Raw genomic sequence first — 279,100 nt, forward strand, 5'->3', positions numbered from 1 at the left:
GTTCAGGCCAGGGCAGGGTCCAGGCACAGCAACCACTGCCATCACTGGGACAGTGGGGAGCCAGGAGGCCTGGGAGCCGCGGTTGTTGCCTAATCAATGCTGAAGGGAGTCATAGTTACACTCCAGACCTCCTTTTGGGTCTTAGTTTATGGAACTCCTACTGCTTCTCCACCTAGGCAGTGAGGGTGGGGGGCGGTTCTTCATCTTTCTGGTCTTCCCGGAACCCCTAGACTTGGGAGAAGATAGGGAGTTGGGGCCTTGGGGATCCCCACCCCCATCTCACCCCAGTGAGGGAACATCCACAGTACACTGAGCTTCATGGCAGCCCAGATGGGGAAACTGAGACTCAGACATGCTTCCTTACCTCCAGCCCTGAGGAGGGAGATGCTGAAAAGGTCTTTCTGCAATGTCTCTCTGGGCCTCTGCAGTAGAGGCTGAGGATGGGCCCCAGGGGGGCTGAAGCTCAGGGAAGTGGCTTTGTCCACCCAGAGGCACAGAGGGGGGAAGGACAAAGCCAGTGTCCTCCTGAGACAAGGAGGTCCAGACAGCTGACTATATGCAATGCAGGATGACAGCAAAAGCCACTAAACAGTCCTGCTCCCGAATGCTGATGAGTGCCAGGCACACATGGGCCCAGACTGTAGAAAAGTGAGATGATTCTGAGCACCTTGTATCAGACAGCCAGGAAATCCCTCCCTCCCTCCCTTCCTCCTTCCTTTGAACATCAACACAAACTCATAGATTGTTAACACGTCTGATGTGCTTCAACCCCATGGGTCCTTGTTCTCATTCTTACTTACCTATCCCATATTTAGCTTGTAGGCAACCCTCCGTGTTTGCTCCTTTGACAGGACCTCGATGATGTTTAGAAGCTTCCTTGCTTCCCGGTCTCATAATATACATCTGGCTCTTCTGGCCCATCTCCTGCCCAGATACGAAGCCGGAGCTGTACTTTCCCCAGGAGCCCTGGCTCCTTTTGTGGGAAGTGAGACCAGAGTTGGCAGGAAGGGGCTCATTGCTGCAGGTCTGGTCACCGTTTCTAGGCCTTTTCAGTGGACTGAGCCAAAGCAGGCCTTATCTTTTTAGAAGATAATGCATTCTGTGTTCCTACTGATTTTCCCATTCAATTATTTAGGATTGGGATGCCTGGGTGGCTCAGGGGTTGAGTGTCTGCCTTCGGCTCAGGGCATGAGCCTGGGGTCCAGGAATGGAGTTCCACATTCAGCTCTCTGAGAGGAGCCTGCTTCTCCCTTCGTCTATGACTCTGTCTCTCTCTGTGTGTCTCTCATGAATAAATAAATAAAATCTTAAAAAAAATGATTTAGGGTTGCAGAATTTTATTTAACTTCCTTGCTTTTATATGTGTACATCTTTCCTCTAACATTGAAAATCTTGGTTGCTAACATTAACAAAATTACTTATTTGCTTTATCAAAAAATGTAACAAATAGTTTCAGGATAGCAACACCAATATTATTACTAACACTACGAATATCAAAAGCAATTTAAGATTTCTTTGTGATTCTGTTTGTCCTTGGAATGTACTGTGTACCACGTGCTGTGTTCAGATGACTGAAGTGATCTGAAGTAATTCCTGTTTGTGGCATTAAACCACCAACTCAAAACCAGAGTTAGTTTCATTTGTCTCATTGTGATTTCAAGATTTTGTTTTGTTGTTGTTGTTTTTGTGTGTGTCTCTCTTTCATTTAATTTTGTTTTATAACCATACAAAACATTGACATGATCCCAAAGTTGCATTTACAAAACAAAGTAAACTCAGAGAAACCAGCTTTTAGACTGTCACTTTCATCCTGTTTCTTACTTTTAATTTTTGAGAATTCTCTTCCTATTTAAAATATAAGCAATAAATGATAACATATTCTGTGCACTGTTTCCTACTTTGCACTTTATAACATACTGAAGCATTACTCTGGTTGCTTCTTACAGTTGCGAACTCCACTGGGTGGACGTATGGGTCGTTCACCCCATCATCCCCTCTAGGTTGTTTACAGCTTTTGTTATTGCCAAGCATTTCACCCACATCTCTTTGGGAAAGAGCCTTAGAAGTAGAGTTGCTGGTTCAAAGGGTAAATGGGGGCACCTGGCTGGCTCAGTTGGTTAAGCGCCTGCTTAACTCCAGGGTCCTGGGACCTAGTCCCACGCGGGGATTCCTTGCTTAGTAGGGAATCTGCTTCTCCCTCTCCCTCTGCCCTGCTTGTACTCTCTCATTCTCCTTCTCTCTCAAAAATCTTAAAAAAAAAAAAAAAAGAGTAAATGAACATGTAGATTTGTTACATACTTTCACATTCCCCTCCATCACCATGCCATTATACTATTTTACATTCCTAGCAGCAACGAATGATTTCTCTGCAGTCTCACCAAGAACGTAGGGTCATACTTCTACCTCCATGTATCTTTTTTTTTTTTCAAATAAAATGGAAATTTAATTTCTTTCTTGTAAGAGTTCAGAGGTAGATCGTCCAGGGCAGGCATGGTGACTGTTCCACCAAGTCCTCTGAGATTCAGGATCCTTCCATCTTGACCTCCATGCCCAATGTCTCTTGGCTCAAGGTGGCTGCTTCAGCTCCAGCCATCATATTTGCATTCCAGGTAGCAAGAAGGAAGAAGGGATAGAGAAGGTGCAAAGAAGTGCCCTCTGTGTAATATTAATTTGCATTTCTCGTTAGAGCACATTTTCAAGGCAATTACATTTATTTACTGTGATTTCTTGCCCTTTTGTGTCTACATAAGGGTAGTTGATTTCCTTTTTTTTTTTTTTTGAAACTATGTATTGGATATGTTAACTTTGTAATATAAGTTGCAACTATTTTTCCCACTTCATCATCTATCATTTTACATTGATAATGATGTATGTTGACAGACAAGACTTTTTGTTCTGTTTTACGTATTCACAGACACATACATCCCTTCCCTTTTACTTCTGGGCTCTGAATTACCATTAGGGAAGCTCTCCTCATTCCCAAGCAGTAAAGAAGGGCACACACATTGTCTTCTAGTGTTTGTGAGGTGTGTGTTTACAAGTACATCTCTGATCCATTAGGAGTTATCCCACTATACCTGGTGAAGTATGGACCCAACTTTATACATTTTTGTATTACTCTCCAGTTGACTCAACATCCTTTTTTGTCTCATAGATTTGAAACCGCGTAGAGGGAGCTACTTTGGCCAGGGTGGCAGGCAGCATTTGAGCTGAGTGACCTGAAGGAACAGCCAGTCAGGAGGAAGAGCTGAGGAAAGGAACTTCAGGCAGCGGGATCAGCATGTGCAAAGGTCCTGAGGTGGGAATGTTGCCCTGTGCGAGGACAAACAGCGACGCTTGTGGTGAATGAGGGAGAGTGGAGGGAAGAAAGGTTGGGGAGGAGAGTTGTCTGACTTTACTCTGAAGCCTCCAAGATGCAGAGAAGCGTCCAGCTCTGGTACACATAAGGTCCCCTCTGGCTCGGGTATGGCGCGTGGCATTTGTCAGATGTAGAGACATAGGCTTAGAGCTGCCGGGGAGAATGGAGCGCAGACAGGGGATGAGGATCGTGACCTCATTTCCCTGAAGAGGAGCTTAGGCCAGCGGCCTCCTCCCCTCTCCTAGTGCGTGGACCGCGTGGGCCGGCAGCCTCGTCTACACCTGTTCCCTGGAGTTGTCGGAGGGGACACCTCAATCCGTGCACTATCACCCTCAGTCAGCTCCCCGAATCTGGCCGCCAGTTTTTGCTCAATCCCATAAACGTCCTCCGCCCCGCCCAGGCCCCTCCCAGGCCAGCCTCCCCACCCCGCAGGTGCACCTCCACCTAACCCCGCCCACCAGAGGTCAAGCCCCGTCCCCCGCCCCGTCCTGAGGCTCCGCCTACCTGGTGGGAGTAGCCCTGCACCACCAGGTGCAACCTGGCCACCCGCCCCTGGAATCTAGACTCCAACTGCGGGCCTCAGCACCCGTGTGCCGCGTCTAGCCACCGCACCCTCCCAAGCCCCCCAGGCGCCCTGAGTTCAAGTCCACTCCTCGCTGCCCTCAGCTGTGTGGCCCCCGGCACCCCGCCAGTCTTTGTGCCTCACCTTTCTCTGCAGCTGAACGTTCTTGTTTGTGACCTCAGGTGTGTCACTTCGCCTCTCTGAACCTCAGCTTACCCCTCTATACAATGGGTGTGGATCCAACACCCCCTCTTCAAAACCCTGCCCTCCTTTCCAAGCTGTGGGAGCTTTGGCAAGCCCCTTGACTGCTTTTTGCCTCAGTTTGCTCACTTATAGTGGGCCGTTGGAAAGGCGAACTTTCGGCATGCAGGTTGGACGCCCAGCGTACAGCAGGGACTCAATGTTTGAGGTTATTGGCTCAGTTGGTCCAGGAGAGGAGATGCAGAATCAGGGGGTGGTTGAGGGAGCTGGCTGAGGGAGAAGCCAGTAGGCTGAGGTTACAGGGCAGCACGGAACCTCAGTTTCTTTGTCTGCAAAATGGGTCTGCAAGATTGTAGTGAGGTCAAAAGGGGATTCACCCAGGGGGGCTTGGTGACAGAATAGGTGCTTTACAAATGAGGGTTTTCCCTCTGGTGGTGTCAACAACAGCCATCCCCAGCTGATCCACCCTTACTCTAGAAACATTTCTTACTGGCCACCGCCTCAAGCAGACCTAAGGTATTCCAGGGGTCAGGAGGCTGGCATGTGCTTGGCACTTTTAAGGACAAGATTTTTGAGCCTGGCTGGAGTGGGAATGAGCTGAGAGGGTCAGGCACTGGGCAGCTACAGCTGGGGAGGTGTGTGGGCAGGAGAAGAGCAGGATCCTTCTCCAATGGGCCAGCCTGAGCTGGGTGGGAGGGGAAAGTGTGGCCAACCAGCAGTTTAATGAGGTGTGTGGCAGAGGAAGGGGCTGAGAAGCCAACCCTGGGCACTGAGTCCTGGCCTGGAGTGGGCCTGGCTCTCCTCACATCTGCCCCTGCAGACACCCCACCGCCAACTCACATTCCAAGGCCCGCACAAACTGGGGCTTTGGGTGGAATTAAGAGGATGGAGAGGGTCTGGAGTCAGATGGGTGTTCAAACCCAGAATACTGCCCCTGCTTCTCCTTTCCCAGGGGGCTGTGGCCATCACAGTCCTTGGGCTCAGTTTCTGCATCTGTGACAAGTGGATGATAGTGTGAGCTTGGGAGGTTGAAATGCCCCTGAGCTGGGGGGTGAGGAGGTCTGGCTAGGCTTGTGTGCAAGGCCTGGGGAGGGGGTCTTCTTGAAACGGCTGCAGAAAGAATGAGCAAATCCAGTGCATGTGCCATTCAATTGGGTCACCATTGCCTTAGTTGGGACCCCCAGAAGGTGACCCTGGGAAGCCCTGGTGCAGGTTGGGGGCATAAGACAGAGAGGGAGGGAGCCCTGCGCGTGATGCTAGGCAACAGGGGATCAGTCCCACCGAGGACCCCATCAGGAGACAGCACAGAGTACATGTGACAGAGTGGTCCCACCCCAGGGATGATGTGGCAGTTCTGCCAGCCCCACAGGTGGGCAAGGTGGGCTAAGGCCAGAGCAGTGGCGTTAGGAACTGGGCAGGTCCTAGGGGGACGGAAGAAACCCCGCCAGCAGTTACTCTTCACACCTCATCTCAGTGAATCCTCGCCCGATCCTTGAGCCTGGCGTCAATGCCCTCTTACGTAGCCAGAGTAACTGAGGCCCAGGGAGGGTGTGCACCTGCCCCTGTCACACAGCAGCACAGGGCAGACCCAAGATCCCCCCAGGGTCTGTGTGGGACAGGCTGGCGCTCAGCAAAGCCTGGAGCACTAGCCCACCTCTGTGTCCTACCCCCAGACATTAGGTACCTGCCCAAGACCCATGGTCATTAGGGAAGAGGCCCCGGGATTCCCAGGCCATAGATTCCATGGAGCTGACTTTCCAGAAAGAGAGACCACCCCTCCATGGTCATCAGCCTGACCCATAAAAAGTCTCTCCCTCAGTACAACATATCCCTTCGGCCCTGAACACATCCCGAGTCCACCTGCTTTTACCTGGTGCTGCCCCAGTCTCCTCCCAGAAGCCCCCAGCCCTGCCTCCAGCCCTCTCGTGCCTCCCTAATTCTGCCTAAGGGGGCTTCTCCAAATCTCCTGTGATCCTCCAGCCCAATGGGAATAAAACTCAAAGTCCCCACCAAGACCCTGCCCCACTTGGCCCCCTCCCAATGCCTCCATCTACAAGTGAGCTCAGGCTACTCTTTGCCTCCCTCTGTTCACACTGCCAGGTACATCATTCCCACCGTTGGGCCTTTGCATATACAATGTCCTCTACAGGAACACCTTATCCTGTATCTTCCCCTGTCACTGAATTCCTCCATCCCTTAGCTCAAGCCACCTTCTAGAAGCCTTTCCGAACTCCCCCAGCCCAGGTCTGGCTCCTTGATATAAGCTCTCATAGAACAAATTCTTTTCCTTTCAAATAGCTCTGTTCATACTTAGACATTCATTTCTCTGACTATACCTTCTGCACTGGGTCATTGCACCATGAGGACAGGCCCAGGTCTCTTCTTGTTCCCAGTAGTATCCCAGGCTCAGCCCAGGGTTGCCACACAGTAGGACTCAATGAATGCTGAATAAACCTCTCCCATCACCTCACCCTCCCCACCCAGTCCAGGACTTCCCTTCTCCATTCTTTCCTACAGCAAACAGGTATTAAGTGTGTGCCCCATGAGATCCACAGGACTGCAGGCTGGGAAAGGACCCAGCATCTGGGTCCTGAAGTTCCCTGAATGTCCCTCTTTCAGTGCCACATGTCCCCAGAGTATCCCTGGTCTCAGGCCATCCTCCTTACCTACTCTAGGCCCCTGAGCCTGAAACCAGGGAGGGCCCCTGATGCCTCTCACTCCCAAACACACATTCACACAGGTCCCTGGTCCTGACAATTCTCCCTTCTCAACTTTTCAGCTCATCCCGTTTGCTGTCCCCACGGCCCCCAGGTTCCCACCCAGACCTCACCTGGACTCCTCCCTAGACCCCGAGTCTGGCTCACCCCAGAGGTTCATGCCTGGCCCACCTCCCCTACTCATACCCCTTCATGGCTCCCCAGCACCATTAGGTGCTAGAAGGAGGACCCTGTTGCAGCCATGCCCGCCAGGAGGCCCTGACGTAGTGTGCAGAACCCACTGGAAGCCAGGAGTCCTGGGAGGAAGCCAGAGAAGAGGCTGTGCCTGAGACCCTTCCCTACTGCTCCGGGGCCCCTACCTACTGCCTCCCCCTGGCCCAGCCCCCTGGCTGGGCTGCCAGGTACATGCAGCCCTGTCCCCTAGTCCTGGCCAGCCCACTGGGGCAGAAGCCAAGGGCATCTCTCACTCCCATTTCACAGGAGAGGGAACCACTGTCCTATAAACCCACAAAGGTAATGACAATTGATGTATCAAGTAGCCTCAAAGCAAGGAATGTCCTGTCTGTTTCAAGAGAAGCCACCGAGTGGCCTCAAAGGTTGAGCAGTTTTGCAAGACGGGAAGGAGAATGGGTATTCCAAGTGGAGGGACTGCATAGACAAAGGTGTGGTTGTCAGAAGGGGTGGGGTGGATTTTGAGGTCTGCACCTGACCTGGTGTCACTGCACTGTAGGGAGCAGCGGGAGAGAAGCCTGAGCTGGATCACAGGGGTTTTGATGCCTATAAGAACCATAACCGTATCCAGTGTTTATTGAGCACCTACTGCATGCAGGCTGTCTGGCGCTAAGTCCCGTTTATACATGATGACTCCTCACGCTGCCATTGGATGACTGTGCTCGCTCCCATTTTTCACACAAGAAACCCAAGGCTGAAAACACACAGTCCCCACAGCTTGTGAGGGCAGGATGGAGACAGGACTAGGGCCCTCACAGGACTAAAGAGTTTCCTCTTTGTTTAGGGGTGATTAGCTCAGAGAGTCCAGGAGGGAAGCATGTCTGGCTGTTCCCTGGCTGGTAGGTAGACATACAAGAGTGAGACACCTTAGCTACTTCCATACAAGTCCCCCCCAGGGGCTTAGGCTGGCTTGTTTGTTTTTATTTTTTATTCATTTATTTTGGTTTTTGGTTCTGTTTTGTTTTGTTTTTTAAAAAGCTCTGTCCTTGGGGCACCCGGGTGGCTCAGCCGGTTAAGCATCTGCCTTCTGCTCAGGTCATAATCCCAGAGTCCTGGGATCAAGTCCCGCATCGGGCTCCCTGCTCAGTGGGGAGTCTGCTTCTCCCTCTCCCTCTGCCACTCCCCCTGCTTATATGCCCTCTCTCTCAAATAAATAAATAAAATCTTAAAAAGAAAAAAAAGCTCTGTGCATAAAGTGTTAATGCTGACCAGAAAATGCAACCAAGGGGGCCCCAGGGCTTGGGCTTTATGTTTGGAGACAATGACAGATGTCACCTCAAGCTCAGGGAGAGGATGACCCTTTCCCTCTGGCCAGTGCCCCCTGCCAAGCCATCCTGCTCAGCCACTCAAGACCCAAAGGTCCCTCCCTAGGACCAGAGCCCCCTGTCTGTCACCTCCCAGGATATCTTCTTTCCCTTACCTTTGGGAGTAACTCTTTGGAAAAGTTTCTGTCCGCCTCCCACACTCTGTGTGATTAAATGCACACGATTCATTTGCCCTCCAGCTGTTTGTAAAATAGACATTTCAGGGAAATGCACACAAGCAGAGAGAGGTGAGGAACTGTGTGCTCCACCTCCACCCCCTGGAGCCCCACACTTTGGTTGTCTTTTTCTGGATGGATTTTGCTCTTCCTTGCCTGGCCCTGGTCCCACTCTTTGCTGTAGATTGTACCTTGCCTTTTTCCTGGACATGACAGCAATAATTGGACTGTGACTATTGTTTCATAAACATGTATTTATTCAGCAAATTTTTACTGAGGACCTACTCTATGCCCCCAGCAAGGCTACTGAATGAGTGAATAAATACACGAATGAATCAATGCCAGGGAGTGGTGGGAGTCATGAGGACAATAAGCAGACACATGGAAAGTGCTAGAAGATGTATGCGGGGTTGGGTATGGTAATAAGTGGAGGCTTCTGGAGTAGGTGGCATTGGAGCAGAGTTTGGGGGACTTTCTGGAAGACAGAGATGCCAGGTTGGGGCCTCTGATTTGGTTTTGGTTTTGGTTTTTTTTTAGGCAAAATTCACATAAAATAAAAATGACTACTTTTAAGTAGAATTCTGTGGCATATAGTGTATTCACAGTGTCATGCAACCACCACCTCTATCCAGTTCCAGAACTTTTTCTCTCTCCTAGAAGAAACTCTGTACCTATTAACCAGTCACTCCCTATTCCTTCCTTGGGGGTCTCTGATTTCATTTCATTATTTTTTAAGGTTTTATTTATCAAAAAAAAATATTTTATTTATCCATTCATGAGAGACACAAGCAGAGAGGCAGAGACAGAAGCAGGCTCCCTGCAATGCAGGACTCAATGCTGGGACCTCAGGATCACTCCCCAAGCCAAAGGCAGACACTCAACCACTGAGCCACCCAGGTGTCCTGGGAGTCTCTTATTTTAATCCACATCACATTTTCCAAAGGAAACATCTCTAGTATTTATTAGTAAATGTCAGATGTTCAAGGAAATGGACACACTCACCCACTGCTGCCAGGAACAGATTGAGATATGGGTACATGGTATGGAAAGCAGTGTGGCCCTAAGCATCTGTTAAAAGCCTTAGGACACCTGGGTGACTCAGAGGTTTGGTGCCTGGCTTTGGCCCAGGGCCTGATCCTGGAGTCCCGGGATCGAATCCCACATCAGGCTCCCTGAATGGAGCCTGCTTCTCCCTCTGCCTGTGTCTCTGCCTCTCTCTCTCTCTCTCTCTCTGTGCCTCTCATGAATAAATAAATAAAATCTTTTTTAAAAGCCTTGAAAATATGATTCTACTTTTAAAAAGTTTTATTTATTTGTTTGTTTGTTTATTTGAAAGAGAATATGCATGCCAGTAAGGGGGGGCGGGGAGGTTGGGGGGGCCGGTAGGGAGAGGGAGAGAGACTCTCGAACAGACTCAGTTGAGAGCAGAGCCCAACCTGGGTCTTGATCTCACGACCCTGAGATCATGGACCAGAGTTGCAAGAATCGATCAGTTAACCAACTGAGCCACTCAGGCGCCCCTAATTCTACTTTTAAGGCTGTCCCCAAAAGCCATCCCTGCAGGAAGCAACCTAGAACCCCAACCATGGGGGATCCATTTAATAAATCACGGAAGAGCCCCAGATGGACCACAGTGAAGTCTGTCAACACAAGAGGGTAGATTGGTGTCGATCAGTGTGAAACATGGCACTGACAAATCATGTGTACACTAGGAGTCCACTGTGGCCGAAAAAAGGAAAAAACTGAGAGTGAAATAAGCCATCATGTTCATAACAATGATTTCTGGGTGTTGCTTTTATTGTAAAAATTTAAGTCAACAGTTTGTTACAGAGTGTGTGTCAGCCCAGGTCGAGGGCAGGGACCGCGTCTCAGTTGAGTTTCTTTTGCCAGTGGTTTTTAAACTTACCAGTGAGTACCAGGCACATCATCAAGTGCATAACAAAGATTCATTCAGAAGAGTAAAGGCTATGACAAGGGAACTATTTAGATTATTTACATTATGTTTGTATTTTCTGAAACTGCTTTTACCCTGAGCATATATTACTTTGGCCATCGGAAAATAGGTAAAGATGCTTCTGTTAGGAGATGTATGGGTGACTGTCCCATGCCCTCCCTGCACCCCCACCCCCAGCATGGCTCTCTACCTTCCCAGTCACCCCTCCTTTCCTGCAGCCTGGCTTCTCCTGGCTTCTCGGCAAGAGTGGGGCCTGGGGTGGGTCTGGGTGTAAAGTGTAAAGATGAGATGGAGGGGCACCTGGGTGGCTCAGTGGTTGAGCATCTGCCTTTGGCTCAGGGAGTGATCCTAGGGTCCTGGGATCAAGTCCTGCATCGGGCTCCCTCTGCCTGTGTCTCTGCCTCTCTCTCTGTGTCATGAATAAATGAATAAAATCTTAAAAAAAAAAAAAAAAAAGAAGATGAGATGGAGAGATTTCCAGATGGAGGAACCAAGACTCAGAGAAGTAAAGTAGCCTATCCAATGTCACAGTGTGTAAATGTCAGGGTTAAGCTGTCTGCTCTCAGCTCCTTACTGTTTCTTAAGGTGGATGCAGGTCAAGCCCGGATTCTTTCCTTCCCTGTGGCCTTTTTATTTGGCTGCTATGCCAGTGGCTTTATTACTGAGGAGGGAGATTGCACCCCACATGGAAGCCTGTTTGATTCCTCAACAAGCTTTCGGCAGATCACTGGTCTTCTCCTCCGTCCCCACCTTCCACTGGGTTTACTGAGACCCCACGAAGCCTCAGCCCCAGACTCTCAAAGAGCCCCCAGTCTGGGAACACCAAGTCAGACAATTCACTCTCAGCTCCACTGGATCTAGGCATGAGCCAGGTGCTCTGTCTGAAAAGTCTGGAGGGCTGCACAGAGGAGGCGACACAGAGTGGGGGCTTGAAGAATGAGTGTACTGGACTGAGAAAAGCTGTGCAGACGCATGGGTGGGGAAGCTGGAGGTGAATCATGGATGATGCCTGCACCTGTGGGAGGGTGGGCAGGAGGGGGTATGAGCCGCAGGGTGAATGGGTGGGAGAGTGGGTGGTGAATGGGTGAATGGATGGCTGGGTGGGCGAGTGGACAAATAGATTTGAGGGTGGAGAGGAGAGGAGAGGCCTTGGGCTCTGCACTCCGTGAGCACTCCACCACCACCTCCCTCCCAGAGACCTCAATGTAGAATGTCACAGTGGTGGCCGGCCACAGCGCCGCCTGCACTGCAGCCACTTCTCCCACCCGGCCCCTGCAGGTGGCTCTTGGTGGTCCAGCCCCTTCAGCTACGTGACTCCTGGACACCTGCTCTTGGCCCAGCCTGATGTTGCTCAACACCACGGAGACCGAGGCTGGGCCCTACAACTGCCAGTTGGCAGAGGGCGCTGGCGGGTGTGACCTGCAGGTCCCTGTGGCCAGCATCACCCTGTCTTGGATGCAGGCACCACCACAGCTTCCCAGCTGGGCTCAGAGGCGCCCCCAGGTGAGGGGCCAGGCCCCTGGGGAATCCCCGGGGGCGCCCATTCTCCCAGGTCTGTATGTGTGTTTGCCTTCCTGCCCCTCACCTGCCTCACCTGGAGCCTCACATGGGGTCACGTGCTCCCAGGCACCCCCGGCCCACGTAGAAGGCCCCCGATTGCAGCCTCCCCTGTGTGTGCAGTTGGTGCCTGGTGTGTAAGCTTTTCTTTTTCCCTCAGTGGTCTCCCTTCCCCAGCCTGGGGGCAGCAGCCTCCTCTGGGGCCTCTCAGGGAAGCAGGTGTTTCCGTCAAAGTGGGAAGCCGGGGGTGTCAGCGATAAGTCCCGGGCCGGCATCAGGGCCAACGTGTAGGAGAGAAAGGAAGGCTGGACAAGGCGGAAAGAGGGTTACCGAGATGGACTTCCTCCCTGAGGCCCTGGGGGGGAAATAAACTCAGAGCCTGTGGACATCCCCACAGAAATAATGATCCTGCTAATAACAATGTCATTTGTTTGTCAAGCACAGCCCAGGATACCTTCTGCATCGTGATAATGGAGGAGGAAAGTATTAAAATCAATCCAACTGTCAAAAGCCTCCCATGGCTCTCTAGTGCTCCAGAGTATAAAGCCCATACTCTTTTTTTTTTTTTAAGATTTTATTTATTATTTATTCATGATAGACAGAGAGAGAGGCAGAGACACAGGCAGAGGGAGAAGCAGGCTCCATTCAGGAAGCCTGACATGGGACTCAATCCTGGGTCTCCAGGATCGCACCCTGGGCCAAAGGCAGGCGCTAAACTGCTGAGCCACCCAGGGAGCCCCATAAAGCCCATACTCTTTGCTGGGACCCACAGGGCCCCTTGCAACCCAGCCTATGGCTCCGCCAACCCCTCCCCTCCTCCCAAGTCAACCTGTTCCAGCCGCACCCATCTCTCTGATGCTGGTGCTCCAAGGAGCTGAGCACATTCCCACCCCAGGGCCTTTGCACATGCTGTTCCCCTGAATCACTACCAAATCAGAGTAACCTTCACTGACCTCCCGTCTTTGCTTTATTACTTTGCCTGGTTTTCTTTCCTTTACAAATTGCTATCAGAAATCATCCTACTTAGTCCTCTGTCTGTCATGTTCACCAGATAGCTGAAGCACTCTGAGGTTAGGGCCCTCCACAGTGCTGACACCTAGTAGGTGTTCAATAAATATGAGTTCACAGATGAACCACCATCTTTTTTTTTAAGATTTGTTTATTTATTCATGAGAGACACACAGAGAGAGGCAGACACAGGCAGAGGGAGAAGCAGGCTCCCTGCAAGGAGCCGATGCAGAACTCGATCCCAGGACCCCGGCCGGGATCACGACCTGAGCCGAAGGCAGCCACCCAACCTCTGAGTCACTCAGGCACCCCAGATGAACCCCCATCTTACAGAGAAATAAACCCCCAGAGAAGGCCCCATTGCTTCCATGGAGACAGGTTGTTGGACCCTAGAAGGCTGAGCCCAGCTCCTACCAAATCTGCCTGCAGGCAAGTGAATGCCCCCGTCCCCCTGCAGTGGGTAAATAAGCCTCCAAAAGCTGCAGAGAACAGGGTCTGGTCTTTCAGACCTGAGTTTGAGGCTAAGCTTTTCCACTTAGCCAGCTTTTAATTTGGGTAATTGGCTTAAGCTTCCTGAGCCTCAGTTTCCTTTTCTATAAAAATGGAGTTAGGGGCACCTGGGTGACTCAGTTGATGAAGAGTCTGACTCTTGATCTTGGCTCAGGTCATGATCTCAGGGTCTTGAGATTGAGCCCTACATCGGGCTCTCCACTGGGCATGAAGCCTGATTGAGATGCTCTCTCTCCCTCTCTCTCTGCCCCCCTGCTCTCTCTCTCTCTCTCTCTAGAGAAAAAAAAAAAAAAGGAGTGGGGCACCTAGGTAACTCAGTGGTTGAGCCCCTGCCTTTGGCTCAACTCAAGATCCCGGGGTCCTGGAATTCAGTCCCACATCAGGTTCCCTGCGGGTAGCCTGCTTCTCCCTGTGCCTATGTCTCTGCCTCTCTCTGTGTGTCTCTCATGAAAAAATAGTCTTAAAAAAAATAAATAAAAGGAGTTAAAGGTAGGGCCAAGGAGATTCCTCTTCCTTCCCTTTGTGCCTCTCGCACTGGGCAACAAGAGGGTCCCTGAGAGGCCTTGCCCTGAGCCGGGACTCCAAGGAGCCCCCAGTCTGCAGTGGGGACACAGCAGTCCTATGGGGTCAGGGTGGAGGCAGTGGAGGGAGTCTGGGAAGGCCTCCTGGAGGAGGACGTGTCAGAGCTGGCATTTCAGGCCACAGGTGGGGCTGAGTACAAAGGCTCAGTGATGAGGCTAAGGGCAAAGGTTCAGAGATGGCTTCGGGTATTAGGACAGTGGCAATGAGGAGCCCGATTCTCCCTCTGAAGCCTCCAGCAAAGCCACGGAAGCCTCCAGAGCAGGAAAGTGAGCAATGCATCCAGTTAAGGGGATCCTGCAGTGGAGGCTGGAGCTGTTTGCAGGCCACCCAGAGGGGCACCTGCTGATTCTCGCCTGTGCCTGGGGACCGGGATTGGCCTTCCCTGGCAGGCCGAGGGAGGAGGCTGCAGCATCTGAGTCACCCGGTTCCTGCAAGAACATTCGGCACCCAGCGGCCCCATGTGGGCTGTCACCAAGCGGGAACACGGCCCCCGGAGCCCCTCCACGTTGCTTCCCCACGGCTTCCCGCTCTCTGTTCCCACAGCTGTTCCTCTAAGGCCACAGAAGGAGAGTAGGAGGAGAGGGCAGGCAGAGAGGAGGCCATGTAGGGTTTGGGAGCCTGGGGGGCGGGGGCAGGGAGCTTCCCTGGCTGCGGGTCCAGTGTGTCCTGGGCCTGTCTGGCCTCAGGACTGTCTCAGATGAGAAAAGGGATGCTTGACGGAGGGAAGGGTCTGCCCCCGTTCTGCACACGTACAGATGCTTGATTCTTTCTCAAGAGCCGAAACCCTGCCCTGGAACTTACAATGTTAATCTGATTGTGTCCCTTCCTCTCTGTCTCCAAACTCTCCCATGGCTCCCCAGTCCCCTTGGGACAAAACTCACACACCACACCATTGCTTATGAGCTCTCAGCTGGCTCCTGTGACCTTTTTAGCTCTTGGTGACCCCTACTCTCTTCCCACTCACTCCTCTCTGGTTCCCTTTGATCCCCACTATTCGTCCAATACATTCAGCCCATCCCCACCTCAGAGCCTTTGCATCTGCTGTGCCCTCTGCCAGAGTACTCTTTGTGAATTATTACCACCCCAACCCCCACCTTTTATCCCTCAGGAAAGGTGAAAGAGAGGAACTCCCATGTTCAGGAGCACGCATCAAGTTGGTGGGAGTCAGGACTTGCATCCAGGCCCGTCCGACTCTCCACCCAAGCCCTCTCCCACCAGTGGTGCCACATTTATTTATTTATTTATTCATTTATTTATTTATTTATTTATTTATTTACTTACTTAAAGCATTTAATTTATTTATTCATGAGAAACACAGAAAGAGAGGCAGAGGCTCAGGCAGAGGGAGAAGCAAGCTCCCTGCAGAGCAGGGAGCCCTATGTGGGACTCGATCCCAGGACCCTGGGATCATGACCTGAGCCAAAGGCAGAAGCTCAACCACTGAGCCACCAGGTGCCTCTGGTGTCACCTTTAAAACAGGCCTCCAGACCAGTGCACCTTTGAACTGGATGATTCTCAGTCCCTCCAGGTCTTGTAGCCTCCAGCTAGATGCCAAAGACCCTGAGGCAGGGGGGTCCAAAGTCCCCCTGCTCAGGGAGCTCCTGGGCCAACCTGACCCCTGAGTCCCCCACTGTCCCTCCTGATGTGGCCGCAATTTCTCCGCCCCACTTTCTGCCCTTCACACAGAAGGATGGCGGAGCCTTCAAGGACAACGCAGCCAAAAATAATCGGGCCCCGACCTACCTCCCAAAAGTGGGGCAGCCCCGCCCAGCCACCTGGCACCGCAGAGGTAATTAGTGCATGTGGCAAATGAGGGTAATTAGGTCTGTGGGAACCAAACCACAGATCCAGGTTTGGAGTTTGGAGGGGGCTCAAGTGCTGCTTGCCCCCACCCTCCACCCCTCCCTGCTCCCGGGAGCTCAAACCCAATGTCAGATGCCCTCCTCCCAGCCCCTTCACATCTTCCGGGGGCTGCTTGTTTCACGAATTAACCTTGGCCTTGTGCAGAAGTTGAGTTGGATCTGAATTTAAGGTGGGGTCTCTCTAGAGTGATGAAACATCACCAATATTGAGTCATCAAGTTCTCCTATGCCATGACCCCCATGCATCCACTGCATGCTGGGAGAGCTAGACACAGACACCCCTAGTCCCTAGGATCAGAGTTGGGTCAGAAGGAGGGAGGGTGTTGGGGAGAGTTTAGAGGGAGACATGGGATGGCTTCTCAGAGAAGGGAGCATTAGAGGTGGGATGAATAGGAGCTTCTTAGGAGGCCAAGGTCTGGTGGCTGGCCCAACTGGCCATGGCTGAGGGAACATGGAGAAAGAGGATGAATGTGGCTAGAGGAGCATATAAGGTCCCATAGCTAAAGATTTAGAAGTTATCATGCCAAGTTGGATATCATTTCTGTCCTTAAAAACTCATACCTAGTTGATCTCTCAACCCCTGACAGAAAATATTCAGAATTTGGCTCAGGATCAAAAGCATATGTCCAGACAGCCAAGAATAAATATAATGTTTATAACAACCAGAATTTATTAAGGTGTCAGGGTCATGCCCTTTTCACACAAGGACTTGTTGGATCCTTAAAGTAAACTTCAGCACCATTTTTATGTCCCTTTTATACATGGGGTAACTAAGGCACAGAGAGGGAAAATGGCTTCTTTAAGGTCACACTGTTCTTAAGAGGCAGGGCTGGGAGTCACTCGTTGGTCACATGACTCTGGAGGCCACCAAGGACCAAGACTGGGGCTTGAGGATCCTCTCCTTCTTGAAGCATTTCAAGAGTTCCTGCTGCAGGTCAGGCTTGATCTAGGTGCTGGGGACAGAACCATGGAAGAGGTGGACAGTAACCAAATGGCCACTGTCATCCACATCATGAAGTTGGGCACGTAGCTTTGGGAAAGAGTGACAGACTTCCCCTGATCTGGTGGGATAGGAACTCTCCAGGGATGAGAGACAATTTAGCTTCAATCCAGAGGTGGGTCAGATTTAACTAGGCAGAGAGCAGAATCTAACCCATAAGAGCCACTCTACAAATACAGCATCCCTAGAGCTGAAGAAACTTTTCGAGGCTCTGCTTGGCCTTTTCTGTGACAGGAAGTTTGTTCCCTTATATCCCTCTCTCATGCCCAAGGGAAAGCTATTGCTTCTTTTTTTTTTTTTTTTTTTTTTTTTTAAAGCTATTGCTTCTTATCAGCCACCCTGGGGTGGTGGCCTCTGCCCATTCTATAAGGACATCCCCAGGCAGACTAGGCCTCAGGCTGGGGTAGAGGTGGCAGCTTGGGGCAGCCCCCTACTGTCTCTACCCACAGGAGAGTGAGGAGCTGCTCGTGTTCCCCAGATTCTCCTGCTTCCTCTCTCTACCCCTTTGCCCTGCAAGCGTCAGACCATTCTCCAGGTGAAAAAAGTGAGGTCCACACTGACAAAGCCATTCCCTCAATTTGTACTTGAGTGACACTACATCAGGTCAGGGCTGCTCAAGGCGAGCCCCATCCCAACTTCTCCTGGAGCCCTGAGGGGGGCCCAGGGAAGTGATTCAACTCCCCACTCTCCGTCATGTTGTTGCCTTCTGCCCACACAAGGAATAAAGTCAGCCTAGGCCCCTCTCCTGGCCACCCCCACAGAATAGCCACATGGCCCTGGCTCTGTAGCCGGCCAACACAGCACACCCTGAGTGGCCTCCAGAAGCCTCGGCCCTGTCGGCACCTTTCCCAGTTACTTAATTTTTTTTTTAATTATTTTTTTGGTAATAAGGAAAAGTCACTCTTTGCACAGAACAGACGGTATTTTCTTTGTTCCCCACAATGTTCAAAGCGTTTTGTGGCTTCAGGCCTGAAAGTGAAGCCAAATCCTTTGCTTGTGCAGATGCCTTGTGAAGTTAGAAGCAGCTGGGGAAACTGAGCCTGAGCCTCAGTTTCCCCAGCAGGGGTGAGCGGTTCCTCTCATACTGGGTGAGACTGGGGCTCCAGGATGGGCTAGTCCTCCAAAGACTGCTCAGACCTGGCCACGATGGAAGTAATACACAGATAATACACATCAGGGAAGGGACGCCTGGGTGGCTCAGTGGTTGAGTGTCTGCTTTTGGCTCAGGGCGTGATCCCGGGGTCCTGGGATTGGGCTCCCCATAGGGAGCCTGCTTCTCCTTCTGTCTGTCTCTGCCTTTCTTTCTGTGTCTCTCATGAATAAATAAAATCTTAAAAAAAAATACGGATGAAGGGTCCCAGAGAAAGTGATGGGGTCCTGGTGCAGTACACAGCGAGATCCCTTCCAAGCCCCAGATAGAGTAGCTTCTAGGGCAAGAGGGGCCAGTGGAGCAGAGCCTGGAAGGACAAGGCCAAATATACACCAGCAGAAATGGCATTCCAGGTGTAGGGGAGAGTTTGGGCAAAGGCCTGAAGCAAGGTAAACTCCATCTTGGTCTGGAAATAAGTCTTCAGAAACGACGCGACCTGGAATTCACCTAAAGGTAATTAGAAGATAGCTACCAGCCCAGATGATTCTGGTCAGGGGAAAACAGAAATAAAAACAGGGAAATGAGACGGGGCGGAGAAGGCAAAAAGCAAAATCTCTGAGATTGTTGGAAAGCTCAAGCATGAGGTTTAGGGCTTTAGGGAACTGTAGGCCTCGGTTTGAGGGAGCTGCAGTGCCTCTGTCCACGAACCCGATGGCACTGTGTGACTTTGGAGGAGTCCAGAGAAAGGGCAGCCACTGGACTGCCAAGTAAGTGGGTCCCACAGGCAGACCCTGGCCTGGGGAGGCTGATCCTGGCTCATCTCCAGTTGGACCCTCTCCTGGCAAGTGCCTGAAGGGTTCCCCCTGACCAGTGATGGCAAACCCAGGCCTGAGGACCTCCAGGAGATTTGCACAATTGGTGGGAGCTGGGCCCCAATATTCGCTCTACCCTGGCTTCTGAGACCCTATAACATAGCAATACTGATAATTCGACCATGTTGGCATTGTTACCTTCCTCTCCTGGGAGACAAGGTGGATAGAAGCCTCTCCCCAACAGGGGATTGGAGCTGGGGGGGGAGTCAGGCAGGAACGATTCCTAACGGGGCACCCCTGATCAAGTCTCATTAAGTGCCTACTGTTTGCCTCTCTCAGCCTCTTCTAGCTTTCGCCCAGCCTGTGTCTGTTTCATTTCCAGGCTACACCCACTGAGCACCTACTGTGTGCAAGCACCCAGCTCCGTGCGATAGAGGAGCCCCGGCCTCTAGATCCCTGTCAGGTGGAGAGGGACTCCCATCAAAGGCAGAAGGTCATGACTTCAGGCAGTGCCCCGAGGGCCAGGGCCGCCCCGACAGGACGATCAAGCCCCATCCTCCATCTGTCTGCCTCCTGTGTCTCTCCCTCATATCTCTGCCTCTGGGTCTGGGTCTCTGTCCCCATCCGCCCCGGCCCTCTTCCCCGCTCTTCACCCCGCCCCCCGCCCCCCGCCCCCAGGGAGTCCCGTCCCGCCCCGCTCCCGGCTTCCGCCCCTCCCTTCCCCCCCCCCCGCCGCGGAGGGCCGGCAGGGGGCGCTGCGGGGCGGCCTCGGCGGCCCGGGGAGGCGGGGCGGGCGGCGGCCGCGTCGGGACCGGCCGCGATGGGACCGGAGGCGGCGCGGGCGGCGGCGGAGGCGCAGACAAAGGCGCGGGCGGCGCGGAGGGCGGCGCGGAGGGCGCGGGCCCCGGAGCCAGCGAGCGAGCGGGGCGCCCGGCTGCGGGGAGTCGGCGCCGCGGGGCAGCACCCGACTCGCGCCCGGACACTCGCGGGGCGCCGAGCCCGCAGGGTGAGCCCGGCTGTCCGAGCCTGCGCGGGGGACGCGGGGGCCCCCAGGTGCCAGGGCCGGGGCGAGGGCGCGGGGGTCCCCGAAGTTCCGGGCCGGGAGGCTGGGGGCGGCCGGGGAGCCCCGAAGTTCCAGGGCTTGAGAGGGCGCAGGGGCCCCGAAGTTCCGGAGCCGGGGTCGGAGAGGGCACGGGGCGAGGGGTTCCCAAAGTTCCGGACCCGGCGTTGGAGGAGGCTGCGCTGTCCCCGACGTTCCCGGCCTGGGGTTGGGAGGCGGCACGAGAGGATCCCGAAATCACCGACCCGGGGCTGGAGAGCTGGCAGGGAGTCCCCGGAATTTAGAAGTCGGAGGTGGTGCGAGGGATCCCCGAAGTTCTGGACCCGGAGTCGGGGGGCATCGCGCGAATCTCGGAAGTTCCCGGGTCGAGGGTGGCACTTCCCGAAGTCGGGGAGCGCATTGGGCGCCCCGATTCTGACGCGGATGGGAATTCTTTCCTTACTGAATACCAGGCCCCCCAGCCCGGGGCGCATGGGGTGGGGCTTCGCCCCCACACGCAACTGGGGATCCTGGCACCGGGCGGGGTCCGGGCCTCCTCCGGGAGCCCCGCGGCCGGCGGCGACCGAGGCACATGACTAGTTGGTGAGTAACTTTCCCCAAAGCTGCAAGTCGCGGCAGGACCGTCAGGGCCGGCAGGGCCTGGGTTTCTGGGACCCCTGCACCCTGGAACCCTGCTTCGACCCAGGACTTGCTCCCAACCCGGGCCAGCGCTGCCGCCCCTCCCCCACACAGGGGCTCCGGTTTCAGACCCTGTGACCCGGGCAGCAGCTGCCCAGGACAGGGTGGGGGGGCAACCCTCCTCTGACCAGGGAGGCCGCTCCGCGGGGGGCCTCCCTTCCCCCACTGGCCACCTCCCTTCCCCAGGTCCCTCCTGGTCCCCTGCAGATCCCCCAGATGCAGGTTTTGGAGGCACAGAGGTGAGGTTAAGGAATTCTCCAGGGCAGCCATTCCTGGTATCTGTGAGGTCGTGGCTGGAGGCAGCAAGAGGGGCTGGGGATCTCCCAATCCTTGATGCCACCCAGCCCTGCATGGTATTGGGATAGAGTGGTCATGGGCAATCGGTTAGTGGGTACCAGGGTAAATTTGTTTGGCTACATCTTCTTAACTAGGCTGGCAGCTCCCTGGGGATTTGGACTCTGCCTCCAAGTGTGCCTCTGCCCTAGAGTGGAAGCTGAGGGGTCCCTCTGTGGGATCTAGGAGGAACTGGTCTCCCAGGAGGCATCTGGTGATGGCCCACATTTTGATGGAGATCCTGGTTTGGGGAGTGATGAGTGAATGTGGCAGAAAATACCAAGTAGGAGTTCACCTTGGCCTTCTCTATCTAGCACCAGTATTGAGGGGGTGTCACTCTGGGTTCAGTAACCAGCATGCTGACAAGTTTATGCTGGGAGATCCAGGGCCACCTGGCTCCTCTCGGAGAGTCATCTCCTGCTCAGGGTGTGTGGGGGCTTCCTCCCAAAGGAGAGGGACAGGGTGTTTTTGCTGAATGATCTGCTGATTCCTTTACCTTTCTAATTGAGGTTCTATGAATGGTGTGGCTGGTGGTGGGTCCTGAGGTTGGACCCGCTTGGTTTCCTTAAGCCTGTCCTGGGGAGACACTCACAATCCCTCTCTCCCCCCAGAGGCTGAACCCGCAGCTCCTGCCATCCCTCTGGCTGCCTCTTGGAGCCCACCCAACCCAACCTGACCAATGTCCACAGCCAGGTGAGCCCCTGCCTCCCCAGCTTGGCCCTGAGCCCCCTGGGGGATGCCTAGCCCCACTGAGAACCGTCTCCTCATGCAGGGAGCAGCCCATCTTCAGCACACGGGCACATGTGTTCCAGATTGACCCGGCCACCAAGCGGAACTGGATCCCCGCGGGCAAGCACGCACTCACGGTCTCCTACTTCTATGATGCCACCCGCAATGTCTACCGAATCATCAGCATTGGGGGTGCCAAGGTCCTGGCAGGGCCTGGGTGGGGGTGGCAGGCTCCTGAGGTCTCAGAGGCAGGTTTGGGTCTAGTCATTACCCTGCTGTGTGCCTGGGGGCTGGGGGTTGGGAGGAGCCCTTAAATCAGTCTCTGTCTTGAGATGGCTCACACCTAGAACCTCCCAAGAGCTAATACAAAGTGACACCCTGGGGGTCTCATGTTCATTATTGTCAGTCTCATCAAGCTTGAATTGTGTTCCCCCCTCTTCCCTCTTCCCAGGCCATCATCAACAGCACCGTCACCCCCAACATGACCTTTACCAAAACCTCCCAGAAGTTTGGGCAGTGGGCAGACAGTCGTGCCAACACCGTCTATGGCCTTGGCTTTGCTTCTGAGCAGCATCTGACCCAGGTGGGCTTGCAGGATTACATGGCGGGAAGGACAGGGCTGGCCCTGGGGTTCCTCTTAGGGCCCTGGGGGCCTCTGGGCAGGTGCTGTAGAATAGGCATGAGAATTAGACAACCCTTCCTGGTTCCCTGGCTCATGTCTCAGCTCTGCTGGCCATCTGCTCCAATTTTGGACACACCCCGCCCTTCTCTGGGTGCCTGGGATGAGCTGGGAGTTCCCTCACACACCCTAGCACTACCTTCATCATTGCCTCCCTCCACCCTCTGCTGTCTTCAGACTTCAATATTGTCTCATCCCATTGTTCCCCTGGATGAGTAGTGCTTTCTGATTCCTAATGAGATCGTGAGGATTCTCTTTGCTTCTAGAAGCTTTCATTTTCCTTTCAAATTTAGGTCTTGAATTAATTTCTGTGGGTGGTATAAAGCAGGAGTATTTTTTCTCACTGAGTATTTAGTTGCTCTTCAACCGTTTTTTGAGATGATTTCCCTCCAACGACTTGCACTGGTCTCTTCCCCCCAATCGAATGACCGTCTGTGTGTAAACATTTTCTTTAAAAAATTATTTTCAAACTAAAGAAGTTTATTTTAAAATGAAAACCAGTGTATCCTACCCTAACTGGAAAATCGGTATAGGTAGAGTAGGAATGAGAAGAGGGTGATTTACTTTTTCACTGAGTACAGGTGCCTCTCAGAGGCTCTGAGCCCAAGACCTGCTTTCTCTGTGTTATAAAAAGATATTCACAAGTGTCCGGGGCATTAAAGACAGCACCCACCTGAGGCTCTCCTTGCTGAAATAAGCCTGACTGAGAGGAAGGGGATCCCTTTCTTTCTTTCTTTTTTTTTTTTTCAAGATTTTATTTATTTATTCATGAGAGACACACAGAGAAAGAGGCAGAGACATAGGCAGAGGGAGAAGCAGGCTCCACAAAGGAAGCCCGATTCAGGACTCGACCCCTGTACTCTGGGATCACACCCTGAGCCGAAGGCAAATGCCCAACCGCTGAGCCACTCAGGCGTTCCAGGGGATCCCTTTCTCAAGGCGGCTCCATGGAATTCACCTCCACCTAAATCCTACCTCCACCATGATACTCAGTCTGCTCACTGGAACAACTTATTCCAAGCCTCCTGACCACTCTTCCAGTTCATGAGACCAGAGGATATGCATGACTCCTAAAGTCCCTTTCAAAGTGACAAGGGTGGTGCTGGGTGGGGGTGACCAAGTGAGGCCCTGGGAGAGGGGGCTGGGTTGGCTTTGACTGTTTGTTCTGCTCCCCTCCCCACCCCCAGTTTGCTGAGAAGTTCCAGGAAGTAAAGGAAGCAGCGAGGCTGGCGAGGGAGAAATCTCAGGATGGGGGGGAGCTCACCAGTCCAGCCCTGGCGCTCGCTGCCCACCAGGTCAGTATTTCCTGTCCCATGCCTGCCAGTCACTCAGCTGATACTGAGGGTCCAGGTACTGTGCTGGTGCCCAGGACCAAATGCTCACAGATCCCATAAAACTCCACCTACAGCAGGAGCCTTGGAAGAAAAGGCTCAGGAGCACATCCTGGGGGTCCGGCCTAGCCTTGGATCACCGAAGGCCTGGAAACCAGCTTAGATGGCGGAGTAAAAACCCGGAGGTTGAAATAGCTAATGGGGGTGGTGGTGGGGGGTGGCCAAGTGAGAAACTGTCCCGGGAGCTTTCCCCCACTAATTTATTCAGCATAATTTACTGACCACCTACTGTGTGCCAGGCCCAGGGCTGGGAAAGAGGGTGACAGAGATGAAAAAGCAGGCTGCTCCGGACCCTCAGAGCCCGCGGGCCAGGCAGTGAGGGGGATACATAATGAATTCGGCCTGGTGGAGGGCTTCCTGTCTGAATCTTAAAAGCAGGTGGAAATTTGGCCCCAGGGAAGGACATAGCTATGAAGGAATAGCACAGAGGTTTCACATTGCTCCCCCCACCTTTGCAGATTTTGAGTATCTCAGTGGTTTATTTAGACCAGCCTGAATCAGGTGTGCCTGGGGCCTTGGTGAGAGCCCAGGGAGGCTAAGTGGGGGCACAGTGCCTGGAACTCTGGCCCAGGGGCCATGGGGAGCCACAGAGGGTAGATGAGGAGAGGGGCGCGCTTGCATCCCAGGGCTGGAAAGGACCCTGGCCTTCAGTCACAATACCGGTGACATCAGCGCTGACCCCAACCATGACCTTACCGGTCCTTGGCCGAAGCCACACCCCAGTGTGACCCCTCTTCTGCCCACGCCCTTAGGTGCCCCCAAGTCCCCTCGTCAGCGCCAATGGCCCCGGCGACGAGAAACTATTCCGTAGCCAGAGCGCCGACGTCCCCGGCCCCGCCGAGCGCGAGCGGCTCAAGAAGATGCTGTCCGAGGGGTGAGGCGGGTAGGGCGAGCAGAGGGGGTGGCAGGACGCCAGGCACCCGGAGTTGCTCCTCAGAAGCCCTTGGGGCGCGACGGGCCGCAGGATCGGACTGTACCCAAGGCCCGGGAAGGGGAGGAGACTGGCTCGCTTCCGCCCCTCCTGGAGCCGACCTCGCCCCTGCAACGCGCTCCTCCTTCGAGCACGCCTTCTCGGGCCGCCCCTGCCCGACCTCATCCCTCCCGGGGACTAACCCTGTCTCGGTCACGCCTCCCCGAGCGAATTCTAAACCCACGATGTCTCCAACCCGCGCCCGGTTCGGAGCACGCCCGGAGGGGCTGACGCCGCTGCCCCTTCCGTGCGTCTCCCTGGGCGGGCACTCGGCCCCTACTTTGACCCCGCCCCGGCCAAGGCCCCGCCCAGGTGGCCCCGCCCCTGCCAAGGCCCCGCCCACGGCCCCGCCCCGCCGCTGCCCCTACCCTTTGGGGCCGGGTCTCGCGCCGCCAACCCTTGCACCCCTGCAGCTCCGTGGGCGAGGTGCAGTGGGAGGCGGAATTCTTCGCGCTGCAGGACAGCAACAACAAGTTGGCGGGCGCCCTGCGAGAAGCCAACGCCGCCGCCGCCCAGTGGAGGCAGCAGCTGGAGGCCCAGCGTGCCGAGGCCGAGAGGCTGCGGCAGCGGGTGAGAGGATCCCTTCCTCCCAGAGACTCCGAGTGGCCCCAGCAGCTGGGGAGTCCGGGCCTCCGCAGGTCCTATCCGTCCTTGGGTTCACTGCCTGGCTGTGTGATCTCTGCAGGTCATTTCTCTGAGCCTCAGTTTCTTGTTCTGTATTATGGGTCTGAGATAATGCCAACCATTGTGAAACCCTAAAGTCCTACCTGCTGCATGTTGGTGGCCCCAATCAGAGGGGATGAGTGCCTAGTCATGGGTGTGACCGAGCAAGGGCAGATTCCCCAGGAGAGTTCAGGCTGGGTGTCAGGGGCTGACTTTCCTATCCACACAGGTGGCTGAGCTGGAGGCCCAGGCAGCGGTGGCAGAGCCACCCTCGGTCAGTGAGAAGGAAGGGCCAGGCCAGTCACTGGAGCAGCTGGAGGCTCTAGTGCAAACCAAGGACCAGGTGAGCACTGAGTGTGTGTCCCTGGGCTTCATCTTCCCTGACCTCCCACAAGGGAGCCAGGACCCCCAGAATAGACCCTGGGAACTCTTCTCTAGGAGATCCAGACACTGAAGAGCCAAACTGGTGGAACCCGTGAGGCCCTGGATGCCACGGAGCGTGAGGAGGCACAGCAGAAAGTGCAGGTGTGTGTCGTGGGGTGGGGTGACAACACAGGGGCAGGCGGCTCCTGGTGTGGGACAGACCTGGGATCTTTCTTTCCTATTGGGTCCTGGGCAGCTGTGTGCCTATCCAAGCCTGTTTCTTAACCTGTAAGGGGTGAGGAAGAGATTTGCCTAAGGTTGTGAAGGATTGGGAAGACCGGGTACATGGAAAGCCTGAGTTGCAGCCAGTGTTTTGTAAAGGACAGCTGTTATTAGGACAATGTTTCCTATTCTTTGATTCAAAAGCAATTAACAAATATTTTATTTATTTGAGATAGAGCTTGGGCGGGGAGGGGTAGAAGGAAAAAGAGAAGCAGGTTCCCCACTGAGCAGGGAGCCTGACACGGGGCTGGATCCCAGGACCCTGAGATCATGACTGAAGTCAAAGGCAGACGCTTAACTGACTGAGCCACCCAGGAGCCCCTCAACAATTTTTGAGTCCCTGCTGAATTCCCATCCTTAACCCCATCAAGTCCTCAGGTCAGGAGCCTGCATTTGAACCCAGGTCTGAGTGGCCTGGCTTTCACTGAAGACTTTATCGGAAAAATGTTGATGGGGTATGTCCCGTGAGTCCAGCAGGTGAAGATGTTAAAGGATCTGGGGACCCAAGAGAAGTTGGGGAGATGCTCCCTCTGGTCTCCTGCACAGCGTGCACAGCCTATGCAAAGGCCCTGAAGTGGAAAGAAACTCAACATTGTGGTTCAAAGAACCACAAGGAAGCTGGCAAGGCTGAGTTGGAAAGGACAAGGAGAGGAGGGAGTGATGTGGGTTTTGTTCCCAGCCTAATGGGTCACAGAAGGGTTTTGAGCAGAAGGGGGATGTGTGTTCTATGACCTTTAAATTGGCCAAGGGCTCAGGGAGTGTCTCTTATCCCTTCAAGGAGGATGAGACTAAAAGGCTTGGCAGGGCCCAGAGTGGAGTTTGATGGGATGGTACTCAGATGCTGAATGCCCCAAGCAGGGCTGGTGACCCTAGACTTGTTGGGGCTCCAAAACCTGCCTGCTCTCTCCCTGCAGGACCTGGAGACTCGCAATGCTGAGCTAGAGCATCAGCTGCGGGCAACGGAGCGCAGCCTGGAGGAGGCCCGGGCCGAGCGGGAACGGGCACGGGCTGAGGTGGGCCGAGCTGCACAGCTGCTGGACGTCAGGCTGTTTGAGCTGAGCGAGCTGCGAGAGGGCCTCGCCCGCCTGGCAGAGGGCACACCCTGAGCCTGGCTGCAGGGTCTGCGTGGGAGCCGGGGCCTGTGGCAGCTGGTTTTATACGCAGGATTCCCGCCTGGGGCACGAGCCGGGCTGCGGGCAGCACAATGGGCCATTCACCCTGGCAGGGACTGGGGGCCCAACCCAGCCTGGGGAGGGCCTGGCCGTAGTGCCCCAGCTGGCCCTGGCCGCTCACAGCTCAAGGGGCGTTCTGGGGCTTTTCATTGTGTAGATTTCTAGAATCCCCAGGGTGCGTGCTGGTGCCCAGATTACATTTCTAAGAGTGGCTGTGCCTGTGTGTGTGTTATGTGGGCACCCAGGCATCTGACCGCCGTCACTGCACCCCTCTTCCTGCTTCCTCTTCCATGTACCTCAGCTGCTCTGTCTTTGTAGGGCTTAGTAAACCACTTGCAGGTGAGAAGAATGAGTTTCAGAGCCTGAGAAGCACACCCAGGCCACACAGCCAGGAGCTCAGCTCTGTACAGCATAGCTCTGTCCACCCCCTGGGGCTCAACTCATGTGGTCTGGACCACTTTGCCTTTAGGTGGCCCTTGGTTAAGCATCCCCTCCCTCTACTCTGGCTACAAATCCCAAATTCCACCAGGCGTCATTTCACTGAACCTGATGGCCACGTTTGGAGGGTGATGCCCTTGCTGTGCCCATTTTTCAGACAAGGAAAGAGAGGCCCAGATGGGGCTTCTCAAACTCAAGGTCACTTGGCCAAAATGGCCAGCACTATAGTTCAAAGCTTTGGGCCTGGCCTGATGGAATGAAGAATGAGTGGTGGGTGGGGGTGACATGTCCTGGGGGGCTTGGGAAGCACCAGTAGCTGAACCCTCCTCCCTTGCCCCTACTGCCACAGAGTCAGACCAAGGAAGCTGAGAGACCCATTTATTAAGTGACTCCTGGCAAGCAACATGCCTTTGCTCTGGGGCCCTGTAGCATCCCCCTGCCCTCCCAACCGAGGTGACCAGCGTCACTGTGTATGGAGTTGGGCCCAAACTTGTAGTCAGTGTTCTTTCCTTCTCTGCAGCCTGATGCTTGGCAGAGGCTCTGAGAAGGGGCCAGCTGGGGGCTGCAGGGTGGAAGAGCTGTGCAGTGCACAACATGGGTGTCTTGGGTCCCACTGACAGCGACTGTGCAGGTCCAGGGGAGTGGAGGGGCCCTCCGACTGTCCGTTCTGGGGAGGAATCCCAGGCTAGGCACATGACCATGTGGCGCTCAGGGCTGGCCGTGGATGGGCGCTGGGGCTGAGTGAGCTTCAGGTGGGGCCCTGGGTGGGCGCCCCCCGGGTGGACGCCCCCCATGGCCAGCCCTGCTGGCTTTCTGCCGCTGTAGCGCCTGCTCCACCTTCTCCTTGAAGCGCCGGTTCTTCTGCTTGATCTTGGCCAGCTCAGCCTTGCGTTTGGCTTCTAGATCAGGGTCCTGGTGGGAGGACCCGCAGGTGGCCAAGCTGGGCAATCTGCCCCCTGGAAGCCCTCCCTTTACCCCCCACACCCCGACCAGCCCACTCAGCCCTCACCTTCCCCTCCAGGATCAGCTGCTTCCGCTTGTTGATCTCCTTCTTTTCGTCAAAGTTGGCCGCCTCCAGTTTCTGGGGAGAGAAGGAGAGGCTGTCATAGGGGCCCTCATCACAAATGGAGCACCCTGGGCCCCAAGGCCTCCCATACTCACAATTTCACACTCCCTCCGCACCACATTGACCTGCGTGAGGATCTGCAGCACCTTGGCCTCCTCCACTGAGAGCTCCTCCAGCTGCTTCTCTGAGAGAGGGCAGACAAGAGGAGGGATCCTGGCTTAGGAGTGAGCTCCCCATGCAGTGGGGTATACAAGCTTGGGGTCATATCATATAAAGGTCAGATGGGCAAGATCTGGAATTGTAGACCTAAAGAAGATAGGCTGTCCTTTTTTATTGCTATTAGCAATACTATGAATTTGACTGGAAGTTTGTTGTTGTTTTTATAAACTCCTTTAGAGGCACCTGGCTGACTCAGAAGAGTATGTGACTCTTGATCTCGGGACTCTTGACTCTTGAGCCCTACGTTGGGTGTAGAGATTATTTTAACACTCTCCTTTAGGGATGCCTGGCTGGCTTAGTCAGAACAGTGTGTGACTTTTGATCTTGGGGTCATGAGTTTGAGCCCCATGTTGCGTATAGAAATTACTCAAACACTGTCCTTTGAAGTCCAGAGGCTTCTGAATTTTAGGACAGTCTGTGCAATGATTACAGATTTTCCAGTAGTTCTTGGTCTGGGCACTTGCTAAACCACCCAAGGGGGGTTTTAAACACACCCAGACCCTGTCCCTGAGGCCTCTGACTTAACCACAGGGACCATCCATACATCCCTGTCTAAGAAACCAAAATCCCTTCCCATTGGATGTGGCTTTCAGTGGCTGAGGGCACTGTGGGAAGCTTGTTTTGCTAATTGGGCTAAAAGCCTTCATTTGGGATTGCACAGAAAGGAAAGTGGAGTTTAAGCCTGCTCGTGAGTAGCCCAGCAGGTGTCAGAGAGGGGTGAGTGGGCATCTTACCCAGAGGCATCCGGCTCCCCCCAGCCCCCTCTCCCACCCTACCACTCACTGATCTGCTCCTCGATGGCATGTACAAGGTGGATGTCATACTGCGTCACCAGTGTGATGGCCTGTCCCTGCCGCCCTGCAAGGACACACCATAGTTACCTGCTGTGAGCTAGGGGCCAAATAGGCTGTGACCACTAGGCGGCTCAGGGCTCCTCCTGGTGGGAACAGTAAGGGCTCAGTGAACGGGGCTAGGGCAGGTCCATCCCAGAGGAGACACAGGACACCAGCAGCGGTGGCTCCGCTGCCAGGCCGGCATTACACGGTGCTGGTGATGTGGCTGATCTCCCTTTGGGGTCTGGCTATCAGCATTTTGTCAGTGATAAGGCTCAATGGGCCTCAGCCCAGATCTGCCACACTACTTTCTCCATTCCCTGTTTCCATGAGGGTGACTGGTGCATGACAGCCGCTGAGGCCCGTGACCTCTGGAGCAGCACCAAACAGGCATCGTTCTCATTACTTGTCCTTTGATGAGGAGATGGGCCCAGAGAGCTGATGGAACCTGCCCGAGGCCACAGGACAGGAGAGAAGGGCCAGGCCTGGTCTGGCTCCAGAATCCATGTTTCTCCCCACTGCTGGCATGAGAGGATCTCATAAACCAGAGCATTCACCGCCTCTGCTTTCAAAAGGATGATTCCCCAAACTTCTGGACACTCCTTCTCACCAGCAGGCTATACCCCCATATCTTCTCTCACCGACTCCTGACTTTGGTTCCTCATGGTGAGGGGAAGGCAGGAGGGACATGGGTCCAACGGCCATCCCGCCCTGTCCACTTACCTGCACGGGCTGTCCGGCCAACTCGGTGTATGTAGATCTTCGGCAGCCCGGGCGTGTTGTGGTTGATAACCACCTGCACTGTGGGAATGTCCAGGCCCCTAGAGGCAGAGGCCAGTCAGTGCTACTGTCCATGTGGGGAAACTGAGGCGGGGACTCATCCAAGGTCACTCAGCCACCCCAATTCTTGCCCTGGTCCCACTGTGGGGGTGCCACTGGGCAGCACAGAAGACGGAACACCCTGGGGCTGCTCACCGGGAGGCCACGTCTGTTGCAATCAGGATCCTGTAGATGCTGGACTTGAATTTGGCCAGGGCAGCAAAGCGTTCTTTCTGTTGCCAAGTTGGGGAGAGAATTGGGAAGATAGGGGTCAGGGAGCATCTCAGCAAACATTTGAGCACTTACTGTGTGAGGCCTGGGAACAGGGTAGAGTCTAGGATAGGCCCACCCTCACGGGGTTCACCCATGGAAAGGATGGACCAAGGCAAATGGGTGGCAGGAAGTGTTCAAGGCAGAGGAAAGAGCGTGGTCCTGAGGCTGGAATCAGTTGCCAGGGCAAGGCTAGGGATGGCAGGTGGGTTTCTGGGGCAGTTTCATCCCATACCTGTTTCATCATGGAATGCAGAGCCACAGTGGGGAAGTTGAATTTACGCAGCATCATGCACAGGATCTGGCAGGTCCTGGTGGGAAGGACACACTGTCAACCTCTCGTCAACCTCTCCAGGGCCAGGGTCTTGGGAAGGCACTCCCATCCCAGCACACCCCAAGATCGAAAGTAGGTGGCTCTGCACCACCGGTAAAGGAGAAGCAGGGGTGTGCAGTATCCTGCCTGCTGACCCCTTCCGTGGCTAGGCCAATGATAGTCAGACCTACATCCAGATTTTCTTCTGGAAGCCAATAAATTTTCGGAGGGCAAGAACCAGTTAGGGGGTCTCCTCCAGGGGATGTAGGCTGCATATCTACTCTGACTCATGCTACTGCTTCCTAATAATCTCCTCTAAGACCTTCAAAAGATTTTGAAGGCCCCTGGGACTATAGAGAGGACAGACCTGGGTCTTGGAGCTGATGTGCCGGGGCCTAGCAACACACTGAGACACAGTGAAAAGGCCTTCCCAGCTATTGCTGGGGAATTCTGGGTACAGCCAGAGGCCCCTGGACCTTCTGGGTAAGAGTGGGCCTGAGGAACCCCAAATCCTGGCTCTGCCTTCAGGAGGGGTATCCTCAGCAAACTGCTTGACCTCCCAGAGCTTCCTTGAATGAATCCTCTAGAACCTTTGGTCTGAGCAGAGGCCCTGGAGTGCAAAGACTGGCTGTGTGTCTCGTACCTTGGGCCTTCATAAAGGGTTATGGGGACAGGGGATTGGGGGATCTGAGGGAAGAGAGAGGCAGGCCCATGCTCACTTGCACGTGTTGGTAAAGATGATGATGGACCAGTCCTCGTGCTCATCCTGGAAGTTCTGAATCAGGTGGACCAGATAGGCGTCCTTGACCTTCTCAGGCACCAACAGGTAGCGCTGGTCCAGCTGCTCCACTGTACGCACCCTGGGGATGCGCAGGGCTCAGTTTCCCCCCGCTGAATGGAGCCAATGCCCCACACTGGCCACGGGCCTTAACTTCTTTTGGGTGTGTCTCCCCTCCCCTCACCCACACCACCCACCTGCCCCTGCCTTGCCCATCTGCACCGGGCTGTGGACTCACGGGGCCTGAGCCTCCCAAAAGAAGGGCTGGTTGGTGGCCAGTCCCTGAAGCTCTTTGAGTGTGTCAGTCAGTGTGGCACTGAAGAGCAGTGTCTGCCTACGAGTGGGCACGGCTGCCAGGATGGCCTCCAGGTCCACGGTGAAATCCGTGCAGCCCTGCTCCAGCAGCCGGTCAGCCTCATCCATCACCTGCAGCACCAGGGGTAGGGGGTAGGAGGTCTGGGGTGAGAGCCCTGTCCAGGGCCTGAGCACATGCCCAGCCCAGCCTAGCTCAGCCAGTCTCCCTCACACACCTCCTGCCCAGCCTTGGACACATGCCCTGGAGCCTTCTCCCTCTAGGTCTCTGACATCTGCTCCTCAGAGAGGCCCTGCCCCCAACCTCCATTGATCTCTCAGCTGTCCTATCACTTCTCCTAATGCTCTCCTGGATGGCCTGTGGGACACGTGTCCTGAACGGATCAATCAATTGGTGCCCCAGGCCGACTCACCAGGAAACGGATCTTCTTTATGCTAAAAGTGTTGGAGCTCCGGAGGTGGTCAGCCAGGCGCCCTGGTGTGGCAATGACCACGTGTGGTTTCCGGGAGAGCTCCAGGGCCTGGGCCACCATATCTGTAGGTGGAGTGTGAGAGGTGGGTCTGGGTGGGTGGCCTGAGGCCACGGGGGAGCCCTACCCAGAGCCTCCCCGGGCCCCCTGTACCCATGCCGCCGACAATGATGCAGTCTTTCAGGCCCAAAGGCTTCCCCAGGACCCGGAACTGCTCTGCAATCTGGTAGGCCAGCTCCCTGTGGGTGTGAAGGGGCCAGGCTGGGTTAGATAGGGGTTCTGTGCCTGCCTCTCAATCCCATGCCCATCCCTCAGACCTCCCGACTGGCCCTCTCCTGCTTATACACACACCACAACTTCCAGTTCCCTCTGGATAAGGGCTCGGTCGGATACTGAGCACCGGAGCCCTGTTTTGGCCCCTGTCCCCTTACAAGGCTGGGATCCAGACATCCCACAGCCCCTCGCCCACCAGACCCACCCAAACTGGCCTCTCCTCCTCAGTTGTGACCTCAACACCATAGTCACCAAAGTCCAAGATCTAAGCCCACAGTCACCAAAGCTCAAGATCTAAGCCCCCTCCCTTGGGGCTGGTCAGTGTCCAAGCTCTGTCTTCCCTACCCTTCAGCCCCAGCTCTGCCCAGGCCTCTCCCTGGCCCATGTGTCCACTTCTTGTCCTCTTGTTTTGCCCTCTCCTGCTCACGTGCCCCCAGAATTGATCTAACTCTCTTCCTGGCATTCTAGGCTTTTCTCAAGTTGGCTCTAACCTGCCTGGCCCCAAGTACCCTTTCTGTGCCTTGCCTCTCTCTCACACCTCTGCTCAAATGCACTAGCAGTTCCCTCTGCCTAGAATAAATATCTTTCCCCAAATTTGTCCCTTTGAGAGATCCTTGTCATTCTTTAAGGAACCCCTTGAATGAAATATTCCCCAACTCCCTCCTCCCCAGGCCACACCCTCACAGCATACAGTGCCTACCTTTCCTCCTGCTGCTATAGGACTTACCATGTCAACTGCCATATTTGTCTGCCCAAGAACAGGAGATGTGTCTCTATCTTGGGCTACAAAACTCTTGATAGCTCCTGCCTAGCTGGAACTTGCCATGAGACAGACCCTGTGCTCAGCACTTCTCACACACTATCCTGGTTAATTTTCTACCTCCCTTAAGAGGCCGGAATGATTTTTGTCCCCATTTTAAAAAGAGGGAAAGTGAGCTTAGAGAGGTAAAGGTGCTTGCCTAAGAAAACACAGATGGTTAACTCACCCGGAAAGCCTGTGGGGAGCTCACCTGGTGGGTGTCAGGACAAGGCAGAAGATGCCATAGGGATCCTCAGACAGCTTCTGCAAGATGGGCAGGACAAATGCTGCTGTCTTGCCACTGCCTGTCTTGGCACAGCCCAAGCAGTCCCGACCTGGGCAGAGGGCAAAGGAGCATCAACACACTTCAAGTATACACAAGTGTTCTACTGAGCACAGTTTACAATAGCTAATGTTTAATGAGCAGTTACTATGTATCCAATACTGGCCTATGTCATTTACATCTGGGCACACTGACAAATTCTAGGAGTGTATGATCATTACTGTCTACACCCAACAAAAAGGGAAACTGAGTCTCAGAGATGTGCCCAGGACACACAGCCAGTGAGCAGCAGGCTGGAATGGAACCCACATCCATCTGACCCAAGATGTTACTACTCACTATCTCATTTTGAAGCCCTTACAGCACATCCCAGTGTGGGGAAACCTGAATGCCCCCCCCCAATCTGCATCCTAGGATCCCTACTGATTTCTTCATCTTCATTTATTCAACCCTCAACCTGTTATTTCCTAGGTTTCCTAAGGGCATCTCTGCCTTTTTTTTTTTTTTTTTTTTTAAGAGAGAGAGAGAGAGAGTGTGGGGAAGGGTTGGAGCAAAGAGAGAGGGAGAGAGAGAATTCCAAACAGGCTCTACACCCAGCGCGCAGCCCAATGCGGGGCTTGAGCTCAACCCTGAGATCATGATCTGAGCGGAAATCAAGAGTCACAAGCTCTGCGGACTAAGCCACCCAGGCGCCCCCAAGAGCATCTTTTTTTTTTTTTTTTAAGATTTATTTATTTATTTATGATAGACAGAGAGAGAGAGAGAGAGAGAGAGAGAGGCAGAGACATAGGAGGTGGGAGAAGCAGGCTCCATGCACCGGGAGCCCGACGTGGAACTCGATCCCGGGACTCCAGGACCGCGCCCTGGGCCAAAGGCAGGCGCTAAACCGCTGAGCCACCCAGGGATCCCAAGAGCATCTTTTTAATGGCAAACCATTAGAGTAGAGCCAACTCTAATGGGTTGGGCCATTAGAGTAGAGAGTAGAGTCCTCTACTCTCGGGACCAGAGTCCTGCATTTACCAGTAATCCTGACAACTTCAGTTTCCATTTGTAAAATTCAGATAGTAGTGCTGTGCTCTGAGACCACGAGTTTCTCGGATTACATTACTTATGTGCGGACACACAGGGAGTCAGCTGTGAATCCCAAACGCCAACACTGCCCAGTCTACCTTTGGGACCCAGGCTCGTCCATAACGCCCAAGCGTACCCCTCGCCTCGCAGAAGTGGGTTAGGCAAAGGCTAAGGCGCGAAGGCAAGGGAGCCGACAGAGTGGGGAGGCTTCCTGGGGAAGAGGCCGGGCCACACTTACCCTCCAGGATGGCGGGGATGCAGCCGAGCTGTACAGGCGTGGGCTGCTTCAAACCCAGCTGCCGACATTGTTCCACAAGCCACGATGACAGCCCAAGCTCCGCGAAGCCGGCCATCCTCCCCGCCAGCTCCGGGCGTGCACCGTGTGAGCCCTGCTTTCCGGCGCACGCCGATGACATCACGGAAACCTCGGTTACTGGATCGCCTGCTGCGCGGTCCCACCCCGGTCTAGCTCACACTGCCATTCCCGGGTTCCACCGTATGCTGACCATGTTTCCCCGATTTCCATTGGCTCGCGCGATCAAATTAAACTACAATTCCCGAGATGCCCAGCGAGTCGCACTTGCGACTCCCGTCCAATTTGGCTCATCTTTAGGCAGGAACGAGTAAACTACAATTCCCAGCGTGCCTTGCGGCGACGGACTCCCAACTTCCGGCCGACGTGTCCCTCCGGAAGAGGAGCGACTGGGACCGTAGTGATATGGCGCCTCCGGCTCCCGGGCCGGCCTCCGGCGGCTCCGGGGAAGTGGACGAGCTGTTCGACGTGAAGAACGCCTTCTACATTGGCAGCTACCAGCAGTGCATTAACGAGGCGCAGCGAGTGAAGGTGCGGCCGCTCGGGGGCGAGGGGACAGTGGTGGTTCCGAAAGGCGTTTCTTCCTGGTGGCCACTGGTCGTGCTTTGATTTTTAAAATCTTCCTTCTCCTCGAGGTGTTTTTTCCCCAACGTATCTCTTCAGAGCGTTGTAAGGAGTTACCCTTGTCTTATGACCAAACTCAGAGCCGTGACAGTTTTTGTTATTTCTCACTCTAAGAGCTCGTTCTGCGCCGTGGAAGGCATTTGAGAACGGAGGCGTTTTACGCCACTATAGTGATAATAATAGTGATTTTCACTTGTGGAGGGCCCACGTGTGCCACCATACATACCCACAATACCCCTGAAGTAGGGATTTCATTTCATTTCATTCACTCCTCGTTGAGTTTCTCTTTGGGCCAGGCAGTGTATTCGTGCTGGGCTCAAAGCAGTGATAAAACAGACAAAACTCCGAACTCTTTTAGAAACTTCAAGCTCCCAAGGGAGACAGTCAAGCGGTTAATAAGAAGTCGGGGGTGGTGTGATGGATAGTGGCGGGAATGAGTTTGGCCATCTGAGAGTTAGAAATAACCCTGCTAGGCAGGGCCCAGCCAGTGGATGACAAGAGAGGGTGGCAGGTCCTTTAGCAGAAACTTTTAGGGAGGGACGTGGACGTACATTATAGACAATTTGGGAGTGAGCGAATCGTTAAGAGCAGTGAACCTGACAGGGTCTTGCCTGCCCTGGTTGTTAACCTTCAAAAAAAAAACCTGTCAGTTATTTTACCAGCAAAATGGGTTTGCTGGGGATTAACGGATAATTGCAATCTGAGACATGTAACCTATGGCAAAACTGTAGGCAAGTCCAGAGAGCAGAGGAGAGGACTGCTGTCTTTCACAGGTGAAAGGGGGAGTTGAGAGGGCTCGTTATGAACAAAAAAATCCGTTGTAGTAAACTGAGCTCCGAGTGTTGCGGCTTCTCATTACCTGAGCTGTGACAGTGTCTCCTTGGCTCCGCAATTGCCAGACAAGGAGAACATCTCTCATCTTCCTGTGGGGGTGGTAAAGTATAGGCTTCTTCCTCTGGGGAATGCGTGGTACCTCTCTTTTGTTGGGGTCTGCCACTAACCTGGAGTGTCAGGGCTTGAAAGCTCCCCCTTCTGGTCTCCTGACTCTCTTTTCTTTTTCTTTTTCTTTTTTTTTTAAGAGATTTTATTTATTTATTTATGATAGAGAGAGAGAAAGAGGCAGAGACACAGGCAGAGGGAGAAGTAGGCGCCATGCAAGGAGCCCAACACGGGACTCGATCCAGGATCTCCAGGATCACGCCCTGGGATGAAGGTGGCGCTAAACCGCTGAGCCACCCAGGCTGCCCCTGACTCTCTTTTCAACAGGCTGGTGTCCTAAAGAGATTAGACAAGTAGAGAAATGTGTGAATATATCATAACTTGACTGCTTAAGGGGACAAGGTGAGATAAAAAGTGCTGAGTTGGAGGGGCACCTGGATGGTCAGTCAGAAGAGCATAGGACTCTTGATCATGGTGGTGTGAGTTCGAGTCCCACGTTGGGTGTAGAGATGAGTAAAAATAAATATATCAACTTAAAAAAAAAGACAACACACATACCACTCTTATTTTATTTTGTATATATTTTTTATTGGAGTTCGATTTGCCAACATATAGTCTAACAGCCAGTGCTCATCCCGTCAAGCACCCCCATCAGTACTAGTCACCCAGTGACCCCATCCCCCCACCCACCTCCCCTTCCACTACCCCTTGTTCGTTTCCCAGAGTTAGGAGTCTCTCATGTTCTGTCACCCTCTCTGATATTTCCCACTCTCTCTCTTTTTTTTTTTTTTATCACTATTAATAAAAAAGAAAAGATGCTGAGTTGGAGAATAGGCAGGGGGCAGGGAGGAGGCTGCTTCCTCTGGGAATGGTCAGGTAAGCCCCAGCCGCTCTATCACTTGAACCCAAGGCTGAATCTTAAGAAGCATCAAACCCCATAAATTGCTGCAAAGGTCCTAAGGCAGAGATGAGCTCCAGGGAGTCAGAGCATAAAAGACCAGTGTAGCAGAAGTGGGGTGAGTGGCCAGGTGTGTGTGTGTGTGTGTGTGTGTGTGTGTATGTGTGTAGGATGGAGAATGAAGTGGGCAGGGCCACAGGCAGGGCCTCACAGGAGCCACAGTAAGAGTTTGGATTTTATTCCTAAGATGTAGGGGGCCACTGGAGCACCAAGCAAAGGAAGAGCTAACTATTTCACCCGGGCAGCCAGAGGCTTGGGAGGACTTTGTACTCTGAAGTAGAGAAGGCTTACTTGTTCATGCTTCTGGCCTTTGACACTGTACCTGGTTTCCCTGAGCATCATGGGTATAAAGCCTAAAATGGACTTCAGGAGACTGTCACACTTGGAATAGTACTTGTGCAATTGTATTCGTTTTCTGATTCTCTTATGACAAACAACCACAAATGACAACTTGCAGCCACACAAATTTATTTTCTCTCAGTTTCTGTAGGTCAGAAGTCCTACATGGCTTGCACCAGGCTAAAATCAAGGTGTTGGGAAGGCTGTATCTCTTCTGGAAATTCTAAGGAAAAATATGCTTCCAGACTCAAATGGTTGATAGCTCTGAGCCAGGGGCCAGCCTTGCCTCCTAGAGGCTTCTCTCCAATCCTCAGTCTTGAATATGGTCTCTCCATGTCAGAACCAGCCACAGGGTGTCAGATTGAATATTCCTCTCTTGGGCTCACTTGGCTTTCTCCTGCTGGTACTTTATTTCTGACTATTCTCAGCTATAAAAACTCTTGCTATTAAGGGCTTCTGTGATTAGGGTGGGTCCTCTCCCATAACCGGGCACACCGTCCCCATTTTAGGATCCATAACCTTCATCACATCCTCGAGGCCCCTTTTGTGACAGAATGGAAGCTGTTCACAGATTCTAGGGCCTTGGATGGACATCGCAGGTTGAGTGCCTTATTCAGGTTGCCACCACAGTTGTGTGTCTCCTTCCTGGGTAACAGACGGTGAGAAGATCAAGACAGTCCTGTGGTCAGACTCTGGCTCTGTGATGTTCTTTCTGCAGCCAGGGCTGAGTCATTGTACTTCTGTGCGCCTGTCTTCCCTCTGGTCCAATGGGAACAGTGGTACCTGTTTCACCAAGGTCACTGTGAGATTCGGCGTCACACTCACACTCTGCCATCTGGCTTCTCTTGTCTGTCTTTTCTGCTTACATCATAGCGATATGTCTTTTGAGTCTTCTCTTGTCATAATGTGCAGACTTCCCGTCACTGCTGAAAGGGAGAACCATCATGACCTGCTGTACTTAGAGAGGGACGAGAAACATTCATGGAAGCCAGACTGGTGGTCCCTGTGGGTGGAGGCACACTGCAGCCTGGCCTCTGAGCTAGGGAACTGCTCCCTCTTTGGTGATGTGGAAACATACACTGGCACGAAATCTGACATTCTTCCTGATGCATCCAGAAGGGCATACTGTCCCCACTGAGCCACTTGATGTGCCTTAATTCTGGTCTTTGTGCTGCCTAAACCCTCTTGGGCAGCCTATACTGGGTTGAACGGTGTTTCCTAAAAGATATGTTTACCCAGAACCTGTGAATGTGACTTATTTGGGAAAAGGATCATCGCAGATATAATTCCATAAAGGATCTCTGGATGTGATCAGCTGGGATTTAGGATAGGCCCTAAATCCAATGACTGGTGCTCTTTTAAGAGAAAGGCAAAGAGAGGTTTGAAGCAGATGGAGGAGGAGAAGGAGGCAGAGATTGGGGTGATGGGGCCACAAGCCAAGGAGTTCTTGGAGAACCTGGAAGAGGCCAGGAAGGATCCTTCTAAAAATTTTTTTTTAATTTTTTATTTATTTATGATAGTCACACAGAGAGAGAGAGAGAGAGGCAGAGACATAGGCAGAGGGAGAAGCAGGCTCCATGCACCGGGAGCCCGACGTGGGATTCGATCCCGGCTCTCCAGGATCGCGCCCTGGGCCAAAGGCAGGCGCTAAACCACTGCGCCACCCAGGGATCCCCAGGAAGGATCCTTCTATAGAGCCTTTGATAGTATGGTCCTACTGACACTTTGATTTTGAACTCCTAATCTCCAGGACTGTGAGAGAATAATTTTTTTTTTAAGGTTTTATTTATTAGAGAGAATGCGAGCATGCGAGCAGGGGCAGGAACAGAGGGAGAAGGAGTCTGTTTCTCTTTGAGCAGGGAGCCTGAGCAGGACTTGATCCTGCGATGCTGGGATCATGACCTGAACCAAAGGCAGACACATAACTGAGCAACCCAGGTGCCCCAATTTTCTGTTCTTTCTAACCACCCAGTTTATGGCAATTCATTACAGTGGCCCCAGCAATCTCTGACAGGCATGATCTGAGGTGGCCCCAAGTGGAACACCTGGTACATCATTGCTTTTTATCAGATGTAGTGCTCTGTCACCATGTCATCATGATGTTTGTTTGTCAGACATTTCTTAAGTATCCACAAGATGGTAGGTACCACCCAAATGCTGGGGATAAAGCAGTGAAGAAAGCCTCAAGAAGCTGAAGGCCCAGCGTGGCCATCCTCACAGGGGCCCCCACCCCATCACTAGACCCACTTCTCCCCCCACAAAGGTACTCACTGTCCTCAGGACTGGCTGCACCTCTGAGCTGCCTAGGGGCAGTCAGAGGCCACTCTGGGATCGGCCATCATTGATGGGTATGAACCTCCTGGCTTTGTTCTCAGGTAATTCTGGTGAGCTATCCCCAAGCAGCAAATGGCTGAGAAGCATTTGTTCAGAAAGACGCCATTCCTGTTTACTTAGATCTGGAGATCTGCCTAGCACTCAGCACACAGCTTCTGCCCGAGGCCTTATGAGCCTTCTTCCGTTCTTGGCTCTGAGGCCCTCCCAGGGCCTCATGGCCTGGCCAGGGCTCAGGGGGCTTTCCCCACAGTCCCAGAGTGACCAGTGTGTGATGTCCCCTCTCCAGGGCTCCCCAGCTCTGTGGTGGCAGGCTTGAGCGGCACGGCCCAGGCTGGACACAGATGTCACTGAGCCAGGGCAGCCCAGCTGAGCTCTCTCAGAAAGGCCCTCTGAGTGGGCAACCTTCGTCTCTTCTTCCATGTTTAAAAAAGTGTTTTGGAACAAAAACAGGACAGGAACACATTGCATAGAAGTACAAAAAGTAAAGTCCCCTGCGCATGTCTCCTGGGTCCCATCTGTTCTGCAGAATTACCCATCCACCTTTGGATAGGAATGCTCCCAGGCCTGTTTTCTCTACTTTTACAAACCCAAGCACTGGGGTATTTTCCCTCAACAACTCGGACCACCTGTACCATTGAGAAGCTTCTGTTTTGACCCGCTGCACCCTGGGAGCCCCTGTCAGTATGAGTGGCCGCATGTCCAGTGGTGAGAGGCGTGGGCTCTACCCTGCTCCCTTCCCTGGGTAGTAGTAGTAGGGGACAAGGTCAGAGCTGGAACCCAGTCCTGGGGAAGCTGCTTGCTCCTGGTCTCTGCCAAGGACCTGCCTGTGGCTCCAAGTGTCCTTACGTGCTTCTGTCTCCACAGCCCTCAAGCCCGGAGAGAGACGTGGAAAGGGATGTCTTCCTGTACAGAGCGTACCTTGCACAGGTGAGTGTGGGCCTGTGACCTCCAGTGTTCCTGGGACAGGAGAGTAAGGAACAGAGTGCTGGGTGGCGACAGGGGCTGGGACAGCAGACAAAGGAGGTCAGAGTCCAGCAACTTCCCATGGCTGGTGTGGCCTCCACAAGTAGGTGGCCATGTCCCCAAGGTTGTGGACTCACCAGGCCCAAGGACCAGTATGGGGATTTCTCCCTTTTCTTCTGTCATCAGTAGATTGTGTTTGTTTAATACAGCTTCGGGTTTGCAGAATAGGATAGAGATAGATAGGAAAGAGAATCCCACCCCCAGTAGATAAGAAAGAGATAGGAAAGAGAATCCCACCCCCCACCCCTAGTCTGCAGGCAGGTTTTCTTCCTACTCACATCTGGGATTGGTGGGATGCTTTCATTGGTGGATGTACCAGTGTTGGCACTGCTGTTAAGTCAAGGCCATAGTTTATTCCAGGCTCTAGGAACATTACCCTGGGAGTGCAAGCAGTCCAGATGGTGCTTGCATGGACGGGACTGAGTCGTGCCCTGCCCTGGTTTTCCCCGCCAGGGCCCACTGGCAGCCAGCCTCCCACCTGCCTTCTCCCCTCAGCCTCAGCCTTAGACTGTGGTCTGTCCTGGGCACTTGGCTCCACAGCTGCCCTCATCTCACCTCACCTCAGGCCTTGAGTGGCTTCCTGGTTCTGTTCACATCTTTCCCTCTGTGGAGTGTTCTGGAGCCTGATGGGACCCCACCCTCCCATTGACCAAGCCTCTCCTGCCCCCTTACCTTGAGGGTGAACAGTATGTGGGTGGCCTCTACAGAGGAGCTGCCCTGATGTATGTGGAATCTCCTTGCAATGTATACTTTTTTTTTTTAAGAACACCTATATATGGCAGTAAAAACATCAGAATCACTCCAGTTCCCTCCCAGCAGTTACCACCACCACCAGTTCTGAATGTCAGCAGGGAGGGGGTGAATGTCCTGATTTATAGAAGTGCATTCCCTGCCTGCCTGCCCCCTGCCCCTGAGCATTCCCCCCAGAGCTGGCAGGCCCCTCACCCTGTCACCTCAGCCCTGGGAACTGGACACTGAGCAGCTGGGGTCTCCATTGTGGCCTGACAGGTGACAAGTGACACTGTGCTGCCTCGCAGCAGGTTCTGTAGTAGAACTGGCAGCTGGCAGGCTGAGGGGTCCCTGGGGGTGGTGGGCCTGGTTCCAGGTGCTAGGGCTCTGCCAGGGTGATGCTAGAGCCCTAAAAAGCTCTCATGTATTCTGGGGTCTGAGGTATAAGCCCCACGGGGGAGAGCAGGTCAGTGACAGTGTGCTTGTCTTGACTGCAGAGGAAGTATGGTGTAGTCCTGGATGAGATCAAGCCCTCCTCAGCCCCCGAGCTCCAGGCCGTGCGCATGTTCGCTGAGTACCTGGCCAACGACAGCCAGAGGTGAGGATGGGAGGGTACGGGTGGGCATCTCTCCCCACCTTCTCACCTCCCTGAGCCTCAGTGAAAGCACATTCCATGGGATGCCTGAGTGGTTCAGTGGTTGAGCGTCTGCCTTCCGCTTAGGGCGTGATCCCGAAGTTTGAGGATCGAGTCCTACATCGAGCTTCTTGCATGGAGCCTGCTTCTCCTCTGTCTGCCTATGTCTCTGTCTCTCTCTGTCTCTCATGAATAAGTAAATAAAATCTTAAAAAAAAAAAGAAAGAAAGAAAGCACGTTCCTATCCTGCTTGGACATTTATGTAAGCCATTCATTCTGTTGCTGGCCAGGATACTTGCCCAGGTGCTTATGAGCTCTGCCTCTGCCTCTGCAGGTGGAAGCTGTGTGACCCTGCCTTGTCCGTGCATAGGGGACCAGCATGACCTGGCAGGCTCCATGGCTCCAGTGCACCTCAGTTCCCCCCACCCCAGGAATGGCTGGTTGTGAGGCCCCCTAGGATTAGGAACGTAAAATGTTCCCCACAGGGTACCTGGGATAGGGCAACAGCCTAGCCCATGACATGGAGACACTCTGCTCTGTAGATCTTCCCTTGCCCCCCTGCCCAGCCCTGAGATCCCACCACCACCCTGGAGCATCCCTCATAGTGGCAAGGAGCCTCACAGAAAGGCCTTCCCCAAGCTCTGCCTAGTGGAACTTCTTAGACCAGGACTTGATTGTGACTTGTTGATACTGTGCTACTCTTGTGGGCCACTGAGGTTGACTTTGGGTCCCAGGTGTGGGTGAGACCACCTGCTGTGATCCCTGCCACTGCTCTTATAGAGCGCAGTGTTTTGTGCCCTGTCTGCTGACTGGGCTCCTTCACCTTTGAAGCTTGAGGCTCAGGGAGATTTACTTGTCAGCGATGACAGCTGAATGGGGACCCAGATTCTGACCCCCAGAACCCATGAATGCAATACCATTGGAAATGAGGTCTTTGCAGATGCAATTAGTTAAGGATCTTGAGATTGTCCTAGATATAGGATGGACCCTGGTATCCTCATAAGAGACCAAAGAAGAGAAGACAGAGAGGGTACAGAGGGGTGGGCTGTGTGAAGATGGAGGCAGAATTGGGATGAGACAGAAGCCAAGGGGTGCCGAGGACTGTGGGCAGCCAGCTGAAGCCAGGGGAGAGGCTTGGGATGGATTCACCCTCAGGAGCCTCAGAAGGTACTCACCCTGCCCATACTTGGATATCGAGCTTCTGTCTCCTAGAACTTCTTTTCTGTGAGTCTGTTCCTATTGCTTGCATCTTTCTGGTTTGTGATGCCTTGTGATGGCAGCCCCAGGGCACCAAGACAGGCAGCCTCCTGAGGCTATCATTTCTTCCTCTCCACGCTTCATGAGCCTTATTCTTTCAGAAGAAGACGGGCCCTGGGACCATCTAGGAGCAGGGGCTTAGGAAGGCAGAGTGGTTCGGGGTGCATCTGTCCTGCCAGCACAAACTGCTGCCCCCTAGCCAGCCCAGCAGGCTGGCTATGGAGAAAGTCCCAGGACCTGCAGGTAAACGATGATATGTTACAGTAACGGCATACGACACCAAGGTCACATTAGCAGCAGCATGTAGCATGTCTACTCTCAGTGTGGGGTGGCCCCAAGTGCTCCATGACAACTCTGTGTCACACCGTGTATATGGTCTAGGTGTGCAGAGTGGGAAATAGTATCAGATTTGAAGTCCTTTGTCCATCAGGCTCTTTGGTGGGCCTGAGGACAGTGACAGTTGTGTCCCCGTCCTCCAGGACCTTAAGACACAGATCCTTGGGCAACTTGGGGCCTGGCCTTTGCTTCCCTTCTCCTATCAGCTATTCAGCAGATCCCAGAGTGGCCTCTGACTGCCCCTAGGCAGCTCAGAGGTGCAGCCAGTCCTGAGGACAGTGAGTACCTTTGTGGGGGGAGAAGTGGGTCTAGTGATGGGGTGGGGGCCCCTGTCAGGATGGCCACGTTGGGCCTTCAGCTTCTTGAGGCTTTCTTCACTGCTTTATCAGCCTTTTGAAACAAGGGGTCTTGACTCTGTTTAGTTAAGCAGAGCTTGGTTCAGGTGTCCTGTGGCCCGTGGAGAAACTGATTGATCCTTGGTGGAGCCCTGACTTCAGCCTGGCCCCCAGCCCAGCATGTCACCCACCTGCCAGGAGCAGCCGGCCTCCTTGGCAAGGCAGCGACGTCACTGGTGTGAGATTCATCTGTGTAGCTTCCTGTCTCCAGAGAGGCACCCCTGGCGAGTCAGCTTGTACCTCTGTGTCCAGGGTGGTGTGGACACTATGGCCCCCTAGCTCTGAGGGCCAGGAGGTCTTTAAGCTTAGGCAATCATTTGTGCCACTTTATAGACATGGCCCCTCCTGCACCACATCTCCTCATGAGGCCTGAGACCACCCAGCCTCAGTTTCTCTGTGTAAGGGTGAGAAGTGCCACATGGGAAGGTGGTGGGACTTAACAGAGAGCCTGTTCTGACTGCAGCTGCTGTGTTCCCCTGGGGGCCCTCTCACCCTTTCCGGACCTGTCTGCTCCCACAAGGGTGAGGCTGGCTTCCCACTCCTGGCTGCAGGCCCCCAACAGCCTCGTCTTGCAGGGACTCGATCGTTGTCGAGCTGGACCGGGAGATGAGCAGGAGCGTGGACGTGACGAACACCACCTTCCTGCTGATGGCTGCCTCCATCTACTTCCACGACCAGAACCCAGATGCAGCCCTGCGTACTCTGCACCAGGGGGACAGCCTGGAGTGGTGGGTGTCCTCCCTGTTTCAGGGGGAAGGCCTGGAGGCCTGAGGTGCCCCTCTGGTCTCCAGGCTGCCCATGGCCCCATTGGCCATTGTCATGGGAACAGTGTGGGGCTGCCCAGAGAGACTGGTGGGGCCCAGGCTTTCCCATTCAGGCTGCAGCTCCCATTCTTGGGCCAGGAGACACTCCTTTCTGTTCGGCTGGGCTGCTGTTCCCAAGGACACGGCTCCCAGGGCTGGAAATCCTCTTTTCCCAGTGGCAGAGTTGAAAGCACCTTTGTTTCTGCCTGTGGTTTCTACACCCCCACCCCCACCACGGAGCTCTGTGTCCCTGGGCTCTGGTCTTTCCAAGGTCCTCCCCATGTTCCCCCAGGCCCTCCCTTGAGGCTAGCCCTCATTCATGGGACTCCAGGGCTGGGGTGCTGGAGCCCCTTGTGGCGCACCGTATGCTCTACGCACCACCTCAGGAAGTGACCCTGGGCCGGCGCTGCATTGAGGGCACTGTGTCCAGGGCTCCAACCCAGAGGGTGTGACAGCCCTGCCCTGTGAACTCTCTGGTGCATGCTGTGCCTTGGTGGGTGGGTCACCACAGATTCATTATTGTATCTGTTTACATTCCCCCTTCAGTCCAGAAAGGGATTTGTGGCAGCCTAGATATAGGTCTGGCAAACAGTTTACAAGGCAATAGACTGTTTTTTTGTTTTGTTTTGTTTTTAAGATTTATTTATTTATTTATGATGGACATAGAGAGAGAGGGAGGCAGAGACACAGGCAGAGGGAGAAGCAGGCTCCATGCAGGAAGCCCGATGTGGGACTTGATCCCAGGACTCCAGGATCGCGCCCCGGGCCAAAGGCAGGCGCCAAACCACTGAGCCACCCAGGAATCCCCCGGCAGTAGACTGTTTTTCAGATTCCTACACAGGTTGATCTGGATGGGAAAATGTGGAAACTAGTGACTATATATATATCATTGGTGGTCACAGCTGTCAGGCAGAGAGGGAAGCCATGGGTGTGGGACCCACCTGTCCCATGGAGCACCCCTGTGACTGGAAGAGCCACCTTCTCTGGTGGCTGACCCTTTGCTTGGCTGCTCAGCTTGCTCCCTGGGCTCTTGGTACTGGGTGGTGGCTGGTGTCCCCCTCATACCAGGAGTGGGGTGCAGGTATGGTGCCTAGCCTTGGGGTAGTCAGTGGGATGACTTGAGAACCCATGAAAGCTCCAGCCCCAAGTGCTTAGTGGTGAAATGGGGGAGCCAGGGTCCCGGGAAGCAGTGGGAGGTTTGGCCCAGTGTACAGTGCCTGGGTCTGAGTCCAGTGCTGTTCAGCATCGCCCTCTACAAGGCAAGGCCGGCAGCCCCAGCTCTCCTAGGAATGTTCCTGGAGGTGGCACCCACACAGAGTGAGCCCTGATAGGCAGCAGGGTGATGAGGATGCCTGCTGACTGCCTGCTCTGTCCCGCAGCATGGCCATGACTGTGCAGATCCTACTGAAGCTGGACCGCCTGGATCTTGCTAGGTAAGTCTCTCCCATGCATGCCCACCTGTGGCTCCTGAGCTGGGACCCATGCGTCAGGGCTGTCTTTGCCCACTAGGGGGCACTCACCCTGGGGACCTTCCCTGAGCCCCTTCCAAAGCCTAGAGCATTAGTGGTACTATTGCTTCTCCGGTCACTTCATTCTAGCCCACTGGGATGACTCACTGTGGTTTACCTGCCCTTCCCTGCAGGGTGTTGCCTGGGATGAGGAATGGTGCTGTCCATGCCTTAGTTTCCTTCTGTGACTTGGGGGGTAGGGCCTGCAGAGTTAGGGTGGGCTTCCCAAGTGTGTGGTGGCAGCGGCTGGGCTGGGTCCATGAGCTGGCACCCGTGGCTACTTTGTGAGTAGGAATGGGGTGGGGGTGGGGGCTCCCTTCAACCCTTCTGTGTCCCCAGGAAGGAGCTGAAGAAAATGCAGGACCAGGACGAGGATGCGACCCTTACTCAGCTGGCCACTGCGTGGGTCAATCTGGCTGTGGTGAGCTCCTGGGCTGTGCTGAGGGAAGGAGGGAGCCCCTGCCTCCAGAGCTGGCCGGTCCTATGGGGAGAGTGCCAGTATGGGCTTCTGTGGACACATTGGACCTGCTTCTTCTTTGGGGCCAGGGCACATCCCCCAGGGGAGCCCCCAGCCTGGTGCGCCCTGGCACATTTCCTACTTTACTCAGAACCAACCCAATTCCTCCCTCCTCAGAGCTGAGCAGCTTGGCCAGAACCAGAGTGAATGAGCTGGGGGAGGGCTCTGGAACCATACTTGATGGACTGAGTGGGCCAGCCTGGCAGTGCAGCCTCCTCCCAGGGCTGACCCTGGACTTGGCTCCCACTCAGTTTGTTCCCTGGGCTTTTGGCACTGTGCAGTGGTCAGTGTCCTCCTAACACCTTCCCCTGCACCCAGCCCCTATCTCCCCCCTGCCTGGGCAGCGCCCCCCATCTTGGCAGTGGCCCCTTTTCTGGCTTTTGGCACTGGACTTTCTCTAAGCCTTTTTTTTTTTTTTTTTTTTGGTATGGGCTGCTTAAGATGTGTTCCCCGTCTTCGTGTGCCTACACTGCCCTTGGGGGGCTGAGGCCTCACACAAGCTTGTTTCTAGTGTCTAGTTTAGCCGATGAACCCTGCCCACACTTCACCAGCTCTGCATTTTCCCACAAGCTTTCACGTCTTGGTCTCGGGGTCCCCTGTAAGAGTGATGTTACTACATCTTTAGCAGGCAGACAGAACCTTTCATTCAGAACCCAGGTGGTCGAGGTCAGGACTGCTGGTGACAGGGGTGTCCAGGGACTGCCTGCCACGCGCTGGCCATGCCAGGATCACCTCAGCAAAGTGATCTGCTCTGTGAGGGAGCGGGCAGTGGCAGGGCTGGGAAGCAGGGTGACAAACTGGTGATGTTGGAACTGTCCCCGCAGGGTGGCGAGAAGCTGCAGGATGCCTACTACATCTTTCAGGAAATGGCTGACAAGTGCTCATCCACCCTGCTGCTGCTCAACGGGCAGGCGGCCTGCCACATGGCCCAGGGCCGATGGGAGGCTGCCGAAGGGGTGCTCCAGGAGGCTCTGGACAAGGTATGGCAGGCCCAGCCTGCACCGCGGCTCCCAGTGGGGGCAGCAGGTGATGCAGGGCTTGGGCTTGCTTCAGAAGGAGACCCCACAGGCCTGATGTGTGATCACATGGGAATTTATATTAATACCAAACCAGCTAAGAATCAGGATTGCAAATAGAAATGTTGAGTGTAGTTTCTCTTAGAAGTAGGAGGATCCCATCAGCCTGGGCTTCTGTTGGCCTGAGCTGAGCAAAAGTTCTTGCCATCATGTTGGCTGGGGCCTCTTGATGTGATTCCTCACCTGAGTCCGCACTTGGAAGAGATGCCCGCTGTTCATCACCAAGGGGAGAGTGGGCTGCAAACGTGAGGTGTTGCCTGGGCCTGTCCTGGCCTAAAAGAGGGACCTTGAGTGAGGCCCTGTGGGGAAGCCCCAGCTGTTGTCTTCCCCGGACCAACATGTGAGGTCTTGTGTGTTATTTTTATAATCAGAGGACATGTCAAAGTTTCTTTCCATCTTTGGAAAACATTTCTTGATACAATGAGAAACAGACACCAGTAGGAAGCTTTCTCCCTGTATCTCTGTGAGGGGTCGAGTTACCATCAGAAGTTTGTTTGCAGATCAGGGGCGGGCCAGGGCCATTAGTCAGGTGCTCCTCAGGCTGCTTACTTGGAGCTGCCTTGCCCTGCCAGGCAGCCACCATGCCTCCTTGACAGGGTCTGACTCAACTGGACTGCTGTATGCCTGCAGGGCTGGTCAGGAAAGCCTGGCCTGGTGGGGTGTCTCTGCCCTAGAAGGAGAGGGCAGTCGGGTCCCCAGTTAAATAACACCCATCTGTCCTCATTCTCTGAGACACCACCTGGGCTGGCTTGCTGCCCTGTGGCCCTGTCCCTGCCACGCCATGTCCCCCCCACCCCCCCCGGCAGCCTGAGGCATGCCGTGGCCTCATTCATCCTGGTGCCTGCGTGCCACCCCATGCTTTTCACTGTCCTTCCCATTCCTTTTTGTGTTCACCTCGTTTTGCTTCTGTGAGTACATGCCACTGTGCCCTATGACAACAGCTGAGGAGACTAAGGTGGAGAGAAGTTGAGTTTCCCCAGAGAAGGGCAGCCCTGGCATGGAGCTGGGTCTGGGCAGGAGGCTGGGGTCCATACAGCTCCTTGAACCTGCAACACCACGAGTCTGGGTTGCTGTTCTCTGCTCCAGGTGCCCAGTTAGGGCTCCCTGCAGTGTCCCTGCTTCAGAGCCCTGTGTGGGTGGGTAGAGTGAGGTCATCCGCTTGGATGTTCTGGTAATTTCCCAGCAGTTTCTTGTCAAGGCCCCTGGAGAGCAGGAGGGGCAGGCGGGGTCTGCCCTGTGGTCTCAGACCTCATTTTTGCAGCAAGAGGGACAGCTTGCCAGCGATGGTATTCAGGCCATCTTGGGTTGGGCTCTGTTACTTTGAGGTTGGTATAATAAATACACCCCTCCCAAATCACAGCAAGCAAGGGGGCTCTTTTGCATCCTGGTCCGCAGATGAGACACTGGGCTTAGAGGGGAAGCAGCTGTTGGGGAAAAGAAAGGTAGTCAGAAGGTGGGTTGGGGTTGGGGCTGGGCTGGGGCCCCCTCGTCACTTAGGTAGAACGGAGGGTCCTGAGGTCACCACCTCGCAGAATGGCCAGTAGGCACGTTTTGGGTCTTGCAGCCCCCACCTGCTCCACCTCTGAGGGTATGACCTTGTATGGGTCATGTCTTCACCTTGGGTCAGTGGGAGGCATTTTCCCACCTGAGATGGGGATGGGCAGGCCAAGTCGGGGGCCTAGGGGAGCTGACCCTGCTCGCCTGGTGTTCCCTGTGTTTCCAGGACAGTGGCCACCCAGAGACACTGATCAACCTCATCGTCCTGTCACAGCACCTGGGCAAGCCACCCGAGGTAGGGTCCCCTGGTGCAGGGGAAGTGTTCTGGCCCTCAGGGTGCCAGCGTGTGGTGGGCAGGGGTCTGTGATACGGCTCCAGCCCCAGATGAAGCTCAGCATCTTGAGCGGAAACGCATTCCTTTTGGGGGCAGGGGTGGTGGTGGTGGTGAGTGCAGTTGCATTGGCGCGAGGGGCCCTGGGAAGTTGGTGTTGCAGGTGATCCTCTAGGGCCCCACCCTGGCCCAGGCTGTAGGCCAGCTGCTCCATGGGCCCTATGAACTATGAGCTGTGTCTCAGAGGGCCAGCTGAGCTGGGATCCCCATCTGTGCCATCTCTTGGTGGAGAGAAAAGGGGCCCAGGGGAGCAATCTCTGTGAGCCCATGTTGTCTAAGGGTGGGGAGGGAGGGAGAACTCTGGGGCACCGCTCTCTGTAGGTGACTGACTGGCGCAGTTGGCCAAGGACCGACCCCAGGACTTCCTGACAGTCGGTCACCCATCCCTTATAGAAGCCCCCCCCCCCCCTCCGGCAGCTTCAGGGCTGGGGCAGAACAGCATAGACAGGACAGCTGTCCCACTCACCCCAGAAATAGCACTGGACCCCTAGTCTCAGGGAGACAGGTGCCCCACCCCCTGAGTCTGAGCTGGGCCTGGGGAGGTGAGGGGAGCTGGGAGCAAGGGCTCTTCCTGGGGTCCAGGTTCTAATACTGAGATCTCTGGGGTTTCTCTGTATAGTGTGCCCAGAACAAATTCACCTCCCCTCCCAACTCTCTTCCCCCTGACCTGCCCTCTGCTCCTCCTAGTCCTAGTCTTCTCCTAAGGTCCCTCCCAGCCTACTCCCCTGAATCCGGTGATGCATCCTCCAACCGTGCACTAGCATGGGCTCTGTGCCAGGTGCCCCCTCTTCCCTCCCCAGCCCTGGGGGTCCTCTGTCATCAGCCTGATTTCACAGTGGGGTGATGGACGTGATGGGAGACCAGGGCCCTTGCTTGGGAGACCAGGGTCATCTGGGCAGCCCTCACTTCACCCCTCCTCTCGCTTTGCATGTGCAAGCCACCTGGGTGCCCCCTATTCAACTAACCTGGCCTCTGGCCTCATTTCCCTTGCAGGTGACAAACCGCTACCTGTCCCAGCTGAAGGACGCACACAGGTCCCACCCCTTTATCAAGGAGTACCAGGCCAAGGTGAGCCTGAGCTGGCGATCTGTCCCACATCCCCAGACCCCCCATAGGCGGGGCCAGGGAAGGCCTGTGACTGAGGTCTTGACTCACGTTCTCTGTTTCTCTTTCTGCTCCCACTGTCCCCAATCCACATTGCAGGAGAACGACTTTGACCGGCTGGTGCTGCAGTATGCTCCCAGCGCCTGAGGCCGGCTGCAGGCTGGTTCCCAAGCCCGGGAACAGCGAGGCTGGGCATGCTGCCCCCACTGCCAGGCACCCATCCTCTTGTGCTCTTGGTTGCTCTGGCTAGAGGTGAAGAAGGCTCGAGGCTCAGCCTGACCAGGGCCCCTTCTGTCAATAAATATCTCCACCTGATCCATGTCTGCCACTCTGGGAGGGACATGTGTGAACCACGACTCAGAAGGGAGGGTCCCAGGCACTGTCCCCCAGGGCTTTTCCTGGGAGGGAAGCCTTGGAGACCAGGGCCTGTGAACAGGAGCTGCACAGACTCCCCACCCCGGAAACAGCTGCCCCATGATGCTGAGCTACGGCGGCACTGCTATGTCTCCCAAGTCCACTTGATATCCAGAGAAACTGAGATAGTGACAGCCATCATGAGGAGCATCAGGACTCAAAACCAGTATCCTGGGGTGGCAAGGGAGGTAGGAAGTACTCAGGCCTCTCAGTTGAGTCACATGTGTGCAAGGAACACATGCACCCCCACCCCACCCCATCCGACCATCCCCTGCTCCTGGTTGTTGTGGCCGAGGCACTCAGCTCTCTACCTGGAGAGAGGAACCCATGGTGAGTGCCCTTCCATAAGAGAAAGCCAGGGCAGTAGCTGGCATCTGTTGTCTGGAGAGAGGGTGGTACCCAAGCAGTGGGGACTTGTTGGCTGGGCCTCTCAGATGAGGTCACCACTGATCTGTCTCCACCCAAATAACTAGAAGGATCTGCCAGGCCAGGTTCTGGGGGGGCGAGCAGTCATTCAAGGCAGCATGGACAGCCCATGCAAAGCGCCTGAGGCTCCGTGAGCAGGACAAGGCTTTGTGGCCTTTGGCCCTAGGTCGTCAGTGTCTGGGCCTCTTCCAGGAAGGAGGTAAGACCTGGGTTGCCAGAGTGTGGCCTCATCTGCCTGAACCTAGGGCTCGGTTGCCAGGACAGGATATAGAGCACAGGATTCCCAGCTGCAGGACCCACCTGTGTCCCCTCCCTGCCTGGTGAGGAGCTCAGCAAGGGGGAGAGGTGACGGAGGCATCTGTCAGGGGTGGGGATCAGGGATCTGGGGATGAGCTCCCCGGGTTCCTCAGGTGGAATGAGGAAGGGGCACCTTTTGACCTTTGCAGCCCCTTGCCAGGTCACTGGCAGCTGGCAGCACCAGGAACCACATTCCACTTCTGCGCTGCACCCACCCATTGGTGGCCTCCCAGCTGGCCCCATCAAGATGAAACTCAACACAGCTGGGGCCGGACTGGTGGGTGGGGGTGCCTCTCCCGTTACTGATGGCTGCCATGGCGACCAGATAGTGACAGATAGTGCTGGGTGGGAGGGTGGGGGTGGGGGAGTTGGAAAGTCCAGGGCTGCACCACATGCCTGGCCAGATCTCTGGGGGCATGGCTAGCCAGTTGAGGACCCTCAAGTCCCCCTCTGCCTGCTAGGCAAGCTGCATCAATCCTGTCTCTGGCCTCTGGTTGAGCCTTAATACTTGACCAGGCCAGGCAGCCAGGCCTCATACCCTGCAACATGCTGGGCCTGTCACTTATTGGCCTGGGTGGCCAGATGGACCCCTGCCCACAGAGTGCAGGTTCAAGAATAATGAGTAGGAGGTACGGTGAGCAGATGACAACAACAGCGAAGAAGACTAATGGGAAAGTCAGGGGTGCACTGAGCAGGTGATATTTGTAGATAAAGTCTGAAGGAAGTGAGCGAGGGTCCCCATTAGCACCTGGGAGAACAGCATTCTAGGCCAAAGGCCCTGAGGCAGGACTGTGCCAGGGTGCTAGAGGAACAGTGAGGTGGCCAGTGTGGCATATGGGGAGCAAGGTGGAGAGGAGAGCATGAGTAGGTCGTGAATCAGTGAGGAGTTGGCCTTTACTCTGCATGGTGGGAGCCATGGGGGGCTGTGAGCGAGGAAGGACAGCAAGCAGGCTCCCTCTGGCCTCTGGGATGAGGAGGAAGCCTGGGTACTAAGCAAGAGGTACTAGGGGGACCCAGGGGCCACAGGAGGCTGTATAGGTGCAGGGAAGTGGCTGAATTTGTGAACATTCCGAGCTAGGGCCAACTGAATGTGTTGCTCAACTGGATGAAGGAAGGGAAGGATGTGTGACTCCTCAGTCTGCCTGCGGGGTTTTCCCCCAAGCACCTGAAGGTCAGGAGAGGCCTCCTACAAGTCCCATACTGATTTTCATTCTGCATCTTAAAGGTTTTGGGATGATGCCCTAGGTGGGAGGAAGGAAGAACACAGGAATGTGGGAGTTCCTGGGAGAGGGGCTATCAGTGTCAGGGAAGGCACTATCCCCAACAGGTGACCACAGGCCTTGATCATGGCTGTTGGGGGCTTCAGACACAGGGCCTGGTCACTGGACTGTAGAGTATCACCCAGGGTGGTTGGTCCCAATGGAGCCAGCATCTTGATCCAGCCTCTGAGTCCCAGCAGGTGGGTCCCTGCTCAGTCCCTCTGCCTCAGCTCCCCACTCCCCCACCCCCGCAAGCCTGTGTTAACCTGGTGCAGAGGAGGCCTGCCAGGTGCTCAGGGTCACGGATAGCAGGTGGCCCTGAGGACAGGGAATGGTGAGGTCCGAGGGTGGAGGGCCGGGGAAAGAGTTACCGGTGTAGGGGAATGCCTGTTGGTGCTCACCAAGCCCCACGCCGCGGGGGGCTGGGGAAGCCCAGGTGGGCACGGCACTCCCGGCGCGGCGCGGACGGGTGCAGACGACTGACAGATGCCATTCCCCGCTGCCTCGCGCCTCGATTTCCTCCACTGGAAAATGGGCAGGAGCGCGGGCCCGTCTCCTGGACGCGTCGCCGGGTCTCGTCCTCCCGCGGTCGCCGCCGCTGCCTCCGGGAGACCCAGCCCCCGCGCGCCCTCAGGGTCTCGGTCGCCGCGACCGGCCCCGAGTCCCCGCCGCCCGCGCCCCCGCCGGGGCGGAGCTTGCGCCGGTCCCGCCCCCCCGGCCCCAGCTCCCGCCGGCGCGCCCCCGGCCCAGCTGCGGCGCGTGACGCGGGGCGCGCGGCTCCGGAGGCCACCGCGGGCGGGCGCAAGCGGCGGCGGGGACGGCGAGCGGACGGCATGGCGGCGGCGGGGACGGCGGCGGGGCCGGCGGGGCCCGAGCCCATGCCGAGCTACGCGCAGCTGGTGCAGCGGGGCTGGGGCAGCGCGCTGGCGGCGGCGCGGGGCTGCGCGGACTGCGGCTGGGGGCTGGCGCGCCGCGGCCTGGCCGAGCACGCGCACCTGGCGCCGCCCGAGCTGCTGCTGCTGGCGCTCGGCGCGCTCGGCTGGACGGCGCTGCGCTCCGCGGCCACCGCGCGCCTCTTTCGGGTCAGTGCCGCGGGGGTCCGGGACGTGGGGCCGCGGGCTGGGGCGGGGGCTGGGGCTGGGGCGGGGGCCGGGCCGTCGGGAGGGCCCGGGACCCGGAGCCCGGCCCTCGCCTACCCCGTTCTGCCTCCCAGGGCCGGGTCGCTGGGACGTGGGGCCGCGGGCTGGAGGAGCTCGTCCCTCCCGGGCGGGGGGCGGGGGGATGCGGGGGTGTGGCCGAGCTAGAGGAAGCCCGGGACGTGGGGTCCTCCCCGCGGATGGGGCGTGCGAGAGGTGGGGGAACCGGGCCGACTTGGCGGGTCAGGGCGGGACGAGGCGGCCCCGGCCGGTGGGAGGGCCCGGTCCGCCGCGCGCCCTCTCGGGCAGGCCGAGCCGGGCCCGGGGGGCGGAGGGCGCGGCGGGGTAGGCTCGGGCCACAGAAGCCGCCTGCGCCTCGCGCCTCAGGGCGCTGCGGGGCGCGCTCGGAACCGGAGCGGGGCCCGAGGTCCGTGCGGCTGCGGAGCCGACTTGTCCGCCGCTCCCGGGAAGAGGCGGGAGCTGCCCGGCCCCTGCCTGGCGCATGTCTGCAGTCAGCGCCACCCTCCGACGCGGGGAGGCAACGGCCTGGGCTCCCCGGCCACGCCGGTGGTCGCAGGCTTGGGAGGTGGCACGGCCTGGGCCTTCAGAACGGCTGCCTCCGAGTTGCCCAGTTTCTAGCGAGTCTGGGAGACCACCGCCCCGACTGGAGAGTGACCCTGGGAGTGACATTGGCGCCTGGCCTCCCTCCCATCCTTAGGGAGGGGTCGCTGCTATGGGAGCTGCTGGGAAGGCATTTGGGCCCCTAGCTTGGCCGCGACTCCCCCAGGGACTGACGGGGGTCACTCCGCCCAATCTGGCTGGAGGTGGCAGGGGCTGCAGGGACAGAGAGCCCAGCGTCAACAAAGGGGCCTTTCTCTGCTGGCCGGGAAGAGGCTGGCCCTTGTTAAGTCAAGGGTAGGGTGTTGTTTGGCGGCCGCTGTCCCCACCACCATCTCGTATCACCCACATGGCGAGGAGACGCCGGCCACCGCCCTGCTCCCAGGAGTGGGGAGGCAGGCACGAGGGCCCCTCCACAAGTCCGCCTTGGTCCCCATCAGGCTTTGTTGGTCCCCCCGACTCTCCCAGTTTCTGGCTGGGGAATGGGGGGCGGGGTCCAGGAGGCTGAGAGTCCGAGCCTGGGAGGGGGATGTGGTCGCTCTGGGACAACCAGAGTGGAGCCGGCTGCCTCCTGGAGGAGGAGGCCTGGCGATGGGGGAGCCTGGCGGTGGTGGAGGTGGGGGGAACGGCAAGATCCTGTGCACCCTCCCTGTTGAAATCCACAGAGCTCTGGCCGGTCGGGGCGGGGTGAGAGCAGTTCGAGGCTCGCCCTTCCCAAGAAACGGGTGGAGGGGCTGCTTTTTCCTCCAAAGCTCATCTTCTTGGCAGCCGCCTGGTTGCCAGGGGTGACTGGAACTGGCTCTGGCTGTCTCCATGGCAACTCCTGGTGCTCCGGCCCCCTCAAGCCTCTCCTCCGCGGAAGGGGGCGGGCTTGACCCAGCAGCTCTTAGCCCCACCCCCAGGGAGAGGGAACCTGGGCTCCTGGAATCCAGGGGAGCTGTGCCCCTCAGATCCCTCCCTGACAGTTGCATGACCTCTCTTCCTTCCAGTGTCCCTGATGTGTCCCTAGGTGGCTGGGTTCATGTCTCCTATCATTGTACATCCTTTCCCTGCCCTGCCCCACTCTGTCCTCCATTGTCCCCCCACGTTCTCATGCTCTCTCTCACCTACTCACTCCCTGCTTCCCCACCCTCTCTGTCTAGCCAACCCCCAGTCTCCCTCTGAGGTACCCCTTCCCCAAGGTGCCATGATTCCCCATGGGGATCACTTGGGGTTCCAGCCTCTCCACATTCACCCCGATGCCCCCATACTCACCTCTGTGCTCTCTTCACAGGCTCACCCCTACGGGCCCCTCACATCTTCTCTTTAATCCTGCCTCCTCCATGGTATAGCCCCAGCTCCCTCTGGGACCCCCAAGCCCCCCAACTCCACTGAGCTGGCCCCATTGGTCTCCCTTGCTTGTACTCACGTGCCCCCTCCTCGGCGTCCCGGCTTCCCTTACGTTTCCCTCACGTCCTCCCCCCCATTCCCCTCCCCACACAGCACTGGACAGCTGGGCACTAAGTTTAGCCCTTGGCTGGCACATGTGGGCTCTGGTTACCCTCCAAGCGGCAGTGGGTACCAGGGCCCCCCCGCCCAACACAGCCCAGCCTGGAGAGCCCCTGAGCCTGGCTTTGCCCACCCTGGAGGAGTGGGCCCTGGCCCTTGGCCCCAGTATTGATGGCCACCCACCTTCTCACCCACAGCCCCTGGCCAAGCGGTGTCGCCTCCAGCCTAGAGATGCCGCCAAGATGCCTGAGAGCGCCTGGAAGTTTCTTTTCTATCTGGGCGCCTGGAGCTACAGTGCCTACCTGCTATTTGGCACCGACTACCCGTTCTTTCACGACCCACCCTCCGTCTTCTACGGTAGGGGCCCTACCAGACAGAGCTGGGTGGGGGAGAGTTCTGCTCTCCATGGGGGAGCTGGGCACTCATCACACATCTCATGCTGGATGTCCAGCTCCAACGTAGCTCCAGGACAAGGGTGCTCAAAGGGCTCTGAGGACAGGGAAGGGTCCTGTTTAGGACTTGTTGCTATCAGGGCTCAGGGAGGTATTATCCTGATGAGGTGATTTCCAAATTATGGTAAGAGCCCAAATGTCCTTGTGTGGACCCAGGTGGGCACTCCAGGTGTCTGGAACAGCATATGCAAAGGCCCTGGGGCCTGTATGTGCTTGGTGCGTGAGAATAAGAGGAAGGCAGGAGGAATCTGAGTTTGAGTTTCATTCTAAATGGGATGGGTTTGTGGATACTAAAAAGCTGCTTCTGGCTGCCATGTGCAGGTAGGAGAGATTTGGATAAGGAAGAAAGTGGCCCAGTGGGGAAGTGAGGGGCTACTGTGTCTTGGACCAGCTTGGCAAAGAGATAAAGATGGTGAGAAATGGCCGCATCCACTGATTGTGCTGGATATGGGGGCCGTCAAGGCCTGAGCCTGGTGGGATAGGCAGGAAGGTGACTGCAGTGTCCTTTATCACCTGCAGGCAGGCTGTTATAGAAAACCTGATCTGTGATGGGAGTGTCAGGATTTCTCTATTCCTGTGCTGAGCACCCAGGCTGTGTACCAGGGACACACATGGAAGTGTTTTCTGCCATGTGACGTAAACAGTTTCAGAAGGCTCCTGGTGGCACCAAGCCCCACGTCCCCATCTGAGGACTGGGCACAGAGCTTCTGTGTTTTGGTGTCCCAGTGACGAGCACTGCGTTTGCCGGGCACCTGTCTGTCTCTGTGGGACCATGTCGCCCACATGGCCCCTCTCCCCACGTGCATTGCCCTTGTTGTAAATCCTAGAGGGCAGGGTTTAGCTATCATTCAGTTTCCCTTTGCGGGAATGAACCACGATGGATCTCTGTTCAGTTTCAGGTATGGAGTTGCTTCTGGTTTTTTCTTATTATAAGTTATGCTGTGATAACTTGCTTGCAGGTGAGCTGCTGCTTTGCATGTGCACTTACTGGGTACCTACTGTGTACCAGGCACTGCCCTGACACGGCTGAGTGCTTCAGAGAAAGCTCCCCCCACCTCGATCCCTTGTGGTGACAATGAAGTCTGGAATCTGTTAACAGCTATGAGAAAACTCTAGGGGGCGGGGAATGTTCTACGGAAATGGATGTTCACACCAGAAGTGACTTTTGCGTGTGGACCTGGAGGTGCCTGGAACAGATAGGAAATCCAAAGGCCACTGTGGGACAGGCACACTCAGTGCAGATCAGAGGCAGCGAGGAGCCCCTCCAGGATAGTGGGTATCTACTGGGGCACTGTGAGCAGAGGAGGAATGTTGCTGGGCCCAACTGAGTAGGGGGCTGAGGGCAGGAGCCAGGGCATGAGGGGGGCTCTTCCCAGGACGGAGCCCAGAACAGGAGAGAAGTGGCTGGTTTGAGAAATGTTTTGAAAGGAGAACTGATAGGATTCATTGCCAAGTCAGAAGCAGGGGTGAGCAGGGACCGTAGGGATGACACTGGGGGCTGGGATCCGGGGCTGGGGAGGAGGAGGTTTCGGGGAGAGCTGGAGCTGGGTTTGGGACACCTGGGCACTGATTCCAGAGGCCAGGGAGGGGGATGCAGTGGGGGTGACATGGAGCGTCCAGAGCAGCAGGTAGGTTGTGCATGTGGAGGGCAGGCCAGCGGTCCCTGGGTGGAGTCCAGCCTCCGCATGCAGGGAGGTACAGATGGAGTCCGAATGGTGAGCCCTATGTGGGCCACACTGCCCCTGTCCCACCCCAGATCTGGGGCCTGAGGCTGGAGGGGGACACTTGCCCAATGGTAAAAGACTTGTCAGTGCAATTGGTGGAAAATTCGGTGTCCTGTTTCCACAGCAGGTTCTGTGCATTGAGGTGCCTCTATGTCTCTTCCTTCTAAAGGGGGGGTAGAAGCACTCAGCAGGAGTTGGAGGGGTGGCTCTACTGGCTACAGCATTCCCACCTAGCTGAGGACAGAACTCAGAGGAAGGGCCCTGCCAGAAGTGTGCGTTTTGCTGTCAAACTTCGGGGAGCCCATGGACCTGATAAAGTGGTGGGTGGAGATCTAATCCACTGGGGGGGATGCATTTTTTTTATTATTAATCAGGTAAAATATACTTAACATAAAGTTAACCATAATTTACCAGTCGCAGGTTCTGCATGAGTCCACTTGTGTCAGGTCCTTGGAATAGCCAGATTCATGGAGACAGGAGCCAGGGCTTGGGGTGGGGGTGGAGGGCCATGGGGAGCTGGTGTTTAATGGGCACAGAGTTTCAGCCATACAGCGTGAGAAGAGCTCTGGAGATGGCTGCACAACCATGTGAACATGATAATGCTCCTGAACGTATGGCTGAGATGACAGGGTGTGCGTGGTATGTGTTTTACTATAGTTTTTAAATATTCACTGTTCTAAAGTGAGTTCAGTGGCATGTAGCACATTCACAGTGACGTGCAACCATCACCTGTGCCTAGTTCCAGAACATCTCCATCCCCCCAGAAGGAGACCCCATCCCCACGAGCAGTGATGCCTTCTCCCCTAACCCCTGGCAGCCACAAATCTGCTTTCTGTCTCTACGGCTTTACCTGTCCTGGATGTTTCATATACTTGGGATCATGCAGCGTGTCACCTTTTGTGTCTGGCTTCTTTCGTTCAGCATCTTGTTTTTGAGCTTAATCCATGCGGAAGCGTGAACCAGCACAGCGCTCCTTTTCACGGCTGGGTAATATTCTGTTGTGTGGCTGGATCACATTTTCACCCACACACGAGTTGATGGGCACTCGGGCTGCTTTTGGTGATGGCCAGCAGTGCTGCTGGGGATGTGCGGGTACAAGGAGCCCTGGTTTTAGCTCCCTTGAGCACATTACTAGGAGTGGACTTGCTGGGTCATGGGCTCACGTGTTCTTGGCCATTGAGGCCACCGAGGGGAGAGTGGACAGTCGGGAACAGCTCTGGAAGGCCAGGAAGAGCTGGGACAAAACTGAGCGGGAGACAGTGGTGCCAGGACCCGGGTCAGGGTAGCGAGGGCAGGGGAAGTGAGCAGAGGCATGGATGGAGAGGAGCCCCCACATGGGGGTCCATGTGGATCCCTGTTGCATGAGGTGTCAAGGCGCAGATGAAGAATTGTCACTGAGGTGAGGCACTGGGGCTTTTGAGGGGATAGCCAGGCTCCAGGGGACATGGGGGTCTGGCTCCAGCTCTCTGAGGCTGGAGGTGGGAGGCCCTAGATGGAGCTCAGGGAGGCCATTCTTGGGGGCAAGCAGAGAAGGAGTGGCCAGAGAAGTCCAGGTTGATGCAGGCAGAGCCCTCTTGGTGATAGTCCTAAGAGAGGAAGCAGAGGCGACTGGGAGAGTTGGGGGTCTGTGTCGCCTGGAGGGGTTGAAGCCTGAATGTGGGTGGGCACAGGTGCCAAGAGGAACGTGGTGGCTGCAAGAGCAGGCGAAGGGGAGCCACACCCCACTTGGTGGGACAACCCATACCCAACGGCATTGGCAGGTTTGATTTCTGCCTCAGCTGCCCCACCCGGCACAGTGAGGCCAGTGGCAACCTCCATCCAGTGGAGGGACTAGCCGGGATGGGAGAGCCAGGACGAGGGCATCGAAGCTGCTTCCAGAGAGCCTGAGGAGTAAGACAAGAAGGGGAGCCAATCCAGAGTTGGAACGCCTGCAGGGGACAGATTACAGGGATAGGAGTACTTTTTTCTATAAATCTAGAACCATTCCAAAAAAGAACACCTATTCATAAAAAATAATGGGTAGAGAATGAGAACAGACAACCGGTGGCCAGTACACCTGCAGAAGTGGGTGGCACACCGTGGCTTGTGGAGGATGCATCCCAGCTTGAGGGGTCCTGGAGGCCCTGGCGGTCCCTGACAACACAGTCCTGCTCTCTCCAGACTGGACGCCGGGCATGGCGGTACCACGGGACATCGCAGCCGCCTACCTGCTGCAGGGAAGCTTTTATGGCCACTCCATCTACGCCACATTGTACATGGACGCCTGGCGCAAGGACTCGGTGGTCATGCTCATCCACCATGTCGTCACCCTGGTCCTCATCGTCTCCTCCTATGCCTTCCGGTGAGTCTCGGAGAGGGCAGGAGGGTGTAGGGCACAGCATGAGCAAAGAAGGGACGCTGACATGGGGCAGAGAGAGGGGGCCATGGTGGGTATCCAGGGAGGTAGGTTCTGGGGAGAGATCCCAGAGGGATGGGGTATATCAGGTGCAGAGAACCCCCACCACACTCATACCCCATCCATCCCCCTCTAAGCCCTCCAACCTTGTCACACAGCCTTGGTCGAGTCACGTAGCAGGTGTTTACTGCCCGGGTGCTGCGGGAGTGCAGCTAGGAACACCCACTGTGACATTCTAGAGCCCCCTACAGCCACCACACAAGGCCCCTGACGGCCTCAGATGCAGCCTGTCCACCCTCAGTGTGCCATATGTGTAAGATCCAGTCTGATTTCAGAGGCATTGGAGGGTGAATATGTCTTGCCAATCCTTTTGTTGCATCAACTACATGTTAAGATGACAATAAAGGACTTACTGAGTTGATTAGAATTAGAATATAACATTAAAATTAGCTGGACGTCTTTTTTACCTCTTTTTTTTAAAGTGACTGATAGAGAATCTAAAATATCATATGCAGTTCACAGTCTGCTTCTGCTGGACGGGCTGCCCTGGCTGCACCTCCAGTATAATAGCTGAGGGGCCACTGGTGCCTATTTCAGCTTTAGCTAAACTGAAGTAAAGTTGCATATTTGTTCTTCAGCCACACTGGCCACATTTTAGCTGCTCAGTGGTCACATGTGGCTGCTGGCTGTCATACTGGACAATGCAGGTTTAGAACATTCCTATCATTCTAGAAAGTTCTATAAGATAGCACTGTTCTAGTGTAGAATCAGATGACAAACCCAAACAAACAGACAAGAAAGATACTAATGGTTTGTTTGAAGGTGATAACTACGGAAAAAAATCAAGTGGGAGGATAAGGACTGTAGGGGTGGTGAGGTGTGGGTGGTTGGGTGATAAGAGCGAAGACTGAAAGGTGAGGGAAGGCTCCATGAACACTGGGGAGGTGCATGTTAGGCAATGGAAACAGCATGTGCAAAGGGCCTGTGGCACGTGAGCTGTCAGGAGTGCAGAGAGTGGTGTCCAGCCATGTCCAGGTTGAATTCAGGTCCAGTGGCCCAAGCAGCTGTTGGGTGTGAAATGCTGGGGAGGGATGGGGGGATGGCCTTCAGGCTGTAGAGCCTCATGGGGACTCGGCCTTTCCTAGGAGGGTCTGCAGATTGCAGCAGTGTTTGGGTTAAATGAACTGAGCTAGGAGGGTCAGTGTGGCAATGATGTGCTGTTCAAGGGGACGGATAAACTTGTGGGGGATCTGGATACAAAATGGATACAATCTGGATACCAGGCCACTGAGGGTCAGGGGTCACAGAGACCAGGAGGGGCAGACAAGGAACTTCCAGGGAGGCTCCTGGGTCACCCGGGGAGAGTGAGGCAGGGAAGGGGAGGGTGCAGGTGGGGCTGCCCAGGGGGCCGTACAGCTCCCCCACTCGGCCTGGTGAGGAAATGGGCAGGTCACGTGGGCCCACAGGAAGCTTGGGGTACAGCCTTGGTGCAGGGTAAGGGTCCCCGGTGTAACTCGCCCTCTGTGCTCTCCTGTCCCACTCCTCCCCTGCCCCCACCAGGTATCACAACGTGGGCATCCTCGTGCTCTTCCTGCACGACATTAGCGACGTGCAGCTGGAGTTTACCAAGCTCAATGTCTACTTCAAGTCCCGTGGAGGATCCCACCACCGCCTCCACGCCCTGGCGGCGGACCTTGGCTGCCTCAGCTTCAGCGTCAGCTGGTGAGGGGGCAGGGAGGGAGCTGGGGCTGGGGCGGGGCACACTGAGGGGTGGGGCTTGAGGGGGCAGTGCCTGGGAGGACGGAAGAGCCCCAGGGGGGCAGAGGCAGGGTCCGGCAGGAAAGGACAGGCGGGAGACAGATGGACTGGGGTGAGCAAGGCTGGGGCAGGGGGACAGGGATGGGTGGGGATGTGCAGGACCAGATGGATGAGTCCAGATGAGACTGTCGGGGGGCAGGGGGAGAGGGGGCAGCCCTCCCCCTTCCCCTCCCCCTGGCAGCTTCCTCAGCTCCCACTGTCCTACCTCCCCGCAGGTTCTGGTTCCGCCTCTACTGGTTTCCGCTCAAGGTTCTGTACGCCACGTGCCACTGCAGCCTGCGCTCAGTGCCCGACATCCCCTTCTACTTCTTCTTCAATGCACTCCTCCTGTTGCTCACCCTCATGAACCTCTACTGGTTTCTGGTGAGTTGGCAGCCCACAGCTCCTTGCTCCCGCCCCCATCCTCAGCTGGCAGTCCTGTCCTAGTTCCTGTCCTGAGCAGCGGTCCGGGGGCAGGGCCCCCTTCCCAGGCAGGCCCAGAGAGGGGCATGTTCACACCAGGAACAGCACGTGCAAAGGGCTGGTGGCAGGAGCACACAGCCATCTGGAGGGCGGCAGGGTCAGGGAAGTGGCACTTGCTCACCTGTGCCTCCCCGCCTCCCACAGTACATCGTGGCTTTTGCCGCCAAGGTGCTGACCGGCCAGGTGCGTGAACTGAAGGACGTGCGGGAATACGATGCAGCAGAGGCCCAGAGCCCCAAGCCCGGCAAAGCTGAGTGAGTGTGGAGGGGCCACCGCCCCGGTTCATTCCTTTAGCCACGCCTGGCCTGCCGCACGCACTCTGGGGGCCCTGGAGACGAGGCAGCGGATGACCCGCCCCGGACGCTGCCCCCTGGAGCCTCCATCCCAAAGAGACTGCAATAAAGCCGTGGAAGATTAGCCACAGAGTTAGATGCTGTCAGGCCAGACAGGACGTGGGTAGAGTGGCCTGGGGGTGGGGGCAGCCTGGTGGGGGCGGAGAATCGGTCTCCGTGGTAGGAGCAGTGAGGGCCAAGCGAGTAGCTGGTTCGGTGCACCAGCAGCTGGGAGCCAGGCCAGAGGGGAATCTGTAAGCAGGTGGCAGTGGGGGTGGGGAGGAGGGGGAGCGGGCAGCCCACTGGTCAGTTGAGCAGGAGGAGGGGCTGGGGGCTCAGACCCAGTCTGGCCCAGGTGGGAGTCCAGGGAAGGAGGGGAGAGGGCCCAACTGAGCACCGCAGAGGTAGGACACCCGGAACTCGCCAGCTCTAGGTTGTAAGCCAGATGATGTCCAATGCCCCCAGCCTGGAGGGGCCCCAGGAATGAATGGAGGCAGGTTTGGGTGACCAGTGGAGTCTAGGGTATCCAGTGCTCCAGAGACAACACGAGGAGTGTTTGAGCAGCAGCAAGGTGGGAGCCCGCTGATGGCTCACGAGGCACCGAGTCAGTAGAACCTATGATTTGGCTTCTGGGGGGCTCATCGGTGACCGGCCTGGGAAAGGTGGTCTCAGGGAAGCTTTGTGCTCAGAGCTCGATGAGGTGGGTCAGAATGGGCCATGAGGAGGAGGAGAGAAGCAGAGATTTTAAAAATCTTCTTGGAATACAGAAGAAGAGCAGGGAACTGGGGGTTGCCAGAGTGGAGAGCTGAGGGCTCTGTGGCCAGTTCGCATAAATAAAGGCACTTTATACCCTCCAAGCCTGGAACTACAGGTGAGGGGTGCTAAGACCAAAATCCAGCACCCAGGCCAGAGGGGGACCAGAGAGGTGAGCAGGGATCACTGATATGAGAGGGCTGGGCAGCAGGTGGGGTCTCCCCAGCTGGATCATATGTGGGCATGTTGGCCCAGGTGACTGATCACCACGAGGCCGTCACTGTCATCGGGGCATGAGGGCACAGGGGCCGTAGCCAGGAGGAATGTGGTCAGATCCCAACTCTGCTGTAGAACCAACCAGACTTGTTTTAGGTGAAACAAAAATAAAAGAAAAGACAATCCAAGACTTCTGGCTCAAGCTGCCATTTACCGAGATGGAAATTGGGGCTGAGTTGGGGTAGGGCTGTGCACACTGGCGGTGGCGGGGGGCGGTGGGGGTGGATCAGGCATCTGGTTTGGGGGCTATGAGATTGGCCGATGTCCAGGGAACGTGAGCTGGGAGTTCATGACATCAGTGAGGTCTCACCAAGGAAGTCTGACCAACCCTCAGAGGCTTCCAGCACAAGCAACGGCTAAAGCAGTGGGTGGGAGAGGGCAGTGCCTGCTTGGCCAAAACTAAAAATCTGAAAGATCTTCCTGCTGTACACCAGTGCATGCCCCACTCTGCACGCCTCCCTAGTCTGTCTGCCCTGAGAAGGCCTAGCCAGGATGTTGGTGGGGGGCTGGCACCTGGCCAGCATTTCTGGTAGGATGAAGGCGTGAACTCCAAATGTAAATGACAGGGCCTACACCAGGGAGCACACTGCCATGATCCACCTGTGCGGGCGTCACTGGTGGAACTCAGTTCCCCGCGGATGGCCAGAGTTAGTGCAGTTGGGTATAAAATGGGATAAAAAAGGAGAATGTGGATCAAGCTACACAAGAGTGGTCAGGATGCTTCCAAACCATCAGGTCATGGAAAACGAAGCAGCTGAGGAACTGTCCCCGATCAGAGGATACGAAGAAGACATGGTGACTGAATGCTGTGTGGGCTCATGGGCCAGAAAAAGGACATCCAGTGGAAAAACTGGTGAAGTCATATAAGGTCTCCGTTTCATTCAGAGCACTGTCCCAGAACCTTGGTTTCCTAGTTGTGACAAATGCACTAGGATTTGCGGAGATGTAAGATGATAACATTCGGGGAGGCCAACCGAGGGCTACACTGCAGCTCCCTGTACTGCCTTTGCAACATCTCTGCAAATCGACGATTACCCTCAAATAAAAGTCTTAATAAAAAAAAAAAAGCGAAAAGCATGAAAGACTGTCAGAAATGACACTGGATGTTATGCTGCATTGGGAGTTCTGAGTTCTGTTGTAACAAAGTATCATGAGTTGGGGGCCTTTAAAACAACAGAAATTTGTCTCTCCCAGTTCTGGAGACCAGGAATCTCACGTTGTCAGCAGGGCTGTGCTCCCTCCGAAGTCCCTAGCAAATGACACTTCCTTGTCTCTTCTAGCTTCTGGGGCTCCACACGTCCCTTAGCCTGTGGCTGTGTCACTCTGGCATCTGTTCTGTGTCTTCACATGGCCTTCTCCTCTCTGGCTCTACTCTCTTACAAGGACATTTGTCTTTGGATTTAGGGCCCACCCTAAATCCAGTCTGATCTCAGCCCAGATTCCTTCACTTTGTCACATCTGCAGAGACTTTTTTTTCCTAAAAAAGTCACATTCACAGTTGCAAGAGATTAGGAGGTGGACACACCTCTTTGGGGACCACCCTTCGTCCCGAGGTGGATGTTAAGGTCCAGACAGTTAGATGCTGCTGAAGAGAGAATCAGGAAGTTGAAAGCTGCGAAGAAGTGACCCAGATTACAGTGAATGCAGCTGGAAGCGATGATAGCTAGACTTCTAAGAATGACCTGGCTTCACTGAGTTCTGATAGGAGGCAGAGACAACATGAAGATGCAGTGCTCAGAATTTTCCAGATGTAAAGATGTAAATCATAAAGAGGATGAATAAAAAGGCATCCATACCCCAAACACGTAGCAAGAAATGTAAAACAGCCACAAGAATGATGGCCTACGCGACAATGACACTAACAGCAGCGAGGGACACTGGATAACTGTGGAGGGAGCTGTCCTGTGCTGAAAAGAAGGAACCAGCAACTGGGAATTTCATAGACAATTTTGAAAACATTTACCTGACGGCGCCTGGCTGGCTTAATCGGTAGAGCACCTCAACTCTCGATCTTGGGGTCCTGTGTTTGAGCCCCACATTGGGTGTAGAGTTTGTTTTAAAGAAATAAAATCTTTAAAACTAAACAAATGACTACTCAAGTGACAAGACACCCACAGAAACAAAAACTAGGAAAGTTTACCACCCACAGATCTCGACGGGTATATTTCAAAACACAGGAAAGCTATCCCAAGAGGTAGACCAGCAGGTGAAATGACACATATCTGGGTAAAAAAACTTAAATGCCTAGTTTGAGATTTTTAAAAAAATGACAAGTGAAGTAGTAAATACTGAAGTGGGATTGGCACTCGGCAGGAGGGTGGGGATTACATTTAGGCTACATTAGAGACCTCTATGACTGCTAGTGGGGTGTAGAGGGAAACCCGGAACAAAGAACAAAATAAGGGGCAGCCCCGGTGGCGCAGCGGTTTGGCGCCGCCTGCAGCCCAGGGCCTAATCCTGGAGACCTGGGATCGAGTCCCGCGTCGGGCTTCCTGCACGGAGCTTGCTTCTCCCTCTGCCTGTGTCTTTGCCTCTCTCTGTGTGTGTGTCTCTAAGAATAAATAAATAAATAAGTCTTAAAAAAAAAAAAACAAAGAACAAAATAATGCAAAAAAGGAAGGTTAGTAAAGGTAGGATAAGTAATGCAAAACGAGAGGGTAGGTTCTCAAATATTACACATCCAAATAAGCATTCATGGAATAATCAGTTGCAGAATTGGTTTATTTAATTTATTTTTTATTTTTTATTTTTAAAAGATTTTATTTATTTATTCATGATAGTCACGCAGAGAGAGACAGAGAGGCAGAGACACAGGCAGAGGGAGAAGCAGGCTCCATGCACCGGGAGCCCGATGTGGGATTCGATCCCGGGTCTCCAGGATCACGCCCCGGGCCAAAGGCAGGCGCCAAACCGCTGTGCCACCCAGGGATCCCTGGTTTATTTAATTTATTGTTTAAAGATTTTACTTATCTATTTAGAGAGAGTGCAGGGGGGAGGGGCAGAGGGAGAGAGGGAATCTCATGCAGACTCCCTGCTGTGTGGACCACCAACTCCCCCCCCCCCCCGACACACACACACACACACACACACACACACACACACACACACACGAGGCTGGACCCCAGAACCCTGAGATCATAACCTGAACCAAAACCAAGAGTCGGTCGCTTAACCAACTGAGCCACCCAGCTGCCCCACAAGATTGTGTTTGTTTTTAAATCCACCTCTCTACTGGTTAAAAGACTTCAAGTCTAGGGTATGTGAAAGTTGCAAATAAAAGGACAAGACAAGAAATTCAGATGTAATCCTTGATCTGGAACGTTCCACATGATACAAGCCCTAAATCTCAGCTTGACGGAGCATCAAGCAGCTCAGAAGCAGCGTGAACAGATACTCTTTTTAAGCACAGGACGTTTCTCAAAATTGACCGAGCCTGGCCATGGGGGAAATCTCCGGGACTCAGAACCAGGATCCCGCAGGCCGTGTAGACGAAACTTCAGCGAGGTTTGAGGACAGTAAGGAAATGATGACTGAGACCCCTGGGACGTGATTCAGGAGCTGGGAGACAGAGTGTGTGACAAGTAAGCAGCACCCCTCTCTCCCTCCCAGAACAGACCACCCTCAGGGACTGCCCCCTGGAGGGACCCCCAGGACCTGACCCAGCCCCTCAGCCTGACCCAGCCCCTCAGGCTGGAGCCCCCCCCCTTGTCGCCTCAGGGGCTGCTGGTCCCAGCAGCCATCGAGGGCCCACACCTCACTCAGTCTGCTGACCTGCCCTGAGTTACCTGCCGCTTCCCCCCGGGGATCCTCTTCCCGCAGCCCCCTCATTTAACTCACCCAACTTCCAGCTTTCTCTCCCAGCTCCTGGGGCTCCCCAGCCTGCCGTTCTCCGTCTCCGGGTCTGCCTGATGTTTCTAGCATCTCTGAAAAATGCCTGGAATCGGCCCCCCTTCTCACCCCAAACTATCTCCCTGGAACATTTGCCCATTGCAGTTGATGGAAACTCAGGGTGAAAACCGTGCCAAACTCTAGGGAACCCCCTCGCTCCCTCTCCTTACGCCTGAGGAAACGTCCAGAATCCCCCTGAGACGCCGCCTGTCCTCATCTCCGTCCAGCTCCCACCCTCGTTCTGCTTCTCTTTACCCGTAGCAGTGCAATGGAACTGAGAAGCCACCTCCCCCCCACCCCAGATACTAACACGGGTTTTGAGCCCCACTGGGAGGGGCGCTTGGAGGCTTGTACAGAAAAATAAACCAGCATCATCGGGAAAGTTCTGATAAAAGGCTTGTGGTGAGGTATGAATCCTTGAATGTATTAAACCTACTAATGAAAGCATAGGAACCGAAACCTTGGAAGAGAGCCGAGTCCATAAATAGGCTCCAGTCCTAAAGATCACTGGGAGGGACGAGCTGTCAGAGTACTTGGTAATCATCTGGAGAAAAAGAGCAAACGTGTGTATCTCGAATCAGCCTGAGGGCAAACTCCCGATGGAGCAGATGTTGAGGCAGAAGCAGAAGCTGTGAAATGAAACCAGAGGCCAAAAGGGAAATGGTGGCATCTAGCAGCTGAACTCTAAGGGTCAGAAGCCAGGAGCCCCACCTAGGCTCCGTCTAGAGAACCAACGGGCGAAAACGGATGACAAAGGACCCACAGGAGGCCCCCATGGGGCTTATCTGTAACCTCACAGATCAAGGGCCCCTGCCGGTGGGAGAGAAAGAGCCACGGAAGAGGGGGCAGAGGATGCGATGCGCGCTCCCAGGAAGGGACACGCGTGGCTCCAGCCCAAGGGAAGAATGAATTGAAGTGACTGAGGTCATCTCCTGGGAAGTAGGTTCTTCTATGAAAGGGTCTCTGAGCCAGAGTGCTCCGCAAAGTGAGGGGACCCGGGGTGGGGGGATGGTAGCACCCCAAGTGCTAGGATCCGTGTGAGATACCAGCAAGATTTGTGTGAAATTCGACACAGAAGCAAGAAACCCAGGTTGATTTCCAGGAGTGGCTCAGGGAAATGGGAGTTCTCCGTGCTTTCTGAGGTCTAGACCGTGAGAATATAGTACCAGTCCAGGAAATACGTTTGTGCGGAAGCTAGACCATAGAACCCACTCCTGCAAAGGCACCGAAAGACCGATGTGCAAAGGCATGAGGGGCTCCCCGAAGCGGGAACGGGAATAGCCAGGGCCTTGGCCAGTAAGCCGCAGTAAGTAAGTAAGCAGGTGCTGACAAAGGCACCAAGGAGCAGGGGTGGAGCCTTTTGTCGGAGCTGGTGAGGTGGCCCCGGGCACACCCCCCAGTCAGAACCAGCGCCGCCACTGTTGCAGGCAGTGAAAATGGAATTTATGGAGAGTGGTAGTGCACACAGGAGCAAGGTCAGTGTTGCCTTTTTGGAACATTTGGGTGCAGAAGACGTGTGTGTGTGTATTATATATTGATTTTACTGGGGAGAGTGGGAGAGGGAGAAAACAGGGAGAAGAGAGAGGGAGAAGCAGACTCCCCACCCCTCCCCCCTGAGCAGGGGGCCCGACACCAGACGCTGGATCCCAGGACCCCAACATATGATCTGAGCCCAAGGCAGACGCCTAACCCACTGGACCACTCAGGCACCCCCAGAAGACATCTTTATGCAAACCATACGTTATCTAGAAATTAGGGGCCTTTCTCTGGACTTAACCTGGACACTATATTAGAGTTTTAAAACTGCTTAAGTTGTTTTAGGAACATGGAAAGAAAGTAGGGGCTGTGGCGGATGCAGAGGGCAGTGGCGGGAGAATCACAGGGCGACCAGAGCCAGGGGAGGAGCTCTCCCTGGCTGGAGGGTCAGGGAGCGCGGCCCCTTGTGCGCAGCGCCTGGAAGGGAGGAGTATGGAGTGCAGGGTTTATCCAGACCCAAGTGGCGGGGGGGCGGTTAGATCAGGCTTTTGCCCTCCACCGGCCGTGGGTAGCGCAGGAGGGAGGAGAGAGGAGGGTGTAATTGGGAGGGGCAGGGACGCCGAGCCCGCCAGGCGGGAGGCAAAGGTCTGATGGCCGTGCGGGTAGGAAGGAAGGAGCCAGGTCGGTCTCCGTCTGGCAGGAAAGAGGGATGTGGAGGGCGATGCAGGCGAGGCAGGGTGGCACGCGGGGCATGGGGCCCGGGGCTAACCTGGGCCCGGTTCTGGCCCCCAGGAAGCCGCTGCGGAACGGCCTGGTGAAGGACAAGCGCTTCTGAGCTCCCTGATCGCCCGCCCACCCCTCAGCACCCTCCCCGCCCGGCCCCGCCCCCTCGGAACCGACCCCGCCCCTCCCCGGGACTGCGGCTCTGTCCAGCTCCGCCCCGCCTGGGCTCGGCCACTCCCGGTCACCTCCCCCTGGACCCGCACCCCGAGACCCCGCCCCCGGGGTCTACCCCCGTCCGGCTTCTGGACCGCGGCCACGTCCCCTGGGGACCCTGACCCCGCCCAGCCCCAGCCCTCCGTCCTGGCCCCTCGGGGACCTCGGCCCCGCCCCCAGCCTGCAAGTCGAGGGTGCCCCGCGGCCCCTGAGCACTCGTCCGGCCGCCGCCAGCGAGGAAGATGCCCGCGCTGCGCCGCCCTCCTGGCCGCCGCGTCCTCTTCCTCCTCCTGGCCCTGCTGCTGCCCTCACCGCCCCCAGCCCGCGCCCCCGCGCCCCCGGGCCCCGCCGCCGCCCTGCTGCAGGCTCTCGGGCTGCCCGACGTGCACCGGGGCGCCCCCAAGCCCCGGCCCGTACCCCCCGTCATGTGGCGCCTCTTCCGCCACCGGGACCCCCAGGAGGCCAGGGTGGGCCCGCGGCGGACGCCCCAGGGGACCACCCTGAGACCGTGCCACGTGGAGGAGCTGGGGGTCGCCGGAAACATCGTGCGCCACATCCCGGACCGCGGTGAGTGGGGTCTGCGCTGGGGGCGTGTGTCGAGGAGGCGGAGACCCCGCTGTGCGCCCCTCCACGAGTGGGGGAGGCCAGAGCAGCTCCGAACGTCCCACCCGCCCAGTCCGGCCCACGAGCAACCGGAGCCTCCGCACTCCATCCGCTCCTCCCCGTGGGCACCTGCAGGGACCGGTCGGAGTGGCCCGAAGGCCAGGCTCCTTGCACCGGGCAAGGCCCCTAGCTTGCAGCCGAAGCCCTGCCCCCCTCTCCCCTCCGTCCCCCGCTGTTTCACGCCATTTGATGCCTTTCCTGCAGATACCACCTCTCCGGCATCACTTCCCCACGGGCCCCAGGCATCCGTTCATCTCTCACCCTGCCCGGGGCCCGCCGCAGGCCGCCGTGCCTGGCGCTGGGCCTCCTCTTCCTTGCAAGCGACGCCCTGCCCCCCACCCATCACTCCCCGCCCCCCGCGCGCCGCTTCACACCATTTGACGCCTTCTAGCGGCGCCCGCAGCCCCAGGCGCTCCACCTCTCCCTGGTCCGGTCCGCGATCGAGACCCTTGGCGGTTGGGGCAGGGCACGGGGCGCAGCGCGAGCCCAGCCCTCTCCCTGCCTCCCCAGGTGCGCCCACCCGGCCCCCGGAGCCCGCATGGGCCGCGGGACAGTGCCCTGAATGGACCGTCGTCTTCGATCTGTCGGCCGTGGAAGCCGCCGAGCGCCCGAGCCGGGCCCGCCTGGAGCTGCGCTTTGCGGCGGCGGAGACGGCGGCCGGCTGGGAGCTGAGCTTGGCGCGGGCGGCGGAGGGCGAGGCCGGCGGCGCCAGGCCGGTGCTGCTCCGCCAGGCGGTGCCCACCCTGGGAACGCCGGTGCGCGCCGAGCTGCTGGGCGCCGCCTGGGCCCGCAACGCGTCGGCGCCGCGCAGCCTCCGCCTGGCGCTGGCGCTGCGTCCCCGGGCCCCCGCCGCCTGCGCGCGCCTGGCCGAGGCCTCGCTGCTGCTGGTGACCCTTGACCCGCGCCTGTGCCACCCACTGGCCCGGCCGCGGCGCGAAGCCGAGCCCGCCCTGGGCGGCAGCCCCGGGGGCGCGTGTCGCACGAGGCGGCTCTACGTGAGCTTCCGCGAGGTGGGCTGGCACCGCTGGGTCATTGCGCCGCGCGGCTTCCTGGCCAACTACTGCCAGGGCCAGTGCTCGCTGCCCGCCACGCTGTCGGGACCCGGCGGGACGCCCCCGCTCAACCACGCCGTGCTGCGCGCACTCATGCACGCGGCTGCCCCCGGCGCCGCCGGCCTGCCCTGCTGCGTGCCCGCGCGCCTGTCGCCCATCTCAGTGCTCTTCTTTGACAACAGCGACAACGTGGTACTGCGGCACTACGAGGACATGGTGGTGGACGAGTGTGGCTGCCGCTGACGGAGCCAGGCGGGGCCCAAACAATAAACACTGCGTGGTCCGCTCCCCTGTCTCCAGTCTGGTGACCTGAGGGTGGGAGAGGAGGCAGTGGCATCCACTACGACCTGCTGCCAGGGTGATGGGACGACCCACAGTGACACCACCTACCCTGTGCTCCCAGGGCTGGGTTCCTAGATCCTCATCTCCAGGAAGCGGCATGTCTAACCTGCCCACGAGGGTGGGAGCTGCCCACAGCACCCCTAGGTACTACCCACCAGGGGCTGCCCGTCCCTGTGCTGGCACAGCTGGCCGTTCTAGCCTGGCCATCCAGGTGCCCCCAAAGCTCCCAACCAGCCAGACCCCAGATCAAGTGCTCTGCCATCTGCAGTTTATCTGCCGCAGTGTGAACACAACAGCTGTTTATTAAGATTTTATTGGTGACAATAGAGCTTAAAACAAATCGACCCAAAATCAAAAGTTACATTAAGCTGGTACAGATGCTCCATTTGGAAAACAGAATAACTGCTGCTATGAAGGTGGAGAACAAAGCGAACAGCACAAAGCAGAGGCAAAGCGTTCCAAGGAACAGAACAGGGCAGGCGGGTGGGCACAAGGTGTGGCCCACGGGGTGTGTCGCACAAGGGGTCATAGCGGAAACCTATCCAAACTCTATGCCTCTATGTGGCCTATCAAAAGAAGGGGGAAACCGAAAGCCCTACAGCAATGGTAATAAATAAGAGGCCTTGCCAGAAGGAAGGTGGCCTGTGTGTCCCCATCTCCCAAGTACAAGCTGGAATCTGGAGGCTTTGATAAGGGCGTCAGCCTCACAGGGACAGGGACACTGGGGAAGGGGATCAGGGTCACCAGGGCCCAGGTAGGCAAGGGATGGTCCCCAAAGAGGTGGTTGCCAGGGAGACTACCTCACCGTGGTGTGCAAGGAGCTGGGGGTGGCTCTCCCAGCTACAGCTCCTTCTTGAGTCGTGGCCCAGACCCAACCAGACAAAAGCCCCCTGTGCTAGCTGATGTGACAAGCCCCTCCCAGCCCCTTCGGCACAGAACCAACTTATTTTTGAAACTTACTCCTTTTCCCAAAAAAAAAAAAAAAAAAAAAAAAGCAGAAATCACCCCACCCCACCACAGCTGTACCCACAGGTAGAGGGGTTCCCAGCTTGGAGGGTGGGGTAGAGAACAAGGCAGGTGGGGCGCTCAGCATGTCTAAGCAGCCACAGGTACTGTGGGTGCCTCCCTGGGGATGGGTCCTCTCGGCTGCTGTCTTCCACCAAATCCTCAGGAAGGACCCCTGGGGAAGAAGCCACTGGCCGGGGAACAGCCACCTCCCCACCCTCTGGCCTCACAGCCAGTCCTGCCCAAGGCCCGTCCCGGGGTGGGTGGGCACTAGTCCACCGCACGTAGGAAGCACTTTGCTTCTCAGAGTCCAGCGGAGACTGTGGGGCTGCCTGGCCCGGGACGACACGGTGCTCTCTCACCACCCTGACGTGCAGGGAGAAGCCGCTGGAAGCTAAAACTGAAAACAAAAATCCTCCTCGTGATCCCGTCACAGGTGTTGATCTTAATCTTGAGATGTGTTGGTTTGTTTAAACTTCGTTTCTGGAAGCTTCTCGCATCTCCCAGGTCCGCCGCTAAGATTTGAGAGACAAACTCAGGAAAGTAGATTTTTCAGTACTCCTTTGAAAGAATCTTTTAAAAAACAAACAAAAACCCAAAACACCGTGTTTTCTTTAAATGAAACGCTCTTAGAACACAGGCAGCGTGACCAGGGCAGTTTCAGAGCTGGTGTGGACAGAACCCACACCTCCGCGGGGCTTTCCCGGCACGGCTGCCCCGCAAGGAGCCTGCTCGGCACAGAAATGCGAAGTTTTTCCTGCTAAAACGTAGTCCCCTTTCAATAAAAGAGAAACAGAAAGAAAAGAACAGAGGAAAGGGCTACTCTGAGATGAGGGTCTTCCTCCCTCCGCCCTGGTCGCAGACCCAGGTGTGGACGCGGCGAGCGCTGGGCCTCCTTGGCGAGCGGGGCTGGCAGGGCTCGCTGGCGGGCGGTCCTCCGAGGCCGCCCGCCTCCCGCTCTCCCTTCTCCTTCTCCTCGCCGCCGCGGGCCAGCAGTGGGCGCTCGCTCTGTCTCGGGCTCCTCCCTCGGGTGCTCCTCTCCCTCTCCTGTTGCTCACAGTGGTGCTTCAGTTTTAGCAGTGGAAAACAGGTATCCATTTATTTTTATTTTTTATTACCCAGAATAAGATGCTGATGGACTAAGCCACATAGCTTAGCTCTTCCGCTGCCACCTGCAGGGAGGGAGGGAGGGAGGACAAGGGGCCATCAGAGAAGGCAGAGGCCCACACAGCACCCACCACCAAGGGTACAGGGCTTTCCCCCCCACCCCACGGTGCGCCTGGGAAATGGGACCTCAGAGGCTGGCTGGGTGCCCAGACTAGTGCTCCCCAGCTGAAAAGGAAGCCGAGAGTTAAGGGGCTCCTTCTGCCAGTGGCACCAGCACCCCACTTAGCCAGCACACACCATGTGTGGGGAAGGGGACCCAGGCCCATGCTCATCCAACTCTGGCCACACTATGTTCAGGGGAACCAGAGGTGAGGGCCTGAACACCGCCCAGAAGTCCTCTTGCAGAGGTGCCCAGTGTATCTGGGGCCGGGACTCCCACATCCACCCTTCCTCACGGAGCTCTAGGACTCTTTCAGGGAAGGAGCACCATGCATGAAGCTCACATCCCCCTGCCACCATGAGCAGATGAACAGGGCGCTGAAATGACTGGCCACAGGAAGAGCTGGCTTCAGGGGACCTGAGACCCCTACTACACATTTCCCAAATTTCCCATCAAGTCCAGGTCCTGGTGAAGACCTCCTGCAGGGGTCAGCTTGCCTTCTAGTACTGGGACAGCCCTGTCACTCCGCCGTGCTGGTATGCCCGCTCCCCTTGGTACGTGGAGTCTTGCGACAGTGCCACATCAATCTGTGACTTAAACTCATCGCCAAGGTAACTGTCCTGAAAAACAAAGTTGGGAGCTAAGATGTGCATGTATTGTTCCAGCCTCAAGAACCTGCTCCAGAGAAGATTCTGGAAAACCTGGTGAAGCCTAAGTGGCAGGAGATCCACACTGGTTACCTCACCAAAGAACATACGTAACCCAGGCCAACTGCCTAAGACAGTGTAGAGAACGACAGGTTTTAGAGCTTACACCCACATGGTGTACCTACGGAGGGTGCTGTGCGGAGCCATGCTCAGGTCCTTGTGTGGAGGGCCCCCCCAGGCCATCCTGACTTCCCTGCTGCTGGCTCACCTGGGACAACTCGGGCTGGGAGAGGCCAGGCTGGCTCATCTGGGAGGGCTGGCTCATGGAGATGTAGCCCTGTGTCAGGGCGCCCTGGGAGAAGGGCTGCGATGCCACATCCTGGCTGGCCTGGCTGTTGGGGAGATTCGTCTGGCTGGGTCCAGGGAGCCCAAAGCGGTTCTTCTGGCGCCCCCCACGACCAGTCTTGCCTTTTGGGGTACCCCGGCCTGAAAGACAGAAGTCCAGGGTTCCTTGAAGGAGGTCAGCATCCAACCAACAAACCCAACTGTCCAAAGCCCAGATGTGCACAAACTCCAACACCAACGTGCTTTTTGCCTACATGCTGCCACCTGGCACTCACCTGCGGCTGGCCCATTTGCTTGTCCAAAATATCCTGGTGGTGGCATGGGGGGCATGACCAGGTTGAAGGGGATGGGAATGTTCATGGCAGCCACGTGGCTGGGGCCTGCACTAATCATGCCGATCTGGTCGTGGGTCTGGAAGTACATGTTTGAGGGCCGGCCTGCAAGACACAAGGTGGACAGCAGGTGTCACCCACCACATGCCAATGAGCCAATTGCCCACCCCACAAATGGCAGCTTGAACAGTTGGAATGTCAATCTCATCTTGTCACTGCTCTGAGTGCCATGGTGTTTCTTGGTGTACCCCTACAGCAAAGCCACCTGATAGAGAATCTCACAATTCAATCCCCACTCTTGACAGCCTCTCTGGGGCTGGCTCCTGGGAACAAGCCTTTTTTCCAAGGGGACTTAGGAGAATCACGGCCTACCAGCATCCAAAAGACTAAAGCTAAGTTGCATTTCCAACTGAAAAAATAAAAGGGAAAATTTTATATTCGTGTAACCCGCACCCCACTCTCCACCACCACCCAAAAGCAAGAAAAAACCCGAGTGAACAGACCAGTGAATGGCACTGAAGATGAAGGCCCCAAGGTAGCCCCAGAGCTAGGCATATCTCCATCTGCACGCAGCTGCTCCAGGGGCTGGGAAGCCAAAGGGAGCCAAGGCATGACAGCAAAGCCTTATGATCTGCTCCCCGCCACCCCCCACCACCCCCAAGGCTGAAAGTGCCTTATCTGGGCCCATGGTAAGCTCAAGGATGAAGGATGGGCCCAGAGCACCCTACCTAGCAACTCACTGGATGTAGCAATGACATCCGTCACTTGAGCTCAGCAACCAGAATACTAGGCAAGGAAAGGGGGTTTTCCTACTTCACACAAGAGAGGAAATGTTGGGGTGTACCTGGCCCCAGGATGGCCAGTGAGCCCAGGTGGAGATGAAGCTCAGTGTAAAATGCAGGCTGTGGCACCAAGCACCTGGGTGAGCCAGTCACCCTCTGTAGAGGCTAGGGCAGGGAAAGGCCTTAGGAGACAGGGACCTGGGAGATGAATGGGAACCGTCTAGACACTGGCTCAGGCAAGAGGAGGTGTTCCATACAGCAGGGGTTAAGGCTCAGCCTCAGGACAGAGACCCCACCCAGAAGTGTGGTCTCAGAGAGTACACAGAAACAAGAAGGACCATGCAACCAGAACTGAGGCTATGGGTGGCCTGGAGGAGCTGCAGGAGTGCCCACCCCCCCACTGAGTGGAGGCACAAAGGGCAAGGTAGGCAGGGAGCACTATGGCATGGGGCACAGGGGCAAACAGGCAGGGCTGCAGTATGTGCCTGCAAACCTCCATAAGCAGAGCTCTGGTATTAAAAAAAAAAAAAAAAAAAAGGTTTATGGGACACCTGGGTGGCTCAGCAGTTGAGAGGCTGCCTTTGGCCCAGTGTGTGATCCTCGAGACCTGGAACCGAGTCCCACATCGGGCCCCCTGCGTGGAGCCTGCTTCTCTGCCTATATCTCTGCCTCTCGTGAATAAATAAACTCTTAAAAAGAAAAAAATTTGTATTCAGAAACTGACAACCAATTCTCTGATTTCAGACAAGGGAAGGCAACAAAGAGCTTTGTGAGGCAGTTTCTGCGGACTGAGGCTTGGGAGGTCACCCCAGGAGTGATAGGGCCAAAAGCTGCAGGCGTGGGAATGATCAACATGCACAGGGCCAGTGTGGTCCCACCCCACCCACCCCTCCTCCTGCAGCAGACTCACCCTGGCTGCTCCGATCATAGACTGACCCTGGGATAATAGCCTCCCGGGCATCATACATGGCTGTCGTCATGAAGCGGGCTCCCTGCAGAGGGTTTAGATAGGTGAGGAATTTATCACCTTGACACAAGATGAACTCTCTTAAGATCTGAGGGCCCGGCCACCTCCCAGGCCATGCCTAGGCCAACCCTGAGGGGCTTGCTGACCAGTGGGCTCTGGGCCTCACCCACCCTACTCCACAGACCTGGCCTTTTTTTTTTTTTTTTTTTTACAGACCTGACCTTTGATGCTGAACATAGATACGTTCAGGCTTCACCTCAAGCAACATCATGGCTTCTAAGTCCCCTAGAGCACCCTGGGTTCACTATGTCCAACTCCTAAACACCACTCATGACTTTGTGTCCTAAAAGGCCAGGTCTGAGAGCGCCTTATAACACTTGAGAGACCTGGGGTGGGGGAGCTCTGTGACAACAGGCCAGCTCCATCACTCTCGTGCACATGGACATGCATGTCTAGCCTCAGCTCACACCGGTCGCTGGTTACACCTGCTACTGCTCACAGCCACGTGCTAGGAACACCAGTCTGAGGGAGAAGAGGGTTCCTGACCCTGTCTTCCTCCATGCCCCTCTGCCAGCCTACACTGGTACTCACCGGGTTGATGGTATTGACCAGCTTCCTGGGCTTGCTAAACTGCATAAGGCTCTCCCGCAGGTTGTTCAGGGGCCCCTCCACCAGCACCTTTTGCTCCTTGTAATAGTTCAGCAGGTGGTTCCAGAGGGGCTGCTTGGACAGGGCCTTTGGGTTGCCCACAATAATAACCCCATACCTGCAAGGTATGGGCATGAAAATATGGTGTTTAGGGCTCTACATGATGAGTGGAACACCACGTAGAACAATGAGGAAAGACTGAACAGACTCAAAATCCACATCCAAGGTGACAGAAGTTAAGCCCAGGCTGCTCTCCCGGCATCCTCTCCCTCCCTGCCTAGACACCTGGCCTGCTGGGGGCAGACAGGTACACTGCTGGTCACAGGGATGGAGCTGGCACTGAAGCCCACTGTGCGAACTGCCAACAGCACACCGGGTATATCTGAAAACAATTTCTGAGGAGCCCAGGTATCAAATGCTTCCATGAGCAGATGAGCTCAGAGGAGTCTCCTTGTTTTCAGCCATGAATCGGCCTCCTGGGAGATCATCACCAGTCCCAGCAGGCTCTGTGCCTCGGGAACCCCAAAAGCCCAGGGCACAGAACTCAATGACCAAGCTGGGGACTGGCTTCTCTGGTGGATGCTCACCCTACCCAGCTGTCTCAGGATCCCCATATGCCCCAGTATTGGCCACCAAACAAGAGAGCACCCTAGAAAGGGGTAGGAGGTAACAGATAACCACCAAAATGCCCTGAGAGGGGAAAAAACCAACGTGTGAAGTGAGCCTAACTTCCAGCTGATACAGGGCAGCTGAGGACTGGTTTTACTCAAGGTGACAAGGGGCCTCCTTATTTTCTGGGTCTCCTTTGCTATCATCATTATTTCAAGACAGGTTACATTCTAGGGTCAAAGAAGCATACAAGACCAAAAGATTAGATTCATGGATTCAATTCTCTGCAGGAACACAACCTGAACTATTGCATTTTGATCTTAGGTCAAAAGGGCCTAGATGACCCTTGCCGCAAAACTGAGGCCACAGAAACCCACCAGGACAGGAAACAAAGGTGTCTCATAGGAATGCATTCTTTCTAAATTGCTGCTTGGGAACATTCTACCCTCTGGTGCTGTCAAAGTCCAGTCCTGCCCTGTATGCAGCCCAAGGTTCAGCTGTGATGCAAGAACAACCAGACAAAGAGGAGAACCAGGCAGGGAAGCGGCTCCTGGGTGGACCCTCCCAGCTCCAGATTCTGAGGGAAAATCCCTCCAAGAACTCCTGTGTCAGGAGGGAGGCACCTGCCACCAGCAAAGCCTAATGGGACTCAGGCCTCCATACCTTGCTCTGGTCAGGGCCACATTAAGCCGCCTGGGGTCGTTTAAAAATCCAATGCCTTGGTGCTCGTTGGCTCGCACGCAGGAAAGAATGATGAAGTCCTTCTCTCGCCCCTGGAATGCGTCCACGCTGGCAATCTCTACCTCCTACAAGGGACACATGGTCACAGTCAGCCAGCTGGCTGCCTTCGAGGACCCTCTAACTGTGTGAACTGTGTTGAGATGCACTGTCCAATCCTACCAAAGAGCCTGGCACCTGAAGCCTGCAGAGCCCTGGCACCAGCCACCTGCTTGCTGTGCCTGTGAGGAAGCAAGGAGGGAACCCCTTTGACTGAGCCTGCTCCCACCGGGCCTTCATGGTCCCCCGACCCACTTTCCTGGCCTTCCTGGGTTCTGGTTGCTTTTTAACCTTGGCAATCTGTTTCCCAATGATAAACACATACATGCTTGGCACAAAAAACCTTAGACTGTACTCAAGTTAACAAAACAGAGACCAACTGCCATCGTCACTCAGTCATTACTTTACATTTTGGTCCATTTCTGCAGAGAGAAATAATTACGTTGTCCTGCATCCTGAAAGGATATACATCCTGGACATTTTATCCAGGTGTTGATACAGGAGTGAACAGCGTTTTCACAACTATGTAACATCCACTGTAAGGCCGGCACATAATCATGCCATATGTTTCAACTTGGAATTACTTTAAGTTTTGCTCTGAAAACTATCCTGAGAAAAACCTGAAGGAACATGCACCCCCCCGCCCCCCAAACTGTGCCGGTTCACAGGCCACAGGCCTGGAGGTCAGGTCAAGGTCCGCTTCTGTGGTGGGACCCAGCAGGCCCGATTGGGTGCGCGCACCTGGTAGAGCTTGGTGTGCAGAGAGCCGCTGAACTGCATGTACTGCACCAGGTAGGAGCGCTGGCCCTCGTAAGGTGTGATGATGCCAATCTGGTCAGGCTTGGCACCCGCCTTTAGCAGCTTCGTGGTGATCTTCTCCACATTTGCAGCTTCCGTCCTAAGAAAACCCGCCGTTCAGTTCCTAGGCGGCACCCGTGGGCTCCTGAGACTGAGGCTAGAGACCATGGGAGGTGTGGGGCCGGCTCCACCTCCAGGGCAGCCCTGTGAAGGCCCGCTGCACGGACAGCTGGGCTCCCCATCATTTACCAAGGGAGTCACGAGGGACAGAAAAGCTTCACACGTGGGCTTAGCAACTTTTGCTCAATAGAAAAACACACTGAAGATGGAAGGTGGAAATATGCTGTTGGTTTAGGTGTCCACAAAAAATGGGGATAAGGAAGTAAAGGAAAAGCTTCAGAAGAAAGAACACCTTAGTGGTGGTTAGTGGCTATCTGCCAAGCTGCCACTGAAGCCTGGAGATGTCAAGGGCGAGTCTCTGCTTACCTGTTCAGGTAGGAGGTGCCTGAGCTAGCAATCTCCTCTTGGCCCTGGGTCACGTAGAAGAACATCGGCTTATCAGGTTGGGGCCACTGGAAGTCAAATCCCTTCTTCACTCGATCAGCTGTCATGGGAGGGAAAAGAGGTAACACTTCACATTAGAGGAAAAAGCCACAGCATATTTTGACTGAGTACAGACGGAGCAATGCAGAGACCACACCATTACAAATAGAGGCACATGTGAGAGCAGCTGACAGCAGGCTCTGGGCAAGAGACCCTGGTCGATGGGGCCGTGAGGTGGCCATCCGGACAGGTCTATGGCCCCCAAACACCCTGGATGAAGTGAAACTCAGTTGCCTGGTGCACAATGCTGGCTCACTCACTGAACATCTCACTGGTTGATGCTTTCTCTGGCCTGTTTATGGAACCTTTCTCTGGCCTGCCTACCCTCGGGTCATGACGTCCCTACAATTGGCTTTTATGGATGACACTGTTGAGTCAATTTGATCCTGTCATAGACCAAAGACTATGGACAGATGGGTCTGCCTCTTAGGCACTGTCCCCAGAGTATCCTGGCAACTGCAGTTTTATAGTAACTCGTGACACCTGGTAGTGTAAGAGAACACCTCCATTGGGCTCTTCATGTTCACCTTGGCTACTGTGGGCCCTGTGCATTTCCTTATAACTTAAAAATCAGTTTGTCCATTCACACACCCCACTCACCCCTTTGGGAATTATGGAGTTGCACCTACTCAACAGAGCAGCCTGAGAAAAATGGCATTTTTGCCATCAAAACACAAAAATCGGGGCACCTGGGTGGCTCAGCTAAACATCTGCCTTTGGTTCAGGTCATGATCCCAGAGTCCTGGGATGGAGCCCCGTCAGGATCCCTACTCAGGGGTGAGCTGGTTTCTCCCTCTCCTCACTCATGTTCTCTCTTCCTATCTCTGTCCCTCTCTCAAATAAATAAAATTTTAGAAAACCCACAAAAATCAATGATCCATTTTATGTCAAGCTGAGAAAGAGGCCTTGTCCATTTCTATCCTTCTAGCAAAGGCAGAAGCCAAGGCTAGCTCTGTGGCGCATTAGCTCAGGGGTTTCTGGCAAATGTTTAGCCACTGGAGTAGTGGTGGCAGGGGCTGATCTATTAATGCCCGCCAATTTTTGTAGTGCAAATGCTCCTCCTACAGCTAAGGCCCAGCCACCCCAAGAGTGGGTCTGGGTGGGCACCAGCATTGCCTTGAACAGAGGTCACCTCAGGACACAAGGGGGCTCCTGTATGCTTGGTCAGGTTGTGTTTTGGAGTTCAGATACTAATTATACAGGTGTGTTTACTTAAAGAAGACTCGCTAAGCTGAACACTTAGGATTTGGGCACTTCTTTATACTCTGATGAAGAATTAAAAAAATATGTACTTGGGGTACCAGGGTGGTACCATTAGTTACGCATCCAACTCTTGGTTTTTGACTCAGGTCATGATCTCAGGGTCCTGAGATCGAGCCTGGAGTTGGGCTCTGCATTCGGCAGGGAAGTGCTTCAGATTCTTTCTTCTCTCTCCCTGTCTTACAGAGCAGGACCGGCAAAGGTGAGAATCAGTGCTAAGTGGTGGCTTTCCCAACTAGCATCCAATAGCAAACAAGTTCCCTGTGGCCTGGCTCTTCCTAGCCCTACCACCCAATGGACCAGCAATGTTCTAAGCATCACAGTGATGGTAACAGTCCCATCAACTCCCAGGACTGCACCACATGGCAGCTTCGTGGCCGGGCCGGGCACGCACTCTCAGCCTCCATCTCACCTAGACAGCAGGCCAGACAAGGCTGACATGGCAGGCTGCTGGCATGAACCAAACATTAAGAACGCCAGTCTCAGGACTCTTTCATACTCTGAAAAGTTGAGGAATCCCAATAGCTACCATTTCCATAATTTTACTCTACTGAAGTTTACTGTATTTAAAAACCTAGAAACACAAAATATGTATGAATTCCTCTAAAAATAAACATCAGCAAAATCCTTTTTTATGAAAAACAACATTTCCCACTAAAGTATATTATCTATTGAGTTTCTGCAACTCCGTTCCCGAACGGTGGACTCTGCTCCTGCAGCCAGTCTCTGTCAGCCCTGCCAGTAGCATGACCGGGACTCACAGATGCATGTGGCTGGAAAAGGGAAGAGTGTTTCATGACCTTCCCCACAATTATGAGATCCTGCCTGATTCCAGACCAACACTGGATAGAAGGTCACCCTGCAGGCTCGCGATGATGGTGGCCCTCCTCGGCCCTGCCCTGGAGACAGCCTCAGACTTTGTACCATCCTTGCTGGCCATCAGCATGGGAAGTACTTGCTCACCAAGTCAAGCAGAGCTTCCAGAGACTCCACACTCCACAGACATTTGTCCACCACAGATCTCATCAGAAAAGCCACTCAGCATTAGAAAGACTTGATCAGCTGAGTTTTCCAAAATTCTGATTTTCATCTGAATTCTCAAGGTTTTACCACTGGTGATAAATACTGTCAACTATTTTCCTTGAAGCCACAGGCTGGCTCTCTTTGATCATTTCTGGGAAAGCACCTGTTGAACACCCCAGGCTGAAGGACAGCCCACAAACGTATCCCTGTGTCCTTTTCCAAGCACCTACCACAACTGCCAAGTGTCTTAGTCACGCACAGGGTCCCAAGGATGTGCACCCAAGGGGTTAGTAAAGTGAGTACTCTTTGTTGATTGGGGCCTTGCCTGCTGCAAGCATGTGGCAATGAGAACACACGGGCACTCTAAAAGCACTGTCCCCACTCATGCCGCAGCAACAGCCAGCCTTCCAGGGACGCTTCTGCACCTTCAGCATAACCATACACATGGCAAAAGGGCACACGATGCCTCAGTGTTACTACAAGAGTAGTTCTGACCTCAGTTCTGTGAACCCCCAGGGCCTGGGCTCTGAGAACAACAGGGTCAGGAGTGGGAGGAACTGTCAATTCTGCCACCTCCTGCTCTGCATGCTGTGTGATATGCCCCTGCTGAGAATTCTCACGTACTGACTCTGCATTTTATAAGGATAAGCTCCCCTAGCCCACCCCACAGAGTGGACATTGCGTCCTGTACACCACTGGAGCTGAGGTGACCCCTACACATAAGTGATCGCCACGTGAGGCCGCCTGGGCAGCGACAGCAGGTTTCATTCCCAGGCTGCGTTCCCTCTAGGCCCCCCACTCTGGGTTAAGCACTACCTGCAGTGACGCCATTCTGAAGAGAGCCCTCGTAGAATATGTTGGATGGGAAGGCACTGAGCGCAGGGTGCATCCGATACTGGACCTGGAGGCGGATGGGACGGATGCCCAGCACCACCAGGCGCTCAAAGAGCGACTGAGATAGTCCAGCCTTGGCTGCTTTCTTGCACATCACCACAGGGCCCAGCTGGCAGTGGTCACCCACGAGGATGAGCTGTGGGGAGAGGCCCACACAGGTGAGGAACCTGAGTATGAAACGGCACAGACACCCGCTCATGGGGGCACTAACCCGGGTGCTATACGACCACCTGGCCATGTGGATTCAAGTAGTAAGCATTGACCAGGCACAGGACCACCCACCACATACAAGTATCCTGATTTTCCTAACAAAGTTCACCTTATGGGCAGCCAGGGGGGCTCAGCGGTTTAAGCGCCTGCCTTTGGCCCAGGGCGTGATCCCGGAGTCCCAGGATCGAGTCTCACATCAGACTCCCTGCATGGAGCCTGCTCCTCTCTCTGCCTGTGTCTCTCTCTATCATGAATAAATAAAATCTTAAAAAAAAAAGTTCACCTTATGCCACTTCTCTTTTACAAAAGACCTGTATTAATATGCTTATGGCTTTCATCGTAAAAGCAAAAATCCCCTTCAGATTTCTTTCAGCTGTCAAGAACAGGTACTAATGTTGGCTTTTGCAAAAGCCAAGTGGCATGATGTGAACTTTCGGAAAGCACAGATATTCCTCACTTTATTTCATTTTGGCTTATGAGAGGTTTCAAAGCAATGTTTTACTTGTGGATAGCGGGGAAACCCACATATGAAACACACAGATGTGCACTCAGGACCCAAAAGAGGTGCTGGGTAGGGCACTCATCCTTCCAAGAACCCCTCAACTGTGCATCCCTCTGCTCTGTCAGGATATCATGGTACATAAAGCATTATCAAAAACAAACCCCAGCACTGAGAATCACACAGAACTGGAACAAGAGAACACACACATTTTCAAACAGGACTACAGTGAATGGCCCACCTGCTTGGCACCAAGGACCACAGGGACCATGCATTCTGGCTCAGTGGCCTGGGTGCTCTCGTCAATTAAAATGGAGCGGAACTGCATCTTGGCAAGCCTTGGGTCCCCTGCACCCACACATGTGCAGCAGATGACATCTGCATTCTGGAGACAAGAGTAGGTGAGGCATCAGGGCACCTGCATGGTAAATGTTACCAGGCCCCAAAGGGCAGACAGGACAGGACACAGATTCACACTCTCCCCGACACTTATGGAAACAGGCTGCTATCCCACCTGGACAACATCTACGTCCAGGCTCTAAGTGATCGTACTTTATCACAAAAATCTCTCAGCACAGACATGGTTCTGTGCCTAAAACAGCCTCTGAGAGGCAGTGTTGAGCTGAGGAAACCTTGGTTGGTTTGTTATAAAAGAGCAGGAGAGTGTTCCAGACCCACCTCCAGACCAAGATGTGCAACCACTGAGAAGACAAATATGGGAGGGATCGAAGTTCTTTCCCAAAAGCAAAATAAACTGATCTACAGCTCCACATACTGGGACAGTCCCACAGCCAAACAGAACAAAACAGTGCTGAGGCTAAGAGCTCACCATGAGCAGCTCCCTCTCAGCGGTACGCTTCAGAGCCCGGTACCGCTTCTCATCAGCAGATGACAGCTCCCCCGTCTCATCCTTCAGCTGCTGCAGCTTCTGTAGCTCTGGCATGCTGGAAGCATGGTGACATGTCAGCAGGCACGGGAGGCATGTGTCATCAGGGACCGCGCACGGGAGATGTGCTGTGCTTAAGGTGGGCTATCCAACACCCACCTGTCCATGTTCCTGATCTGGTTGTGCAGGGCCAAGAATGACACTGGGGAGTCGATGGCCTCACGGCTCTTGGCACAAAGCCGTACAACTTTCAGCCCAGTCTGGTGGATCTTCTCAGTCAGCTGATCCACAGCTATGTTACTCGGAGCACAGACGAGCACAGGCCTTCAACACAATGTGAATGAACGTCTCAGAGCTCACCCAGAGGAAATTCAGGAAATGCTAACTGCCAGGACTGTTGTTCTGAATCACAGGCAACAGAGCCCCACTCGTGATCTAAGACTAAAGCCAGGAATGAACAAAGCTGAAGGAGCTAAAACCCAACTGGTCTGGCGCTTCCTATTCCCACCTAGTTTTCACATTTCTCATGTGCAGCAATACTACTAACAGGATCCTGCATCCTCACCCTCCTGTCTGCACCCTAAAGACTTTCAAAGCTCTAAGGTGCACACAAGTACAAAAGTCAAGATGCGCTAACACACTGACCCACTGTGGCCTCTACCAGAGCAGCACGCTTGCTTATTAAAAGCAACCACAAAGATCAGAACTCACACAGATAATGTAAAACACAGAGTGCCAGGTAAGAGGGGCCCCCAGGCATCCCAGCAGACAGGTCTCCCCCACCCCCACCTTGGGTGGTGTTGAGCCCTACCCATTGCCCTGCCGAGCAAGGTGATAGACGATGGTGGCAGAGGTCACTGTCTTCCCTGTGCCTGGTGGTCCCTGGATCAGGCTCAGCGGTCTTTGCAGCACAGTCTTCACAGCATAAACCTTCAGATAACAGATAAGTGCTAGGCTGCACCCAACCCTGGGGAATGAGGGGGGCTGCCCATCCAAGCAGGCTCTGCCAGCCAGGCCCCTTCTAGTCCCCAGAATGGGTGAGAACCTGAGAATGGTTGAGGTCGGGGAGCCCCTGTGCCGTAAAGCGTTTTGGCAGCTGGCACTTAATGATCACATCCTCCACCTCATGCCCGAGCAGTTTGTGGTAGATGTAGCCCGACACAGAGGTCTCATCCACGGCGAACGTTTTCAACGCACTCTGCATCCTGGAAGGAAAACTCAGGGTCAGGGACCCGCACGACCATGGAGTGTTTGGTGTGAGGCCTGGCAACTGCAGATGAGAATCATCCAGATGGTGGAGGCGGCAGCTGTGCCACCAGCAGAGCACTGCAAAACAGATGCAGTAGTACCTGCAGGGGCAAGGTGGACATACCTATCAAAGGAGGTTGACTTCCATACGAAATCCACCTGGAAGTTATGAGTCACCTCCACAGGTGCACCCACACTGCTCCGAAGCTCAATGGCGATCTCATCGCCATAATCTGTGCCACTGAGTTAAGTTTCATCATTGTCAAAAGCTGGGTTTACCTTTCTGAGGAGCCTTCATTCAGCTACTGAGAAAAAAGACCCTCCCCTGTGCCCAGCACAGAAAACCCAGCCCACCTGGCCCATGTTCTCACTGACAGTCACCACCATGGTGTCTGCGCCCCCCTACTGCCAGCTCCTGCAATCCTGTGAGCACTGGGGCAGCACCCAGCATGGAGCAGGCCAGGATTCTGGTGGAGCCTCCAGAGCCCCAGGGCACAGAGCTGGGCAGGCCCTGGCCTCAGGCCAGGCAGCTCTTTGATCAGTTTGATACACATGGTGCACCCTCAGAGTACAACTGAAGAAAAGACTCAGTGGCAAACCCCATCACTCAGAGGGACTCCCACCGCCCCCAGCCACCCGCGGAGCCCTTTCCTCCCCGAGGCGACCCCCACACAGGCCACCTGTGCTCAGGATGAACTCGTCCTTCTTTACACAAAGGATACTATCAGGGACCTTGATGACGTGGCCGATCCCTTTCCAGAGGGGTGCCAGATCCCCTTTGTACCTCAGGCATATCTCATCCCCCTGCATGAGCCGCATGTCTTACAGAGAAAACACAGCAAGAAAGTTAGCGTTTTCAACATGTGCCAAGGCTGCCACCATGAAGAGTTCAAATTAAGGGACACTTTACAAGGGTGAAACTAGGAATTTTATGCTACTTATGGTCACAAATATTTTAAAACTTAAAATCACCTCTTAACCAAATTATGACTAAATCCTCATTACCAGAGTCAGTCTTGGGCAAAGTGAAGTAGGCGATTCTCTTCTTGTTAAGGCCCAGGTCCCACCTGACCGTGATGTTATCTTGAGTCTGAGCACATGAAAAATAAGAGCCCTGTTAGCCTGAGACACAGACACGGGCCTGGACTCCTCGTGTCTGGGTTTCCACAGGTGTGTGCCCTATGGCGACCTTACGAGCCATGATGTCAGGGTGCAGCACACAGCACCCAACAGCCTGCAACACCAACAAGGGCACATCCGGGAGAGAAGCCATTAGGACCCCCAGAACCCGCTCAAGATGACCAGGAGACCCCCACACGACGTCTGCTCTCAGAGGTGGCTTTTCTGTGAACCGTGGAGGGAGAAGGAAGCTGGTGGCCGATCCTCAGAGCTCCCGCTTCCTACATGTGTTCTTCAGGAGACTGGTACAAGGAGTGCCCTCAGCGTGCCATGGGCTCCTCAGCTCCGACTCTCATAGCCGTGGGCAAAGGCTGTGACCCCAACTGAGAGGGGGGATTTTTGTTGGATTTTAAATCAGAAAACACTCGGTGTTTAGCTCTGAGCAACCGGGCGTCTGCCCAAGGGTCACTCCCTTGCCTGCCCTCAATCCACCATTCCGTCTCTCAGAGCACTGCGCCTCTGCCCATGTCAGCGTCCGCAGTTTGCAGAGAAAACCGCCCTCCCCAGACCTTAGGAGAGACGCTGGGTTAAAATGACCGAAACCCTCCTGCACACACCACATCACCTGGGACTCTTTCAGTTTCTTATCGTAGTCGGCCTCCAGCTTGACCAGAGGGCCGAATATGTTCTGGTACTGGTAGGCATCCTCGTACCGCAGGAGGACATGCTGCGGCTCCTCGTCCACGCCTGGCTTCTCCAGGTCCTCCAAAGTGGCAGAAGGATTTTCCTAGAAGACAAGCACCACAACTGTTCTTCCCCATTTTCACCTACATACAAAAGGAAGTACACACGGGCTCACTAGTCATTAGAAGAACAGGCCATAGCCACCACCTATCAGAACAAGCCAATGTCAGCCTGTCATTCAGAGAGCACTGGTGGCTGGTGGTGTCCACCCCACGAAGAGAGCCCTCATGTGATAAAGTGTATGTGGCACAGGGAGGTGGACACGGGTCTGGGTCTTTGCTCCCCCTTCAGCTGTCACCCCTATTCTTCCCTTGCCCAGGGCTACACCAACAGGGTGAATACTAGCAAAGACACCCCAGGTACACAGCCTGACACACCTGTATCAGCAAGTGACTATATTCTCCAACAAATGCCTAGTCCCTGAACTGGGAGAGAGAATACCTCTTTTGGGCTGCCAGAAAGACCACTAGTCCTCTGGCTGTGTAAACAGAAGAGGAGGCCCAACTTTTCCCCCCACCCCAATTTCCTCCTGACCCTGATTAGGGGCGATACACTCGTCCCTGGCAGGGACAGAACAATATCTAGGCTGTGTGGCTATAAACAGAAAAGGTGAAATAGTTCTGGCCATCTGAAAACTGAAGTAGAAAGGTACCTTGCTAGATGACAGTTGAGAACTATTCTGACTTGCACTCAAAGTAAAAATAAATTCACATTTAAGATTTTGGATTATTGGGGGCAGCCCTAGTGGCTCAGCGGTTTAGCACCACCTTTGGCCCAGGGGCAGATCCTGGAGACCCGGGATCGAGTCCCACGTCGGGCTCTGTCTCTGCATGGAGCCTGCTTCTCCCCCTGCCTGTGTCTCTGCCTCTCTCTCTCTCTCTCTCTGTCTCTCATGAATAAAATCTTAAAAAAAAAAAAAAAAAAAAAAGATTTTGGATTATATGGGCTCCTAATTAAAGTTTCTAGCCCAATTACAAAAACTTTATCACAAAAGCTGAACCAAAAAAACAAAACAAACAAACGAAACAAAACAAAACAAAAACAAAAAAACAAAAACAAAAACCCACCAAACCAAAAGCTGAACCAGAACCAGAGAAGGGCTTTCCTGGAGAACTAGGTCTGTCACATGGGGTTGGCACTGAACCACCCAAGCTGGAAGCCCCTCCTCTTCACTCATCCAGCTGCTGTGGGCCCTGCCTCTCTGACCTTTGTGACCTAGATCCCTTCTTCCCTGAACATTCACCCCTGGCTTCAGACACGTCACAGGGCCAACGAGATCTTAAAGAATCCTCACAGTCCTGTCTCCCCAGGACTACCTCCTCTTGCCATGTCCACCCACAGCCGCCCATAGCCGTCCACAGCCAGTTCTGGTCTTCCTCCTTCCCACCACCCACCCTCACCCTCTGCAACAAGAGAAAAATTCCAGCAACCGGAGCTATCCGTTCCCAGAGGCCTGGCAGGAGGTGCCTGTGGGATTCCACCACGGGGCCATTCCAGGTAGAGATGGCAGTCTCTCCCTGGAGTTCCTTCCAGAATCTCTCCCGTTGTGAAGCTAGTCACTCCCAGCAGCTCTCCTTGGACAAGAACAGTGCTGAGGCAGATTTGCATTCTCAGCAGGCCCTCACCTTCCAGAGCTCCTCCAGCTTGTTGATCTGCTGGGCGGTGATCTGCCGAGCCCGCAGCTGCTCCTGCTCAGAAGGGATCTTGACCAGCCAAGAGAGGAAGCAGCGGTCCTGGATGAGGGGCTGCCACTGGGAGCTATCCCAGTTGATGTCCTTCAGGCTGCTCTGACTGGCGCAGGGCTGCCTACAGAAACCAAGGGCAGGGGAAGCCAGGGTGAGGGTGATTGCCACCCCCAAGGCTTACCTTTTATCCCAAAGTGACGTTCCTTGCATTTTATTATGTGATCATATTACCTTTAAATTGCTAGTAATCACTGCCTCTCCCCATGCACTTGAGCTCTGAACTCTTAAAACTCCTTACACTGTTTTTACAGAATTCTTTTTATGATTTAACCAGAACACACCCCAAAAGTTATTCAACATTCCCAGTTCTCTTAACTAGCCCCAGCCCCCAAATATCCTCACACCTCTCTAATGGGCAGAACAGGGCCTACTGGGGCCAAGTGCCTCCACCCCCTCTGAATGGGGGGCTCCGCCCTCACCTGCACAGCAGCACCACTACTGAGTCAGCCTTGGCAGGGATGAAGCCAAGGAGGAAGACATTGCGGCAGCCACAGTTGTAACATTCCAGGACTGTCTCCCCCAGGGGCCCATCCTTGTGCAGAGTCACCTCTTTGCATTTTGCCCTCACGAGGTGATTTACAATGTGGCTGAAACCAGGAAATGATAAATAGTTAACACCCAAAGTTTGGCTTTTCACCACTTCCAATTTTCGAGCCCCCCGTTAAAAGTTCCGGTACCGTTCACAGTCCATTAGCAGGGGCGGTCACACCTCATCCATCTGGCATCCCAGGGGGCCAGCCCGCCCCTGAACTGGCTCCCCACTGAGCGCAAAAATCAATCCGACTTGAACAGCCTTTAAGGAAAACTTTCCTAACACGTTTCACATAGTTCCTGCTTCTTTTTTTTTTTTAGTTCCTGCTTTCTGAAATCCTACGTATGGGGCCTGAATGAACCTATCAGTGGGGCCAAGGCTGCTGTCCCGGAGAGGCAGGAGGCCTGCCCCTTCCTCTGCTCCTCTCTGCTTGCTGAGGCTTCTGGGCTGCTGCTGCTCTCAAAGAAGTTGCTTCTCCAAGCCCCTGTGCCTGCTTCCAGGAGCAACAGCCCCTCCTAATTTGCTGCAGGCCAGGAAACTTGATAACCAAACGTATTAGAAACCTGAGGACAGTAAAAAATATAGAGCAGCGGGGCTCAGGGCTACTCTCAGGAAGCACAGGGCCCGCTCTGAACTGTCTGAAACCCCACTGTCTCAGCTCTTTCCTTGCTGCTGGGCGGCCAGGACTCTACTGTCCTTCCCATTTCCGGGACACAGCTCACCTACACCTGGGGCTTGCGAACTCCACCCTAAGACAATCCAGCCGGGCATGTAGCCCACAGGTGGTGCTTGGCTCTGTCTTAGGCTCTCCCAGCTACCTACAGCCTTGCTGCGGGTTGGTCAGACACCAAGCACACCTGCCAGGCTTCCAGACTGCCCTGCTGCTGCCCTCCCTCACCTCGGGGAAACCCCTTCTGTGACAAGCTTTAGCTCAGATGCCACATTTTAACTCTCTCTAGCTTCATGAAGCCAGCTGTCACCACTGTGCACCCAGAGAACATCCACTCTTCTGAAGCTATCACAACCAGGCATTTTTACCAGACTGATTTCCTCTTGTCTTTTCTGCACCTGCCCCACAGGTTACACTGGAAGCTCCCTGAAGGTTAAGTGCCCCATAATTTTTACAATCTGGTCTCATGCAAAAATGCAGTGTGGTTCACAGTCTGTTTTCTCTTAGAGGCCTTTTGCTCACTTCTCTGATCTTGGCTCTACTGACCGGAAGCTGGGGTTGCCAGCTAAGAAGTTTTAATTGCTTTTCCTGCAGGAGAGGAACTAATGCAAACACAGTAATGCTGAAATTACCCAGAACATTCTGAAAATGGGATATGAATCCGGTTACCCTGAAGATGCTTTTCCTTTCAAATCTTTAGAATTAAGTATTAGCCCACTTTCTTGCCTCACTCAGAACCCTACAATTCGCACTGCTAACTCTAAGATGACAAGAGATCTGACCACTGTGTCCTTAGGCAGCACGCATGAAATGGTGAAGCCTGGAAGACACAGGAAGGGTGGGGACTCTGTGCAAATATACCTGCCTATGGGGTTTTGTCACTGTATGTCTCTACAACATGACTCCCAGAAGATGCTCCTTTCTTGCTGACAACCTGGAGCCCTGTCTCACAAGACTGTTCCACTTCTCCAGAACAGTGGTGTGAGTTGTCACACATCACAGCAGCTCTGGAGAAGCCACCAGGACTGGACCCTCTCTTGGAATCCAAGCACCAGCACAAAACTGGTCTCACCCCAAACACAAAACAAGAGACCCAGTCACAGCTGCTGCTGATCAACAGCAGGAAGGGAAGCCCAGAGACGACGGTCAAGTGAACTTAATTTAATCCGATGATTCAGGATCTGGCCCGTATTAGCCTCAGGACTGCTCCGATGAGCTAAGGCCAGAGGGAGCCTTCTCAGGAAGTGGCTCCCATGGATGCCCATTACTGTCTTGGGAACATCCTCCCCAGGCACCCAGTAATGAAGATGAACGGGCGTGCCAGGAGCTCATCTTGCAGAAAAATATAAATAAAAACGGGGAAGGAGAATTAAGCCAACCCTACTTGCATAATAAAAAGAACCACAGAGAATAAATCAAGGGTAAATACATTAAGGCATTCACACACCACCATCTGTTTCAAGTTAAACCAGTCACAGAGGAGGGGAAAAACCAGGTTTGTTAGCGTGATTTTATATTGTGCTTTTGCTTCAACATTTCCATAATTTACACACAAATCTGAGCACAGCATTGATTAAAGACACATGCACGGTCTGATTATCTACCTGCCAGAAGTATTTCCACGCCCGTTACAGAACCACTTCTTGCTGGTGTTACAGTAAACCACGCAAGCAGGATCGTGTATTCCGCAGTAACTAAAAAAGTCAAAACATCAACAGTTAAATCTGGAAGGTCTCTCTCTGGTTTTAATTTGGCAAGATGTAAAATTCTTTCCTCTTACAACATTTTTAAATTTTTCATTAAACACATACTCAAACCCAACAATCCCACTAGCAAAATCCAATCAGTTAGCGGCAGAGACTTCCCAACCCCGACAAAGCAGGGAAGGGGTACAGGGGGCCGTGGAGGCTTCCGAGAGAAGCCCTAGGCAATAGCAAAGCCCCTGCCAGGTGAGGGGTGAGAGCTGTGGAAAATGCCAGGGGAACCCAATAACAAGGTCTGATACCCCAAAACAACCCCTAGCCACCCCGCTTTGGCCTTAAGTTTCAGGAACCATGACTTATAAGCAGGGAAATCAGCATCCCTGGCTCTGGACACACAAGTCGAGCGGTGCATTCACAAGGCACTCCACTCTCCAGCAGAGGGCGCCATGCTCCCGGGAACGCTTTGCTCATACCCAGCAGCAAAGGGTCTCTGGCTGACTTGAGCTCAAGCTTACAAGGAGCACCTCAAGAGAGCCCCCAGCCTCATTCTTCTGAAAATCAACATATCAAAAACAAAAAATGGCTAACAACGGAGTTCTTTATGTGTATAAAACCAAGACTGAGTCTCAAGAATGTGCTCCAGTCAAGAACCTTCCCCCTCCAACACCCCACACCATGGGGATAGCTTGGAGGGTGAGGGGTGTCAAACTTTAACCACCTGCAGCTTTACCAGAACCACTTCACCAGGATTTGTGCAGATAACAGGAATACTAACACATACGTAAAATCATTTGTAAAGGAGTGAAAAAAGAGCCAAAATAAAGTTAAAAACAAAAAGCCAAAATAAAGTTTAAAAAAAAAAAAAAAGAAAAGTCTGCCCACTGAGCAGGGGAAAGAGCAGCACTCTGTCCTGTGGCAGGCACAGACTTCAGAAGGTCAGCATGCCTGGGAGACAGGCAAGACAGTGCTGGAGCCCAGGCCCAAAATGGCACTGACTTGCCAGGTGCCCTGAACAAGACCAATCACCTCTTTTGGTCTCAATTTCCCTGTCTACGTGTAACAAAAAACACGAATAAGTCCATTCTTAAGGGTCCATCCAAATATAAGGGATAGGTCCTGCTACAAATGAGAATTCCAAACTTGGTCAACAAGTAGTTCTATCCACCGACTATTCAATTCTAATTTTTCAGAAGTTTTGAACAGATCAGAGAGGCAGATATGTTAAAGTATCCTATGATCATCTCTTCCTAAGAGAAATCTTAGCTGCTTTTTACCCTCTAAACCCAAGGTAAACCCTTTTTACCCTTACACCAAATATAAGTAGTTCATTTCAAATGAGTGAGTAGGACAGGTACTGGGAACCACGAGGACCTGACAGAAGGCAGAGAAGGGAAGCCTCTCCCCTACCCTCTGGGGGAATGAGGGTATGAGGGTGCTGATCCCATCCTCCTGCCCAGTAACAAGGACTATGTATATATAGGCCTGAAGAACCTCCTTATTTTTGTAATACCAAATGTCACAGTCTACAGTCTTAGATGGACTTCTAAAGCCAGCAAATCCACCTGGAATGCAAAAGCTCTGGGAGGTGAGTCTGTGCCTCTGCCATCCGCCCTTACCTGCAGGCATGTACAGGGAGATCCTTTGTGTAATAGGTATCTTCTTCATCTTCTTCAAAGTTCAACTCAGCCAACAACTGGCTGGTCTTGGCCACGCTGTCATCCACGGCCCCATTCTGCAGAATGCCCTCTGGTCCACCGACCTACAGCAGAATAGCAGCATCACCATGCAAGGCTGCAGCTCTCGGGCCTTAGCCCAGGCACATGGCTTCTCCCCAAATGTGCTCCCCACAAGCACCTTTCCATGAAGCACTGGCCTGCTCACTACTTTGAAACAGTTCAGCTTCTTCTGATTGGAGTTTTCCCACTCTCTACCTCCCTATTTAACCTACCTGGTCAAAAACAGGGTGCTGGTGGCCTAGGTCATCCACCATGCCTCTTGCATATCCAGGTCCAACCCCATCTGGTCACGGAGACATGACCCAACCAGGATGCTGAAGAAAACACTTCGTTCCCATGACTGAGGGCCACAAGGAGCAAGATGACTTTTTACAAAGCAGTTGCAATCCCCTCTGGGGACAGTTGCACATGTCAGGCCAGACAGCCTGGAATCCCATCACAGAGAAGGGTCCTGTCAAAGCCTAAGCCAGAAGTAAAGGTTGTGTACACTGGAGATGTGGGACAGCAGTTCTCTCATTAGTATTTCCTCCACTGCCAGTTTCCCTCTCTGGAGGGCAGCCCTTCTTCATTATGAATCAGAAGTTCAATGTTTAAGACAATCTTCCGAAATGAGGCTATAAACTTACTCCACATATTACCTTTTGTATGTTACAACAGCAAAAGCATAAAACAGGCGATTTTAACAGTAAGCCATGAATTTCACAGGCACTTCTCCTGAGCTCAAACGTCCATTCAGAGGCACATAGATTCAGTTTGCCAGAGAGTAACAGGCATTCCTAAAGCCACCTCCAGGAACCTCAGGTTGGCGGTCAACAGTCCTTGTCATCTCTCCCCACAGAAGGAGATGACACATCTCCCACACAAGGCTGGGTCAGGCAGCAGGAGAGTGGAGTGGTGATGAGGACAGGGAGGAATGACAGGACAACCCCAGGGCAGGCACCAGGTCTCTCTGTGAGACAAGATCTGACACTGGTCTCCTTCCCTCAAAAAGCCCCTGCCACCTGAGCTATGCCATGTGGGGCCGCTCAAGCCAGCAGCGCCTGTAGGGCCTTTTTCCCTGTCCACTGCTCCAGCCAAGGCACCTGTAAGATTCTAAAGACAGCAGCTCAGGGGCACCTGGGTGGCTCAGTCGGTTGAACGTTGGATTCTTGGTTTCAGCTCAGGTCATGATCTCAAGGTGGTGGGATTGTGCACCCCCCACCCCCCACATCGGGTTCTATGCTGCTCAGTTTGGTTAGGATTCTTTCCCTCCTCCTCTCCCTCCGCAGAGTGTTCTCTCTCAACAAAATAATATCTTTAAAAAAGAGATAAAGATAGCAGTTCTCTTGGGAATGCAGAAGTCCAGAATCAGGAGTGCTATGCCCCTCAGGGGGTGTTCCAAAAATTGCAGTGGTGCATTTGGGTTGTAAGTAGGAGGTCTAAACCTGTGTCTATAATGGTCTCAGCCCAGACCAGAACCCTATTTCACAGCCTCTTCCACTACTTTAATGTACTTTTTTCAGGTAGGCAACAACCAATTGAAATGCAAGAAAACCATGCTTTGTTCGAAAAAAGAAAAAGTTTTTTCAAAGAAAAATCAAAATTAACTTTTGGATTTTAATGCAGGTAAGTTAGTGCTATAACATAATCATTAGCATTTGTGAATCCCTGATATCTTTTTAAAATTATGGTAAAATACACACAATATAAACTGTACCATTGCAACCATTTTTAAGTGTACAGCTCAATGGCATTAAATACATTCGTATTATTCTGCAACCATCACCATCATCTATCTCCAGAACTTTTTCATCTTCCCAAACCGGAACTGTCCCTATTAAACACCAACTCCCCATTCCCCTCCCCCAGCCCCTGAAGCCCCCCATTCTAGTTTCTGTCTGTGAATCTGACTACCCTAGAGACCTCATATAAATAATCTCATAGCATGTGTCTTTTTGTGACCAGCTTATGTCACATAGCATAATGTCTTCAGATTCACTCATGTTGTAGTAGGTGTCAGAATGTCCTCTTTTAAAGCTGGTGCACCTGGGTGGCTCAGTCAGTTAAGCATCTGACTCTTGATTTCAGCTCAAATTATGATCTCAGGGTTGTGAGATCTACAGGTGTAGAGCCTGCTTGAGATTCTCTCTTTCCATCTGCTCCCTCACCCCCATCATCACCCACTCACATGTGTGCTCAAAGAAAAAAAAAAGTTGGGATCCCTGGGTGGCGCAGCGGTTTGGCGCCTGCCTTTGGGCCAGGGCGCGATCCTGGAGACCCGGGATCGAATCCCACATCAGGCTCCTGGTGCATGGAGCCTGCTTCTCCCTCTGCCTGTGTCTCTGCCTCTCTCTCTCTCTCTCTGTGACTATCATAAATAAATAAAAAATTTAAAAAAAGAAAAAAAAAAGAAAAAAAAAGTTCCTTTTTTAAGGCTGAATAACATTCCACTCTATGGATATACATTTTGCTTATCCATTAATTCTTCAGTGGGGACTTGGGTTTCTTCTACTTTTTAGCTGCTGTGAACATAGTATATATACAAATTATCAAATCCCTGCTTTCAATTCTTTTGGGGATATGCCCAGAAATGGGCTTGTTAGATCTTATGGTAATTCTGTGTGTCCTATTTTTGAGGAACTGCCATAGTATTTTCCACAGAGGCTACGCATTCTCCATTCCCACCTACAGCGCACAAGGGTTCCAACTTCTCCACAGACTCATTGATCTCATTATCATTCTTTTGTGTGTTTTTTTTTTAAATAGCCATCCTAATGAATGTGAGGTGATCTCATTGTGGTTTTCATCTGCATTTCTCTGATAGCTAATGAAGCTGAGCATCTGTTCACGTGCTTGTTGGTCACTTGTGTATCTTCTTTGGAGAAATGTCTACTGAAGTCCTTTGCCCATTTTTAATTGATTGTTAAGATTTTTTTGTTGTGTTGTCCTCTGAAATTCTGGTAGTTGGCTATCATTTCAAAAAGTCACCCCTGGGATCCCTGGGTGGCGCAGCGGTTTGGTGCCTGCCTTTGGCCCAGGGCGCGATCCTGGAGACGCGGGATCGAATCCCACGTCAGGCTCCCGGTGCATGGAGCCTGCTTCTCCCTCTGCCTGTGTCTCTGCCTCTCTCTCTCTCTCTCTCTCTGTGACTATCATAAATAAATAAAATCTTAAAAAAAAAAAAAAAAAAGTCACCCCTCTGGCTTCCCCTGACACATGCAGTGGCGATACTAAGTGTGAGGCTACTCACAGGGCCAGCGCTGCTCACTCACAAGGTCTCCTGGTATGATTGCCCCTAGGCACACACAGTGTATGTGACAAGTTATGGCACCTGGATTTAACCTTATGGCAGTGAAGGAAGTATACATATCACACTTCAGAAGGCAACAATTAGAAACCGACATCTGTGATCCCACTTCAACTCAATACACTGCTTTCCCAAATACTTGAGGTAACAAAGTTGTTTTTGTTTTTTTTTTTAAAGATTTATTTATTTATTCATGAGACACAGAGAGAGAGAGAGAGAGAGAGAGAGAGAGGCAGAGACACAGGCAGAGGGAGAAGCAGGCTCCATGCAGGGAGCCCGATGCAGGACTCGATCCCAGAACTCCAGGATCATGCCCTGGGTCAAAGGCAGGCGTTAAACCACTGAGCCACCCAGGGATCCCCGAGGTAACAAAGTTTTTAAGAATATTAAGAAACTCAAACTTCTTTTTACTTGATCTAAAAGTGTTCTTTCTATAGATCTGATAACCTGAACTTAGATAAATGGATACTGACACCTTTTATGACTTAACTTTGATCATCTTTCATCTTTCCAGAGAAACGTGGTACTTTTCTAATCTAATCTCAGCAGAAAAACACCTTAAAACCCAAGATCACCTAAGAAGGTGGTCTAGGAAGGAATCAGCATGTGGGCCCACCTCTCAAGTTCAGAACAGTACTTACATTTTTAAATGGCTGGATTAAGTGCCTAATAATATCCTCAATTTTTCTGCTTCTCCTGTAAAGTCTAGAATATTTACTCCTGTAAAGTCTAGAATATTTACTATCTAGTCCCTGAAGAAAATGTTTACAGAACAACTCCTAAATTTTTTTATCAGGTTGCATAAGCTTTTACATATAAATAAATGTCCTTGGTGATATCTGAATCTTTACTTTCCTGAAATATCAAACTTTGTACATAGAGTAATATAGAAAAGTGCATACTACCCAGGTGCTGCTCTCTTTCAACCCACTCTTGCCTTATCTGGGCCTCAGATCCCACAGTTCACCTCCCCTAACCAGGGAGAGAGGCGTGAACCAGCAAAGGATACATCTACCAGACATGTGGGGACCCTCCCTGTACCACACTTACCCCTTCAGGTAAGGGGCAGGAAATTTAGGTCTAATCTCAGAATTCCTGGGGGACAGTATGATACTGATACAAGGTCAGGTAGACTTTCCACACCTCCACTAAAGCCGGGGAAGCTGGAGAGAAGAGTTCAGATTTCCAAAGCCCCAGTAGTCCTCCAGCTTCCTGGTTGGGGAACATGTGCACGTGCACACACATGAGCGCATACACATATTCCCAGTTCCCATGCAGCCCCATTCCTGCCTAGCTATGATCTGGCCACAACACAAACTGGCTTCTATAGCTAGGTTGTTAGTTTCTCCCTCTACTCTCTGGAAAGCTTTAAGATAAACGTTAACTTCAAAAATATATTTGACCCCAGAAGCTATAATTAAATTAGTTAAAACAAAGCACTAGAGAGCACAGAGAGGTCTTACAACCCGTGCCAGGTGACCTGACAGGAGGACTGTAGGGTCCTGGTCTTTGGCCAGTACAGGATTGAGGTCCTCTGAGGTTATCAACCTCTCACTTCCAGCCAGGATCCCTGAGGCCTGCCAGGCTGAGGTGCAAGACACCCCTGTAATCACAGGCACACCAAGCCCACCCCCAGGAACCACGTCACTGGGGAAACAGTTCATTCCCTCACCTCTGCTCTGAGTTTGAAGTACACCTTCTCTGCTATTTGAAGTTTATCTATGAGCTGCTGAGCTGATCAAGGCTGCAGGCAGAAATTTCTGCCCAGGGACAGTTCCATACAACTAAGTACAGAACTCAAGATTGTGCACATCTTGAGGATAGCAGGAAGAGCAATCACTTCAGACCTACATTGACTCCTCAATGTCTGAAAAGTGTTATTTTTTTTAAAGATTTTATTTATTTATTCATGAGACACACAGAGAGAGAGAGAGAGAGAGAGGCAGAGACCCAGGCAGAGGGAGAAGCAGACTCCATGCAGGGAACCCAACATGGGACTCGATCCCAGGACTCCAGGATCACGCCCTGAGCCCAAGGCAGATGCCCAACCTGTCAAGCCACCCAGGCATCCCTTAAGTATTTTTTTTTTTTTTAATCTCAAAGTTTAAGTAAAAAGAGTGGGAAGTCCCCTTTCCCTCAGTGTGGCCCCAGGCAGAGGGGAGTGGCAGAATCTCTAAGCCTTACCTAAGGAAAAGGCTAATAACAGAAGTTCTGGCCTTCCCCCAGCTTTTGAGAAAGTTCCAAAACTACAGAGAATGAACAACACACACCCGTCACCTGAATCCACCAGCCACTCACATTTTGCCATGCTTGCTCTCCCCCTCTACACACACACACTTTTATTTTCCTGATCCATTTCAGAGTCACAGGCCCCAGGAAAAGCACTTTCTCCATATAATCATAATACAGCTTCCAACTGGAGAAAAATACTGATGAAATTGATAGAATATTGCTATCCAATGAGCATGGTCACAATTCCCCAACATCCTAATAATGTCCTTTGTAATTTTTTACATTCAAGACCTAGTTAACACATTACTTGTAATGTCTCTTTAGCCTTCTTTAACCCCTTAGTTTTAACCACATGTAAATGATGAGATTCAACCATTTCTGACCTATGAGGATGACGTCACACGGTCCAACTCAAGAGCCTGGTCCCCAGCTTCTGGACAGAAAGGATCCTCACCAGCCTCTTCTTTACAATGGACCCTTTTCCTGGTCAGCATGCTGAGTCTAGCCCTATGGTTCATTTCAATGCTGAGTATTCCTGACATGTCTGAGGCATCCCTAGCTAGCCTTGGGCTGCCCCTGTCTGCCCGGCCCTGGGATCGCCACTCTCAAATAAGCTCACTCCATACCTGCAGAGAGAAGGCAGTGTGTGACAAGGGGGTTCAGTCCAGAAGCGAGGACATCTCACAGGACAATAACCCCATCTAGACCCCAGCTCAGGGGCATGAAAAGGAGAGAGAGGGACTGCCCTGGAAAGCAGGAACAAAAGACAAGACAATCATATTAACGCTGGGCCTCACAGGGGCCCAGATCAAGCCAAGACATTTTCTGACAAGTGAAGAATCTGACTGTGGAGAAAGGGAAGCCCCGAGTACTAGATGATCCCAAAAACTATTGTCGGTGCTGTTCATCTGACAACAGCAGTACTATGACAAAAAAACCACCTTTTTGTTTCCAGAAATGCGCACTAAATAGGAAAGGTCAAAATGAGTGTGTATTGCTAGCTCATATGGCTCAATCTCAGAAGGAAGGGTAAAATGACATGCTGGATTCACTTTATAACTATTTGGCAATGAACAAAAAGGGGGAGAGGAAAATCTTCACAACTGCTGAATTGAGGAGATGGATGGTCAAGGTTTGTTTTACATAGAGAATTCATAACCAACATTTTTACATAATACAGATGGACAAGGTGGCCTCCTAAAAACTGGGTTATTAACTCTATAGAGCCATGCACTCAAAAAGACTAATGGAAAACAAGCACAGCTCCAACCAAATACCTTCCAGTCCAGGATAAAGAGAGCAACCTCCCCAGATTCACGGTCATCCCTGGCCGCTGAGCTCTGCAAGGAGCTAATAAGCAGAATGGAGGGTGCCATGCTCAGTTGTGACAAAGAGCTACCTGCAGAGCTCAGCAAGCAGCCTATGTCTAGAAGCCATCCTGGCAAAAGTCTGGAGGAATCCTAAGAAGCCTGGTTTGGCTCTGTAGTCCAGCTCACAAGCTGCTACCAGACCAAGGCATATTAAAAGCCAACAATGACCCTTTCTCAGCATCCCAGTGTTTTATCAGAGGAAGCAGCAGGATTCGGCTATCAAGGAAAGCTCCTCTGGCAAAAAGAGTTCAAAGACCCCCTGAGCATAAGACCCAGACACCTAGAAAAGGGAACACTGAAGATTCAGCCAGATTTGCTGCCCTTCTGCACCTTCCAGGCCACACTGTTCTGGGTCCCACTGAGCAGAGCTGGGTGTCAGGACCTTTTCTGTGGTCAGGACTATCCCATACCACTGAAAGACCACCCTGCCAGGGTGGCAACCCACAACTACCCACAATCTGCCCCCTCCAGCCTCTATGCATGCTGCTCTGATGGGCCTTTCTCTCCTGCAGGGCTTCTCACCCTTCCTCTCAGAGTAGTGCCTCCAAAGAGTCAGCTGACCAGCACCATTCTCACCCATACCTCCCACCAGTGTGGAGCCCTTCCTCACTCTTGGAGGATCATGGGCTCCGATGAAAATCACATACAGGAGCTAATGCCTGCTCTAGCCATAATTCCTTATGAGGACTCAGGGGCAACAGGTTATCCAGTGCAGTGAACACATCCCAGGAGGAGTGGCCACTCTGGCTGCCTGGTACTGTGATAGCTCACACACTCCCTGGTGCACACAGGCACATATCCAAGCACAATGCACTCTCCCTGAGCTCCCCTTCCAGCCTTGTCCACACTCTGCCAGGTCCACCCACCATCTTAGGGCCCTTCCTCTCAAGTGAGGTCATGGTACCCTTCAGCAGCTCTATGAGGCTCCAGGATCAAGCCCAAACCCCTTGGCATGGGATACCAGTCTGCACCCACTCTCCATCTAAACCAAGCCAAAAGTAGTGTCCCATGCCCACTCCTCTGCCTAGCAGGCATGCCTTCCTGAACAACTTAAGGACCACTATTCACAAAGGCTTTCCCTCTGCAGGGCAAACCACTCCCTCTTTTGGGCTGTCATAACCCCTAAGGTCAACTGCAGTCTGGGCATTTCTAACAAAACAACTACAGATAGCAATGGATTCACTTTGACACCCAGGCTTCACAGAGCACAGCAAGGCAAGGAAGCAGCAACTGCTGAGAGGGCAAGAGCCAAGGAGGACCAAGCTGAAGAGGTTGGCCTGACAACAGATATATGAGGGTTCCCAGGCTCATCGTGAAAGCAGTGTGGCCAGGCCACGGTTCCTGACTTTGAACTCAAGTGGAGGGCTTGGGTACACAGGGTGGTGAATCTCCCCAACATGTGACTGGGAGTGGCCGAACACAGGGTCACTCCATTTCCCTACATTAGAGCTATTGAAGAGAGACTACAAAGTTTAACAGGAGCAAAAATGAAGGAAAAGAAAAGAAAAAGAGGAGTGAAGGAAAATCAAAGACAATGAACAATGTGTGATTGAACTCTGCCAATTTACTAGAAAAACACTGAACTGCACACTTAGAAATAAGAGACTGTATAGTACGTGATCATACCTCAATAAAGCTATCAGAGAGATGTCTCCTTTTTTTGGTTGTGGGAGCTGGAGAACTTTTTTAGTTAATATTGACAGTGTACTAGCGTTAACTCTGCCCCCAATTCTACTGCATCTGGGTTAAGAAATTGGGATAAAGAAAGAGTCATTTCACTTATGTGACTGATACAGAAGCCCTTCCTCTCCCCAAATTGCCCATTGAGTCCGAACCCTTTGGAAACAAACCAGGGAAATCCAATAAGGGGAAAGTGCCAGACAAACACTTGCCAGAGCTCCTGCAAGGTTACCCGTGTCTTATCTCCAATTTTCTCAAGGTGTGCTTATATCACAGCTGAACTGAGTGTTCATGAAACCAGATGGAAAAAGTCCCAGATTTTAAACTCACCACTTTCAGGAACCCCTGAACTATACTGAACTCATTCCTCCTCTTCATAAGCTACAAGCCAGTAAGCAGATGATCTGTTTACCTGGCTGCTCAAGAATATGTCAGGACAGCCTTCCATGATGAATTCTGAAGGCAGCCAGGACTATGGTTTTAAAGACTAAGTTAGCAACTCTTTAGCCAAGTATCTTACTAGCCAAGTATCTTACCAGTTGAATAGGAAAAACAAGCCCAAGTGTATGTACTCAGCACTACAACTGATGGGGGAACCAAACTGGCACAGTTGGTAGAGAGACTCTTCATCTCAGGGTCATGAGTTCAAGCCCCATGTTGGGCAGAACCTACTTTAAAAAAAGAATGCCTGCGTGGGTCAGTGGTTGAGCATCTGCCTTCAGCTCAGGGTGTGATCCTGAGGTCCCGGAATCAAGTCCCACATCAGGTTCCCTGCATGGAGCCTGTTTCTCCCTCTGCCTCTGTCCCTGCCTCTCTCATGAATAAATAAATAAAATCTTTAAAAAAGAAAAAAAAGACAACTGATGAAGAGCCCCTGTTTACCTGCTGATGGTCACTGGGGTTGTCCCAGTCTGAGGCTCTCATAAACAAAGCAGGTATAAGTACTCAGAGCAGCCCCAGGTGTAGACAACTGTCTTTGTTTCTCTGCTGGGCCACAGAGGTGTAAACCATTCTACCAGCAAGGTATGACTGCTCCAAGTGGTTTTCCAGCCTTTTAAGGAATCTAAGCCACTCTTATGAGTGGGTAGTGATATCTCCACATGGTCTTGAGTTTCATTGAGGTATAACTGACATACAATCAACAGTGCATGTTTAAAGGATACAATTTTATAAATTGACATACATCCATGTATGTAAACACCCACAATCAAGATAATGAACATATCCATCACCGAGTCTTCTTATGCCCTTTGTCATCCTTCCCTTTTTTTCTCCCTCCCCCAACCACTAATCTGCCTTTTATTACTATTAGTTAGCACTTTCTAGAGCCTTATATGAACAGAATAAGAGTCACAGAGTATATACTCTTTGTCAGAATGCTTCTTTTACTCAGTGTAATTATTCTGAGATGCATCCACATCATTGTGTGTATTAACATTTCATTCTTTTTTTTTTTTTTTTAGCTGGGTAGTGTACCCAACTCTTAGATTTCTTTTCTTTTTAAGATTTATTTTTAAAAAATAATAAAGATTTATTTATTTATTTATTCACGATAGAGAGAGAGGCAGAGACACAGCAGAGGGAGAAGCAGGCTCCACACTGGGAGCCCGACGCGGGACTCGATCCCGGGACTCCAGGATCACGCCCTGGGCCAAAGGCAGGCGCTAAACCGCTGAGCCACCCAGGGATCCCCAGATTTCTACCATAATACCCATATTTGAAGAAAACTTGAGAGTACTGACCATCAAAAGGAAATATTCCAACGACTGTAACACCAGCTATTATGCAAAGCACTTCTGAAATTACCTTTCCCTGCCCTTTGAGGGGTGGGGGAATGGCCCAGCAAAGAGTCAGATAATCAAAAGAAAATGGTCCCTTGTGTCTTAAGGACACCTGACAGGGCTATGTCAGCCCTTGTCATCCTAGGATCTCAAAGGCTTTGAGAAATACCAGTTTTATTTCATAAACAAGAAAACAAGTGTTATTTGAGCTCAGCAGGAGTCACCCTTGCCTGCCATTCTCCTACTCTGGCACTGACACACATTCTGCCTCTAAACAAGCTTTCAGGTAAAACCAACTGAGCATCGGGCAGCCCAGGTGGCTCAGCAATTTAGCGACGCCTTCGGCCCAGGTTGTGATCCTGGAGACCCGGGATCGGGTCCCACGTCGGGCTCCCTGCATGGAGCCTGCTTCTCCCTCTGCCCGTGTCTCTGCCCCCCTCCCCCCGTGTCTCACATGAATAAATAAATAAAATCTTAAAAAAAAAAAAATCCTGAGCAAAACTGGTATCAAATGTGGCTGCACGTTGGGAAACAATCTGGCAGCTCCTGGATGGGTTACCCACAGAGCTACCACACAACCCAGCAATTTCACCTACAGCCACACAGAAACTTGTACACAAGCGTTCACAGCAGCATTATTTATAATAGCTAAACGTGGAAACAACCCAAACATCCACCAACAGATGAATGAATAAATAAAATGTGGTCTGTTTATATTGTGAAATATTCAGTCACAGAAAGAAATGGGAGTAGACATGTGTTACAACATGGATGAACCTTGAAAACATGCCAGACACAGAAGACCATATATTGTCATTTCTATCAAATGTCCACAGTAGGTAAACCCAAGACATTAAGATTAGAGGTTGCCTGGGGTTGGAGAACGGAGGACCAACAGGCTAAGATCTGTGGGGTTTCTTTTTAGGGTGATGAAAAATGTCCAAAAATTGATTATGGAGATGGCTGCACAACTGGGGATATACTAAAAGGTACTGAACTGTATACTCTAAACTGGCAAACCATACGGTGTTATGAATTCTATCTCAGGAAAGCTGTGAAACAGAAGTGGCTGCACAGCATTTGATAAGTCACAGCCACTTATCCAATAAGATAAAATCAAAAGGCATTCAGAATGGGTTTTTTGAGTCTTTCTGGAAGCCCCATCGTACAGTTAGCTATACAGCCAACTCCTGAGGACAAATAAGGAAAATCCCAAATGTTGCAGGCAGCCAATGCCACCAACTGGCACAGGAAATAATCAACTTTTTTCCACTTTCCAATTCTATTCAGACTTTCCTGCCTCCAAACTTAGGGCCTTCTCTTGCAATAAAAAGGATATTCCCCAAACACAAAAGTTAAGCTACAGGTGAGTGGGTCAGAGTTAATTAAAGGCAAGGAAGGGTAAACCCTTTTGATGTCATGAGAACTCAAATGAGCTAAACTGCAACATTTACCTAATTTGGAGAGTTTAAGGCTCTTGTTTTACATAGATCAGTGTCCAGGTACAGAAAAATAGATCATTTCAACTTAAAGAGAAGGACACACCCTGCAATTAATCACACAGAACTGCAAGGACAACACTAGAAGTCAGAGCTGCTGCTTTATATTAGTTACAGTTTAAAAAGAATTTGCAATAAAACAATTACCTTTCCCAATCCTGAGCTGCCATGAATCCTGGCACATTGCTCAATGGAGAGATTTTTCTCCTTAGCCTTCTGGCCATGCTGGACACAAGTTATAGACAGTGCTAACCGGTCCACCCAAACATGAGGCCAGGTCTCACATATGTTTAAAAGTAACAAAACTCCTATACTCCCTTTTTACAGTTGTGGAAACAAGTCTACAGAACATGAAACTACAGGTGTTATGAGCTGCCAGCCGCTCAGGCAAACTCTCCTCTCTACCTTCCTCCACCATATGTAAACCAAACTGAAAAAACATACATACTTGCACACCTGTTCTCCCTGATGCTCCACCCAACAGGCATCTATTTTTAAGGAATCTGAGGTTAGAATGAGTCAAATGTTTTCTGCTTCTATTAGGGGCTAAAAGAAAATCCAAGTGGGTGGTCTACCCACGGGAGTGACTCAATCAACTAGAATGCAAGCCCTCCTCCCCCAAGGACAGTCTGAGCTCACACTGGATGAGATGGTGTGGCTCTCCCAGCCCTGACGGTGGGTCCTCATACCAAGGGACACCTGTGACAAGGTATCCCAGCCCAAGACCCCAGCCAGTGCCCTCTGCCACACCAGAGCAGGGACCTAGGTTCAGGAAGTGTGAGTGTGATACTTCCCATAACCCAAACTTAAAATATCCAAGTAGCTTTCCCCTAAACATTCACTAAAAACATTCATTAAAAACAACATTTTCCAACGTGGCAGTACCATTTATGTAAAACCCACTAGCACTACCCCATTGGAGGAACAAACTCAAATCTAACTTTTCCAAGGCAGGGTTGTGGAGTTACATAACAGGTCGGTTTCAGCAACAGGCAATACAAGGAGGAAAAACAAAACGCAACCTGTCTCTTGAATAATCTTAATAGCCAACGAGTATGGGGGTCTCGATTGGTGGCAAAAAATCGGTTTCTGCTGCAGGAGCTTCGACCCTCTCCTCTCCAGCGTCCCAGGGCCTGGGGAAATTTGAACCCGCGGCTCAGTAAGCATGATTGGGGGGGAGGGGTGCTGGGACCACAGGTGGGGGGGGGGCAGGGAGGACGGATCGGCCAGTGGGGGAACCCAGGCAGATCACCCCGGCGCTGGCTTGAGCAGGGCACGAACGCAGCAGGAGGGAAACTCGGGGACAGGTCATCCCCAACCTGGCCAGGGACCGACCGACGGCAAGTCACCTCGGACACGCCCGGAAGGGACTTCGGGCAGGTGACCTAAGATGCGGCCTGAGGTAGATCCTGAGCAGATCACCCGGACCCAACCACAGCCGGACTCCAAACAGAACTACCCAGGCCCAGCTGGAGACGGGAACCCGGGGCAGGTTACTCCGGGCCCGGCCGGAATGGGAGACTCGGGGAAGGTCAGCCCGGGCCGGGCCTGAGTCGGGGACCCGAGACAGGTTACTCCGGACCCGGCCAGAGGGCAGGACCCCGAGCAGGCTCCCGGGCGCCGCGGCCCAGCCCGGGCTTCCGGCGCCGCCATGTGCCGCTCACCTGCGCGTCCAGCTGTCCGGCCGCAGCGCCCGCGCCAGCGCCGACCGGGCCGCCCGCGCCACCTCCTCCGGGGCCGCCGGGGCCACCCGGGGGCGTCTGCGTCTGACTGGGGAGGGTGAAGTCGGTGAACTCGAACTCCGAGCCCTGTGTGTCGGCGCCGAGCAGCTCGGCTTCCTCGGTGTCCAGGAAGGTGAGCGTCTGAGAACTGGGCCCGTACGCCTCCACGCTCATGGTGCCGCCGAGTAGGGCCCTCAGGCCGGCTCCGCGCCGCACTCGAGCCCGCCGCCGCGCTGAGGCCTAGGCCGCAGGCCTCGGGCCACCACCGCCGCCGCGCCCACGCTCCTGAACCAGACTGAAACGCCCTCCGCGGCGCGAGCTGGGCCAAGAGCCACGCGTGCCGAGCCTCCGCTGCTGTCGCCGAACCCCTCAGCGCCGCTGCTCCCCTCGGAGCCGCCCGCCGCTCGCAGCCCCCGGCAGGAACCGCCGCCGCTGCCGCTGCCGTGCGCGTGCGCGAGCCCGACGCCGGCGCAGGTGCGCGTGCGCGAGCCCGACGCCGGCGCAGGCGCGCGCGCTCCTCGCGGACGCCTCCAACCGCGCCCGGACGCCCGCAACTGAGCGCGCCGGCGGAACACTCAGAGCGCACGCGCAGGGGGCGGGTCTTCCAACCGCCGTCGCGGCGGCCGCACGAGGACGTGGTCCCGCCCCAACCGCTGTTCAGCGGCGCGGGGCGGCGAGACCCAGGTAGTTGCACCGGTGCGGGTGGCTGCAGTGCCTCACGTGAATTGAACACTACCAGGTTGCTTTACAAAGGTGGTCTCGGAACACCCAGTTGAGGATGCTTGGCAGGGACAGTGTACCTCCATCTCTGGGAGAAGCTCCCTGGGCCTCAATTTCCCCGTCTGTAAAATGGGGGTCCTGGCATAGCACAGATAGATGCTCAGTATTCGTTGTTTGAAAAAAAGAATGGGACAGTCCTTAGCATGGAGGTTGGCCACAGGGCAATGGTGGTTGCTGCTGCTTCGGACGATAATCATAATAACAATAATGTCAATTAATATAGTAATTATTACAATAGCTATAATAATATATTGTAATTATAGGTTACATTAATTATAATTGCATAATTAATAATTTTTAATCTTATTATTCAGAGGCTATACCAAAGTGATTGGGAAAAAAAAAAAAGTGATTGGGAGTGCTTGCTTTGGGGTGAAATCCTGACCTGGACACCTGCTAGCTGTGTGATTTTGTACAAGTGACTTCACTTCTCTGAGTCTAGAGTTTCCTCCCCTGGGAAAGGGAAATCCTATCCATTAAGATGGGATGAAGAAGCGCTTCTGGATGGCTCTCTGTGTGGAGCCTGTCACTTGATCTCTGGGTGGTGAGTTCGAGCTCCACGTTCCATGTAGAGATTGCTTAAAAATAAAATCTTTTTTAAAATGTTGGGGAAAAAAAAGGTGAGATGAAGAATACATGCACTACTATTCACTTCCTGAAGTATTTATAAAAAAGCATTTCGACATGCACAGAAGTTGGCTTGTTCACATTACACAATCTTTCCCAAGGGGAGAATAATGCCCCGACACAGTAGGTGCTCAGTAAAAGTTTGTCCAAGTTCAGCTACTGGTTTATTAACTTCAAGCCTCAGCTTCCTTTTTTATATAGTGACTGGGAAAACCTCTCCACATCCACTTCCCTTTTTGTTGCAAGATTCTGGCGCCTTCTAAATAATTGAAGTCAGTTCACAGGGCTCCTGGTTTGCACAGCTACACTAAAAGTTCCTGATTCTGTATGGTTTCTCATTTTCCAATATTCCTGTCATTACATGATAAGAGATTCCTTTTTCTTTCTTTACATCTTTTCTGGCCTCCTACTATGCAGTAAAATGTGGGAATAGAGAAATTGAATAATTAGGTTCCCAGAAAAACAGAGTTTAAGAGGAAATTCCAACAAGCCAATGGATGGTTTCAATAAAACACAAAGTCCTCTTTGGAATAGTCAATTGAATTGATAGAAGCATTTAAGACCAATCTGGTAACACCTATCACAGATTTAAATGCCTTTTCCTCCCCTCCTTTGACTTAGCATTTCCACTTCTAAAGATTTCCTCTTTATTTTTTACGTACAGTCACATTTGCAAAATGACATTTTGGATGATATACTAAAACATTATTGAAAATGAAGGTGGTAGCGGAGGAATTGTGGGGGAGGGAGGAAGATAGACCCATATAGAAAACTAGTAGCAGCATGGCAAAAATAAGTCCTTATCTGGAATTACTTAAATGTAAATGGATTAGGGCCACCTGGGTGGCTCAGTGGTTGATTCTGGGGTTCTGGGATCGAGTTCCACTTCAGGATCCTTGCAGGGAGCCTGCTTGTCCCTCTGCCTATGTCTCTGCCTCTCCCTGTCTCTCATGAATACATAAAAATCTCTTTAAAAAAAAAAAAAAAAAAAGGGATCCCTGGGTGGCGCAGCGGTTTGGCGCCTGCCTTTGGCCCAGGGCGCGATCCTGGAGACTCGGGATCGAATCCCACATCGGGCTTCCGGTGCATGGAGCCTGCTTCTCCCTCTGCCTATGTCTCTGCCTCTCTCTCTTTCTCTCTCTGTGACTATCATAAATAAATAAAAATTTTAAAAAATTTAAAAAAAAAAAATAAAAATAAAAATAAAAATAAAAAAAAAAAGAGGGACACCTGGGTGGCTCAATGGTTGAGCATTTGCCTTCGGGCTCGGGTCATGATCCCGGGGACCTGGGATTGAGTTCGGCAGCGGGCTCCCTGTGGGGAGCCTGCTTCTCCCTCTGCCTGTGTCTCTGCCTGTCTCTGTGTGTCTCTCATGAATAAATACGATCTTAAAAAAAAAGGGGGGGGTATCCCTGGGTGGCTCAGGGGTTTGGCGCCTGCCTGCCTTTGGCCTGGGGTGCGATCCTGGAGTCCCAGGATCCAGTCCCGCGTCGAGCTCCCGGCATGGAACCTGCTTCTCCCTCCTCCTGTGTCTCTGCCTCTTTCTCTCTCTCTGTGTGTCTATCATAAATAAATAAATCTTAAAAAAAAAAAAAGGCAGAGATTGTCAGATGGATTTAAACTAGGGGCACCTGGATGAAGAGTCTGACTTGTTTTGTTGTTGTTATTTTTGTTTGTTTGTTTAAAGATTTTTTTGTTGTTGTTTAAAGATTTTATTCATGAGAATAATGAGCCTTTGACTTTGGCTCAAGTCATGACCTCAGAGTCCTGGGAAAAAGCCCCAAGTCAGGCTCCCTGCTCAGCAGGAAGCCTGCTTCTCCCTCTCCCTTTGCCCCTCCCCTGGCTCATGTTCATTCTCTCTCTCTCTCTCTCTCTCTCTCTCAAATAAGTAAAATCTTTTTAAAAATGTAAATAAATAGGGACCCCTGGGCGGCTCAGCGGTTGAGTGTCTGCCTTTGGCTCAGGGCATGATCCCAGGATCTAGGATCAAGTCCCATATCAGGCTCCCTGCATGGAGCCTGCTTCTCCCCCTGCATATGTTTCTGTTTCTCTCTCTGTATGTCTCTCATAAAAATAAATAAATAAATAAATAAATAAATAAATAAATAAATAAATAAATAAATAAAATCTTTAAAAAAATATAAATAAATAAAATGTTTATTTTTTAATTAACATTTTATTTTATTAAGATTTTATTTAGATTTCATCTATTAAGAAGATATAATAATTATAAAGATATATGCACCTAACAACAAAGTCCCAAAATACATAAAGCAAATTGGGATAAAATTGAAAGGAGAAATAAACAATTTAATAGTAATTGTGGTTTACAATAGAGAAAAGAAGTCAAAGACTTACCAGAGATTGAAATGTTTGAGTGGATTGTCATTTAAGACCTCCCTAAAAAAAAAAAAAAAAAAAAAAAGACCTCCCTCAGAGGGTCCAGATGACACACCTTTCAGCGTGACTGTGAGAAGTGAATTTGTGGGGGCAGGGGTAGAGGGGAGCCTCAGCATCCTTGAAGAGCTCTCTGATCACTCCCCTTTGTAGACCAGAGCTTACCGTGGCAACTGTTGCCATTGAATTGGGAAACCTAAATGTAGAGAGAGTAATTGGACTTTGGAGTGGTAGGAGCCCAGTAGTGGCATTCAACAACCAAAGGCAAGGTAGATGTGGTTACCAAAATGGATAGCAGAGGCAAAGGAGCCATCAGAATAGTCTGAGCAATAGACTATTCTGTATTTTGGACTAGTTGATCATGGTACTCCCAGAAGTAAAATCGATGGGAAGCTTACTAAATTCTTACTTGTTTTGTATAAGCAGAAGAGTTCTAGATCGAGTGAAAAAAAAAATCTTGAACCATCAAAACAGAGAGCCACAGACCCTCCATCTACTTCTGAACTTGAGCCAGTTCACAAACCCAAGTCCCTTGAATAAAAAGGGAAGGCTGAGGAAGGACTCCAGTACACTAGTGAAAACTACACTATTAATCTTTCAGTCTCTCCCATGGGACCCACGGCCCTTTACTAGCGTGACTGTGTGTTGGGGAAACTGCAATAATCAGGCCTTTCAGGGATTACTGGACACTGGCTCTGAATGACACTAATTCCAGGAGACCCAAAATGTCACTGCTGTACACCAGTCAGAGTAGGGCCTTCTGGAGGTGAGATATGGATCCACTGAGTTCCCAAACCCATCCTGTGCTTATTTCCCCGGTTCTAGAATGCACAATTGGAATAGATAAACTTAGCAGAATCTTCACATAAGTTCCCTGAGTAATGTTTTTTTTTTTTTTTTTTTAAGATTTATTCATTCATGAGAGACAGAGAGAGGCAGAGACACAGGCAGAGGGAGAAGCAGGCTCCATGCAGGGAGCCCAACGCGGGACTCAATCCCGGGACTCCAGGATCATTCCTTGGGCCAAAGGCAGGCACCAAACCGCTGAGCCACCCAGGGATCCCTCTGAGTAATGGTTTTTATGGGGGAAATAGCAAAGGGAAAGCCACTAGAATTGTCTCTACTAAGAAAATGGTAAAACTGAAGCAATCCTGCACTCGTGGGATTCCGGAGATTGGTGCCACCACCAATGACCTGAAAGATGCAGGAGTGGTAATTCTTACTACATTCCCATTCACCTCTCCTCTGTGGCTTGTGCAGAAGACAGATGGAGCTTGCAGAATGACAGTGGATTATTGCAAGCTTAACCAGGTTGTAACTCCAACTGCAGCTGTTCTATCAATGTGGTTTCATTGCTTAAGCAAATTAACACACCCCCTGGTACCTGGTGTGTAGCTATTGGGCTGGCAAATGTCTTTTCCTCCAATCCTATCCATAAGGCCCACCAGAAGTAGTTTGCTTTCAGCTGGCAAAGCCAGCAGTACACCTTCACTGTCCCATCTCGGGTATATCAACTCTCCAGCCTTATGTCATAATTTAGGTATTGGGAATCTTGATTGTCTTTCCCTTCCACGGGGTACCACACTAGGCCATTACATTGATAGCATTGTGTTGATTGAGCCTAGTGAGTAAGGAGAAAATCCTCTAGATTTATTGGTAAGATAGTCACATATCAGAAGATGGGAAGTAAATCTGACAAAATTTCAGAGACCCTCTACCTCAGTGAAATTTCTAGTGATCCAATGGCGTGAGAGATATAAGGTGAAGGATAAGTTGTCACATCTGGCTCCTACCACAACCAAAAAAGAGGCACAACACCTAGTGGGCCTCTTTGATCTTGGAGGCAAACAGATTCTTCATTTGGGTGTGCTCCTGTGGCCTGTTTACTGGGTGACTCAGAAAACTTAGTTTTAAGGGGAGGCCCGGAGCACATGAAGGCTTTGCAACAGGCCCAGGCTGCCTTGCAACTTGTTCTGCCACTTGAGCCATGAGATCCAGCAATTACAATGGTACTCTAAGTGGCAGTGGCTGATAGGGAAGCCATAAGTGAACCACAGTGCAGGCCCTTAGGATTTGGGAGCAAACCCCTGCCATCCTCTGCAGATAACTACCTTCCTTTTGTGAAACAACTTTAGGCCTGCTACTGGGCCTTAGTAAGAACTGAATACTTCACCATGGGCCACAAAGTTACCACGTGACCTGAGCTACCTATCATGAACTTGATATTGTCTGACACATCAACCTGTGAAGGTGGGTATGCACAGCAACACTCAATGGTAGTGGTAAATATATAAGATCTGGTCCAAGCAGATCCCAAAAGCACAAATAAGTAAGCTGCAAGAAGTAGCCCAAATGTCCATGGTCCCCACCTGTGCTATGTTGCCTTCTGTCTCCTATATCTGTGTCTATAGCTTCATGTGAAGTTTATTATGAACATCATCAGCTAACAGAGGAAGCTATCTTTTTTTTTTTTTTCTTAAAGATTTTATAGGGATCCCTGGGTGGCTCAGTGGTTTAGTGCCTGCCTTCAGCCCAGGACATGATCCTGGAGTCCCCAGGGTTGAGTCCCACATCAGGCTCCCTACATGGAGCCTGCTTCTCCATCTGCCTGTGTCTCTGCCTCTCTCTCTGTGTCTCTCATGAATAAATAAATAAAATCGTTAAAAAAATAAAAAAGATTATTTATTTATTGGTGTGAGATTATTTATTCTCAACTCAGAGGTTGAGAGTCTGCCTTCGGCTCAGGGCAGGATTCTGGAGTTCTGGCATCGAGTCTCACATTGGGCTCCCTGCATGGAGCCTGCTTCTCCCTCTGCCTATGTCTCTGCCTCTCTCTTTCTGTGTCTCTCATGAATAAATTTTTTAAAATAAAGATTTATTTTATTTATTTAAATAAATCTTAAAATGAATATTTATTTATTCATGAGAGGGAGAGACAGAGGCAGAGCATGGGCAGTGGGGAGGGGCAGAGAGAGAGGGAGAAGCAGACTACCCCCGCTAAGCAGGGAACCCTACTTGGGGCTCAATCCCAGGAGCCTGGGTTCATGATCCAGCCAAAGGCAGATGCTTAACCCACTGAGCCACCCAGACACCCCTAGAGGAAGATATCTTAGACCTGGATTATACAATATACAGGCCCCACCTAAAGGGGACAGCTGCAACACTACCATCCCTCTGGGACATCCCTGAAGGACAATGGTGAAGGGAAGTCCTCCCAGTGGGCAAAACTTCAAGCACTTAGTTGTTCATTTTGCTTGGAAGGAGAAATGGCCAAACATGCAATTTTATACTGATTTATGGGCTGTTGCAAATGGTTTGTTTGGATGGTCAGAGAATTGGAAGGAAGACGATCGGAAAATTCATGACAAAGAAATCTGGGAAAGAAGTATGTGACTAGACCTCACTGAATGGGAGGAAGTGTGAAGATATTTATGTGTCGTGTGAATGCTTACCAAAGAGTGACCTCAGCAGAGGAGGATTTTAATAGTCAAGTGGATAGGATAACCTGTACCATGGATTCCAGGCGGGCTCTTTCCCCAGCCACCCCTGCTATTGCCCACTGGGCTCATGAACCATGTGGCCGTGTGGCAGGAATGGAGGTTATGCATGGGCTCAGCATCATGAACTTTCTGACTCACCAAGGCCGATCTGGCTATGGCCACTTCTGAGTGCCCAACCTGCCAGGAGCAGAGACCAACCCTGAGCCCCCGGGATGGCAACATTCCCTGAGGTGATCAGCCAGATACCTAGTGGCAGGTTGAGTACAATTGTTCCATTATGGGAAAGAGCATTTTGTCCTACCAGACAGACACTTATTCTGCACATGGAATTGTCTTCCCCGCACGCAATGTTTCTGCCAAAACTACTGTCTGTGGACTTACTGAAGGCCTTATCCACCATCATGGTGTTCCTCATGGTGTTCCTTCTGACCAAGGAACTCACTTTTCAGGAAATAAAGCACAGCGATGGACCCATGCCAATGGAATTCACTGGTTTTCCCATGTGCCCCACCACCCTGAAGCAGCTGGTTTGGTAGCGCAGTGGGATAGACATTTGAAGACTTGGGCTCAGTGCCAACGAGGTAGCATTACATTGTAGGCTGGGGCACGGTTCTCCAGGAGTCTGCATATGCTCTGAATCAGTATCCAATCTATGGTGCTATTTTCCCCCCAACCAGGACTCAAGGATCCAGGAATCGAGAGGTGGTGATGGGAGTGGCACCACTCACTATCACCCCTAGTGACCCACTAGCAAAGTTTCTGCTTCCTGTCCCTATGACTTTATGCTTTTCTGGCCTACAGGTCTTCATTTTAAAGGGAGGAACACGGGGATCCCTGGGTGGCTCAGTGGTTTAGCACCTGCCTTTGGCTCAGGGCATGATCCTGAAGTCCCGGGATCGAGTCCCACGTTGGGCTCCCTGCATGGAGCCTGCTTCTGCTTTTGCCTGTGTCTCTGCCTCTCTTCTCTCTCATGAATAAATAAAAAAAAAAAAAAAAAGGAGAAATGCTTAGACCAGGAGAAACAATGATCCCACTGAACTACAAGTTAAGATGACTACTTGGTTACTCTAGGTTCTTCATGCCTTGGAATTAACAGGTAAAGAAGGGAATTACTGGGGCACCTGGGTGGCTCAGTTGGTTAAGCTTCTGCCTTTGACTCAGGTTGTGATCTCAGGGTCCTGGGAAAGAGCTCCACATCAGGTTCTCTGCTCAATGGCAAGTCTGCTTCTCTCTCTCCTTCTCCCTCTCATTCTCTCAAATAAATATAAGAAAGAAAGAAAGAAAGAAAGAAAGAAAGAAAGAAAGAAAGAAAGAAAGTTCCTGTGCTGGCTAGAGTGATTGATCCTGACCATCAAGGGGAAATGGCCAGTGACTCTGCAGTGTAAGTAAGGAAGGAAGAGCATGTCTGGAATATAGGAGATCCCCGAAGTTATCTCTTGGTATTACCATGCCCTTAGTGTTACCATTAAGGTCAATGAAAATTACAACGCAATTTGGCCAGGATCACTCATGGCCCTTCAGGCATGAAGATTTGGCTCGCATGATCACTCAGGTGCTTGCCGAGGGCAAAGGGAATATGGAATGGGTGGTGCCCATTGGCTATGCCCACATGGTCAGTTACAGAAATGAGGACTGTAATTGTCATAAGTATTTGTTTCCTTCTTCTGTTATGAATGTGTGTGTATAATGTAGATAGCAAATATCTATGTTTTCTTCCTTCTCTTATCCCCTTCTCATGTGACATGACGTATTGACTTTATATCAGAGCATCTAAGAGTTGTTGTCTCTCATGAATGAATAAATGAAATATTAAAAAAAAAAGAGGTGGACTTATGACAGTTAATTTTCTGTGTCAACCTCATTAGGCCACGGTACCTAGATGTTTGGTCAAACATTGTTTTAGGTGTCTCCATGAAGGTATTTTTTTAGGTGAGATGAACAGATAAATCAGCAGACTTTGTGTAAAGCAGATTCCTCTTCATAGTATGGGTCGTCCTTATCCAATCAGTTGAAGGCCTTAATAGAAAAAGACTGGCCTCAAGAAAAAAGGAATTTTGCCAGGAAACTGCCTTTAGACTCAAAGTGCTAACTTTCCTAGGTGTCTAGCCTACTCAGCAGGTGTTGAATCGGCCAAGCTTCCATAATCAAGTGAGCCAGCTGTCTGAAATGAAGTCTCAATCTCCCTCTCCCTCTCCCTCATTCCATCTCCCTCTACCTCTTTTCCTCTCTCTCACTTTCTGTTTTGTTGGGTCTGTTTTTCTGGAGAATCTTGATTCATCCACCATTCAATGGGGAAATACATTCTTTACAACAAATGATGCTAGGACAACTGGATATCCACCGACAAAACAGAGAGCAAGATGGAGATTGTGGACTTCAGAACCCTTTCTCACATCATATACAAAAATTAACTCAAAATGGATCCAAGATCTAAATGAAGAGCTAAAACCATTAAACTCTTAGAAGAAAACACAGGGGCTAATCTGTGTGATCTTGAAATAGACTAAGATTTCTTAGACATTGACATTTAGTAAAAGCATCAGCAGCCAAAGAAAACTAGACCAATGAAGGGCTGGGCAGCCTGGGTAGCTCAGTGGTTAGTGCCGCCTTCAGCCCAGGGCTTGATCCTGGAGACCCGGGATCGAGTCCCATGTCGGGCTCCCTGCATGGAGCCTCCTTCTCCCTCTGCCTCTCTCTCTCTCTGTGTGTGTCTCTCATAAATAAATAAAATCTCAAACAAAAAAGAAAATTGCAAACTTTTTTGTACCAAAGGACACCATGAAGAAAGGGAAAAGATAATTCACAGAATGTGTTGAATCTCTCGCTAATCCCCAAAGCAATGGTATTAGGAGGGAATAGGAGGGAATTAAGGGGTAGATGAAGTCATGAGGGTGGGGCCCTGACGACAGAATTTGTGTCCTTATAAGAAGAGATGCCAGAGAGCGTCATCTTGATAAAGTCTACCTTATCTGTTTTTCCTTTTGTTGGTTGTGCTTTTGGCGTCATTTCTAAGAGATTATTGCCAAATCCAAGGTCTCAGAGATTTATATGGTGTATATATACCACTATATATATACGGTGGAGACCCAACTTCATTCTTTGCATGTGGGCATCCAGATGTCCCATCATCACCATCAGTTGAAGAAACTATCCTTTTCCCATTGAATTTCCTTGGCACTACCTTGTCCGTGTTTTTTAGTGTAAGTATGTGCCGTGCAATATTTGGAATATATATTTTTAGGTTAAAAAATCATTATATTTTTTCCTGTTTTTTTCATATTTATAGGGTTTTAAAATTTTTTCTTATTGGAGTTCAATTAGCCAACATATAGCATAACACCCAGTGCTCATCCCATCAAGTGCCCCCCTCAGTGCCCATCACCCAGTCACCCCAACCCCCTGCCCACTTCCCCTTCCACTAACCCTTGTTCATTTCCCAGAGTTAGGTGTCTCTCAAAATCATTATATGTTTATCTGAAATTCAAATTTACCCCGGGGAATCCCGCGTTTGTATTTGCTGAATCTGGCAACTCTATACTGGCATCTAGTGGGTAGAGGCCAGGGATGCTGCTACAAGTCCTACAACACACAGGGCAAACTCCTCCCCCAGCCCCCAGGGAAATCCGGCCCAAAATGTTGAAAGTGCTGAGGTTGAGAAACAAACCCCTGCTGCGAAACGAACAAGAGGAGGATAGAGGTTAGTGTCACCTGACAACCAGCACCACAGCAACTCTGAGAGTAGGTGGCATTGGCCCATTTTCTAGGAGTGGAAACTGAGGCGCAGAGCAGGAAACACACTGTCTTTGAATCCAACACTGGGGGATAGGAGGTTGGGATTCATCTGGATACTCTTAAAAAAGTTTGTCCAGGAGAAATTGTCCCGGAAGGAAGCCTAGGAGCTTTTCAGAGGGGCCTGGGATGTCCTGTATGATGCAGGCATCTCAGATTGGAGGGGCTCGATCTCCAAGGACCCCACCCCACCCCCCACCAGTTTCTCAGCTTGGGAAGGTCCTGGATGGTCCCAGGCATCTGCATTTTTTAAAGTTTTTTTTTTTTTTTCTAACTTATTCTTTGGGAGAGAGAGAAACTGCACGTTTGAGCAAGAGCAGGAGGAGGATGGGGGCAGGGAGGGGCAGAGGCAGAGGAAGAAGCAGATTCCTTGCTGAGCAGGGGCTCGATCCCAGGACCCTGGGATCATGACCTGAGCTGAAGGCAGATGCTCAACCAACTGAGCCACCCAGGTGCCCCAGGCATCTGCATTTCAACACTAACCGGGAGGGCTTTTTTAAGATATGACATGGAAAGGATGAGAAATAAATAATGCTTGGTCTAGGCCATATTCTCATCCCTAGAGGTTCTGTGACCACTTTTGTTTACTTGGTTACTAGTCATTTTTAAAAACCCAACAAGCAATAATTAACGTTGGCCTCCTATAATAAGTTGGATGGTGTTCCTCCAAAAAAAAAAAAAAAAAAAAGAAAAAAAAACGGCTGAGTCCTGACCCCCAGAACCTATGGATGTGACCTCATTTGGAAAACGGAAACTTAAAAAAAAAAAAGAAAGAAAGAAAGAAAAAGAAAACAGAACCTTGCAGAAGTACCTAAGTGAAGGACCTCCAGATAAGATCATCTTGGATTTAGGGTAGGCCCTAAATCCAATGACAGGTGTCCTTATAAGAGACAGGAGAGGGACACTTGAGTGGCTCAGTGGTTGCACATCTGCCTTTGTCTCAGGACATGATTCCGGGATCTGGGATCAAGTCCTACATCGGGCTGTCTGCAGAGAGCCTGCTTCTCCCTCTGCCTGTGTCTCTGCCTCTCTGTGTCTCTCATGAATAAATAAATAAAATCTTAAAAAAGAGAGAGAGACAGGAGAGGAGACACATGCAGGGAGAAGGCCATGTGGACACAGAGGCAGAGATTGGAGTGATGTGGTTGCATGTCTAAGAAGGTCTGGAGCCCCCACAGGCTGGGAGAGGCCAGTAAGTATCCCCCGTAGAGCCATTAGTGGGAGCATGGTCCCTCTGACACCTTGTTCCTGAGTATCTGGCCTCAAGAAAGAGGAGAACAGATTCCTGGGGTTAAAGCCACACAGTCTTTGGTGACTTGTTACAACAGCTCCATGGAACTAACACCCCCCACCGAGCACCCTTCGCCTTGAATCCTCCATTCAACCCTTGTGCTCTATTTTTTTATACCTCTATTTGTCACTAAAAATGCACATAGGACACCTGGGTGGCTCAGTCGGTTAAGTGTCTGACTCTTGATCTCAGCTTTTTTTTTTAAGATTGTATTTATTTATTCATGAGAGACACAGAGGGAGATGTAGAGACAGAGGCAGAGGGAGAAGCAGGCTCCACGCAGAGAGCCCGACTCGGAACTTGATTCCAGGACACCCTAGGCTGAAGGCAGGTGCCAAACCGCTGAGCCACCCAGGCATCCCTCAGCTCAGGTCTTGATCTCAGGATTATGAGTTCAAGCCCCACGTTGGGCTCCATTCGTATAAAAAAAGTGCGTGTATTTTTTAGTTGGATTGTGTTTAACTTTATAAAGGTCATCATGCTATCTGTGATCTTAGAGGGACTTACTCTTTTTCAGGTGGTGATTCTATTTCTGAGTTGAGGCCGCTTTGACATCCATCCCTCAGGGCATGCTTCTTGATGGCTTTTTGACCTCGTTCAGCATGGAGGTAGATTCCAGGTTTGCCCAGCTGTGGACACCTCCAACACATCCCTCAATTGCTCTTGGGCAAATTGCAGGGCACGTGAACATTCCACTGGCGGAGGAAGGACCAGCTGGTTTCAACACGGCCACCATAACACACCAGGACCATCACCCAGGAGGTGAGATTCCTCCCGGGAGCCCCATCCCGACCACCCTGGGCATCATCTCAGTTGGTCACTTCTCCTAAACAACCGGATGCAAAGTGGTAGATGACAGAGGTACTCGGGTTATTCTGATGCACCACTTTAAAAAATTAAATTTTTTTAAAAATTGAATTTAAAAAACTCACATAACATAAAATTTACCACTTCAGCAGCTCTAAGGTGGGCAATTCAGGGGTATTTAGTGCGTTCACAGTGTTGTGCAACCATCAACTCTATCTAGCTCCAGAATATTTCTATCACCTGAAAATGAAACCTGGTAACTTAAAAAAAAAAATTTTTTTTTTTTAGATTTTATTTATTTATTCATGAGACACACACACACACACACACACACACACACACAGAGGCAGAGACACAGGCAGAGGGAGATGCAGGCTCCATGCAGGGAGCCTGATGTTGGACTCGATCCCTGGACCCTAGGATCATGCCCTGAGCTGAAGGCAAAGGCTCAACCACTGAGCTGCCTGGGCGTCCCGAAACCTGGTACCTTTAATGAGACTTCTGACCAAAACAAAGCTGCTGTCTAATGGGCATTTAATTTTTGTATGTTTTTCCTATTGGGGAGAAAACTGGAAGTTTTGTGTGTATGAGATGGAGGGTCCCCCACTGTAAAAGGAATATATTCTTTTTTTTTTAAGATTTATTTATTTATTTATTTATTTATTTATTTATTTATTTATTTATTTGAGACACAGAGAGGCAGAGACACAGGCAGAGGGAGAAGCAGGCTCCAAGCAGGGAGCCTGACGTGGGACTCGATCCTGGGTCTCCAGGATCAGGCCCTGGGCTGAAGGTGTTACTTAAACCACTGAGCCACCCGGGCTGCCCAGGAATATATTCTTGATTGTTAGGAAAGAAAAAACAAATTGGACAGAACAGAAAAGTAGGATATAAGACCACTGTAACCTCACAACCCAGAACACAGTGTCAAGCGTGATCCCCTACTCCCATGCTCACAGGAAAAAAGCTGACACTAGCAAGTGCCGGCGAGGGTGGGAGGAACCAGAACTCACGTCCAGGCTGCTGGAAATGCAGAATGGTGCAGCCGCTTGGAAAGGCAGCTTGGCAGCTTCTGCAGGAGTTCATCATGGACCCACCACAGAGCCAGCCTTGCCCCTCCTTGGGGTTTCCTTGAGAGAAAGGAAAAGTAGGTCCATCGAGGGCCTGGTGCAACTGCTCACAGCAGCTTTATTTGTAATCATTCTGTACTGGAATAACCGAACCATCCGTCATCGGGGTGATGGGTGAACCCACGATGAAATACTTCTCAAAGATGACAAGGCGTGGACTAAGGAGACGTGCCACAACACGGATGTACCTCCATGGCATTAGCCGAGTGAAAGAAGCCAGACCCCAAAGGCGACACACTGCGAGATTCCATTTCTTTGCCATTGTAGCAAGTGTGAAGTACTGTAAACTGACAGGAAACAGATCAGAGGTTGCCCAGGAGAGGCGAGAGGGACGGATGAGATAGGGCAGGAGGGAACATTTGGGAGTGATGGCTGTGTTCACTATCTTAATCAAGGCGACAGTTTCATAGGTGTAGACATATGCCAGATGTATCAAACTGTATACTTTAGGGCCGCCTGGGTGGCTCGGTGAACTAAGCATCTGCCTTTAGCTCGGGTCATGATCTCAGGGTCCTGAAATCGAGCCCCGCATCAGGTTCCCTGCTCAGCAGCGACTTTGCTTCTCCCTCTTTCTCTGTGATCCCTTTCGATCTCACTCTCTCTCAAATAAATAAATAAAATATTTTTTAAAAATTCATCATTGAGGGATCCCTGGGTGGCGCAGCGGTTTGGCGCCTGCCTTTGGCCCAGGGCGCGATCCTGGAGACCCGGGATCGAATCCCACATCGGGCTCCCGGTGCATGGAGCCTGCTTCTCCCTCTGCCTATGTCTCTGCCTCTCTCTCTTTCTCTCTCTGTGACTATCATAAATAAATAAAATTTAAAAAAAATGTTAAAAAAAATTCATCATTGAAATTTAAAAGAAAAATCATTTTGGACCATGCCGAAGCCCCATGGAGCTTCTGCCACAGGTGTGTGTCTCTCTTGGCCCAGGCAGGGTCCTGGGTAGGTCTTGGCCAATCCCAGGCCCATCCCACTTGGTGACTTTAGCAGAGCTGAGCTCGGGTTGCACTCCTGAATCCACCCGCCCAGGTCCTGACTTCACAGCTCTGCCCCACATCCTGGTCCGGCCCCTCCTCCGGTTCCCTGCCAGCCTCTGCGGCCAGGAAACTGGAATTCTTCTCTCGTACCAAGAGAGGTCCCTCAAGGGTAAGCAGCGGCAGTGGCTGCTGCAGGGAAGTTCCACGACTTTGGAAAAAAAGCATATTTCGGATCATGCAGCTGCTTCTCCCAGCCCAGCCAGCAGCATTTCTGAAAGCCCCTCTCTTGGGGTCCTGACTTCCGCACATGTGGCCCTCACCCTGCTCCTGCTGGGAGGGAGGCAGCTCCAGCAAACCTGGACCCCACTTAGGGACCCCCCCAAGAACAGTGGGCTCTTGTGGGTTTCTGTGGGCACCCCTCTACGGCCCCACTCTTGCTTCAAAGGAGCCCTTTGTGGAACATGGATGTGTGGCCAAGGCCCCAGCGACGCCGGTGGGGAACAGAAAAATAGGCATGTGTGTCTATTTTATAGCTCTTCTCTGCTCTCTGAACGGCCTCTTTGAAGGTAACGATGGGTCACAGCAGGCCTTGGGTGGGAGGACAGTGTGCGGCCACCTTGATTCTAATTTGACCATACGTTGCTTTTTTGGGGTATGCGCTGGGGTGTCTGGAGAGGTGGGTTTGGGCTTGGCCTCAAAGCTCTGGTTCCCACAGAGACTCAAGGCTCCCATTGTGGCCGGCCAGGCTCCAAGGAGGAAGGCAGCCCCTGGGGACCCCCTTCTATTCCCGCACCAGGCTGCACGCCGGGATATATTTTGGATGGAATTCCACTGTGGCTATTTTTGAAGGTGCTGGGGTGGGAAACTAAATCACCCCTTCTCGCAGGCCCCGACCCCATGTCACTGTCCCCAGTTCACAGCGAGCTGTGTGGCCTCTTCCAGCAGGGGGACGGACGGCCAGCAAAGTCATCCTGAATCAATAACTGGCGTAGCGTGTCAGGAGGTGACCAAAGAATCAGAAGGGGAACGGACCTCATCACACCCACGAGGACGATCGTCGTCCAAAGTGGAAAATAACAAGTGTTGTCAAGGATGTGGAGAGACTGGAAGCCTCGTGCACCGCCGGTGGGAATGCAAAACGGGGCAGCGGCCGTGGAAAGAAGTTTGGCGGGTCCTCAAAAAGTTAAACATAGAATTATTTTATGAGCCAGAAACTCTGCTTCTGGGTGTGTACCCAGAATAATTGAATGTCGGGTCTCAAAGAGATTCTTGTACATGTATGTTCACAGCAGCATCGCCCAAAGGTAGAAACACCCCAAGTGTCCAGGAACAGAGGCGTGGATAAACACTGGTCCATGCACGCGGAGGAATGTTTCTCAGCCATAAAGAGCACTGAAGCTCTGATACATGTCATATCATGGATGAACCTCGAAAACATCGTGCCGAGGGAAAAAAAGCCAGATACAAAAGGGCACATCGTGTGTGATTCCATGTGTATGGAATGTCCAGAACAGACAAACCCATGGACACAGAGAGCAGGTTAGTGGGTGTCAGGGGCTGGGGGAGGGGGAGCTGGATGACAGCTAATGGGGATGGGGCATTTGTGTGGGACCAATAACAATTATTCGAGGGGTATCTGGGTGGCTGCTCAGTCAGTTGAGTGGCCAACTCTTGATTTTGGCTCAGGTCATGATCTCAGGGTCATGAGATCGAGTCCTGAGCCAGGCTCCACACTGTAAGAGTCTGCTTGAGATTTTCTCTCTCTCTCTCCCTGTGCCCCTCCCCCTGCTTGGGTGCACTCTCTCTCTCTCTCTCTCTAAAATAAATAAATAAATCTTTTAAAAAATTATTTAAGGGGCAGCTGGGTGGCTCAGTCGGTTAAGCGTCTGCCTTTGGCTCAGGTCATGATCTCAGGGTCCTGGGATCGAGCCCCACATTGGGCTCCCTGCTCCGCAGGAAGTCTGCTTCTCTCTCCCTCCGCTCCTGTCCTCCACTTGCTCTCTCTCACTCTCAAATAAAATAATACATAAAAATCTTTAAAAAAGGGATCCCTGGGTGGCGCAGTGGTTTGGCGCCTGCCTTTGGCCCAGGGCGCAATCCTGGAGACCCAGGATCGAATCCCACATCGGGCTCCTGGTGCATAGAGCCTGCTTCTCCCTCTGCCTGTGTCTCTGCCTCTCTCTCTCTCTCTCTCTCTCTCTCTCTCTGTGACTATCATAAATAAATAAAAATTTAAAAAAAGATTAAAAAAAATCTTTAAAAAAATAAAAGAACACAAAAAAATAAGTGTTGGCAAGGATGTGGAGATGCTGGAACCGTTGTGCACTGCTGGTGGGAATGTGAAATGGTACAATCACTGTGGAAAACAATATGGCAGTTCCTTAAGAAAATTGAAAATAGAATAAATAATCCAGCAATTCCACTTCTGGGTAGATCTCCAAAGGAATTGAAAGCAGGGTCTCAAACAGATACTTGCACACCCATATTCACAGCAACATTATTGACAACAGCCAAAAGGCAGAAGCAACTCAAGTGTCCATTGACAGATCAATGGATAACCAAGATGTGGTGCATCCATACAGGGGAATATTATTCAGCCTTAAAAAGGAAGGCAATTCTGACCCAGGCTATAACATGATGAACCTCGAACATTACACTGAGTGAAATAAGCTGGTCACAAAAGAACAAATATGGGACACCTGGCTGGCTCAGCCTGTTGAGCATCTGCCTTTGGCTCAGGGCATGATCCTGGGTCTAGAGATCGAGTCCCGCACCGGGGTCCCTGTGAAGAGCCTGCTTCTCCCTCTGCCTGTGTCTCTGCCTCTCTCTGTGTGTCTCTCATGAATAAATAAATAAAATATTAAAAAAAAACCACAAATACTGTGTGGTTCCACTTACATGAGGTTGCTAGAACAATTGGATATATGGAGGCAGAAAGTAGAACAGTTGGGTGCCAAGGGCTGAAGTAGAAGGATAGGGAGTCAGTGTTTAGTGGGGTTTCATTTTGTTTTTTTTTTTTTTTTTTTTTTTTTTTTTTTAATTTTTATTTATTTATGATAGTCACAGAGAGAGAGAGAGAGAGGCAGAGACACAGGCAGAGGGAGAAGCAGGCTCCATGCACCAGGAGCCCGATGTGGGATTTGATCCCAGGTCTCCAGGATCACGCCCTGGGCCAAAGGCAGGCGCCAAACCGCTGCGCCACCCAGGGATCCCTGGGGTTTCATTTTGGAAGATGAAAAAGTTCTGGAGGTGGGCGCCAGGGTGGCTCAGTGGTTGAGCATCTGCCTTTGGCTCAGGTCATGATCCCAGGGTCCTGGGATCAAGTACTGCATCAGGCTCCTCAAAGGGAGCCTGCTTTTCCCTCTGCCTATGTCTCCGGCTCTCTCTCCGTGTGTCTCATGAACAAATAAAAATTAAAAATCTAAAAAAAAAACCCAATCCCCAAAAACCTTTGTTTTCTGGGTGTGCATGTGTCTGTCTTGATAAATCTGGCACCCCTACACTCAGGACCGTGCTAACCCTCCAGCATGGGTCTTGGGAGTTGTGTGGCACATGAGGACAAGGCAGTGGTTGTGGTCCAGCCTCATGCAGGGGGGCCTGAAGGACAGTGGAGGGACATCCTTCCCCATAAGTAGAGCTGTGAGGGCACCCCTGGCCACCCACTTTGAGGGAGGGGGAGGTGACTCGGGATAAGAGTGTGCATGGATTCCTGGGCTGGGGCCACAAGGAAAAGGACAGAGGCAGGTCCTCCAGGACCTCAATGTCTTCCAGGAAGCATCTGCCACAAGGAACTTGGAACCACCACACAAGCCACAAGACTTGGCCAGGTGATGTTGGCTGCCTTGGTCATTTGTCAGGTGACAGGCTCATGAACAGAGGGGTCTTGGGTCAGAAAAAGAGTGGCACATAGGCCAGCAGCAGGCACCCTCACTTACGAGGTTGATCCAGCTACCACTGCTTCTGGAATAGCCCAGCTTATGAGCAACAGAGAGCAATGCTGACATGAGGCAGGGCCAGATGAGGACTCCTTCAACCTGGACCTTCTCACAGCTCCCATCCCTAAGGCTCTCCCCACCCCCCTTCCTCCTCTCCTTCTCGGGTGGCACCTGAGTGGTCTCATGGCCCTGTCAGCCTCCATCTGCCCCCTCAAACCTCTACCACCTCTAGTCCCTTCTAGGCGCCCCTGGACGTAAGGTCCCTCCCCAGACATCATCCATGCTCACAAAGACGTGTGTCTACCTCTTTGCAGGCATGGGGGTCAAGAGGGTACACTGCCTCTGCCCCAGCATGTGCTGTTTTTCCCACTTACAACGTATCCTCCAGGTAACACTTTATCGATTCTCACAGCACTATTTGTCCTCTTTTCTTTGAGGTGACATTTATATAACATAAAATTCACCCTTTTAAAGCGGACAATTCAGTTGGCATTTAGTACATTTGCAGTGATGTGTAACCATCACCTCTCTCCACTTTCTTTCTTTTTTTTTTTTTAAAGATTTTATTTATTTATTCATGAGAGACAGAAAGAGAGGCAGAGACACAGGCAGAGGGAGAAGCAGGCTCTATGCAGGGAGCCCGATGGGGGACTCGATCCTGGGACTCCAGGATCAGGCCCTGGGCCGAAGGCAGACTCTCAACCACTGAGCCACCCAGGCATCCCTCTCCACTTTCAAATAATGTGTTTAAAGATTTTACCCCGATGTGGGGCTAGACACCAGGACCTTGAGATCATGACCTGAGCAGAAGGCAGACGCTTAACCGACTGAGCCACCCAGGCGTCCTTGTTTTGTTTTCTTGACAGCGGCCACCGGATGCAGATGTGGAAATATCTCATTGTGGTTTTGGTTTGCATTTCCCTAATAATTAGTCCTGTTCAGCAGCAAACACCTCTGGGACATACTGATCCTTTAAAAAAAAATTCATTGTTGATCTGAATTCAAATTCAGTTGGGCTTCCTATATTTCTGTTTATTTTTTCGTTGCAGTGAAGTACACAGGATGTAAAATTTGCCATTTTAACTATTTTTAGGTGCACAAATCCATTGGCATTTAGTACGTTTACAATGTTGTATAAACACCACCACTATCTAGTTCCAGAACTTTTTCATCATCCCGCCACTCCCCCCCCCAAACAGAATAGGCATCTGTATCTTATCTGGCAATCCTAGCCCCGGGGCAAAAAGTATAAATGCATATTCTTGTTTAGCTCATGGGAACGTGAACTATTTCTCATCCTTCTTTCTTTTCCTTTTTTTTTTTTTCTCCTTCATCCTTTTTTCTAATTGGAGTAGAAAAGAATGCGTTCACTAACCCAGTGGCCATGTGCCACGTGCAAGTGCCATGTACCAGTGATGAACTCCGGCGAAGCTCCTCCCCACAGCACAGCAGCTGGGTGAGGGCAGCGACTCGCTCGGGCCTGTGGGGGTCCACGCTCATTCCCCGGGGCCCACCTAGTGCCGAGAGAGGCCGAACTGGAAAAGTAAATGGAGATGTACAGGGAGCCACCCCTCCATTCTTCAGGCCTGTGGCGGTGGCCTCTCTGCAGGTGCAATACTGGGTACCTTTTAATGCTCTGGCTGGGGTGGGGGCAGCTTCAGAGGCCTCCTATGGCCTTCTCCACTCATCCCCCAGGCCAGGACCTCAGTGGTCAGAGGAAGGCCCACCAACTCTCATCAGTTCTAATCACACACTGGGAAACCAAGGAGCTGGTCCACTGTGAGCTGAACTTTGTCCAGGACACTGTCCATTACCAAGACGCCCCCTCTGCCAAGACCTCAGGCTCTAGATGGCCATGGTACCTTGTGGTCTCCAGGGATCAGTGTCAACTCAGTCTCTATGTCCGATAGTCCTTGAAATGTCTGGGTGCCCCCTTCTGCAGTGAACAGTGCCTCAAGGAAAGGACTGCAGGTCACTATGGGGAGGAACTGGGGCTGTCATAGCACCTGATACCCCTTCCATCTGGCTCAGGCCTGAGAACCATCCAAAGGGATTGTCCTCAGCGTCCTACTCCTCTCTTCTTCCTTTCTCAGGTTCTGGATGTTAATGAAGAGGCGCCTTCAATGACTGCCCATCCATCTCATCCAGAGAGACATTTGTTAACTCCATAACCATCTCTATGACTCAGTGGGGGCTTGAGCACCTTGCCTGGCATCCCAAGCATGTTCTCCCAAAGAGAGAACCAACAGGATATGGTATATCAAGAGGCTTATTGCATGGAGCTGGCTTATGCAACTGTGGGGGCTGACCAGTCTGAAATTCGTAGGGCAGCGGGGCAGACTGGAGACACAGGGCGGCACTGATGCCACAGTCCACAGGCTGCCCAAGACTCTCCATAACCGGGACGCCTGGGTGGCTCAGCGGTTGAGTGTCTGCCTTTGGCCCAGGGCATGATCCCAGGATCCGGGATCGATTCCCATATCAGGCTCCTTGCAGGGAGCCTGCTTCTCCCTCAGCCTATGTCTGCCTCTCTCACTGTGTTTCTCATGAATAAATAAATAAAAATCTTAGGAAAAAAAAAAAAACAACAACTCTCCATAACTAAACCCAAGCCAGGCTCCTCTGAACCCTCTTCTTGACTAGGCCCAAACCTTGACCTATAAAGATTTGAACAAAGCACAAACATGGTGTCTAAAGGCTCAAGGCCACATCCCTAGGATGACCCTAGCTCCCTTAAAGTACCTGCTTGAGAACACTCAAGGCTGCTCAAGGAACTGGCCATCTGATCCAGTGACACCTGAAGGTGGGCCCTGTCTCCCAGCCTCTGGGGTATGGGAGCCAAACTTCCAGAAGCACAGTTGGCAAACCCAGTTGGGTTTAACAAGGGCCAAGCACCTGCCCCTCCACTTCCAGTGTTTTGTACTGGTTCACTTCCTTGACTACAAAGCCCCCCTCACCTACCTTCCTGTCCCCCAACATCAAATGGGTGTTGAGTTTGCCTAGTGTAATAATTATGTTCCTGGGCAGCCCCGGTGGCTTAGTGGTTTAGCGCCGCCTTCAGCCCGGGGTGTGATCCTGGAGACCCGGGATCGAGTCCCACGTCGGGCTCCGTGCATGGAGCCTGCTTCTCCCTCTGCCTGTGTCTCTGTCTCTCTCTCTCTCTCTCATTCGCTGTGTCTCTAATAAATAAATAAATAAAATCTTTAAAAATAATAATAATTATGTTCCTAAGATCTGTCTCGACTTCAGCTAGGGTCTGGCTTTCTCTTGGACAAGGTGGAACTTGCTCCTCCCAAAGGAAACTTCAGTTTTGCTCTTGAGACCTTTGGGCTAACTGCCACCCTGATTACGTGGGGTCAAACAGCCTGGATGTTAATCCCATCTACAAAATACCTCCGTGGCAACACCCAGGCTGGTGTTTAATAGTTGGACGGGGCGTTCTGGCTTAGCCATGTTGACATGTAGTACTGTCCACAGCACTGTCTCAGGATGATCAAGGGCTCTGGCCGGACAGGTCCCTCTTGTTCCCACTTCATCCCCGGCACCCGATGGGGCACTGGTGCACAGGGGGAGTAATTGCAGGTATTTGTTGAGTGAATCATGGGAAACACATCAGTCCCTGGCTTCAGCCCAGGCCTCTAAGGAATTTCTTCTCCAGTCTTGGGGGGGCAGGGGCGAGGGGGACTTTGTTGTAGCTTGAGCATCTCTGCAGAGCCCCGACCTCCGAGGAGGGCAGAGGAGGGCGGGCGGGGTCCAGGCCGCTCTGCAGAAGGAACGGCAGCGTGACGAGGCCTTTCCACTCTGCGGTCAGACTCCTGGCCCCGAGAGCCGTAAAACAGCCCTGCTTGGACTGGAAACATTTTCCTTTAATATGTTCCTGGAGGCGTTGGCAGGGCCTGTAAGGAAAATTTCAGGGGAAGAAGGAGAGAGGTCTTCGGCAGCCACTGAGGCCCGGGAGGTGGTGGCCAGACCCGTGGCTTTGGGGGGACCCAAGCATCTTGAGGGGCGGTTGAGGGACCTGGGCAGGACCAGGCAGCTGTCAGTGTGTTATCTGGGTCTAGGAGAATCCTGTGGACTACTGGACCTCCCTGAACCTTGTGGTGGCGGGGATGGCGGGTGGCCTCACCAGTCGGAGACAGTTCTCCATAGGAATTTGTGTAAAGCTGACTGGAGATGGTCTCTGCAAGCATGAGCGTGTTGAACCCACAGGGTGCTGAGGCCTGGGGAGGGAGCCCCCAAGGGCTGGCACAGGGCAACGGGGTACGGGTCTGATGTGCCTTCTCCTATGGCTCCCCATTGCCCTGGGATGGAGTCCAGACGCTGTCCTCCCAGGTGCTGGCACCCCATCCTGCGCTAAAATCTCGACTCCCCTCACCCCATGTGGGCCCGGCCCCACTATACCCAGTTCTAAGAACGCTGTCTCGTTCTCTGTCACCTCCAGGCCTTTGCTCACTCTGGTGCCCATCACCCCAAGCACCCTCTGTGGCCTCTGACTTGGCTTATTCTCATCCCTCCTCCATTTGGAGCTTAGAGGTCCCTCCTCCTGGCCCCCTATGGCTGCCTGTGTGTCCCTTCCCCTCATCAAACCCAAAAGATCCTGGCATGTACTAAGAGCAATTCTTGGTTATAAATCCTGGGGTGTTTTGAGGGGAGGTCAGGGGGCCTTGGAGGAATAGATGTTTCTCAAACTTTGTCATTGTGACTGGCATGCCCCTAGGTCCCCAAGAAGACACAACTCCACTAAGTGTCAGGCAAGATAGAATTCACTGGGAATAAAACACAGTTTGTATTTGCATATGAACACACGAAGATGATCATTTCATTTTTTCAAAGATTTTATTTATTTATTCATGAGAATACACAGAGAGGAGAGAGAGAGAGAGAGAGAGGCAGAGAGAGAAGCAGGCTCCATGCAGGGAGCCCGACGTGGGACTCCATCCCGGGTCTCTAGGATCATGCCCTGGGCTGAAGGTGGCGCTAAACCGCTGAGCCACCCGGGCAGCCCCAGGATGACCATTTCAAAGACTGGAGAGGGCAGCCCTGGTGGTGCAGCGGTTTGGCGCTGCCTGCGGCCTGGGGTGTAATCCTGGAGACCTGGGATCGAGTCCCACATCGGGCTCCCTGCATGGAGCCTGCTTCTCCCTCTGCCTGTGTCTCTGCCTCTCTCTCTCTCTCTCTCTCTCTCTCTCTGTGTGTGTGTGTGTGTCTATGAATAAGTAAATAAAATTATTAAAAAAAAAAGACTAGAGAGTATTTGGAAGAAAGTTGGGTAGAGGTATCTATGCTCAGGGGTTGAGGTAGGTCTCCCGAGGTGCTAACATTTAAGCTGAGATTTGGAGGATGATAGGAAAGCATCATGTAAATATGAAGGCTGAGCATCCCAAACAGAAGAGATGACTCGCAGGGCCCTGGGGCAGGAAAGAGCTTGGGTGCTGGAGGAACACGAACGAGGCTGGTGTGGCTGGAGCGGAGCGAGTGAAGGAGAAGGACGCACGCTGGAGGGATGGGCTGAAGCCGGATCACATGGGGCTTTGCAGGCCACAGAGAGAAGGTGGGTTTTGTTATGAGAGAAATGGGGAGCCATGAAGGGTGTGTGAGCAAGGGAGGGGAACACCATCTGATTTATGATTCTGAGACATGCCCTGTGGCTGCTGCGGGGAGGAGGCTGGGGCAGCGTCCAGGCAGGAGTCGGGAGGACAGGGACCAGGGCTGGATGGCAGGAGAGAAGTGGTTGGATTTGTATATTTTGGAAGCTGAGGAGACAAGAGCTACTGATGTACTGGACACAGGGGGGCAGGGAGGAGACTCAGACGCCACCCAGGTCTCAGACCCAGCACTGAGTGAATGGTGGGGTCGTTGCCTGAGACAGGAAGACTTGGAGAGGTGACGTCAGGAACCAACAGCCCCACCTTGGCCGTGTGCTTGTGGTGTCTGGTCGGACCCATGTGCCTGGGCTGGGCTGGCCAGGCTCCAGATAGAACCATGGGCTTTACAGGCAAAGAGTGGCCTTTGCTGTCTGGGCCTGGACGGGATCCACCAGGGAGAGGCGGGCAGGGGGCAGGCCAAGCCCCCGACGCCCAATTTTTGTGCAAGCAGGCAGGGCCCACCCCAGGTCCTTTTGTTCCAGCTGGAAACCGGGACCAAATCAAAAAGTCCAGATGTGGAGTTGGATGCAGTCCCGTGACCGTGCGGTTTGGGGAGGCCCAGCAGCCAGGCGTCCAGTAGGTCAGGCCTCCGTGTGGCCTCGCTGGCCACCACCCGGTTGGGTGTGGGGGCAGGACGGCTTCAGCTTTGAGTCTCTGGCTGCAACAAAGGTTAAAAAAATAATCACCAGCACCAAGACCCAGCCCCTCCCAGCTTCAACCCCAGTGCTGGGTGGAAAAACAGGTCCTGGGACCCCCGCCAGCCCACAGGCCTGAGACTTCCCCAAGGGCCAGGCCCATTCAGGAGCAGGGGCAGGGGTCAAGAGGGCATTAAGCTGGATCCCAATCCCTCTCTACCCTGGTGACTCAGTTTCTCATCTGGAAAATGGGGCATTGCTGTGGAATCACGTCATGCTCAAGTTCTCCTGGAGCACCTCCTGTATACCAAGCCCCCTGCCAGGTGCTGGGAACTTGAATGTCAGACAAGCCAAGGCTGGCTCTGCCCTCACAGCCTCCCAGGCAGGGGGGATGAGACGGAAGATTCGCTGGACAGGGGTGGTCACCTCCCTGGGCCTTCGTTTTTCCAACTCTATGATAGGGAGAAAAATAGCTACCTCTGAGAGTCATCTTTATTCCCGTGACAGCTTCTCCATGCCGGACTGTTTACCATTCAGCTTGGAGCATCCGGTGGTCCCAATCCAGGGCAAAGGGGCAAGTTGGCTGTTTAAAATCAGGTTTTCCAGGGGCGCCTGGGTGGCTCAGTGAGTTAACCATCTGCCTTCAGCTCAGGTCACGGTCCCAGGGTCCTGGGATCGAGCCCTGCATCAAGCTCTGCATCAGGTTCTGCCTCAGGCTTCCTGCTCAGCGAGGAGTCTGCTTCTCACTCTGCCCCTCCCCCATTCCTGCTTGTGCTCTCTCAAATAAATAAATCAAATCTTTTTTAAAAAAATTAGTTTTCCTGATCCCAGTTGCTAGGAGGAAGCAGTTCACTGCATGGATGAAGAAGATGCAGACCGGTGACAGGGGCTGGGACAGGAGGAGTGGAGAGGTGTCGTTTAATGGGGACAGAGCTTCACCTTTCAAGATGAAAAGAGTTCTGCAGATGGCTGCACAACAATGTGAACCTGATGCCATTTAAAAATGATTCAGATGGCAATTTTTATGCTACGTATTTTTTACAATAAAAGCTAATTTTTTTTAAAAGAGGGAAAAAAGGTAGAGTTTGGAATCAGGTCTGCCTCCTGTTTACTATGTGGCCCTGAGTGAATGTCTGACCCTCTCTGGGTTTCTGTTTGCTCCCTGCCTCCCTCCCTCCCAGCCCTGGGTCTAGGTCACCGCCCAGATCTTCCAGATTCCCTTCAATTTTGCATTTCTCCATTTCAGCCCTTTGGGGCTTGATGCAGGGCTGGGAGCAAAGGGAGCGGAACATCACTTGAGCTGCCTTCGAACTGGCGATGGGGTGAGGAGGCCCCTCCTGTGGGCTCCTCCACTACCCGCCAGCCATTTGGAAATAACAGGCTGGCGGTAGCAGCCGTTCTGGGCAAAGCCCGTTTCCTGTGATGTTCAAGGTTGCCTGGTACCCGGGAGAGGTCAAGAGGCCACCAGAGTAGGGAAGGGTTTTGGAGCTGGGCCTGGAGCTGCCCCCAGTGGCACCCTTCCAGGGAAGCCTGGGTCAGAGCCGGGACCGCCACCTTTCCTAAGGGCAGAGGGCAACAAGAGGGGTCTCTCATAGTGTTTGGAGATGGAGGTAGGGGATGGGAGCTTGGCCCACTACCAGAATCACCCCCATTAAAGCAGGTTGAGCCTAACAGCCTGTGATCCAGAAAGCCCACTGAGGCAGGAGTGAGGAGAGGGGATCCAGTCTCTATTGTTTGCCTATTCAGAGTGGCATCCAGGAGGGACTGACCATCACCACCACCACCAACCCCCCAACACACACACACACACACACACACACACACACACACACACACCTAGAGAGGCTGGTCAGGCTGGACCATGGTGATTGGTTCTGGGAGGGGCATGGGACCCATGCTGGACCAGTGAGAGTCAGCCCGGAGATCTCCCCTGGGCCAATCAGGGGGGAAAGGTGTTCTGTTTCCTCTAGACCTTGGCCTGGAGAAACGTAAACCTGGCCCCACCTGGCCGCCCCAAAGGGCAGGAAGAGAGCTGAGCAGAGAGGTGCAAATCAGATACCACCTCCCAGCCACTAGGATGGCCATCATCACAAACCTAAAAAAGGATCGTTGGCAAAGATGTGGAGAAGCCGGGACCCTCAGGCATTGCTGAGGTGGGAGCGTCGAGTGGTGTGGCCACTGTGGAAAATGATGCGGCAGTTCCTCAGAAAGTCAAACATCGAGTTAAATGATTCTGGAATCTCACTCGCCAGTTATGCACTCGAGAGAACTAAAACAGGTATTCAAACACTTGGCACAGAGATGCTCACAGCATTCATTATGCACAATCGCAAAAAGGTAGAAACAACCCAGATGTCCATCGACTGGAGAACAGATAAACGAAACGCGGCACATGCGTAAAATAAAATGCTCTTTAGGCATAAAAAGGAACGAAGCTCTGATACAAGCTGCAACGTGGATGAACCTTGAGGACACACTCCGTGAGAGAAGCCAGATGCAAAAGGACACATGTTGTATGGCTCTGTTTATATGAAATGTCTAGAACAGGCAAATCCGTAGAGACAGAAAACAGATTAGTGGCTGCCAGGGGCTGGGGGAGGGGACAGAGAGTGCCTGCTAATAGGGACCAGGTTTCCTTTTGGGAGGAGATGAACATGTTTTGAGATAGAAGAGATTATTGCAAGGCATCATGAACACAATAAAAAACACTAAATTGAACAGTTTAAAATTGTTGAAATGATAAATTTTATGTCCTGCGTATTTTACCACAAATTTGTTGGTTCTTCTTTTTCTTTTTTTATTTATTTATTTTTAAAGAATTTATTTATTTATTCACAGAGACCCAGAGAGAGAGAGAGAGAGAGAGGCAGAGACACAGGCAGACTCCATGCAGGGAGCCCGACATGGGACTCGATCCCAGGTCTCCAGGATCAGGCCCTGGGCCGCAGGCGGCACTAAACCTCTGTGCCACTGGGGCTGCCCTTCTTTTTTTAAAGGAAGAAGACAGCTGACAGAGACACAGATCCTGGAGGCTTCATTTGGGGCTCTGGGTCCAGCCATGCCTAAAGGCAGCCCTTCAGAGATGGGCTTCCGCTCCCTCTAATTTGGCATTTCAGAAAGTCAGCTATGTTTGTTCTCGCCCATGTTCCCATCATGATGGGAAGATCCTCACCAAAGGTGCTGGGGGTCTGAGGAAGGTCCAAACCTCACTCCCTGGCCCACTGCTGTCCCATCTGTAAGATGAGAGGGGGGCAAGCTCTCTCCACGCCAGCAACAGCAGCTCCCAGTTTGCACTCACTAGGATGACGTTTCACTGCCCATCACAGGCCTGTGAACAAGATGTCCTGAGCTCAGCAAAGGGAAGAAATTGCCAGGGTATGTTCCTGCCTTCCATGCTGTGCCACCTCTGGAAGCAAACTGTTGGGGCCTCAGGAGGAAGGTGGCTGGGGCCCTGAGAGGCAGCCTGGCAGGTGCTGATGAGCTCATGCTTAGCATCTGATAAGGTGGGGTTCAAGCCTTGGCTCTTGCCCTCCGTGATCCTGGGCCAGCAGTCTCCCCTTCTGGGCCTCAGCTTCTCCTCTCCAAAACAGACTGGTTTTTCTGGGGGTCAGGTGCAGGGTCTGCTGGGTGAACAGTTGCTGTCTCAGGAGAGCTCATTAATACGCGGATGTGTCTGGTGGAATCTGAGCTGGACTAGGAGTACTGGTGTGGCCAGCGACGGGTGCTGGGGAGCAAGGGGGGCGGACAGCTACCCGGTTTACTGCCCCGGCCAGAGAGGGATGTGGCCAGGCTCTAGCCGCCCCTCTGTGCCGTGTTGCTATTGGCTTCCAGAAGGATATGGATGTAGAAGTAACTCGTTGATTCTTTTTCCACTTGCTGCTGAGCACTCAGCGTCCCGGCGCGCCTGGCCGGAGGCTGGCACTGTTTCCAGGCACCTGGACAGCCTCACTTGGCCCTGGCACAGGGACTCAGTGAGTGCTTGGCGGTTGGCGGGCTCCGGGCGTCAGCAAATGGCGTGGTCCTTTGCTCCGTGGCTGCTCCAGAGTTGGGGGAAGAGAGCACCTCATAGCTCCCATGGCCTCCAGGAGCCTCCCTGGCCGGCCGGTCAAGGGTATGGCCAAGAGAGTGGTTCTGTTGGGGTCAACTCGGAGACTCCCTCCTGTGGCACCTCAGATGTGGGATGCCCCCGTGCCATGCCTCAGCCTCCCTGGAGTCCTGTGGCTTCCACCGTTACAGCTCTGAGCTTCCACTGACGGGCAGCCACATCACCCTGGGTCTGTGGCTCTGTGACACCATGATCCTGCGGCTCTAGGATGCCACAGTCCTGTGGTTTTAGCATACTGTGGGCCCATGTCCCCACTGACCCATGACACTATGACTTTGTCATTCCTTAGTTCTGTGTCTCCTTGTTCTGTGGGCTCATGACTCTTGGATTATTTGGAAGTTCATGCCTCTAGAAAAGAGTAAGTCATTCAAACCAGTGGGAAACAGAGTCAGGAAGTCTCATGGGGTGGGTGTTCCAGTGGCACCCTCCCCCCAGCACCATGTGGACCAACAGCAACAGTGACATCACCCGTTTTCCAGAGGGTTCCATGTACTTGTCATCATCCCATAGCTCCCTCTCAGACTATCCTGACCATTGCTGTGGTTTGGCCATTCCTGGAGGGTTTTATCTCCCTTTGTGGTGCAGGAATATGGACACACAGGTCAGAAAGCCTGGTCTGGCCTGAGGGAGTAAACTTTAAGTTAGGCTAAGTAGGGGTTGGCCGGGTAAAAAGCAGGAGGAAGAGTGCTCCAGGAAGAGGACACAGCCTGTGCAAAGGTCCTGAGATGGGAGAAGCTGAAAGGTAAAAGGTACAGGGAGGCAGCCAGAGAGGCTGCAGTGAGGCCTAATTGTTCACTTCCATTTGTCTCAGGTAGGGACTTCAATTTCATTCTTTCATGGACTCCTTATAGTGATCACTGAACGGGGTTGCCACATAGCCAGAGAAGCTCCCAGGGGGTTCAGCCTAGCTAGCCAGCCACCCATCCACCTATTCACCCACCTATCCACTCACTCATTCATTCATCTGTCCAACCACATGGCTGTCCATCCATCCACCCACCCATCCATTCCATCTATCTACCTATCCACCATTTACGCATCTATCCAACCATCCATTCATGATCCATCTATCTATCCACTCATCCGCAACCCATCCAACAATACAAACATCTATCATCCACCTACCCATCCAATCACCCATCCATCTACTCATCCAACCACCCATCCACTCATCTTTCCCATTTGTCCACCCAACCATCCATCCATCCATTCATCCACCCACCGACTCACCCGAGGAGCCCAAACATGGCTCATGGCTCTGTTCCTGCACAGGGCACCCATCACTGCACCCCTCTCTGTGATCCAGCCCTCCTCCCCCTCCACTGCTCCCTCACCCCTCTGCTCCAGCCACACCTGCCTCCTCGGTGAATCTCCAATGCATCAGACCCCTCCCGCCTCTGGGCTTTTGCCTTTGCTGTGCCCTCTGCCTGAGGCGCTCAACAGCCAAAGTCCATTCACCTGCCCTGGTCTTGGCACCAACTTCCCCCCACAGTAGTCTCCCTGACCCCCTGGGCTGCGTCTCCTCTGGCCCAGCCAGCTCCTACTTCTGGACAGCAAGCATTCCGTGCCACTGCATGCACTTGTCCACCTTTGAGGCCACCCACCTTGGGGCTGAGAAGCCAAGACCACCTCTTCCCTGTTGGCTATGAGGCAAGGGGTCTGTATGGTGGGGAAATTGTTTCATCTCATCCCACTGATCAACAATCATTTCTTTGGCACCCAATTGTGCCAGTCTTCCTACATTGGGGCTGGGGCTCCTCCTTGCCCAGTACCCTCCCTCCCCCACTGGCCCATGCCCTGGTCTGGGCATCTGCCTGCCAGGCAGCCAGTGGGTAAACACACCCCGCCCTCTGCCTCCCGCCCCATCCATCACTGGCTTGAACAAGGGCCTCCTGTTAATGAGCTGGGGTGGGGGCCAGAGAGGGGTAGGAGGAAGGAGGATGAGGAATTGGGGTCAGGGCTCTGGTTCCCATGCTGTTGCTCACCCACCCATCCTCCCAACAGCTGCAGAAGACTGGATGGGGGACACTCTCCCTATGGCCTTCATGGGGGAGGGGAGTGTGTGACTGCCCTCTCTGAGCATCCAGTGCCCAAACTGAGGCCACAGAAGGAACCTATCTCTCTGAGCCTCGGTTTGCCCGTCTGTAGAGTGGGGACGTTAGTGACTGCCTCAGCGCACTTCTTATCAACTAATGTATTCAGTTCTCATGATGATCCCAAGATGCAGGGACTCTTCTTGCCCCCACTTCACTGGGGTTTTTATTGCTCCTGTGCACAAAACTTTAGTCATTTCTAATATTCACTTCATTAAACAGAGAAAGAGAAAAAGAACAAAACTCGTGTAGTTAGCCGCACAGGCTGTCTCTCTCCCTGTAATACAGACACAGGCTTGTTTTACTATTACCTACAAAACCCTCATTAAACGTGAGAGGAGAGAAGAGCACGGTGATCATTTGCCCTGCCACAGTTGTCTCTGGAAAATTGTAACTTCATTCTCCAAAATCAGTGCCCACTGAACGGCACATTGGTCAATTCCAGTTGGTTCCTCGTGAGGTTCTTTCCCCCCTGCAGTGACTCTTCAGGATACTCACTAACCTTGAGAATTCAAAATCCACATTATAATACACTTTTGAAAGTGGCTCTGCCTTCCCTCCAAAAAAGAAAAGAAAAAAGAAGACACTGAGGCACAGACAAGTTAAGCAACCTGCCTCAGGCCCCACAGCAGAGCTGGGTGGGATATGCAACCCAGCGCTCCCAAGCCAGAGAACAAGACCTTTGTCGCTGTGCCCTGCTGCCCCCATGATGGTGAGCTCCTGCCTCCTGGGGCCAGGGAAGGGGGAGCAGAGAGGGGAAACCCATAGAAGTGGTATGGCAAGATTTTGAACCCTTGGCACTTGCTCAATAAAATTGTAGCCACTATATTTACTGTTGTCTCCTTTCTTTATCAGCATCTTTCTGAGAACCTGGGGCAGAATCGGGACAGAGTTGGGGCAGATGGAAAGTGGGAGTGTAGGCAGGGCTTCTTAAAGTTTCCAGTGCAAGTCAGAGGGAGGTGTGCCCAACTCCAGTGCTGGGTGGCACCCTGGCACCCACTCCCCCACCCCCAACTACTTGATCCTTCTGGAGAGATGGGTCCAGTGGGGCCGTCTGAGGCAGGCTGGGTCAGGCTGTCAGCTATGGATGCAGCCGTGGCCAAGTGGCCTCCCTCACTGCCCTGATGAATTCCCCAGACCCTGGGCCTGTGGCTGGGCCCGCCCAGGGCAGGGCAGCTGCCTTCCCGACATACTTTCCCTCTGGATTCACGAGGAGAGGCGGCTGGGTAAGCTGGGGGCGCCCACATGTCTCCTGGCCCAGCAAACCCCTGCCAGGAAGGGCCCGGGGGCCCCATCACACAAGCACCAGCCCCTCTGCCCCAGCCTGGCCAGGGTCCCGGAACCACCGGGTCTGGTGTGATGGGAAGGGGAGCTGGCTGGGGCGCCAGCCAGAGGCTCAGGCCAGGAGGTCCTGGGCAGCAGGATCTTCACAGCTAATGAGGGGCCTCGGCCAGCATTTCTTGTCTGGATTCCGGGGCCAAGGGCAATGGTGGGGGGAAGTCTAAAGGCCTTCAAGCTCCCGCCTTCCCCAGTTCTAATTCCTGCTGTATGACCTCGAGCTGTCTCGTCTCCTCTCTAAGGAAAATGTGAATAAGGGCAATGTGAGTTGTAAGTGACACAGTGTATAAGTTCCCTATTGCATAGCAAGGCTAATACTGGAGCCAGACATCCGGCACAGGTTAGCTCATTCAGTTGTCTCAACAATGATCACCTCCATTTTACAAGTGAGGAAACTGAGGCACAGAGAGGTCAAGCAACTTGCCCTAAATCACACAGCAAAGCTGTGCCCAGCCAACATTTGAACCTAGACCATGTGGCCTCCAAGTCTGTCCTAAAGTACAGTGGGGGCAGGTATTACTCCTATTAACAGTAATGATGTTATGTTAATGACAAGGAATTAGAAGTGATATGCTAATCCTAGGAGGTACCCTCACAGCTCAGCAGCCTCTTCTCACTCTGCACTGAGGGATCCCCAGGCTGTGAGAGAACAAAACATAGACAATCCCAGTTCTCGGAGTCAGGCCATTCCAACCTTCTCTGCCAGGAGTATTCTGCTAGGGGTCCCAGAGAGCCACCAGCCCCTGAGCCTGGCCCAGGAAGAGCACAGAGGGCTTCATGGAAGAAGAGGCAATAGAGCCTGGACTTGAAGGATGGAAGAAGGTATTTGGGGTGATGGGGAACAGTAGCTGCAAAGACCCGGAAAGACACCTAGAGTAAGTTATTCTGTAACGTGAGAATGGTGTAGTGTGCACGAGAGGAGTCACTGCCTGGAAAGAGGATTTCAGGGTTGGTGAGATCCAGGAGGCAGGAGCATGAAACTAGAATGCTCGTCTGGGCCTCTGTTGTCTGCTCTGCAAACTGAGACATCCTCAGGGTCTCTGCCTTTGTCATTCCCCCTGTTTGGATGCCCTTCCTTGCATCTCCCCCATGGCCTGGCCATGAACAAGGGCACGTGCATCCAAGTTCCAGCCTCGTGCCCAGCCTGTGGCAGGGGCCTGACTTCCATGCGCCCTTGTCTCAGCAGCATGAGGTCCACACAAGCCCACAGGCCCTGCTGGAGTTGTGGTTTTCCCAAGAATTCCAGAGCCAGCCGGGAACGGCCCCCAGGTATGGTGGATGCCAAGGAAAACAGGAGGTGAGCTCATGGCCCGGCCACAGGCAACAGGCAAGGTGGGCACTCTCAAGGCACAGGCTTCACTAGAAATGCCCAGGTTGGGGCTGACTTCTCCCACGCAACCTCCCCGTCAGGCTCCCAGCCTTCTCACTCACCCTCTGTGGCTCCCTATTGCCCTAGAAGGCAGCCAGACTCCGCACTGCTGGTACCGCATCTCCTGAGCCCCAACATCTCTCCATCCTGAGATCATTCCTTCTAACAAACCAGGCTCATTTCTGTCTCAGGGCCTTTGCATATTCTGTACCTCTACCTGGAATACCTACCACCATCTTTTTGCCTGGCCATGTCCTCCTCAGCTTCCTGGTCACAGTTTATGTTCTCTCCTCCTCTGAGAAGCCTACCCAGATTCCCCACCCTAACCCCAGGCTACGCCAGGCACCTCACTGGAGCTCCCACCGGTGCCTGTGTATCCCCATCACAGCTCTGGCCCCTTTGCATGATTATGCAGCCTCCTCCCCACCCACCTGGGCTCCTGTGGAGGGAGGAGTCCAGTCTGGCTTCTTCATCCTATGTCAGGAGTCCAGCCTAGGACATGATATACAGTAGGTGCTCAATGCGTATTTGTGGAATAAATAAATGTGTCTGAAATTTCCCCACCTCCAAGCCATAATTCTGCTGGAATTGTTCTCACCTTTCCCCTGCTGATCTGAGTCCTTTCTTTCCTTCAGGCTTTCTTTCCACCTCCTCCAGGAAACCCTCAGTGACTTCTCTGCAGCCTCCCAAGAGAACGGATCTGGCTATGATCCTACTCTGACTTCACTCATGCCCCTTGCAGTGGCCTTAGGCTAGCCACTTCCCTTTACTGGGCCTTAGTTTCCTGATCTGTACAATAGAGTCTTTAAGCACTTGGAGGGTGGGGTGGAGAGGGTTAACTCCAGAAAGTTGAGGTGTTTTGTAGCTCAGGAGCAAGGCTGGGCTGGGAGGGACGATTTTCCTGATTAGCAGTAAATTTTTATTTTTATTACAAGCTGTTCCCACAGCAGCTGGAGCAGAGCTCGGAAGGTATGGCGAAGTCTCCACTAACAGAAGCCCTGGCCACCCCCCACAGATCTCCTCCAGCTCTTTAATTTGTGCACTCCCCTGCTGAGGATGGGCTCCCACACAGCCCACTACACAGATTGGGAAACTGACTGGGCTCCTAGCCAGGCTGCCCTCACCCCCCACTCACTAGCCAGTGAACCAGGGAGAGAGAAGACCATAAATCTGCTCCCAGAGCCACTTGCAACTCTCTAGACCTGGGCAGGGAAACTGAGAGTCTCTGCTCTCACTTGAGCCCCATTTTCCTGTAATAATGATAACCATTAACAATGGTACTTATTACCGCCATTGTGCAGGGGAGGAAACTGAGGCACAGAAGGACATCATTCGCCCCATTTTGAAGCAGCTGAGTAAGGAGTGGAGGGCCAGTCAGCCTGACTTAAGCAGAGCGGGGGGTGGAGGCCCTAACCTTTAGCCTCTCTTGATTTTGTTTCCCAAATGTGAGTTGAGGGGAGCCGCCATGGGGATCGCCTCGCACTCAGCTATGTCCCATCCTTGGCATACAGCAGTCATGCAATAAATACGGCTGTAAGAGGGCTGGGGGGTGATCACACCTGATAACCCGCCCCACCGACCTCTACACTCAGTTTCCCCCGTGACTCAGTTTCCCCCTCATGTCCAGGTTTGGCAACACCGGGCGGGGCCTTGAACGCAGAGGCCAGCGCCATCTGTTTACCTTGCGGCTGGGCGCTGGGCAGGGCCGCGGGTGGGCCGTCCCGGAGCCGGCTGCGCCCTCCCGGATAAATAGGCCCCGCGGGCCTCGTGGGCAGCAGAGAGCGAGCTGCAGTTCAGCTCCCCGCCGCCGCCATGGTTCCTGCCGCCGCCTGCGTTCTCCTGCTCACCCTGGCCGCCCTCGGCGTGTCGGGTCAGGGCCAGATACCACTAGGTAAGCCGACCCTTCCCCCACGCGTGGCCTCGATCCCCTACCACACCGGAGGACCCATGGGGCCTAGGGTCGCGGCTCCTAGGGGCCCGGGGACTGTTCGCCGGGACGTGCAGGACGGAGAAAGCAGGCAGCAGGGCAGAGGAACGGAGGGCGTCCCGGGTCCCCGCCGAGGCTCCGAGAGCACTGGGGTTGGGGGTCCCCAAACCCCGACGCCCCATCAGCGCCCCCTGTCGGCGCAGGTGCAGATCTAGGACCGCAGATGCTTCGGGAACTTCAGGAGACCAACGCGGCGCTGCAGGATGTGCGGGAGCTGTTGCGGCAGCAGGTGCGGGCCAGGGTGGGGAGACAGGGAATGCGGGGGCGCGGAGAGAGGCCTGGAAGAGGAGGCGGAAGGAGGATGGGAGGAGGTCCCGGTGGAGAGGAAGAGGGTTCTGGGTACCAGATCCGGGGAGGAAGCTATAGAAAAGAGGGAAGGGGGAGTTCCAGGAGTAGAAGGTTCGGCGAGAGAAGGCAGGGGTCTGTAAGGGAGAAAAGGAAGTCCCAGGGAAGGAGGGGAGGAGCTGGGAGGATAGGGAGGGGACGGGGGTGTTGGAAGGAGTCTGAGGGAGGGGAGGGGGGACCCAAGGGAGGAAGAGACGGATAGGTCCACGCCGACTACACCCCGTGCCCCTTGCACCGCAGGTCAAGGAGATCACGTTTCTGAAAAACACAGTGATGGAGTGTGACGCGTGCGGTGAGTGCAGCTGGGGCGGCAGAGACGCGGCAGGCGGGAGCTCGAGAAGAGATGGGGAGACAGAGACAGAGACCGCGGAGGAAAGACTAGGAGGAAAAGAGACAGGAAGAGACGGAGGCTGACAGAGATGGAGAGATTGGATGAGGGATGGAGAGAGACGAAGGAGGGGACACAGAGACTATGGGAAGGGAGATGGCGGACACGCGAGAAGAAGCAGAGGCCGTGCGAGAGATGCAGGGAGATGCGGAGACGCTGAGGGAGAAGCCGGAAACGGACGGGCACGGAGATACAGGGGAAACCTGACGGCCAGGGAGCGTGGTGCGGGGCGGGGGCGGGGCCGGGGGCGGGGGCGGGGGCTGAAAGCCCGGGATCTCGCCACGCCCGCAGGGGCGGCCCCAGGAAGGGACGTGGTCCGGGTAGACCCTGCCCCCGGGGCGGGGCCCTGACCCGCCCTCCTGCACTCCCCGCAGGGATGCAGCCCGCGCGCACCCCGGGGCTGAGCGTGCGGCCCCTATCCCAGTGCGCGCCCGGCTTCTGCTACCCGGGCGTGGTCTGCACTCAGACCGCAAGCGGCGCGCGCTGTGGCCCCTGCCCCGCGGGCTTCACCGGCAATGGCTCGCACTGCGTCGACGTCAACGAGGTGCGCTCGCCCCCCTCCGCCCCGACGATCCCCCTAACGCCTGCCCCACGACTACCCACCTTCCCAACAATCTCCTCCCCCGATGAGGGCACTCACCCGGAGGACCCCTTCATCTCGGGGGGCGTACGTCCAGACGACCTTACCGGCGGGGGGCACCCACCCCGGCCACTTCCCTCACCGCCAGTGACGCCGGTCCCGCCAACCCCTTCCGTAGCCAGGGACGCCCGCCCCGACCACTCTCCTACCGCCTGGACTGGCCCTCCCCAAAGACCCTCCTCACCTCCGGGGCTCACAAGCCCCAGCGACCCTTCTACCACCACGAGGCCCCCGCCCGTAAGACCCTTCCACCGCCGGGCACGCACGCCCCGACGACCACTTCCTCCCTCTGCTGGGGACGTCCGCCCTCGCAATTCCTTACCCCGCCCTTGAACAACCAGCCCACGCCACTCCCAGCTCGCCCCTCTCTCCGCCAGGTCGCTCCCCTTCCCCTGGCCGGATCAAGGCAAAGTCGTGTCTCACCCCTGGGATGGTGGCCTCTGCCCCACAAGGCAGCCCCCCCCAAGTGCTGGCTAATGGCCTGAATTTTCTAAGCTCAAGCCCCCAAAATCCTGAGGCGCCGCTCTCGAGGGGGCCCACCTCCCGGATCCTCTGACTCTCCGTGGCCCTTCCTCCCCCAGTGCAACGCCCATCCCTGCTTCCCCCGCGTCCGCTGCATCAACACCAAACCCGGCTTCCGCTGCGAGGCTTGCCCGCCGGGGTACAGCGGCCCCGCCCACGAGGGCGTGGGGCTGGCCTTCGCCAAGACCAACAAGCAGGTGAGGGCCATGGAGGGGTGGGCGCCAGGAGGGAATGGGGGGGGGCTCATTTTGTTCAATAAACTGGTCCTCCAGCCTTGCGGCCAATTTCCTGCCTCGCTTCAGCGGGAAGGGGTGGGGACCGCGGCCTGGGGGATGGACAGAGTAAGGGTCCTCATTAGGATGGCTGAGGTTGGAGGAGGAATGTAGGGGAGAGGTAGGATACAGAGGGGACGTGAACCCGGTGGGAGGTCTGAGGGTTTGTGCGTGTGTGTGTGTGACCTCTGCGCCCCCTGCCATCCAGGTTTGCACGGACATTAACGAGTGTGAGACCGGGCAGCATAACTGCGTCCCCAACTCCGTGTGCGTCAACACCCGGGTAAGGCCCGGGAGGAGTGGGGAAGGATGGAGACACTGGGGGTGGGTGCGAAGCGGCAGGCAGCCCAAGCTCACTGCCCACGGCCCCGGCCCAGGGCTCCTTCCAGTGCGGCCCTTGCCAGCCCGGCTTCGTGGGCGACCAGGCGTCTGGCTGCCAGCGGCGCTCGCAGCGCTTCTGCCCCGACGGCACGCCCAGCCCGTGCCACGAGAAGGCCGACTGCATCCTGGAACGCGACGGCTCGCGATCGTGCGTGGTGAGTGCGGGCGAGCAGGGAGGGGCGTGGCCTGGGTATGAGGGGGTGAGGTGGGCTGGGATGGGTGGCGATCACGCCGGGGCGCCAACTCGCTATCCCACCCGCAGTGCGCCGTTGGCTGGGCAGGCAACGGGCTCCTCTGCGGCCGAGACACGGATTTGGACGGCTTCCCCGACGAGAAGCTCCGCTGCTCAGAACGCCAGTGCCGTAAGGTGGGCGGGGTCTGAAGGGCGTGCACTGGGCGGTGATGGGCGGGGCTCGCTGGCCACGCCCCTCACGCCCGCTGTGCCCGCCCCTAGGACAACTGTGTGACGGTGCCCAACTCAGGGCAAGAGGACGTGGATCGCGACGGCATCGGAGACGCCTGCGACCCGGATGCTGATGGGGACGGGGTCCTCAACGAGCAGGTGGGGCCTACGTCGGATCCTAGGCAAGGCTGGGTGGGGATGTGGCTTGGGTGAGGGAAGTGGCCTCAGAGGATGTGGACTCGGGGGTCCGGGAAGGATGAGGGCGGCTCCGCGGAGGAGGCGGGGCCTCGGAGATGGGCTGGTCTAGGGAGTGACATTTGCCCCTCCGGGCCTGGTTCCCCCCCCCGCCCGCCCCCGCCGCCCCCTTAACCGGCCCTGTCCCCCAGGACAACTGTAAGCTGGTGCGGAACCCAGACCAACGCAATGCGGACGGCGACAAGTGGGGTGATGCTTGCGACAACTGCCGGTCCCAGAAGAACGACGACCAAAAGGACACAGATCAGGACGGCAAAGGCGACGCCTGCGACGACGACATCGACGGCGACCGTGAGCGCTGAAGCAGGGGGGAGAAGAGGGAACCGGCACCGAGGGGTGGGGCTTGCCTGAGGGCGGAGCTCGCCTAATTTTGGAAGCTGCAGTGGGTGAGCTCGCCTGGGCTCTGGGGACGACCATAGACTGTTCTGGCGGGCAGAAAAACGCAAGCTGGGACAGGACGCAGAAGGTAAAAGGCAGGAACATTGGAGGGGGGGAAACGTGGGCCCTGTGTCAGATGCTGCAGGGAGTAGTAAGTAGGAAAACAGACGTGAATCTGGAGTTTAAGGCCAGGAAGGTGCCCATTTTATACCTGGGGCAGACATGTAGGGTGGTGCATTCACAGTGCCAGCGGAGGGTCCCCTTGAGCTTTGCCTGTGAGATGACAGCCAGTCCCCTCACCCATCGTCCATTCATTACGTCTCTGAGGCTTGGGCCCGTAAAGGAGCACTTGATTTAACTTTGTAGCTACTGGGAGCCAGGAGAGGCGTGGGACTCTGTCCCAGGCTAGTCCCAGGTTTGCAGCTGCCTTGCTGAAGTCAGCCTTGCCCCTCCCCCATCTTGGGATCCTTGCTGTCCCCCTGCTTCTTGCAGGGATACGAAATACGGTGGACAACTGCCCAAGGGTACCCAACTCAGACCAGAAGGACAGTGATGGTGACGGTGTAGGAGATGCCTGTGACAACTGTCCCCAGAAAAGCAACGCAGACCAGGTGAGAGCGGGCTACACACCAGCTGGGTTAGATCCCCGAGGTGAACTCTAAACTAGTCTAGACTCTAGTCTAGTTAAGAAGACTGAAATCCAGTCTAAGCATGGTGGGGGTGTCCCATGGGGGTCAGGATGACGTTGGCTCTGGAACTGGGTGTGGGTGGGAGGCTTGTGAATTTCCCTGCCCTGATTTCGGACTCCTGCATCCACCCTCCCCAGAGGGATGTAGACCACGACTTTGTGGGAGACGCTTGTGACAGCGACCAAGACCAGTAAGGAGGCCATGTGGGGTGGGAGTGGGGACCGAGGGTGGGAGGCTCCGACCCAGCACTCTGGGAAATCTCACTCTGTGTCCCACTCACCAATTCTAGGGATGGGGATGGGCACCAGGACTCACGGGACAACTGCCCTACAGTACCGAATAGTGCCCAGCAGGACTCAGACCACGATGGCCAGGGTGACGCCTGCGATGACGACGATGACAATGACGGAGTCCCCGACAGTCGGGACAACTGTCGTCTTGTGCCCAACCCAAACCAGGAAGATGTAGACCGTAAGGCAGGGGATGGGGCCTGTGGTGGGATTGAGGCTGGTGTGGCAACCTTGGCAGTTATGGGCGGGGCTGGGACGTGGTGTGGGCGGGACCGACAGCAGGTGTGGGCATGACTAGGCCTTGAGCGATGTTGGCGCTGACCCCACCACCTATGTCTCTCAGGGGACGGTGTGGGCGATGCGTGCCAGGGCGACTTCGACGCGGACAAGGTGGTGGACAAGATTGATGTGTGTCCGGAGAATGCCGAGGTCACCCTCACCGACTTCCGGGCCTTCCAGACTGTCGTACTGGACCCCGAGGGCGACGCGCAGATAGATCCCAACTGGGTGGTGCTCAACCAGGTTGGGGCCGGGCCCAAGGCAGAAGGTGGTGGGAACGGGTCTGAAGCTGGGGGCGGGGGAACCGAGGGCCCACGCGGCCCTCCTGAAGCCCTTTTTCCTTTCAGGGTATGGAGATCGTGCAGACCATGAACAGCGACCCTGGCCTGGCTGTGGGTGAGACAACGAGAGGGGCTAGGCGGTGCAGCCAACCAGATAGGGGGCGTGGCCAGGGGCGGGTCTGAACGCAGGAACCGCAGAGCCAGCTTGGGTCTGGGGTCAGCGGCTGGACTGTTCTGGACTCTGAAGGAGTGTGGCTAGAGGCTGTCAGCCGACTCAGGGGCGTGGTCATGCTGCCTTCGGCGGTGGGGATGGGGTGGGTCTGTGGGTGGGGATCTGGGGCTAGGAGGCAAGCTGGACTCCGAAGCCACGGGGGCGGGGTTGGACGCACCAGGGCCCCCGGTGGGGGTAGGGATAGCGTCCTGGAACCTCACTGGTACCCTCCTTCCCCCAGGTTACACGGCCTTCAATGGCGTGGACTTCGAAGGCACGTTCCACGTGAACACAGTCACAGATGATGACTATGCTGGCTTCATCTTTGGCTACCAGGACAGCTCCAGCTTCTACGTGGTTATGTGGAAACAGATGGAGCAGACATACTGGCAGGCGAATCCCTTCAGGGCCGTAGCTGAACCCGGCATTCAGCTCAAGGTGTCTGTGGCCCTACCTGACCTCTCGGTCTTTGTGCTCTCTAGAAAGCCCCAAATCCTTCCACGGACTCCCAAAACCTTTACAGCCCTGTCCCCAGCATCAAGCTACAGACCTCAAAGTCCTCCCAGCCACCCCCCTTTGGATTCCCACTGGCCCTCAAACACTCCTCCCAGGCCCCCAATCTTCCTTTGGGCCCCAAAACCTTCTTATGGAACACTAAACTTTCCTTCAGGTTCCAAATTGTACTGCAGGATCTGTGGGCCCTAGTATGTCACTGAAACGCTGCAGCAAATTCCCCAATCCTCTTATCCCATGGACACCCAAAACTTTCTAGAGATCTCTAAATCCTCTTGCGGACCCCCTCCAAATCCTCTCAGACCCCAAACCTGTCCGTGGACTCCCAAATACTCTAATGAGATCCCGGACCATCCCTGCCCCCAATATCCCACCTGCAAATCTCCACGTGACCCCTAAGAAGGCTTCCTTGCAGGTTTCCCATCCAGGCACCCTAACCACCCACCCGCCACTGCCAAGACGTACGGCTCCCCACCTGTCCCACAATGCAGGGTTCTGGGGCTCCAGTAGCCTGTGCAGTCTCTGACCCTGTTCCTCTGTCCCTGGGCTTGGTAGGCTGTGAAGTCCTCCACAGGCCCCGGGGAGCAGCTGCGGAATGCACTCTGGCACACAGGGGACACAGCATCACAGGTGCGGCTGCTGTGGAAGGACCCCCGCAACGTGGGTTGGAAGGACAAGACATCCTACCGCTGGTTCCTGCAGCATCGGCCCCAAGTGGGCTACATCAGGTCGGGATCTCATCCCTTGCCAATGGACCAGGAGTCCCTTGCTCTGTCCTGGCTCCTAGAGATTCAGGGGGCCTCAGTCCCCTTATCTGTAAAATGGAAATGATATGGGCAATTAGAATGAACTATGTTTGGCTCTGGGACATGACACTTCTCCTGGGACCCAGGACACAGCAGGTCCTCACATAGAAGGTAGGGTCCCACTAGCTCCCTGTTTCTCAGTCCCCACTCTGCACTGCCAGAAAGTCCAGGCACTCTGGTTAGCACCTGCTGTGTCCATCCTCTCACACAGGTCAGAAGCCCTACCTGCCCTGAGTGTGGTCCAGGCGGTGGGGGGGACATGGCCCCTACTCCCAGATAGGAGGGGGGACCCATCTTCCAGGGCAGACGCCAAAGTCTCAGAGGGGAGAGCTTAGCCCAGGGCCCTGCCTCACTGTCCTATCCTCTTCATAGAGTGCGGTTCTACGAGGGTCCTGAGCTGGTGGCCGACAGCAACGTGGTCCTGGACACAACCATGCGGGGTGGCCGCCTGGGGGTCTTTTGCTTCTCCCAAGAGAACATCATCTGGGCCAATCTGCGCTACCGGTGCAATGGTGAGGGGAGTGAGCGTCCTGCCAAGGAGGGTGGGGAGTTCATCCCGCCCAGACTCACCCCAACTCACCTGCTTGCCCTTTCTCCCCAGACACCATACCAGAGGACTACGAGACTCAGAGGCTTCTGCAGGCCTAGGGATGGGGGTGGGGACCCATTGCTGGAAGATGGCACCATCGTGGCTACCCTCACTGCGACAAACAGGGAGCTTGGCACCCGGCTCCAAGAGGTAGCTGCCCTAGAGGGGCTCAGAAAGGACAAAATAAAGTGTGTGTGGTGGAGTGGCTGGCTGTGGTCTCTACTGCAGAGAGATTGGGGGTGGGGCCTCTGAGGGAGGGCTGAGCAGGGACCCCAAACTCAGCTTGCTGCTGACGCCCCTCCTGACTGGCTAGGGCCCAGCAGCCTGACTAGGAGTGTCCAACCCCGATGTGGGAGGCCTTAGGCTTGCTGCTGCATCCTATCTACATGAGGTCTCAGGCCTGGATCCCCACCATTGAGTGCCTGCCCCAGGATCCTGGAGGGGGTGGGTCCTTCCCCTTCCAGACAGGCCCAACTAGCTGGCCAGGGGTGGGGGGTGAAGGGCTCATGCCAGTGTGCCCATATTCGTGTCTGTGTGTGTGTGTGTGTGTGGGGGGCACCTATGTGTGGTTCCCACCAGGTATACCTTACTAGGTCCATGTTTCATCCCCAGTGTGGGGTGAGGAGCAGGAAAAAAGGGGAGGAGGCAGAGACGAAAACATTGGATTTTTATTATGTTTCATTACAAAGGATGCAAAGGTACAAAGACAAAAGCGTCCACGCCAGAGAGGATGGGCAGGGGCCGGCCGAGTGCGCCCTGAGCCGCCCGCCCCCACCCGCCATGGGCACCCAACCCACGGCCCACGGGACATCCACAGCAGAGTGTACATGCTGGGGAGGGGGGCAGAGCCAGCCTGGGGACAGAGGAACACAGGCGGAGCAGGGCTCGGACCAGCAGGTTTGCATATATCAGTGGTGCCGCCCAGGGGGGCAGTTTTCTATGGCGGGGCACAGCGGGGTCAGTGGACCTTGGCTGCCAAAGCCCCCCTTCTCAGGGCCTGGTGGCAAAGGCCACGGCTGTGTCCACCTATCCCAAGTGGGCAAGAGGTCAGAAGTGATGGGCTGGATGGGTTGGGCATCAACTGCCCCCAAACTCCAGAACCCTGCGAGATGGGGGTAACACCACTCCCGGGATGTACCACGTGTCCCTGGCATCTTGGGACAGGGTACTGAGGGCTGGCCAAGAGGACAGAAGGCAGAGGGAACTGTCTGGAGCCAGCATCACTCTGACGTTCAGCCCTTACTCCTGACCCTGCCAGGGAAGCTTAAGGACTCAAGACCCATGGGTCTGAGCCAGTGATAGGAGGGAAACTGAGGCCCGGGTCACAAGGATCTTTTTCCAGTTGCCACCCCCCATACCTCTGAGAGTACCCTAGCGCCCAGGCCTGCGTGGGGGCAGGTCACCTCACCTCCCTCCTGGGGAGTGGCCACTTTGGAGAGAATATGTCTGTGGCCAGTTGCCTGTGGCACACGGAGGGTTATAGAGGTGCCTGAACCCCACCCAACCAGGAACCCTGGAGGCCAAAGGCCAAGAGAAACTATGGACTGAGACAGTGCAGGCTGGGCAGAGCCTGATGGGGGAATGTTCCAGGAACCCCCAGTCACACACCGTGAGACTCCCAGGAGGTGGGGGCCCAGGTTCCAAGGAGAAAGGAGCATCGACAAATCTGGATGCCCCCATACCTAGGCAGGCCTCCAGCAGTGGGGGAAGCATGCATTCCCCACACCCCCGGAGCTCTGCAAGCCAAGTGGGAAGGGCTCAGGTGGCCACAGCTCCCTTACTTGGAGCACCCACAAGCAGTGACAGGACAAGTCCAGGAGCACTGGGTACCCTCGACCTTGCAGCCCCCACACCCTACCCCCACACTGTAAGTACTGTGGCCTCTTAACCACGGTTCTATGAGAACCCAGGGAGGGTGATGGGTGCTGCTGCTGCTTTGTCAGGACCAGGGTAGGGGGTGAGGGCCCCCTAATACTACCAGGCCTTACCACACCCAGCCTGTATCCAGGAGTGGGGATGCTTCTTTGGGAATGCAGAAAAACCAGAATCCAGTTGGGGGTGGGAGTTTGGAAGGATATTTGAACCAGCTCAGGGTTGGCGGAGATGTGGAGGTCTGGGGAGGGGGGCTCAGCTCCCCTGAGGGCCCATCGAAGGACAGCCCCTCATAGGGGCTTATCAGGTCCAGGATGCCAGATGCGGGGGAAGGCAGCCCCTGCTGCCTGAGCCCCGCCCAGCTCCCCCACAGACCTGGCACCTGCTCCCGTCCTGCCTGACCAGGCTGCAGCTAGCACCTGGCATACAACCTGCAAACCGTACACCCACCCCTAGACATAGGAATGGACATAGAGCCTTCTCACCCTCTGTGTGGGGGTCTCATGGTGTCTGACATCCAGCCTTGCCTGCTCCACTATGACACATGGGCCTTACAACAGGGCCCACCTGGCTAGGCAGCCTCCAGGGAGCGCAGCCACCCAAAGAAATCAGGCCACACACAGTCAGAACCCTTCTTCCCAACCTCCAAACCCCAGAAATAGACAAGATCAGAACGCAGCTGCAAAGGCAGGACCCCTGCCCTTAATGCATACCCCTGGGGCAGGCGGGTGGCTCAGAAGCCAGCAGGGAGGTCTATGTGGAGGTGCTGCTGTGGCAAGGGCCACAAACACACACGGCTGTCCTTCCCTTAGGCCTGGCTGGTCCCAGGGAGTCCTATGGACCGCAATGGCTGGGCAGATGGGACCCACCATAATTTTGCTCTGGCTTGGCCCCCACAGGGGAGCGCAAACAGTTTTTGGATGCCGTTAGCTGTGGGCCTCTAACGTTTGCTGAAAGGTCAATCTGCCTCCTGAGCTTTCCACTGAGTGTTCAGAACCCCTTGCCCCAAAGGGCAGGCCACCCCCAGCCCTTCCTGCCCAGTAGAGTGACGGGAGGAAGCAGGGTATGTGAGAACAGGGAGGCCGCTGCAGGACGCCCTGAAGAGCGCTGCCTACCTTCCTCCTGGAAGGACTCAGTGGGGATGGAGGTTGGCATGGGTACCTGTGACAGGGAACACAAGTCTGACAAGACCCCTTCTCCTCCCCAACGTCAGCCCTGGACACTGTGTAGGGTGACTTTGATGGGTACGTGTTGAGGGGACAGGGGCATAAGCCCTCTTCTCTGGAGAACACAGAGAGGGGCTGATCCCAGGCTCTACTTTGGGCCACAAGTGTCCCTGGGGGTAATAAACTCACTGTCTTGGGGGCTGGGGAACAGAGGGTAAACTGAGGCAGGCGGGAACATACTTGCTTGTTCCCGGGGCAGAAGTTCACACAGCTAAGAAGACTGAGATTGGGAGGACTGGGGGGCAGTGGCGGGGGGACAGACTGGCTTGGCCTCTGACTTCATGTGGGCTGAGCATTCCAGGCCTGTCCCGAACGAGCGAGCAAGCAAGCGAGCACACAGGCGGCGGGTCTATATACAATATTCAGGGGCCCCGGCCCACCCCTCATGGCGCAGCTCGCCTAAAATCACAGTATTTTCACATCACAAAGGGCTGGTTCCCTTAGGCTGTCCTGTTTCAGGAAATCTTGGCAATTCAAGAATATTTAGTAGAGAAGCAATATTTAAGAAATAAGCACAATCCCCCGTTGTAGACCTCAGGAGGCCTGACCAGGCCCAGGCAGGAGTGTGAACCCTTTGGGGACACAGGGACATCTGGCCACTGGCTCCTGCCTGGGACCCCCTCCCTAGGCAAACTGCACCTATGCCCGTCATGGGCCAAAGTGGCCATGTAAATACAATGTCACCTGTGCCCCCGGCCCAAGGGATGTGGGACATAGGCCGCGGGGGGTGGAGGCCCTCCCTCTCATGCCCATCTGCACTGAGGACTGGGCGCCGAGCAGACAGGAAGGATGGGCTGATGAGGCTCCTTCACAGGGTCCCCGATGCCTTGTTTGAAAATTGCATCCAGGAAGGTTGCTTGTAATTTTATTAAGGCCATTTTTTTAAAAAGTTCTACACACAAGTCTAATGATAATCAAACTCTTCTATGTACATGTAGTTTTTCTTTAAAAAAAAAAAAATTCTCTTTGCTCCCAGCCCCTGCCTCAATAAGAGGCTGGGCCCTCGACTGGGACGGACTGACCCCGTGTCCCCAAGCCCACATGAGGGCAGCAGGGACCAAATGACTGAGGAAGGAACCTTCTTGCGCCTGTGGCCGCCCAGTCGCTTGGCCATGTGCTAACAGCCTGGCCCGGGAACGAGAGGGAGGGATATCGCTGGGATCAATTCTGGCTCCCACAAGGACGGAGCCAAGGGCTCTCAAGACCTAGAGGCAGTGGCTGTAACACCACAGATAAATTATGCACCGAGCAGAAGGTGCCAGCCCAGCCTGCAGGCCAACGAGCCAGCGAGAGCTCGAGATCCAGCTTTGAAGGGACGAGACAGAAGTTTCCACCTCAGAGCAGCGGACAGAAAACAAAGACACCCTGCCACTTTACCCCCAGGCCCTGGGGGGCACATGGACAGCCCCCAGCATGGCGGCCAAGCCCAGATGGTCACCTCAGCCTCCAGAGCCACTTGGAAAGCTGCCACTACAAACACACTGCTCTTTGCCTCCGAATCCAGCCCTGCCAGGAGGAGCCATGAAAGGGGTGGCTGGAGGGGACAAATGTCAGCCGGTTCTCGGGGGTGGGGTTGAGGGAGAGGGCAGCCTCATCACGGGGGGGGGGGTGTTAGGGCAGAGGGGCTGCAGCTGCTGCCAGCCTCGGGGTCTGGGACTAGTCCTCCCTGAGGACCGGCAGGCACCTTGAGGATGGCCAGGCAGAGGTGGATCTTCGAGAGACCCTTAATAAAAGCCGTGGCTCCTTCCTGGGAGTCTGCCACATGGCTGGAGTGGAGGCACCTCCGGCCACTTGGAGCTTCTGCCAGAGACCCTACCAGGCCCAACCCGCCCTCACTCAGCCCTTCCATTTAGAGATAACGTGCGCCTTAGCTAAAACGGCCAGAGACGCAGCTCAGACCCGGCAGGCAGCAGATCGCTTCCAGTTAGCTTAAAAAATATATAACATGGGATTTCTGGAATAAAAACATGCTCTCAGGCAAGTATTGGATTGAAGGAGTCAGCTACTCATCTACAACCAAAGTGTAAATACAAACCAAAAGAAACAAATAAACAAAAACACAACAAAAATACCCTGGCCACCCCCTCCCCACCCCATTCTTTAAATAACAGTAACAGTGACCACGGTACAGAGAAGAAAAGATGAAAACAAGTTGAGAGATGAAAACAACCCCCAGAAATAATCCCTGCCTCCACATGCAAGCCCTGGCAGGCCCCCTTCATCCTGGCCAGGGGCTTCACTTTCAGGGCAAAGGTGGCCATAGAGGGATCTGGCTGGGGGTGGGCAAAGCGGGAGCACGGTCCCGGGAAGATTTAGCTGCTTTGCATGCTCTGTTCACACCTTGTATAGTCTACCTCCATGGGACGGATTCTAGCATTCTCTGAATGTGCTCAGAAATATAAAAGACAGCAGTCAAAATAGTGTTTATTTCACTTTGTGTCTGCCCCTCTCTCTGGCACCTTCTCCCTTTGGCAGGGTGGGGCTGGCTCGCTACCTAACCTTGGGCTGGGGGTGGCGGGCGGGTAGGGGGGCCAGGAACGAAGGAAGGCAGTGAGAGCTGGACAACAGTCGGAAAATGCACCTCAGCCCACCGCCGCCGTGGACCACAGCGCCCCCTCCAGGCCGGCGGCCCTGCCCAACACGCTTTCCGCATTTTACAGGGGGACGGCTCATGGCCCAGGGTGGGGGGCGAGAGAGCACGCGCAGGGAGGATCCGCGGGGGTGACACGCGGCCTCCCGAGGGAGGTGGACAGCTGAGGGCGGGCGGGTGGGCAGGGGGCGCTTGGCGGCATTGCAAGCTCAGAATCACAAGCTCGGCCGTTTGCGAAGGACGGAGCGCGGCCGTCCCTGGGCTCAGGGAGACGCCGTCGGGACCACTGACCGGCGGGGTGATGGAGCCGGGGGCTGGGCGGCGATGTGCCAGATGTGCAGCTCACAGACGGTCCATCCGGAAGGTGTCCTCGGTGGCCGGGTCAGCCAGGACCATGTCAGGGTCGTTGAGCATGTGCAGTCCGTCCAGGGTCAGGGGGTCAATCTTGAGTTCATCCAGGGGGAACTGGTTGTCGGAGTCGAAGCTGACATCACCGACTCCGGCCAGTGTGCTGGTCAGTTCTTTAGAGAGGCTGGGAGGGGACTCTCCCGTCACTGAAGGGGAGGGCACAGGACAAAAGTCTCAGTGTGGCCCTGGCTCCCTGTTCTCAGGTCCTGTGCCTCCAAGCCCCCCTTAAAATGCTCAGGGAAGAGGGGCTTGGGCCACACCAGGGGTGCTGACCTGGGGGTTTGCCAGGAACTGGCAAATGTCTAGGGACATGTTTAGTTGTCCTGACTGAAGAGGGAATGCTGCTAGCATTGGGTGGGTGGAGACCAGGGAGGCTGCTCAGCACCTCAGAATGCACAGGATTGTCCCACCACCCCAGGGAAAGATCCAGCTCCATGTATTAGTAATCCAAGGCTGGGAAGCCCTGGGCTAACACCTATGTCACAAACATTCAGTGTGAGCGGTAAGGGGCAAGGGCCTCTCCTGCTCTACCAGGATATTTCCTCCATGTGCATCACTGAGAAGCAAGCTGGGGTGTGATTCCCCCCCCACCGCCGCCCTGCGAGACCCAGATTCAAACCTGGACTCTTTCTTCCACTTGCAGTGAGAAGAAAGGCCTTAGTTTCTCAATATGAGACAAGGGCATAAAAGTCCTGGTCTTGGGACGCCTGAGTGGCTCAGCGGTTGGGTATCTGCCTTCAGCTCAGGGCGTGATCCTGGAGTCCCAGGATCGAGTCCCATATTGGGCTTCCCGCATGGAGCCTGCTTCTCCCTCTGCCTGTGTCTCTCATGAATTTTTAAAGATTTTATTTATTTATTTATGAGAGACACAGAGTGAGAGAGACAGAGGCACAGGCAGAGGGAGAAGCAGGTTCCATGCAGGGAGCCCGATATGGGACTCGATCTTGGGTCCTCAGGATCACACCCTGGGCTGAAGGCAGGCGGCACTAAACTGCTGAGCCACCCAGGGATCTCCAATAAATAAACATCTTTAAAAAAAAAAGCCCTGGGCTTTCTAGGCTTTGGGGGGCAGAAGGGCCTAAGTTTTCTTGTGCAGCTGAAGCTACTGCCCCCAAAGCATCTACTGCAGACTGATGCTCACACCCCTCAGGTAGGGAGGAAGCACTACACGTCGTGGTTGGGGGGCGCTTCTGGGCACAGGCGTCTCCATCCTGGAGATGTTAGTGGGACCACGAGGGGGTGTCAATCTTAATCCTGAGACAGTCCTGGCTTGTAAGGAAATCGCTTCTTTCAGTAAAACCCAGAATCTACAGGATGGGGCAGGGGCAGCAAAGGGTCTGGGTTCTATGCTACATGGAGCAGGGACTTACATATGTGCTATGCATGTCCCTAGACATCTGGGTGCTGTGCTTAGGCTGTTTGGGGATTCTCACTGCAGTGTGTGTGAGTGGTTGCATGTATGCTGGCTGTATGTGACAAGCCCTAGCAAGCAGGGCTCACCCCCTAGTCACCATTATACTCAGCTAATGGGGTTCAGGGACCTGGGTAGCAGAAGCAGGGCAGGGTGAGTGACTGGCTCTGTCCTCTTCTTGCTCTGACCATGGGGCACAAGAAGCCTGGTCCAGGGTCCAGTGTGTCCCCTGGGGCCTATTCCACAGCCCAGCAACAAGTCAAAGTTGGTGGGGTCTGGCCTTCTTTGAACCAGTCTTAATACAACTCATCCTGCAGGGCAGGAGCAACATCTCCCCTGAGAACAAGGCCTCTTGAAGCTGCCAGGCCCCATGGAGGCACTCTGCCCAAGATGCCCATCCAGGATGCCACGGCCAGGTGGCCTCACCTGTGAGGATGATGTTGGGGATGCTGCTATGGCTGGGGTAGCCAAGCTGCTGCGTGTCTGGCAGGCTCCCATGGCTGCCTGTGAGGCCCATCATGGCCGCCTGTGAGTAGTTGAGTGTCGAGCCCGGGCTGTACAGGCTGCTGGAGCTGATGGCATTCTCCATCATGTTGAACTGCTCCAGCTGGGGGGAAGCACACAGCATGAGGCTGGCCCTGCTGAGCCCCTGGCTATTGCTGGCTGGCTTGTCCTGCAGCAACTGGGACCAACTCCTCTGCAACAAGCCCAGCGCCTGTACTCAGATACTGAGGGCGCTGTTGAATATAAAACTCTTACCCTAGGGTCTCCCCCTCCTCCCTCTCTGAACCTGCCCAGGTGTGTCCACACACGGCCCCTTCAGGGCTTTGCTGGATGGATGGATTGATGGAAGGATGGATGGGTGAGTGACCTGCTCCAGGAAGAAGCCAACCCTACTCATGCCCACATGCCCTTGACCCTGACCTCTACGCAAAGCCAGCTCCACCTCCCGGCAAACCCACATGCACAGCCCACGCTGAGGTGCCAATGCTATAGCCACTGCCTGTCCCTGTCAGTGTTCACTGCCCACCCTCCTTACCCCTCTGCTGTTGGCCTTATTCTGTGGGCCAGGCACAGGTGCCTGGGGAGGCAAAGCCAAGCCACCCCTATCCAAGGCCTGGGACAGGAGGGAGCCTTAGGAGCGAAGCTCACGCCCGAGGGGCGGGCGGGGTCCGGGTAAGCGTCTGCTGTGGGCGCTGTGACCCGGGCACCCGCTCACCTGGTGGGACAGAGCATTGGCCTGCCTGGCCGCCATCTGCTGCTCATAGTACGAGTCCCCAAACACGCTGCCCAAGGTGGAGGAGTGCTGCAGACAGAAAAGAGGCCTGCTGTCATCACCGTCCCCAAGACCAGGTCAGGGACTGCTGGGGCAGGGGATCTCCCACAGGCTGGTTGTACCCATAGGGAGGCCCCTGAAACCCCCCGGGGAAGATGCTCAGGATAAAGTAGGTTGAGCATCTATCTCAGGCCTCCTGGGAGAGTCCACACCTTCCAGGATGGAGGAGTGCCCCCTCAATCCCAGGATGTTTCTTTTCACTACCTGCTCCTGGGGGGCCTCTGTACCCCAATATCCCCCAAAGCACCTTCTACCATCTCCTCTACTTGAGCTCAGGTATGAGTGAATCATGTCTCCATCAGATAGAAAACAAGGGGGCCACAGGAATCAAGAAACCCCCCTGACAGGTTCCAGAGAAAAGCATTGACTGGGGCCAAGGTGTGTGCGTGGGGTGCTCTGAATTTCAGCATGGGAAGTGCACTTGGTGACCCTTGTAAGGCCCCCAGGGAGACATGGGACATGGTGGCAGTCCATATACACGTGGACAGGATGGGTGCACAGAGCCAGATGCCAGCTGAGCAAGCACAGGACAGGCACACAGAAAGCTACCTGCCCATGGCTGCCTGCCTGGAGGACCCCAGGGCCCATGGGTGGGCAGGGAGCCCAATCTCCTGCTCTTCTAAGGCCAGCTGGGGGCCAGGTCTGCTCCTGGGAGAAGAGCAGGGGACTAGGGACCCTCACAGGCAGTAGAGATGCCAAGAAAAGGAGCTTGGAGCCCCTGCCAGAGAGAAATGGCAGAATGGAGCCTGGTGGGACGTGGGAGGGAGGAGAGGCAGCCAGTGTGTGGCCAGAGCTCACATGAGGCACCAAGCCTCAGGAAACACAACCACAGCCCAGACCCAAGTCTGTTTCCTCCTTGGTGAGTAGGCTGAGAGCAGAAAAACAGCCAATTTGGCAAAAATGTCACCTTTGCCCTCAATATAGTCAGCTTCAGTTTTGGAAAATGGGGCTGCAAGGTTGTGGCTAGGTTTCCCCACAAAGGAGGAAGCAGGTCTGTTCTGGGATATGTTTCCATCCCCATGGCCTTGGCGTCAAAGAGGCCTGTCACAAGCAGGGGACCTAGGTTAAGACTTCTTTTGTGAGGCTGCCATGAGTTTGCAGAAAGGTCCACTCAAAATGGAAGGGAGGAACACAGCACATAGTACTGAAGGCCAGCTGCTTAAGGCCCACGGTACAGTCAGACAGATAACAACGTCCACTTGAGGCTGGGTAGGCTGGGGAGGCCCAGGCCCACAGGACCACTGAATGCAACCTGGGGATGCAGCTGCAGTGCGAAGCCACCCAGCCTCCACCCGGCACGGTCTGCCCCCCAAGTGAGTCTCTCGGTCTTCTTAAGCCCATGTCTGGTTGAGTCCAGACAACCTGACAGCCTCCTTTGCAGCACCAGTGACTGGATGGACAGACCAACACACAGACATAGGCTTGACGAGACAGCAACACACTTTTTGTCTAGGATGGATGAACCCCCTTTGGTCTTGGCAAATCTCTCCTGGGACAACTGCTCCACCCTTGAATCTCTGTCCTGCTCCACCCCTGAATCTCTGTCCTGCTGCCTGTGTAAAAAGGCACATTACTCAAGGACCCAGAAACAGGCCCCACCTGCCATTTCCCCTGCCTGGACCCCTTCTCCCATCTCTCAGCATCCCATGACACTCCATGACCAGACTAGCCATTTTTTGGGAGCCACAAGAGCTGGGAGCTAGCATGGATGTATCGAGAGCTTGCAGACACCAGGCTGACCTCTGGCCTGCCCTGAGCTCACTGATGCCTCCCCACCTGCCTATGGAGCAGGAAGCTACACACTGATGGTCCCAGCAGGACCCCAGGCCACTGCAGAGGAGTCCTAGGAGAGCCCCTCCTACAGCAGGTGGAACCATGAGGGCAGCCTTCCTGAACATGACGCCCACCATCTCAAAACACAGGGCCTAATTTGGGTGCACCTCTGAGAACTGGGGAAGTAAGGACAGCAGGGCACATCCCCTGGGACAAGGGAGCCCGACATTGTTCTTGCATGGTCCTGTCTGGTGGAATAGCTTCTCTCCCCTCCTTAGCAGGGAAGGAAAATCCTATTGTCCCTGGGGCCAAGAAGGAGGCTTCAGGGCCTGGGGCACTGCTCTTTCGCAGCAGCTCCTGGGAGTCTCTCAGCTTGGTGACATTTTGGGGACAGAGAGGCAGGGTCCTGAGGAGGCTCTGCAGTATGGAAATTTCGAGCCCAGATGTCAGCTTTGTGGGCACCTCCTCTCCTCTGGTGGAATACTCCAGTCAGGATTCAGCCACCAGGTGAGTGGTGCTAAGGGGAATTCTGAGGTACCTGGATGGGGGTAGGTATGCATGTATGTGTGCCAGGGACTGGGGTCCAATTGTGTTGGGGGAACACCCAAGTCTGATGGATGTGGTCAAGCCCTGCCTGTGGCGTGAGGCAAGCCTCAGTCTCCTCATCTGTTGAGATGGGGACACAGACCCCTGAGAAGCTGTGGTGCCACTCAGAGGAGCTTCCTTTCAGGACATGCCTTCCTGTCCTGAGGCAGAGGGGAGAAGAATCTGAGGAGTCAGGGTCCCAACCACAGGCCAGCCATCACCTCAGCTGTGTCCCAAAGCAGGAGGAGAACCCCTCCAACTTCTGGAAGTCTCGTATGGGCAGGTGCAGGTGGGGCTGTGTGCACGGGCTGTTTGACACATGCTCTGAGCCACACGCTGAGGTGTCCCTAGCTGCTGGGCAAGAAGTCAGGGTGTGGCCAAAACTAAGGTGACTAATGCGAGTGAGGGGCCCACCACCTCCAGATAGGACTTTGCGAAGGCCCCAAAGACAGTGGGGACATGGCAGCTCCTGGGCTGGGCCTGGCGGGCAGTGCCTCCTTCTCCCTGCCCTGTTGGAGTGGACAAGATGGGATGCAATGAGGCGTGAGGCACAGGTGGTGGGGGACAGATACATGGGGGATGCAAAGCAAGGCTGGAGTGCAGGGTGCTGGGAGAGGGGAGGCGGCGTCCCTTACTTGCGGGGAGCTCCCAGGGGAGAAGCCTTGATTGGAGACAGGTGAGGTGGGAGACTGGTTAGCCGGGGAGCCGGCACTAGCACGGTACTGCTGCAGAGCCGGCGCCTGTGACAACAGACAGGTCAGGACGCGCGAGGGGCCCCAGGCCTGGCATCCTGGGACTGGCCATTCCCCATTGGGCATCCCCCCAAGACACCTCCCACCACCCATCAGGTGAACAGAGTGTCAGGAGTATCTGCAAGAGGTGTGGACCCCTGAGCCCTGTCTGAGCCTGGGGTCTTTTGGGTGCCTGCCTCCAAACCCAGCACCCAGAGGGCTGGGGGGATTGGTCGGAGAACTCAGCTTCACGGAATCAAACAGAGGGCTGTGGGAGGGGGACGGCGGGGTCCACCTTGACTCAGCAGGCTTCAGAAAACCCCCATGAATGCACACACTCACCCACACCCACATACATGCACACACAGCCACATGTGTGTACATACAACAAACACACCCACACACAGGCGGGCATGGAAGGCTGGGGCAGGGAGGTGCTGCCTTCTGCTGCCGACTCTGGGCAGCTCCCTCGGCTCTCTGAGCTCCATCTCTGTGCTCTAGCACATCCTGTCCACCACGGGGGGTGCTGGGACCAACAGCAAAGGCCATCTGGGGCACGCCCCAGAATAACCAGTCCTGGGCAATCACTATCATTGGCATCACTTGGGACAAAACTGACTGGTACACTGTCCAGAGACCTCCAAGGGGCAGCAACCTCAACTGAAGGACAGAGGGCCTTAGCTTCTCACCAGGGGCAAGATGGGCTGAGTCAGGACCTACTGTGTGCCTCTGGACAAACTGTCTGACTTCTCTGGGTCTATTGTTTACTGCGGTCTGGATGCCTAGCCCAGGGCCCCATAAATGCTTGATCACCCCGATTTCCTCAGTGGCCTGTTCTGAGTAGTCTGGGATAGGGACTGAACCTATCCCGGAGGGGTGGCGGTGGGGGACAGATACATGGGGGATGAGCAAGGTATCAGTGTTTGGAGGTGCCAGCACAGTCACTTGGCAATGACTGGCTGGGGGCTTCTCAGAGTTGAAAAGAGGGATATTCTTGCTTGCCTGCGCTAGCAGGTACTCAAGAAGAGGCTACAATCCCAAGGGAGCCAGATGTCCCTGGTGGGGTGCCGGGCAGCACACTCACTGGCCTGAGAGCCTGGGGAGGTAATGTCTGTGTACCTGGCCCGGACACCCATGCCTCCATTGTCTGCCCAGCTCAAACGTGAGGCACCACTGTTGGAGGGTGTCAGGGAATGAGGTAGCCTGGCAGGCTCCACCACCAGAGCTGCCTCCACACCAGCTGTGTTTCTGACAAAGAAAAAACTTGCACACTTTCCTGTCTGGGGTACCCCTGGGGTCTGCCCTATGAGGAGTCAGAGAAGTTTGGAAACAGGTCTCCATTCACCCACCTGCCTAGCTCAGGGGGACCTCGTCTTTGCAGAGCACATGATATTCTGATGACGTTTATCTTGGGGTTGGCAGCCAATGGCTGAATGGAGAGGACTTGCTGTACCCCAAACATAGTCCCCGTACCTTGGATATGGCCCAAGGTAGCTGTGATCACCCCCTTCCCACCAGGGCAAAAGTCTAATCAAGAAGGCTTGGGGTATAGAAGTCAAACCAAGCACCCATTAACCTGAGCCCAGGAAAGGGGTCCCATGGGTTGAATGTCCCTCTTGGCCCAGGGCACTGTGCACTGCATGAACCACAGTGGGGGCTTTATCCCTTCTCCCCCTCCAAGTTCCCCTCCATCTCTCTGGCTCCCAGAATCTGTTCTCCAGGCCCTGAGAGCTCTGTGTCCTCCCCGCCTCCAGGTGAGCCATTGCAAGTAGCAAGCGCTGAAGTACTGGACAGCAGGGGCCATGGGGGAACCTTGGCAGCCAGATACAGGGTGGCCCGTCTTGGGTGAAGTTTGGGGCAAAGGATCTATGCTTGGAGTCTCCACTTCCTCATCTATACATGGGATGACCTCAGCCCAGCAGTGTTTGCCTCAGCTCTGACCCCTGGCCACCCTGGCCTTCAAGTGGAGTCTCGAGGAGGCTTCAGTCAGATGCCTGAGTGTCTTTGGGCCTTGGGAGCCCAATGGGGGTCTCCCACAGTTCCCTGGATCCTCCTGCATGAGCCCCCCAGCCAGGCCCCACAAAACCCCATCCTAGGCTTACCGAGGTAATGTCGATCCCCATTGGCGGCTGGCCCGGGTTCTCTGGGGGGGACTGGGGGAGAGAGGACGGTACCGTGACCGCGAGTGGGGGCAGCTGAGGGCCCCGCGTCAAGCTGGCACTTGGCATCAGGGGGCCGCCTGGGGGGAGGCCGACGGGCACCTGCGGGGGTGGCGGGGGCGGCTGCTGCTGGGATGCGGGCGGTGGCGGTGGAGGGGGCTGGGGCTGCGGCGGCGGTGGCTGCTGGGAGCCTGCCTGGGTGAAGAAGGCGTAGGGCAGCTGCTGCTCCAGAGACAGGGCATCCATGGCCACAGCCTGGGGGAAGAGGAGGGTGTCAGGTGGGAGGCTACTAGGCAGTAGGGGCCAGACTGTGAAATACCTGGTCCCTAGGGATGCTCTATGGCCTAACACGCTCAACAAAGATATCACAGATAAACAAAGTGACATCCAGACCCCAGATAGGGGAAGCACAAGCCTAGAGAGGGCAGGCCTTGTCCAGGGCCAGAGTAACAGGTTTGCCTGTGGCTGGACAGGGCCTGGACTTCTAATCCAGTTGAAAGTGCTCTGCACCCAACAAAGTTTTCCTTTGTCTTTTCCACACACCAAGAGGTAGGCCCCACCTTCTGTACCCCCTCAGACTCAGGAGGTCCCTGGCCTCACTGACCCATAGTTTGCTCACTGCAGGCAAGCCCAGGGTGCCACACTCCCAGCAACCCAGCAAGCAGCCTGTGCCTAGCCCACTCTGGGCAGGGAGGAGTTAGAGATGGTGTGGATGATACATGTGCTGGTGTGGCCACTTGGTAATGACCAGCTCAAGTCTTCTTGGAGTTGGACAGAGGAAAAGTTTTCCCTGGTTCGAGGGAAGCCTCCACAGGAGACTGCATGTGACCAGGAGCTACAGGATCTAACTCTTAGCAGAACGCCCAGCCTCTAAGAAACGATGGTTACTTCATGAACAAAAATGGAGTCTCTAGCAAAGGAAAGCAGGTCTAAGGGAGAAGAGCAAAGGAACAGGGGTCACAGATGGAGAGACTGAGGACATAGTGCCCAGATTTAGATCCTGGTATGAACAAGTAGAAGGGAACTGGGCCTAGGTCTATCAGAAGATACAAAGCAATGCCTGTCAGTTTTGTTGGAGATGGATAATGCCAGTGAGGTTATGTTAAAAAAAAAAAAAAAAGAAAAAGAAAAAGAAACAAAAAAACAACAAAAATGTTATATATTAGGGATCTTTAAAAAGTAAGATGAGATGGGCAAATTCCTAGAGACACACAAACTACCAAACTGACCCCCCCCCAAAAATAGAAATTCTGAATAGATCTATACCAAGAAAGGAGATTGAACCAGTAATCAAAAACCTCCCAATGGAAGATATTTGCAAGTGACACAGCTGATAAAGGGCTAGTATCCAAAATATACAAAGAACATACAAAACCCAAAACCCAAAAATCAAATAATCGAATTAAAAATGGGCAGAAGACATGAACAGGCTTTTTTCCAAAGAAGATATACAGGTAGACAACAAAGATGGAAAGATGCTCAACCATCACCCATTGTCAGGGTAATGCAAATCAGTATCACAATGAGACCTCACCTCACACCTGTGAGAATGGCTAAAATCAAAAACACAAATAACAGGTGCTGGTGAGGACACTGAGAAAGGGGAACACTCCTGGACCGTTGGTGGGAATTCAAACTGATGTAGCCACCATGGAAAACAGTATGGAGGTTTCTCAAAAAAGTTAAAACTAGGGGCGCTCAGGTGGCTCAGTCTGTTAAGCGTCTGCCTTCAGCTCAGGTCATGATCCCAGGGTCCTGGGATTAAGCTCCGTGTTGGGCTCCCTGTTAAGCGGGGAACCTGCTTCTCCCTCTCCCTCAGCTGCTCCTGCTACTTATGCTCTCTTGCTCTTTCTCCTCTCTCTCTCTCTCTCTCTCTGTCTCAAAAAAAAAAAAAAAAAAAAAAAAAAAAAGTTAACACTAGAACTACCCTATAATCCAGCAATCACACTACTAGGTATTTACCCAAAGAATACAAAAATACTATTTCAAGGGGATACAAACACTCTGATGTTTATAGCAGCATTAGCTACAATAGTCAAATTATAGAAGCCCCTCAAGTATCCATTGACTGATGAATGGATAAAGATATGATATATACAAAATAGAATATTATTCAGCCATTAAAAGTGAAATCTTGCCATTTGCAGCAACATGGAAGGACCTAGAGAGTATAATGCTAAGTGAAATAAGTCAATCAGAGAAAGACAAAGACCATTTGATCTCAATTATATGTGGAATTTAAGAAACAGAACAAATGAGCAAAGGGAGAAAAAGAGAGAGAGAGAGACAGAAACCAAGAAACAGACTCTTGACTATAAAGAACACACTGCTGGTTACTAGAGGGGAGGTGGGTGGGATGATGGGTGACATAGGTGATGGGGATTAAGAGGCACACTTGTGATGACCACTGGGTGTTGTGTGGAGGTGAAAACCTCTCAGTGAAAATTGGCTCAGACCAGTGGCTTTGCTGGTGAATTCTACGAAATATTTAAAGAATTTACACTCGTGCTTCTCAAATGCTTCCAAAAAAACAGGAAGGAACACTTCCTAACCTGTTTTATGATTCTAAACTAAGTAAAAAAGAATCAAATTACTGAAATCAAAAATGAAAGTGGGTATGTTATTATCGACGATAGAGAAATAAAAAGGCCTGTGTTATGAACAGTCGTATGCCAGCACACTGGATAACGTAGATGAAAGAGACCAATACCTAGACACACATGAGATACCAAAAAAGCATATGAAACAAAATTATGGTAAATTGAAAAAAGAAAAAAAATCCACCTCTCTAAACATTTTATTTTGGAGAATTTCAACTAGATCCTCGAGGGAAAGTAACACAACAAAAAACACCCACACAATCTGCCCACAACAGATACAGGAAACTCCAGGCCAGCAAGTCATGCTCTCCGTGTTTGAAATTTGACAAAAGCCAAAAGTGTTGGGAACCTTTGTCTTCAGGCTTCTATGGCCCCCAGGAAGTAGAGGGAGGTCTCTCAAAGGGGCAGAACCAGCCACACCTCCCCCACCCCACCACGCCCTCACACCTGAGTGATGGGTGACAGCTGGGAGAGGGTGGGTGACACCTGCTGGGCCTGCTGCCTCCTCGCCTCCGTGCTCAGGGACAACGGGCTGACACCAGCTGGGCGGTGCTGTGGTGAGGAGCCTGGTGTGCTCATCCCTGAAAGGGAGGACAGAAGAGAAGGGTGGGCATGACGCTAGCCTCCAGAAGGCTGCTCACACATCATGATAACTGCTGAGAACAGCCCAATCCAACAGACAGAATCTATTGTGTCCTGATCACCAAAGCCATGGTGCCCCCTCCAAGGCCTCAATACCTATGTGGGCTCTGCTCTCCTTCCTGACCCATCCCCAAGCTGCCCAACACTCTCCCACTAATCCTGCCATCTCTCCAAGAGGGGTGTCTCCCACAGGCCCTGCCAATCAGCACTTCCCTGTCTCTGGACCACCACATGATTGGTTCCCAGACAGACAGGTGACCAGACTGGCCCAATGAGAGCCTGCCCTGGGACTCTGGATGGAACTCAAGGGGGGAGGTCTGGAACTGTGTAGAGGGAGCATCACGTGGCTGCAAGCAGAAGAGCCAGCTAGAGAATCAGGGGCTGAGGGATAAAAGCAGCACCTGAGCCCCTGATCCAGCCATACTGGTGCTTCCTGGTTTTGCAAGATAATCAATGCCTTTTCAGGATGCCTGAGGGGCTCAGTGTCTGCCTTTGGCTCACGGCAGGATTCCCCCGGGTCCAGGATCGAGTCCTGCATTGGGCTCCCTGCATGGAGCCTGCTTCTGTCTCTGCCTATCTCTTTCTCTGTCTCTCTCATGAATAAGTAGATAAAATCTTAAAAAAAAAAAAAAATCAATGCTGCCCCCCTCCCTTTTCTTATACCTAAACTAGCTTAGGGTTTGGTTAGCTTCAAGAAAGCTGGTCCTGGGGGCACCTGGGTGGCTCAGTTAAGTGTCTGCCTTTGGCTCAGGTCATGATCTTGGGGTCCTGGAATGGAGCCCCACATCAGGCTTCCTGCTCAGTGGGAAGTCAAGTTCTCCCTCTGCCCCTCCCCCAACTCGTGCATGCTCTCTCAAATAAATCTTAAAAAAAAAAAAAAAAAAAAAAGCTGGGTCCTGTCCAGACACTGTAGTTTCTATAGAGCCTCATGCTCTCCTTATCGTCCTTCAACAAAGTTGTACTTTCCTGTCCTGTAACTGCTCCTTCAGCTTGATCTTCCACCTCCAGACCTGTGTATCTGGCAGGCCTCCCCCACCTCATGTGCTTTCCATGCTAGACCATCAGCCCTGCTAGAAACTCAGTTACTCTTTACCTTCTTCCAATACCCCTGTTCCTGACTGAGCCCCTGCCAGGAGGGCTCCATGTTGCTCCTTTCCTCACCTCGGCCCCTGCCCTCAGCAATCCTATCCCTAGATGTGTCTGTTGTGAAGGAGCTGAGTGAGGTCAAGTTCAGTATGGCAGCAGTTGGAACCTGCTGGGTTATCCTGGGGCACTGTGCCAGAGAGGCAACAGGCCTCCTGATGCTTGGGAGAGCCCTGGGGGCTTGGCCTGATCTCCCAGACTTGGTTTCCTTATCCTTGAGATGGAAATGATAACAGCCACCCTCAAGAGTTCACTGCAAGGGCTGTAATGAGACTGGGAGCAGGCTCTGAAGACAGTCTGGCCTGCAGTCAAGGCAGATGCAGGAGCCTGACTCACCCAGGGTAGCTGGGCCCATTCTGCTGAGGGCATCAGATCAACCTTGTTCCAGCGGGTGAGACAGCAGGTTCACAGGCCAGTGGGAATGCACCCAGCACACACCGAGGGGAGATGACAGGCAGCCTTCTCTCCACCCAGGGCCGCTGCTCACTGGGGCTGTGTCATCTGTGTGCAGCAAGCCTGGTCACGCCTGCACTTCCCCTCGGCCGCCCTGGCAGCTCCACTTAGCCAGGCACTTCAGGAGGGTCTGGCACCACTGAGTGCTCCCAAGGCACAGCCCTAGATTCCAGGTTATGCACAGACCTTGGGGACCAGAATCAGGCTGCTGCAGACACAGCAACATCAAGGGGGAGCCTTGACAAGAAGCCTGAGCAGGAAGAGCCCAGGAGATGCCTGGTCAGAGAAGAGTCAGGACCACGTTCGACTGGCGGGTGGGCTGGGGCAAGGGGCAGGTCAGTCAGGGTTGCTCCCTCTCCTTCTCCGAGTGTCCACTGCCTCCTATGTCCTTCAGGCTGAAAACACCCACATCCAGGGAGCAGATGTCAGGGCTTGGTAATAAGTAGCAGAGGCAAATGTCAGGAGAGGGTCAGTGGGGCAATAGGGGCCTGTGGCAAACTGGACCATGTGAAGGCACAGGACCTCAACCCACCACTGCTGGGCCTTCTGATTCTTCAAGAGAAGCCAGGAATCCAGAGTTTTAAATGCACTCTCCTGATTTTTAAATGTTGATTCAAACATCACGCACACAACTGTGGGCCAGACAAAAAACACCGGTAGGCTGGATGTGGTGCTTGGGCTGCCAGCCTCTGTCTATCCAGAATACAAGGGAGTTTTAATCCTCTGCTGGGCTGCAGAGTGAGCTCCTGGTCTCACACTGGGCGGCCACCACCCCAGGAGAGGCCAGTTGGGCCAGGAGGGTGGACGGATGCCTTGCTGTTGAATTCCTTTTGGCAACCTGGATCACCTTTGGGAAAAGGAGTGAGGCCAGCTGGAAGGGAAGTCTGGGGAGGGCAGGGAGAGCTGCCAGGGGAGGGCAGGCCAGGTGGCAGGGGCCCAGCCTGAGGCACGCAAGCCTTGTGTGCGGGGCCGGCAGGCCTCAGAGCTGTGCCAGGAGGAGGACCTGGGCCTGCCCTCCTCCAGGTTCTGGCCAACAACCAGGAAAACGACCTCAGCAAATGTTTAAGAGGACGAGAGGGGCCGCTGTCTCCCTGGCGGCGGAAGCCTCCCATTCTTCTCGGGGCTCACATTCGATTGGCGGGTGGGCTGGGGCAGGGGGCGGGGAGGGGATCTCCACGTGTGCCAGGGGCCAGCGGCTCAGCTTGATTTAAAATGTGCCCAGAAAGCAAAGCCCCTGCCAGGCGAGCTGCTAGAGCGGCAGGTTCGCAAACAACTGAACACATGTCAGACATTACGGGGCTGACGCTCCCAGCCAGGCGGGCCAGGGTCTGGGCCCCACGCTCGGGGTCTGCGCTTGCTCCTGCGTCTATGGCTTTCACATGTGTTGTGTTTTCCTGTGCTTGTTTAGACTCGGCGTGGGCCAGAGGTGCATAGCTCCCGGGTGGGCGCTGGGGGGCTGCCAAGGACCCTCTGGAGGAGGGGGTGGTGCTCTGGAGGCCACGGCGAGACATGAGGGGAAAGATGGGGGGCCAGGAAACAGTGGTGTCTGCACAAGGGGGCCCTCCCACCAGCATCCCCAGAGCCAACCTTCTGATTTCTTGCTTTGCACAGGTCTGTGTGGATGTGCTGCCTGTCCACCCACATCTCAGGGGGTCATGGGTCTCAGGCTCCCCTGCTTCTGCTCGTTTGGTCTTTTAGGCCTTCCCTGGGTCAGGGGCACAGTGGGGACTGGCACCCTCTGCCTGGTGGCTGAGCCTGGGTGGGCCTGGGGCCAGCAGTGCAAAAGCAAAAACAGCTTTGGTGCTGTTATACTAGGGTCCTGCTCCCCTCCACACTGTTCTGGCCTCCATTTCCTTGTCTGGAAACTGAGAAACACTTGCACCATCCTCAACAACCCTCACTTGCCTCTGGCCCTGTCAGCACCAAAGCCAGGAATGACTCCAAGCTCCTCAAGTTCATCTGCTCCCCACATTAACCCAGCTCTCAGGCCAGCCAACCTCACTGGCAAGTCTCTCTAGAGCATTCAATGGGGCCCTGCCCTGGCACCGCTGCCCCTCCTGATGGTCCATTCTCCTCAGGCAGCCACATGGGCTGTGGCCAATGGGAATCTGAGCGTGTGATTCTCCCTCAGAAAATCCTGCATGGTGCTGCCCACCAAACTTGGGGCAGATGGACAGAGTGAGCATTGGCTCCCAGGCAGGATGGAGGGCACAGCAAGGTGGTGCTCTCACTGGCTGCCAAGTCCTGACATGTGTGGACTCACAGAGGAGCCCCCCACAGCCCATCCTGCCTGTCTCACCATAAGGCTGTCGGGGCTGCCCTATCTCCTTCCTGGATGCAAATCCATACATTCTACATCAACATGGGTGCAAGAAACATGGCGGGGGGGGGACATAGGGGTCATAGTGGGGACACAGGAGAGGTAGGCCTGGCCCGGCAACAGATGAGAGCAAAGCAGTGACTCAAGAGCAGCAGAGTGAATGCAGCAAAGCAATGCAGGGTGAGAGACTGGGGGTGAGGGTGTGTAGGCAGGGAACCAAGACGGCTCATGGAGAAAAAGAGGTATAAGTGGGCATTGAGTGGGCGGGGGGTCCTGCAGCCACCTGGAGGAAGAGAAGGACTGTAAGAGAGGAGCAGCATGTGCCAAGGCCCTGAGATGAGCTCACTGGCTGCAGAGGAGATGGGGGGGCGGGGCAGGGGTAGGGATGGGGACGGGAGACCAAGTTGGAGGATAAAGTGGACCTCCCAAGCCCCAGGGGTCTCAGGTTTTCAACAGGAGGGAGCTGAGGACCACTGCAAGGTCCCGAGCAGACAACAGCCATGAGGCGATAGCCACTCCAGGTAAGAAAAGGCTGGGAGTTGGAGGGTCGGGTAGGGGGCAGGCAGGTGGAGGCCATGCAAAGTGGAGTGGGTCCAAGTTGGGTCGGGTCCTAATTCTGGGGCTGACAGGATGCATCAACAGGTCAGGGCAGGCAAGAGAACACAGGAATCAAGCTACTGGAAAACAGTACTGCTCGTCCCCAGGGGAGCAGGATTGGGGCAGCACAAGGGGGCCCTCCCACCGGCATCCCCAGAGCCAACCTTCTAATTTTTTGCTTCACACAGATGTGGGTGGGCAGGCAGCACATCCTGGGAGACATTAGGACGGTGAGGGGCCCGTGAGATATTCCCATGGACATGGCTGGTGTGTCCCAAGCAGATGGACACCATTAACCACTGGGTGGGAGGGTGTGTGGAGGGAGCAGGTCAGGACTGGTTCTGTCCCTCTTGGAAGAGCTGAAGTCAAGGGGAGGCAGGGGGAATGCTGGTCAAACCCTTGGGGGCTCCCCTCCTAGAATGTTCTGGACTCACCCCGACTCTCCGAAGCCCCCAATATACCCTCAGAACCACTGTCTGATCCCTGGGGACCTCATGAGTTTTCCCACCCCCTAGGCCTTTGCCAAGGCTGTGCCTTCTACCTGTAATGCCAAGCCCCTGTGGTAGATTCTGCCTCCCATTCCATGCCCAGCACTCTAGATGTCACCCTGCTAAATCACCATTCAAACCCATCTGTCATCTTCACTAGATGTTGAGCTCTGCCAGGGAAGGAAGTTCTCCCACCGCCCGGCCTGGCCTTACCCTGGCTGGCGCCGCCGATGCCCAGATGAGTCAGGTTGGCTGCAAGGTTGCCGGTGCTGCTGGAGCTGCTGAGCGCAGGGAAGGTGGGCTCCTCAGGGTCCAGTGGGGTCGGGAGGGGGGAGGGGAAGTGTATGTTGGTCAGGTCGGGCAGGGAGCCCCCTGTGTTGTGGGTGGCGGGGATCAGGGCTGTAGTGTTTTCCTGGTCAGCGGATGGAAAGATGCTGGGGGGAAGGCCAGACAGAGGGGGGAGGTGAGCTCTCGCCCCGGCCCATTCTCCCCTAGAAACTATGGCGGGGGTGGGGGGAGACTGTGCCAAAACACTAGGGGGCACAAAATGGTACCCCGAGATTAGGTGCTGTCATGATCAGAAATGACTGTCAACCTGCACCTCCAAGGGGACATTAGGAAGCAACCTCTCTATGCAGGATAGGGGGCTGGGGTGAGGGTCCTCCTGCTGCCCAGGGGACAGGGTGTATCTGATGAGCTCTCGAGCTGGGGCTGAATGTATGTGTGTGGGTGTCTCAGTTACCGCAAGCAGGGAGGGGTAGGTGGGCCCCTTTCCCCTGCACCCCCCAACACCCCTCGGCCCCGGACAAGGCTTGTTGGATAGCTGCCAGCGGTAGGGCAGCCCTCTTTTCAGGACTTGCAGCCTCCTGAGCAGACGGGAAGTCCTGGGGTCATCTGAACAGCCCCAAGAGCCCTGGGCATGCAGGGTGGGCCCTGCTGAGACTTACTTGATCCCAGGGACCTCACAGGACTTGGGCCTGGACCCCGTCTGAAAGAGAAGACAGCAGAGGCTGAGCAGACCTCTTGGTGCACTGTAGCTCCTCAGGGCGCAGCTGACTCTACCAGAAGGGCTGAAGATGCTCAACAAAAAGAGTTTATCAGGTCCCAGAATGTCTCACAAACCAGAACCAGGTGGCCCTAAAGGCAAAGGGACCTGTCCCAGACATGCCTAGGGGCAAAACCAAGTCTTCTATGAAGAGGAGCCTCTACAGCTCCCACCTCCAGCTCCTGACCTTGGTGGCAGGCAGGCAGGCATATCCCAGCCTAGCCCTGCCTGCCCCTAAGGTGGACACAGCAGAGGGGTGACATAGTCCCTTGTCAGAGCAGGCATTTGGGAAGAACATGGCTTGTCCACTCTTCACACCTGAAAACCCCAGGGGCATGCCACAGCTGTTAGACACCAGCTCAGCAATGGGGCCACTGGAAACCCTGGCACCCTGAGGCCAATCCATTCCATTTCCGGATCAGAGCCAGTAGGGCTCCTGGGAACAGAGCTGCCTCTGCCCAGCATCCATTTGTGTATAGTAGACAAGTACCTCATGTGGGGCAGCATGAAGATACAGAGGGCACTGTCCATGCCCCTAGCTGATCCACCTACCAGTGGTCCCTCAGCTGTGGCTCCCACAGGGACCCATGGTGCTGTATGTGCTCCCATGCCCTCACCACCTGAGGGTGAAGGCTCTGGCTGCCCTGTGGACTATGGAAAGAGTCCCAGGGAAACCCTACCAGCAGCAAGGCCCTTGTTTCCTCCTCTCGAGCTGGGGCCATGATGCCACCGGAGAACTGCAGGCTCTAGGTAGACCCCCTAGATGCTCATTCAGGGACAAAGGAGGGTACTCTTCAGATGGTGGCAGACATGACTGGACAGGGCCTACGTGCTGATGGAGGGCTCCAGCTGTGTCACATTCCGTAATTCCCCATTTGCCTCGCAGGCCCTCAGGCTGATGTGTTCTTTAGGGATTACCAGACATAAGAAGGTGGATGCACGGCAGAGGGCTGGGCTGGCGGCCTCTCTGTGCATGCCTAGCGTGCGCGTGGTGGTGAAAGGCGGTGTGCTGGCAGTGACTGAGGAAGCTGAGGGGTGGTGTGTGACCAGCAGTGTTAAGTCTCTGCAGAGAATGCCAGAGGAACAGGTTTCTACTTGGCCACGGACTCCTTAATTCTGTGAGTAAACACTCACTTCATTACCGGATTTTTGCAAAGCATGATGACAATGCTTTCTAAAGAATCTTTTCAAAAGCATTCCATGAACATTATGGAGATAACAGTAGATTTCTAAACAGTATTAAAAATTCACCCATCATTGCCCCCCAATCCCAGCCTCACCCCACTCCCAACAAATCCAATGGAATTCCTTTACTGACATCTTGCAGACACATCATTTCACATACTAGTTAGAAGTTGAGCCACAATGCTGGGTCCTGCCAACTTTTTCTCACTCCCAGGATGTCAAGTGTGTTTGCACCAACACTCACCATCTTCACTATATGGCTCAGCAGCACATACAGGACCCTGATGTCCATCCTTATCCATCCCTCTGCAACTACATATTTCAATTGCTTTTCAGTTTTGTTGGGGTTGTTAGAATTCTTTTTAAGTGAGTTTTTCCCCCGAATATGAAAATCATCTGTATTCCCTGTGCAAAACTGGAACATGCAGACAGGGATAAGGGCTGTCGGTGGCACCCACACCTGCCACGCAAGACGACACGCCCCCCTTTGCAGGTCTCCCTAGGCATCTGGGTATAGACAGGCATACCTTGAAGATACTGTGGGTTCAGTTCCAGACCACCCCAATAAGGCAAATATCCCAGTAAAGTCAAATGAATTTTTGATTTCCTGGTGCATATAAAAGTTATGTTTACCCTATCCCTCAATTGAAGTATACAAGAGCAGTATGTCTTAAAAAAAAAAAAAAAACTTTATGTACCTTAATTACTTTATTGCTAAATATGCTGATCATCATCTGAGCTTTTGGTGAGTTGTAATCACTGATCAAACATCACAAGACAAAAATAATAATAATGAGAAAATGTGAACTGTGAGCATCACCAGAATGTGACAGAGACACAACGTGAGAAAATTGCTGTTGGAAAAACCACACTGATACTCATGCTCAACACAGGATTGTCACAAACCTTCAACTTGTAAAAACCACAGCACAATAAAGAAAAGTGCAATAAAATGTCCATTTCTAAATTTTGTATGCATTTCTAAATAGCTTTATCCTGTTCTTTCCATACAGTGTATTATCAGGAGTGTCACTCATGACCTCTACAGCCATACCACCCTGAACACACCCGATCTCATCTGATCTCGGAAGCTAAGCAGGGTCAGGCCTGGTTAGTGCTTGGATGGGAGGAGTGTCACTCATGCCTTTAAAATTCCTTCAAAAATCCCAACTCTAGGGGTGCCTGGGTGCCTCAGTCAGTTAAACATCTGACTCTTGATCTCAGTTCAAGTCTTGATCTCAGGGTCAAGAGTTCAAGCCCTGCATTGGGACATGGGGCCTACATTAAAACAAACAAACAAACAAAAAATCCCAACTCCATGGGATGCCTGGGTGGCTCAGCAGTTGAGCATCTGCCTTCAGCTCAGGGCATGATCCCAGAGTTCTGGGATCAAGTCCCACATTGGGCTGTCTGCATGGAGCCTGCTTCTCCCTCTGCCTATGTCTCTGCCTCTCTCTCTCTCTCTCTCTCTCTGTCTCTCATGAATAAATAAAAATCTTAAAAAAAGGGATCCCTGGGTGGCTCAGAGGTTTGGCGCCTGCCTTCAGCCCAGGGCATGATCCTGGAGTCCCAGGATTGAGTCCCATGTCGGTGGCTCAGAGGTTTGGCACCTGCCTTCGGCCCAGGGCATGATCCTGGAGTCCCAGGATTGAGTCCCATGTCGGGCTCCTTGCATTGGAGCCTGCTTCTCCCTCTGCCTATGTCTCTGCCTCTCTCTCTCTCTCTCTCTCTGTGTGTGTGTGTGTGTGTCTCTAATGAATAAATAAATAAAATCTTAAACAAAAAAATCCCAACTCCACATATGTGGAGCTTTCCATATGAGGGACTGAGGATAATTTCCTTATGAATCCCCCACTGCTGAACATTCAGGTTGTTTCCAGTTGATTTTTTTTTAATTTTTTATTTATTATTTATGATAGTCATCAGAGAGAGAGAGAGAGGCAGAGACACAAGCAGAGGGAGAAGCAGGCTCCATGCACCGGGAGCCCGACGTGGGATTTGAACCCGGGTCTCCAGGATCGCACCCCGGGTCAAAGGCAGGCGCCAAACCGCTGCGCCACCCAGGGATCCCTCCAGTTGATTTTATTTATTTTTTTTTATTTTTTATTTTTTATTTTTTTTTAATTTTTATTTATTTATGATAGTCACAGAGAGAGAGAGAGAGAGAGGCAGAGACACAGGCAGAGGGAGAAGCAGGCTCCATGCACCAGGAGCCCGACGTGGGATTCGATCCCGGGTCTCCAGGATCGCGCCCTGGGCCAAAGGCAGGCGCCAAACCGCTGCGCCACCCAGGGATCCCTCCAGTTGATTTTAAAAGCTCTGAACACACACGTTTGAGGAACACGTCAGTGTGTGCTCATTTGTCACCTCCTGACGATTTCCTGGAGGGGGATGAACAATTCATGTTGTTGCCCCATTCACCACAACTTGACCAGCAACAGGTTGTAGGTATTTTTTTTTTTAATATTCAAAATAACTTTAGTGTTAAGTGCATTCTGTACTATTCAAATTCTTTGAAATCTGTATTCTAGAACGTGAGAAATTTGTTTCTGGACCTGGAAATAATACAGAAATTCCAATTCAATTGGAAATTCCAAGTAGATTTTGTAGTTTAATAAAAGTTGTAGTTATTGGGCAGATGAATATAAGTTTTTTTTTTTAAGATTTTATTTATTTATTCATGAGAGACAGAAAGAGGCAGAGACATATGCAGAGGGAAAAGCAGGCTCCTCACAGGGAGCCCGATGCAGGACTCGATTCCGGAACCCCGGGATCAAACCTGGAGCCAAAGACAGATGCTCAACCACTGAGCCACTCAGGCATCCCAGATGAATGTAACTTTAAGGATGACTGTCAACATGTATAAACACTGACAATTACCCAATACTATGGGTTAGCAGAAAGATCAAAGGTTACGAATTAGGAGGTATAGGTTCTAAACCCTGAGTATCTTTATAGCCTTGGACAAACCACTTAAATCTCCAGAGCTTCAACTTTTTTTTAAGCTATAACTGACCTATAATATTGTATTAGTCTTCGGTTATTATGATTCAGTATTTGCATATATTGTGAAATGATCTCCATAGTAAGTCTAGTTAACAGCCAATACCACACATAAAAATATGGAGCAGGGATCCCTGGGTGGCGCAGCGGTTTGGCGCCTGCCTTTGGCCCGGGGCATGATCCTGGAGACCGGGGATCGAATCCCACGTCGGGCTCCTGGTGCATGGAGCCTGCTTCTCCCTCTGCCTGTGTCTCTGCCTCTCTCTCTCTCTCTGTGACTATCATAAATAAATAAAAATTTAAAAAAAAATTAAAAAAAAATATGGAGCATTTCATGAATTTGTGTGCGTGTCATTCTTGTGCAGTGGCCATGCTAAGTTCTATATCATTCCAATTTTAGTATATGTGCTGCCAAAGAAAACAAGTATTTTAACTTTTCATGGTTTCTGCCAGTGTAACAAGCCTGTCGTCCATGTTAAATAGGCTGATACAACCGGTCATCTGAGTAAGGTTCACACTTCAGGGAAGGCAAAACTCCCCTGATGTGCTATTTTGTCACTTTCGGCCAGGCTATGCTTGAATAAAAAGATCAAGAAGGAAAATTGTTTTTGAAAGTCCTTAGACTCTTACCTTCTTGGTGTCCCATGCTTGCTTAGAAAGATTCTTATCTGTCTCTGATGTGGTTTCCTCCATTCCTGGAACTGTTAATAGTAAGACTAGGGTGGGGTGGGGTGGGGGAGAGAAGGATAATCAGAACCTTTTTACTTTGAAGCTATGTTGCACCAAGCGAAGAGCTCCTTTGACATATACAATCACAATCCTGACACAAATGTAACTGCCCCAACAGTAACTTCTGGGGATTGCACTAAAGCACAAGAAAGAATTTGATTCAAAGCAAAACAAAAACACTTAAAATAAGTCAGTGGCTCTGTCAGTTGAGTGTCTGACTCTTGGTTTCAGTTCAAGTCATAATCTCAGGGTTGTGGGATTGAGCCCCAAGTTGGGCTCTGCATTCAGTGGGAAGTCTGCTTGGGATTCTCTCTCTCCCTGTCCCTCTGTCCCTGTCCCTGCTTAAGTGCATGCATACTCTGTCAAATAAATAAATCTAAAAAAAATAAATAAGTCAGAGACCCTGTGACTTAAAAAGAAATGAAAATATGGGGATCCCGGGGATCCCTGGGTGGCTCAGCGGTTTGGCGCCTGCCTTTGGCCCAGGGCGTGATCCTGGAGTCCTGGGATCGAGTCCTGTGTCGGGCTCTCGGCATGGAGCCTGCTTCTCCCTCCTCCTGTGTCTCTGCCTCTCTCTCTCTAGGTCTATCATAAATAAATAAATAAATCTTTAAAAAAAATGGGGATCCCTGGGTGGCTCAGTGGTTTAGCGCCTGCCTTCAGCCCAGGGCGTGGTCCTGGGGTCCTGGGATGGAGTCCCACATTGGGGTCTGTTTCTCCCTCTGCCTGTGTCTCAGTCTTTCTCTGTGTCTATCATGAATAAATAAATAAAATCTTAAAAAAAAAAAAAAAGAAATGAAAATAGGAGCCCTGGAGCTGAGAACATGTATCAATTCTGCTGCCCATGGGACCAACCCAGGCCTTGGAGGCCTTCAGGTTGCAGAGAACAGCAGAGAAATCCTCCTTCCCTCCTTGCCCCACCCACCACCTTGGAGTCACCTGCCTCCTAGCCCATGATGTTCAATGTCAGTGTGGGGCTGGTTGATCTATTCATTGTAGCAAATTAGTTGCAATGCCAGCCAGCCCCACAGGAGGAGAGGAGGGGAGGGAAGGTCTGAGGAACTAGACAGGCATCCTTTAAGGCCCTGGAACCAGCTATGCCTGAAGGCCCCTTTCTTTGGACCTTTTGGTTAAGGTGGGATTAAACATTTTCTTTATGAGACCCAGTTTCTTTCTGCCTCTTGGAGGTTTAGTCTTTTACTTGCAATAGAGCCATACTGAACACAGGCAGATGGGTCAACTCTTTTTTTTTTTAATTTACTCATAGAGACACACACAGAGAGAGAGGCAGAGACACAGGCAGAGGGAGAAGCGGGCTCCATGCAGGGAGCCCGACATGGGACTCGATCCCGGGTCTCCAGGATCATGCCCAGGGCCGTAGGCAGCGCTAAACCGCTGTGCCACTGCGGCTGCTCAACTCCTTCTTAAAACCTAGAGAGACCAACTGTAGCAGGTGGGAGGGAAGCCAGGCTAACCCTCCACCCTGTCACTGCTTGGGTCCCTCCTAAAGAAACAAGGGCAGTGACATGTCTCCCCTCTCCCCACCTCAAGGACAACTGGACTCTGAGCGGCCAAGGGCCCCTGGGTTGCAGCTCCCCTCCATGGTCACAGAGTCCCAAGGGATAATGACACTTGCCCTGGAAAGCCTATCTTGAAAGTCTCATTTTCTTGGGGAACCCACCAAGGAGACAGTATCCTCAGATCTGCTCCCAGTTTTGGAAAGAGGAGGGAAGAGGAAAGCACCAGGTGCCCTGTCCTCTTCACTCCTGGGGCATTTGGAATCAGCACTTTTATTATAGAGACAGTTCCTTCTATAATCTCACCTTCCCGTCCGATGAGCAGTGATCCCTGGAAGATGGCATGTGGACAGCCCTACCAATCTGCATGTGCAGAGCTCACTTAGAGAGGAGACTAAGCAAGAGGTGGGAAAGAACCAGCCCCATTTCCCCCCACAGTAGGCAGAAGGGGCCCAGGGTCTGTGAACAAGGAGGATTCTGAGCTGCAGAGCCAGAAAATGGTCCAGTGGGAAGTCATAGATTGAGCTGCACCTAAAGCTGAACATCTGGCTCTGGACTGCTTGGTCATGAGTTGATAAATGCCTCCTTTTTGCTTGGGCTTGCTGCCCCCTACAATGAAAGAACCAGGAAGGCCCACATACTATGTGGCCATGCCCTGAATTCATGAATGGAAGCCAACATGTATTTGCAGGAGCTGTTTTCTCTGCCTAGAAAACTCCTATGCGCTCTTCAAAACCCAACTCAGGCAGCATCGTCTCTGAAAATTTTCAAGCCACTCCCCTTGTCCCACAGTAGCACCCACTGACCCTGCCTTTGCAGATCTGTCCACTTATGAGCTTGTGACCTCTGGGAGCACAGGGACCACCCATTGGACTCGCTTGAACTGAGGAAACATGCCCATGTGCCCTGCCAATACCTCTTTTCTGGTGTGTGTCCTGGGACCCGCCTGTAAAGGGCTCTGGCTGGGTGGGTGTCATTGTGCTCTGGTGCAGGGCAGAGTCAGAATTGGTCCTGAGGAGAGAAGAGAGACAGTGAGCCTTGGCTCTAAAGGGGACAATGGAATTGTCCTGGCCCCACTCCATCCATGACATGCTGAACAGGACAGGGTGGGAATAGGGAGTTATATGTGTGAGCTGTTTTGCATAAAACACTAAGGACAGTGTTCTCAAAAGGGCCACAGGAGTGACCATGATTTTCATCTAAAAAGCCAGGTGAAGACAAAAAACTGCAGAAGAGATGTCTCTCTATTACTAACCAGACCTTCCCCACTCCCATACGGTCTGTGGGCTTCTCTGCTTTGGGAGAAAGGATGGTGCCTTCTTGCTGAAACTCTCTGGAGAGGGGACCCCATGGTCCCACGGTGGCCCAGCCTTGGGAGTACAAGTCCCAGCCCACTGGGTCCCCTTTTGGTGACAAACACCAGTGGGCAACCCTGCCCCCTGCCCCAGGATGCTCAGTTGCAAACCGGGTGTAATGAGAAGGGGAGGCAGTGATATGAGGCTCAGAGTACTACCCAGAAAGAATGCAGTCCCTGGGAAGGGGTGTGGCAGGAGGGCTGCCAAGAGCTCTGCCTTCTGCATCAGGAATAGAGTAATTCAATGTACTCCCAGCTGCAGGTGCCTGGAGAGAAGATCCCCAGAAGAGCTCCTCAGGTCCCCAGGGAATTGTGGGCACCCGAGGGGAGCTGGGCAGATGAACAAAGGGCAAGTCCAGCCACGTGACTGGCAATTTGGGCATGAAATAAGAGCAGTATGAATCCAAAAGGGACATCCCAGCCACTGAAAGTGACATGGAAGAAAGTTCGAGAAGAGCAGGTTACAAAGGGTTGGGCCAGCTGACTCTCTGACCCTGGGGCCAGATAAGCAGTGAGAAGCTGATCCGGATCCTAGACCCCCACCAGCTGTGTGTCCCTGAACAAGTATTCTGACCCGTCTGTGTTCACTTTCCTTCTATCTAAAATGTGGAGAATAAAAGTACCTACTCCACAAAGCTCTGTGCATTTTATATCAGTTAATGAATATGATGGCTGAAATAGGGCCTGATATATAATACATGTATGGTAGGAATTTAATTAATTATTAAATTATACATTACATATGATAGTTCATATATATATGTATATATATACACATATATGCATTTTTTAAACAACTTACTTTTGATCTTTGGTGAAATCACCTATATTTTTTTCACGTGTGGTAAAATATATGTAACATAAAAATTATCATTTTAACAATTTTTAAGTATACACTTCTGGTGTAAGTAAATAGCAGGATGGTGTGCAACCATCCTATTTACTATAGGTATTAACTATGTTGTTATTCTAGATCTTTGTAGAAAATGGTATTATCAATTTTTCCCCCCTTCTAGGTAAACTTATATGTATTCCTAATCTTCTGGTAATAAATGTATAATACTTTTATAATCACATTTTCAATGACTGTTCAGCAATGTGGGAAACTACTCATAATATAATAATACATGAAAAAAGACAAGTTACAATACTGAATATCCAACCTAATCCCAACTCTGTCTATAAAAGAAAAAAAAAGTCATGGAAGAAAAAAAATAAAAATCCCTGAAAGACTCCAAAGCTATGACCTTGGTGTTAGAGGGACAGAGTTGATTTCTAGAAACTTCTGGATACTTCTTAGTTTTGTCATTTTAAAGTGACTGTATATTGGTTTTCCAAGCACAAGCATGATGTAAGTTTGTTTTTCTTTCCAAGAGGGCTGAGGGCCGGTTCTGGGTCACTGACCTTCTCCAGCTGGTGTCCGCGGGCGGCGAGAGGTACACGGTGCCGTACGGGCAGCTGTCCGCTTGAGTGTGAGTTAAGGGGACAGCACTGTTGGCTCAGGCCCCACCTCGAGCCCCAGGAACCTTGTGGCCAGGCTGCTGGGAGCCTGCAAACAGCTGGGGCCGCAGGGCGGGGGCCTTTCCTGCCTGGCTGCAAGCAGCCCCCGGGGTTCGGCCCTGTCCACCTAGCACTCAGCACTCACCCCCTGCAAGCACACGTGCGGGATGCACCCCTTCCAAGAGGGGCCTCACCTGTGAAATTGGGGCCCATGGGGGGCAGTGGGGAGTCTAGTTCAGCTGACCTGGGTCTTGACTTTTAATTCTAGGCTGACAGGGCAGCTCCCCAGGCCCGAGGGCTCTGTCTGGGGCCCAGCTGGTTGGGCTGCCCCAGCCACATAAATGAGGACTGGGAAGTAACAGGCTTCTCTGTTCTAGAATGCTTAGAGTGGCAGGGGGGTCCAGAGAGCAGCCACTTAGACTCATCTTGATGGAGGAGCCTGGCTGGCCAAGTACCAAGGGGCAGCCAAGTCTTGGGACTTGGGGGTGGGGGAGAAAGTCCCGACAATCTCTGCTTGGCCAAGGTGCAGAGGAGAGTTCTTCGTCTTCAGATGGAGCCTCCCTTGGATCTGTCTGGGTCTGGCTCAGACCCCCCACCCCAGCCCTGCTGCCTGGGCTCGGCTACCCTCCACATGGCCCAGACATGTGAACACGCTTCTCACAGCCTTTCTGGGTTCCACTGCCCAGCCAGGCTGCAGACACAGTGTGGTCTGACCTGACCCTCCCCAACCCTCATGGCATGCTGCGCGCTCCAACAACCTTGCTTCCTGTGTCCCCCTGTCCTAGTCAAAGGCCTCCAGCTAGCCACCCTGCCTCCTCCCGAGTGGCCCTCAACTGCGCCCTCTCCTGGTGCTGCCTGGGAATCCTGGGGGGCTGGAGCAGCCCTCATTCCAGCTCCAGGGCTGGAGGCTCAGTCAGTGAGACTCCAGGTCCTGCAGTCACCAACAGTCCCACCCCCGTCCTCTGGGTAAAAGATATCTGCCGTCCATGTTTGTCCACTGACAAGGGCCGGCGATGTGGGGAGCCAAGCCGGCCACGCTCTCGGTATACTCTGTCCACCAGCCCGTGGTGCCGGGTGGTTCGGCTGGTGTCCAGGCCTGAGGACTGGAAGGGTGTCTGGGCGAGGAGGGGGAGGGGAGGAGACCAGAAAAGAGAGAGAAACCCAAACAGTTATCAGCTGTGATCTGAGATCCAACCCAGGTCTGCCCCCAGGATCTGACCTCAGGGCCCCCCACTCTTGAAACACCCTTTGTCACCACTCTGCAGCCTGGACAGGCTTCCTCCTGCAGCCAGGGCCCCCAGCCTTTGAGCACTGCCGGGGTAGGGGAGAGCTGGGAATCCTGGGTGCTGGGTGGCAGGCGTGCAGTGCAGCTGGCATGCACGGGCCAGGCAGAGCAGCACAAGCTCGGGGCCCAGTGCCGGCTGGGGTGCCAGGGGTGCAGACGGCCCAAGCGCCCCCCAGCCTTGCCAGGTGCAGACAGGCCTCCGCCTTCTCTCTCTGGGCCTGGCTGGCCTCCTCTTCCCACCTACGTCATCCCTGGAGGGGCCTGCCAAAAGACAGCCCCCAGGGCTTCCAGCCGAGGACGTCAAGGGGCCCACCTGGCCAAGTGCTGGATCCCCAGAGGCTCCTTATTGAGCCCTGGCTGGTCTTGATTTGAGATGAGCCCCCCACGCTCTCCCCCACCATCTCATCCCTTCACCACTGGAGCCAAGCATAAGCACTTTCCAGAGCCCTGGCCCACAGCTTGGCCGGAAGGGGCTTCCTTCCAGCACCTGGGGCTGGCACGAGGCCTCCGGCCAGCCCTTGCTCCCTCTGCTCCATGCCCCTGGGGCTCCTGGGAGCCTGCTCCCTGCCCATCCTGGTGCCATGGGGCCGCTTGCCATCTGACTAGGGCAAGACTGGCAACCTTAGCCAGCTCTGGAGGCAGCCGGTCCCCTCCAACCCCCACCATCTGGCCCTTGGGCCCTTCTGTCTTCTTTGGGCAGCCAGGCAAAAGCAATTTCCTTCCGGAAGACTGCCACTGGCTGGAATCACTGCTCTTCCCTACCCATCCAAACGCCTGGCCCAGTGTTCAGGGCTGACTGTTCTCCCTGGAGTCTGGGGCCCCCTGTCCCTCTCTGACACAGAAAGGGCCCTGCCGGCTTGGGTCTTTCTGCACTTTTGCCTTCAAAAAGGCCTTGGGCCTGGAGACTTCAGGGACTGAGGGAAGGTGGGAACCCTGCCATCCAGGCACAAACACCGGAGGCAGGGGCTGTCCATCTCCTCCCAGAGATGCCTAGAAGGCCGGAGGGGAAACTAAGGCAGCTGAAGCAGAGCCAGAGGCAGAGAGAAGCTCGGGCCCAGCCACAGCCCAGCTTACCAGGCTGCACCTAGGATCCACACACACACTTGTATGTGCATGTGTCACGAGAACGAACCATGCAGCATTGACGCCCATGCTCGGATCCCCTAGGCAGGGGTGGGGTGGGGGAGGTGGGGGAGCTCTCGGCGCAACCACACACATTCCCCCCCCCCCCCCCCCGTACAGGGCAGGGGGAGGTACGGAGCAGATCCACTTCCGTTTGGCAGACAGGACACTTCCCGCCAGGCCACTGGGGCGACCACGCAAGGATACCCAGCACCCACGCACGTGCCAGGGACGCCGAGGCCTCAGCCCAGGGGCTCATTTACCAGAGAGACAGGAGCCGCTGCCAGGGCCTCCCCCAGATATCCGCTGGGCTGAAAATGCAAAGAACCGAGACTTTGAGACACTCCTGCCTCGTCCGGCCCCCCAGCAGGATGCCCAACAGGCCCCAGTATACCCTTGGCCCAAGGGGGCTTTACGCCAGCCCTAGCCAGGGCCATGCTGGGGGAGGGGTGCCCAGAGAGATGCCCTCCTTGATGGAGAAGGGGATGGGGGAAACAGGAAGGGGAGAGGCAGGAGAAGGGGAGAAAACTCAAACTAGGAAGGGCCTTGACAAAGAGGTCAGGCTCTTGGAGCATATTCAGAATCAGCACAACAGCCCCACACGTCTGCTCCGGCAAGGAGGCCATCTGGGAAGGGTTATGCTCTGAAAAGCCCAAGGGATGTGGACCTGAGCCAGTCTAGGGAACCCCAGGCCAGTGTCCTGCTGCACCCCAGCAATGGTATGGGAGGAGTAGGAGCTGGGGAGTGACTCGAGTGGGTGGGGGGACTGAGCTCCACGAGGGACAGGCCTCGCTCCACCTGGCCTGTCAACACATGGACAGACGTGGCTGTTTCTGAGGCCCTGTCCCAGCAAAGGGGTGGGTGTGTGGCCGTCTGGTGGACCTGTCCCTACAGAGCCCACATAAGCTGGGGGTGGCCCCGGATCTCAGCTCCACTTCCAGGCTCATCTCACCCCTGCTTCCACTTGCAGACCAGGGTCAGGGCACAGCCTGGGATAAGAGGCCAGCCCTGCACCCACGCGGTGGGCCTTATCTCTCATTATTTATGATAAGGACGTACACGGCGGCTGTGTGGCCTGCGGGAGCCGTGTTGTGTGCGTCTCTGCCAAGAAACGTTTGCAGACAAGTGGGGTCAGGCCACAGGGCCTCCTTCTGAGAATTGCTGGGCTTGCGGATTAGTGAGGCAGGATGGAGCCAAGCCCCAGAGGCCCCGAGCGGTTCCTGATGCCGCACAGCCGGCCAACAGGTGTAGCGGCTGCCGAAACGCTCTTGGCCAGACCATAGCCTCGCTGCGGGCTCTGCTGACAGGGGAAAGGCAGGGGGGATCCAGGCAAGGCCTGACCAAGCCATCCCAGGGACAGGAAAAGAGTAGGTGGGGGCAGGGCGAGACAGGCTGCGACAATTATTTGGTGACTCCAGCTATCCGCAGCAGCTGACACACACGCTTGCTCGCTCTGTGTCCAGAGTGGGGCCCGGATATGATGTACACCAGGTGGGAGGCTGTGCAGGAGAGGGGGGATGTGGGCTCACCTGGAAGGGCAGATCCACGGTGCCACTCCCAATCTGGTTCACGTTGGGCAGGGACCCGCCATAGTACTGGCCACGGCTTGGGCCCAGCTGCAGGTACTGAGACTTCTGGAGCTGGAGCTGAAAGAGAAGCCAGCAGCTACAATGTGGGCCTGAAGCCCTCCAGAGTACATCATGAAGAACGCCACCTCAGGGGGACCAGGAAGGAACCAAGTGATGGGGTCAATGGCACCAATCCAGAGGGTGTGGGACCCTGTGACTCAGATACTCAAAGGAGCCAGGTGTCTCTCCACCCAAAACAGCAGAATCAGAAGCCCAATAGCATGCCCTGTGGGGAGCTGCCCCCTTGAACTCGGTGGGGGGAGGGGGCGCTGCTGGTTTACTTGCACTGTTTGTGAATGAGCAAGAGAGTATGGGGCAGACCTGGAGCCCAGAGCCTGTGGGGGAGGCCCCTCACCCACCCTGGGGAACCATTTCTTATCAGCCAAAGACTGCATTCCTGGGGCACGGGCCAGAGGCTGCAAACTGACGCCCGGACAGAGGAGAAATCGTCTTTCCAATGGCCTGAATCCGAAGGGCCGTTTCAGAAGCACAGTGCTGGTTTTCAAAGTGCAGGATGTGTGATCCCTCCGGCACCATACATGGGGCAAACGGACCTGCCAGACCCCGCCCGAGTTGTAAGGGGTCCTGCCCAAGCCCCCAGGCTCCTTCTGCCTGGCTTGCTGGCCCACTGGAGCTGGGCCCAGTGGAGAACCTTCATCTGGGATGGCCTCATGCCTGTGGAGGCCTCCACCCGTCACTCACATGGGGATCTGACCCATGGGGCCACACCTCTGAACCAGGAGCCCAGCTCCCTGACCAGCCACGGCTGCCTTGGGGTGAGGCTGGGACCTGGCCTCCTCCCCCTTGAATAGCTGATTCCACTTTCCTGGGAACAACAGCAGATGTCCCTGGCGTGGTCAGCGCCACTCGTGGCCCTCACAGCTGAAGGTCCACAACACCTGCCACACACCCCCGGGGAGGCAGGCGTCATGTCTGGGGGGTGGTGGCTGGGCACTCGGGAGGGTGGGTGTCTGTTCTGGCTCTGGCTGGGGCGGTTGCTAGGGTCCACACTGTGTACACAACAAGGCCGGCTCACGTTCCCTCACAAACAGCTCCTGGCAGCACTCTGTGAGCTGGCTGCCCGCACCGCCCCGCTCTCCCACGCCATCCCCTGCTTCCTCGGGGGCCTTGGATACTGGACAGGGAGGTGAGGCCCGGGAACTGGCCGCCCGCCCAGCAGAGCACCTCACCCAGGTACACAGCTGTTTCCTATAAGCTATAGTGGTGTCAGGAGGGAGACTGCCTTCCTTGTTTCATCCTTCACAAGTGGTTCCTGGGGTCTGCAGGGCCTGGCCCAAGGTCTGTCTCCGATGGCTGGAGATGCTCACTGTGAACATCCCACTGTGTTCCTTCCACCCCACAGTCATTCAAGATGGAATAGGCCAGCCCCTGGCCAGGGGAAGGGGGAGACCAAGCAGCTTGGGGCCCCCACCACTGCCTGAGCACAAGTCACCTTAGACCCAAGACATCCAAGTGCTTCCTTGTGTTTGAGCCTTGTGGCAGAAGCCAGCATTGCATCCAACTCTCAAGGACCACGTGGCCCCCTTTTTGGCCTCGGTTTCCCCCTCCTATTTGTCCAGGAGTGTATGGGAATGCCTGGCATGTGAAATAGGAAGTACTTACACCACATGCATTTTTGTCACAGGCTGAACTGCCAGCTCAGGGAGCCCCAGCATCCCATCCAAGCACCCCACAAAACCACCATGTTCCAGTACAGAAAGAGCCTGGTGTTGGGGACAATCTACAGGACTGGGAAGTGACAGGATGCTCATGCTCACATGCTATTGCGACACCAGTCCTCCCGGGCCCTGCCTCTGTGTGCACCCTTCTCTCTAGCAATGGCCTCCTACCCACCTCCACACTTTACCACGGGACTGTCAGGTTTGAGAGTACAGCTTCTGGTTTTGGAGTGGAAGGTGTGCGGGGCCCTGTACTACTTCTGGGGGACCCTGTGCCTGTCCCTGGTTACATATTAGCTGCACAGGAAAGTGTCCACCTGACCTAGAGAAGTCTGGCCTTTGTCCCCCAGCTCCTGAGGTGGAAGCCCTCTGAACATCCTGCCTAACAAGATGATCTTTGTTTGCCTGGGGCCTGGGGTGGTCTATGCCAACAGTGTGATTTAGGGCAGGAGACTTGGGTCATGTGGAATCAGCTCGCCCTCTACTGGGGCTAGAGACGGAGGTCACCCATGTGGTAATCAGCCAGCTCCATGTGGGTGAGCCCCAGTAAAAACTATGGACACCAAGGTTCAGGGAGCATCTCCATATGGTAGTACACCCTGCATATTGTCACACACTTGTCACATATTGGTGCTACAAGTGAAAGCTGTCCACACGACTCCACAGAGAGGGGACAACTGGAAGTTCCATGCCTGGAACTCTGCTGGGTGCCACCCCAGACACCTTTTCTCTTTGCTGATTATCATCTGTGTCCTTTTGCTTGTAGTAAACAGTAACTGGAAGTGTAATGGCTTCCAGGGAGTCCTGTGTGCCTCAAGTGAACTGCTGATCTGAGCATGGTCTTGGGGTCCCCCTAACTTTGCAGGAGCTAACTGCTCCCAGGCCTGGCCAGGAACCCCCAGGGTACTGAAGTGAGAAGATACCAGCCTGGGGCCCCCTGCCCAAGGACCTGTCGCTTCAGAGGCCCCACGGGAAGGAAGGACAGCAGAGTGACACCACCAGGCAAGACCTGATAAGCTGCTGAATGTTGAAGTGTGAGCCTCTTCCTATTGCCAAGCCACAGCCCCACCTGCATCCTTCTACCCAGGAGTCCTCACTGTGCAGCCCCCCCCCAATGGCACCTGCCCTAATCTTGCCAAAGGGCTCTGTAAACCCAGCATCCAAGCCAGAGCCTATGGTTTAGCAGCACCTGCTCACAGAATACATGTCCGAACATGTGAGTGAGTGAGTGAGTAGTGAGTGAGTGAGTAGTGAGTGAGTGAATGCCACTGTTCCTGTTCTCAAGGGCTGACTTTCCCAAACCAGGTGACAGGCCCATTTAGAGGCCAACACAGCTCCCAACACTTACAGGCTCGAGGTCAAAGTAGGGTTTGGATGCCTCTGCCTCTCCCCACCCCATCCTCATGGCTGTTGGAAAGGGCAGTGAGACCCAGACAAGGCCATCATGTCCTGGAGGACATGTGCTAGAATAGGAGACCCACATCTCCCAGGGCTCCCCCTTGCTCCCCTTGGCCTGTGGTTAAATAGCCTGGGGTGAGTCCAGTCTCCCCAACTATGAGTGGACCCCACTCCAGATTCAGAGGGCCTGGACTGAGGGTGGGTGAGCACCCCCATTACCCATGCTTTTGCCATTACTTCCTTGCCTTCTGCTCTCCCCACTCCTTTGCCTCAAAGCACCCTGAGTCTGTGTGCCCCCAGGTCCTGGGCCTCTAACAGCCCCATGCCCATCCCACAGGCCTCCCTGACACTCTACCCAAGAAGCAGCACCTTCAAATCACTATCACATCAGTCTCTAGCTTGGTTTATGTTACTTTAAATAAAATTTTCAATGCAGAAGCTGTAGATTTACAGAAAAACTGATGATACACTGTTCCCTTACAGCCCTTACCCAGCTTCCCCTAAAGCCACCCTCCTGCCTTCCAGGGGCAAAATTAGGAAAGTGGCAGTTGGTGCAGCACGCCTGGCTAACCCAGACCTACTTGTGTGAAGCCTTAAGTGTGTCCCATCAGGTTTGCTGTACTAGAAACACCTTTGTTCCATGACCCTGTCCACCATTCACATCCAGTCCCCACCAGATGGTGGGGACCCAAGACTCAAGGTCTGCTGGTCACACTGTGTCCACTGCCAGGACTATGTGCGGTCACGTTGGACCCCCAGTAAGTAGTATCACGTGTCTGCCTTACCTCCTACCAGCCGGCTGCGGCCTCAGATCTTTCCAGAACAATATTCCCTTCCATGCTTCTTTCTCTCAGGTTTAAACTGACTGAACAAGCAGCGGCAGGCCTGAGGGGTCAGAGATACCTCAAGGCGGAGGCCACCCAAGATAGACAGCCAAGAAGTGTAGCACAGACCCTGGCCACCCTGTGCTCAATGTCTCCCCACCCCAAGCATTACAGATGGCACCCCTGGTGTCCCTGAGCCCCCACTATGGGCACAGAGCCTTTCCCAGTACATTTAAGCTACCACAACAGTCCTACCTTCAGTGTCCCAAGGCTACCGTAACAAAAGACCACAAACAGGGTGGCTTAAAACAAGAATTTACTCTCATAGTTCAGGAAACAGAAGTTCAACATCAAGATGTGGGCAGGGTTGGTTCCTTCTTTTTTTTTTTTCTTTAAGATTTTATTTATTTATTCAGAGAGAGAGAGAGAGAGAGAGAGAGAGAGAGGCAGAGACACAGGCAGAGGGAGAAGCAGGCTCCATGTGGGAGCCTGACGTGGGACTCGATCCAGGGCCTCCACGATCACGCCCTGGGCTGCAGGCGGCGCTAAACCGCTGCGCCACCGGGGCTGCTCTGGTTCCTTCTTGAGGCTCTAAGGCAGTCTGTCCCAGGCCTGTCCCAGCTTCTGGTAGCTCCAGTATTCCTGGGCTTGTGGCCACATCCCTTCAGTCTCCGCCTCCACCCACACATGGCCTTCCCCTATGCGTGTCTCACATGTCCCTCTCCTTTCTCTTATAATACCTGTCACTGGACTCAGTGCCCAGCCTAATCAAGAATGATCTCATCTTAAGCCCCCTTAATTATATCTGCAAAGACCCTTCTGTCAATAAGGTCACGATCTCAGGTTCTGGACTGTGCTTTTTTGGGGGATACAATTCAACCCAAGACAGGCATTTTGAGGGGAGCAGCAGCACATACCATTTTCCAGATGGGAAAGGCAAGACTTGCTAGGCAAAGGAACTGCCCAAGGTCACCCAGCTTGGAAATGGCTGAACAAGATATAGACTCTACTACTGGAACTTGATCCCTGTGTGGCCTGCAGACAGGTAGGCAGCTGGCGCCACATAGTGTCATAGGCCATGTGCATCATGGATAAGAGCACATTAGCTCCTCTGGGAGCTTCCAGTCAGAACGTCAATCCAATGACAAGTCTACCACCCTGACTCCATCAAGGTGAGACCCAACACATGTCTCTGTAAGAAGCCATTTCGGATCCTGTCTCAGCCCGAGGACCCTTGTTTCCAGGCAGGGTACTCCCACTTCCTGATACAACAGCCCATGCCTGGACCACCTCCCTCCACTAACCCACACAAAGCCCTCTTCCTTGTCCCAACCTGACCCCCACTCCCTTTGCAGAGCCCTATGTAAATGGTGGCTTCTCTAGCCTCTCCCAGCCAGCGCACTTTCCCATGTCAGCACAGTGCATATCCCCCACCTCCATCCATGCCCACAACCCCTGCTGGGCACATCCCCCAACCCCGTTGGTACCTAATAGCCTGGCAGAGGGGAAGCCACAAGATTGGGGAATGGGGGCCAGTGGCCCTGGGAAGGCATGGTATGATACATACACGCACACGCGCGCCCGCGCACACGCACACGCGCACACATGCTTCCCCAGCACAGCCCCCAGTTCTCCAGGACCCTGCACAGGATGCAATGAGATACACCTACCTGCCAGCCCCTCCCAAGTCCTCACTCTCTAGATGAAGCTGGCCTTGGCTTCCCCCCACCCCCAACCCCTACCAGCAATCACCATGGCAACTGGCCGGCCTTCTAATGAGATTAAGGGGAGCAGACCTGCTGAAGGCTGAGCTCTGTCCTCTGCAAAGCCAAGACAGGCATGGGGGCTATGCTGCAGAGGGCCAGGGAGGAGTTGTGTGCTCCAACCTGATGTTAGTTCCCCATCACCACCAAAAGGGCCTGCATGGTCTGGCCCTCTGTTCTCCACCACCAGAGCTGGTTGCTGCCTCAGTGTTCACACTGGCACTCACTCCTCCACTGGGTCAGCCCAACACTGTGCATCTCTTTTCCAAAGGATCACTTTTTCCCACAGCTCACTGTCCAAACCCACCTGACTGAGGTCTATCTCCTCTTATCAGACAGTCAGCCCCACAAGGACCCTGGCACAATGGAGTAGCTTGGCATCCACGTGAAGAAACTTGTCTGGGATGAACACATGAGTGCAGAATGCACTCAAGGTCCCACACAGGGATGATTTTCCTCTTGCACCCACACAGGACTACTTGTCCCCCCAGGTAAATCGAGGCCCAAGGGAGACCAGCCAGCTGCCCAAGTGCAGAGGCAAAGAACCACTGTGAGAGGGAAGTAGAGAGTGAACACTCTCTGGAATGGATCAGAAGAAACCTAGGGCTCTGGGAGAGACAGCTGTGTACACATAAGTATCTGACCAAGAAGGTCCATGACTGCTTTTTCTTTCTAAACTTATTTATTGAAGTAAGATTCACAGGCATAAAATGAACCACTTTAACACGTAAAATTCAGTGGCATACAGTACATACGCAATGTTACATGCAACCATCACCTCCATCTAGGTTCAGAACATTTCTACCACCCCAAAAGGAGACCCCGTCCCCATCAGCCACTCTCCACCCCCCTTCCCCAGCCTCTGGCAACCACCAACCTGCCTTCTAAGTCTATGGATTTGCCTGTTCTAGATATTTCACATAAATGGAATCACATAACATGTGGCCTTTTATGATGGGCTTCTTTCACTCAGCACAATGACTTTTTGGTTTTTTTAAAGTAATCTCCATGCCCAATGTGGGGCTCAAACTCATGACCCCCAGATCAAGAGTCACACCCTCCACCAACTGAGCCAGCCAGGAGTCCCTCATTCAGCACAATGGTTTTAAGGTTTATCTGTGCGGTAGCATATGTCCAAGATTCTTTCCTTTCTGTGGCTGAGTAATATTTCCATTATAGGGATGGACCACATTTACCAATTCAGCTGCTCATGGACATTTGGGTTGTTTCTACCCTTTGGCAATTCTGATTAGTACTGCTGCAAATTGAACAGGTGAGTACCAGTACCTGTCTCAGTCCCTGTGTTCAAATCTCTAGGAATACAGCTAGGAGTAGAGCGGCTGGGTCACATGGTAATTCTGTATTTATCTTGTTCGGGAACTGATGGACTGCTGTCCACTGCACCATGTTACATTCCTGCCAGCAGCACCCGAAGAGTTGCAATTTCTCCACATCCTCACTAACACTTTCTAGTTTCTGCCACATGATGGGTGTGAGGTGGTCTCTAATTGTGGTTTTGATTTGCATTTCCCTGATGATTAATGATACGGTACAACTGCTCGTGTGCTTATTGGTCATTTGTATATCACCTTTGCAGAAATGTCTATTTGAGTCTTTTGCTCATTTTTAAACTGGGCTGTCTTTTCCTTGTTGCGTTCCAAGAGGTCTTTATATATTCTGGATAACTTTTATATATATATTTTGGATATTAACCGCTTATCAGCTACATGGTTTGCAAAAACTTCATTGTAGGTATTTTTTAAAGATTTTATTTATTTATTCATGAGAGACACAGAAAGAGAGGCAGAGACATAGGCAGAGGGAGAAGCAGGCTCCCCCGCAAGGAGCCTGATGCAGAACTCGATCCCAGGACCCCCGGGATCATCACCTGAGCCAAAGGCAGATGCTCAACTACTGAGCCACCCAGGTGCCCCAGAGGTTGTCTTTTCACTTTCTTCCTGGCCATCAGATGCATGAACATTTTTAATGTTGATAAAATCCAAATGATCTATTTTTTTGTTGTTGCCTGTTTGTTTGTTTATTTAAGTAGGTTCCATGCCCAGTGTGGAGCCCAATGCAGGGCTCAAACTCACAACCCTGAGACCAATACTGGAGCTGAGATTGAGTCTGATGCTTAGCCAACTGAGTCACCCAGGTGTCCCTGCTGCTTACTGTTTTACTGTCATATCTAAAAATCCATCACCTCAGGATGATTCACACCTGTGCTTCCTTCCAGGTTTTCTAGATTTAGATCTTAGTTAGTCTCTGGTACACTGTGAGTTAATTCTTAAGTTTGTTGCAGCCCGGGTCCCACCTCACTGGTACCTCCCCCGCAGGAGGGCTCTGCACAGGAGGAACACCCAGCTGACCCTGAGGAAGTGTGCTGGTACGCTGGAGTGGCTCATCTAACGTCTGCTGAGCGCGGGAGGGAATACTGAATGAAGGAGGGAATGAATGAAAGCGTCACAGGCGTGTGGCCTAGCGTGGATTCCAGGCTGAGTCACCCCTGCCCCCGGCCCCCTGGCCGACTGAGACACTCCCCAGCTGCCTCCTCACTCGTTCCCAAAGTGTAAATACAGAACCAGATACACAAACACCGAGTGCGCCTCGGAATGCCTTTAATCAGGCTCTGCTGCCGCTGCCAAATTCCCAACCCTGGCTGAATCACAGGGTCCTCTGTGAGCACGTTTTGTTTCCCTTGTTGGTGGCGGCTGGTGAGTACAGACATTCCGGCTGGGATGTGTGAAGGGTCCCTCGGGGTCTGAGTGCAGCACAGCTGGCTCACAGGGGCCTCTTTCTCTGTGAACAAGACCCCGGCCCTGCCAGCCGGCTGGGAGCCAAACCTGGGTGGGGACTTGCAGCAGCTCTGAGACAGGGGACATGGCTTCACCTCCATTTTATAAGGGGGGGGAACTGAAACACTAAGCGACAACAGGCTTGTCCCCAGGTCACTAGGTGACAGGAGGGGGTTACAATCCAGGGTCTTTCTTTAGCAAGGTCCACAAGGCCCTCCCACTTTCTGCCTCTGGGCCTTTGCACCCAATTCATTCTTTTCTGGAACCTTCCATGGAGCTCCTTCTCATCATTTAGGTTTTAGCTCAAATATCACCTCCTCAAGAAGCTCCTCTTGACCCCCTACTTCTAAAATAACCCTCTGTATTAACTCTGGCTGCCATAATAAAATACCACAGACTGGGCAGCTTGAACAACAGACACTTATTTCTTCCAGTTCTGGAAGCTGGAAGTCTGAGATCAGGGTGCTGTGCCTGTAAGAGCCCTCCTGCTGGCTTGGAGAAGGCCACCTTCTCCCTGTGTCCTCACACGGCCTTTCTGGGTGGTGCGTGTGGGTGGAGAGAACTGTCCTCGTTCTTCTCCTCGTTCTTCTTCTCCTCGTAAGGATGCCTGTCCTATCAGATCAGGACCCCACCCTTATGACCCCAATTCAACTTTGTCACTTTCTCCTCACAGACCCCATCTCCACATACAGTCATATTGGTGATTAGGAATTCCACATATGAACTTGGGGGATACAATTCATGCCACAGCACCCCCTCATGGATATGTTGCCTGCCTGTGTCTGTCTGGCAGGCTGGTCTGCCCTAACAGCTGGAGCCCTGCTTGCCAAGCCTCCACAGACACCTCAGGGACCAGCACCTAGCTTCAGGAAGTGACCACTGAGAGCTGTATTTGGAATTGGAAACTTCAGCCTGAGTCCTCTGGGAACACCCACAGCTAGCCAGTCCCAGACAAAACCCAGGGACCCCAGGAATGTCCCAGCAGGAGCCCCCAGGGTGCAGGGTGCAGTGGCCTTCAAGGAGAGACCTTGGGGCCTGGCCCTGGAGAGCCCAAGAGTCAGTGAGGTGAGAGTGACAAAGAGTGCATGCTCCCCCAGGGCTGCTGAGCTGCCGAGACATAATGGGTGGAAAATCAGGGGCACCACAAATTGTCCAAGTATAAAATTATGTGCCTATTCACTGGGGTCATGGGCTGGAGGATGGATGAGAATACCTGGAAAGCAGCTCAGGCAAGGGAGTGTGACAAAGCAGGAACAGCCTAAGGTGGATCAGCTCAGCCCCTGCACTGGGCTAACCCCTGGCCCCCAAATTTACACCCATCTGGAACCTCAGAATGTGACCTTGTTTGGAAATAGACACCTGGGTAGCTCAGCGATTGAGCATCTGCCTTTGGCTCAGGGCGTGATCCTGGGATCCAGGACTGGGTCCTGCATCTGGCTCCCTGCGAGGAGCCTGCTTCTCCCTCTCCCTGCGTCTCTGCCTCTCTCTCTGTGTCTCTCATGAGTAAATAAATAAATCTTTAAAAAAAAGAAGAAGACTCTTGATATGAAGTCACCCTGGTTTAAGGAGATGTCTGAATCCTATTACTGGTATCCTTATAAGATGACACAGAGGGCAGCCTGGGTGGCTTAGCAGTTTAGTGCCGCCTTCGGCCTAGGGCATGATCCTGGAGTCCCTGGATTGAGTCCCACATCGGGCTCCCTGCATGGAGCCTGCTTCTCCCTCTGCCTGTGTCTTTACCTCTCTCTCTGTTTCTCATGAATAAATAAATAAAATCTTAAAAAAAAAAAAAAAAAAAAGACACAGAGGGGGTGCCTGGCTGGCTCAGTCAGCAGGGTCTGAGACTCTTGATCTCAGGGTGGTGAGTTCAAGCCCCACACTGGGTGTGGAGATTACTTAAAAAAGAATATATATATATATATATATATATATATATATATTCTTTTGTATTCTTTATATATATATATATACACACACACATGCACACACATATATACATACATGTATTTTAAAAAGAAGAGAACACAGATACAGGAAAAAGGCCACGTGAAGGTAGAGGCAAAGATCAGTGATGCAGCCATAAGCCAAAAAACCCCAAGGGCTGCTAGCAGCCATCAGAAACTGGGAGAGAGGGCCTAGGACAGGTTCCCCTTCAGGATCCCCAGGAGGAGCCAACCCTGCCCACACTGTGATCTCTGACTTCCAGCCTCCGGAACTGTGAGAGAGTTCCTGTCATTTTAAGCCTCCTTGTTTATGGTTCTCTGCTATGGCAGCCCCACGAAATGAACTACTGCAGAGTAGAGTCCACAGGGGACCCAGGGGAAAGCAGGGCCACTCAGCCAAGCTTGGAGTAGGAGGAGATCTGAAAATTAAACAATCAGGGAGGGCCAACCACAGGGCCCCTCAAAGAATAAGCCGAAAGGGTCCAGGCAGAGGGAACGAACAGGAGGGGTAGAGGTGAAGGCCCAGGGAGAGAGGGAGGAAGGACAAGGCCAGGCCAGCTCTGTAGAGAGGTAGGGAGAGTGACACTGGAGCCCAGAGCAGGGCGGCACAAGGGGTGGTGAACTCCTGGCTGGGGACTCAGCGATTGCTAATACCACAGCGGGCTCACCAAGCAGGAGTGTCCCTGCACACTAACAACTGTGGAGGGGCCTAGGCCAAGACACACCCTCCGTTAGGTCATGGGGGCTCCCACCCATAACCTCATGCCAACCCCATGCCAAGGTCCTGGGGGCTGTACTAAGTGGGGTAACATGGAGGTGGGGTCTCACCAAACACAGTGCTCAGCCCTGACTACACATGCCTCCAGCCTATGTCTGGGTACCACGTCCTGCAGGGCTGGGGTGGGATCCAGTGAGCAGGGACCTGGGTAGCATGACTCCGCCAACCATTCCCACACCCACATACTGACTGAAGGGCTGCAGCATGTCACTGTCGGACCCACAGGAGGCTACACACAGCAGGCCATGAAAGTGGAATGTTCACTCACCCACCTCTGCCTTATACAAGCCCAGGTAGGTCTGGGAAGTGTTGGTGGTCAGGGGGAGACATGAGGGCCCCGAGCAGGAGACAGGGCAGTACTCTGTGGGGTCCATACACGGCCCAAAAGTGCCACCAGCACAGCCACCTACAGACACAGGCCGCCTCCTGCTGTCATCTGTGGAGGCCACGGATGACCCTGGACTGCTGAGGCGGCTTTTTACATTCCAGGATGTCTGCTCGCCCTGGTTCCACGTCACAGTGGCCACAGGAGAAGAAGCCGACTGGCCCCCAAGGGGAGAGGATGACCAGAACACGAGAGCCACCCCACACCCCACCTGTCTGAGTGCCAGGTTCCCACAGCACAGCTGAGCATGTTCACTGCTGGCCAGCATCCTCTGGGACAAGCGGCTGACCCCAGTACACATCAAGGCTCTGTCGCTCTGTCCAAAAGGCCAGCGGCAGCTGGCCTCACCTGTGACTTCTGGAATCTCTCCCAGCCTCCACGGGCTGCCCGGCCCTGGCCCGCCAAGAGGCTCTGGGGAGGCCACAGGGTTGGTCTGAGGCAAACAGAATCAAGTCAACTTCTAAAGAAGATCAGGCTTAAACAAGTCACTTGGATCTGTTGGTTATGACCTCGTTCTTATGTGACTTGCTTTCAGGAGTTGATAAGATCTAGATCTCTGACATTTTTAAGTCCAAACCACTTGGACACTGCAGCTCTTTCCGGGTTTTGCTAGGCCACTATTCATTCTGTGCAGCTAATTAAGCTGAAGAAGCCTGGGAATAAAGTTTAGAACAAGGTTAAGAAAGTTAAGAGAGCCAGAAAGAGGGAGGGAGTCAGGATGGTGCAGGTAGCAGGGCACCAAGAAAGGGAGTGCTTCTCCAAGAGCAGGGACCCTGAGTCCAGAGGCTCTCTCTCTGTCCACTCCGACTCTCGGGCACTGTACAAGTTTCCTAGGGCTGCCGTAACAAACAACCACAAACCAGCGGGCTTGAAACAACAGGAATATATTCCCTCAGCACTCCAGGGGCTGGACAACTGAAATCAGGGTGTGGGAAGGGTTGGATCCTCCTGGAGCCTCTGACAGAGAATCTGTCCCAGGCCTCTAATCTGGCTTCTGGTAGCTGTTGGTGGTCCACAATGTTCCTGGACTCGTAGATACCTCCTTCCAACCCTTACCTCTACCTTCACACAGCCTCCTGCTTGTGTGTCTCTGTGCTGTCTTCTTATAAGAACACCAGTCGCTTTTAGGGACCGCTCTTCTCCGGGACACCCTTCTCATGCTGATTTGATGACATCTGAAAGTCCTTATTTCCAAAAAGGTCTCTTTCACAGATTCTGACTGGACACAAATTTGAGGGTGGGGGACATTTTTCAAACCATCACAGTCACCCCATCCTGTGTCACCGCAGGCCCCGTGCTAAGAACCTCTCACGATGGCAACACCCTCAAGCTCAAGCCCTGGTCCTTCCCCTGTAGCCAGCCCTTGGGCCTCCCCTCCCCTCCCCTCCTGAGCCTCCATGTCTTCTGCTGATCACCTGAGAGCTAAGGGGTAAAGCCGGGTAGCACACGGACCCACCCAGCACACATCAGCCACAGCGGAAACAACTGGGACCCTGCCAGGCAGGTGGCCAGCAGCGTCTGGAGAGTCATTTGGCAGTCTGTAAGGAGCCTGAACAACGCTCCTGCCCTCTGACCCACTAATCCCACTTCTGGGAAGCTCTCCTGAGGGAGATCGTCCAAAACTCAGATTTATGCACAAAAATGTTCCTGCATCATTGTTGTCAGAGCAAGAAGCTAAACTGTGCTGCAAGATTAGGCCAGGCCAGGGCGGAGCCTTCAATTCTGGAGAGGAGCAGGGGACACGTGCCCCTAGGCCGGAGGTGGAGAGGAGGGACGGCGCTCTCTGCAGAGGTCCGTTCATGCAGGCACAGGCAGACCTGGAATAAAGCCAGGCCATTCCCTTTCCAGGGACATCCCCAAGTGGGGCTAAACACTGGAGTGCACAGGGAGATAGGGCAGAGGAGCAGTGTGGCCAGCAGTCCCACAAATGCCCCTTGGGACAGGAAAGGAATTCTCCAGAACAAAGGAAGGGCTGTGGAGAAACATATAACTGGGGTGACCAAGGCTACCTGAGCTCAAAGCAGGGCTAACACTCCACGATATCCCTTCCAGGTCAGAGGCTGAAACAAATCCATAAACAGGCCAATGCAATGATCTGGACAGTAAGGGGTGCTGGAGAATGGGAAAGGCTCTCTGAAGATCATGGAGAGGGATCCTTCAACCTCAGTTGAATGGAGCCGGGGAAGGGGGATGCTCCAGGTGCAGTGGCCCCACAAAGTTTAGAGAGGAGGTTCCCCTACTCAGGCTGAGGGGCCTGGGGAGTGGCAGAAGTGTGATCCTACATATGGACAGTGAGTCACAGACATCAGCCTGGTATACTCAGGACAGAGGGGCCCCCCAGCACCAGGCAGGCCCCCTCAAAAAGGGCACAAAGATGGGAGTGGCAGGTAACCATGGGGAAATGCACCCATGGGGATGGGCAGGCAACAGGGTTGGAAGCTCCTAACTGACAAAGTCAAGAACACAGTAACAGCAAAATCCAGCCAGAGCTTCCCCCTGCCTCATGTGGGTGTCATTTGAGCACTCAATGTGGGTGAACTCAAGTACATGCAGTGGGTTCTTCCTTTGTGTCCTTGAAAACTTACCTCCCTGTCCTCACTTCTGGAATCTGTGACTGACCTTATTTAGAAAAAAGGTCTTTGCAGATGTATAATTAAGGTAAGTATTTTGAGATGAAGCAATCTTCCTGTTTTATAGGGGTGGGTCCTCAATCTGATGACAAGTGTCCTTATAAGAGACACACAGGGACAAGGCCATGTGGAGACAGAGGCAGAGACTGGCATCACACAGTTCAAACCAGCAAATGCCAGAGCCCCCAGAAGCAGTGAGCAGCCAGGAAGCATCCTCTTCCAGTGGCCCTGCTGACCCCTTCCTTTCAGATTTCTGGCCTCCAGACTGTAGAATTCTAAACTCCTGCTGCTATAAGGCCCCCAGTGTGTGGTCCCTGTTACAGCAGCCCCAGGACACACAAACTCATGGCGCCCCTGAGCCAGGGCCCTGTTCCCTTTCTTTTCTTTTCTTTTTTTTTTTAAAGATTTATCTATTTATTTTGAGAGACACAGAGAGGCAGAGACACAAGTAAGGGGAAAAGCAGGCTCCCCGCAAGGAGTCCGATGCAGGACTGGATTCCAATCCCAGAACTTGGAACTCTGATGCCAAAGGCAGCCGCCCTCCATCGCTGAGCCACTCAAGAGTCCCTACCTCTTCCTTTCAACATGAAAATGAAACTTAATTCCAGCCAAGCACAAAAAACAACATCTCTGCCCCAGCCCAACATCTAACAGTCTCAACTTCCACAAAGTGGACAGGGGACCTGAGGCCCTGAGGATGCCGCCAAGGACCTGTGTTTGTGCCATGCTTCCCTCGAGGGATATCATTACTGTTGATACACACCCTGCCTTCCACGGGCTCTGAGGGGATGGTGGCCAGGTGGTGACCCTCTCATCTGGGCCCCACATCCCTCCTGCTCAGAAGCCCTTCTGACCATCCAAAGCTAATGGCTCTTTTACGCATCCCCACCCCAAAGAGCCCCACGGCAGGAAACATCAAATAGATAAGCACATGCCCCAGAGTTCCCCACAAGGTCCTCCATCCAGCAGGCACCAAGCCCACTGCTGGGAATGCTGCCCTGAACCTGTCACAGCCACAAACATCTGACACTTTAAACTGTAGTGTGGTGGCACTCCACATCCCCAGAGGCTGGACAGCCCCACAGCGGGATAGAGCTCTATGCTTGTTGGCCTTAGTAGGGGATGCCCGCCCTTCCCAGGGCCTTCGCATCCATACCTGGCTCACAGGTACTTCCTGACCACCAGTATCAGGGGCAGAACACTGGGGCAGACAGGAACAGACGTGAGGAGACTGAAGGTCAGGGGCAAACAAATTTATAAACTGTGGATGAACCATTCATAACTGCTGAAGGGTAGAAACAACCCAACAACAAAGAGGTAAATAAGACATGGTCCATCCACGCAGTGGAATATCATTCAGCCATAAAAAAGAATAAACCCTCAGGTGGTTGAGTGTCTGACTCTTGGTTTTTGCTCAGGTCATGATCTCATCAGGGTCATGGATGGAACCCTGAATTGGACTCCACGCTCAGCAGGGAAGTCTGCTTGAGATTCTCTTTCTCTCTCTCTCTCCCCCCCCTGCCTCCCCCCGCCATGTCTGCATTCTATAAAATAAAATAAATAAATCTCAAAAAACATTTATTTTATCTGTTTAAAAATTGGGAGCTCTTGGTAATCCTTGGTGTTTCTTGGTTTGTGGCCACATCACAGCAATCTCTACCTCTATCCTCCCATGGCCTTCTTAGAAGGACACAAGTCATTGGATTCAGGGCCCACCCTACTCCAGATGATCTAATCTCAAAGTATTTAACTTAGTCACACCTCCAAAGACCATTTTTCCAAATCAGGTCTCAGTCACATGTTCCAAGGGTTAGGACCTGCACATATATATTTGGGGGATACCATGCAACCCATTCCACCAGGGCTGCTGTAAGGCTTATGGGGAGTAGGGTGTTGTCCAGTGTGCACATGGCCTGTGTCTGTGCCCAGCCATGCCCCTGATCTGCCACTCCCTGGCCAGAGACCACAGCCCAGTTTGCAATCACTTGGCCTCAGTTTCCCCATCTGCAACATGGGGCTAGGAGTGCCTCCTTGGCAAGATGGTGGAGTGGTCAAATGATTCCCACACAGAAGTGTCACATGGTGACTGGGACGCAGTGAGCTTATGTACAGACACCAGGGGCCCATAGTGCATGTCCACAAAACCCACGGCTCTGTGCCCAAACAGCAGAGACTGCATCCACATTCAGCTGAGACTCTGGCCTCACTGGGACCCAGGTACCCATGTGCTTGAATGTAAGGCAGGTATGTCACTGAAACTTTCAGGGGGCCTTACTGGGGGCCAGGGGACCTGCCTGATGGAGGATCTGTTGTGGGTTGAATTGTGTCTCCCCAAAATATACATCCATGTCCTAACCACCCTGTACCTGGGCATGTGGCCTTACTTAAAGGCATCTTTGAAGATGACATTAGTTAAGATGAGATTATACTGGAGTAGGGTGAGTCCTAATCCAATGACTGGTGTCTTTATAAGATGACAAGAAGCTGGGACGCCTGGGTGGCTCAGCGGTTGAGCGTCTGCCTTTGGCTCAGGGCACGATCCTAGAGTCCCAGGATTGGGTCCCACGTGGGGCTCCTTGCATGGAGCCTGCTTCTCCTGCCTCTGCCTGTGTCTCTACCTCTCTTTCTGTAACTCTCATGAATAAATAAATAAATAAATAAATAATCTTAAAAAAAAAAAAAAGATGAGGAGAAGCAGACACAGACACACAAGGAGACCATGTGGAGACAGAGGCAGAAACTGTGGTGATGCAGCCACAAGCCCAGGAATGCCAGAGCTTCCAGATGCTGCAAGAAACAAGGAAGGATCCTCTCCTAGGGAGCCTCTGGAGGGAGCACAGCCCTGCCAATTCCTTGATTTTTCAACCTCTGGCCTCCAGAAATATAAGAGAATAAATTTCTGTTGTTGAAGCCACCCACTTTGTGGTTATCTATTACAGCAGCCCCAGGACACTGAGATGGACATGAGACCCCACACATAGGTGTGTGTTGTATGTGGGAAGAAAGAGAAAACTTAAAACTTGTCATTTCTCTGCCTTAACTCTGAACACACCCTTAGGTGCACACAGCTTCTGAAACGCGCGAGTACACTTCTCTATTTGTAGCTGAGGGAACAGATCCTTCGCAGTTTAATTTTAAATCTCGTTACCAATTGGATAACACAAATCACCAGCCGGAAGGCCGGCCACTAGAAATAGGGGCTGCCTCTCACCAAGGGGCCCCTCGGCCTAGGCTGGGAGCCAGACAAGGATGCTGCCACTGAGACAGGTCCTGTGCCTCCCCTGGCCCATCCCATCTTGAAAACATCAGGCTGAGTTTCTGACAGGTGCCAGACCTGCTCCGGGGTGTGGGGTCCCAGAAAGGACAAGGAAGTCAGCCTTTGTTGTGCTAGGGAGTCAGCACCTACTGGCTTCCCCTGACCCAGGTGTCACAGGGCAATCGGCCAGCAGCTGCCTTGGGCTGATGCCAAGCAGATGACTTTTGAAAACGGTATCGACATGCTGACACACAGCCTTGCTCAGGTTCTGGGATGAAGCCACCTCTTGCGAGCCGCTCCTTCACAGTGCTGCCTCCCTCCAGGATGGCTGGCAGGGGCCATGGGAAGATAAGACAAAAGCTAGATGCCCTCATTACCATGGGCCCAAAATAGCTTTATGTTCCATTTTTTAGACACAGCACAACTACAGAGTTACATAATGACAATGAAAGCCATTTTGTGGTCTGGAAGGCAGGATCCCGGAGGCTGCCCAGATCCCCCCTCAAACCCCTATCCTGGGCAGCACCTGCCCTAAGCATGGGGACAAGGCAGGGTCAGCCCTATGGCTGTTTCAACATCCTCAGACCACATGCTTGGACTGGTGAGATGGGCCCGGCACAGAACTGTGTGTGGCTCCAGTAGCTGGACAGGCAACACAGCAGAGTGACCATAAAGAGATAAGGCCAGAGGGCTGGCCAGGATGGGCTGGAACAGGTCCTAAGTGCTGTACCGAGGTGGCAGGCGAACACTGTGGAGTCGCCCTGGGGCCCCCCTTTCCTCTCCCCCTTGTCTCTTCCATGAGAAAGTCCTGGCAGCTCAACCTCCAGAGTTATGTGCGACTCTCACCCTGATCCCAGCCCATGTCATCTTGCACCAGGACACCCACCAGGACCTCCTCCCTAGTTCTGCCTGAAGCCTTCTCTTTCTCTGCACACCGCTGCCAGGAACCCTCCTTTTCCTTTTCTTGATTAATGAAGTTCAAATCATTTCCCACTCCTGTTCTAAACGCACCAGTAGGTTGCCATCGTATTTAAAATAAAACCCAGCCCACTTTAAGGGCTTCTAAATAAGTTAAACTGAGTCATGACAGGGCACAGCAATTCTACTCCTCAGCATATACCACAACAAAACCAAGATGAATGTCTATGTCCACACTTGCACCTGTGTTCCCAGCAGTCAAAAAGATGGGAGCAGGGATCCCTGGGTGGCATAGAGGTTTAGCGCCTGCCTTTGGCCCAGGGCGCGATCCTGGAGACCCGGGATCGAATTCCACGTCGGGCTCCCGGTGCATGGAGCCTGCTTCTCCCTCTGCCTATGTCTCTGCCTCTCTCTCTCTCTCTCTCTCTCTGTGTGTGACTATCATAAATAAATAAAAAATTTTAAAAAATTATAAAAAAAAAAAAGATGGGAGCAACCCAAGGATCCATCAATAGATGAACGGATAAACAGAACACAGCCCATCCACACAGTGGAATCACTCAGCCGTAACAAGGCACAAAGCCCTGACAAACGCGACAACTTGGATGAACTTCGAAAACACCATGCCCAGTGAAAGAAGCCAGTCACAAAAGACTGCATGTTTCATGATTCCATTTACATGAAATGTCCAGGACAGGCAAGTCTCTAGAGACAGAAGGCTGATTAGCAGGTGTCAGGGACTGAGGGAGGGGTCTCCTTTTGAGGGTCACAGAAATATTTCAGAACAAGATGGTGGTGGTAGCTGCACAACACTGTGAATGTACCAAATGGCATTCGGCTGTTCTTTTGAAATGGTTAATTTTATGCTATCTGAAAGTCACCTTGATAATAAATAGATCACCAATGAAAATCAAACCGGACCCCATCACCAGGTTGGCCATGCCTTGCAATCTTCTCCCTTGCTCCTCATCCCATCTCCCGGGCTTCCTCCAGGACCTCCAGCTCTCGAGATGTCCAAGCCCCTACCCCCCCACCTTAGGCCTCTGTCTGTGCCAGCCCCACCCCCTGCCCCTACTCCCCTCAGTTCTGGGAATGGCTATGCCTGGGCTTGGAGGCGGCATGCCTAGCCCCCTCCATCAAGAAGCCTCGTCTCATCCCGAAGCCTCATCTGCTCCTCTCTCAGGGCCCAGGAGGACAGGAAAGGTGTTGCAGCTGCCTGGGGTCTAACGGGGGCTGCCAATGAGAGGAAGGCCTGGCCCCTTGGCTCTGCCAGCACACAGTGGATCTGCTCCTGCGTGCAGTAAGTGGCGGCAACTCTGATCCTCTTCACGGACCACTGAGAGGACTGAAGCTGGACTCTAGGGCTGTGCTTGACCCTGAGGACTACTGCCCAAAGGCTATTAATGCACCCAGGACAGAGGACCTGGAAGAGACAAGCCTTGTCCTGAGCTACACACACCCTGGACCCCCATGAACTAGAGGACCCCCAGGGAAAAGGTGCCAGGGCTGGGGGGGGCCTCCCCTTGACTCCTGACTGAAGCCCACTTGGACACCCACTCCCAAACCAAGCAGTCCTCATTTCTTCCCCCACCTCACGCTTGTCAGGATTCTCTCAAAGCCCCCCAAATTCACGCCTCCCACCCAGCGCCTGCCATCCTCCCGAGGAGGCTGTACAGATATCACAGGCAAGCATATGGATACATCTCACTCCTGTGTGTGCACAGAAGCACCCATGCATACTCAGGCACACACTCCAACATATATGTGTTCATACACACCCAGCTGCCAAATGCATACATGCACACACAAGTGCACACTACTTATCCACACACTCCCATGTGCACACCTATTCACAAATATTCATGCTCATTCACTGGTGCATGCTGACACGTGCACAAATTTATGTCCTCCCCCAGGACGGCATCTCTCACAGTCTGCCCAGCTCACTCCCATACCTACCCCAGCACCCCAAGCCGTCACCTTCTCCCACACCTCTATCCAACTGGTCCAAGCTCCACTGTCACCAGCCCCACAAATGCAGAAGCCTCCTGCCTAGGTGCCCAAATCAATTCTTAGCCCCCAATCCTCTCTGCAGGTGGCAGCCAGAGTCTCACCTAACTGCCTACCTAAGCAGGCAGGTCCTAGAGCGCCTCTCCTCACTGGGCCCTCTGGCTCTCACTTCCCTAGCAGCCTCTGCCAGCATGGAGGCCCTGCTCCCCAAAACACATCCTTACCCCGGGGTTCCACAGGAGCTGCACCCAACACCACCTCCAACAAGGACCCTCAGACCAAGGTCCCCCACCTTGGGCTGTGGGACCCATGAGGTGGGCCGTTGTTCGCTCACCATGGAATCCTCTGAGCCCCTGAGGCTTCTCCCTGGCTACAGCAGCCCAGCATGGGGCCGGGCCCTGGCATGGTCCCCCCCTCCATAACCCTCTCCATCACATAGCTGCATACACGCCCCAGGCTAGGACTGCAAGAATGCAGGTGGCAGCTCCAAACAGCAGCAAAGTGGAAGCCACGTTGGGAAGGAATACCAACCATGGCAAACCCAACTAAGGAACACAATACGGCACTGAGCAGGGCAAGCGTAGTCACTACTCAGTGGAAACAAACCTCAAAACCCAGGCCAGCTCAGAGAGACACCAGCCCTGGGGGTCCATGTGCACACAGGCAAACAGCACTCTGTTCTGGGGTATAAAATACCATGATAAAAGCAAAGTGCGTGGCGCATGATGCCCACGCACTAAGTGTGGTGGGGCAGGAAGACATGGGTGGTTAAGGGGGATGTTTCATTGCCTGCTCTGTGTTTAGAGCCTTCACTGTGGTATTGCCTCATTCATATATCTTCTGTTGTGGGTTGAATTATCCCCTCAAAAGGAGATGTCCGAGTCCTAACCACTGTACCTGAAACGTGACTTTGAAAACAGGGTTATTTGCAATGTGATCAAGTTAAGACGACAAAGCCATGCTGGAGGGGGATCCCTGGGTGGTTCAGCGGTTTAGTGCCTGCCTTTGGCCCAGGGCGCGATCCTGGAGTCCCGGAATCGAGTCCCCCTTCGGGCTCCCAGCATGGGGCCTGCTTCTCCCTCTGCCTGTGTCTCTGCCTCTCTCTCTCTCTCTCTCTGTGTCTATCATGAATAAATAAATAAATAAATAAATAAATAAATAAATAAATAAATAAATAAATAAATCTATCTTTAAAAAAAAAAAAAAGCCATGCTGGAGTGGGGTGGGCACTAACCCAATGAATGATGCATGTCCTTCTAATAAGTCAGGACAAAGATGCACAGGGGAAAATGGAGACTGGGGCGAGGGGGCCCACCACCAACTGAGGACACCAGGAGCCACCAGAAGCTGGAAGAGGCAAGGAAAGATCCTCCCCTAGAGTTTCCAGAAGGAACGACCAATCCCTGTGATACTTTAATTTCAGATGGCTTGCCTCCAGAATATGAGACAATAAATTCCTGTTGTTTTAAGCCACCAGGTTTGTGGTTATTTGCTGCGGTGGCCCCTAGGCACTAATAATACATAGTTCCCGAACCATCCCCTAATGTTCCCAGGAGACCCTCCCCAAGACTGCCCTTAGGCTGTGCACAGCAGAGCCCAGTGGGAGCAGGGAGGGCCCTCAAAGGCACTGAAGCAGGATGTGGTGCTGGGGAGGGGGATGGAGGCCCCTGAGGCTGTCACTACCCCTCAGAGCTGGGAACAGAAGCCTCAATCCCGCTATTCTGAGATACTGAAAACTCTGCAAAAACCCTTCTGGTGGGTGTGGCATAGGCCAACAGCAGTGACATCTGATCAGTGGACAGGAGGCTGCCCTATCTGTTCTCAGAGCGTCACTTTTGCTGCAAACATACTACCAGGACCATATTAGGAGGCTGCCAAACTGAGGGTGTTCCCTCATGACAGCATGCATGCTGCACCATCTTCCCAAAAATTGAACCAATGGGATTTCTGGGGCACTCAGTCTGCCACGTGTATGGCCTGCCTGGCACCGTGACACAGGCTGGAGGCCAGTAGAGGGTTATGTGGGCCCCAGTCAGCACCCCAATTCCAAGGCCTCTGGGTGGGCCCCAGTGCAAGGAGAGGAGGCCAGCTCAAGCTGCCCAGAGGAGGCACATGGCTGCTATTTCCAGGGTGGGTTTCCATACTCAGGAGGCCCTCCTACTAGGACAGGGAATGGACTGCATGAATACGGGGCATAGCTGGGCTGGGGGCTCACTGGCAGCTGTGGCACAGGCATCTGGGAAAGACCCCTGGATGCACACAGAGGTTCCCCACTTCAGTCCATGCCCTGGGGCTCTGGCCTGGGTGGACTGTGTAACATCCTTGGCCTTCACTTCTTAGCACATGAATGGAATATTCCAGATGCACTAGGGCAGCAATCCCAGCCTTCATCAGTTCCTTGGGACACTGAGCTAAGACTAACCAGAAATGAGCTTTACAATTACAGGGCCATGAGCAAATGCCACAAACCTCAACAATGTAAAGTAATAACACACCCAATTAAATAAGTAATGACTGGGGAGGGCAGGTGGAGGACCCAGAAGTGGGCAGAGAGCTCCAGGTCTCAAGCAAGGGTGCAGCCAGGAGCATGGAAGAAGTAGTCTGAAAAACCAGTCTGCTCTTGGAAGATAGTCTGGTGGTTCCTCAAAAAGTGAAACATAGATAGGCGGCCCAGGTGGCTCAGCGGCTTAGCGCCGCCTTCAGCCCAAGGCGTGATCCTGGAGACCTGGGATCGAGTCCCATGTCAGGCTCCCCGCATGGAGCCTGCTTCTCCCTCTGCCTGTGTCTCTGCCTCTCTCTGTGTGTCTCTCATGAGTAAAAAAAAAAAAAAGAAAGAAAAAAATTAAAAAGTGAAACACAGAATTACCACATGACCCAGCATTTCCACTCCTGGGTATAGACCCAAAAGAACTCAGGTGTTCAAATAAACACACAAACACACACACACTCACAGCAGCACTAGTTACAACTGCCAAACAGTGGAAACAACCCAGGTGTCCATCAAGGGGTGAATGGATAAACAAAACATAAACAAAATTGGTCCTCATGGTAGAATATTACTCAGCCATAAAAAAGGAATGATGAAGCACTGACATAGGCTACGATGAGGATAAACCTCAAAAACATCATACTGAGAGAAGCCAGGCACAGAAACCATGTATCATACAATCCCATTTACATGAAACATCCAGAACATGCAAATCTATACAGACAGCAAGTGACTGCCAAGGGCTGGGAAAGGGGCAGTGACTGCTAATAGGGCTGAGGTTTCCCAAGGGGTGATGGAATTATTCTGGACCCACACAGAGGTGGTGCTTGTACAACATTGTGAGTTTAACAGAATGTGTGGGTGGCTCAGTTGGTTAAGTGTCTGCTTTTGGCTCAGGTCATGATTCCAGGGTCCTAGGAACGCTGGAGCCCAGCGTCCGGCTCCCCGCTCAGTGGGGAGTCTGCTTCTCCCTCTCCCTCTGGCCCTATCCCCTGCTCATGTTTTCTCTTTCTCTCAAATAAATAAAATCTTAAAAAAAAAAAAAAAACATTGTGATTGTACTAAATGCCACGAAATTACTTGCTAAAAAATGGTGAATTTTATTATGTGAATTTTACAATTAAAAAAAAAAAAAACATGAAGAAACGAAAAGCATTCCAAACATTCTAGCCAAGGGCAAAGTGCATATGAGCATGAAGGTGAGCCCAGAATCTCATCCCAAGCCTGTGCCTTTGGGACAACAGCAAGGGTAGGGGACTATCACCAAGGACTGCATTTCTGCCCTTAGAGCAGTGTCACCTAACTGGGAAGCCACTGTGGTCCCATGTATATACTCAGAAGAAGAGCATGGCCTGCCAGAGACCCTGGGCCACGTGGCTTCTTGGTCACTGCACCTCCCCTCTGCAGGCAGCCCAGGAATAGGTGGACCCACAAGGCCCCCATTCCAGGAGTGGCTCAGCCGCCTGTCCACTGCAACCCAGATACCCTCAGGGTCCACTGGCCCACATCAGAGCCCGCCACCTGGCAGGCAGGAGCAGGGTGGCTGCAGCTGCGGCCTTCCTGAGGTCTGAGAAGCATTTTAAAGAATGTGAACTGGTGGCCAACTTAAAAAAAAAATTTTTTTAATTAACTTAAACATCAGAATTGCTGGCTTCTCCTGAAACACCAGAAGTGCCAACAACTCAGGGCCGAATTCCTGGCTGGAGAATTTTTATCAGCCAGCACAGGGCCAGGCATAAAGGCACCATGGGTCCCCTCACATCCCACACCCAACCTCCAGGCTCCAAGAGGGTCAGCACAGCCTGAGGTCACCCAGCTGGCTGTAGACCCAGGGCCTCCAAGCCTAGCTCATCCCGCTGCCCTCACTCCAGCTCGGCAGCTGCATGGCCTGACCCAAGGCCTGGAGGGAGGGAGCCCCCACCCCATCCCAAGAAGCAGGCCAACTGGGACGGGAAGGTGCAGAGCTAGGATGCTGCATGTGGGCCAAGCAAGGCCCGGAATGCAGGTCTCACCCTGAGCCAAAACCCCAAAGAAATCCACTGCTGCCTGTTCAGCATTTAACCATTAGCAGCCCAGGCCCAAGTAGATGCTGAGAGGCCTGCAAAGCCCTGGGGAAGGGGGGCGAGTAAAAGGAGAGGGGTCAGCAGCCAGGCCTAGGCACAAGCTTGCTCATGAGCCAGAGGTTCCAGGAGGACAGCCCACACTACAACCTTACCCAAAGCACCCACCTGAGGAAATAGCTCAATACAACACAGAAGCCAAACTGCTCATACTGGCTCCCATCTTTACCCTCTAGCAGTCCCTGAAAATTCTGCATGTCTGGCCCAGCCACAGCCAGCAGGGTCAGTCCTCTCCAGGGAAGGTCCACAGGGCATTTCCTGGGGCCAGCAGGACAGGAAGCCTGGGCAGGCAACTGGAAACAAAGGGAATCCGTTACCCAAGGCTCCTGGAAAGGAGGCTGGCAGAGGAAGCCAGCAGGCCCATGCTAGCTGGGGACAAGCTCTACCAGTTCACGAGCTTGCCCCTAAGCACAAGTCACAAACAGGTCCTGGTGCGCTCTGGACAGACAGACCAGTGGAAAAGGAAGGAGGTTGAGGATTTCCGAGTAAGAGGGTTTGTGCTGAAAACAAGCAGGAAATGGGAGGGAGGGGAGCGGGGGAAACAGGCAGGTGGCCAAAGAGGTGACATTGGAGCTGGGAAGAGGACTCTAGGCAGGAGGCCCAGCGAGTGCAAAGGCCCTGGGGTCAGAATGACCATGATGGGAGGAGGACCATCATGGAGGTGACAAGGGGGCCAGGCCGCCCACCAGTAAGCAAGGAGGTGGGGTGGGGGGAGGGTTCAGGGCCTCACTCTAAGTATGATGAGAATCCACTGGAAAGATTTAAGCCAAAGTGCCCAAGCCACCTTCTCTTGCACAGTGTCTTCTGTGCCAGGAGGAGGTAGATTGAGGGGCCAGTATGGGGCAGGTAATGTGGGAGTGATGGTTCGTTTTTGGTAGATGGAACACAGAGCAGATGGGACCCCCAACCCCAGTGCCTTCCAAGATGGGGCCCAATGAGACATATGGATGGTTAGCCACTGCCAGAACAAAGGAAGACTGCCCAGGGCAAGAAGAACCTAGAGGCACCTCTCCTGGTGGCAAAGTGCTCCCAGGTAGCACCCCTGGATGTACTTACAGCTTCCCAAAGGGTCCCCAGGAGGGTGTGCACAGGCACAACAGCTCACCCCAATTCCTGTCCAGAGCCTCTCGTGGACACAGCCCCCCACCAGACACTGTTTCTCCCTCTTTCGCCCCCACGTGGATGCTGGACATCCTCCCTCCTGATGTCTCCTTCCTTCACATCCTGACGCCAGCATAGATCACATGGCTACTAGATGATTATGAAAGGTGTCACAGCTGTCCTCGCTTCCCAGCACCCTACCTGTCTCCTGAACCAACAGGTGTGCCCCCCACTGCAGGGTTCCCATCGCCACCCTCAGGATGAAGTCCAATGTGCCCGTGGGGACATGAGGCCAAACTGGGGCGCTCCCAGGATCCCGTCCCCTTGGGCCTGGCTTCTCAAGCACATGTCCCCCACACCAAGCCTCTGCAGCTGCTGTGCCCTGGAAGGTGTACCTTCTCCCACCCCAGAGGCAACCGCACTCAGGGTACTACTGTTCTCACTGTGGTTGCCCCCAGGCCCCACCTGGCACCTGCTGCTGCTCCAGAAGCAGCTACAGCCCCTGCACACCTCCAGCTCCAGCAGGCTCAGGACAGGTACCAGTCACACATCTGTTGACTGGAGGTACCAGTCACACATCTGTTGACTGGAGGAGCCCAGCACCCATGGCCACCCTCACAAGGGAACCCCCTCCTGCCCCTCATCCCATGGTACCTCCTCTAGCCTCTGCTTCGTGGTCCCCTCCCAACTCCTTCAAACATGACTCTGTGAGGGCTCAGGCCTTCAGGTACCTCATGTGCCACTCCTCAGTGTCAGCCATCAACTCCTGAGTGCCACCTAGCCCTGACCTCAGAACACCCTCCAAATGCTCAGAGGAACCTCCTCTAACCCACCAGCCCCTAGACCAGGCTCGCGTCCTCCCAAATTTTCCATTCTACACTCCTGCTCCTCCTGGCCCTCGCAGATGGCACCATGATCTTCCTGTGCTGCAGCCTGTGTCCCCCTCACCCTCACCGGCCTGGCAAGTACCTCTCACAGCTCCTGAGCTCTCCAGGACTCCATGCCTCCTACACCTGGTCTCTTGCTACCACCCCAACCAATCTTTTCTCAAGTTCTCCCTAAAATCCAAAGCTAACCCTGGGTCTCCCTTTCCCTACCACATTGGCTAGCTTCTGGATTGTGTCCAAGCTCCCCACCTTGCTCTTGGGGCCCCTCCAGATCTGACTCCCACCCATCGCTCTCTTCTCTCACCACTTGTTCCCCTACCCAGATTCACCTTACATCACAGTCATGTATCAGACAATCCCCCTCCAAGCTTCTGTGCCTCCGTACACATCATTCCTCTTCTTCCCAAAAACATTTCTCTCTACCCTCTCCTGTCTCACCACAGAACTCTCCTCTTCCAGGCAGCCCTCCCAGCTTGGCCCCACCCTCCCATAGCCTCTTTTCTCCTCGAAGTTAGTAGCTCCTCAAGGTAGTCAGCAGACACAACTTCCACCATTAGCACCAACTTGTGCAGGTACAGTCCTAAAGGCTTGTTCATGCACTGACAGAGTTGACTCCCACCCAAAGTGTATCTGAGGAGTGGCCATTGGGAACCTGACAAGACCCAGGTATATGCTTGCCCAGGGTCACCCAGCTGGGAGAAGGAGAGCAAGACTTCATATTGTTAAGATGGCAATTCTGCCCCAAGCAATCTACAGGGTCAGTGCAATCGCTATCAAAATCCCAACAATGATTTTTGCAGAAATAGAAAAATCTAACATAAAATTCATATAAAATCTCAAAGGACCCCAAAGAGCCAAGACAATCTTTAAAAAGAAGAAGAAATTTGGCAGACTCACACTTCCTGATTTCTAAACTCACTACAAAGCTACAGTAACAAAGACAGTATGGTATTGGCAAAGAAACATAGAAACCAATGGAAGAGAAAGCCCAGAAATAAACTCTTACATACACTGTCAAATGATTTTTGACAAGGGTGCCAAGACCATTCAACAGATAAAGGACAGGCTTTTCAACGAGGTGCTGGGAAAACTGGATCTCCACATGCAATGAATAAAGTTGGACCAACACCTTATTCCATATATAAAAATCAACAAGGATCAAAGACTGAAAGCTAAAACCATAAAACTCAGAAGGAAACAGAGGAAAAGCTTAATAATATTAGATTTGGCAATGACTTCTTGGCCATAAAACCAAAAGCACACTCAACAAAAGAGAAAATATATAAATTGGATTTTATCAAAATTAAAAACATTTGTGCAACAAAGGACACAAGAGACATAGTGTAAACGCCCCGTTCTCATGGAACGCGAGAAAACATTTGCAAATCATATACTGGATAAGGGATTGATGTCCAGAGTGTATCTAGAACTCCTACAACCCAACAACAAAAAATAAATTCAAAAACAGGCAAAGACTCGTGTACACATTTCCCCAAATAAGATCTACAAATGGCCAATATGCACATAAAAAGATGCTCAACATCACTCATCATTAAGGAAATGCACATCAAAACAACGAGAGCCACCTCACACCCACAAGGATATAATTAAAAAAAAAAAAAAGAAAGAAAAAAAACACCATAGAAGGACAAGTATCAGTGAGGATATGGAGAAACTGGAAACTTGTGCATCACTGGTGGGAATGTGAAATGGTGCAGCCACTGTGGAACACAGTCTCACAGTTCCTCGAAAAATTTTTTTTTTTTTTTTTAATTTTTTATTTATTTATGATAGTCACAGAGAGAGAGAGAGAGAGGCAGAGACACAGGCAGAGGGAGAAGCAGGCTCCATGCACTGGGAGCCCGACGTGGGATTCGATCCCGGGTCTCCAGGATCGCGCCCTGGGCCAAAGGCAGGCGCCAAACCGCTGCGCCACCCAGGGATCCCAAGTTCCTCGAAAAATTAAACCGAAAATTACCATATGATCCAGCAATCACACATCTGCGTATATGCCCCCAAAATGGTAGCAGGGATATGTACACCCATGTTCACAGCGGGATTCTTCTCAAGAGCCAAAAGGTGGAAGAAACCCTAGTGCCCACTGAGAGAGGAATGGATAAAATGTGACGTATACATAAGATGGAATATTTCTCAACCTTGAAAAGAAATTCTAACACACTACAACATAGAGACGCACTGCAACACTGAAGATGTTCTGCTGAGTGAAACAACCCAGTTACAAAAAGACAAATACCGGGGTGCCTCAGTGGCTCAGGTCATGATCCCAGGAGGTCTGGGATCAAGCCCCACACTGGGCTCCTTGCTCAGCGGGGAGCCTGCTTCTCCCTCTCCTATTCCCCCTGCTTGTGAGCATGCGCATGCTCTATGTCAAATAAAAAAGGGGGGGGGGCTTAAAAAAAAAAAGACAAATACCACAAGTCCATTCATAGGAATGGTCAGATTCATAGAGACAGAAAAATAGAAGAGTGGGCACCAGAAGCAGGGGGAGAGGGGATGGGGAGTTAGTGCTTAATGAGGACAGAGTTTCAGTTTTGTAGGAAGAAAAAAAGTTCTGAAGATGGACAGTGGAGATGGTAGCACCACAATTGAATGTGCTTAACACCCATGAGCCACATTTATTTTTTTTCAAAGACGTATTTACTTGAGAGTGAGAGAGAGACAGTGCACATGCATGAGCAGGGGTAGGAGGGTTGGGCAGAGGGAGAGAGAGAATCCCAAGGTGACTCTGCATTGAGCACAGAACCCACACAGGGCTCGATCTCAGGACCCTGACATCATGACCTGAGTCGAAATCAAGAAATGGATGCTTAAACAACGGTGCTTCCCAGGCGCCCTGAACCACACATTTAAAAATGAGTAAGATGGTAAATTTTATGTATGTTTTACCACAATTTGAAGAAAGGAAAAATATAAAAAGAAAATCAGCACTGTGGGATTCCTGCCCAAAACACATCACCCCAGCTCAATTGCAAGAAAACATCAGACAAACCACCCTGAGCAACAAAAAGATTGAGCCCTTCTCATCAAGAGGCTGAATGTCATGGAAGACACAGAAACCCTGAGCAATGGTCATGGGTTGGAGACCAAGGAGACATGATGACCAAATACGACACGGAAGCTGGACAGGAACTTGGATCAGAAAAAAGTCCATCAGGGACATCTGGGGGAAATCCAAACACAGTCCGGGTCTATCTAGTCAATAGAAGTGTGCTGACAATGCTTGCCCCGGTTGGACCATCCCACCCTGGTCACATGACATGTTCACAGAGTCAGGTGGTGAAAAGGTAGGGAAATGAACGGTCTATACTCCTTGCTGAAATCTAAAACTATCAAAAGAAAAAGTTAAGGGGGCACCTGGGTGGCTCAGTCAATTAAGCGTCTGCCTTCAGCTCAGGTCATGATCCCAGGGTCCCATGTCAGGCTCCCTGTTCAGCAAGGAGTCTGCTTTTTCCTCTCCCTCACCCCCTCCCCTATGCTCAAGAGCACCAGCACACACACACATGCACTCACTCTCTCTCACACTCTCTCAAATAAATAAAATCTTTATAAAAACCTGAAGAGAAATGAATATACCCACTGCCCACCAAATAAAACCAAGCAAATGGTTCATAAGCCATGTCATAGCATTGGTCACATGTCAAGCCCCAGCATATGGGTCCAAAGGGTAAGACCCTGCCCTCACAGCTGCCCCATAAAGGCACCCTGATGCTGGGGAGGCATGGAGCAAAGCACTTAGGGTGGGCATGTCCTAAGCTGTGCAACTCTACAGATGGGAAACTGAGCCACTGAGACATGGAGTCATTTGAGGGAAGCCAGCAGAGGCGGGGCTTGAGCCAGAGGGAGTCTGGCTAGTCTTGCCGGGGTGACAGAGGGGGCTGTGGGCAGGCTCTGGGCACAAGAGGCGCCCAGTAGGGCGCTGCTATGGACCCTCAGGGCTCTTCCCTCTGCCTGTGCAGAGCCAGCGGTGAGGGAATTAGCGTCTCCTTGCCACCTGCAGGCAAAGACTGAGGCTGCTGGGCCTACAAATCACTCCCCGGGCTGTGCATTGATTCTGTGATGGTTTAATGAGCCGCTCCCATCCTAATTACAGCTATCAAACCCCGCCTGCCTGGGAGGACAGAGGGACTGAGAAAGCACGAGGCTCACAGGTGCAAAAGGACCCGTGAAAGAGAGCCACAGGAGCCTGTCTCTTCAGTTACTTGAGAAACACTGAACTTACCGAGAAAGGCTTTGTAGCCAGGCTAGGAGGGGACACAGAGACTCCCTTGTGATATGTGCTCTGCCGCCCCGTGCCCCCAGCCATCCAGCCCCCCCCCCCTCCGCCCAATGGACTGGCTGGCTCCACAGAGCCAGCCCCGGGCACTCTGCCTGCCTGGGCCGACACTTCCTGCCAGAGATTTCCAGGCAAATGACCAGCTGGCATGCACCCACCCACCCTCTGTGCCCAGGTGAGCTGTGTCATATGCACAGAAGAAATGGGAAATGCTTTGGGTTTTGTTTTCAATTTTCACTGAAGTTTTGAAACATAAATAATTTCTTTTGTTTTTAATTTAAAAAAAAAAAAAAAAGCGTGGCAGAGAGGTTCCCTACAAGCCTAGCAGGCAGGGAAGGCAGATTGCAAAAAGTTCTCAGGGGACTCCACTGCTGGACAGTGAAGCCTAGGAAGTGAAGAGACCATGGAACTCTTGAGGGTGCAGCTGGGAATGGCTGCTGGTCCACTAAACAGCTAACTGAGGAAATCTGCCCTTCAATGCAGAGACTTACTCCTCTGGACAAAATGCCATACCCCAGCTTTGGGGTGAAAACCCCATAACCACTGGGGTATCAGGCTGGGACAACAGATAAAGAGCAATTTCACATATGAAGTTAGGACTCTAGGTCTCTGCTGCAAAAATACCTTTCCTCAGTCCAGGAGCCACCGGAGCACAGAGTCGAAGCTATTTAATATACACCCACTCCCCCATCACCTTCCTGGGGAATCAGATTCCTGATTCTTGGATTTAAAAAAAAAAAAATCTCCCAAGTCAGCAAGTGTTGGTCTATAATGATCTTGGGCGAGGGGGAAGGAGGGGAGGCATCTGCCCCAGCCTCCTCTCAGGTCCCTGCAACTCCCATATGGCAGCCAGAGGGATCTTTGCTAGATCAACATCTCACATCATAGCCCAGCTTAAAATCTTCCCAGAGCAGCCCACTACCAGACCCTGACCACTGACCAGGGCCCACGAGTTATCATTCACTGAAAGGCTTCATGCTCTCCATCCCCATGGCTCATCCTCATCCCCTGGGCTCAGCTCAAACATCACCTCCCCCAAAGGGTCCCCACCCCTTTCACTCTCTTAGACCCATGACCTCAGGCCTGGGGACCAGCTGGCCACTGTTTCTTGTGACTTGTTCTGCAAAGCATCCCCAGGACACAGCACCAGGCAGGTGCTCAATAAATACTGACTAAAGGAATGGACTTTCCAGTCCAAACAGTAGCCACTGCACAGAGATCCCACTGTGCCATCCTGATGCTTTTTTTACACCCTCTCCCAGGGCACCACACTGCCCCAGGCCCACTGGACCCAAGACCACATGGGTCTGCAGTCCATTCCATAACACATCATACCTGGTTGACACTCAAACTTTCTCCCAAACTGAAATTCCAGGAAGACCACCACGCTACCCACATTGCTCCATGCCCCCTCAGCACCTCATACATGTTTCCAGATTGAGAATAGGAACATACTCCTGCTACATAAGACGGGGAGAAGCCTGGCTGTGTGGTGGGAAACTGGCCCTGTTAAAGGACACTTGCATCTAGCCAATTCCAGAATGAACCTGCCCTCAGGGATTTCACAGTCCAGTGTCTGCTTAGCACCTGCTAAATGCCCACTACGTGCCTCTTGAGTATATTGTGTGTGCTTGCTGAATTCCTGCTGAATGCTTGCTGAATACGTACACTGTGTGCCTGCTGAATGCTTGCTAAGTACATACTGTACTTGAGCTAAATGCCTGCTGAATGTCTGCCATGTGCCCACCAACAGTCCACTGTGTGCTTGCTGCCAAGTGCTGCTGAGCACCTGCTAAGTACACACAGTGTGCCTGCTAAATGCCTGCCATCTGAAGAGTGCCCACTGAGCGCCACCATGTGTTCACTGTGCACACACCTCCAGAATCTTAGCATCAGTGACCACGCAGTGAGCATCTATGTGCTGGCTCCATTCTGGAAGTGCTACATGCATTAACCTAAATCTGACCACAGTCGGACCAGAGGCCACTGTAACCCCTGGTTCACAGCGAGGGAGCAGAGCACAGAGAAAGCACACCCAGGTTTAAACTCACCCAGGGAGGGTGCAAACTCACCCATGGAGGAAGCAAAAAGCCCAGCAGCAATGGCCCTGGGCCAGGCACCAGGTTCTACAGAATCCCCCCACAGTTTCTATACTCCGTTTCCATTTGGCAAATAATAAATATTGACTCTCTCCATGTCCTTGGCTTGTGAGGCAGGCAGTGGCTTCCTTGTTTGCGCACCTGGACCCCCATCCGGCCAGCAGCACCACAGCCACACCCAGCCAGGGCAAGGTACCCACCTCTGCCCTGGGGTCAGGCTGGATGTGGTAGCAGGAGGAAGGGGAGGGGGTCAGAGACACTCCAGCCAGAAACAGGGGGCCATTCCATCCCATGAGCTCCAAGGCAAAGTGGGACTCTCCTACCCTTGCCCCTTTCTCTCTGGTTCCCCCATCGCAGCCAGGGAGCTCCCATCTTGCCCTCCTTCCTCTCACCTCCTGATTAACTCTGACATTATTACCCTCAGAACGTCCCAAATCAGCACTCCTTTTGTCCTCACCATGGCCCAGCCCAAGCTGCTACATGCCCTCTCCCTGCTGTGGGGCAAAATGACACATGTGGGTGCTATGCATGCAAAGGGACAAATCTAATGAATGTCTGGTTTGCAAAAAAATCTGGGACAACCCCCATGATCCTCAAGTGATGGACACTGACTGAAGTTCAGCCTACAACAAGGTCCTCTATGCTTGCATTAAGAAAAACATGAGACCCAATTCAAACACGGGATCAAACCCAGCCCCTCCATACGGTGAGCCAAGCACCTCTCCCACCAGCTTCTCATCTGTGCAGCAGGAGAAGCAACAGGTTTTTTCATGGGTTACTGCACATGGGCTCTAGCAAGTCTAGATTTTGCCACTCCCTGCATCTTCATGTCACTCATGTTGCCATCCTGCTGGAACCTTCCATGGCTCCCCATGGCCCACAGCCAGGGTCTGGCCCAGGGCCCTCCACAATCCGCTGCTCTGTCCATGCAGTCTACACTCCTCAAGCACAGGGTTTCAAGAGCCTGGAAGGCTCTGCTCACCCCTGACCAGCTGGAAAACTCCCAGAACAGCATGAGAAGACAGAAAAGGTACCAGAGACTGGGTTAGTCCAACACAGGTCAAATACCAACTCACCTGTCTTTAATGCTCTGTGACTTTCTCTAAGCCTCAGTCTCCCCCTCTATAAACCATCAGCTGGGGAATACACCATCAGGTGCCCAGGGGTGTTATTACCTGTCACTAGGCTTGATGCTAGTATCTCATGGAACCAGGGCCTCCACCCCACCCTTCTGCACCTGCACAATCCAGACACATTGAGGGCTGCAAAGGCATGGCTGCTCAACCTGAGGACCACAGACACCTGGGGCTGGATCATTCTCCAGGTTGGGGCTGTCCAGGCACTGCAGGGCAGTGCAGTGTGCTAAGCAGCATCCCCAGACTCCACCCACCAGATGCCAATAGCATCCTCTCATCCCAAGTCAAGACAACCAAAAATGTCCCCAGATGTTGCCAAATGCCCCTGGAGGCAGAATTGGCAGGGGTGAGTATCCTGCGCCATCTATCTCTGATGCTTCCCTGGCACTGTGCTCAGGCCAATCTCTCCCCAGACTAGATTTCATCCCCAACATCAGCATGCCATTTCTCAGAGGGGCTTACTTATTTATTTATTCATGAGACACAGAAAGCGAGAAGCAAAGACATAGGCAAAGAGAGAAGCAGGCTCCCTGCAGGGAGCCTGATGCGGGACTCTATCACAGGACCCCAGGATCACGACCTGAGTCAAAGGCAGATGCTCAACCGCTGAGCCACCCAGGTGCTCCCAGAGGGTCCAATTTAGAAAGAAATCCCTAACATCAAGGACTCTTAATCCTGACCCCTGAGGTACCTTTGCCTCATATCACAAAGTAGTACCAGGGGGAGCCCCAGACCCCTGAGCTAAACCCAGAAACCCCCAGCACAGAAAGCAGCAGGAAAGGGCTGACATGTAGCCTTCCACAGTGCCTGTGATGGCCCAGCTCTGACCCAGAGAAATCTAATTAACCCCAACCAGGATCACAAGGACAACTGCAAGGACAAGAATTACCTTGCACAGTCCCCCAGGCCAGCTTTAGGAACAGTGACAGTGGAACACTTCCTTGGCTCTATGGACCCACAGATACCACCAACCGAGGGCCAGACAGCTGGTTCACACCCCTGACTGAGGCTGACCCTCTCCCTCTGCATGGCACAGCTCTGGTGACGGCAGTGCACAGGACTCTCAGCAAGGCCTGTGTTGACCAGGTCTTCAGGTCCTCACTCAGGCACCCACCTGGATCTGCAGAAGCAGAATCTGAAGAGGAGCCCAAAAGTCTTCATCCTTTAACTCACAGGTAGTTTAGAGGCCCTCAAAGTGACAGAACCACCACCTACCATCTTCCAACCTTCCCTGTTGCTCTAAATTAGGTCTCAAACTGTGGGTAAGATCCATTGTCCTGGGACCCGCAAACTACTTCTACAAGGCTCCAGATGGTAAATATTTTTGCCTCTGTAGACCACGTGGTCTCGGTCGAAATGACTAAACTCAGCCATATATAAGACATAAATGAACAGGCATAACCATGTTCTAATAAAACTTTATTTACAAATGGCATTCCACATTAAATAGAAGGAACTGATTTTATCAATTTTCCACACACACAGTTGGGGTAAGACTGTTAGAGAAAAGTTATTTCGATTATATGTTTGTTGTTGGGTGCTGGGATGCCATACAAACACTAATTTCTAACTATGGGTCAGAGTCAAGGAAGTGAGAAGGTGCTGTCCCTCAGCCAGTGACACCCCCCACCGTGCCCAGCAAGTGTCTGCTTGAGCCTGTTTTCATTTCATAGGCACATGCTCAGGAAAGGAACTCCCAAGCATATTGATTCCCTAGAGTGATGGCAGGTGGTCAGGGCGTACAGAGGTAGGGCCCCCTGCTCTGGGGAATCCAGGAGGGCTTCCTGGACCTGTAGTGTGCATGGGCCTGGGTGTGAGCTTAAGGAGGGGATCTCCGCACAGGACCTCAGGCTGGTGGGAGACACTCAACAGTCACCTGTGGGAAGCATGCATGGAAAGACTGGGAACAGGGCTGGGGCTCCCATGAAGTGTCCTTCCAAATGAGAGCTTAGAAGCTTGTCCCTTGCAGGCTGTGGAATGGAGCACCCAACCTGACCTAGGCAGTGACTTTCACAGAGAGAAGAGCCATGAGTCACAAACAAAGGTGCATATATTGCACCCCTCAGCTACCACCTCTGTGACAACAATATTCAATGGCAAGAAATATGTCTCCTCGGGTCCAACTCACAGGAGGAACATCTTCCAACATGCTTAGCTGCAGAAACAATCACATCTCAGAGAAATCAAGGCCCAAGTGGCACTAAACGTGCTCTGGCAAGCAACAGAGGTTCTAGTCTGTGATTTTAATTCCTTGTTTCGGACACGTTGTGTGTGATTGTCCCAGGGTTGAGCACCAACTCTACCTCTTCTAAGCTAGGATACCACTCTGGGCCTCAGTTTCCTATCTATATGGTGGAGAAGATGACAGCTCCTCTCTAAGCAGGGCTGAGCTCAAGAAGAGCAAACTTGACCCACTGCCTTAGGATTAAACTCTCATCTTGCCCCTGGGCCTTGCTCCTACTATTATCCCCCTGGCTTATTCACCATTGGCTCGTACCAGCAACAGAGTGAGGATCCCCAGGCCCTGACAATGGATGAATCAAGGGTCCACTCTATGCCTCAATGGTGAAGGCCGCACGACCTGTATGAGCAGGCCAGAGATGTCCAGATGTGTGCATCTGCAGACAACTCCCAGGCCCACTGTCCCGAGGTGGTTTCAACAAGGCACCCAGACTCTGCCTTAGCCTATGGGGAGAGCGACCTGGAGCCACCATCACAAAGGACCACAAAGTGAGAAGTGTAAAATGACAGGACTTTATTCCCTCACAGTTCTGGAGACCAGATTTTGGAAATCCAAGGGTGGGCAGAGCCACATTCCTTCCAGAGGCTCTAGGGGAGGATCTTCTTGGTCTCTTCCAGCTTCTGGGGGCTCCCAGCATCCTTGGCTCATGGGAGCATCACGCCAGTCTCAGCCTCTGTCATCATATGGCCTTCTTCTGTGTGCGTCTGCATGTTCTCTTTTTTATGAGAACGTCAATCACAAGAGTTAGGACCACCCCAAATCCAGGATGATCTCATCTTAAGATCCTACTCTTATTTCATTGACAGAGACATTTCTTCCAAATAAGATCACGGCCACAGGTTGTGGGGGTGAGAACGTGGGCAAATCTTTCTAGAGGCCCCTATCCTGTTCAACCCAATACACAGTGTGCAGCTCACAACCTGGAGAGCACTGAGCCTGTTGGGGCTTTCTGGGGGCGGGAGATGGCTCACTCCCTCCTCTCAAACAGAGCAGCTCGGGGAGTCCTGCATGCGTGTGTGTTGAGGCTGCAGATGGCACCAGACACTTGAAGCAGCCGGCACAGAGGCAAACAGTGCCAAAGCCAGGACTGGGGCCAGGACTGGGGGCGGCCTTCACGCTCAGCTAACCCGAGCCACCACTGCGCTATGCCTGCCGCCCAGGGACCCGTTTTCCTCCAGCCTGTGCAAAGCCACCCCCGTAACAGGGCAGGGCCAGGAGAACACCCTTCTTCGGCTCAGCCATAACTGGCAGCCCTGGCTGGGCCACCACAGACTGGACTGCTTTGCTTAGCGTGTGGGCTTTTTCTGGCCCAAGTGGTGCTCCCCGGGATGCTTAGCGATCAGTCACACACAGAGCCTGCTGCATCCCGAGTCCCTGGCAGGCAGGTGACACACCCCATTCCTTCCCCTCACTCCCCTACATGAGATCTACCTGCACATCCGGGCAAGAATGCTGCCAAAATATCACAAAAGCCAGTAATCCTGGTCACTGCCACAGAGATCTCTCTGCTCTGGCCACCTCTCCTCAATCCCAAACCTAGGTGCCACAGCAGCCTTGCACTGTCTGCCTGCTTCCCCTCTTACCTCCTTGCCTGTTCAGCTCACAACCATCTTTGTGAGACAGGAAGAGTCCTAAGATGGTTAAATGGACAGTCACTCTATGATCTGGCACCTATCATGTGACCTCCGTTCCTCGGTATATACTCAAGGGAGAAGAAGACCTGCACCCACACAAGCTCCTGGGTGCAAACGTCCATGGCAGTGATACAGTGGCCATAAGGTGGAAACAACCCAAATGTCTACTGATGGATGGATATATGGAATGTGGCAGGGCCACAAAATGGAGTATTATTCAGCCTTAAAAAAGAAATGACACACATGCCCAACACTGTGAATGTACCTAATGCCACGAAACTGCCCACTTAAAAAATGGTGAAGGTGGTGAATCTTCTGATACATATATTTGTTCATATATTTTTATAAATATTTTATACATATATATAACACCACAATTAAAAAAAAGAACGAAGCACTGACATACACTACAATGTGGATGAACCTTGAACACATCGTGCTGAGGGAGAGAAGCCAGACATGAAGGACCACATGTTTCATGATTCCATGTATATGAAACGTCCAGAATGGACAAATCCATAGAGACAGAAGGCAGATTAGTGGGTGCCAGGGGCTGGGGGAGGAGGCGTAGGGCTTCCTTTTGGAGACGGAAACATTCCAAAGTTGACTGCTGATGGTCACACAACTCTGTGAATGTGCTAAAAACCACCGAATGGTATACTTCAAGGAGGAGATTGAATGTATTCGGAATCGTACCTCAATAAAGCAAAGGAGGAGGCCATTCGCCATCACAAACCTCTGCAGGGCTCCTCCCTCGGTGAAATCCAGGCTCGCCAAGTCACTCCAACCTCACTCCAATTCTTGCTTCTCTACAGGCCAGCCTCACTGTCTTCTGATGTAGCCTCAACCTTGCCAAGCCTTTCCCACTTCAGGGCCTCTGTGCCTGCCTGTCCCTCACCTGGGGCACTCTTCCCCAGTGAGAGGGAGTGGGGCTGCCTCTCATTGTTAGAGTACCAGCTTCCCACCCTGGCCACTCCCAACACATCACTCTGTTGCATCCCTCTGAGAACATCTGTGTTGTTCATTTGCAGCAATTCACCTGTCCCCACTAAAACTTCACCAGCTCCCCAAGACTGTGGCCCTCACATGCCTCAGATGCTGTTTCTCCAGCACCCAACGTAGTCCCTGGACAGTCCCTGAAATGTGCTGCCCCAAGCTCAGAGGTCAGGATTCTGAGGCCCAGAGAGGTTAAGACAACTGCCCAAAGTCACACAGCAGAGCACCACAGCTCTCCCGGCATCTTGGGCTCTCCCAAGTCTCAAGACAAGAATGGAATATCCATATAGCCACTCCTCTTCCCTGCAACTTGAAAGTGGTCTCTCTGACATCACACCTCATGTCCACACCTAACCTAGTGCTTAGGGTCCCTGCCCCTGGGTAAGATCACAGCATGGATTTATGCATCAGGCTGAATGATTGCTGGCTTTCACACAGTAATGGCATGCCTATCACCACCAAGAACTGCACTGACACATGAGAGCATGAATTAAGTCTCTACTCATTCCAAGAGTAGGTATGCTACCCTAAAGAATTCATGAGAAGAAGCACATCCCACCTGTTCACAGGTATAGGTAAAACTTTGGCATATATTACAGGGGAAGGCTGCAGCCACAGGAGGGCAGAAAGGGAGCCTGCATCAGGTGGGTTCGCTCACCTGCACCTGCACCAGGCACTGCAGATGTGCCACTCATCACATGCAACAGCCAAACAGGCCTGTAAAGAGCTTGCTCAACCTGGTCCCAGGTGTGGGAAAAGCTACCAGCCCATCCAAGATGCCACAGCCATACAAGTGGGTGCAGAGCTCTGAACTCTATCTGCCCAGGTACAAAGCTTGTACCCCTGCCCACTCAACATCTCCTCCAGACTGAAGGGTTTTTAGCCTCAGCACTGCTGACGTTTAGGACCGCATCACTCTCTGTGGTGGGGGCCATCCATGAATCGTGAGGTGTTGAGCAGCATCCCTGCTCTCTACCCACTAGATGCCAGTAGCACCCCCTCCCCCAGACGAAACAACCAAAATGTCTCCAGACATTGCCCAATGTCCCTGCAGGACAGAATTGCCCCCGATACGGAACACTGCTCTGTCTCATGAGACCCAGTGTAAGCTCACCTCCGCCCAGGGTCACGCCCAACTCCCAGTATAAAGGAAGGTAACAGAGAGGGAGGAAGGAAACAGAATGGTTACCAGGACTGAGAGAATGACTGCATATTTTACAAGTCTTTTCTAACTCCATCAATAGATGACATATAAGCAAATGTGCTCCACGCATTCAATGGAGTATTACTTGGCTATTAAAAGCAATGAAAAAAAAATAAAATAAAAGCAATGAAATGGGGATCCCTGGGTGGCTCAGCAGTTTAGTGCCTGTCTTCGGCCCAGGGCGTAATCCTGGAGACCCGGGATCGAGTCCCACATCAGGCTCCCTGCATGGAACCTGCTTCTCCCTCTGCCTGTGTCTCTGCTTCTCTCTCTCTCTTATGAATAAATAAATAAAATCTTAAAAAAAAAGGGCAATGAAATTCTTAGATACATGCTAATGTGGATGAAACTTGAAAATATTATGCTGAGTGAAAGAAGCCAGACACGAAAGGTCACATGTTGTACGATCCCATGTATACGAAACGTGCAAAATAGGTAAATCCATAGACACAGAAAGCAGACTGGTGGCTGCCATGGGCCAGGGGAGGGCAGAATGGGAGTGACTGCCCATGAGGATGGGATTTCTTTTGAGGGTGATTAAAGTGTTCTGGAATTAGACACTGGCGATGGTTGCACAACCCTGTAAATATACTAAAATCCACTGGCTTTTACACTTTCAACAGGTGAATTATATGTTACACAAACTATATCTCAATAAAGCTGTTATTTTAAAGAAATCTTTTTAAATACAATAATACATTTCCAACCTCAATGCAGAAACCAGACCTCCAGTCGTGATGACAGCCATCAACCTAATATGACCTCCTTCTTCCTGTTACACTACATACACCTTCTGCATGAGGCAAGATAAAGTGGACATTCCTGCCCTCAGAAGCCCTGACTTATAGGAACACTCAAGGTACATGCTCACTTGCTTGCTTTGCTTGCTTTCATTCATTCAATCACCAACCATCTCCTTCTCTACATGCTAAGCAAAAACATGAGCTGCTAGAGCAAGAACAGGCAGTACCTGGTCAATGGTGAGCACCCCAACAACATGTGGCAAACAAACACACAGAAATGAAGATACACATTCTAGCCTATATGGTCGTGATCTCACAGAGAAACAGGTGAGTAATTAGAAGAGTTTGACTTGAAAATTGCACCTGAAGAATTAGAGACTGAGGCTCTTGTCACAGAGGTATGTCTGCCTAGAACAGTCAGATCAGAGGCAGAGTCCAGAAACCAGCCATATGCATGTCTGCAGCTCCCATCCAAATCCTCCCTGAGGCCTTAAGATGCAGGACAGGGGGGAGGGTCCCACCACTCTATAGGAATGCAGCAGAGACTTACTGCCACCTGTGCAAAGCGTGCTCTCCTCCTTGACCCACAAGGACTTGCCAGACACACTCGACAAAACAGGATACTAAGGCCTGAGAAGCTTGGTACCTCAGTGCAGTCATGTGGCCAGAGAGCTGGGCCCAGAGAAGGGCCAGGCCTCCCACTCCTCTAGGGGCCAACAGTAGCTTCCCAGGTGAGGTGAGCAGGTAACCTGGCCTGCCTCTGCAGGCCAAACACACCCAGCAACTTAAGGAAGAATTGTCCCTCCACCCTGGTCCCGAGAGACCAGGAGCCATCCGTGGCCAGCTGTCCCTTATCTCAGTGGGAGGAGCACACCTGGTCCCCACCATATGGGCTACCTGAGGAAGGGGTAGCAGTTTCCACTCCAAACTCCAGGATGGAGAACAATCTGCCTTCTTAACCACCCCCAGGTTCCCACAGGAGACGACACCAAAACTTTCCTTCAGATAATCCAAAAGTGAGAAATACCTATCCCACCTCAAGTCTGCAAATAGGGATACCTGTCCTTCCTCCAACACCCAGGGAGTGAAGGCACAGATGACAAAGATGTAGAAAGAACCTGTCCCTTCAGATAGCAATGATGTGGGGACAGCTGTTCCCCTCAGATCTCAGTGATGTGGGGGCACTTGTCCTGCACCAGGTACCAACGATATGGAAACACCTATCCCCCTCCCCAGGCAACAATGATGCTTACAAGCAGCGCCCAGTTCATACACCTCACAGTGCCATCCTGTCTCCCCTAGGTAGCAGTGATATGGAGGCATGTGACCCCTTCAGGTAGAAGGGATATAGAGACACCTGTCCCTCCTCAGGTACAGTGATGTGGTGGCTGGCACCTATTCCCTCCAGGTAGTAATGATGTAGAGGCCACCGTCCTCTCCGGATAATAATGATGTAGTGACACCTATCCCCACCTCCAGGTAGCAATGATGTGGGGGCACCTGAACCCTTTCAGGTACCGGTGATGTGGGGGCACCTTTCCCGCCCACGATGTCCGGGGCGTAGGGACACCTGTACCCTCCGGCTGTGCCAAGCCCCGCCCCGCCGCACGCGCCCCGCCCCCGCCGCGCGCCCCCCGCCCCGTGCACACGCCGGACACGCGCCCCCTCCCTCTCTTCCCGGCCCCGAAGGGTCGGCGCGGACAGCCCCCTTACCCGCGCGGCCCGCGTCAGGCTCAGGTCCTTCATGACCTCCTCGAAGGCCGCTGTCTCCTCTGCCTGCTTCTGGTTGTGCAGCGCGATCTTCTCGCTGAATTTCCGCGGATTGTTCGAAGTCGCCATCTTCTCGCCGCCGCCTCCTCCTCCTCCTCCTCCTCCACCTCCTCACCCCCCCCCACTCGCCAGTGCCACCGCGCAAGCGCCGGCCGGGCCCGCGGGCGGCGGGCAGTGCGCAGGCGCGTTGGTGGTCGTGAGTGCGGCGCAGGCGTACGGGAGCGGCGCGCGGCGCGGGGGCGACTGCGCATGCGCACGTCTCAGGGGCGCGTTTGGGTCCAGCAGAGGAGGCGGGAGGCGAGGGGCGGGAGGTGGGAGCGAGAGTAGGTTTTGGGCACATGCGTAGTGAGTAGACTCCTGGCCCGCTGGACAGCGGCCGCCTGGCTGTTGGACAAGCATGGTTCGCGGACCGGCTGGGGCGCCGGAGCCCCCAAGGAGACTGCCGGACCCAAAACCTTCCAGTTTACAAGGATGGGGCCAGCAACCCACAAGGACAGGTAGCACCCCGATGCTGAGCCGGGACTAGGACTGTTTGAGACCAACCAGTCCAGGGAGTTGCTCATTCATGCATTCATTCATTCAACGAATATTTATTGAGCGCCAGTATGTGCCAGAAACACTGGGGAAAAGGCGTGAGCAAGCAGATGTGGTCCCTGACCTGATGGGGTGCGCAGTTAGGGAGGGGGGACAAACATAAGCAACCAACAGATGACCCAAGAACATTTCTGATGGAGATAATTGTGATGTGGAAAATAAAACTAGTAATGGACTGGCAGGATATTGATGATAGGAAGGGAGGCTCCCAGCCACCACTGTCAGGGAAGTAGGGAGGCATTTGAACTGAGACCTGAACCTTGCCAGCAGCCTCCACAGCCCAAAATCCCAGGCATCGAGCCGCCTGGGTGGTTGTGGTTGAGCATCTTCCTTGGGCTCAGGGCGTGATCCCAGGCTCCTGGGATCGAGTCTCACATCGGAATCCTCGCAGGGAGCCTGCTTCTCTCTCTGCCTATGTCTCTGTCTCCTCTCTGTCTCTCATGAATAAATGGATAAAATCTTAAAAAAAAAAAAATAGGGATCATCTTTAACATCTTGCTTTCCCTATCACCTTACATTCGACCAGTTTCTACTCTCTGGACTCTTAATCCTGAAGGAACATAGGTTTGCCATGGGGAGCTAAAGGAAAGGCCCAGAAGTCCCACCTAGACTACATCCCACAGTGAGAAGGATAGCAGGGTCTTCCCAGTGGCAGGAGGGTGAACCAGGGAAACAAGAAACGTTCTGACATCTAACTCTCCCTTCCCAAGCAGAGGGACCATGACCACCAATATCAAATATTGGTTTATATTCAGGAGGCTTCAGGGGTTTCTAGGCATGGACAGGGTGGGAGCCAAGAGCAGCAGCCAGGGGAATGTGCGATAGCTCTAATTGCACAAAAACCACACTTAAAAGAAAGAAGCAAAGAGAAAAGAAAAATTGATTTTTATTTTTTAAATATTTTATTTATTTATTTATTCATGAGAGACAGAGAGAGAGAGAGGCAGAGACACAGACACAGGCTCCCATGCGGGGAACCTGACGTGGGACTTGATACCGGGACCCCAGGATCACGCTCTGGGCTGAAGGCGGTGCTAAACTGCTGAGCCACCCAGGGATCCCGAAAAATTTATTTTTAAATTTTTAAAAAAGATTTTATTTATTCATGAGAGACACAGAGAGAAGCAGAGACATAGGCAGAGGAAGCAGGCTCCCTCTGGGGACCCTGACTCCGGACTTGATCCCAGGACCCTGGGATTTACCCTGAGCCAAAGGCAGATGCTCAACCACTGGAGCCACCCAGGTGTCCTGAAAGATTGGTTTTTAAAAAGAGCAGTTTTTACTAGGGTGAGGGGATGGCTAGAGGGGTTGCTTGTGGTGATCATAGGGAGACACCAGTATTTTATGAACGTGCTTTTTGTTTACACTTTACAACAGTTTAGTGAAATATCCTTATATTAAATATATATAGATAAATTTAAATTTGGAGTGCCCTGGGCACTACCATGATTTTATTTTATCCTTTTTGTTCATATGGTTTTGAGCATTTTGATGATCTTCTGACCTTTCTGCCTATGATGCTTGCATCTGCCCTCCCATTTTGGGTGCCAACAACTGCCCTTCAGGAAACATTCTGCAATTTTCAATCCATGATCTATGGATGGGGTGGGCTTCATTACCCTCTCTCCCCACAAACACACCTTCCCAAGTTGCAAGTCTTTGCCAATCATCAGAGCCCATGGCTTTGCTGTCATGATTGGTTCAAGGCAGGCATGTGATCCTATTTGCCTAAAGAAAGGCAATTCTGGAATTTTTGCTTGGACCACTGAAAAGAGAAGCACCCTTTTTGCTTGGATGACTGGTTTGAAGGATAACACAGATTTGCAGTGCCAGAGGTCACTACTTGAAGAGAGATGTCCCAAGAGAGTGACCCTACACAGAGAAAAACAGTGCCAAAGTTAGAGACACTGAACTCCTGGATCCAGCCATGCCTGAAGCTAAATACTCCTGCATTTTCATTTTTTAAAAAGATTTTATTTATTTATTCATGAGATACACACAGAGAGAGAGAGAAAGGCAGAGACACAGACAGAAGGAGAAGTAGGCTTCATGCAGGGAGCCCAATGTGGGACTTGATCCCAGGACTCCAGGATCATGCCCCGGGGCAAAAGTAGGCGTTAAATGCTGAGCCACCCAGGGATCCCAGTACTGCACTTTCATGAGCCAGTAATTCTCTTTTTTTCTGAAGTCGATTTGAGGTTTATTTTCTGTCTCTGGCACTGACTGAGACCACAGCTTCTGGGAGTCAGGTGCAGAGCTGGGCATTCTACAGATACGGTTTCCAGTTCCAGCCATCATCCTGTAAGATTGAAGAGGAAATAGAGACCGAGCAGGAATGGCAGCTGCCTGTACCAAGTTAAGTGCTAGAGCCAGGACTAGACCTCAGGCCTGATGACAGAGCTCAGCTTCCTTTGCTGCACTGGGTTTTGTAAGGTTTAAAGGCTGTTAACACATGTCAGGTGCCTGGCTTATAACAAGTGCTCAAAAATTGCTGGTTACCCTGATCACTTACATATGCCTGCACTAAGCTGGTTTCTGGGCAGAGTAAATAAAAAAGAATTGGTAGGTAGCAGGGGTTATCAGGTCACCAAACCGGGCCATGCCCGCAGAGCAGAGGTGAAGAGCCAGTGCTCGCCCTACTCACCCCCATTCACCCCACACCCAGGCGGTAACTCAATCCGTCCTAAACCCTGGTGATGAGTCAGAGGAAGCTGTGAGCCTGCTTATTGCGCAATGGCCGGACAGGGACCCAAGCCCTCCTCCCGCTCCATTGACCCCCAGCCCTGAGGAAGGCGAGGCTGAAGCGTCTGGTGACCAGGGCAGAACCCAACCCTGCTATTTTTTCTTTTTTCACTCATCAAAGAAAGCTGCTAATGCCAGTGTGGCCCGGGCAGGCTTCTCAGAGCAGCCCATGGCCTCTGTAAATCAGGGTGGATCTCATGATCCCCATCACACTCATGAAAAAAAATCCACCCTCCTCCGGGCAACTCAGGAGGCCCTCATCCCCCTTCCGCCTCCCTGGCCTCTCATTTCAGCCAGTCTGGCCTCCTTGCTGTACCACCTCCAGATCTCTGCACGCCCTGTCGCCTCTGCTGACTGCTTCTGCGTCATTGTGGCACCTTCACAGCTGGCACCTTCTCATCTTTCAGTTCTCTCCTCTGAGAGACCCTCCTTGAAGGCCTATCTGAAATATGTCCCTGCATGTGTGTCCCATGACCTGGGAACACCCCACTCTCTGAAGGCAGCTGTTTCCAGGGTCCTATCTGCTCCCCTCTAGACCGACTGAGACCAGAAGCTGAAAGTATGTTCACCCTACCCAAACATTCCCGGACTCAAGTTCCCTGTATAATGCACAAAAGACACAGACACACCAATTGCTTAGTCTTAAGGCTTATTCTCTGGGGCGCCTGGGTGGCTCAGTCAGTTGAATGTCTGCCTTTGGCTGGGATTGTGATCCCAGGGTCCTGGGATTGAGTCCTGCATTAGGCTCCCTGCAGAGCCTGCCTCTGCCTCTGCCTCCCACTCTCTCTGTCTCTCATGAATAGGTAAAAACTTTAAAAAAAAAGAAAAAAAAAAGGCTTATTCTTTATCCCTTGAGGCTCTGAGCACTTTAAGCCTCTTTTTTTTTTTTAGAAGATTTACTTATTTATATGAGAGAGAGCATGTGTGCATGCACACACAAGTGGAAGGAGGGGCAAAAGGAGAGGGAGGAAAGAATCTCAAGCAGACTCCCTGCTGAGCACAGAGCCTGATGCAGGGCTCAATCTCACAATCCATGAGATCATGATCTGAACCGAAATCACGAGTCAGACACTCAACTAACTGGGCCACCCAGGTGCTCCTAAGCCTGATTTTATACTTGCCTATTCATTCTGTTTTCCTGGGTCCCCAGAACTAACACAAAACTAGGCACAGATGGAGAATTAGGAAGTGTTTGTTAAGTGAATCATTTTTCTGCCTGGGAAACTCCTATTCATCCCTCAAAACCCACCTTAAATGCCCCCACACACACCAAAAGCCCATCCTAACCCCTAAGGAGAGCTGTGTTCCTCACTCTAGGGCACACCCGACCCTGGGTCCTCCTCCAGCCAGTCCTGACCCAAAGGGGCTGGGAGTGTCCAATTGTTGAAGTTTCACTTTAGTTACACAGCACATCCAAGGGTGAGCTAAGTGAATCCTTTTAAGCCACTTCCTGCTGCCTGCAGGACATGGTTTTCTCTCCTTTGCTTCAGAGTTCTGCCTGACTCCATTTGTTCCTGGCCAGCTTCCCCAGCATCATCTCCCACTCTTCCCTTTCTCACGTCCGCCACTCCAGCCTTGCTGCATTCTGCCAAAGGCTGTCTCCCTGCCTAGAATGCCCTTCCTCTGCATCCAGGCCATAGCACTCCTCAGCATTAAGCTTCTAAATACAAGCTTTAAATTAAAACCTAAACTCCTGGGGTGCCTAGCTGGCTTAGTTGGAGGAGCACACAACTCTTGGTCTTGGGGTCATGGGTTCGAGCCCCACATTGAGTGTAGAGATTACTTAAATAAATCTTTTTCAAAAATGATAAAATAAACCTAAACTCCTGAGCATTCCTGTATGGTCCAGCCCTTACCAATCCTCCACCCATGTGACAACGGGGAAGTGACTTCACCTCTCTGAGCCAGGCTGGCTTGTGTTAAATGTGGATGGTGGTACTCCTCGTTGCAGGCTCTTGGGAAGATTAAATAGATAATGCACGTAAAGCACTTAGCTCAGCGCCTGCTTCCTCGCAAGTATTCAATAACTGTTAGGAAAGAAAACCCTACCTCGAGATGTTAGTTTTCATGCCTTGCTTTTCTACACTGCCTTATATGGAATCTTAGTCAATCCGGGGTACACACATTGCATAGAGGTGAATTCGGGCCATTGGAGCGGGAAGGCAAAGAGGAAAACCATCCAGACCCCGTCTTTGACTTCCAAACCAGGCCCTCACCAAAGTTTTGAAAGGCAAAGCAAGAGCCAGGTTTGATTATGAAGCAAAAGGGAAGAACCTGAAGGAAGCCAGAAATACCAGGCATGGAACTCACCTTTTACCATTGAACAGGAAGAGGTTAGCTAAGGACCTAGGCCCCTTGTCCCCCCATCCCAGGCTGAGTGTAAGTGAGGGGGGATCAGGGCAGGGCTGCCAAAGCTGAAACTGAGGGGGTAGGGATCCAGGGGATGGCTTTATGGGATGGCAGGACAGGAGCAGCACCAATAGTCTAGTGCCTCCCTGGCAGCCACCCATGCTGAGGGGATGTCTGGGGTAGGCCTTCCAATGACACCACGGTGCCCTGACACTTGGACAGACTCCCCAACTGAACTCCCCACACAGACCCTCTCCCTACAGCCCAAAAGCCCAGGACACTTAAAACCCCAACCTACATAACAAAAAAGAGAACTGGCCACCAGGGGGTAGATTGGCTGTAGGAGCAGTAGAGCAGGCTTTTCTCTTTGGTGGCCCAGCATCTGAGTCCCCATCCAAGTCTGGGAAGTTCCCAGAAGGTCAAGTAAGCCCCACCGACAAGAGAAGCCTCAAGAACAATGGTACAACTGATCAAACTATGGGCCTCAGTCCCCCTCTTTTCCTGTGTCCTGCCCTTTGCAACACCACTATGTAGGTCTTCTTTCTTAAGTCTGAGGATATGTCCCCAGCCCTGATTCTAGACTTGACCATATCATTTGCTTTGGCCAAAGGCATCTGGGCAGAAAAAACAGCATATGATTTCCAAATCTGGACCCTGGTAGGCTCACATGATTCCACTTGTCCTCTGGTACCACTGCAGAACACAAGTTGGCCAGCAGCTAGTCCGAGGAGGATGTAAGACAGGTGGATCTGAGACTCCTGCCTTTTCCACAGCCTTGCACCTGGAAGCAGAGCATGCCCAGCCGAGGGCAGCCTAGAATGAGCACCCTCCAGCCTAGTCACAGGCACATGAAAAACAAACATTCACTCTTGCATGCCATTGAGACATGGAATTGTTTGTTACCCAGCAGTAACAGCTAGTACACTGATATACTCCTTTTCCCCACTCCATGGGCAGCTGGTTCATTGACACACAGGATGTGGGCTAGGCCAACAGGATGTTTGCATTCTGGAACAAGTGGTGCAAAAAGTAGCATTGAGATGGGAGCATCTGGTTTTCAGGGGCAGCTATGGCTGAGTGCCAAGTGCAGATGGCAGTGCCAACTGAGGCATCTGGATTCCATGGTAATGGCAGAAGTGTCCTCACCAACCAGTTAGTTCCCTGGCATGATTTCAGCTGATCACCCCAGCTGCCTCGCCGCCTTAGTTCCTACTGTTTTCTGAGCCTGATTTTCCAGCCTTCCTGCCACTTCTGTGAGGAAATGAACATTTTTGCCCTTTAAATCAGCCAGAGGCAGTTTCTGTTGCTTGCAATAAAAACCGACTTATATAAGATGGGTACCCCCCCCCAGCATATTACATTTATAATGTAATTTTGAAATCTGAGTTACAAGTATTAGAATATCTGACTACTAGTATCTTAAGCAACACAGGCATTGTGATTTCTCATTAAAAGGAGTTTGGGGGACTCCTTTTAATGGAGCCTGGATGGCTCAGCAGTTGAGCATCTGCCTTTGGCTCAGATCATGATCCCAGGTCTGGGGATTGAGTCCCACATTGGGCTCCCTGCAGGGGGTCTGCTTCTCCCTCTGCCTATGTCTCTGTCTCTCTGTCTCTCATGAACAAATAAATAAAATCTTAAATAAAAAATAAAATAAAAGTTTGGAGGGGCATCCAGGTAGCTCAGTTGATTAAGCATCTGCCTTTGACTCAGGTCATGATCCCAGGGTCCTGGGATTGAGCCCCTCATTGGGCTCCTTGCTCAGTAGGGAGCCTGCTTCTCCCTCTCCCACTTCCCCTACTTATGTTCTCTGTCAAATAAATAAATAAATAAATAAATAATTTTTTTTTTTTTTAAATAAAAGGAGTTTGGAGGTCAGAGGTTCCAGGGTGGGACAGGCAGCCCTGTGATTTCAGGGCCTCCGCCTTGGGAGGCGGCATCTCTGCACCTCACTTAACTTGCTCCTCATGGCCACAAGATGGCTGCAGAAGCTCCTGGCATTGTGTCCTCACAGGAAGCAGTAAGGGAGGAAAGGGGGCAATAAGGCCTCTCGGGTGTCCAGAAACCCCCACCCCAGACCTCTTCTTAAAGCTTGCTGGCCAGATCTGGGAAATGTGCCCAGATCAAAAACAACCCCAGCAAAAGGCATTGCCAAGAATGGCTCAGCCAGATCCTAAATTAACCCCTGAGGCTGGGCACACTGCTGCTGGCACCAAATCAGGGCTCTGTTGGTAAGGAGGGAGAAATGGCTGCCAGGATGGCAACTAGCAGGGTCAGCCACAAGATGTAAGCTGGTACCTTGTTGCAGGCAAGAGTGCAGGCAGCATCATGGCCTTCTTGCCCTTGGGATACGCAGGCAGATGGTACCCACAGCCACTGGAGTGGATGAAGCTCTGCTCCCACCTCCCATCCTAGGACCTCTCATTTGTGTGGTAAACACTTCGACAGTGCCTCCAAGGCCAGGTGCCCCTAATAAAACCTGTGCACCGAGTCTCCACGACGAGAAGCAAAATCTCTGGGGCCTGTGAGAACACAGGAGAAGGAGCTACGTTCTCGGAGACAAAGCCAGGGGCAGGTTTCCAAGCTGGCCAGGTCCAGGGCAGATTCCCACCTCACACAGCTCCCCAGAGGCCCCCTTGGCCTCACTTGCTGCGAGGCCCCAGAAGTCACACTTGGCCTGCCTCTAGCGGGCCTGAATCCCACTGTCCCGGGAGACAGTGTTTTCCCACAGCCCAAGCCCAGGTGTGGAGGGAGGCTCCTGCCGGCCGCATCCATAGTCTTGGTGGGGAAGCAGGCCATCTGGAAGCAGACAGGCTTTCCCCAAGCTCAGTCCCTACACGCAGTGGCTGGCCATTCATGGTCCAAGCTGCCCTGGGTGAAGGTGAAAGGAGGAGATGAGGTGACAGGCTCCAGACCCCTTCAGGGTGCTATGCAGAGGGGCCCAGGCTGGTCCAAGGATGAGTGTGAGCGTGTTTGTGTGAGCAAGCATGTGAGCATGTCGTTGAGCATGAGCAAAACTATGTGTGACTATGTGAGTGTGCATGTCACAATGCATGAGTGCAGGTGTGCATGTAAGCTTACGCATGTGCGTGCATTTGTGTAAGCATGTGTGTGCAAATGCATGTTCCGCCTTTCTCTGAAGGACACAAACGTTCACAAAGTGAAGATTCAAGCCAGTTTCTGCTAAATTAAAAACAGCTTTTTCGTGTTTAAAGTTTACAATACGAAAAATAATTTTCCTTTCTTCCGGGGGGGGGGTGAAGAGGGAGGGGCAGGGGGCCCCTGAGAACATTCCATGAACCAGCCCAGACGGTTATGCACAATCAACCCGGTTAGATACGGCAGCGCCCCCCTTCCCTCTGCAGCCCCACCCCCTGCGCCGGCACCCCTGCCAGCTCATTGGGGACAAGATGTTCTGAGGTGTGAGCTGATCTGGGGGGACTTGCAGCTGGCAAAAGATTCTCACTGCCCCCCTGAAGGGGCCGTGCCTCTAGCAGGGAAGGGTTCTTTTTGGGGGAGCTCAGGTCGGGGTGAGGGGTGGTGAAAAGGGACTGGAATGTTCTGGTAAGTCCCCAAGGGCTGCTGCTTTCGTTTCAATGCCCCTGGCAGCACGGGCTCCTTCCTGGTTCCAAACCAAGTTTTTATTTCAACACTGCCCCCCACCCACACATCCAGCCTTGCTCTGGGGCCCTGATGGCTGCTGCATAGGAGCACCAGCCTGCGAGTGCATTTTGAGGGTGATCTTGGAAGCCTCCCCTCTCAGAAAGCTATCTGTGAAATGCAGGCATTCTCCAACATACAGGCCAGTTCGCAGCGAGGCCAGCCATGAGAGCAGAGGTTGGGGGCAATTCACAGAGCTCTTAGGCCCATATGGAATGGTGATGACTTCATGCTTCCTTTAGGACCTGCCCTGTATTTCCCCCATCATGGCCTCCAGGGAGAGGGGCTCCCCAGATCCCCAATCTCACATCCCAGTACTGAGCAGATGGAGACAACCTGCCAAGAGCTGGGGGCTGTCTGGTGGCAGGGGGCCAAGCCACCAGGCTCATGGAAGAACCTGGAGAGAGTCTCTCCAAAGGCCACCCAGCCCAGGGCAGATTTGCCCTCTGTCTTCCAGGCACTCAGTAGAAGTTCTGGCCACAATTCCTACTGCCCCTACCCCTGAGCCAGAGGCCAGCCCTCCTTCCAGCTCCTCTGCAATACTGGAAAAGGGCAAAGAGGGGAGAGGAGCCCCTAACTACACCGAGGACATGAAGAATCTGTGACCCATCAGGCCCCACAAGCTCAGTACTGGGCCTGCTCCATCTTTTCACCGTAACATTTTTATTAAATGAAGGAAAACATTAGGAGATGACATCTGCTAAGATATGAGGTTAATTCTTTACACGGTGAGTGGGTCACAGAGACACGACATCAATCGTCCATTAGCAGCAGAAGAGACACTTTAAGTTGCCCCAAGGGTACAAATCCCATTTATAAGACAGCAATGCCGGTGTCTTAAAAAAAAGCAAAACAGAACCAAAATAAAACCAAAAAAACCAAAAACCAGCTTTAGAGGTTTGACACCAAAACAAATGTGGCCAGAGATGCCACAAAGCCCTTGAAAGGAAGAGGACACACCACCCACCCGGCTTGCCTTGCTGACTGGGCACAGGCCTGGTGGCATGACAACCTGAACACGGGACAAGGCAGGAGTAGATGGCTGGAAAAAGGGAGAGAAAAAGAAATTATTAGACTTGTGGAAAGCAGACACACTGTGAGTTCTAAAGCAGGTGTGCCCCTTGAACCAGGGGGTGAGGACGAGAACGGGGGCATCTCGGCTCGCTCCTCATCAAGGCCCCAGGAGACGCCCAGCGCCAGGTGGAAGGAAGGCCAACTTTAAGGACCATCTCTGAGAGCTGGCTTCTGGAAGTGAACAACCGAACACACCACAGGTACAGGACCCAGGACAGGCGTGAAAACAAGTGCAAGACTCTCCTCCAAGCCCACCCTCCCACCCAAGCAGCCCAGGCTTACTTGAGACAGAAACATGCCCACCCTCAAGGTCAACTCTGAGCTGGGTTTTTCCCTGCCAACTCATGGGCTCCTAGAGGTCCATGTGTTACAGAGTTTGGGGTGGTGTTTATTGTAAAAAATATATGACATGAGAAACTTGGGAAGGGGGCAGGGTGCAAACCATGGATTTGGGGATCAATGTTCATGAGTTCACATCCAAATGTCTGAAACTGCCGAGCTAGAGGAGGAAAGAAGTGGGACAAAGCCACACAACACCTCAAAGGAGACCCCGATTCCCTCCATGAGCGGGGATGTGGGACAGGTGAGGAAACCTCCTTTCCTTAGATGTGAATCTGCTGCCATGACATGTCAGCCTCACCACTGGCAGGCTTCCTCAGAGGGCACAAAGCCAGGATCTGCTCTAGGAAGGAAGGAGAAACCCCAGGAGGGGGCCTTATCAACACAATGGGCCCCAAGATGTCAGCCCATGGACCGGGACAGGGGGTGTTCTGTGGTTTGTGGCCCCAGTGTGCGCTCAACACAGCCCTCACAGAGATAGCATGAGGCCGGGCCAGGCCCCAGGGGTCCCAGGAGCTACCTCCTGGTCCCCGACCGGGGCAGCAGGACAGGGGCACAGGCAATGCCTGCAAAGGACTCTGGGAAGTGCAGGTCACGCTCCCACTCGTCCGTCTCTGTGTTGTATACTTGCACAATGCCCGTCACATTGTTGAGGCGCCAGTTGTAGCCCCCCACGATGTAGATCTTCCTGTCCAGTAGGCAGCAGCCGGCCTCTGACTGGCCAGCCCGCATGGGGCTCACACTGGTCCACTGGTCTGTTTCGGGCACATAGTACTCCACCGCCAGCACGTCAAAGCAGCGGTCGACGTGGTCCATACGGCCACCCAGGGCATAGATGCGGCCGCCAGCACCCACCATGGCGTGAAGTACACGGGGCTCGCTCATGGGTGCCTTAAACTCCCACTGGTCAGCGGCAGGGTCGTAGCAGTGCAGCGCCTTCTTGTCTTCCACAGAGATGCCATAGCCGCCTGAAATGTAGAGGCGGCCCCCCTCTGAGGCACCCGCGTGGCCCCAGGTGCGGCGCTTCAGAGAGCAGGCGTAGCCCCACTCATTGCGCCGTGGGCAGTACCTCTCGACTGAGGCCAGGCTGCCAGCCCGGTTGCGGCCACCCGTGGCATACACCATGCCACACAGCACGTTCAACTGGAACTGGATACGGCTCTCCTGCATGGCCTGCAGGCGCAGCCAGCGGTTCAGGTGGGGGTCATAGCGGTAGCAGGCGTCCACAGCACCCTCACCACTGCGGTACTGCAGGTGCTGGCCCCCGGCCACGTACACAAAGTTGTCTAGCACAGCCACGCACGTGTGGCTGCAGCCCACCTCCATCTCTGTGAGCTCCCGGAAGTGGCGGGCACCCGGCTCAGGCAGCTGGTACACCTTACTGCTGACAGAGCGGTCGCTGTCAGTATAGGGCGTGCCACCAAAGGCGACCAGGGAGGGCACATCCGAGCGCACGACTGTGCGTGGGGATTGCATCTCGTGCTGCCGGAAGGGCAGCACCTGGTAGTTGAAGGCCTCCAGCAGGTACTGGCGGCACAGCACGTCCTCCACCATGATGTCCAGCGTCTGCACGCTGTCCACCAAGTCTGACGACCGCATGAGCGGGAAGCGGATGTGGCAGAGCACGTGGCTGGCCCGTGGCCGCCGGGCTGGGTCGTGCTGCAGCCAGCGGACTGCGGCCCGGAACAGATCGATCTCGGCACAGCTCTGCAGCCGATTGCTCTGCAGGAAAAAGACGAGGCGCTCCAGCGGCAGGTGCAGGAAGTCCTCCTCTTCTGCGATCTGCAGGAAGTGTTCAAAGGTGAAGGCATCCACGGACTCCTTGAGCGAGGCCAGGCTAAAGGTGGTGGCCATGTGGCCGATGTTCAGGCAGGTCTCTACGCTCATGGCGGCCTTAAGGAACTCCTCGCACAGCTCCACCACAGGAAGCATCTGCAGGAACACAGCCGCACCCAGCACATCCTGCACACAGTCCAGGTCCAGCGTCACCTCGGCACTATAGGCAAAGTCGATGATGTGCCTCAGGCCACGGGCTGACACACCCTTCAGCTCGATGACATCCTGGCTCGCCTCCCTCATGCCACCCGTGAACATGGCCCTGAAGTTTGGAAACACAACATGTGGGCTCAGGGTTGCCAAGGGGCCTCAAGGCCACCCAGGAATAGCCTGGCCCCTAGATGCCATAGCAGGGCACAGCCAACCAGGGGAAAGAGGCCAGATGCTCATTAAAGACATGCAAAAAAGAAAAGAAAGATTTTTAATCCATCCAAGTCATGTGTCTTCCTACAAACAGCAACTCGCCACTCTGTCCCTCCATGTGGGACCACGCCCAGCCTACCTAGAGGTGTGGAGTGCTGGGACCCAGTTGGCTCAGTGGGAGGGGTTGGGGTGGGGATGCTGCTCATGGTGGGGGCAGATACACAGGTGGGCAGGAAAAGGCCAAACCTTGGTTTTGGCCATGAGACAGGTGCCAGCCCCACTGTGGCACCCAGCCCTGTAAGACCACACACACAGCAGGCACCCCAAGAATACCGTGCACCATGGTTCTCAGTGCCCAGCCCTTCACCAGCTGGCACACATGGGCAGATGGCTCCACCTTCCCCAGGTTGAGTCTCAGTCCTGTCACACACAGGGGTGGGGAGGGAGTAAGGGTCCCCAGGTCAGAGCATCCACTAGGAGGCCCTGCCAAAGTCACCATCATCTCCAGAGAAAGGCCCAGACAGTCAGGAAAGCCCCCCAAGAATGGCCCACAGAAGCCCTAGACTACTGTGAGACAGCCCCCTCCCCCCCCCCCTTGAGTGACACCAGCTGTCAGCCTTTCTGTCCTGCTCTGGGAAGTAGCGCTCATGTGAGCACCAGTGAAAGAAATTGGACGTGGGTCACAATACTCCATGGCCTTTGGGAAGCCCCCATCAGGAAGAGGGGCAAGAACCCAAGCACCCTCTGGGAGTTCATAAGAGGTTCCTCTCATGGGGCAAGTGCACATTGTGACAGCTGACCAAGGAGAAGGAACTTCCCTCATCCATTCATTCATCCAACAGATACCTGTCCGCCAGTCAGACAGTCAGGTGGTCTGGGCTCGGGTCCCGGAGTGGGGACAGCTGTGCTTGGTGCTCCTGCGGGGCCACCAACTAACAACTCTCCAACACTCTGAGCAGCACCCCCATGGAGCCTTCTAGGAGCAGAGCTCGGGGAGCCCCCCAGACCCTGCCCCTTCTTGTCCCCATGAGTCCCATCAGCCCATCGAAGGCAGAGGCAGCCACAGCGACGGGAGGGAGCTTTGCCTTTTAAGGCCTCGCCGGCTGCAATGCCAGCGCAGAGGAGCCTTTAAAGGGCATTTCTGGCTGGGCCGGCCCACCCGTCCCCAAATCCAGAATAAAAATAGAAACGGCGCCCCAGATGGCTTGGCTGCTCTGGCTCCCCAGAACAGCCTTGTTGAGCCTGGGGGGCGGGCAGCTGAGGGGCGCACCGGACAAGCCATCCCAGCCTTGCCACTCTAGCTTCAAGGACCATGCAGCCTTCAGAACGCACCTAGGCTGGGGCTCTATGAGACAGTCTATACGTGCACTTCAGCTACCACTGGCAACGTGGGGCCAGAGAACCACCCTAGGACAGCACCCCAGCTTTCTGTGGCAGAGTCACAGCCTGGCAGGAAGAATTGGCCAGCTGGTCACTGAGGAAATGAGGGATACTGTCCTTAGCCCGTGACAGCCCCCAACTGGTGAGAATGGCCCTAGCCCTGCTCCAAGGGGCCCTCACTTCCCCCACACAACCCAACACAGGGAAGATTTTAGCAAAGGGCTCTCACGGCAGACTGACCAGTACACCCAGGAAGGCCTCACCTATCGTGAGGGGACTACAACACAGCCTGGCACACTTGGAGACCCCCCCATCTAGATGTCAGTCCTATTCCTCAGCCTGAGTACAGGAACCTAGGAAGGCAGAGATTTGTCTCTGCTGGACCCCCAAAGTCAAGCACAGTGCCTGGTACACACAGGTGTCAAATAAAGACAGAATGAAAACAAGGCCAAGCCCTGGCACTCTCCCAGGGCAGAAACTGCTAACTGGGTGCCCAGGCCACCTCTATCCCCCAGGCATGTTCTGCTTGCCTGCACAACATCCCCTAAAAGTTTGAGAAAGTTATAAACCTAGAAAAAGTTCGAAGTTTACCAAATGTGTGGCCAATATCACCTACTTTCCCTCAGAGCCATCCTGGCTGGCTGGCTGGCAAGCTGGCTGACACAGAGATCACTTCCTTTTAGTTGGGTGGATACTCTCTGGCCTGTCCCCCGAGACCTGTGCTCACCTGAAGTAGTCGCTGCAGGCGGCCAGGACCACTTTATGTGCATGGAAGGTCTCTCTGTTGATGGTGAGTACAACGTCCAGGAGCTGGCCCTGGGCACGGAGGGCAGCCAGGCCCTGCAGGAGGCTGGTGCTATGGCTGGGTGCTGAGAAGGTGCACTTGAGAGCTCCATTTTTGTCAGCCATGCTGCAGGAGAGCAGAGGTGGGGGCTGAGCTCAGACCCTTAGGTCTGTCTAGTCTCTGCCCAGTGACACTGGGCTGGCTCGGCTGGGTTCTGAAGCTGCCCCAGGCGCATGCATAATCGCCAGAACTAGTCCTGGAGAAGCAAAAACAAAACCTGGGTCCCAAGAGCATCTGCCACCTACCCACCAACTGGCTCTTGGCAAAGGACATTGACTCTCCAGCTTCCATCTGCCACCTGTGAAAGGGGCAGGGTTTCTCCTAGGACCTGAGGAGGTTCTAATGCCCATTTTGTTTTTTAACTGAGATACGATTCACATAACATTGAAGTCACCATTTTAAAGTGAACAATTCAGTGACATTTAGTACATACAAAACGCCGTGCAACCATCACCTCCAGCTAGTTTCAGAACATCTTAATCGCCCCAAAATGAGACCCTATCCCTATCAGCAGTCACTTCTCATCCCCTCTTGGCAGCCACTACTCTGTTTTCTGTCTCTGGATTTGGCTCTTCTGGACACTTCGTGTAAATGGAATCACACACTACATGGCCTTTTGTGTCAGGCTTCTCTCGCTCAGCATGTTTTTGAGGTTCATCTATGTTGTAGCATGAATCAATGCTTTATTCCTTTTTATGTATGAGTGATATTCCATTGTATGGACAGACCTCAATTTCTTGATCCCTTCACCCATCTGTGGACATTTGGGTTCCTTCCACCCCTCCCCTTAAACTTTATTTCTTTTTTTTTTTTTCATTCTAAATGTGTCTCCTGAGTGCTCACTTTGTAGTGCAGGACTCTCCATGTTACATCATTGTCTCCCATGCCCTAGCAAGCTGTCCCAGAGGGCAAACCTCTTCTCTCCCCTGCAGAGGGTGGGGGTAGGGATTAGGGTGCTGGCACAGAGCCCCAGCGCAGGTATGGAAGAGGGACCTACAGCTTCTAAGGCAGCTCTGGTCCCCAGGGTCAGGGGTGTCACACCCAGGAGAGGCCAGCCTTCTTGGAGGTCCAGCTCCTCTGACACCTGCCCTGTGAGCTCCGTGCCCAACACCCCAGGGGAGAGCAGCCACATGACTATAAAGTCATTTTCCAAAGAATTTGGCTCTGGACTATACTTGGTGACTGCCCAGCCCAGAGGAAAGGCCCACTGGTCCTACTTTCCAGGGATAGAGTCACAGTGAGTGGCTTGTCCATAGTCCCAGAGCTATAAGGCAACACAACAAGATTTGAACCCAGGCCCAGAATGTGCCAGGGTGGGTGGGATCTCCCTGTCTATCACAACCAAAGAAGCAGGCAAGAAGTACAGCACAGCAAATTGTGGGGAAGCCATAAAGCCAACAGTATCCACCCTAAGAGGATGAGTTTGCCTATGGGGGTAGTTCAATGAGGGGATAGAGACAACTTAAACAGAGATTGCTGCACCTCAAAATAAGGGTTCAGGAGGCAAAGTTCATCTTGGGACAAACAATAAAGTTAAAAAAAAAAAAAAAAGAGTTGGAAATAACCCAAATGTCCACCAGAGGATAAATGGGTAAACACAGTGTGGTCATCCACACAATGGAATAGTACTCAGTCATAAAAAGGAATGAAGCTGATTCATGCTACAACGTGAATGAACCTCAAAAACATCACACTGAGTGAAAGAAGCCAGTCATGCAAGGTCATAAATTGTATGGTTCCTTTTATATGTAACGTCTCGAACAAGCAAACCCATGGAGACAGAAGGCAGATCCGTGGTTGCCAGGCTGGGGGAGAGGGTGGGGCATGACAGCTCATGGGCACAGGGTCTCATTTTAGGGTGAGGGAAATGTTCCGGAACTAGATAGAGGAAATGTTTGCACAACACTGTAAATGCACTAAATGCCACTGAATTGTTCACTCTAAAATGGTAGATTTTATGTTATGTGAATTTCACATCAAATTAAAATAAATTAAACTAAACAAAAGGATATCTGAGCTTTCTTAGGTCCTGCATAAAACCCTGCTGTGGCAACCAGCACCCTCATAGTATATGAGGATTTCTGTGGTTCATTCCCCCTGGCCCTGCTCACATCCTACATTCCCTCCCCTCTAGCACCACTGGCCCCTCTGCTGTTTCATCTTGGAAAATTTGTTTAAAATATTAAAGAATGAGTGGTGTGGTTCACTTCACCACCACCCTGAACACAACAGGAGGGAACAATGCCATCACTGCTAAGATCAGGCCCCTGTGGGGTCAAGAACCCCCACCAGGACTCTCGCACCCCATGCCTCACCCACCCCAGGCCAAGGCCTCTGCTCTCTCCCCACAGCCTCCAGCTCTCTGGAACTTACTTTCCCATTTCTGGGACTGAAGCCTGCCCACAAATGAAGGCCAGGAATGTGGGTACTGGTCTTTCTAAGAAAGCAGAAGAAAGAAGGCTCCTCAGCCCCCACTGTCCAGCAGCAATCAAAACAATACTGGGGATAAAAGAGCTGATGCCAAGCACAGGGCATACTGTCAGCACTCAATCAATACAGCTGCTGCCAAATGGAGGTCCCTGACCTGGCACAGGCCCCCAGCTTCAGTAGCCCTACCAAGAGAGCCTCAGGAAAGGGGGGCAACCAACCAAGGGGCAGAGGGGCTGTAGGGCCCTGAGGTGATGACCACAGGCCTGTAAGGTATTCAGGGTCCTAAAGGTCTGGGATCTGGTGTGTGTGTTGGGGTGGGGGGGGGGAAACATGTGACATGCCATAGGGGACACAGGACAGTGAGGGGGACACAGGGCAGTGAGGGGGGATACGGGACACAGCAGGGGGGACATGGTCTACCCTTAGCAAAAAGCTTCCCATCCCTGGGAGGCTGCAACACATGCTTCAGAACTCAGCACCATGCTCATCTGGGCTGGTAATGCTGGGATGCTGGTGGTGCCAGTGGTCAGACCCTGGGTTTGCCAAGGAAGTTTGGCATGCAGCCTCCCTAAAGACCACTGAGGGAGGGAAGGAAAGAGGCTCAGAAAGACTCCAAGTCTCTAGTTTGGTCTGGTTGCCTCTCCCTGACAGGTGGAGGGGATACCCACCTCACAAACCCCCTTTCCCCTCCTACATTGTTACATCCAGCCCATCGTGGCTCACCAGGCCACTGCTGGGAGTTCAAGCCTCTGCTCTTCCAGCTTCCCACAATGGACCCGAGTTCTGCAGACCACAAAGAGAATATCATTGGTTCATGGACTCTTGGGCTTCACAGTGTGCCCATCCTCTGGTAAGCGCTGCCCACCAGTGTACAGCCCCCACCGGGACATCTCCAGACAGGGTCCCACTGTGTCCTCTCACCAACACCTCCTAACAGGCCTCCAGACCTCTTAAGATAAGGCCACATGCCAGATGAGCCTCTAAGGCTCCTTGTGGTACTCAGGTCGGAGCCCCCTTCTCCCTACCCTCCTCTCACGTCACTGGCATTGTCAGCCCCTGGCCCCTTTCCCATAGGTAGGAACACACAGAGTGAACAAGATGGAGAGGCCTTGCCTTCACTGGGTGCACAGTCTGGGGAATGGAGTCCCAGAGTGGTTGAATCATCCAGACTCAGCTTCGCATTGCAGCTCTGCGTGTCCCACAGCTGGGGAGGAGATAAGAGCCTGGTGCAGAAATGTGCAGAGGCCAGAAAGCTGGAGTGTCCCCAGCCTTGCCACCCCCACAGCCTCTCCCTTGGAGCAGAGGGATTGGCTACATCCTGGGTGCTGGTCTCAAAGGCCTGGCTTCCACAAAAGGCCTGCCCTGAGAAACCCACCCTCTCCCCGCAGCCCTGCCTGGGGCCCTATCTACACCCAGACAACACAGGGAGCCACCTTCCCCCACACCACAGGCCTCTCCTGCCTGGGGCCAAGCACTCTACTTCTCTGCAGAGCACACTGCCCTGGAGGTCAGGGACAGCTGGTGTGAGCCCTCAGGGCCTCTCTCTCAGGGACCGGGAGGAGAGGAGGTGCATCTATCTCAAACTTCATGTGTGTGTGAATAACCAATGATGATATCAAGACCCAGACTCAGAGTCAGCAAGTGTGGGCAGCGCTGGGGATGGCAGTGCCACTCTCCAGACCCCACTCAGCATTGCAGATACTGTGGGGTATAAGAAGGCGACACACATACAGCATCACATACGGCATCAACATGCTACCTTCATTACCAGGATCCCTTAGAGTCACATAAATCCAGAGCCTGGCCCTAAGCAGAGTGTTTCAAGGTTGGTCCAGGACCCAAAGGTGGGGAGACGCAGCTCAGTGAGTAAGATACACTCCTCCAGGAAGCCTGCCAGGGCCGCACCATGGCCCTTACCTCACCAGGCTCCATCTGGCTACTGGTGTGAAAGGTAGAGGGCAGGATTCTGACCCCTGCTCTGCCATCCACCAGCTCTATGGCTTAAGCACATACCCTGATCCTTGGGGTCTTCACTTTCTTGGCTATCAAATAGGGCAGGCAGAAACATGGCTGTCATAGGGCTGTCATGAGGCTCCCCTCATCCCCATCACCTTCCAATAAATGAGAGGCTACAGCTACTTCCTTCAGCTACCCTTTGGGCTGAGGATGTGGCAAGGTCCAGTGAGGAGGCACATCCTGCTACCACCCATACAAGCCACCCACATGCCCCTGAATGGTGCCAAGTGCTTAGAAACTTGAAGCTTAGAACCACTCACAAAGCACTGGCACATGGCAGGTGCCTCTCTGTAGACACCTTGTCTCAAAGATTTTGTACATGTGTGCCCCATTTTGTACATGTGTGCCCCTTCCCCTATCTTTGCCATTTTGCTTTTGGCTGGCTTCATTTTTTTCTTAGAAATTTCTGGTTGATTATGAAGCAGGTCAAGAGGACTTCATGTGCTTCCTCTAAGCTCCAGGGATTGGCATGCACATGCATGCTTCCACCAAAAGAAAGATTTCATACCTGGGGCAACTTCATCCTAGAGCTCATTAGTCCCTGGACATATATCTATGGTCCTCCATATATAAAGAGCACCAACAAGTCAATACAAAGCCAGCAATCTCACAGAAGGATGCACAAAGGATGTGGGCTGATGGTTCATAGGAAAGGAAGCACACCAGGCTAGAGAGACCCAAGAGTCAGCATGGCTCACAATAAAAGAAGTACACTCAGCAAGGGACTGGCTTCACCCCTCATGTGAACAGAAGCATTGGATAGCTGGCAATAGACATTCATATCCATTCCCAGGGGGAGTATGAAGTGGAACAATCTTCAGGAAGGCAGTTCAACAGACCTGGCAAAATTCTAAAGTCTCACACCCTTGATCCAGCAAGTCTGCTTCTGGGATTTATCTGAGCTATACTTACATGTACAAGACAATGGATGCAGGAAGATATTCACCAAATATCATTTCTGGGGGCCAAAGATGAGAAATCAGCTAAACACCTTCCAAAGGGGTATAAAGAATTATTGTATCTTCTGACAAAAGGCTGGCTTCAACTGAGCACAGAGGCCATGTGCACTCCAAGCAGGAGTGTGCTCCCATACAGGAATTAGGACACCCCTAACCCAGAGCCCCTGATCAAGCCCACTGAACAGCTACTTACAGGGTATATGGGGCCTGAGATCCACTGAGTGGGGAGGAAACAGCCCCTTTCTGTACACACCTCATCCTCCCCCAAGCCTTCTCCTCATGCCCCTGGAAAGGCTCTTGGTACCCTATGAGGCTGTTTTTTCCCCTCTCATCTCACAGATGGCACAGCTGTCCCTGAAGCCCCTATTAATACCCCTACACACACACACACACACACACACACACACACACACACACACCTCACAGCCTCTGGGGAGCTCAGGGAAGGAGAAAGGAAGCCAGCAGAGGCTGGAGTCCCCAGGACCGACAGGCTTGGCTGGGTGGAGGTGGGCAGGAGGAGGAGGGAGGGCTGAGGCCTGGGACCGATGACTAAGGGAAGGACCCATTACTCAGGCCAACCCAGACAGGGGGCGGCCGGCGCGGCGGGGCCACGGGCCCCCAGGAAGGCGGCGGCGGCAGCCCTGAGCCTGTCCGAGTCTCCAGACGGCCACCCGAGCCACGGTCACCCGCACTGAGTCATCGGAGCCAATGCGTCAGCAGCCGGGTCAGGACGTCTCTAGAGGCCGCTTACTGCCGCCCCAGCTGCACCCTTGGCCTGGATCTGGCCTCTGAGGGGCTACACATGCCCCCTCAGGCCTGGCCTGCTCAGGGCTGTCCTGACCCCCTACTCCCACACTGCATCCCCTACCACTGTCATTGGACAGTCCTAGCCAGGCCCAAGCCCATGCTGGACATGGGGACACAGCCACTGCATCCCTTGGAGTTTCCCCTGTACTAGGGCTAACGTAAAGTAGGACTAGGTAGGGTAAAAAAAACCAGGCAGATCATCTGTGGCAAGACGTCCACTTTCCCTGGGGGTCATCAGCCAGCCAAGCCTTTTGCCCACATTGTCTCCAGCTCCTTGTGGGCACCCCCTGTGTGGGCTCCTTCCCCACATACACCAGTCCTTCGTGGGGTCATCCCCAGAATACGCCACTGGCTAGAATCATTGTTTGAGGGTCTGCTGTAGAGGGACCCAGCCCAAGATAAGATGGCCAAGTCGGGGAGGCCACAGGAAGTACAAGACCACACCAACTGCAGTCCCCATGCCCCAGTGACAGGGCCCCTCAGTGGAGGTGGTGGCTGCCCTGGAAGTGACACCTGGTGGGGTGGGTGTTCTCAACTCCTGCCCTCATCTGGCTGCTGGCCCTGGTCTCCATGGTTGGTTTCCCAACCCTACAGGAGAGATCTGAAGCCCCGGAACAGTTCTTTTCATTGGAATGTTGGAAAAAAAAAAAAAAAAAGAAACAAAAAAAAAAAAAAGGAAAGGAAAGGCAAGAACAAGAAAGAATTTCATGGAAACATTTCTTTGGGGTTTTGTAAAATCCTTTCCCACCCCCACATGGAGCCCAAAGCTCGGGCCAGAACAGAGTCTGACGGTATTGCCCCTTTAACATACTGTTCTGACATGCAAATTCCCTCACTTCCCCTCAAAACAGAGAGCACTTCCACTTTCAAAGCCAATTTTGGTTTTATTGTCCATGTGGCTCGATGGAGCGCAGCAGTGCAGCACAGCTGGTTGGCTCACACCCCGGCCGATGTCGTACCAGGGAGCTCCAGGCCACTCCACCCGAGGGTCCAGGCTGCATCAGCAGGAAAGATGCTGCACTTCGCTGGGGAGAGAGAGGGGAAAGAGAGCCAGAGAGGGGACAGAGACCCAGAATGAAGTGGGGAGGGAAACTGGGGGAGGGGGAATGTGGACAGAGACCCAGAGAAAAGGGGATAGAGACCCAGAGAGGGAGACAGAACTCAGAGGCAGGGTGGGGGATGGAGAAGCTCTGGCAGCCAGCTGGTCCACCTCTCTGCCCTATTTCACACAACACCCTCTCCCTACCCCCTGTCCTCCAGTCATACTGGAAACTTCTCTGCCTTCTCCTTCCCATCCACCTCTGACTCTTAACAAGGCAGGCCTACTGACTGAGCACATGCCAGGCGTGGTTCTTCACATGTAACCTTATGAATCCCCCTCCAAGACAGGGAAACTGAGGCCCAGCACAGCCCCTACAGTTGCAAGGCGCTCCGGCACTGGTTTCTACTTCTTGCTGTACCACAACCTGCTGACTGCCAAGGCCATCGTGCTGGCTCCAAAGCATGCAGCTCCGTGGGTGAAAGTGCATCTGAGCCAGAGTCCCACATGCCCCACAAAGGCAGACACCCCCAGCTACTGTTGCCATGGTTACCACAATATTTCACAGCTCTGGGTACTGTGCTCCCAGCCCAAAGGATAGAGTCACCATATTTTGGCACCTTGCACGAGCCCTCAAATGCTCAGGTTGGCCAGCAGCCCCCATGCTCACGTCACTGTGCTTTCTCTTGGGACTGCTCGCCAGAGGCCAGCCCGCCCTCCTCACCCCTTAGGCGGCAGCAGGCCCATTCCTGGGGCTATCCCTCCTGATAAGGCCTTGATCCCTGGGCTCCCAAGGGGATAGACTAAAGACCAGGGCTTCTGGGTGGACAAGCATGGAACCCAGGAGCAGATGAAGATCCTCACTGCAGCGTCCCAGCAGGCCAGGACATGAAAGCACTAACAGAGATCTACAGGGAACAAAGACTCAGAGAAAGAGGGACACAGACTCAGACAGAGGGGGACAGACACCCAGAGGGAAGGAGAAAAAGACCAAGAAAGGGAGAGAAGAAATCCAGCAAGGCCCCTAGATCCCATGTCCCCCAATGAACCTGGGCCCTCTTTATGCCATCAGGAGTTGTTTATTTCTCATTCCTAGTCATCATGCTGGGTTTTTTTTCCCACATCTTCGATAATTTAAAACAGAATGCCCAGACAAGGCCTCTCTGTGCACCCTATGAGTGGATCTGTGCCAGGAGGGCAGGTGCACCAGGACAATAGACAGGGGCAGAGTCTCATCCACTCCTTCCCACTCAACCTGCCTCCAAGAGCTGGAGGTGTGGGCATTGCCAGAGCCCACTCTGAGTCCGTCCTGGAAACATATTACCTATAGAGATGCCCTCCCAGAATCCTGCAGAGGAGCCCCAGGCCACCCTTGCTCACTTCACCTTCTTCATGGCATCATCATCATAGTTATCTCCCTATGTATATGTCCTTGGCTCCTTCCTGTCTGGGCTCGCCAGGCAGTGACAGGGTGACAGAAGAGAGGGGGTATCGGGGAGTTCCCAGCAGGAAGTAACCATGCAACCTGCAGGCACCTGAGGTTGACAACTCCTGAGAGCCCCCACACAACAGCCAGGGAGCCTGAGGGTGGAAAGGTCATCGAGACAGGCAGGCAGAGGTTCTGGAACCCACATCCACCTTGAAAGAACCATCCTGAATCCTCCCAAGGACCAAGGACCCAGCATGGTGAGAGAAATAAAGCTTCTCACTAAGCAGGACTTGAACTCATGACCCTGAGATTAAGACCTGAGCTGAGATCAAGAGTCAGACTCATAGCCAACTGAGAAACCCAGCGGAAGTAAACTCCTCAGGGCTGGGAGTAGAGGCTGGGGTTTTCCCCCACATAACACAAGCCAAACAATGAGACCCTGGCAAGCCCACCTGGAAGCCCACCCAAGATTCCATATACACAGAGTCTGGCATGGGTTGGTCACGCTCAGTGCCAGCTCCACGCAAAGCAGGCCCTGCCAGCTTGGTCATCCTGCCCTTCTATGACAGGGACAAACCACATGGATCCCTACATTCCCCAAATATTCACTGGGTCACAGCTAGAACTTTGCAGACACTGCCCATCCTCCCACTTAGGAAAGCTAACAATATTGAACCCCATCACTCTCCCACCTAAGCCCCCTGTGGCCCTCCACAGCTTCATTTTTCATGGGCCACTGTCAGCCCAATGTCCCTCAAGCTGGGCTGTAACCGCCTACCCAGACCCTGTGCCATCATCACCTCAGCCTCTGTCTGACCCTAGGACATATGGAGACCTGCCACTGCTGATGGACAGGAGGATCCTATGGCAGCATTCCTCCAATCCCAAACCTGTCAAACTATGGCCATTGCTCAAACCTAGAAAGAAAAGCGGACACCCAGGCCCTACTTCCCTCACCAGCAACAAGTTTTCTGCCTTACAGTACCTCTGCCCCTCCCTGCCCTGCAGAGTGAGCACCCACCCCATGCAGGGCTGTGGGCCAGGGTAGGTACCAACGTGGCTCTCAGTTCACTTCTTGGTGGGCAGTATGGAAAGAAGGATACCACTATTCTCATCATCTTAGAGATGGCAACACTGAAGCACAGAGATGTTCAAGCACCCACCCAAGGCTATACAGCACACAAGAGGCCCTGGCTGGTATTGGCCTCTCTGTAGGCCCAAGTGGGTAGACCCCATATCACCTCCATGATACAGATGGGGAGACCAAGGCTGGGGTGAGACCACTCTCCAAGGACACTGAACATTAACTGAACATAGAGCTGGACAGCAGGAAGGGCAGGATGTAGCTCCTCAATGGTGGCAGGACAAGGGTATGCACTATCCCAATAATCCTCCAGCCACTATGAGGGATGTAATCCCACTGTATCAGGTCACACTGGGAGAGCCTCACCCAGGGCCCTATGTCTCTCTGACCCCAACCCAACACTATTTGTCTTCCCTAATCATTGCTCCATCTAATACACCATCCGTTTCCAGCCTACCTCTCTGAGGCTGAAACAGGAGCCTCTCCAGGGTAGGGCAGGGCAGGTTCTGTCTCCTGCTATGGTCTGGTACTTGGCACCATGTGCTCAGAGCTCAGTCATGTTCGTTGATTAGATGACTGAGTGGGTGGATTAGTGGATGGATGGAAGGATGAGTAGATGGATGGACAGATAGACAGACGGGTGGATAGGTGGGTAAATGGATCAGTGAGGTGGCAAGTGGATGGCTACCAGGTGGCAGCATTGGCTGGCTGGAGCCTAACTCATATCTCTGCTCCTTGCAGATATCTACTGCATATATCTGCTCTCTTCATCCACTCCATGTAATCTCCTGGTCCAAGTTCTGGGACTGGGTATGTTATCCTTTGATTGGGTTCAATTAGGAAGCACTCAGCAGGATTTTTTTCTAGAATGTCTGGCCTCCACACTTTGCTCAGACTGTTCCCTGTGTTGAAGGGCTGACTTCTCCTGCCCCCACCCAACCTTCCTCCTTATGCCACACTTCCAAGTTCACCAGCTCTTCCATGCACCTCTGCCACATTACCCTCTGAGCCTTCTGAAAGGAGATCTCCCTTCTCATATCCCAGCCAGGGTTCTCCACAGTCTCCCTTTCCCCTCAAAACCCAGCCAGGGCCTCCATGTGAGGAGTACCAGGGGCAGACTAGTGGATAAGTCTCAGGCTGAGGCTATGCCTATTTCATTCCCATTCCCACCCACTGACACAAGGCTGATTCCAGTCAGTCTATCCCCCCACATCACCCCCATTGCACTAGGCTTTGTAGATGGAGCCACTTGGATAGCAAAACCCCTTCACTCTACAGACCAGGCAAGATGATACAGGGCTACATGGCCCTGAAGGACCACTTGCTCAAAAACCCAGTGAGACTCTAGCACTGTCAAATTCCAGCATCTCAGTGTCCAGTCCAGCTACCTCACCTGGCAGGATAGGTGCTGAGGCCACAAGAAATAGTTCTGCCAAATGGCACATGCTCATGACCAGTGGTGCTAGGCCAGACACAGGCAGATGCAGATATGGAGATGGCTCAGCCTGGCCTTTCCAACAGCAGCACAAGTTTAGGCATCAGAAGGTACCTGTCATAAATACCTCCATTTTAGGGAGTGCCAACATCCCTCCTCTCTTCTGATAAGGGCCTCCTGTTTTCCTCAGGGAACCTCCTATTCCCCAGTGGGAGGAATCACACATCTCTGGACTGCAAAGGGAGACTCATGACCAATTAGAACCTCCCAGATCCCTGGCCACAGGATGGGGGGTGTGACCCATGTGATCCAATCAGTGCCTTCCCTGGGACTTTTGCTGAAGCCACCAGAATGGAGATTCACCTTCCCCCTGAGGTTGCTAGGATGGTGGGGAGCAAGATGGGGTCACCTTGACCAGCCAGGAGGGAAGGCAGAGATGAGAGAAAGGAGTCGCGGATTCTAAGGAAATCATCTGAGCCCCTGAATCTCAATGTAACTAAAACGAGAACTCTCCCCAAACTTTTTTTTTTGTTTGTTTAATGTGAACAATGAACTTTTTTTTTTTTTAAGATTATTTATTTATTTATTCATGATAGACATAGGGGGAGAGAGAGGCAGAGACACAGGCAGAGGGAGAAGCAGGCTCCTTGCAGGGAGCCTGACGCGGGACTCGATCCAGGATCGCGCCCTGGGCCAAAGGCAGGCGCCAAACCGCTGCGCCACCCGGGGATCCCCCTGAACTTTTATTTTCTAATTGAAGGCACAGAATTGAGTTTCTGGCGCTCATAACCAAAGGGGGCTTTCAATGTCAGAAGCCTCTGATCTAGGGCTCCTCTCCACCATATTCCAGATGAGCCTCTGAAAAAAAACACCACGGAGTTACCACTTCTCCAGCTGCTGCCTCTCCCTGTACTGCACACAGGCTTTCTACCCCAGGGATGGGAGGGGCAGGGGGTGGTTGAGGAAGTCCAAGCTGGGTGATCTGCAGCAAGTGCGTAGTGGCTATACTCAGCCTGAGTCCTGTCTTCCTGTGACAAGACAGCCGTCTCTCCATGAAAGGTCAGCAAGCTCCCCATGTCCCCCACCGTGAAAGTTCAGCAACTCTAAATGCTAAAATGCTGGAAGCAAGCCTAAGACTGGAGCTGCAGGGCTGTCCGATGCCATCAGCCTCAGCAAGAAAAACACCACCCCTTGCTTCTGTAAGTGACTCACATGGAGCGTAAACATTTGTGTGCTCTCAACTGTCCTGCCTTACCCCCTTGCATGACAGAGACAGAGAGGAAAGGGCAAGAGACACCCTCCTGGGACCCACCAGATTTCACCAAGGCAGGCACATGGTTACAACTTTTAAATACAGTTACCAGTTTTCTACGAGGAGGCCACCTTGGGGGTCCTCAGTGGGGCTCCTTTACAAGCCTGTTGCCTCAAGGACACAGTGCCACCCACTAAACCCCACCTTTGGAGAATGCCCTGCTCCCCGCTCGGGACTCAGTAGATTCTGGTGATCCTGTCTGCTCCTGCTTCCTTCAGCAGGCTGCTTCAAATTCTCACATCCCGTAGAGAGGAGAGCTCTCCGGATATGCAGCCCAGCCCGCTCCGCCCGCTCCGTCTCTGACCCCTGTGGAATTTCGCAGTTGTGGCGTCAGAAAACATCTTCGGCCTCAATCTCGGGTGACCCCCCTCGAGGCCTTTAAAAGCCCAAAGGTCCACCCCTCAAGATTTCCTCTCGGCTGAGCTGTTCAATTCCGGAAGCTGCTTCCCTCACAGGAAAGGTCTGTGATTCCCCAAAGGTGCCGGTTACTTCCTCCCGAATCACAATATTTTCCGTGCGCGGTGAAGCGGTGTACGCAAGGAAACCAGCCACTCGGCCGGTTGGCCAGGGGTCTGACACCGCGCTGGCAGCGCCCCAAAACCCGCTCCTGCTCCACGGAGCAGGAATGCTAGGGAAGCGCTCCCTCAGCCGTGGGGGACGAGTTCTGTGAATCCCGAGCAGTCCTCTCCAGTCCTCCCCGAAGAGCACGGGAGAGGGGAGGGTGAGGAGGAAGAGACTGGAGACTCGGGGTTAACAAGTGTTAAGAGCTCCTCTGCACAGCTGCGGAGCGGCTACCACAGGAGGAAGGCGGTCCGCCCGCAGTGGGGACCCCGCGGCCCAGCCCCGGCCCCCACTTCCCACTGCAGGCAGCTGGACAGGGAGAGTGGCTGGCCGTTTCCGTCCTCAGGACACAGGGCCGAGGGCCTGCTCGCTAACTAAACATAGCCCACACCAAAGGGCACAGCTTGCTGGCTTCTAACAGGCTGATTCGCTAACATGCCTGCTTCTGTTTCTCTACGCAGACCATGCCATTACATACAGTGAGAAAAAGGGGCAGTGCAGAAGGCTATTCCAGAAGCCTCCAGGTCAGGCCAGGTCCCCTCAAAAACCTATCACAGATTATGTGTAAGGTTTGCTGGATGAAATCAGAGCCACCATGGGGAACTTCTGCCCTTGGGGAGCATACATTCTAGGGGACATGGGCCTTTAAGTGTACAGAATGTACTGCGGACACAGGGCAGAGGATGCACAGAGATGGGTGGACAGAGCCACCAGGCCCCAATGAGGCAACACTGGAGCTGTGCAAAGCACTGGGATAGGACACTCTAGCCATGGAAGAGCCAGGTCAAAGGCCCAGGAGGGGTGCCAGAGGAGTGCTATTAGGAGACCAGTAGGGCTGTGGAAGCACAGAGGGCCCAGTGGGTGGGCAGGACCTTACTATGAGGGTGGGGTGGGGGTGGGGGTGGGGGTCATGGAAAAGCAATATTTGTTCTGAGAGCGAGGAACTCCCCCTGGCAGGTAGCAGGCAGAGAGACATGTTCTGATGCATATCATGGGATTGACCCACTGGCCAAAGTATGGGGCAGCAGCCAGGAGGGCAAGAGCCGATGGTGGCTTCAAGAGGGAATGAGGAAGAGATGGAAGAGGGGGCCACACAAGGATGTGGCTCAAAGGTGGAACCAACATGATGTGCCAACAGATGAGGGGAAGAGAGAGCAATAAGAGTAGTGTGGTATGTGCTCCTAAGGTGAAGCTCAGGGTGGGGGCACAGAATTGAAACTGAGGAGACCTCCCAGGGTGGCTAAGGCTAGGCCAACGCCTCTGCCTCTTCGCAACAGAAGGGACATTCCTGAGAGTTGCTGCTCGCTAGAAGACCTGAGGCCCTTGACCAAGGAGAGGCATGAGGGCTTCCCAGAACAGAGACAAGCCCTCCAGCCCTCCAGGCCAATGTCCACCTCTGCCTCCCCTCTCCATTGGATGTTCATAGGCAGCACAGCTGCAGGCCAGTAGGGCCCTGTCCTACCTCCTGCCTGCCAGATGAGTCCTTCCCCAGTACTCACTCCTCGATCCCTGGAGGAAACCTGAGAGCCAGTGACTCTGTGCCTGGCCTCCACCAACGATCAGCATATGGCACGATTTTAATCCCAAATCTTCCCCAAACCCATGCCTACCTTACTATCTCTACAGCTCCCACCTAGGTCCAGGCTCCCTTGTCTCTTGAAAAAGGGATCCTTCCCAAACACAAATCTGATCCAAGTCCCCCCCGCCAACTCAAACTTTCCACCTCCACCCTGAGTTTCTCAGCCTCCTTCCCTCCTACCCCCTCCAGTTCCTCTCACCTTCATGACCCTGAAAACCCAGGCTTTTGGCTGAAGAACCCACACATGCCACTTGTCCATACCCAGAAAATAGTCTAATTCCCATTACCCCCTTCCCTCAAGCTGATGACACTAACCATCAGATTCAGCTCAACCTCATTCATGAGGAGACTCTCAGAACCTTCCAGAAAAGGCAGGAACCTCCAACTTGGCCTCAGGATCATTTATGGCAAACATGGAGAAATGATTGCACAACTGTCTTACTAACTCTACTGGCATGTCCCATGTGGGCAAGGCCTGACTGTCCTGGGGGCCCACATGCCCAGCACCAAGCACAGCAGCAGGCACACAGGAACCATCCACCAGAGGAAGAGAAAGGCGTCAAACGAGTCCTTTACACAAGAGAAAGGAGCCCAGGATGCCAGAGTCACCTCTCTCTCTCTTTTTTTTTTTTTTTTTTAAGATTTATTTATTTATTCATTCAGAGAGAGCGAGAGAGAGGCAGAGACACAGGCAAAGGGAGAAGCAGGCTCCATGCAGGAAGCCCGATGTGGGACTCGATCCCAGGTCTCCAGGATCACACCCCGGGCTGCAGGCGGCGCTAAACCGCTGCACCACCAGAGCTTCCCAAGAGTCACCTCTCTTGAGGAATTATTTCTATCTGGGCATTTCTTCCCCATCCCCTTACTCTTCCCATCCTTCTCCAGGGCCTTCAACCCCAAGTCTGCAACATGCCCTAAGACCAAAGGGCAGGAATGCAGAGAAAGCCCCACTTTTAAAGTATCTGGGTGGGGGTTGTGGGGATGCAAGCACAAACCTCCGACCTGGGCTCGCTAAGCTCTCCCATGCGGATAGGCAATAAAAAATAACTGGCGTGAAGAAAAGTGGGATGACACACGGCATGGGCTCCCTGGAGATGGCACTATGATAGCGGAGGCTAATAAAACCTTTCTATCCCTATGGCCGACGACAAGAAGGCCGTCCCCCAGGGGAGTCACAGCTACCAGGTGGAAGCGGTCCAGCTGTGAGACAAATGCTCCACAATTCGGGGCGAACTGAGCAGTTTTCAGAGCAATTTCACATCATAAGCTCACAAGACCCTGCTGGCGAGGTGAGGAAAGGGGCGCCTCGCTCCCAGGGGAGGAGGAGCTGAGCTGCTTGGCCCGCCCTCTAGCCTTCTAGCACCTCCAGCCCAGTGCTCCCTCCAGCTTGCTGCAGACTCAACTGCCCCCACCCCAATAATCTGCAGAGACCCACGGAGCTGTGCTCTGCACTGTTGCCAGATGCCGGGCCCACATGGAGGCATCTGCCCTTTCCATGTTGCAGAAGTGGCTTGGACTCCAATTGTTCCATTCTCCTACTGCCCTGCCACTGACCCTTCCATGACCACAAAGTCATGGTGCCACCATCCTCCCAATGGCTCAGCCAACTGCATGTTTGTATCCCCCTGAAATTCACATGTTAAAATCTAACCCTCAATGTGATGGTGTTGAGGTGGCTAAGGGGGGTGCTTTGGGAGGTGATTGAGTCATGAGGGTGGAGCCATGAATGGGATCAGTGCCCTGATTATAATGGGGGGCCCTAGGGTACCTAACTGGCTCAGTCAAAACATGTGACTCTTGATCTGGGGCTTGTAAGTTTGAGCCCCACACTGAGTATAGAGATTACTTTAAAAAAATAAAATAAAATCGGGGGTCCCTGGGTGGCTCAGCAGTTTGGCGCCTGCCTTTGGCCCAGGGTGCGATCTTGGAGTCCTGGGATCGAGTCCCACGTAGGGCTCCCTGCATGGAGCCTGCTTTTCCCTCTGCCTGTGTCTCTGCCTCTCTTTCTCTCTCTCTTTCTCTCTCTCTATGTCTATCATAAATAAATAAATAAATCTTTAAAAATAAATAAATAAATAAATAAATAAATAAAATCTTTTTAAAAGGGGGGACCCCAGAGTGCCCTCTTGTCCCTTCTACCATTTGAGGACACAGTAAGAAAACAGCCATCTATGAACCAGAAAGTGGCTTCACCAGACACCAACCCTTCTGGAGCCTCCATCTTGGAATTCCTAGGCTCCAGAACTTTGAGAAATATGTTTGTTGTTTATAAGCTACCCAATTTTTTATATTTAGCAGTGAGAATGGACTAACCTACAACTTTCTCTTTTCCCCACCTGCCACACTGACTCGTAGGCAAGATCTGCCAGCAACTGCCGGAAATACCGTCACACCCCATGAGGGCACAGTAGACAGAATGTTGGCAGCGACAGGACCAAAGGATAACACCGCCACTTCTGCACTAACACTTAGATAAGATACACAGGCAATGTGCCAGGCGCCCCCTAAGCACACCCTTGCCCTAGTCTGCTTCGTCCCAGCTACCCTGCCCAGTAGGCCTATGGTCCCACTTCCCAGATGAGCAATCTAAGGCACAGAGGGCTGCAAACATGCCCATGGTACACAGTGAGTGTGTGGGGTGGCGCTGCTCACCAGAGGAGGGACCACAGACACAGGTGGGTCTGATGAGGCACCGCTACCACCAAATCTCCCAAAATTCTCAAGAGGAAGAGCTGAGGCCTCATCTCTGAAGGGTCAAACCCCTACCTCTCCCTCTTGGCTGAAAAGAGGACAAAGCCAAAGGAACAAGAACCTTCTCAGAAAGAAAAAGATCCCCCAGTCTTTCATACAGGGTTGAGAGGCTGGACTCTTCCAGGGCCTCAGGGCTGAGTGGCAGCAATTTAGGACACCACCAGAGAGGGCTTGTTAAGAAAGTTTACACAAGCAAAGGTCATGAAGCCAGAGGCAGATAGATGTCTCGCTAAACTATGCCAAACCCGCTCACACTGTGTCTAGGCCATAACTTCCCATGAAGACATCTGTGGCCAGCATGTCCCTCAACCAATACCCTCACTTTAGCCTCCAGGAGTAGTGTGAGTCAGCGAGACTGGGCCCCATCCAGATACCTTTAAGGTAGATGAGCTGAGGAGTGAGGATGCCAACAACCCAAAATCTGAAGAGCCTCTGTGGCTAGAAGGTCCCTCCAGAACTCAGCCAACTGGGTACCTTACAGCGATGGAATTTTAGCTGGGGAAGTGCAACTCCCAGGAGAATTTCTCCACTTGCCCTCCCCAACACCCTAAGTGGCCTCAAACCTCTTTTCCCTCCCAAGCCTGGACCCTCCTGGAGGGCCTGAGGTGGAGCTGGGAGGGGCCCACTAGAGAACAAGTGTCTTTTGTGTGAGTGAGTCTGCAGCTAGGATCCCACCTCCCCTCTGCAAGCCCTAGGCTGAGACAGCCACACTCCAACCATCCCGGAGGTTCAGCTTGGTTATTAACGACCATCTCTACTAGGCAACGAGTTTTTTGTTGATCCCTCGAGATGGGAAGGAAGGAGAATAAGCTTTTCTCTTTCTTTTTTTCCCCCTTGGTTGCAGAAAAGTAAAGTTGGAACAAACAAGTTATATAACGCTGGGGGCGGTGGGGGGTGGGGGAGCTCAGTCCCTCCTGAGGACAGTTTCTTGAGTTGTGGGACCGTTGGAAAGGCCAAGGGGAAGACAGGAACCGCCCCCATCCCTGGCCAAATGACAAAACCCTTCATGGGACAAAACGGCAGATGCAGGCACCTCCTGGCAGATTGGAAAACCAACCTCACAGATAAGGCCAGCCTCCCCTCAGGTCTCGGCAACCCCACAGGTCTCCCTGAAAAGGCAAAGGACTAACCGATCTCATAGAAAGGACTTCCTACCAGTCAGACTGCAAGCCCTAGAGAGTTTTTCCACACTCTTTTCGTCCATCCCTTCCCCTCTCCCTCCCCACCCCTGGCCATATTTCTTGAACACTCATTTCCTCAGCGCAATCCTGGCTCCAGGCACACAAGACAGCATAAGGCAGACATGCTCTCTACCCTCAAGGCACTTCCACTAATAAAAACACTAAGTAATCTTGGGTGGTGATAGCATGATCAAAGACACACAACAGCCATATGCCCCAGCAACTCCACTCCTGGTATATATACCCCAAGGAACTGGACACAAGTGTTCCAACAAAAACTTGAACATGCATGTTCATAGCAGCGCTATCCAAAATACCCAAAAGGTGGAACCAGCGAAAATGTCCATCTGTTGTGAATGGATAAACAAAATGTGGTATGTCCACATAGTGAAATATTATACAGTCATAAAAAGGAATGAATTACTGATACACACACCAATGTGGATGAACCTTGAAAATGTTATACAAAAAAAAAAAAAAAAAGGAAAGAAAGAAAATGTTATACAAAGTGAAAGAAGCCAGACGCAAAAGGTCACATATTGTATGATTCCATTTATGAAACAGATAAATTTGTAGAGACAGAAATTAGATGAATAGTTTTAGGGGGTTGAGGAAGAAGGAATGGGGAGTGACTGCCAATAGGTACAGAATTTTCTTTTGAACTGACGGAAATGTTCTGGAATTAGATAGATGGGATAGTTGCCCAACGTTGTGAAAATACTAAATATCACTGAATCATTCACTTTTAGTGGCTGAGTTTTACGCTATATAAAATTTTTTTTAATGCTATATAAATTTTACTAAACAATCCAAGGTGACCATAAAAAGTGCTCTGGGGGCTAACAGACCTCGGTGGTCAGGCAGATAGCTCTAAGAAGCCATGACCTGGGAGTGTGGAAGCATGAAGAGGAATGAGGCAAGGGCAAGTGATACACTAGGCCTCTCTGGCAGCTTTGGAACAATGAACAATGTTACAAAGGCCTTTAGATCTCAAGGGATCCTTGCCAAAATATTGTGTGCCACAATCTTCCTCAAAACTTGATCCTCTTCCTGCATGTTCCATCTCACCATATTAGGGATTCTTGCCCCTCTCCCCATACGAGCACCACAGGGATTAAAAGCCCCTCCCCTACCAGTTGCTCTAGACAACTGTAATTTTTCACTGGGATGGATAGAAGGGGGCAAATGGGAATCTCAGAAGTGAGGGAGATGTCTTTTAAAGAAGTGCCTCCATTTAGAAAAGATTTCTCAGAGCAGCACCTGGGCAGCTCAGTTGGTTAAGCATCCAACTCCTGATCTCAGCTCAGGTCTTGATCTCAGGGTCATGAGTTCAAGCCCTGTGTCAAGGTCTACGCTGGGCATGCAGCCTCCTTAAAATAAAATTTAAAGAAAGAAGATTTCTTAGATATGACACCAAAAGTATAATCCATAGGGAAGAATACTGATAAACTGGACCTCATCAAAATGACAAAATTTTGCCCTGTGAAAGATATCATTAAGAGAGAGAGAGAGAGAGAGAGAGAGAGAGAGAGAGAGAGAGAGAAAGAAAGAAAGAAAGAAAGAAAGAAAGAAAGAAAGAAAGAAAGAAAGAAAGAAAGAAAGAAAGAGCCACAGACAGGGAGAAAATGTTTGTGAATCATATATCTGATAAACGATTTACAGACAGAACACATAAAGAATTCTTAAAAGTAAGCAATAAGAAGACAACACAACTAGAAAATGGGCAGATTTTAAAAGATATGAATCTTTCACTTTACCAAAGATGTGAATACCCACCATGAAGAAGTATCCAACATTATTACTTATTAGGAAGAAAAAAGTTAAAACCAAAATAAGATTCTAGTATATACTTAAAATGACTATAATTACAGACTGGCCACATCAAGTGTAGGCACCGATGGGGTGCAACTGCAACTCTTATACATTTGCTAGCGGGAATGCAAATGGCACAGTCACTCTGGAAAACGGTTTGGCAGTTTCTTCAAAAGTTAAACCCACATCTACCATAGGACCCAGTCATTCCATTCCAAAGGTATTCAGCCAAAAGAATAAAAGTATGCATCACACAAAAACGCATACCTGGCTGTTCACAGGGACTTTATTTGTAATTGCCAAAACAGAAATCCAAATGTCCATTAACCAGTAAATGAACAAGCAAACTATCTGTCCATATAGTGGAATACTCTGCAGCAATGAAAAAGAACAAGCTTCTGATACTTGTGACAACATAGATGAACTTCTGAAAACATTTAGTTAAAGGAAAGAAGCCTGGCATAAGAAGCCACATATGTAGGATTCCATTCATGTAAAATTTCTACAAGGGCAAAACTAGAGAGCAAAAGTAGATCAGGGTGTGTTTGGGGCTGGGGATGGGAGTGTGGTTGACTACCACGGGCCTGAGGGAACTCTTTAGAGTGATGTGAGCCTTTTAAAAAACAACTGGATTATGGGCAGCCCTGGTGGATCAGCGGTTTAGCGCTGCCTTCAGCCCCGGGCCTGATCCTGGAGACCCGGGATCGAGTCCCACGTCAGGCTCCCTGCATGAAGCCTGCTTCTCCCTCTGCCTGTGTCTCTGCCCCTCTCTCTCTCTCTCTCTCTCCCCCTCATTGTCTCTCATGAACAAATAAATACAATCTTTAAAAATAAATAAATAAAAATTAAAAAAATAAACTGGATTGTATTAGAGGGTACACAACTGTATAACTCAACTACTCAGCTAAAATGAGTGAATTATATGGTATATAATTAGTTACACCTTGTTGCTGCCCCCAGGTTATCCCATTCCAGGGCGCAAGGCAGGGACCTAGGGTTTGTGGTCCCCTTGTTCCTTACATGTCACCTCATGCCTAGTCAACAAGCCTTGCCAACTCTACCCCTGAATGTCTTACAAATCTTTTGATCTCTCCTTGCTCCCTGCTGCAGGGCCCTAAAGCCCAAATTATGCCCAAGCCATCAGGTTTTTCTGGTTGGCACCAGCCCAAGTCTCCACAATAAGGACTCCTCCAGAGCACACAGGTAGTGAACAACTTCATCACTTATCACACTGAAATTATTTGCTCCTGTAAGCTCACCATCATGGAAGAGCCCAGATTTCCTCCTTCACCAGCCAAGGGGTGACAGGCTTTCCTGGGAGGCCAGGATGGAAGCATCTGGGCTATACTGACCTTGTGCAATAAGAGGGAGGCTGTGTTACCTAAGGCAGGTGTTCCTCCCCTCTGAGAATCCAAAACTGCATATAAACAACTTCAATTCCTACACCAATTCTGGAGCTCAAGCAATCTATCTCAGGACTTGGACAAAGGAAAAGGGAGCCTCCCTTTGACCAAAGGGGATGAATTCTGCCCCCTTAGTCTGTGTGTGGGCAAGATCTTGCTTCAAGTCCTTTAGCCTGAAGGAGGATTTTTTTTTTAAAGAATTTTAATTTATTTATTCATGAGAGACAAACACACACAGAGAGAGAGGCAGAGACATAGGCAGAGGGAGAAGCAGGCTCCCTGTGGGGAGCCCGATGCAGGACTTGATCCCAGGACCCTGGGATCATGACCTGAGCCAAAGGCAGATGCTCAACCACTGAGCCACCCAGGTGCCCCAGCCTGGAGGAGGATCTGAACCCCATGGAGATGAGAGAGAGAAGCACCAAGGATGGACTCTCCTTAGACCTTCAGGGGTCTCTCAGCATCCTCAGGCTACCCACAACCCACTCCAGCCCCTTAGGACCCGTGGGAACACCAGTCCCCTCTCTGTCCAACAAGACTCACAGTGACGCCCCCCCCCCCCTGGAGGGGGGGACCTCAGCCTTCCCTCTCAGGTTTTCCTAGGCCCTTTAGGCCTCTTTCAGGCCCTCAGATTCACTTGAGCCCCCTAACTCCAGTCTTCCACAGTCCTCACCCCTGCCAGGACTTGCCTCAGCATGCCCTGAGGACCACCTTTAGACACCTCAGGGTCCTACAGCACCCTCCAGGAAGCCTTGGGGCTCAGCCCCTCAAGCTCTCCCACCAGTCCCCTCCTTAACAAGCTCAAGACTGCCCACGGTCCTCTGCTCAGGGGCTCTCTGCCTCCCAGACCTCTTGGCATCCCCAGTTCCTCCATGCCCCCAACACGTCAGGAGGCCATGGGTTTCCCTTCAGACTTCCATGCCCCTCAATGCCCCCTCAGACTCCTAGGGCCGCATGCAGATATCTCGAGGTCCTGGGGCCCCCAGACCGCCTTCAGCTGCCGCTCAGCAGCCCTCGGCCCCCCCAGTATTCTGTGACCCCCTAAAACCCGCAATCCCCCGTAAAGACCCTCGAACCGGCCCAGGTGGCTCCTCAGCCCCTCGGGATCCCCAGGACTCCCCACACGTCACCCCGGCCCCGGGGCAGGTGCCGGCCCACCCCGAGGACGGGTCTCACCTGCTTGGGCGCTCGGGCCCCGGGCCCGCGCCGAAGCTGCCGCCACCGGCGCCACCGCCGCCACCGGACTCCGCCATCTTCCCGCCGCCGCCGCCGCCGCCGCGCGTTGAGTGACGGGAGCCGCGCGCGCCGGTCCGGGAGACGGAGATGCGGGGGGGCGGGGCGGCACCGGGGCTGCTCTGCAGGAGGCGGGGCCTTGGGCGGGGGGTGGGGCCTGCTACCCTGAGGGGGTGGGACCCGGGCGGAGAGGGGTGGGGTCTGCGGGTGGGCGGGGGCAGTGAAGGCAGAGGCCCGCTCCGCGGCGGGGGAGAGGGCGGAGACTCGGCGAGGGGCGGGGCCTACTCTGGGAAGGGGCGGGGCAAAGGCGAGGAGGGAGGAGTGGGTGGGGCCTGGGAGGGGGCTCGGAGAGCAGGGACTGGCCCGAAGGTGAAGTGCGGCAGGTCTGGGGAGGGGTCCGTTCTACGACCGGGAAGGGGCAAGGCCGACGTGGGAGGAGCAGGGAGAAAGTGGTCCAAGAACTCTGAGAACTTTCCCTCCCCTTCCAGGGTCATTCACTCCCCAAGACCTCCCTCAGACATGGGAATTCATCCCCTTCTAACAGGGCTGTGGATTCCAACCCTCCCCTGACCTACCCTCCCAGAGCCTCCACCCTCAAGCCCAAGAACCTACACTTTCAGACCCCAGTCACCTGTGCTCAGATCCCCAAACCTCCTGCTTCACCACAATTCTGGTTTTTACATCCCAAAACCCCTGCCCTCAGATTATCTCCCCCATCCTCTACTCCAATCCTAACTCCTACTCCCCCAAATCCTTGCCCACAGACCCTTCATACCCACACTTATAGCCCCAAAGTCCACTCCAGCAGAACCCAATGCCCTTGAATCCCCAAATTCCAGCCTCGCAATTACCCAATCTTTAGCCAAGGCTCAAAGTTGTGCATCTGTGTCCTTCCTTTCTCTCTTTGTTCTCCTTCCTTCTTTCCTCCTCCCTTCCCTCTTTCATTGCTCCGTACTCTAGACCCCCATGGAACCCAGGACCAGCAAGGCCTCTGTAAAGCTCCCAGAGCCTTCAAGACGCTCCCCACCCCACAGTCTACTGAAAACCTAGAATCTCCACCATAGAAGGGTCCAAGTTCCCAGGATCCTCTCTCCACCCTTGTGCCCACTTATGCTTTCACCTTCTGAGTTGGAAAACCCTCTCCTGTGCAGCCTTGAGCAGGATCCAGGGGTCAAATGAAGCTCAGAGCTTTCCTTGAGATCAGTACTAGGAGAAGAGGGTTAGACATGCAAGGGGCAAGGAGGAAGCAAGAAGGCTGCCTGGGTGGGCTCCGCGGATAGAAGCAGACTCAACTGATCCATATGCAGCTGAGGATCAGGTGGGTACACAGTAGATACTCAGTCATTTGTGTTAAATGCTCAGGTGTTGACATTGTGCAAGTTGACAGATACCAGGTGCTGAGGGGCCCTGGTGACTGCTCTAGCACACAATAAGTGCTCAATAAATGTTGAATGTGTTCGTGTATGAGCAGCTCAAGTTCTGGCAAGCTCTGCACACACACCCTTGCCCACTGGAGTTCAGCCTGCCATTTGAGCCTTTTTTCCAGATGAACCACATGTAGGCATCAAACCCCACTCAGCTGAGACCTACAGCTCACACGCCTGCCACACATAGGGTTGCAGTCAATGGCATCCATATGCACTCACACTTCATAAACACCAAGATTTGACCCACATGTCAGACACACAGACATACAGCTGAAGATAAGCAAGAAGAGGTTCACTGGGCCCCTGGCTGTGTGCTCATGTGTAGCACACTGCAGGCGCATGGTGCAGTGGACATACTAGGTATTCCAAGATCATGTGGGACAGGACAGTCAGTGCGAAGGCCCTGAGGCAGGAGCAGGCCTGGCGTGTTGCCTAGCCATGTAACCAACACCAACAGTCGGGGGAATATCTTGATTTAGGGATATTATTTAGGAAGCAAGGATTCAGGCCAAGTAATGGGGCTCCTCCCAAGGAGGTGGTCCTAGCTGGGACGTACTTTGCAGGTGGTGCCAACAGGAGATGCAGCAGATGGGATGTGAAGGTGAGGCAGAGCAGGGCCAGGGACCTCCCCCGGGGTTCTTGACTGGAGCCTGATTGGCTGTCACACCTGGGATGGGACACAGGCAGGTTCCAGGACCCGGAGGGCCCACCAGAGGTTACTGCAAAACCTCCTTCAATAATGTTGACCTGTGGTCTGGCAGAGCTTGGAGGCGGACACAGCAGACGATGTCCACTGGTCTGGCCACCATCTGGCCCACAGCTGGCACTGCTCTCCCAGAGGCGGGGGCCCGCCACCTGCTACCCCGCTCCAGACCAGCTGGGGGACTCCCGGCCCCAGGTCAGAGTTCGGAGGCCTCCTTGTAACCCCCAGGTGTTACAGAGGAGGAAATGGAGGCCTGGCGGCTAGGGGATGCCTTGTTTTCCTACAGCCTCGTCCTGGGGCTGGCGTCAGCCCTGTCTGCCCTTCACCACCAAGTGGCCTCAGAACACGCTGCTGATGATCCTAGTGCCTCCTTTTGCTTCTGTATAGACAGTCAACACCTAACAAATGCTCGCTATTTTTGCTATTACCCTTAGTTCTGCATCTACTTTTTTTTTTAAGATTGTATTTATTTTTTAAGATTGTATTTATTTATTTATTCATGAGAGACACACACAGAGAGAGGCAGAGACACAGGCAGAGAGAGAAGCAGGCTCCATGCAAGGAGCCTGACGTGGGACTTCATCCCGGGTCTCCAGGATCACACCCTGGGCTGAAGGCGGCACTAAACCGCTGAGTCACCCGGGCTGCCCTGCATCTACTTCTTGTAAGCCTCAAGTCCTTGGGCGGGATGCTCCAGCTCTTTATATCTCAGTTTCCCCGTGTTTAGAGTATCCCTGCAGGACGGAGCAAGGCCAGGATGAAGTAAATAACTTAAGCACTCAGGGCAGCTCAGGTGGTAAGCTCCAAGTCCAAGCGGCTCTCAGCATTTTTCCTCTCCCACACCCACTCTCTGTCCCCAAGCCAGCTTGATTTTTCCCCCATTACTCTGTATTGTATCTTAGTTTTCTATTGTTTAAAATTGAAATATAGAGGCACCTGGATGGCTTAGTTGGTTAAGTGTCTGCCTTCAGCTCAGGTCATGATCCCAGGGGGCTTGGGACTGAGCCCCTTATTGGGCTCCCTGCTCAGCAGGGAGCCTGCTTCTCCTTCTCCCTCTGCCTGCTACTCTGCCTACCTGTGCGAGCGCTCTCTCTCTCTCTCTCTCTCTGTCAAATACATAAATGAAATCTTTAAGAAATAAAAAAAAATTTAAATAAAATTGAAATATAAGGGCACCTGGGCAGCTCAGTTGGTTAAGAGTTTGACTTTTGATTTCAGCTCAGGTAATGATCTTGGGGTTGTGGGATTGAGCCCCATGTTGGCCTCCGTGCTCAGTATAGAGTCCGCTTGAGATTCTTTCCCTCTGCCTCTCCCCTCTCAAATAAATAAATCTTTTTTTTAAAGATTTCATTTTTATTTATTCATGAGAGACACAGAGAGAGAGAGAGGCAAAGACACAGTCAGAGGAAGAAGCAGGCTCCCTGCAAGGAGCCAGACATAAGGCTCAATCCCAGGACTCCAGCATTACGCCCTGAAGCCGAAGGCAGGCACTAAACCGCTAAGCCACTCAGGGATCCCCCTAAATCTTTTTTAAAATATTTTATTTATTTCTTCATGAAAGACACAGAGAGAGAGGCAGAGACACAGGCAGAGAGAGAAGCAGGCTCCCCATGGGATCCCAGGAACCTGGGATCATGACCTGAGCCAAAGGCAGAGGCTGAACCACTGAGCCACCCAGGTGACCCAAATAAAGCTTAAAAAAACAAATAAATAAATAAATAAATAAATAAATAAATAAATAAATAAATAAATAAATAAAATTGAGATATAATTCCCACACCATAAAATTCACCATTTTACAGTATACAATTCAATGGCATTTAGTGCATTCACAATGTCATGCAATCATCACTTTTACCTAGTTCGAAAACATTTCCATTGTCCCAAAAGGAAACCCCCCCATCCCCACGAGCAGTCACTCCTCAGCCCCTTACAACCACCAATCTGCTTTCTGTGTCCATGGATTTATTTGTTATGGACATTTCACATACATGGGATCATACAATATGTGGCCTTCTCAGCATAATGTTTTCAAAGCTCCTCCACACTGTACGGTGTTATCAGGGCTTCATTCCTTTTCATGACTGAGTAATATTCTGTAGTGTGAATGGACCACATCTCATTTATTCATTCATCCATTGATGGACCTTTGGGGTGTTCCCTTCTTTGGTGATTGTGATCAGCACTGCTGTGAACACATGCGTACAGATACTAAAGTCCTGTTTTCACTTCTATTGGGTACATCTCTAGGAGTGAAACTGCTAGATCACAGAGTAGATCTTTGAGGAACTTTTTGAGGAATTGTCATGTATTTTCTTTTCTTGTTTACCATCCATCCTCCCCCTGGAATGTCAACTCCCCAAGAGGTGAGGACTCTTTTCTTCCTGGCTATGGGAGTAGCATAACATTTTGAATGCACTAAATGCCAATTGTTCAGTTTAAAATGGTGAGTTTTAAGAGTGCCTGGGTGGCTCAGTCGGTTAAGCACCTGCCTTCAGCTCAAGTCATGCTCCCAGGATTCTGGGATTGAGCCCTGTGTTGGGCTCCCTGCCCAGTGGGGAGCCTGCTTCTCCCTCTCTGGCTCCCCCTGCTTGTACTCTCTCTGTGTCAAATAAATAAAATCTTTTTGTTTAATGATGAATTTCACATTATATGAATCTCACCTCACCTCACCTGTTGGAAAAAAGAAGCATATAGACCTCTTCCTTCCAGGATTATAAGTGGCTCCATGAAGAATAAACAGTTGCCCTTGATCTTGTTCTTTCTATCACCCCAGCTGGCAACACTTCCAGTGCTTCTTTCAAGTTAGGTCTGAGCTAGGTCCACCTTCTCTAACCTACCTGCAGTCTAGATTACCTGCCTGCAACCCCTCCCACCACCACCATAGCTACACGTCCTAGTGTCCTACTGGGGGCATGTGACCCCCAGACTTGGGCCTCATGGATGACCTTGCAAAACAGGGAAAGTGAGATTCAGAGAGTAGAAGCAGCCTGCCAAGGATTAAGAGCAAGAAATGGGACCGTCACTCTCTGACTCTGAGGCTCAAGCCCTCTCCAGAACCTCATGCTGACGACCCCTTTTCTCCTTTCTTTTATTTTTTAAAATATTTTACTTATTTATTTGTGAGAGACAGAGATAGGCAGAGACACATGCAGAGGGAGAAGCAGGCTCCATGCAGGGAGCCCGATATAGGACTCCATCCCACGACCCGACCCTGGGATCACAACTTGAGCCAAAGGCAGACACTCAACCACTGAGCCACCCAGGCACCCTTCTCCTTTCTTTTAATCAGGCATTCAGCAAGTACTTTTGACGGCCTCCTGTGCCTTGGACCCTATGGTGGGCATGGGACACACGTGCCAGACAAAACTAAGAACGCCCTACCCCCTGGTGAACGGTCTCACTGAAAAGACGCTGAACAAACACTCTTAGTCTACTGGTTGAATGGTGTCCCCTCAAAAGACATATCTACCTGAAATCTCAAAACAACTTTTGTTTTGGAATTAGAGTCTTGGCAGATATAACTAAGTTGAGGAGCTCAAGATGAGATCATCCTGGGGTAGGGTGGACCATAAATCCACTAACTTGGTGTCCTCATAAAAAGAAGGAAAGCTGGAGGGAGTCTGGGTGGCTCAGGTGATGGAGTCTGTGACTCTGGATCTCGGAGTTGTAAGTTCAAGTCCCATGTTGGGTGTAGAGATTACTCAAAAATAAAGTATTTTAAAAAGAGAGAGAGGGATCCCTGGGTGGCGCAGCGGTTTAGCGCCTGCCTTTGGCCCAGGGCGCGATCCTGGAGATCCGGGATCGAATCCCACGTCGGGCTCCCGGTGCATGGAGCCTGCTTCTCCCTCTGCCTGTGTCTCTGCCTCTCTCTCTCTCTCACTGTGTGCCTATCATAAATAAATAAAAATTTTAAAAAAAAAAGAGAGAGAGAGGGAAATTCAAACATAAAGAAAGCCATGTGGGGATCCCTGGGTGGCGCAGCGGTTTGGCGCCTGCCTTTGGCCCAGGGCGCGATCCTGGGGACCCGGGATCGAATCCCACATCGGGCTCCCGGTGCATGGAGCCTGCTTCTCCCTCGGCCTGTGTCTCTGCCTCTCTCTCTCTCTCTCTCTGTGACTATCATAAATAAATAAAAATTGAAAAAAAATATTTAAAAAAAAGAAAGCCATGTGAAGACAGAGGCAGAGATTGAGGTGATCCTGTCACAAGCCAGGGAACACCTTGGGCAACCAGAGCTGAAAAAGGCAAAGAAGCATTCTTCCCCTAGAGCCTTCAGGGGTAGCATGGCTGCCTACATGTTGATTTCAGACTCCTGGCCTCCAGGAGGGTGAGAGAATAAATCTCTATTGTTTTAAGCCACCAGTTTGTGGTCATTTGTTATGGGAGCCACGTGACACTGTGCACTCAGGTATAGCAGAAGGGAAGATCAGACTGGTCTCTGTGCATCCACATTTTTCACATCCATCACAAGTGTCCTCCTCCAGAAAGCCTTCCTGGTTGCCCAGCAGAGGAGGGCTATTT

General features: G+C 53.1%; 9 protein-coding genes, 3 long non-coding RNA genes and 1 other non-coding gene across 40 annotated transcripts; 6 read left to right on the forward strand and 7 right to left on the reverse strand.

Moving 5' to 3' along the window:
* Positions 1-19,790: 19,790 nt before the first annotated feature.
* HOMER3 (homer scaffold protein 3) lies at positions 19,791-27,455 on the forward strand. 5 transcript variants are annotated; one of them, XM_072786649.1, is made up of 11 exons: positions 19,913-19,930; positions 20,437-20,566; positions 21,607-21,688; positions 21,768-21,924; positions 22,176-22,307; positions 23,591-23,698; positions 24,547-24,668; positions 25,178-25,334; positions 25,657-25,770; positions 25,866-25,952; positions 26,987-27,455. In XM_072786649.1, the coding sequence occupies exons 3-11, from the start codon at positions 21,675-21,677 to the stop codon at positions 27,176-27,178; spliced, it is 1,083 nt and encodes a 360-aa protein (XP_072642750.1). In that variant the 5' UTR covers positions 19,913-19,930; positions 20,437-20,566; positions 21,607-21,674; the 3' UTR covers positions 27,179-27,455. The 5 variants fall into 5 exon arrangements, with proteins under 5 accessions (XP_072642748.1, XP_072642750.1, XP_072642751.1 ...); XM_072786647.1 differs by lacking the exon at positions 20,437-20,566 and having other exon boundaries at positions 19,791-19,930; XM_072786650.1 differs by lacking the exons at positions 19,913-19,930; positions 20,437-20,566 and adding an exon at positions 19,959-19,977.
* Positions 27,456-28,043: 588 nt separating this feature from the next.
* On the reverse strand, positions 28,044-35,737 carry DDX49 (DEAD-box helicase 49). 2 transcript variants are annotated; one of them, XM_072786645.1, is made up of 13 exons: positions 35,427-35,731; positions 34,046-34,169; positions 32,916-33,001; positions 32,706-32,827; positions 32,219-32,406; positions 31,922-32,062; positions 31,125-31,200; positions 30,776-30,852; positions 30,524-30,621; positions 29,751-29,825; positions 28,844-28,932; positions 28,692-28,763; positions 28,044-28,594 (listed from the first exon to the last, which is right to left on the reverse strand). In XM_072786645.1, the coding sequence occupies exons 1-13, from the start codon at positions 35,602-35,604 to the stop codon at positions 28,391-28,393; spliced, it is 1,530 nt and encodes a 509-aa protein (XP_072642746.1). In that variant the 5' UTR covers positions 35,605-35,731; the 3' UTR covers positions 28,044-28,390. The 2 variants fall into 2 exon arrangements, with proteins under 2 accessions (XP_072642746.1, XP_072642747.1); XM_072786646.1 differs by lacking the exon at positions 29,751-29,825 and having other exon boundaries at positions 35,427-35,737.
* A 107-nt stretch (positions 35,738-35,844) lies between these two features.
* Positions 35,845-52,280, forward strand: COPE (COPI coat complex subunit epsilon). 2 transcript variants are annotated; one of them, XM_072786652.1, is made up of 10 exons: positions 35,845-36,032; positions 41,560-41,622; positions 42,945-43,045; positions 45,645-45,797; positions 47,252-47,305; positions 47,720-47,801; positions 48,722-48,877; positions 50,697-50,765; positions 51,855-51,929; positions 52,065-52,280. In XM_072786652.1, exons 1-10 carry the CDS (start codon positions 35,907-35,909, stop codon positions 52,110-52,112), a joined length of 927 nt encoding a protein of 308 aa, XP_072642753.1. In that variant the 5' UTR covers positions 35,845-35,906; the 3' UTR covers positions 52,113-52,280. The 2 variants fall into 2 exon arrangements, with proteins under 2 accessions (XP_072642753.1, XP_072642754.1); XM_072786653.1 differs by lacking the exon at positions 45,645-45,797 and having other exon boundaries at positions 35,858-36,032.
* LOC140610505 (uncharacterized) lies at positions 48,274-53,414 on the reverse strand. Its single transcript, XR_012012132.1, has 3 exons — positions 52,017-53,414; positions 49,868-50,397; positions 48,274-49,643 (listed from the first exon to the last, which is right to left on the reverse strand). It is a non-coding gene; the product is annotated as an uncharacterized lncRNA (long non-coding RNA).
* A 1,780-nt stretch (positions 53,415-55,194) lies between these two features.
* On the forward strand, positions 55,195-72,104 carry CERS1 (ceramide synthase 1). Of its 2 annotated transcripts, none has more exons than XM_072786660.1 (7): positions 55,195-55,443; positions 57,801-57,960; positions 61,940-62,120; positions 63,735-63,896; positions 64,208-64,355; positions 64,599-64,708; positions 71,972-72,104. In XM_072786660.1, the coding sequence occupies exons 1-7, from the start codon at positions 55,195-55,197 to the stop codon at positions 72,012-72,014; spliced, it is 1,053 nt and encodes a 350-aa protein (XP_072642761.1). In that variant the 3' UTR covers positions 72,015-72,104. The 2 variants fall into 2 exon arrangements, with proteins under 2 accessions (XP_072642761.1, XP_072642762.1); XM_072786661.1 differs by lacking the exon at positions 55,195-55,443 and adding an exon at positions 56,680-56,802.
* A 252-nt stretch (positions 72,105-72,356) lies between these two features.
* GDF1 (growth differentiation factor 1) lies at positions 72,357-75,173 on the forward strand. The gene is made up of 2 exons (XM_072786659.1): positions 72,357-72,682; positions 73,289-75,173. Exons 1-2 carry the CDS (start codon positions 72,358-72,360, stop codon positions 74,071-74,073), a joined length of 1,110 nt encoding a protein of 369 aa, XP_072642760.1. The 5' UTR covers position 72,357; the 3' UTR covers positions 74,074-75,173.
* Positions 74,470-111,201, reverse strand: UPF1 (UPF1 RNA helicase and ATPase). 4 transcript variants are annotated; one of them, XM_072786655.1, is made up of 24 exons: positions 110,734-111,201; positions 97,102-97,244; positions 95,387-95,476; positions 93,000-93,167; positions 92,461-92,641; positions 90,717-90,878; positions 89,945-90,062; positions 89,695-89,793; positions 89,097-89,205; positions 88,770-88,929; positions 88,536-88,654; positions 87,884-88,048; positions 87,668-87,782; positions 87,080-87,223; positions 86,052-86,265; positions 82,836-82,953; positions 82,293-82,449; positions 81,438-81,580; positions 80,109-80,283; positions 79,461-79,542; positions 77,712-77,873; positions 77,360-77,601; positions 76,942-77,064; positions 74,470-76,349 (listed from the first exon to the last, which is right to left on the reverse strand). In XM_072786655.1, exons 1-23 carry the CDS (start codon positions 110,962-110,964, stop codon positions 76,945-76,947), a joined length of 3,417 nt encoding a protein of 1,138 aa, XP_072642756.1. In that variant the 5' UTR covers positions 110,965-111,201; the 3' UTR covers positions 74,470-76,349; positions 76,942-76,944. The 4 variants fall into 4 exon arrangements, with proteins under 4 accessions (XP_072642756.1, XP_072642758.1, XP_072642757.1 ...); XM_072786657.1 differs by having other exon boundaries at positions 89,978-90,062; positions 110,734-111,199; XM_072786656.1 differs by having other exon boundaries at positions 77,360-77,577; positions 110,734-111,198.
* Positions 111,202-111,350: 149 nt separating this feature from the next.
* LOC140610510 (uncharacterized) lies at positions 111,351-133,193 on the forward strand. 3 transcript variants are annotated; one of them, XR_012012135.1, is made up of 5 exons: positions 111,351-112,114; positions 123,692-123,936; positions 127,033-127,629; positions 131,381-131,634; positions 132,119-133,193. It is a non-coding gene; the product is annotated as an uncharacterized lncRNA (long non-coding RNA). The 3 variants fall into 3 exon arrangements; XR_012012134.1 differs by lacking the exon at positions 111,351-112,114 and adding an exon at positions 115,529-116,844; XR_012012136.1 differs by lacking the exons at positions 111,351-112,114; positions 123,692-123,936 and adding an exon at positions 124,750-126,656.
* A 7,436-nt stretch (positions 133,194-140,629) lies between these two features.
* Positions 140,630-145,948, reverse strand: LOC140610512 (uncharacterized). Its single transcript, XR_012012137.1, has 3 exons — positions 145,809-145,948; positions 145,642-145,702; positions 140,630-140,758 (listed from the first exon to the last, which is right to left on the reverse strand). It is a non-coding gene; the product is annotated as an uncharacterized lncRNA (long non-coding RNA).
* A 999-nt stretch (positions 145,949-146,947) lies between these two features.
* COMP (cartilage oligomeric matrix protein) lies at positions 146,948-154,641 on the forward strand. The gene is made up of 19 exons (XM_072786662.1): positions 146,948-147,101; positions 147,341-147,426; positions 147,783-147,834; positions 148,305-148,474; positions 149,152-149,289; positions 149,573-149,647; positions 149,742-149,900; positions 150,008-150,112; positions 150,200-150,307; positions 150,535-150,694; positions 151,274-151,392; positions 151,608-151,660; positions 151,760-151,941; positions 152,104-152,282; positions 152,387-152,435; positions 152,773-152,969; positions 153,600-153,772; positions 154,223-154,362; positions 154,452-154,641. Exons 1-19 carry the CDS (start codon positions 147,023-147,025, stop codon positions 154,496-154,498), a joined length of 2,271 nt encoding a protein of 756 aa, XP_072642763.1. The 5' UTR covers positions 146,948-147,022; the 3' UTR covers positions 154,499-154,641.
* Positions 154,642-155,089: 448 nt separating this feature from the next.
* CRTC1 (CREB regulated transcription coactivator 1) lies at positions 155,090-234,356 on the reverse strand. Of its 7 annotated transcripts, none has more exons than XM_072786666.1 (16): positions 234,178-234,356; positions 191,043-191,159; positions 189,777-189,824; positions 188,084-188,221; positions 187,011-187,072; positions 185,169-185,263; positions 182,637-182,722; positions 177,721-177,761; positions 176,987-177,207; positions 171,617-171,711; positions 168,633-168,785; positions 168,474-168,524; positions 166,276-166,380; positions 163,166-163,252; positions 162,373-162,553; positions 155,090-160,681 (listed from the first exon to the last, which is right to left on the reverse strand). In XM_072786666.1, exons 1-16 carry the CDS (start codon positions 234,301-234,303, stop codon positions 160,470-160,472), a joined length of 1,818 nt encoding a protein of 605 aa, XP_072642767.1. In that variant the 5' UTR covers positions 234,304-234,356; the 3' UTR covers positions 155,090-160,469. The 7 variants fall into 7 exon arrangements, with proteins under 7 accessions (XP_072642767.1, XP_072642766.1, XP_072642768.1 ...); XM_072786665.1 differs by having other exon boundaries at positions 171,578-171,711; XM_072786667.1 differs by lacking the exon at positions 163,166-163,252 and having other exon boundaries at positions 171,578-171,711.
* Positions 182,323-182,428, reverse strand: LOC140611520 (U6 spliceosomal RNA). Its single transcript, XR_012012671.1, has one exon. It is a non-coding gene; the product is annotated as a U6 spliceosomal RNA (small nuclear RNA).
* Positions 234,357-244,223: 9,867 nt separating the features above from the next.
* Positions 244,224-272,530, reverse strand: KLHL26 (kelch like family member 26). 10 transcript variants are annotated; one of them, XM_072786676.1, is made up of 5 exons: positions 272,390-272,530; positions 249,299-249,481; positions 245,620-247,090; positions 244,556-244,621; positions 244,224-244,415 (listed from the first exon to the last, which is right to left on the reverse strand). In XM_072786676.1, exons 1-5 carry the CDS (start codon positions 272,464-272,466, stop codon positions 244,344-244,346), a joined length of 1,869 nt encoding a protein of 622 aa, XP_072642777.1. In that variant the 5' UTR covers positions 272,467-272,530; the 3' UTR covers positions 244,224-244,343. The 10 variants fall into 10 exon arrangements, with proteins under 10 accessions (XP_072642777.1, XP_072642773.1, XP_072642775.1 ...); XM_072786672.1 differs by having other exon boundaries at positions 245,513-247,090; XM_072786674.1 differs by adding an exon at positions 256,587-256,652 and having other exon boundaries at positions 244,224-244,621; positions 245,513-247,090; positions 272,390-272,494.
* Positions 272,531-279,100: the final 6,570 nt, after the last annotated feature.

This window comes from Canis lupus, chromosome 19 (assembly GCF_048164855.1).
Source record: "Canis lupus baileyi chromosome 19, mCanLup2.hap1, whole genome shotgun sequence".
In the NCBI taxonomy this organism is placed as follows: Eukaryota; Metazoa; Chordata; class Mammalia; order Carnivora; family Canidae; genus Canis; species Canis lupus.

What these genes read in the sequence shown, in the direction of transcription:
- HOMER3 (XM_072786647.1), top strand. An exon ending in TGGCGCTCGCTGCCCACCAG is followed by an intron (nt 23,699 to 24,546) that starts GTCAGTATTTCC and finishes CCACGCCCTTAG; the next exon opens with GTGCCCCCAAGTCCCCTCGT. An exon ending in AGGCACAGCAGAAAGTGCAG is followed by an intron (nt 25,953 to 26,986) that starts GTGTGTGTCGTG and finishes CTCTCCCTGCAG; the next exon opens with GACCTGGAGACTCGCAATGC.
- DDX49 (XM_072786645.1), bottom strand. Translation starts at nt 35,604, where the DNA reads ATGTCATCGGCGTGCGCCGGAAAGCAGGGCTCACACGGTGCACGCCCG. An exon ending in CTTGTCCTGACACCCACCAG is followed by an intron (nt 33,002 to 34,045) that starts GTGAGCTCCCCA and finishes TCACACCCACAG; the next exon opens with GGAGCTGGCCTACCAGATTG. An exon ending in TTTTGGGAGGCTCAGGCCCC is followed by an intron (nt 32,063 to 32,218) that starts GTGAGTCCACAG and finishes GCGCATCCCCAG; the next exon opens with GGTGCGTACAGTGGAGCAGC.
- COPE (XM_072786652.1), top strand. Translation starts at nt 35,907, where the DNA reads ATGGCGCCTCCGGCTCCCGGGCCGGCCTCCGGCGGCTCCGGGGAAGTG. An exon ending in GACCGCCTGGATCTTGCTAG is followed by an intron (nt 47,306 to 47,719) that starts GTAAGTCTCTCC and finishes CTGTGTCCCCAG; the next exon opens with GAAGGAGCTGAAGAAAATGC. An exon ending in TCAAGGAGTACCAGGCCAAG is followed by an intron (nt 51,930 to 52,064) that starts GTGAGCCTGAGC and finishes TCCACATTGCAG; the next exon opens with GAGAACGACTTTGACCGGCT.
- CERS1 (XM_072786660.1), top strand. Translation starts at nt 55,195, where the DNA reads ATGGCGGCGGCGGGGACGGCGGCGGGGCCGGCGGGGCCCGAGCCCATG. An exon ending in GTCTCCTCCTATGCCTTCCG is followed by an intron (nt 62,121 to 63,734) that starts GTGAGTCTCGGA and finishes TGCCCCCACCAG; the next exon opens with GTATCACAACGTGGGCATCC. An exon ending in CTCAGCTTCAGCGTCAGCTG is followed by an intron (nt 63,897 to 64,207) that starts GTGAGGGGGCAG and finishes ACCTCCCCGCAG; the next exon opens with GTTCTGGTTCCGCCTCTACT.
- GDF1 (XM_072786659.1), top strand. Translation starts at nt 72,358, where the DNA reads ATGCCCGCGCTGCGCCGCCCTCCTGGCCGCCGCGTCCTCTTCCTCCTC. An exon ending in GCGCCACATCCCGGACCGCG is followed by an intron (nt 72,683 to 73,288) that starts GTGAGTGGGGTC and finishes CTGCCTCCCCAG; the next exon opens with GTGCGCCCACCCGGCCCCCG.
- UPF1 (XM_072786655.1), bottom strand. Translation starts at nt 110,964, where the DNA reads ATGAGCGTGGAGGCGTACGGGCCCAGTTCTCAGACGCTCACCTTCCTG. An exon ending in CGTCATCAAGGTCCCTGATA is followed by an intron (nt 89,206 to 89,694) that starts GTATCCTTTGTG and finishes TCAGTGGCACAG; the next exon opens with ATTATGGCGATGAGATCGCC. An exon ending in CTGAGAGGGAGCTGCTCATG is followed by an intron (nt 87,224 to 87,667) that starts GTGAGCTCTTAG and finishes TCTTGTCTCCAG; the next exon opens with AATGCAGATGTCATCTGCTG.
- COMP (XM_072786662.1), top strand. Translation starts at nt 147,023, where the DNA reads ATGGTTCCTGCCGCCGCCTGCGTTCTCCTGCTCACCCTGGCCGCCCTC. An exon ending in TCAGGGCCAGATACCACTAG is followed by an intron (nt 147,102 to 147,340) that starts GTAAGCCGACCC and finishes CTGTCGGCGCAG; the next exon opens with GTGCAGATCTAGGACCGCAG. An exon ending in ACTGCGTCGACGTCAACGAG is followed by an intron (nt 148,475 to 149,151) that starts GTGCGCTCGCCC and finishes TTCCTCCCCCAG; the next exon opens with TGCAACGCCCATCCCTGCTT.
- CRTC1 (XM_072786663.1), bottom strand. Translation starts at nt 234,303, where the DNA reads ATGGCGACTTCGAACAATCCGCGGAAATTCAGCGAGAAGATCGCGCTG. An exon ending in GCGGACACCAGCTGGAGAAG is followed by an intron (nt 185,264 to 187,010) that starts GTCAGTGACCCA and finishes TTCTCTCCTCAG; the next exon opens with GACCAATTCTGACTCTGCCC. An exon ending in CCAATGCTCTGTCCCACCAG is followed by an intron (nt 162,554 to 163,165) that starts GTGAGCGGGTGC and finishes GCTTCCCCCCAG; the next exon opens with CTGGAGCAGTTCAACATGAT.
- KLHL26 (XM_072786671.1), bottom strand. Translation starts at nt 272,466, where the DNA reads ATGGCGGAGTCCGGTGGCGGCGGTGGCGCCGGTGGCGGCAGCTTCGGC. An exon ending in GGGCCCGAGCGCCCAAGCAG is followed by an intron (nt 249,482 to 272,389) that starts GTGAGACCCGTC and finishes GCTCTCCTGCAG; the next exon opens with CATGGCTGACAAAAATGGAG. An exon ending in GCCTGCAGCGACTACTTCAG is followed by an intron (nt 247,091 to 249,298) that starts GTGAGCACAGGT and finishes TCCAAACTTCAG; the next exon opens with GGCCATGTTCACGGGTGGCA.